The sequence below is a fragment of the Corapipo altera genome, unplaced genomic scaffold (assembly GCF_003945725.1).
Source record: "Corapipo altera isolate COAL_440 unplaced genomic scaffold, ASM394572v1 61411, whole genome shotgun sequence".
Classification (NCBI taxonomy): domain Eukaryota; kingdom Metazoa; phylum Chordata; class Aves; order Passeriformes; family Pipridae; genus Corapipo; species Corapipo altera.
In genome coordinates, this window is record NW_020884875.1 from 3,090,880 (window position 1) to 3,379,237 (window position 288,358).

At 37.4% G+C, this 288,358-nt stretch overlaps 1 protein-coding gene and 2 long non-coding RNA genes across 4 annotated transcripts; 1 reads left to right on the forward strand and 2 right to left on the reverse strand.

Annotated features, from left to right (window-relative positions):
* Positions 1–32,426: 32,426 nt before the first annotated feature.
* Positions 32,427–232,303, reverse strand: HCN1 (hyperpolarization activated cyclic nucleotide gated potassium channel 1). Its single transcript, XM_027634972.1, has 8 exons — positions 231,859–232,303; positions 207,495–207,918; positions 125,218–125,379; positions 102,581–102,799; positions 72,998–73,144; positions 53,946–54,186; positions 37,026–37,190; positions 32,427–35,152 (listed from the first exon to the last, which is right to left on the reverse strand). The coding sequence occupies exons 1-8, from the start codon at positions 232,230–232,232 to the stop codon at positions 34,317–34,319; spliced, it is 2,568 nt and encodes an 855-aa protein (XP_027490773.1). The 5' UTR covers positions 232,233–232,303; the 3' UTR covers positions 32,427–34,316.
* Positions 232,304–238,027: 5,724 nt separating this feature from the next.
* On the reverse strand, positions 238,028–239,593 carry LOC113943527. The gene is made up of 3 exons (XR_003526361.1): positions 239,437–239,593; positions 239,003–239,008; positions 238,028–238,210 (listed from the first exon to the last, which is right to left on the reverse strand). It is a non-coding gene; the product is annotated as an uncharacterized LOC113943527 (long non-coding RNA).
* A 44,333-nt stretch (positions 239,594–283,926) lies between these two features.
* LOC113943102 lies at positions 283,927–288,044 on the forward strand. 2 transcript variants are annotated; one of them, XR_003526198.1, is made up of 3 exons: positions 283,927–283,963; positions 287,122–287,270; positions 287,913–288,044. It is a non-coding gene; the product is annotated as an uncharacterized LOC113943102 (long non-coding RNA). The 2 variants fall into 2 exon arrangements; XR_003526197.1 differs by lacking the exon at positions 283,927–283,963 and adding an exon at positions 285,811–285,878.
* Positions 288,045–288,358: the final 314 nt, after the last annotated feature.

Here is a 288,358-nt window from a genome sequence, read left to right on the forward strand (position 1 = left end):
TTTGCATTGTCTTGACTGCCTTTTTCTAATTCTTCTGTCGTGATTTTCCACTTTTCCTGCCAGGACACAAGACATACAGCTGTGAGCAAATCAATCCTTAACTCCTTACACTGTAATTTTTACATTTTCTGTTTAATCAGAGCTCTTAGGCTTAGAAGACAGGCTGTCCATGAATGCATAGTCTAGTTTTTGATGTCTGCATATTCGTGGTTTCTTCAGTGGCTAGATATAGGGCAATTTATTTCCTTATTTAGCATGCAATGACTGTCATGTCTTTCAAGAAGGTGTTAAGATTGCTGACCTAACTCATAACAACACTCACTTACATTGTGGATTACTGTTCCAAAAAATGAGATGAAGGCAGGAGAGAAGAGTGAAAGGATGCTTAAGACTTACAGGTACTAATGAAAACATATGAGACCATAAACACAAAGCCACATGATGGAAGAATTTTGTCCACACTTTTCTGACTACTACTTTTCACTAAAAAACGTGAGAGAATGCTAGAAACTAGACAGGTGTGATATTTTTCTTTGAACTGACCCAATTAAAATGTTTCCCTCATGTATATTTGTCTTCTCTAGCTCCCTTGGAAGGAACTAGCACTCAGTAAAAATCAGAGGCCACTTTTGCTCCCACATGTTTTGGAGATGTTAGCAAAAGGGAGAATAACATAGGAAATTAATAAATTAATTATTAAGGTGTGGTGAAAGAAGTTGCATTAGAATCTCAGCTTCTCAGTTCTGCTAAAAGACAAGTTGTGGTTAATTATCTCCAAATGAATAAAATTAAATCATTAAACTGACAAAAGCAGTGTCAAACACAGGTCTTGAATTCCTAGCATTAAAAATTCCAGTAGTATTGCTCAAAATAGATTCTTCGCTACTCTCTCAAGAACTGAAATCGAAGAGACATTATCCCACTGTAACTTCTTATGAAGATGCACAAAACACTAGAGTGGAAGTATGAGCAGATCTTTTCAGAAACAGATAATACCACCACACTCATGATTTTGAATTTCACTATTCAATAAATGAATGTTGGCTTGAAGGCTCACTAATTCTAAGGGAAGAAACAAGTTACTTCACATTCTCTTTGGCAACCAGTCACCCTCTTTGGCCAGTCAGAAAGCCAGAGTCTAGGACCTCTACAGAGCCCTTGGGCTTGCAACTCACATGCTGAACATAACATTGCCTGGAGTGCAGCATTCATGCCACACTACATAAACCCATGTTCAGTACAAAAAGTGTGAACTGCTTGCAAGAATATTTCTGCTTTAGGTATTAAAAAAAGAAATGAAAATTTGACTTGGAAAATAATTTATAGAAACAATTGTGTTCACATTCAGCATGTACTTTCTGACCCTGCTAGATGTGTAAAAGCTAGAAGCAATACTGATTGAAATGCAATAAAATTCAACATGTGGCTCCAACTCATTGAAACTCCATTGAGTATTCAAAGAACTTAAAAGACTTCCAGAATACATAACACCAATGTTGCAATGACCTCTGCTCAAAAAAAATGTAATAAACTTGTCCTTTCTGCCTACAAAAAGTACAAATGTATCTGGAAGGATGACAGCAGCAAAACCTTAAAGCAGATATTGTCACACAGAGTAGATTTTTAAAGGTCCAAAACATTTGCTTGCTTTGGTATAATTGACACAACTTAGGATTTGTCAGTAAAGGCAAATGAAATGTAGGAAGAGAGTTTTTTACTGCTGTGTTACAGACCCATTTATCACTTTATAAACTTGCTTGTAGGTTTGCCTCAATGCAGAACCACAGTGAAACTATACCGATGAAGTCCCAGCCAAGTAACAGAAAATTAAGCCAGGAACAAGGCACTGCAGGCAAAGCAGAGACTTTTGAACAATTGATAGAAGAATATCTCTGAATGTAGCCTATTACAAAGGCTGCATAGTTGTGTTAAACACACTCAATATAAAATCCTTCTCGAAAATGTTATTTTGTGAAATGCACGAGATAACTCACTTTAATGCATAATCTATTTCCTGGTCTAAACATTAACTGGGATGAGCTGCTATATGTCTTGTGATAGTCCAAGTCACAAGTTCATTCAATTCAAACTGTCCACTTGAGTCCTTGTGCCTCTTCACAAGGACAAGGTATTAGCTGAACTCCACTGCAAGGGATTTCTTGTTAGCTGTTGTAAAATTTTCAGCGGGGAGGTTAACTGAGTGAATATATTGATCCATCTACAGCTCAAATATATTCCATAAGCAGGTAAGCTAGTAAATCTCAGACCAGGTGGAGCAGGTCAGTGTTGAAATACCAAACGCACAGAATAATCCAAGCACATTGAAGCACAACTAACTAATCTTCCATGAGAATTTGCAGAACTGATCGTGGATTATGGATAGATGAATTATTTACTTTTTTAAACCTCGTAGTTATACTCTGTCTTATTTTAAGCCAGAAATTTTTTATTTATAAGATTTTAGTGCTAGGTGACTTTGCTTATAAATGATATGTTATTACTAGTTTACTGAAAATATTTCTGGTATATCAGGTGAGGGTCAGGCATGCAAATTCTCTACTTGGAGGGCAGAATAGTCTCACTGTAGCTACCAGAGAGTAAGAGAGGCACAAATGGACAATTATTCTTATAGTCCTCTGAAATGACTGCAGGATCAACAAACTTATTGCTGTTACTGCTCCTACAACGGCTACAATGAGCATTCTCCAAGAAAAAAGGATTGTACAGCTGGTCATCTCTTGTCTCTGTGGGGGATTTACTTCAAAGCAGGATGCCGCATCCACCAGGGGACCAGTATTCCCTGCATTGCACTGCAGGGAAGCTAAACCACGCCCATTCTTCATCCTGCTTAGTGTGGACAATCACCTTCTAAAATTGAAGGTAATCAGTAATCCATATGCTTTTCTCAGTCTATGGATATATCTATGTTACCATGTGTTTAAGCAGCATGAATCTTTTCTTACATCTGTGCATTTAATTTCAATTAATTAGAAATAGTGCTAATGCTAGCTGGATTATGCATGGATTAAATACATAGTACAACCTCTAGTAAGAAGGCTGATGTTTTTCAATGCCATGTTTCACCACCTAATAACTGAGCACTCCCTCTGGGTTGTATGTGTGAACAGCACAGAGTCATACTTACAAGGTCAAAGCACACAGTAAGAATTAAGAGGAATGATTAAGTTTTAGATATTTGGAAAAAAACCCACACATATTTTGACTTTTTTCCCATAATAAGAAAAAATATCAGTTCAGAAACAAAAAACCCCAACCATTCCCAGAAACGTTAGTGAAAGCTTAATGAAAGTACTTGAAAAAGTATAATAAACCAAGGAATAAGTGCCCAGTGAGCAAAAAAGTAATGTTTCCCTACCTGTGTATCTATTTTAGAAGAATTTTTCTGTTTAATGATCTTAGCCTATTTCTATTTCTAGTTTTGCAAGTACTGCTTTTTGGGAGTCTCACAGCATTTGATACTTTACACTGGTGTGCGCTGTCCCAGATGTGTCATTGTACATGCTAAAATATATTTGCAGCGTTGCAGGTTTTTTCTGCTGAGTCTTAGTACAATATCAAAGGCAGGTGCATGCAGAAGTCAGTTAAAAAATTGTTAACTACCCTATAGCTTTTTTTCTTCTTCTTCTTTTTTTTTTTTTTTTAAATACACAGACATTTTCAATACTTCATAGGCTACAGGGATGAAAAATGCAAAGGCTCAATATTGGAATTGTTTCAGTAAAATTCCAGGGAGTCACTTGTTCAAACACATTTTACTATTTTGTTAATCTTATGGATGAACCAGATGCTCAGGAAAAGACTATTTGGATGACAGATTTAAGGGTTGGATTGTATTGTGAAAGCTGCCACATGCTCTCTGCAGCTTTTTTATTAATGTTCATCACTTTAGAGATGGGGAGGATACATGACTTGTAAATTCTTATAGGAAGATAGAAGTAATTACCAAGCCAGATCCAGTCCTCAATACTGTTACTATTTTAGCTCATCTTTCTTGAGCCAGATCATCTGATATGTACAAAAATGTGGGTTTAGCCCGAATCTCTCTAAGCACTCACACTGAAATTGTTCCTGTTTCTGAGCGCTTCCTGAATGAGAACATCTAGTTATTAAATGACTACTTTTGTGTTCTACTTTAAGCAGAAAAACCTAATTGTGGCTAAAACAAATGTTATGGGAACTTCAGAGAAGATGAAGATCAGCTCAGCTGTTCATGTCTTCACCATAGACAGTTTTTGACTTTTAAAAATGTATTTAGCAATACCAAAGCACAAAGACAAAGAACAGATTTTTATTTTATATATAGGTATTTAGACATCTCTCACCTACAAACTCCCTGATCATTAAAAAATAAATATCATCTACATAACAATGAGAACAAATTGAAAAAATCTTTACTGGTTATATCAGCCCTTGTAGTAACTTTCCCTTCCCCTTCTCTCCTCTCCCCCCGACACATGCTTGGCTCAGGTTCATCCTAATTCTCTTATATGATAAATTCCTAAAGCTTCTTGAAGCTGATGGCAGGGAGAGATGTAATGAAAACAACAGAGGGGAGAGGTCATTAGTACTTATAATAACACTGTCACCAAATGACTTCCACGCCTGCTGAACAGTTGAAAACATGTTCTCAAGGAGGGGTTTTTCAGGCTGCTTACCCCTGCCCATGGCGTGTCTGGAGGTAAAGATTAGTTGCACAATGAGAGACAAACTGATAGAGCTAACAGGGGAAAACAAACACAAATCTAGTAAACACCGTAGACAAAGAGGAAGAAGTCACAATCCCATTAGCCTGCCTCCATGTTGATTTACCTAGCCAAGGTTTGTGTGTTCACATTTGCCACAACTTCATGGAAAATCCCTCCTGTACTGATGAACCCAGTAGTTGCCAGGTTCTTTTGTGTCTTGTGTGAGACTTGTGTGTGCCTGGAGACAGCAGTTCTTGGGCAGTGGCACATAGAACCCACTTTGCAGTGCTGCAGACCCCAGTTTCAGGCTGCCTTGTCCAGCACAACAGGGTGGCACAACAGGGTGCCTGTGCTCTGCAGCAACAGCACACTGGAAATAACACAGATTCTACAGCAATGAGCAGTTTGCCCAGTTCTGTGCCATTCAATGAAGGGACATGTGCACATTCTAATACTCACCTTGACTGAATAGGAACAGAAGTAAATTACACTCAAAGAAGAGAAAAGAAGATGCAGCTGGATGAAACAAAAATAGAAAATATCACAATCAACAGATGTATCTTTGGAAATAGAGAACTTTGAAAGACTTAAAAATATTGAGATATATATGAAATAAAATAGAAATAAAATGTTGTATAATTAAAAATATAAAATTCCATTTTTCCAATGCTTATAAAGGTTTAGAATCTTTTAATTGGATTCAATGCTAAGTAAATAGACATAGATAAAATATTATTTGTATCACTAAAACCATCAAATCATTAAAAACAAGTTTTTTAGATTGTACTTGGACAAGAGTTTTTTGTTTATTATGTATATTCCTAAGCAGGAGTAGACATTTCAACAGGCAAGATTCTCCTGCAGAATAAATTCAACATTTCTATTCTGTTGACTTCTTTTTACATGATTTTAATGTAGTTTAGTTGACAGACAAGGAGTTTTTCATGAACAAAAGAAAAATTATTTTGCACACTGAAGAAAATGTGTTGTCAGAGTGATAGATTGCACTATCCTATATAAGTTGTATGTAAAGAATACACACACAAAAAAATTCAGAGCGTGTGAAAGACATAGTTCATGTTCAGTAAAGAATACTGCTGAGAAGAAAACCAGATAATGGCAAAGACTCAAAAATCTTGAGTGGAAGCACAGTTTCCCTATTTCCTTGTCTTTTCACACTTCTGTAAGAAGAAGAATATGTTAACTACATGTAATACTGCACAACATCTTTACCATAATTCTTCATTAATTCAGGTAAAGAAAGAATTTATCTGATAATTTTCAGGCATTTTATTTCTTATGCTGATATTATGTTTTAACTTGACTCAGACCCTGCTTAAGGTTCAATTTTATATTGAACCTCGTACTGGCTATGACAGAGGTGCAATTTTTACTCAGATAAACTATTCATTTTATAATTGAAATTCTGGTGAAATATTATAAATAATATTAGAAATAAAGTTTAAAAAAGTGGTATTTTCTTGACTTGGAAAGTTTTTGAAAACTACTAGTCCTTTGGGGTTTTTTAGAACTGTATATGAACCATCACATACATGTCCAGCAATGCCATTGAAAAGTTAGGTGTCTTACTTTTCCTTCTTACTTTTCATCTAATGAACTCTAACTTGGTTTTATAAATGTTAAAGGTACTTTTAAGAGTTTGATGTTATAAACCATTGTGGAAATGTATAGGTTCACCCTGTGATGGGTGAGCTGTGACCTGGTGTTATAAATGTAGTTGATGATACTGTTTAGAGTTTGCTGAGAAAATGTATGTGTTCAAAACAGTTATATTCACAAGATAACATCTGAGGAAAGGAAATACATAAGTATTTCACTTCTCACAAGGACATTACTTCCTCAGTTGACTTAAAAATGGTGTTAGGAGCTACACTGGTCCTTTTAATTCATGTGGACTTAGAACAGACACCAATGGTCAGAAAATTAAAGCCATATTAGATAGCCTTGATCACATCAGTTCTACTGACAGTAAATCAGTAAAAATTCTGGAAAGAGAAACTAGGAAGAATCAAGGAAATTCAAAATTCATCCTCAAAAAAAAAGAGAAAAGGTTGTTTGTCAGCTACTTTTGTTTGCTAGTAAATACTTACCATCTAAATTTGCTATGCTTTTTTTTTTCTCTGATATAATGATGGAAGATTATATAAGTAAGATGAGGAAACAGACATTTCAAGAAAATCTTTCAAAGATTTATACATACACATTAAAAAGAATACTTGCCAATATTCTGTGGGTGTGTAATGAACAGAAACTTCTATAAAACAGAAATTTTTGTAGAACAGATGTTTTTATAAAACATCAGGAAGAATTGGATAAAATGAGTAATAAATACTATCAGTAGGAATAGGTTGTTTTATTCAAATGACTTGTGCATATATATCACATGTTCTTTCCTTTACTGACCAAATTACTCTATCAAGATGGTGGAAAAAACTTGAAGAAAAATAGCTTCAGATATGCGAGAGTGGAAAGTTGATATATGTTTACATAGGAAGGATAAGATAAAAATCAAGGCTTCAGAAAATAGATGGGAATTAGAACATGTTTTCAAGGATCAACACCATAAAGCATTGTATAAGTGCAAAGATTTCCTCAAAACTTAGAAAACGCTTCTGAAAGAGAAAGACTTACTGCTCACACACGTAAGGGAGCAAGACAGGCGGAGCCTGTCAGATTGCTATTAAATCTTAAATAGAAGTTGTCCCTAAAGAATGTAGGGTCTTGTTACTGACACACCACCCAGGGTTACAGTCCCCAGAAACCCTGGGAAGTGGATCACTGATGACCTGAGCACTGCAAACTCGTGAGATGGCTATACATTTGCTAGTCACACAGTGCAAATGACCACCACTGGTTAACACATGGGATGTCCAGCCTGAGCCCATGCACATTGTCAGGACAGCTGACAATCGTCCACGGCATTCTGAGATGTAGCCAGTCTGGGGTGCCAAGGCACTGTGCATGTGCACACATAGCCTCTGAGTGCTGCTATGCCCATATGAAGGTCATTCCTTCAGAAGTTGTGGGTGCTGAGCTGTCTTATGGAGATTGCAGTGGTGCCCTCCCACCCCCAAAGCTGCCTCAAGCAAGCAAGGCCCAAGCTAATAAGCCCAACTGAACTGTAGGTTTGGACACATTTGCAGTGAAGTGCATCTCACTGCTGGGAACTGGTGCTTCTGACCGATGAAGGCAATGCACAGCACACTCTTCGAGGCTCACCTGAAGCAAGTCTCCAAATCTGATTCAGTAATAGGCACTGCCTGCACTTCAGCAAGAAATATTGCTGTACAAAATGTCTCACAGGAAGCCCTGTTCTGTAGGCATGCTTTTATTATAACAAAACCAACATTTCCTACTATAAATAATCATTTCACAAAGACAGCTTATGATTTTCAGTGGCTTATTATCTGCCAGAAGACTGAAACTCATGCTCTAAATAGATTGTACTATGGTGAAAAGAAACCACCAAACCAGCCAAGGACAGAAATAAAAGGTATCCTCTTTCTTCTCCCCTGCAGTTTCCCTTATTTTGATGACTAGTTAGATTAGGGCAATTAAAAGAAACACTTTCACCCAGCAGCACTCAGCAAAATTGCAACCAAAGAGAAACAAGCTATTTTTCTGTATATGAATTTCAAATATATACATCTTAAAGAAGACGTTGGGTTTTATAGTTTCAAGGGTCTTAAATGTAAATAATGTGGTAAGACACAGCGATCGAAGTTAACACCAGATATTTAGAGATATTAAAACCTTCTGTGGAAAGCCAGTTCATTCAGAACACACAAAACATGACCAGAAAAAAAGTGGAGTGATATAAAAATCCAGTAAATCATAAATGATCAGGAAATTATCAAGGACTAGTAGTAAATACTACTAGTAAATAGTAGAAAAAAATAAAAAACAACACAATGAAACAAACAGTGAGGATATAGCTTATTCGTCCTTGAAGTCTCTAAATTCTCCTGAATAAAAATTACCAGCAATGGTTGTCTCAGCTATGTGATAATAAAACACAGAGTGCAGGTCTTGATAAAGTGTATCACCTTACATGGCCCAGGAAGGTAACATCGAATCCCTGATGAAGTAATAATTTATCATTAATGTGATTAAGTGAAGCTCCTGAATCAGAAAAATGTCTGTTTTTCACTACTGTCATTTTTGCATCTATTATTTGCAGCATCACTACACTAAAATGCATTTTTGCCACAAAAATGGGACATGTAAAATGGAAAACCAAAAAAACCACCAGTACTGAGGAGCTTGAAATCCACTAAGAGATACTGCAGCACACATAAGATGGCAGTGGTTGATCAGAGACCATACAAAAAAACCTACAGAAATAAAATGTAATCAACTGGCAATGATTTATGCAGAAGAAAAAGAATGTGTTAAAATTAATTTTGACTTCTGAGCTGTGACTGAAGAAGACTCAGTTCAGCCCCGCATGGGATTATTGGTGTGCAGGTCCTACATACAGAATTTGATGGGATTCTCAGCAGTCCTGAGACTGCTCATCAGTTTAAAGCCCATCAGCTATTAAATAGGTGCCTACTATAGCTGAAGGAGAAGAGTTTACTATCTAAACTATGAAGTTACTATCTAAACTATGAAGTTACTATCTGTCCTATGAAGGAATTAATTCCTGGTGATGAGAAACCCCATACTTAAGTGCGACCAAAGAGCTGGTCTGTGTATCTAATTCAATGTAAAGCCTTGGGAGGCCTGCAATGTGGTTGTACACCTGAGATGTGGGAAGGTGCTTGCTTTGTGCTGAAATTTTAATACAGGCTATGCTTAATTCCATCTCCTTGGAAAATGTCTAGTTCAGTAGGCTGGTGGAAAAAACACTGGAGCATTTTTACCTGGAAACATTAAGAAAAATTTTGCTATGAAATACCCTAATGACAGAAGAGCTCAGGATATCTCCATCACATCGCTGACCAGTCAGAGTGGGAATCTGAGCTTCAGTCCTTTAAATCCCAAATGATTATTTATTCATTTATCTGGCAAAAAGACATAGCTCTCAGCCAGAATTGAAGGCCTGACTTTGTTTCGGCACCAGATGAGGATTCTCAGCCCTGAATCCTGGATGGAGGAAAATGCTTCTCTTTGACCTAGAAAGAAGTAGGTGGCTCAGCCTCACTTCATCCGAGGACAGCTTTGCCTCTCTTGGCTCTCTTTTCTCCTTGAAGTTTTGTTTCTGGGTCAGGCTTCCCCCTGCTTAGTCACAAGCCTTTTTGTTGTCACCTAACGCATCACATGTTGTACCAGGGAGCCCGGTCAAGGTGAATCTGTGAAGGACAGTCTGAAAATTTGATAGTCTGCAGTGTGTGTACAGTGCTTGCTTCTTTCTCAGTTAATGAGTAGTATCTTTCAAGAGAGACTGCCAAAATACGTCATCTAAAGTGATTTACATTGCTAATGAAACCAATGCCAATGAATATCACATTTTCTCAGCCTATGCGAGGCATGGTTTCCAAGTATATATAAGGATAACAAATACTAAAAAAATGTTCATGAAATATTTCTTGTTGGAACACAGAGTCTGAATTTGACTGTTTCACCTCCTGTGAACAACCTTGGATTATCTGTGAACAACCTTGGATTATCTAGACTTTTATTTATTTGAGGTTTTAAATTTAACTTGTAGACTTCAGAGGGGAAGGTAATTCCAAATCAACCAGAATCTCTTAAGTACGCAACTATTTGGAGATCAGAAAAGACTACGAAGTTGTAGCTGTATAACAATCACATGTGATAGAAATCGAACATTTGCATCATAACCTGTAATTCTAACTGACATACAGAACGTTAATGGCTGAGTAAAGAATAAAGGCAATGGAAGCTTCAATAATTCCTCATGCAAAATTAACAGGCAACTTTGAAGGAACATTTGAAATTAATACAGAAAAACTTTCCTTGCACCTGTAGTTTCATATCTGTACATGACAAAGCTGTCTAATCTGTCTTCCTTTTTTCAAGGAAGTGGAAGTGAAATGAGATGGGGGGAGTAAACAAAAAGCCCTGATGCTGGGAATCAGCTTTTTTATTCTCACTCTGACACTCAGAACTTTAAGTGTTATTACCGCCCCAAAAAGAAACTTTGAAAAACAATTTCAGATTTCTCAAAAACTACTTTTTTTCCACACTCTTCCTTGTCTGGTTGAAACTATATTAGTTTCAAAGGGGTGAGATTCACACAATCTGTATATGTGTCTACAAAGAAATGACTATATATTACCATAGATGCACAAAGGCTTCACAATTTATTTACAATTGGCGAGCACTGAAATTAGATGCCAGTTGCCCAAGCATTCTTGTCATCAGAATGACAGCTAGAGTAAAGGAATTGCTGGTGCTGTTTAATTGTTTACAAGGGGCATTTAATAAAAAAAATTAAGATCTTGTGCTCTTGGCAGTGTATAAAGGTATTACAAGATTCTCTGAGATTTACATTTACCAATATTTTGTTAATTGTTGTTCTACTTCTGACTTAGCTTGTTGCATTTAATTTCACGGTTGAATTCCTCACATAATTTCTGAGCTTTATTAGTAGTGATCTCATTATTAAGAGACATATGGTGAATTAAAAAACCCAAAAGCTTGTTAAAAGGGGACTGGATGCGCAATTTATTGAAGTCAGTGGAAATTCCCCTTTGATGTGGACCAAGCCCAAGGGAAGCAGCATTTGAGCCACCAGGAATGCTGGTACCTCACTATGTTCCCACTGCCTCCCTCTGGCACTCTCCTGAAAGCAGTCCCCCGTCTGTTGTCCTGCAGTTTTGCAATCTCAGTGTTAAAGAAGGCCATTCTACTTTTTTGGTTTATTTATGATTTCACCAATTTTAAAGCAGTCACTTTTTTTTTTTTTTTTTTTAACAATATTCAATAGCAATTCAGTTTTGCCCAGAAAACTTCTCATGGATCCCACAGGTCTACCTACTGCCAACACTTTGAATAATTTCTTGATCTTCAATCAGCTTTTTTCCATTAAAACAATACTTATATTCCCTTTCTCATAAAGCTCATCAGTGTCAAAACCCAGTGATATTAAGCATCTACTGTTACTGCAGTGAAAAATGAACCTCTGTAGCAAAAAACAGACATGTGTAATATATTATACAACTAGTACGTGTCAAAGTCACAGAAATCTCACTTAAGAACCCAGTGTTGACATATACTCTTTATTGTTCTAACTTAAATACATTCACATAGTAGAATAAGATCACACAGGCCTCTTTATAGCAAGAGTCAGATTTTTAGAGTGTTCCTGCACAGAATTTTAAAAAATATACTTCATCACTCCAGAAAGACCTTTTTTCTTTCCTTTTTTTCTCTACCTTTTTTGACTACTTTTTTTTTCTTAATTTAAAGTTCAACATGCTGAGTTTTTTGGAAAATGCTGCTAAGTATGCAGCAGGTTTACAGTTCCCAAACTACTTATTTATATGACAGTCATAAGGAATGATTAAATTTGAATCAATATTAATTCCAATACAGCACCACTATATATGCATTTAGATATGAATTACAGAAATGGAGACACTGAAATACCTCCCCTCAATTCCTTTTTATACACTTTCTTGGGACTCCCTAAGTTACTGAGGCATGCTGATGGCAAAGACCTGGTTTATTCTAGCGGAGAGTATTTTCATGTGAACCTGTATGTAAATAAAATACTAGAAAGTGCTTCTTTGGTTAAACAGGTACAGTTTGCCCACATGAACACAGAGAAATGGATTGGATAACAGAAACAAGCAGGACACTCTAGGCTGCGTGCCTGTGCAGTTCAAACAGTAACATGGAAAAAAAGCTTGCAAATGTGTTGTCATGAGTGGACGCTAGATGTCAAATGGCACTGCCTCAGTGATGTCTTTTAGCATAGTCCTACTCAATGGAGACATAGTCTCCAATTTTTCACAGAGGGCACGCCTTTGATTTCACCAAAGGGTGAGATTAAATTAGCAGAGAGCTGCTGACACTGCAAATTTGGGCCCTGACCCCACCGCAGTGACTTGTGGCTGTGGCCACGTCCTGCAGCACAGGATTGCACTGCTGTGTGTACGACAGAGGACAAGTGCACACTTGGTCCATAAACAGACTACTTTGAGTTTATGAGGGCAAAACACAGCTTACTGATGCCTTTACTGCACACTTCCATCAGCTACACTTCTGGGAAAGGTGTTCTTCTTTTCAAAACTGACCTTATGGACAGCTTCCACCTGAGAGCTTAATGTTGCTAGCAAAATGAAGAGTATGGCATTGCCTAAAGCAAGGTAACAGACTTAATAGAAACAATCTGGTCTCAAGACAGATAATTTCCTAAAATGTAGGCATTTCTGAATTAAAAATAATGCATTAACCATTTTTAACCTAAAAATTCCTGTAAATTAATTTTAAAATTAATATAAATTCTAAAATTAATCTAAAATATAAACTAATTTCAGAAGCCCTCTGCCAAGCCATAGTCACTGCATATCTCCAAATGTTAGACAGGGAAACCTATAATGGCCTCTGGAAGCAACACTGGTGTAACACCAGGGAGGCTGAGAAGCAATTAAACAGCTGGCTTCAAGTACAGTCTGCAGTGGGCCCACAGTTCACAGCCAAAAAGCCCAGAACTCCCTCTCCAGCGCACACGGAAGAGAGGGGGTAAGTAACACAGAAGAATGGAAGCTTGCAGGAGAAAGGTATGAACCTGCAGGAGAAAGGGTCTTCTCCCAAAGCATGAGGTGCCCTTGCAAAACAACTTCACTGCTCTGCAGAGTGAAGACCCATCACATCAGGAGAGATGCTGGAGCTGAGCAAGGCAGCCTGGTAGGGCAGCCCAATCTGCTGCCCATGTAATACCCAGTACAATCTAGAAAAGCTGAGAGGTAATAGTAGTAGGTGACTCTCCTGGGAGGTATGAAGGCACCCACGTGCTGACCTGATGCACTCTTTGGAGAATTGTGCTGTTTACTGGGGGCTCATTTCAGAGATGTCATTGAGAGACTACTAAGTCTTGTATAGACCACTATTAATCACTGCTGTTGTTTCATGTGGGAGCCATGACACAGGTAGAAGCAGTCTGAGGAGTATCAAGAACAATTACCCAGCCCTGGGAGCAGCAGTAAGGGGCTCTGGAGCAGAGGTACTTTTTGATCAGCCTTACTGGTCAAATGGAATGGGTTTGAAAGGGTTTGGACCCTGTTAGCCCATCATCAGTGTTAAAGGCAGAGGCAAAGAAAGCATTGAACACCTCTGGTTTATCTGTGCCCCTAAGATCATCTAGTTCCACCCATCCTGCCATGGGCAGGGATGCCTCCCACTGTTCAAAACCAATCTAGTTTTGAACACTTCCAGGGATTGGGCATCCATTACTTCTCTGGACAACCTGTGCCAGTGCCTCACCATTCTCACAGTAAATAATTTGTCACTTATATCTAATCTAAGTCTACCTTCTTATAGTTTAAAACCATTCCCCCCTGTCCTATCACTACCTCCCTCTTCAGCTTCCTTGTAGGCCCCTTTTAGGTACTGGAAGGCTGCAACAGGTGTCCTTGGAGCCTTCTCTTCTCCAGGCAAAAAAACTGAGCTCTCTTAGCCTGCCTTCATAGGAGAGGTTCTGATCATCTTTTGTGGCCTCCTCTGGACCTAATTCAGCAGGTCCATGTCCTTCTTATGTGAGGGGGGCCCAGAATTGAAGGCAGTACTCAGGACGGAATCCCAGAGGCTGAAGATGAGTGAAAATGTCTGGAGAAAGGAAGACTTTCCTGTTCCATGGTAGGATGGGTGGAACTAGATGATGATCTTAGGGACATAGACAAAGCAGAGATGTTCAGTGCTTTTCTTTGCCTCTGTCTTTAACACTGATGATGGGCTAAGGGGGTCCAAGTGCCCTGAGCTAGACAACCATGGCTATGAGAATAATAACTCCCAATGAAACCTGAATTTGTGCAGGATCTTCTGCTCCAGCTAGATCCTTATAAATGTATGGGGACTGATGGGATTCATCTGGAAATACTCAAAGAGCTGGCTGATGTCACTGCAAGGCCTTTCAATGATATTTGATTGGTCTTGGTAATCTGAAGAAGTCCCAGTTGACTGGAAGCTGGCTAACTTGGCCCCGATTTTCAAAAACAGCAAGAAGGATGACCCTGGAAACTAAAGGCCTGTCAGTCTCACTTCAGTGACTGGTAAAACTATGGAGAAGATTACTCCAGGAGTTATTGAAAAACACCTGAAGGATGACGCAGTCATTGGACACAGCCAGCATGGCTTCGTGAGAGGAAAGTCCTGCTTATCCAACCTGATTTCCTTTTATGACAAGGTAACTCAGCTAGCTGATCAAGGGAAGCCAGTTGATGTAATCTTTTTGGATTTCAGTAAGCTTTTGATACTGTCTCTCACAGGATCCTTCTGGATAAAGTGTCCAGAAGGACAGTGGATAAACACATCATGCAGTGGGTGAGCAACTGGCTCATGGGTTGAGCACATAGTGAACGGGGTAACATCAGACTGGTGACCTGTCACTAGTGGGGTTTCACAGGGCTCCATCTTAGGCCCTGTACTCTTCAACATCTTCATAAATGACTTGGATGCAAGGGTTGAAGATATACCAAGTAAGTTTGCCAATGATACTAAATTGGGAGGAGCTGTTCACACCCTCGAGGGCAGAGAGGCCCTGCAGAGAGACCTTGATAAATCAGAGAACTGGGTATTCACCAACCTTATGAAGACTAATAAGGGTAAGTGCCAGATTCTGCAACTGGAATGGGGCAACTCTGAATGTTCGTACAGACTGGGGAATGAGATGCTGGAAAGCAGTGTGGTGGAAGGGGACCTGGGAGTCCTGGTTGATGGCAAATTGATTGTGAGTCAGCAGTGCCCTGGCAGCCAGGAGGGCCAAGCGTTTCTTGGGGGCATCAGGCAAAACATCACCTGCTGGTCGAGTGAGGGGATTGTCCTGCTCTGCTCTGCACTGGTCTGGCCTCACCTTGAATATTGTGTGCAGTTTTGGGCACCACAATATAAGAAGGATATAAAGCTATTAGAGAGCATCCAAAGAAGGGCCATGAAGATGCTGAAGTGCCTAGAAAGGAAGACACACAAGGAGCAGCTGAGGTCACTTGACTTGTTCAGCTTTGAAAAAAGAAGACTAAGGGGAGACTTCATCACAGTTTAAAACTTCCTCATGGGGGAAGAGGAGGGGCAGGCATTGATCTCTTCTCTGTGGTGACCAGTGACAGGACCCGAGGGAATGGTGTGAAGCTGAGTCAGGAGAGATTTAGGTTAGGTACTAGGAAAAGGTTCTTCACTCAAAGGGTGATTGTGCACTAGTACAGGCTCCCCAGAGAAGAGTCACAGCACCAAGCTTGTCTGAGTTCAAGAAGTCTTTGGACAATACTCTCAGGCTCTCATGGTGTGATTCTTGGGGACATCCTGCGCAGGACTTCAATGATGCTTGTGGGTCCCTTCCAACTAAAGATATTCTATAATTCTATGATCTGAGGTCCTTTCAAACCCAAATCATTCTATGATTCTATAATTCTGTGATTTGGGTTTGGCTTCCTGAGGTGCTGGTCTGTCTTTCAAGGAACAGTGGGGCATTCTGCAGGTTCTCAGCTTGTCATTATAGTCTATAACTTATTTACTACATGGTGCTTTTAAAATCCATCAAGAAAAATCTCTTACACTTTACAAAAAAGCCTCCCAGGGGTTTGAATGCTGCAGCAGCCTGTGCTCCAGTATTAAGGCAGTTAATCGCAATGTGCCCAGCTGTTTTTCAAATGGTCACAGACTACTCTCTCTCTGCAGTAACAGCATCTCTCAGGTCTGCCTCTACCTTGTCACCTGCTCAAGTGGAAAGCAGCTGTCACAGCACCCCCCTTCACTCCTCAGAAATGGATGAGCAGAAAAGCATTTTTAAGTCTCAAGAGATAATAGGGAGAACATAAACACACAGAGATGTAATCCAGAGGTAAAAAGGCTTCACAGCTGTAATTAAAAAGTTATTCTCTGAGTCAGAAAGTGGCTGCTACCTGGACATTTTGAAATTAAGAGATGATGAAAAGTTTCAATTATTGTAAGTGAGGTATGGGCACAGGTATATTTTCTTCCATGGTTGCCAGAGCAGCACCTGAAAGGAAGACAGCTTTAGTATGTCTGCTCATGATGAAGTAGTTATTAACAGCTGTTGCTGAGGCCCAAAACCCAGTCTGCAAAGATTAGGAAGGCAACTGAGCCCTTCTGCAACAAAAACCAACCTAGGAGAAATTGCTTGAAAACCACAACTGCTCTGAACCAAAAAAATACTAATGTTGGCACAGCCTAAATCAAAAACAGCAGAGAGAGAATTTGCTGGATCTCTAAGAAGATGCAATAACAGAATTAGTCTGAAAGACATGAGAGAAAGAACCTCTTTGTCCTTAACAACTTTACCTCATTTGGTTCTAGGAATAAAGCAGCGTTTTCTGCAGGGAACCAGAAGGATAAGAGTCTAGAGAAATAGGTAAGTAGTGACTACATATACATATATATATGCACACATATGGGTGTATAAGTCCAAATGCTTAATTTTGGTCTTTTCCCAAAGCTTATAAAATGCAGGTCCCGTAAGTCCTTGTTATTTTTGTATTGTAAAGAAACACATCTCACTTATTTATAATCAGTTTGGATTTCTCTGAATTAGTGGGAAATTAGCCTTGTCATTTCAGTAAACACTTGATGAGACCCATATATTACAACAGAGCACAGCATTTGGAGGCCTGGACTACCTTGCATGAGTAACTTAGAATACAACTATCAATAAGTATTTAATATTGCCTTGTAAGTTATTGATTTGTTTCTTTTAAAATTCATGGAAGGAATGTGAAAATAATAAGTAATGGTCTACAAACTTTAATTGTTTCATAATGTGTACAAATGTGTGTACAACTCTGAAAACCAGGTTCTATTAAAATCCCCAGTGGTAATAAAGATCAAATTTACCTCATTGAAAAGTAAATACAAAGCAAATTAATGTATCGAGTATCTTCAAAAGCCATTTTTACTTTTCACAACTGTTGCTTCCTTAGACTGTTAAAGTGATTTGAGTTTAAAATGTGATACTTATATCCTTCTCAGGTGCAAATTTGCTACAGTAAGCAATTAAGGAGTTTGTGTCATCCATCAATAATGTTCCGTTTTCTCTCACTGTAGCAATTCACATTTAATTAAATTAGTGCAAAAGTAGCAATTGGTTGAATATTGAGTCAAAGACAGCATGAAAATATAACCAAACTTTTCTATCCCATGACCAGTGTCCAATGAAACAAATAGTATTAGCACTCTTGAGTACTGCAAAATAGCCCACTGGTAATAATTTTCAGGATGCACTATATTGGGGACAGCTGCTGCCCCCAGTGAAGAAGTCAGGAAGCAAGGTGAAAGATAAAATGTCATTTGGCCCTCCACCCATGCTTGCACAGGTCTCAGTTCCACCAGGTAATGAGAGAGTGACAGGGCCAAACTCAGGCTTTAAAAAATCGTGCATTAGAGCTAAGTAATAGTGCAACTCTGTTCCTTTTTTTTGTTTACCTTGCATCCTGAGCATATTTTCAGCTTGGCTAGATTTAGTTTTTCTTTTAGTGAAGCTGACATACTGGCATGTTCATGATTCTAGTTTGGGGGCTGTTACAAAAAGTATGAAACAGCAGAAGAGTAACAGTAAACTACTGTGGGCTGGTAACACTGCACAGTAGTAAGATAACTGTAACAAACACCATGGGGCATTGCTGTTTGCATAAAAATTTTATACAAACTTCCATTAACTATGTGATTCACATTCTCTTAGATTGTTTGAATCAAAAAAGGATCCATTTAGATATAAAATCAAGGCATATTCAGTTGACACTAATTCTCTTGGAAGATTCTAGATAGGAAAAGATTTTGACTGAGCATAAAAGTTTGTCGTTTATTGGAGGGTTTTTTAAATAATTACTTAACTATTTTCTGAGAAACTGCTTACTCTCTTGTTGAGCTAACACTTTCTACCTTAATCTTTGCCCAACAGTCTTGCAGGGTGTGACCTAAAATGGGAAATGTAAAACCAAGATGTGGAAGTGAAGCAACATATGCCTGGATGCTGCTGATAGCATTGACAATCGGGTTTAAGCCTATGAGGGATTTGTTTGTCTGCACCCTCAGTAGGTAGCCTAACTACTGACTGTGGCAGAGGCACACAACCAGCAAGTGACACAACAGAACACTGGTGTGAAAGCAGCTGAAAGGCAATAAGAGTTTTCCCTATGCTTTGCTCATACGCTTTCCTTTCATGTAGCTAGATCTTAAACATGGTTGATAAATTTTCTGGTTAATTAGGAAACTCTGAAAAGAGATCTTGGTCTTCAAGTAGCCAAGTTAATGTCAAAGAAAAGAAAATACTATCTCTTAGTTCTCTTAAACGTCACATCTTTTGCCTTTTGAGCTGATTTTGGCTGGAGTCCAGTGTCTAAATTTTGCGTGGAACATGTGTCTGAGGAGGTTTGTTTCAAGCAGGCCCACATATTCTGGGAGAACATTAAAAGATATTTCTTCCATTTAGCATTACACCATGATATACAGGGCATGAGTTGTACCCACCTGACACGAGGCTCTGAATTTTCTAATATAGCCTGTCCTCAGTTACCTGAACCTCAGTTTGATTAGTTGTGTACAGCCACATCCATGAAGACAATTCTGTCTGCACTTACACAGACATGTAATAGCAGGCACTGGAAATTATTTGCACATGCAGGGAGTTATTCTTCCTTCCATTGTGTTATATTGCACCACAACAGATAGAAAAATATTCAGGACCTACATCACTTGAACTTACTGTGTTTTGAAAAACACCCTGAGTTCAGAGAAGGTGTGTGATATGGGTTAGAGAAACTGACAGTACAAGCTGCATGCACTGTCTGAGGCAGAGTGAACTTGGGGTTCTCTTAAAAGCAAAGATGGTTTGACTCCTCACTCTGGCAGTGATTTCTAGTCCTGTTACTCCGTTCCCCATCTGTAAACTAAGGTTAATGAAATTTCGTTGTCTCAAATTATTCCGAGAACTCCTTAGAAATTGCTAATATCTTTGTTATGTTGACTAATCAGGAAATATTGTTATGTCTAAGATAAAGAGGACGTTAGGAAAGTACAAACTGTATAGAAAGAATGGAGGGATGAATGTTTTTTTAATCATCAGATCTGTGATGCTGTACAATGTTCTTTCAATAGGATGAGTTAAAGATCAATTTCCCTAAGCAGTAAAGAGATCTAGGAGAAAAACTAAATCTGATGGGTAAAAAGAAGATAACTTTCAACTCCTTCTTACTGTTAAAAAAAAAATGCAAGTATCTCAGCAGCAATCTTCTCTAATTTCTAGGGCTGTGTAATGCATAACCTATACTTTCCCACACATTTTAAAAAACTGTATTTCAAGGCAGCTGATTCTATATACCTGAATTAATTTTAAGATAATTAACTAATAAAATATTTTCTTAACATAAAGAAATGTTTTACAGAAGTAACAGTGCACAGTGGATGCTTTTGGCACTGTTCTAAACTCCCTAAAGCAGCAATTACATGGGTTGTGAAAAAGGAGTGACTGATATGAACAAAAGAAAATTCATGCCACTTCCTGGGTAAGGCAAACTGGAAATTATATCAGAAGATATGTGGTTTATTCATACAGAGATCTTAATCAACTTTATTCTTCTGTTATTATTTGAAAGAGAAAAAAATTACTGTGAACTGAAAATAAATTTAAGTATCTCATTTCAGCTCAGGTCTTCCAGTTTCAGAAAGCCCAAAGCTAAATGCTGTCTGTCATATCACTAAAGCCCATGCCCATACTTGCTTCTCTAACAAGACTTCAAGGATGGCACAAAAAACTTGGAAGATATAATCCATCTGTAGTTCACAGAGAGGGCAATTAAGAGAAAGGACAGCAATCTTTTCTGAGCTAATCACACTCAGCTTCTCAGTTTCCATTGCACTAACAGGTCTTTGTTGATGCTGCCTTTTCAACACTGAACTATTTTGTCACCAATACGAACTGTGCCTGATATGTAATTAATTCATGGCTTGACTTCTATTTCACCTAGAATAGATACTGTCACAACACTGTAAGATGGGTTTATATAATTATTTCCCTTTCTTTACAAAGCTGTATAAAACTCTTAAAGATTTCTGGGCCAGAGAAAAATAAAGTTTGAATCTTTTTTGGAAACAGATTATGCACATCTTCAGATCACAGATTAGCTCAGGAAATATTTTCTGCTGGAAAGTTTGTTTAAGTGGTTGACTCTGTGAATTCAAATATAGTCAGTGAAGTTGCCCATAACACTTGTTTCTTGAGCTTGCAGTGTTCTGCTGACACAGATGCAACAAAGATACATGGAGTCCCTAAACTGCAGGATCCCTCCTGGAGAAAAACATTGATCAGCAATACTCTACTGTAAGCAGAGTTCCTCATTTCACTCATAGGATGAGCATTTTGCACTGTATAGATTGAAACTGTATCTTTCCCACTCAGAGCACTTACCTGGGAAACCACATTTACATTTGAGTCAACCGTCTCAGTCCCTACACCAGTATATTGCACAGGACTTTCTTTCATTCCATTGCATATGATAGAAACTAGAGAAGCAAAAGTTGCAAGGCAGCTCTCATATCACAGAAAAAATTGTTTCCTGTACATCATCAGTTAATGCAATTGGATTTCCTTCTTGAACTTGAGTATAGACACTGATCATCTGCACATGGGCCAGCAGAGCTGTTAAGATGTCTCTGTTTCAGTCCTCTGGCAATGTCTTTAAGGCTAAGTAGTATCAGTAAACCTGATGGTAATGTACAAAATTGTCATATTAACTTTACGCTTTAATTAATTAGAAGGGCTTGCAAATTATCTTTACAGATGTAAGGCTAGTAATCACTATTAACTGTTAAGAAAAAGAGAACTTAATAACAAAAAGCACAGGTTTGCAAAAAAATAAAGCAATTAAAAGCAATAAAAGAGGACATTATTACAATGGAGACAGACGTGAATGAAAGGATGGCAGGCCAGGGAAACAAAGAAAAAGAAATCTTAAGAGAGTGGCAGAGGCAGATGGTATTGGTATTTGTATTGGTATTGGTACTTGGTATTTTAATATATTGGTATTTTATATTGGTATTTTAATTTTCAGACTTTCTTAGATTTTTCCTTGCAAAGAACAAAGGAAAACTGACCACTGCGTATTCTATGAAATAAGGAATTTCTACGTGGCACCACAGAGTGTAACACAGCACTTTCCAATTTTTTATGTTCTATGATAAATATAGGTTTTACATAGTCCAACTAATTCAGAAAAAAACATCACTCTTGGAAATATAGTTTCGCTCTAAAAAAAGTGACTGTAAAACTCAGCTGTTTAAGGTTCTGCATTTGTGTGTCTCAATGGCTGTAAATCACATTTGTTCAAAGCGCAAGGGTTTTTTTCTCTTCCAAAAACATGCCCATAAGGCTTCCCTTGTGATAAGAATATTCTACTGTGTTCTTTTGGCTTATGCCTCATGCTCAGAAAGATGATTCACTTGAATCCATATTTCTGAGTATGGTATGGAAGCCAAAAGGAAATTAGAAGTTTCTTGTAGTACTGACTATTGGCAGAAATCTTCACTTGGAGCTTAATGATTCAGAGTTGTCTCTGAATAGTAGTGGAGCTACTCTCACCTGAGTACTTAGATTAACTGACAAGAAGAGTTAAAATGGTCATATTGTTACCATGGTTATCTACCCAGCAATTAACTGAGCAAAAAAGCTTGAATTTCTGCAGCATGTGCCTGCAAATGACTAAAACTTTATTTAAGACAGAGAGTCTACCACCAAACTTGACATAAATAATAATAATTAACTTGCAGCAGTATGAAGTATACCACTGCTTCATGTTAACATTTTAAATCAAAAATAAATAAGAGCAGTCTGCTACTGCACTGGTCATGAGCTCCTCTCTGGAACTCTTCTTAGCTGGCTCAGATGTTAACTACTATGTGCTTCTGGATGCACAATCTGAGAACTGGAAGGAAATGTTTTAAAATGTCTTGAGCCTCTCCTCTGAAATAATAAAACAACCTCAGTAACTTAAGGTGACTTTGGCTTGTAGAAACCTCTAGGATGTCACTCAGCTAACAAAGCCAGAGAGGCCTCTCTACTGCTTAGATTTCAACTAGAAAGCAGGTTTTTATCTTCAAAAATTAAACAAAGTTGATAACCATCTTTTTGAAGCCTAGTTGAAACCACTTCCTGAATGAAGGGCAATTGCTGTCACACAGTCCAGGCATGTCTGGAAGAAGCACACAACCGGCTGTCTCTCCTCACATAACAGCATTTACAGGTACTGGTTCTCCTTCCTATTTTCAATTTTTCATTATTATTGGTCCATAAAAATTGACACCTGAACAAAATACTTAATTCCCTTCAATACAGATCAAACATGCAGGGCCATGTTCAACTTGTGTGCAGTGACAGCGCATACAAAACAAATATATCTGGTTTATGTATTACAGATGAGGATGCTGGGCTGTAATCCACACATGTATAAGAAAGATGCTTCCATCAGCTTTAATTTTGTCTTTGCACTACTGTCACAAATGAAGATTGAGTTTTGGCTGTATAATTACAAGTTTGCTGACAGTTTTTGTTCAGGTTTATAGCAGGAGACAGAAGGGAATGCAGCCCAGCCTGCTGGCACCACAGTGTTAAGTGTGAGAGATAGTAAAGATACTTGTCAGTTGAGTGAACAGAAGAGGCTTGAGTGCATGCAGAAATAACACTGCCTGAGAAAAGAATTGGCAGTTTTACTTAACGATTTTCCAGCAAGAAGGACACTCTATTACCCGAGACATTTTATTGTCTTTCCCCCCACTCCTCCGTGTCCTTCTCTTTATCCCTTTTTTTTTGACTAGAGAACTGATCCTATGGAACTCCACTTCTCCTAAAGTTCCTTATACAAGGACTGCTCTACCACCTCCATGCCAGAAAAGTTCTCTAGATTAATAACAAAGCAGCAGTGGCTTTAACTTTTGACAAAGACCGTTGGATATAAGCTTGTTCAAAGTGGCTGGTGATGGGGGGTTGCAGGAGTCATAGCTACAGCTGGTGACATTGCAATCATAAAATCAGAGAAAAATTTAGGTTGGAAGTGATCTCTGGGGTCTATCCAGTACAACACCTTGCTCAAAACAGGTCTAGTTAAATCAGGTTCTTCAGGCCAGTGTCCAGCTTAGTCTTGAACATCTCCAAGGACACAGATGCTACAGCCTCACTCAGCTCATGTTGCAGTGTTTGTGTGCCCTATTAGTAAAAAAAAATATTTTTTCTTGATATCTATTTGGAAATTCTTATGTTCCAACTTATGTTCATCACCTCTCAGCCTATTGTTGTGCATCAGCCTATTGCTGTGCACCAGCAAGAAGAGTTTGGCTCCACCCCATCTGTATCCTTGGATCAGGTAATAAGGCCTCCCCAAGACCTCCCACTTCACCTTTAGGCTACACAAGCTCAGCTTGTTCAGTCTCTCCTTGTCCATACACCTGGATATCTTGATTATCCTTTGCTGGACTTGCTCCAGTTTTTCAGTGGTTTTTCTGCATTGGGGAGCCCAAAACTGGACACAATACTCCTGATTCAGTCTCACAAGTGCTGCATTGAGGGAAAAGATCACATCCCTCAGCTTGCTGGCTTCTGCCTTGCTAATATAGCCCAGTATGCCAAGTGCTGCCTTTGCTGCCAGAGCACAACCTTGGCTCAAGCTCACCTTATTGTCCACAAGACCCCTTGTCCCAAGTTCTTGGGCAAAATTGTTTTCTACACAGCCAGCTCTCAGACTGTAATGTTGAACGGGCTACTCCATGCTAGTTGCAAGACTTTGCACTTCTTTTGTTGACCTACATGAGATCAATATCAGCCCATTTCTCCAGCCTGTCGAGGGCCCATTGCATACTCTTTTCCTCCAGCATGTTAAATGCTTCCCCACCCTGCTTGCTCTCTATCAGTTGGAGGTGTTGGCAAACTTGCTGAAAGTGCACTTTGTCCCACCATCAGTGTTATAAAGACATTAAATGATATTGGCCTGGACAGTGATCCCAGAGGGATCCTCCTAGTTATTAACTGCCAGCTGGAGTGTACCCCAGTCCCACAACCCATGCAAATGGTTGCACAGATCATATAAACTACCTTAAAAAGCAGGTAATCAGTGTAAATGGCCTGTGTTTGCCCGGAAGAAAAACAGTGAAAATTCAAGCTGGATTTGGGAAGACTAGAAGAAAGGCTAGTGAATGAACTGTTAAATGAATAATCCCATACACAACAGATACACCAAAGCTGAAGGGCTGGTACTGCAGTGAAACTCGGGGAACAGAGCTGAAGAATTTTTCATAGTGCTTGGTAGAGTGTGAGATTTCTTCACTCCAGCCCTTAAAGAAATCTCTTTGGGAATAGAACAATAAAGTTCTATTGGGTATTGCTTTGTTGTACTCTCACACTGTTCTCCAGTGTCAACATGAAATATAAGAAATTAATTTAATAATCAAAACTTATGCCTATTGATGGAACTTTACTCTTAGTATATGGTAAAATCTTAATATATGATATAAATGAGGGTTCTACTTGCCGCAAAAATCTAAAATAAAATGTCTGAAGTATTATATTAATTATTATTTAACAGTTTAAGAAATACTTTCAGCTAAATCATTTCCCTGCACCTAAAGTTTAAAACAAATAGTTCTGACTTTCAGCATTCTTCTACTGGCTGAAAAACTGTCCCATTGGTCACTGATGGCATTGCATGCAATTAGCAATGGCTGCAGACTACAGACGGCTCTAAACAACTTAATATCCAATGTGTATCCTTTAGATTCAAGGTACAGAAGGCTGGGCCGCACTGCTGTCTGCATAAAAGGCCCTGCATGAGATTTAGACACATGTAGATAACAGTTTTGTTATAACCTTTATAATTTTAGTTATTTATATATTACTGAAAAGCTTTCCATCGTTTTGCTGTAAGGGCATTATCTTAAAGGTGCTAGTACCAATACACTTTCAACAAATTTATATAATGCCTATTGAGACAAGATGCTCCATCACAAAATGCAATTTGCATGGTTGTTCTTAGATGTTACTGGTTAAATGCATTACATCTCTTTTCCTCCCAAAACTCACTTGTTGTAGGGTGGTAAGTGTTGTCACTGGGCAGCATATTTATTCTAGACTTAGTGTTATTATCTGTAATGAACTTGCTTTTCCACAACTGTAACATTAAAACTTAATGTATAAATAGATAGAATTCAAACATGTTCTGGATTTTCTTCTAGATGGATTTCAAAATAATGCATGCCCCTCTTTAACCCTAATATTTGCAGGACATACCATGGAACTGTTTGCTTCATGGGGAATTAATCTTCCCCAATTATAGTCTCTGGATGCCAAAGACAGATTTATCATAGTTTTGTGGGGTACTGTCATGATTTGTTGACTTTCACGACCAGTACAGTGACATTCTGGCTTCACTCCCAGAAGCCAAAAAAATGACTTATGGGATGTGCAAAAAAAGAAATGGGAGATAAGCTACAGTAAATAAGGAAGATAGAGGGATGTGCAGGATCTAAGTTAGACAAATATTTGGAAGAAACATCAATGGAAATATTCTATGCTAGTTATGCTCTGTCCCATTCTCCACCAAGCCGTGATCAGCAACATTTTTTGTGGTTTCCATCTAAGTTATTTGGACTGACTCACAGTAAAATTGTTTCAGCCTATTTTGAAGTTCAATTAGCAATGTTTATAAAAGTAATTGTTAGACATAGAGTGCAATGTTATTATAACAAGAAAAAAAAAATACTACAGCATTTTTCAGTATACAAATATACCATAAGTTTTGTAATTTTCCTCTTACACCCATCTTCTAACAGGCCCATCTCTGATATCAAAAGGAGTGGGCAAAGTGGGTCTATCAACTGGCAAAGTGGATCTATCAACTCTCAGTTCTCAAAATAAACAAAATAAATCACCTAAAAGAAGTCCTGTATTTGTGACAGAAACAAGAGATTGATTTCTCCAGCTCCTCCTGCTTTATCGCTACCCTCATGACAGAGCCGCCTGGCAGCCTCAAATAGGACATGACATGTTGTCATCTTTCCTCTCCTATCCCTTTCATGTCCTTCAGGGAATCTCCACACAAATGCCTTATTTCAAGGAAATAATTTTTTCTGCCTCTGGCAATTCTCTTTGCTTTTCTTCTACTCATTGTTATTGTCACTTTTGCTCTTTTCACTGTGCTCGGGTAGTGACATCAGTATTTCCCATTACTACTGAGAAGCTCCTCCAAACACATGAGAAAAAAAAAAAAAAAAAAACCCCAGAGAACAATCATTCCATTTAATGCAATGAATTTTATCACCTATCTCAGCTGATGAAAAAACTATTCTAGAAAACAGAACAATTTTTGTATGTTCCAGATAGTTGTATCTCTGTCTTTCACAGGAGTATTAGGGAAAGGATAAGAGAGCTAAAAGTGACCCATCAGAGCGCAGCAATAAACAATACGCGACCTCTTTGACAATCACAAACTTGAGATAGTCAGTGTAACCAGGGCCATGACATACGGTGCTCTGTCCTCAGTGCTGTCTGCTTAAATAACACTGCCTACACTATGGAAGTTTATCCCAGATATGTCAGTTTTTCCCAGTTATTAACAATGCCAATTCTTTTCTTAGCAAGCTGTAAAATCAATGACAAAAGACCAGTTAAAAACATGACTCCTCTTTCACAGAACACTTGACTGTCATAGACTTGAGCAAAAAAATAATAGCTATTAAGTATTCATCTTCTCAAACTCCAGATCTGAGAGATGTCACATATGAAACACTTCCATTCTGATTAATTCAGCTCTCATAAAAAACACAAACCCAGTTCAAATGCTTATTTATAGAGGATCAAAACCCTAAGGATTTGTAAAGTCCTTTTTTTTTATTTTTTTATTTTTTTAATTTGGATTTGTTATTCTGGGACATTTAAACATGTGCAAACAAAACAGAAGATTAAAAGTCCAAAGGTGCAGTCTCTCATTTTCTGGCTCAGAGATTATTTTTGAACTAACCCATAGATTGGGTTATACAGTGTTTAGGGGCACATACCACTTTAAGTCATGCACGCAGTGGTGAACAAATGAATTTTTTTCCATGGTCTAAAAGGTTGTTTTCTGATTTTATGTGCTAGTTGACCTAAGATTAGCATATACTCTATAAAGAATTTTTATTTCTCTTTGTGCATTAGTTCAATCAAGATTTTGATAGGAGTTCTGAATTGTGTCCACATCTTTTTTTCTTGCAAAACAGACATGAAGAAGAGCAAAAGCCTTGAGCTATTCCATCTGTAATCTGATTTGTCTGGTGGATCTGATGAACAACTTCTTGCTACTGGAGAAAAGAAAGAAGATGTAAAAACCATTCCATTACTTGGTAAAATGCACACAATGCACTTCCTTTATCGTTTGATTGGTTGGGGTTTTTTGGTTTTGTTTTGTTTCCTTTGTTGGTTTTTTTTTTAGTATTTCTTAAATCTTTTTTGAATATCAATGTAGAAACCAACTAAACTGAAATACAGTTGAGATACAGCACTGCCTGCAAATATTAGTACACATTTCTGTTGCCAAGATGACAGCACAGGATGAAGACAAATCACAGACAAAAAGGGTCTTGACCAGCAGATGTTAAAAAGGCAAAGTTTGCAATTACAATATAATCTACTTTATCATACAGGGTTCAGATGTGAATTGATCAGTCCAGGTCATATATAGGAGTATTTCTGGTTCTTTGTAAGAGGGCCTCTAATATTGCTGGTGATTGTCACTCTTTACTTAGATTTCCTGCTGCAGTGGACAATGCCCTGGCATCAGTTATTCCTGACACTGCCTCTTGGCTGGATAGAGGAACCAATATAATTGGATGTAAATCTCCCAGTGCTTAGAAAAAACTAATTGCTATAAAACTCTGCAGGTATCTCCTGAAAAATGCAGACTACACCTCTAGTGTAACAAGCACAGCAAACTCGTTATTAATGTTGACTTTGCAGAGAAATAAAAAATTCAATTCAAGAAGAACCTGCCCTAGAAGAACTGAGATCTGCAGTTATTGTTCTCTGATACACAGGAACTTTTCTTACTTCAAAACAGACCTTTTAATTTAAAACCTCTACACTGCAACAACAAAACTGAACACAGACTGCACATATTTTCCTTTCTGAAGAAAAGATGTGGAAGTGGATGTATAAGTAGCGGTCATACTCAATGTACCACCCAGAGAACATCTCAGATTTTGTGATGTCAAGTGCAATATGGAACCTATAAAGAGTGGAGTAGTCATTAAACAGAAGACAGATGAGATGCTTCACTAATGCTATAGGAACTATGGCTTGTGTCTATGTAAACTTTTCAGTAACTGTGGAGTCCAGAAGCAGCTGACATTGGAGATGCATTTTCAGATTGAACCACGGGTTTGTGTAAGAGTCCCTCCAGTACCCTGACGACTTTCCAGAAAAATGGTTCAAGTACCTGCTTCCCTTTAGTGCACAGGCTAGTTTCGACTGATTGAAACTACGACATTCAATCTCCTCTCTTTTGTGCTGCAGTTCTACTTGATCCAAACTTGCAAATGACCTTTCAGCAAGAACTAACTCAGCACTGCATAATCTCTTCAAAGCAGAGTATAGGGGGAACCATATTCCAAATCTGACGCGTAAAACTGGAGAATGGTAAAAAAAATATGGTATCTTTTGCAAGCAGGTGAAATAACATCATATGACAGGAACAGTTGCAAGGATGAGGAAAAGTTTAGATTCAGTTCAAATGTGTGCTTGAGTCCATCAGTTCATAGGCCAAGGATCACCTGACCTGGAATACCTCTTAAACCATTTAATGGAATTGATAGCAATATTTAAAAATGTATATGGAAGATACACAGGTAGATTTAAAATCAATTAATTTAGTTGGGTACTCTGCTTGTCTACTATCACTGCTTTTCTATTTCTAATGTTCCTGTTTTTTCTCTTTCTAATGTGCCTATATCTTGACCTGAAAAATTCAGTGCTACCACACTCCTGTTAAGATATTGCATGTGAAAGTACTACGTCTTCACTGAGATGAGAAAAAAGGTAACCATGGATCAGAAATTATACCATCTGGATGGCGTCCACTGGGCCAGCCAGGGTGTGATTCACACTAGCATTCTAGTGCTAAGTATGCAACGGAGTGCTCGGTACTGATTGTTGGTGAAAAATGTACCAATTCAAGACTCACAGCATGTATTTCTCATAGGACATGCTCCAGGGCAATATTAATGCTCTTACTCTTCCCTAATTAAAAAGGAAGGAGACGAAAGGCCAAGTCCACTAAACAAATAAATCTGCACACTCAATTTTTAGAGTGCGTGTAGCTCAGACCCATGATTTGTAAACACTTTCTGTTCCTATATTGTAACAATTTTTTGGAATGAGTAGAGGACTTAAGAACAGCAGAAATTACTAACATCACTGCATATTTCCAGAGCAGTTGAACTGCAGGCTCATTTAAAAATTTAACATCTTATTTTCAAAATAAAATGTTTTTCTTCACTGGACAATGTCACTTGTAGAGTAGAAATTAATGCAAATGTATAGAAATATTGAAATTGGTTTGATAACTCATGAATAAATTTTGAAAATAGAAATATTAAGCTTAACTCTTAATGACATGCATCAAGACATGAAAGTTTGCTTTTTAAATAAAATTTACTTTGGTTCCAGTTCAAGATAAGGTAGGAAGTAAGCTGAGGTAGATATAGACACTCGAAATGGAGAGATTTTAAAAATACATAAATTGGTGTGTAGATACACATCAATACCATATACAGGGATATGAAATATCACTTAAAAACAATCCTTTGTTTCTTTTGGTTCTGCACGCAAACATGTATGGAATAATAAGACTGAACCAAAGAGCAAAGTATACTTTGTGCAGTGGTCAAATGTAGACAGGAGAACTGAACTGTTGCTGCTAAACAAGATTTTTCTAGTGCCCTGATGGTATTTTTGAAAATCACTTCATTGACTACTGTCAGACTGAAGCAATATCTTAGTAATGCAAAGTGAAAAAAACAAACTTAAATACAAGTGAAAGGAATTCACAATATACTCTAGAGTGCAAATTGAAAATACAACTACTCATGCTTGCTTAAATCAGTTTATCAGTCTAGGATTCTACTGATCCTACCGAAGATAATGTAAAACACATAATGTGCTATTGCTTTGAATGCACTATACTTTTTAATTTACAATGTCCTAAAATATAAATAATGAACATTAATTTCACATCAGTGTTCCCCTGACATCTGAACTATTATACACAAGTTCAGAGGTATATCATCTGGGATTGGCACACACAGCAAGATAAAGTGAAAATATGACAGAATACAGTTTCCTTAAGTTATACTTACAGCTCTTTAGGATCTTCTACCGGGATATTTAATATTTTATACAAAAACAAATGTAAATTTCAAATATTTGTACTTAAAAAATATTACAGATAAATATTAATGACTTAAATGAAAGTTTTGTAGGGAAATTAATTCCTCTGATCTGAAGAGGAAATATAGTTTAGGAATTGCTTGAGTAAATAAGGTAGTATCCTTGAATTCCTAAGCCCCCTTCTTTCAAGAGTGCGCATAATTACTAAGGCAGTTTTCTCTCCACCTCCCCACACTTAGTGCATACCACTTCTGGGCTCAGAATAAAGAAAAGAGATAAGCAACAATTCTTCTTCCATATTAAAGCAAAACTTTCTCAGTTATAAAGATACTGGAACAAAAAAATATTCATGGTTTTATTTTTTATATATTTTCTTCAATTTATTAATAATCTTTTATATTTGTTTATTTATGGCTTTGAGCAAAGACAAAAGAAAAAATCTAACTCATCCCTGATCATACAGTTATTGTAAGAACCAGACCTATAGTCTTCCCAGCAGCAGTAAGATCCAACCTTTTTTCATTAATACATTGCAACTTGTACAGATGTGAGATTTCATACTTATGGGCTTACTTATGTACAGAGAAAATAGGTCACTTCTGAAACTAGCAATGGACCTTTATATTACAGGAATGTGAGTCATTTGTTTCTTAATCTAAGTATATATACATTCATACATACATATATATATACGTATATAATTTTATACCCTGTACCATTTTTTTTAATTAACATACAAATCCTAGATATTGTCCACTCTATTACAAAGTCATTAAAAATTATTTATGGTTTCACTGAAAGACCATGTGAATTAATATTTCTTCATAGTGCTTAAAATAAAATAAAAATATATATAAAAATATTTTGCTACTAACCCCATTTCTCCTATTAAATGTAAACCTTAAACAGTTTTCAAGATCAGTACATGATCTTAGTTAACTGACAGAATTTGTTAGCATTAAAATAATATAAGGGGTATTTTACTGATAAATAAATGGTCTTGCAGCGTATCCATAATGTTTGAGACACTTTTTAAACAATCATTTCCCCATTTCCACTCCAGGTCACTTAAATTAATGGCAGCAGCATGTTAGTGGGTTAATTACATCGATTTTTACTGGTGAGTGTGAGTCAGCAAAAAAAAAAAAAAAGGAAGATTTTTAAAAAATTTTATTTGATGTACCATTTTAGTAAAACGTATAACAGGCAGCATGGGCTCAAGCTCTGTTAGCTTTAGTATATTTTACTTGGCTCTCAAGTACATCTGGATTCACTGCATTACGTAGTTTGTGATGTTATTTAATTTTTCCATGCATCGTTAAATTCAGCATTAATGGAAAGAGAACTCCTTTGCATTCACTTCCTTAACATGAATCAGCCTGGTTTTAAGGAACAGAATATATGCTTATATCATATCCATAATGCTGATTTTTAATGAGTTGAATTATGACACATTTAGTCTCAATCTCTATTTAATGTGACAAATCAGGCACAAATGATTACGAATTTTTTTTTTCTGGATAAGATAATGTGAAGGTTTGAGCAAACAAAACAAAATGTTCACAAAACAGTATGCTTTAACCCTGCTTTCTGTCACCATTTCCTTTCTGTTTTGAAGACATAAAAAATAATAAACCTCATACCTATGGGCTATGTTTGACACTACATGCCTTAGGATATACTAACCATTTAATTACAATATACACAGAGCAAATCGTGCATTTCCAGACAGACTTGATGCTATATTATATTTATTTTTGTAAATTAACACCACAGTCAACTACAAAACTACAGTGAAGACACAGAAAGCACCTGAAAGTCTAAATCAAGCTGTGGTTTACAAATAATCCTTTAAATGAAAAACCTCACTTCTAGACTTAAACCAGAGATTCAAAGTCAGCATTATAGGAATTTTAAGGTAGACACAATTAATGAATGGTTATTATTTTCTAAGATACCATAAAGCCTTTTCCTACTGACCAAACCTATTTTATCGTCTTTTTTTTTTTTTTTCCAAAGCATGCATGGAATATTCTCAGATGCTATTGAGGGCAAGAAGAAGAAAAGTGATGGTATTGGTGAAGTACAAGCGGTTTGCAGGATCAAGCGTACAATTTTGCATAAAACATTGCATGTAAAAGTAACACCGTAGGTTTTAAGCCATTGCATTACAATTTAACAGTTGTGTTGCACTTAGCTTTAACAAATTTTAAAACTGTAAATTTTGAAGTGAAAAGCGGAACCTAAATTCCTAAACAAAGACCTTGCAATGGTACACCACACAGCAGCTATTTTTGCTTGGTTCTAAAAAGTTATTTACAATGGCAATATTTAGTCTTTGTAAAAGTCTTTAGCAATATGAAGATCAAAGTCCACCCAATTTTCTTAAACAACAGAAGGGTTGACATGTCATGAGGTTACAACCTATCCAGAGGAGTGCTAGTGCCACCCTTTAGACTGCAGATGTTTGCAATATAATGCTTTTCCAACCTAAATCCAAATGGATGGTGCTAACATATGAAATGTAATGCAAAATAACAACTGAATTCTTCACAAGAAATTAACATCATATATGCAATAAATGAAATAACACAGATTTCAGAATATCACTCGGTCAGTGCTACGTGTTACTTGTTAGTCAAACCGATATTTCTTTTTTTCTTTTTCTTTTTTTTTTTTTAATATATTTGTTTGTTATTGTGTTGACAATTCTCCCATGAAAATAGCAGATCCCCTAGACAGAGAACAGCTCTTAGGCTGATTTTGAAGTCAACACATTAAAAACATTACAGCTAAATTTAATTTTCTTTAATGGTTGAGAGCAAGGAAGACATGAATTCAAACAAGTTTTTTAAATTCTTTTAATATATATATGTATACATATATATGTATATACATATACATATATAATTTTTACATTCGTTACATAGGGCAAAGCTATCTAAAGTATTTTTCTCATAGTAGACTGCTGGGGAACATTAGGAAACAGGCTACAACAGTTCGGGGGATGGTGCTCGGTTTGTTGAAAGTCTGTTGCTCACAGTCATCAGGGATCATAAGTTTGAGGCGAAACGCGGTTTGTCTCCCTCGGGCTCTGTGCTTAAGACTGTGGAAGAATCCCTTTGCAGGGGAGCAGAGGGCGGCGCGGCCCCCCGGTTCGGGGGAATGGCTCCCGAGGACATCTGTCGGAAGAGCGAGACCCGCTGCGGGACGGAGGCGCGGCCGGCCGGGGGCACGCCGGCACCCGGGGCGGGCTGCGGGAGGGAGGCGAGGGACTCGCCCACGGTGGGGTGAGGCCTGGCGATCAGCGTGGAGATCTCGTGGGGCAGCGAGGGCTGCGAGGCCGAGAGCGGCCGCACCTCCCGCGTCAGGTTGGTGTTGTGGAGGGCCTGGGTGCTCTTGTGCACCTCGTTCTTCTGCGCCGCGCCGGGGGGCTGCTGGGACGCTTGCGGCGGCGGCTGCTGCGACTGCTGCTGCTGCTGCTGCATCAGGGAGAGCTGCGAGGCGGTGGGCGAGGCGTACTGGAAAGTTCGGCCGGCCAGCGGGCTCTGTACCGGCGGACTGCAGACGGCTGTGGTGTAGGAGCAGGGCGAGAGGATGACGGCAGCCTGCTGGGGCGTCTGCGTGCTGGGCGAGGGGGAGTGCAGGTTCCCGTGGGAGAGGCTGCTGGTGCTGTACACGGGTGGCGACTGCGTCCGACCGCGCGACGACGAGGCCGAGGTGCTGGAGTTGAGGGCCGGCATCTGCTGCAGGCTCACCGGGGCGATGGTCTGCACCATCTCCCTGTCGTGCTTCACGATCTGCTTCAGGATCTCGTTCTCCTGATTGTTGAAAACGCCGGTGTTGAGGTCTTTCTGGAACTTCTGCAGGAGGATTGAGTTCTTCTTCCCTTCACAGAGAGGCAGAAGAGTTAGTGATCCTGAGGCACAGGGGGCAGAGCCCCATTCTGGCTTTGTGTTTCAGCACCCAGCATGGGTGCTGTGTATTGTAAAAGCCTCGGCAGGCACCGGGTGGCTGAACTAAGGCCCCTGCTCCGCCCCAGCCCAGTGCAGGAGGGGACTGCGCCACCCGGGCACTGCCACAGTGGCCCACGCTGGTCACAGCTCCCCATGGCTGCCTCCACCTGCAGCCTGTACATCCCCTCCCCGCACCAGCGCAGCGGGCTCGTGTAAGACCCCTGTGCTCAGATGCTCGGACTCTATGTGCCTCTTCACTTGCATTTTACTGCTGTTACTACAATTACATGTAAGAATGGCAATTTACTGAACAACTTACAGCAAGAGTTACCGTGCTCTGCATCTACATCATCTTTCTCTGTTCATTGCAAAACCAGATTTTCACTGAGCTGTTAACATAACATAAATACACCTGCTATCTAGCACATTCCTGGGAAGTAATAACTAGACATTAGTAACCAGTGGCTACCAATTGACAAGAAATCATCCTTTTAAATGTGAACTCATATGAACTTATGGCTAATGTGACAACCTGCTTGCAGAATAAAGACTGCTGTACACTGCATCCTAATGTCTGCTTGATGGGTTCCAGTGTTTGCAAGATGTAGATGCTATTCTGTCTGAGTCATCAGATGCACAGGAACACAATGGCACTCAATTGCTCCTTTTTTTTTTTTCTGATAAAACACTTCAGATGGGATTGCTATTCCCAAATGGACTGGACTTTACTGCTAATATTATTCAAGCACCTATTACTTAGAGTTGGACTACATTTTCAGAGAGTCTCGAGAGACAAATTTTAAGAGTTTAATGCATGGAGTGCTCATAATCTGCAGAATACTAAAACACCTCTATTAAAATTAGAAACCTGTATACCTGTATTGCAATTCTTTTTGGTATACTAAAGAAAATATACTTTTTTCCAAATCACATCTTCAGCTTAGAACAGGCAGCACAACAGTCCCTTGCAATTCTTTTTGGTTTAATTTTGAAGAAACTACAAGTATTCAGAAAGAGGGATGTGGAGAAATCCTTACACTGGAATTTTATTGTGAAGTTGTGAGTTTTTTCACAGCTGCCTTTTAAAACCAGTGTCGATAATCAGAGTGCAATTCTCCTGACCAAAGACCATATATTTTGCCTACTGTGTCCTATTACAGAGGTCCAGAATATTGGGATGCACGATGGCAATTTCACACCCCCTGTTTTGATAATCTGCCATACCTTTCTGCCTTTCACTTGGATGTTGTTGGCCTGCTTTTCTGATTGCAAGCAGATCTGAGCAATGCCAGTGTGCAGCCATCAAGGCTAGCAGTGCCCATGTTGTGAGGAAAATGAGAGCCCTACTGCAAAGGATTAATTCACTTCAACAAACAAGGAGTTTGTGAGTGCTGAGAGGCTTCAGCTCTTCCCAGCATTATAGATGTCATCTCTAAGCAATTTATTTAGGAAAATGTCATCTACAGCTCATGAAACAGCATAAATCCTATCAAGTGCTGAAGGCAGCAAAAGAAATCTACAGGACTAATAAATAATACTAATGATAATTAAAGTATGAAAAATATGCTTAAAAGAGTATGAAAACTTTCTAAAACTTTGTGGTTTTTATTATTTAAAAGTGAGATTGCAAAATTTCATGTTGGCACACGTGTTATTTATAGATCAACAAAACATTTACTGCTGTATAACAAACAAAACTTATGACAGGAGTTTTCATTTTTAAGAGTGTCATTTTATCATGCAACTCAAGGAAAAGAAAATGCAGAAAGGTTTTAAGAATTAAGGATATGGAAAAAAAATAAATACCTATTCTGTCTAGCCTATCAATTGCCACTGTTTCAAAGGCCCTTCTCATCATGGGGTACTCTTCCAGGACCTCGTTGAAATTGTCCACTGAGAGGGAATACAGGCGACAGTATGTGTCTGCTCTTACACTGGCAGTTCGACGGCCTTTGGTCAAAAGGCAGATCTCTGTGGAGAGAAAAATTCAACACACACAGGAAACAAAGAAGTTAGTGAACCTTGCGAAACTTAAAAGCTAGACATTGACTCAGTGCTAACAAGTAATAATTCAGTACTCAGTAATAATTTTTCTATTGCTGTTTACACAAGCTTGCAGGGGCAATTTTGGAGGTCTTTGATTCTGGTTTTGGTACTCTGAAAAAAAAACTCATGTTCATTAAGAGACCTGCCTGTAGGTTTTCTTGCTCTGAACTCTGATTTTATCAAGCCTTTTTAAAATAACGCTTCAAGTTATAAGAAACGGTCCATCAGCTGTCAAACACAGCCTTCTGACTTTGATTAACCCAAGTGCTGAATTAACCCAAGTGATTATATTGATTTTCTTTTATATATACAACTGCCATAGAGGACCAATGCCTTTAATAATTCACTAGATTTACTAAGCCAATGCAGTACATGATGTAATGATATTTGAATAAAAGAGCTGTTATAAAAAAAAATACTTGAAGCATGAAAATGCCTTCTGTTTCCTTGGAGTTTATGTGCTAGGTATTTTAGGAGAGCAAACTTAGGACTTTAGACTTTTTTTCTCATTAGGCTAAAAAATGGAATCCATTTGATTAGTCTAGTAGCTTTTCTCTGCAAGTGCCTGCAACAGAAATTTGTTATTCTGGAACAGTGGAAACCAAAGCTATATGCGGAGTCCCAGGATACAGCCCCAAAGTTGTGATTGCTGATTCTAAAACCCACAGTAACAGGGTTACTGCATAAAGACCAAAGTAAATGTCTAAGGCATGTAACATCATAACATGGAGTAGAATATTTATGTACTTAGATTAATTTACATTAAGTATATTTTCAAGCTGGGGAATAAGAAAGCATTTAGAAATATCAAGAATTCTTGAGCTCAGGTAGGATGAGAGATAGTTTCCCTAACCAGTTCCAGCAGTCAAGAGTTATGAGTTCATACCTGTTCATATTTAAATACAAAGTAGGAAACTGTCTCCTATGTTGCTTTTGTGTCCATTACATGCTCAGTGTCAATCAAACTATCATTCTCAAGTGTGGAAAAACAAATGTTCTTTCCTAACAAAAATAGACCTTAGACTTCCTCAGACTTCAGTTATACAAAGTGCCAATGAAGTTCTTTTATTTTTTTGTTGTATGTCTTTAGAAAATAAATCTTTTGTTAATCTAGAATGTAAAGAACCTTGATTTTTTTTTTTTGTCTCGTACTTCTTGAGGAATTTCCACATACTACCTTACCCTGAAGGCTTAGGGGATAAAATGCTTAAATTGCAGTGGATAAATTAAAGGAAATAAACATGGGACCAGTACTAGCACAGAATGTGCTTAAACCCTAACAGTGCTGCAAGAATTTATAGAGACTACTGGGTGTTGCAAGGGTTCTTGACCTGAAGTTCCTCACAAAACTTGATGCCCATGCAATAATGACAACTTACTGTAAAGAAACAGCCAGGTATAGCAAGAGGTCAGCCCTTTCCTTTTCTAGCTCCTAGTTCACCCCAACCTCTTCTTCTTAGACTGAACCCTCTGCATTTTAGTTACAAGAGTGAGAAGGACATTTTGCCCAAAGGGAGCAGTTAAATGCAGTGAATGCCTGCTCCATTTCCTAAGATATTCTTCAGATCTCGCAAATAATAAAGTTTTACAATACATGGTTGAATTTATAGATAACTGTCTGAAAAATCTGTGTGACTAATGATCACCTTTTGATTTTCAGCTTTCTTCAATTAAAGTTGCTGCAAACAGTACTAGAGACATAAAGAAATATCTTCTGCTGTTCTCAACAAATACAAGTACTTAGGTTGAAAAAGCATCAAACGCCCCAAACAAAACAAATGCTGTCTTTGTATCCAAATAATTCTGAAGCGTGCAGGAAAAAAATGGAGAAAGTACAGTTTTCATCATTAGTAGTCTTGACCACTGTATTTTAGATAATTTAAACAAAAAGAATGGGAAGAAGCCATAAGAGACAATGTTAGATTTCATCACAGGAGACTGGGACCATGGAATGAATGGATATTGGTGCAACAAATACAATTGTTTTTTTCCCCTTTTTTCATCTTTTATTATTCTTGTCAAGTAAGGGGAATAGAAAAAAAAAATCACTGAAAACTATAATGTACAGAACTCTGTTAACTCACAACTTCTGGTTGAAGAATATCTGTTTGCAAGGCTTTTAGTAACCATAATGGAGTGTACTAGTTAGATAAGACAATAAAGAATGGGTCAGAAAAGACATGACAAATGTCCCAAGTGCCTAGAAACTGAGCAGGGACTGCTGCTGTGGAGCCTGCCTGCTCAGGAAGCTAGGAAAACTTTGTGTTCTAAATCCAGTTGAATGGTGTCATTCAAAAGATGAACTACAGCTTCTCACAGAAAAAAATATCATCTGATGAATACTTCAGTGCTGCATTTCCAGCAATGTGTCTTAACTGATAAGAATTGTATTATAGTCACTGATACATCCTCTATATTGCTTTGTTACATGCACCAATGGCATAATTTGTACTCTGGCCACAAGACTAATGTGTTTGTTAATTGTATGTGTTCATCTATTAGTTATTTGTTTGGAACAGACTCTCAATCCTAATAAGACATAATATACAAAATCTCTTTTACCTGGATCAGAGACGAAGAACACAGAATATTGAAATATGTTCCTATCAAACACTTGTGTTCATTTAAATAAATCAAAGTTTGTTTTTCATGAAAAGAACAAAGTAATGAAAATATTCATGATATATTTAAAATTAGTCTTAGTAGCATCGAGTGCACATGGTGCCCTCAATAATTATGCTTTCCTTGACATTCAACTGATTTAAATAGACTAGGAAATGCAAACAATAATAACACAAGAGTGTCTAGTGAAATACAAAGCGCACAGACTATTTTCAAACAGCTTGGACAAACAAGGTTCTCTATTAGAATAAAAATAAGCGTCAGTAGCATATTACTAATATTTCTGTCTGCATTTGGCATGGTGCCTTACCTTCATGCTGATGCTTTCAGTGTGTCAAATACTTCTATCTTTCCTTTCCAAACAAAAGCATGTCTTTAATTCCAATTAATAATTATGTATTAGGCTACAATGAACCTGTAATTCAATTCTTAATGCAAGTTTTACTTTATTATTTAATCTCGTGGATAACTGTTCCCTAGAACATTTTGAAACAAATGTCTATCACTGCCCTAATGAAATGTCACTCTTTGAAAGCACTAAATGATGCTAAAAAAATAGATTTATTCTTACAGTCTGTATGTAATACAAATGTAATTATTTCATCTGTGAAAATCATAATTTGTGTTCTGCTAGGGTCAGCTCTTTCCTGCAGAACAATACAGCTCAAAGGAATATGAAAAAGGCTTAAATACAATGTCAAGGCATTGACTAAAAAGCACAACAATAAAAGTTTAAAGCTAAAGTTGTTCTGAAGGTTATAAATAAAATAATCTGATCACCAGTATCTTAGATGCACACATACATGGGATGTGGTTTAGTGGTGGAATTGTTAGTGCTTGGGTTAATGGCTGGACTCAGTGATCTCAAATGTTGTTTCAATCTAGAGTGATTCTACAATGCCATGGCAGTATTTCAGCAAGAGCATCAGGTTGAATTTTTGGAACACTATGAATTTCTGAAGAAGCTTGCCCATATCCATATAAAACAGGGAATGCATAAGTTCTATTTTATTATTGTCTTAATGTGACAGAACACTCTGGATAGGAAATTCTACATACCTTAAAAATGGCAATACGGAAGACTGACTTCAGGAAAGTCTAAATGGTGCAACCCACAGGATGAATTTTAAAGAATTAGGCTAATAAGGCCACAGTTTTGGTTCCAACTGAGACCAGGTTAATCGTTCTTATGGACTGTATTGATATGCCACTGTAGGTGATAATTTCCCCTCCCCCCCCCGTTGCTATGTGATTCCTGAACACTTTTTTTCTTCAAGAAAATAACTGCAGGGAATGTGGAAGAGGTTAATCACCAGCACCCTGTATGATGTTGCATTGCTTCCTTAGTCTTTACTGGATGGAAATATATTTATTGGCCACCCTAGCAATAGTTTCCTGTGTCCACTTTACACTGACCTAGGAAAAATCCCTTTTTACTCTGAGAACCAGTACAGTTTATCTGAAAGTGTATAGTTTTCTAGTCACCATCACTTCATTTTACATATAAATTATACTCCAGATGTAATTACTCAACTTCATGTCACACTAACACTTGACTAGAGATTAAAATCTTCAAAAATTCAAATGTCAGTATAAAGTTGCCTCGCAGACAAAATGTGTCCACCAACAGATAAACTAGTTGATAAAGAGGTATGAGTGCAGTACTTAGCATGCTCATTGAAGGACACCAAACCAGTCCTGTCTCCATGGAACATATTTCTTAGCTTAGGATGGTAAATAGTTAGTGTAGAAAATTAATACAATGAATTACTGTGTGCACACCTTTGTCTTGCAAGGACACAAACAGCAGAACTAAAGCACAAGTTCACTTTATTAGGTGCAGAAATAATTTTTTTGTAGTAATGAATAAATGAAGTCAATAGTATTTTAGCTGTATAGCGCTCTCCCTATTGAAGGCAAGTAAAAATAATTAGCAATAATTCTATGCATTTCTGTCCCCTTCCAAAGCTCTAACAGGTTTCCCATCATCTATCAGATTTAATATTACAGGATCTAATGAGGTGTCCTCCCAGTTGAGGACAGCTGACTGCTGCTTCAGTTCCTCAGCAGGAAACTTGTTTCATCTTGTAGTAGGCATATACGTTGCTGTGCAAATGGGCAAGAAGCTATTCAGACCATCTGGTTGCTTTGAGCAGCAGAAGAAAGATGGAAAATTAAAGCAGTTCAAAGGATTGGGTCAGTCAGTCTAGTAGACTTGGAAATATTTTCTGAGAACAGGACAGTGGATTAGAATATTTTTTATTTTATAGAAAGCAATGATTTACTGAACTATCATAGACAAAACTCAGAACTACCAGGTTTAGGCTGTTCTTATTTTCTAACATAAGTCGCTATAACAGCAACTACTTGGCATGTAATAAAGATCAATAGTTCTTTGCTTCCTTCAAGCTACTGAAGTTGTCCACTGAGCAGAGATGAGTTAATGGGCACTTTCTCTGAGTGCCAGTCACAGGAAGGGACCTTCAGCACGGGGCACTCTGTTCTCAGCTTTACAACATGTAATGTGAGTAATGTTTTTTTTCTTTAGGAAAGGACTATATAAAATTCAAGCAATTAAAAAAAATCAGTAAATGGGGAGAAGCTGTTTCAAATGATAACACATTACTTTAACATACATTTCTGCATTTCTGTTTCCTTTTTCCTTATTAAACTCTGGAAAACAGTAAATGCATTTATCTATATTTTTCCTAACTTTTTAATGCATTCTTCTTATCTTTCAATATATTATTACTAGTACACAGAATAGTAAACTTGGGGATATGCTGCTTTTTGTTATAGTTACTAAAATAACTACCACCACGTCTTATGATTAGTAGGAATGTAGTTTATGCCAACTAAATGAGTTTCAGTGATCTGTGTTCTAAAAACTTCAGTTCTACATTTAAGGAACCCTACACTGTAGTCACTGCTCAACAGGAACATTTCTGCAGCAAAGGAGAGATCTTAAGGAGGCAGGAAAATAGAGATAATTCCTGCCTTTTACAGCCAGATTTGTGGTCTAGACTGTCCAAAAGAAAGCTATGCAAAAATTGCACCTTTTACCATGTTATTTACACTAAATATGAAATTAAGACAAGACAGTTTGAGTTAGGAGATATTGCCTGCATGACCTTTCCATTTAAAAAGTGACAGCAGTAATTGTAAAGTTGCTTTCAGATATCTGGGTTCATCAGTTGGAGAGAATGTCCATGTAGGAGGCCTGGATACCTGACCGAGTGGTTACTATTTGAAGAGGGACTGAAAATGGCCAATTAGAATTAAAACCAACTTCTGTAATATCTCAGTTTCAGCCTCCAGTTATTTTTTTAACTATTTACCTAAGCTTAATTTAAATATATCTCTTTGTAATTTTTGATAGTTGTTGCCCTTATTAGTCATCCTATTAAAAAAGCCCCAAATGAAAAAAACCAAAAAATCCCAAACAAACAAAAAACCTCATAGGTCAGTTGTTTGTAGTAATTTGAAATTTCTGCCTCTGAAGTGCATAAAGAGACATGAACTCTCAGTATGTTCATTGTTTAGTTTATCCTATTTTATTTAATTTAATATAAAAATAGCAAAAGAAATAACAAAAATAATTAATCTGAAAAGAATTGCCTACCTTTCATTGACGCCAAATTTGATGGAATTCATATAGAAGTACTTATTTTAAAAAACATTTCATATTTATTTAGGGTTTGCCAACAAGCCTGAGAGTACGGTCCTTTCTTTGCTTAGCTCCTAGCATTTATGGCACTTACCTAGGAGAAGCCTGTTTCTTGAAACAACTCTTGCTTTTAATCAGTCTGTTTCCGTGATTAAATCTTAATACAATATTTTATAGCAGTTCTGAAAAAAGCAGTGTGATAACTTGCAACTAATGTGGATGTTTTGAGACACTCAGAGCAGGTCCCTTAATATTTTCATGTGAAGGTCATTAAAAAAAACTTTGCAGAGCCCTTAAAATATTATCTACTGTGATATAAATAAATGGTGATGTGGAAAAAGACATTTTGAGCATATATTACATTTCAAGGCACATTTGGATGCAATAAGTCATTGACTTTTCAGTCATTTTGTAATGGTTTTTGTATATTTTGACAAGATTGATATATAACTGTATGTTTTAAATCCTATTTCATGTAAATTTAATATTAAACATATTTCAATGTAGTATGCTTAATATATATTGACAATATAGTTAAATACTTTTCAGAATCAAGAAAGGTGGACAAATATACATGGCCAGAATACAACTGCTTTTATAAAAAGTGGCAGGTTATCTCACCAGAGACATTTTATTTTCCATCCTGACCTGTCTTTGCTTTTTGATTTGTGAAAGTACTGAAAATAGCTGTGGCCCCAAGTTTTCATGACTAGAGCAAACAAAAGCCACTAAAAGAATCACAGAATCAATCAGGTTGGAAAAGACCTCTGGGATCATAGAGTCCAACCTTTGACTGAACACCACCAACCATGTCAACTAAACCCTGGCACTGAGTGCCATGTATAGTCTTATTATCATTTCTTACATCCTTCCTGTTTTCTAGTGGTAACTCAAATTCTGCTGAGAAAGCTCTGTTTGATAGAACAGAAGCTTAGGATAATTTTATAAAAGAGAAATGCAAGTGCATATTTTATTCTCAGTGCTATTTATAACAGAGCATCCATATGTTTTTCTTCTACTTTAATGAAGTGTTCTTTCCACCAAGAAAGACTAAGATAGTCTATTTATTATCTTGTAAAACCTCAAAATTTTACTGATATTAATTTTATTTTTGTTAAAAATATAATGATTAAACTTAGACAATGTGCCTATGTACAGATTTATTTTTCATAATGGCTGTGTCTAAGGCCAAAAATGATTTTGTGTGATTCATTTACTCCTACTTTTGTTCAGATGGATGCTTATTCCCTACTGAAAAAGAAGGCACTTAGTTTCTTAGTTCTGTATTCTCTTGTCATCTGGAGTTTGGCAAACAACAACAGTTACAAATTAAACTATTCAACATGAATTTAAGGGGACTATAAAAATATTGCACTTCTTTTTCCCCCATTAAATTATTAAAAAAAATGATCAGAGACTGTCAGTTCTGAATTAAATATTTAGATTAAATATTTAATCTAAACTCAAATATTTAGTGAAAATTCTGCTGTGTGAAATTGAAGGTACTTGCCATATCCTCTTATTTGTGGTTTATCTGTGTTGGCCACTGCAGATTTTCAAGCTATGCTATGAAGTGTTTTACTTGTGTCTAGTTATTTTATGTATAAAGTCTAATCTAAAAACTTATACTGTGCATGAATTTGCAGAATTAGAATTATAATTTAGTTATGTTTTTTAGACTGCAAGACTTATTACTTTTGTTATCATTTTGAATACTGTTAAATTTATATTTACATTTGCTAACTAGTAAAACTCCTAAACCCAAACCTACTTCTACATTTTAGCACAACAGAGTACGTTATTTTCATTCTATTTTACTAAAACGTCTCTTGGAATTTTAACAATATTATTGTGTTTGAATAGCAAGAAGTCCTTCTGACTGAGTATTGTTTTCTGTATAAAACATGGTGTCAAAAGAACAACACAATGGAGAACAAGAAATTAGGCAATATCATGAGGAATTGTATCTTCAAAATGGCAGACTAGTCTGTGCCAAAAGACATTTAATTTTTATGCCCTTTTGTAGATAATACTTTTAGAAAAATGTTCTATACTGTTCACCTGAAAAGTGTTTACAAATGAGTTGGTATGGAGATGTGGAGATCCTGCTCCCTTAAAGCATTTAATTATATCCTTGCCATTAAGAATATGAATAATTACATCTCAGGGAGGCTACTTATATATAATTATTTGGATTATAGCATGACTATTGAGAGAACTGATCCACTACTACCTTGAATAAGGAGTAGCCATATGCAGTATTTTTTCCAAATGTAAAATTATATATCAAGTCAGATCATCCATATGTAAAGCATTTCAAGAGAATTTTTCCCATTTATAATCAGTATTCTAATGCAAATCTTATAGAGTATTCTATCAAGAGGAAGCACTTAGAGTGTACCCAGAAAAAAATAAGTGGCAAAATATAATCTAAAGTGACTCAACATTTCCCATGGTATTATTTTCCACTGCACTGGTCTAAAATACACTGACAGTTACTGTTCCGAAAAGGGGAAAAGCTCCATAAATAATAGGTAGGTCAAAGAAGTTCTGTCTAATTGGCCTTGTACAAGCTGAAGCAAATGCAAGACACAGTTTATTAGAATTTCAAGTGCAGAAGGGTAAATGTTAAAACTGCATTAAATAATTTAAGCAAAATAAAACATTTAAAATTGAAAATATTCCATGAACTACATGTTATAAAAAACAAGACAAAAAACAAAAGATGCTGTAATATGACTCTGGGACGTTGTCTGGGAAGATGGCAATGAGAATCTGGTTTCTGTATAAATTTGCTAGGTGAACAATGACATGAAGCATAGTTAGTGCTATGTGCCTTTGAATAAATAAAATAAAACAAAACAAAATATGTATTTGTGTCTTATTCCAATGCAAGAGATAGGCCAATACATTTTCATATTTACAAGCAGTGACTCTCATATATACATCATAAAAAGAGTTTTTTAAAAAAGTCACATACATTTCTTCATGTTCAACATACCCAGAAGTTACTAGAAAACAAATGTTTTTAAGCAGTATGAGTTTTTAGTTAGTCTAAAAACTGATTTATCTACTGACTCCAACTGGCATAATACCATTGGGATTTTCAATGGGATAAAAAACAATGGAGAGAGGGATCTGCAATGGATACCTCACAAATTGGGCAGCATGAATTATTGCACACTTACCTACTGAAATTAGGAAACTCCCTCAACTACTAGTACAATGAAACCTCCATGTGGTCCCTAGACCTAATTAATAAAAATACCTATACTTCCTACTCAGTCAGTTTGGATTTCCCTAGCAATATCAGCATTCCTTCAGGTCTCACACAATATCTGTTATAAACAGGAAAAAAGGGGTTAAATTTCCTGGAACATACATCTGAGCTACTGAATGAAGGAAAGCCTATGTAAACACAGGTGTGAAAACAGATGGAGAATGGAAAAGATAGCAAGGAGACAAGTCTTATCGTGTGTCCCTGGAGGTTGAGAGGAATTGTGCCAGTGACAACAGCAAGAGCAGGATGGAACCACAGTGAACACTCAGTCCTCTGAGTTCACCAGCAAGAAAGTAAGTGAAGTAACAGCAGAGTCCTGAACGTGTTCCCAGAAACCCCTCCTTTGGGTAAGCTGTGCTGAGCCTTACTGGTTGGGTAGTGCTGGATTTATTCCTTTCTTTTTGCCCTTTGTAGGCATGTCAGGCCCACTCCATCACACCAGTTCAGCATAAAGGCAGCTCAGCATGTACTTAGCTGAGTCAGGACTGCATGCCCACAGTGTTTCATCTGACTCCACAGGGATGGCAGCTGGAGGGGAACAAGACCACTTGAAACCACACCCACTCATCAAAGTCCTCTGCACTAGTTTGGACAGCTATAACTTTTATGTTTGCAGGGGTAAACAATCTCAGGGGAGTTTTGTTCTCCAAGCAGGAGATTGCCATCTGTAGCAGAGCATATGGGAACACCAGCAGACTAGGTCTGGGGTGAGGGGTATGCACAGAAATGAAGGGTCACAAGGCATTGGGGAGTAAAAGGCAAGGAGAAATTGCAGGGCTTGATCTTACTGTGATAACTGAAGGAGCCCTAAGAGCCACACATAGAGCCAACTGAGTAAGAGAAGGAAGTTGTTGGAAAGGATTTATTTTATTAAAGCAAACTTCTCTTTAATTTATTAAACTCCTGCATGTTTGCAGCATGCAAACCACAGCAAAAATCAGAATTGTCTCACATCAGTGGTATTACATCAGTTTCTATCAATATATATTTGTATAAGGTAAATTAGATAGTGTTATGCTTATTAGATACATTAATAATTCTGCTCTGTAAAGCCCCAGTAAATCATGAACTAATCTCTATAAGCAAAAGACTCATAATCTTGTGCTTCATCTTGAAAGACGTCAAAATCTTTGCATTTTACCAGTTTTACCAATCTCATCTAGTGAATGGCATCCCATCCCATGGCAGGGAGGTGGGAACAAGATGATCTTTAAGGTCCCTTCCAACCCAAACCATTCTATGATTCTATAATTCTATGACCACATCTGAAAAGAGAGGACACAAGCTACTCATCGGATATCTGTGAATTGAAAAGGTTTGGATTGTGAAAAGCAGAAAATAAAAAATAATTCTAACATTCTTATCTCTCTGGAGAACACACTCTTTCCCTGAAATGTGTATCAGAATCTGAGTAAAGTTTCCTGACCAAAGCAGACACAGGAAATATTGCACAGTGGAAGAGCAATCCTGCATTCAAAACCTAAGATCAGTAGCCCCTTTTTTGCTTAATGGAGACATGAAAAATCTGAGGCTGTGGTGCTGTTTAAGAAGATACAATTTATAGCCACCAATCTGTATGGCTCCCAGGTCTGACACAATAAATCAATATCAACACTTGTGCTCCCAGAAGCAAGTAAAGAGCACATAGGTAAGAGGGATGCGCCATGCCTGAACAGATCCTTTTCTCAATTTTTAAATGTCTTATGATTTGAAATTTCCTTGTCCCAGCTCAAAAATGCTAACTTTTGGATGTCAGGTATACTCCAGAGATGAGTTACCTGGGGGGGGCCTAGGCTCTGGGGAGATTTGGGAGTCCCTGGAGAGTCAGGCTCCCTTCCAGAACACGTGGAGGGTTTCACCACCATCCTGCCTTGGATTTGGAAAACATTTGTCAAACTTTTAATATGTAAAATGTTTGGATATTAATAACATTGTATCAGTTAAAAAGCTAGGTAAAAAACTTAACAGTAAAAAACCAACTCTCAGGTAGTGGGAGAACTGGAGATTAGTGTGAAAGCCAACATTTAAGAAGAACCAAAGCAGTGTCACCAGTATTTGAATGGAGACTGCTGGGAGAGCAAAAGCCTGAAAAACCAAAAGTTGCAGTACAAAAGAGAGGAATATCTGGAGGTTTGAAGACTGAGATGCTGCTGAACATTTAAATTCTCTTGCCTGACCATTGTTTTTAGCTAAATAAACAGGCTTCCCTACAAATCTAGTCTGATAGGAAACTAGATAAACCTGACAATTGGTTGGTAATTCTTCTCAAAAAGAACATGCCTGAATAACCACCAGTGGAATAGACTAATCAGACTACACCTCTGCTGTATGTTTTCTGTTGATTTTTGAAGGACACGCAGTGATGACTTTAGAGAGAGCCCTCCATAGACCTGGGTTTGATCACCATCTGCCTCTTTCCTCATCTATGCTCGCTGATTTCTCCTTTTGAGAGTTAAGTACAAGACTTTAACCGCAGAGGTCTTGTGGTTTGTTCATTGATATTCCTGTGGGAAGAGCATTCTGTCCCTTTACCTTCATGCGTGTTCATAAATTTAATCTTCTTGAACTTTGTGTGCAGGAGCATTACTTAGCCCAGCATTGTGTAGGATGCTAATTTTCATCCTAAAAAGACTTTTTTCAGACTGCTGATTGAAGGACATTATCATCCTACCTATCTACTCCAAGTGCTAGTAAGAATTTCAGAGTAATTTCTGGTACTACCGTTTTTCCTAGGCCATATTCCCCCTACCCTCCCCCCAGCTCTCCCTTTGATGGAATACATAAAATTCCATCAATGGAAGGAATTTGTGAGAAATGGTGACCAGCCTACATTCCATCAGATCTGCAGTCAATACATCAAAAAGTAATATTCCCTCAATTATTAGATGATAAATATATTCAGAAAAAAAGTTTGATTTGAGGTTGACTATGTTCTTTCAAATTTTTCAGTAATGACCACAGAGAAAATGTTTTAAAGAGAATGCTATAAACTATGTCTTGAACAGGCATGGACCAGTGGAAGGATTGTTTTGTAAAGATTCTGGTCAATCCATTTTCATTTGTCTTTTACCAGCATTTTTAAAAAACAGTAACCTTTTACTGCCTTACCTTAGAATCCCTGTCCTCACATGATATATTTAAATTAGTTTTTATAAAAAGGACAAGAATTAGACAGGGAAGAATACGTGAAACTAATTTTCACTATATTGCACAGTTATATAGTCATTTCTACATCAGTGAAATTATGTGAGCCACAGTTACCACAGGAGAATTCCAGGATTTTAATACTTTATAGCTTTTATTGGATTTATTTTTAATTGAAGCATATCTCATTTTTCTGAAATGTCTATGGATTTTTTTATATCTTCCTTCATTTTTTTCCCTCTGTCTTCGAAAATGGCTCCTAGCTCTCTGTTATTAGGAATGGGATTGCTTCCACTTTCAGCTTAGCATAGATGCATCTTTTCTCTTTAGAAATACAAGAGAAACTTCTACCACTGACAGAGTTTTCATATTAAGGTTAAACAAGGTTGCCCTCAATGGAAATTATCATAGAATGACAGAATCAGAAAATGTCTTGTGTTGAAAGGAACCTTTAAGATCATTTAGTTCTGCCCCTCTTGTCATAGTCAGGGACACCTTTCACTAGAGCCCCATCCAACCTGACCTTTAACACTTCCAGAGATGGGGCATCCACAACCTCTCTGGGCCACCTGTCCCAGTGCCTCACCACTCTCATAGTGAAGTTCTCTCTAACATCTGGTCTAAACCTACTGTCTTTCAGTTTGAAGCCATTCCCCCTTGTTCTGTCACTAGATGCCCCTGTAAAAAGTACCTCTCCATCTTTCTTGTAGGCTCCTTCAGGTACTAGAAGACCTCAATTACATCATCCATAATCCTTTTCCAGGCTGAACAAACTCTCTCAGCCTTTCTCATAGGAGAGGTTCTCCAGCCCTCTAATCATCTTGGTGGCCTCCTCTGGACTTGCTCCAAAAGGTCAATGTCCTTCCTGTGCTGGAGACCCCAGAGCTGGATGCAGAGCTCCAGGTGGAGTATCACCAGAGCAGAGCAGAACAGAGGGGCGGAATCACCTCCTCGACTTGCTGGCCACACTGCTTTGGATGCAGCCCAGGATACAACTGGCTTTCTCAGCTGTAACCACACATTGCCAGTTCATGTCCAGACTCTCATCCACCAGCAACCCCACGTACTTCTCTCCAGGGCTGCTCTTGATCTGTTCATCCCCCAGCCTGTGTTAATACAGGAGTTTGCCCTGACCCAGGTGCAGCACGTTGCACTTGGTCTTGTTAAACCTCATGAGATTTCAGGTCCCTCTAGATGGCATCCTGTCCTTCAGGTGCGTCAAGGGCACCACTCAGCATTGTATCATCTGAAAATTTGCTGAGGGTGCACTCGATCCCTTTATCTATGTCATTAATGAAGATATGAAACAATACTAGTCCTAGTACAGACCCCTGAGGGACACCGCTTGTCACTGATGTCTCTCAGGACTCTGAGCCACTGGCCACTACCTTCTGGATGCGACCGTCCAACCAATTCCGTATCCAAGTAATTATGACCTTGTCCTTCTAGCTGCCTCTGTAGGCACATCTAGTAAGATGAATGAAAGAAGGTCAGTAGAGAATGAATGGATGGTCTGGACTATATTAACACATAGGCCAAAACCATAGGGAAGAGTGTGAGGAGCCATATAGATGTCAATGGAGAGAGGACTCTGTGGGTAGGAGTCAGGTTGTGAGTGGTGCCAAGAACTAAGAGATGGAGGAGCTGACAGTGCAGAGGAACATTGTGGGCATGAGATTGATGGGAAGGGGAAGAAAATGTAAGGGACAAGCATGTGTCTGAACAACTTTCAGGAGCTGGAAAAGTGTGGGAAGGTGCTTACACCTATCCCTTTTGAACAACAAGTAGGAAAACCTTCTGCACATGTGTTTGCAGCTTAATTGAGTTGCAAGCTTGAGGTGAACATTTGAATTCAACACTTCAATTCAACCTTTCTGGAATGGAGAATAAGAATCAGTAGGCAAGTAATAAATGTAAGCAATTGTATTTTGAGGATGTTGTGATGGCTAAATTGTTCCATTTTTTTGTTATCTTGCCATAGTCCTGAGTATCTACCATTTACAATACTGAAAATGCAGTCTTTGTTAAGTACACAGCAGTGGACAATGAGAGCTCCCCCCTTTTTTCTTCTCTGTCTCAGTCCACATTTTGTGTTTCTCTTTAATATCTTGACAGTTCAGAATCATTAATGGTATAATCCCAATAGTAAGTAGGAGGGAGGAAATTAGCAGGTTTCAATCCAACTGAACCGTCTCCTCTCAGTACCAGGTGATTGGATTAGAAATTACTCTACTTGTGACAAAAGAAATTACTGAACAGATTGTGTATTAATTCTTCACTAGAAACTTCTCCAGGCTACAGCATCAGCTATTACCTTCCATTTGCACCAGCAGCCGTTGGGCTTTGGATGCATTTGCATCCATTTTTGCAACACCTGTCTCATCACAGCTGCAATTTAGATGAGCAGAAGTGCTTTGGTATGCAGCGTAGTAAGTTCTTGTGGTGTTTGAATATCGCAAGTAGCTTATTTTTTTGCCTGCATTCCTGTAAGAAGGGTAGTGGATAAACAGGATGAGCTAAATAGTTGTTTGCACTGCAACAACAGGCTGACAGTTATGTAAAATACTTTCATGTGCAATCTCCTCTGATCCTCTCTGGTTCAGAGGAGTATTATGGCCAAATTCAGCACGCAGGCTCTTGCAAACTCATTTTCATAAACTAGGGCACTGTTAAGCATAGAGGAGACCAAGACCAAGGTTGCTCTGTTTCTTCATCCCCAGCATTTACCTTTTCTTTCTGCTTTATCTCCTGTCTTCAGAATCTACACTTTAATCCTGTGGGATAAGCACAAGACCTCTTTTACTGAAGTGCTTCTACAAATACTGGTGATACAAATCACCTTGCAGAGGCTCCTGCGGAGTGACAAGGTCTGCTGGCCAGATCAGTAGGAGTTGCTTTAGGGTATTATTCTAAAATGGGATTAGTTAAATAACTCTATAACACAATTCAAACGCTGAGCCCAATTCACTTTTCTAAGCTTCCCGCTTCTGTATACCAGCTAAATGGCACTGATTAGGCTTTCAATTGAACATTTTCTGAAAGGCTTTCAGCTCATTTCTGAGATGATTCATGGAATTCAACAGAAAATTGATAAAATGACCAACTTCATGGGCAGCAGCGGTAACACAAATGTTCAATCAGCTTCTGAAAACCAGCTTTGCTGCTGCTTATGGAAGCAGATGCCTATACTATCACACAAAGACAATCTGCAGTCACAAGGAACAACTTTTTTTATATCGGTCAATTATTAGGTATAAAAAAAGAAATTGCTTTAATCCAAATATAAATATTCAAATCCCTTCATCCAAAAAAAAAAAGCTATTTTCATTAGGATTACCAGATTAATTTAATTAGGATTAAAACCCATGCCTTGTTTTTATTAATATACATCTGTTAGAGACCTACCTAGCCAGATAAGGAGTCCAATTTCTCATAATATATACCGGAAGAATAAATGTTGCTTTGTGCTAAAATTCAGTGAAAAAGCACTAATAACAACTTGAAATATTTGTGAATTACAAAAATATCCCATGTAAAATTGCTCTTTTATCCATTGCCTAATTTTTCAAATCTTAACATGATTTTTACCTTTAAATTTATGATTTAAAAAAGTGCTCTTTTTCAAAGATTAATCCTGTCAATTTTACCTTTAAAAAGCTATAAAGTTACCATGTTAATGATTATATTTTTATTTAAATATTGTCTGTTAAATAACAGTGCTCTTAATTCAGAATAACTTCAAAATTCTGGAAGGTCATCCTGCATCTTTAATATCTGTCCTCACAACAGTAAGCAGACTCTGAATGACTTATTAGGAAATATTTTGCATACCTTTTAATGCAGTCTGAATTGTCTAGGCAAAAGATGCTTAGTAGACTTACTCTGAAGTCTCTTTTTGTCTATTATCTGAACATGTTTTATTCTAGTGCATTCAATCCAGTGTTATCATTCATTTTTTTCTACTCACCTCCAAAATAAGAGCCATCTGTCAGCTTCAGCTCCTTGTTGGATTTGGTGATGACACCAGCAACACCATGTTGAATGAAATACATCTTTTTACCCACAGCCCCTTCTCGGATAATATAATCTCCAGGCTGAAACACCTCAAATCGCAGTTTGCTTAGCATGGCAGTCACGAAATTTGGGTCTGCATTAGCAAAAAGAGGCATTGTAGCAACCAGCTTCCGACAGTTGAAGTTGACAATCTCCTAAATAGGAAGGAAGCATCATGATAATAACAGTCAGTAAATATGTACAATATGATGGACATTCAAAAAAAGACTTTCTGCTTTCTTCCCAAAGAATTTCTTTATCCTCATATTGGACATTTCTGTGTCTCTTTCTGTGCCTATTTTATAAAATATTTCATCTGTTTCTAGTGAAGTGATTGAAACATCAGTGCAGTCTGACTTGCATTTCTGAGGTTAAAGACTGTCTTCTTCTGGTGACTTTTCACATGTTATTTATTATTCCCATTGGAATTTAAGGGGAAAATATGACAGAAAGATAAAAATTAAATAGGTATTACTCTGCCTGACACAAGATTAGTTGTTGCAATAACTATATTAAAGTTATGAATTTATGTAAGCCCTGTGTTTTCAAATTATACACCAGTAATATCTTTCTGTTCTGAACTTATCCAGTGGCAATATAAATGTACATTACAGTTAGCCAGTTGAAATCAACAGGAAAAATTCCTTCCCAGTTTTTAATTCATTTTATAAACACAGAGGCATACATTTCTGTTCTTCAAAGAAATGGTTATATAGTAGACCCCTATATGCAGAAAGCACTACTCTTTTCCTAAGACCTAAAGGGTTTCTCCCACCAAGAGCATTTATATTTACAGGGCCAACTATGAGCACATCTACATGAAAATAGTAGTACCAAAAGGCTGTAAGTGTCCTTGCTTTAAATAAATAAAAAATAAAATAAATAAATAATAATAAAATAATAATTATTAAAAAAAGGGAACAATTTCTGAAATATTTTCAAGCTCATTCCTGGAAACCTTATCTTGTGTTAGGAAATTAACATGATCAGTTGCCATTACAGATTTAACAGTGTATTGAAGAGCTGAGACTAATCACTATTACACTTGGAGAGGGGCTTAGGCAGATAACATCTACTGAGGTAGCAAACCCAGCATGACAGGAAGAGCAAGTATAATCATCTGCATATAAATGCACACAAAGCAAATGAAATAACTAAAAACGTAAAAGCAAATGTAAAACTAAACATGATTTTACTGTCAGTGGAGTACTCCTAGCATTTCTTACACTAAACCAAGTCTTTGAGATTGATGCAAATGAGGCATCCCACCTGCAAGTGCTCTCATTCTCTTGACTGAGACCCGTTGCACTCCTGCTGGAAGTGGCTTTTTCAATCCCCTATGCGTCTTCTGTCTCATATATCTCATATATCCCATGCAGACAGCTCTCTGAGCATGAAGCTTGGCTATACTTATCCAGAGATCTTTTCTTCTCCCAGCCCCACAATGTTATATCCTGCTTGGAGATATGGTGGGGAAGGTAATTCCACAGCATAAACAACAGAACCATAGTTGGTTCTTCAAATCAGTCCCCTTGCATCAGGGAAAAATTGGAAATCCCCCCTTTGAAGGGAAACCATTAGTTAATGAGGCAAATGGATGAAGAGTGAACAGAGTGAAGAAACAACCACCTTTCCCTGATCTCACTTCTTTACAAATAAATACAGTGGAACTTAAAAAAATAAATTGGGAAAAATGTCTCACCAGAAGCCCAAGAACTAGTCTTCCTTGTAAAAACACATGTTAAATTTGATGCAAGATATCTGCTGTTTGCCTAAATTCAAAAATTATCTCAAGCAACAGCACTACAAGATGTGAACTACCAGATAGGTGGCATTCAAATCAGTGAATACTGCTGTGTCATTAAGTCAATAGGGGTAATCCCAGGCTACCCCTCTGAGTATACTCTGTATGAGGGAATAAATATCATACTGAGATTCCAACTGGCTGTCTTTTCTAAAGGATGAGGAAAAGCTTGTTTTCCTTCCTGTTTAAACACTACTTTTCTTAGTAAAGCTTCAGGCATCACCTCTTTTCCAAAGGAAAGTCATTCTCTTCTCCCACTGCTAGCAGCACGGTGGCATCACAGGAGGAGCCCCAGACTAAATCCTCAGCTCCCTGTGAGACTTCCTTACTGCAGTCTTGGCTGATGCTGGCAATAACTATTACTTGTCTTGCCTAGCTCAGGGACATTTCAGCAGGCTTGCTGCTTGTTTTCTGTTTCTGAAAGTGAATAGCTTGTCTTGCATGCCCAGGAGGCAGAGAAAGGAAATTACTAAAGAAAGCAAAAATTGACTGGAAATTATATAGAAGCTGGTGGGGAAGCATGAAAAAAGGCTCGGAGAGTAGAAAGTTCAACTCCAGTCAAATTACGAAGAAAGAGTAAAATAGACCTAGGTGGAGTAGTACTAAGAAAGAGAAAATGAGAAGAAAACAAAAAGAAGGAACACAAAGACCTAGAAAAAATGAAAAAAATAAAAGAAGGCAGGAAGCTTGACTTTAAAAACAGATTGAGAAATGGAAATTGCTTGAAAAAGTGCGAGAACAGGAGAACAAAACCTGGAAAATAAGTGTCTAGAGTGAAAGCTGAGAAGTAGGGCAGATGAAGTAAACAAGAGAGAAATTGGAAAAAAAAGAAGTTATCAGTAACATGTCTTTAACAGTACCATAAGAGAGAGCATGATATAGAGAGAGGGGAGAATTCAGACCTGCATGACTCCTCTGTACAGAGCCAGTCCAGCCCAGCCAGAGAGGAATTCATCTCATCTTGGGAATCCCAACAAAACACACCCTGGACACAGAATTTTCATTCTTCGAATCTCATGTCCTCTTATGGCTCAATCTTCTGCCCACCTTTCTCTCTCTTATTATGAAATCTATATCTGGATATATCCACGTATACACACACATTATCCTGCTCAGCCTGAGTTGCCTAATGAAGGTACCAACATAGCTACAAAACCACCCTGCTGTGGTAATTTCAGCAGTTATATCCTAATAATGCATTCATTTTGTTGATTAGTTTTCTGTGAAAGTTTGTGCTAAAGTGCAAACCTTCCTTATTTAAAACGTTAGAAGGTGGAAAATTACTGAGGGAGAAAGAAATGTGTCATTTTTAGAGTGTTTTGTTTTTCTTTAAAGTGTTCTTTTATTTAAATATGAGATCATTCAGAGCAAGTAAAATACATTTCCCTGAGTCTTAATCACAGGCAGTGCTGCAATTTCAGATTCTTGTGTATTACTTTAAATGCCATCTTGGGGAGAAAGAAACAGTAAAGATTATGAAAGTGTTTTATGTAACTCAGAAAGTACTAGGAGAAAAAGTTCTGTGTTTTAAAAGAGAAGTAACAAAAGAACAAACTGACAAATTAAGAGGTGACACTTTGTGCAGAGAAAATTTTTCACTCATATTTTTTTTTAATTCTTTGGAGATAGATTGGAACCAGACTATGCTGCCCAATATGATATCTCAATTTAATGAAATAATAATGATTTTGTCTCACCTCTACTTGAGGAAAACACCAAATGAAGCCTGAGGAAAAGATGAGGGAAGAAAATACCAAATGAAGCCCAAGGAAAGGACTAAGAGTGCATTATACAGCTGAAGTGGTTAAAGGGCAAAAATGATTCAGACCTACATGGAACAAGTGTTGAACTAGTCCAAGTGTTGCTCTCCGTTACACAAGATTTAAGTCAGAGGTGCAGTGGTCTGCTTTATATAAGAGATTGGTTAGGTAATTACACTGACTCCTGCTCCTTTGTAGTGTATTGGTTTTATTACTCATCTTGATTTTCCTGGATATTTTTTTAACCTGATGTTAAAGCATCAGATATTATCACTTTGTTCAATATTTCTTGATGACTGCTCTGAAGCATCTCAAGATGTTAGAGAAGTAGTCAAAAGGCTGTTATAGCTGTGATTGCGGTTCTCTGATGGCATCTGTAAATTTTTTAGGACTTTTTCTCCAGAAAATGACCAGAAAATGCTGTTGCTCTAAAAAAAGGCAAGAAAGATCTGTATGCCTGAAAAGTTCTTTACTTTTTCTCAATAATCCAACTGAGCTAATAAAAGGTACTGTCATCTACAAACTATGTCCTTACGTGTAGGCCAACAAAGTCCATTTTTTTTCCTGAGTGTTCTTTCTTTACACTATGCTTTTGAAGGATGAGAAACTAAATCAGTCTTAATTTCCTGATGATTGAAAGGAAGAAATCACTTTACTGAGAAAGCTATTTTCTTCCTGTAAGAACTAACTCACAGATAAAAGATTACTGAACCATCATTAAGAGAGACGTATAGGAAAAAGCATTACATTTAGGGATTTGGGGCTGTGTGAAGAGATTAGATATATTTAAACCCAGTTTTGAGGAGTCATATTCTGTATGTGTTCATGATTTCCTGTAATTTTTTAATCTATTGGTCAATTACAGTCAAGTTTGGCAGAAAGCAGGTATCTCACTGGTACTAAGATCTCAAAGGTTTTATTACAGCAGGCAATCTGAAGGACTAGGATTAGTACCCCACTGGGGGAATGACTACATCATTATCTAACAACTTGTTAAATGCCAGAAAATCTACATGTGGCAACAGGATGCAATATTCTTCATTTCTGGTGCACCTGAGATTGTTCAAATTGCTTGGACACATTCTGTTTAATCATCTATACAGAGTTTATGACATAAAAACAAATTTTTCTCAGAGGTCTTTCATGTAAGTAATAATGACTATGTACATTTTTTCTGAGTGGGATTGACATGATTTTCCATTTTTCAATGACACTTATGAATTTCAATATAGAGATTCTGCTTAAATTTTACTAACAAACATAGTAACTCTTGGACACTATTATTTACATCTAGAGCTGTGTCTAGAAACAGTATTCTTTTTTCTTCATGACTTGATATTTTGTCATTCTGTTAACATAGCTGGATATTTTATGTGTGTGTTTTAGAAAACCTCTCTGTCTAGCCCCTTTCGTTATAGATTTTCAAGCCCAAGAATGCTCTGCTCTGATGTGGCCTGCATATCTGACCTACAGACAAAGCATAAAACCTGAAAAAAACTCTGATCTCTGAGGCAAAGACAGTTCACGGGATTTCAATTGCCTTGAAATCCAGTGGTCAGCCTATCGATTTACATTTTCAAAACCCTTCAGTCCCCAGGACCTCCAGTATACCTGCATACAGGTTATCCAAATGCAGAAAATTTGCCAGACAGCTGTGAGAGAATCTTAGGCAGCCAAAAAGAAGAATGAATAAATAGGCTTTCCAGCCAAACAGTGAATTGAATGAGATTCCTTGCTTGGATTCTACCAGGACTGACAGGACTGAGTCAAAGGTTTTTTTTTTCTCTCTAGCTCTGTTCAATTCAGATTAAGACAAGTCAACCCTAAAGAGAGCGTATGGTAGCTAGTATTGCTGTCTCCTGAGAGAAAGCAATCTTTTTTACGCATTTGCAATCAGAAGAGATATAGGTTTGAGCAATTATATTTTCTTGGCTTTGCTGATTAAATGTTGGCCTTCTGCATACTTTTCTGTCATTTCTTTCGATTAGAATTTTCGATTCAACTCCTTATATGTATTTTTTATGCTTCAGTATTATTATTGCATTAAATTCAAATGCAGACAGAATAATCCTTTTGAGATGGTATGGTTCAACCAAATGTCCAATAAAGTCAGTCTGATGAAGGATATCCATCTTTTTCCCAGCTTGTTAATTGATTTATTGGAGCTTAAGAAAGAGCAGTTCTATGCATCTCAAGCTTCTCTTTAGATCGTCCATTATATTTAGAAGATTAAAAAAGAGTAAAAGAATGAATAAAGACACTATCTATGCACCCTTTCATTCACACGACTGTCTATCCATTCTTTAACTATTTTAAAAAGGAATTTAGCTTTCATCTTATTCAATGTTCTGACATGTTCTATGCTGTTTAACTTTAGTTTCCAGCTGTGAAAAAGATGACAGGCTTTAAAACGTGAGCAGCAATACAGGCAGTGTTTCAAGGCAGTCTGTAACAGGGATAGCCAGTCTAATTTCAAAATGCTGAGAAGTCCTGATAATTCTGATAAGTATTTAAAGTTTGGGCCAACTGACCAATCTCTACCTCCTGAAGGTTTTACTTCTGAACTGCTCTGCTGAACAAATTTCCTGAATGCTCTTAGTAAAAAACACCCACCATTCATTACAGGAGGTGGCATTGAATTAGTGCTGTATCATAACAGCAGTTGCTGTAGAGAAGGTTCCATTTTATTAACTGAATAAAAAAGCTGCAATTTGCAAAAGTATTTAACAATCACTGTTTCAGTTTTCTGCACCTGAGTAACCAAATAACTCCATTCTTATTTGTGTGTGTACATTGTAGTTTTATACTCACTAATACTTTATAGCATTTCGTAAATAATATCTTGGGCAGGGGGCAATTAAAACTGAAACCTTTTTTTAGTAGGTATTTTAAAAATTGAAGTTTCCCTGTTATACCAATGAGAGTACAGATGTAAACATATGTATTTTCAAACTGTGGCAGAAGGTGAATCCTAAGAGACATGAAGTTGAAAAAATCCTGTTGGTATCCATATCCTACTGATATCCATATCAGAATCTTTGTCAGTACATGGATAAGTGGAATGAGTTAGACATCATATTTGCTGTACAATGAATGATGCAAACTTCACGTTTTTCTAAAACAGCAATTAAGAAATAGGAGAAAGTTTTGCTAATGATCACAAAATTTTGTCTAGCCTGCTTCCTCACAGGTTAATATCTACTGTAGCACTGCTTTTCCACTGTCTTTGGAGTTACCAGTGACCACTTCTAGCTGGTTCTGGAAACCACTTTCATTATTGTGCATTTGTACTGAAACTCAAGTGGTAAAACTTGCCAACACCAATGAATCTGTGGCTGATCTTGTATGTAATCTGTGTGGCAGCTACCTCCTTCCCAAAAACCAGCTCAATTGCTACTTATAAGTTTGCTGAATGAAGAGTACCTCTTATATTTACCAAAGTGAGTGAGATTTCATGTGACTGCCAGCAAAAAAGAGATTTTGTTTTAGAATAGTACCGGAAAGAGTGCTGCTGTTCTCAGGACAGTGCTTGATTCACCTGATACCAAGAAAGAATAATTATGCATGAGAGTAAGAAAAAGAGGAGGAGACAGTGCAATTTCACAAAGGCAGTCCAAGTCACATTTGTGTGAATTATCAGGTAAAATATATTCACTGGTGTGCTTTGTTGTGTAAAAATTGTCTGTCAGAATTCAGAACAGTATGAAAAGCCTGAACAGTTTCTCTTGCTGAGGAAAGGGAGAGCCATGAAGAGATTAACTTGTGGATGAAAGCAGGGAGAAAAAAAACCCCTACATTTGAAGCTATCATGGGACTGACTGGGGCTAAAACAAAGTACTGAAACAAAGAACTAGTTGGCAGGAAAATATAAACATACCTTGAAAGAAATTGAAAGCTATGGCTTGGATCTAAATTTTTGCATTGACTTATTTCTGATTTTTACTTTTTTGATCAAGATCAGAAGCTGAAGCTGGGAATTCTTCCATTGAGAGTTTATTGGGTGCTCTGCAATAGGCAAAGAATTCCTTCTGCTGTTCCATCTTTCCCTCTTTGTCTCCTGCTCCTCTCTTTAGTCCCCCGTGTACTGCAACCCAAATGGCCAAAATAACTGAGACAAGAAGAAGAAAGTTCTCAAGAGAATGTGCTTTATCTACACACAATGTGTGTCATTTAGCTGACACAGTAGCAACAACAACCAAGAAAACAGTCATTGAGAAGCCAGTGGTAATTTGTTCACTGAGTTATTTTACAGCTCTCAAAGAGCTCTGGATGTGAAATACTGTTATCTTGTTAATTGCTAGGTTAACACTCTCCTTATTATGAATTAAAAGTCCATTGGTTCAAAGGCTCTCTCTATAAATTTATTAAGTGGCTTAAATTAAGTCTTAGTGATTATATTGGATAAATCCCAGTTAGCTGAGCTTGAAATGTCCACATTCAAATTATATTTAGTGTTTTTAAGTGCATTTCAGTTTGCATCTAATTTGATTTATAATTATTCAGTGAAGGCTTACTCTATGTTATATGGGAGAAACATACAATTCCTAACTTTACCTAATACAAAATTTAAACATTCTTACACTATGTATATGCCACATCTTAAAGTGGTGAAAAAGAGCTTTTGTAAACAATGACATTTATTTAGATTTCTTAGACAAATGTGTGACAGGATCCTGAATGCCAGTGTGTGTACGTGCTAGAATACTTATAATGGCAGCTATAGATGAACACATCTATATATAACAGAAGGCTATAAAAAGAAAGATAAGGAGGATTCAGAATCCCTTTCTAATTCTGAATCAGCCTTCGTCACTGCTTTGCAATGGGAACTGGGACAAGCCAATTGTATGACCACTTGAATTTGCTTTCTACAGGAAACTACTGACAAGGGTGCTGGGGTGGGATCATGTGCAAAGGCTCAGTGATGTTATGTTGTGAGTGGCAAGTTGCATCACAGGTGTAAGGAGCTCATGACCCACATTCTGGCCACTGCACCAGAGCCCAAGCATGCAGAAGTAGAAAAATACTGAAAGTGTTGATTTTAGAGCCCTGTTTTACAGTGAAACATGGGGATGATGCTCGGTTGTAAGGGTGAGACTTGGAGAGCTAGCTCCAGAAAAGATATCATCAGTTCATAAAAATGGAGATGAAGTTTCTGGGAATAACTTAGTAGTGTGCCAGCCAGACAGCCCTCGAGACAGAATTTGCTTGAGAGTACCACTTTGGCTAATATTGGTAGCTGCAGGGGAAAGAAATGAATAAATGGCAAGGAAGGTTGTAAAGAGTGGAAGAAATTCTGAGGAGTGCAAATGATGACAGCAAAAACAGCCTCAGTAGCAGATCATGTGGAGAAAAGAGAAGGCAAACTGGCAGGAGTAGACTAGTCAATGTGAATTAGTCATAACAGCTAGAATAAAAGTGATGCATGAGACCTTAAGTATCCAGTAGGCAGACACACTAAATAATGGCATGGTACTACAGTAATGAAAAAAAAAGTCATATTACAACTCATGGTCAAGATTTGACAGATCAAGGATGCACAGGACATCCTCAGCATTTCTATGTCCTGAAAAGCTTTGTTCTATGGAGCATGGAGAGGAAGCAGCTATATAAATAATAAATGAGAAATCAGGGGAGATACCTATAGCCGTCTACATTTACAGTTGCTCTGTTTGCTCTCTGAATGCAATCACTGAGGCCTTAAATAGTTGTGCTTGTGCTTTCCCTCCAGGAGTAGATATGCACTAAAAGCAAGGGGACCTGATAACAGCAGAGCATTCCGGAACTGCCATTAGCATCCATGCATAAGACAGGATGCAGGTGCATAGGAAGTTCCAGGTTCTTTACAACACTTAAATAATCTTTTTCAGTTCAATTTCAGTTCATCTGCTTGCCCAGAGTTTTAAATTTATTTAACTATTAATAGTGCTTAAGTATAATTACATTACTCACAGTGAATTAAACACATAAGAAATATCTTCCTATAATTTATTCAGAAAGATTTCCAAATGATCTTAAGACTATGTCTTCTTCTGTACATTTATGAATAAATTTATCTTACATATTGAATTCATATCATAGGAGAGCCCTTATACCCCTTCCAACTACAGTTAATTTTAAGATAATATATTATAAATATAGACTGGGTGGCACAGGAAGTATGTGTTGAGACATATGGCAACAGCAGTAACAGAAAAACTACACTGAAGTACCTAATGCAGTATAGGTACTTACTATGATGTGAAGATATCAACAAAGTATTATATAATATTCTTCTCAAATATACATCTTGCACACGTGTTTGTGTGTATGTGCCAGCAAGTTAGAGTGTGTGTGTGTATACATATACATATGCATATATATGCTCTCCACATGTATATATACACATATATATCTCTACAGATGTATTTATATGTGTACAAAATGGATGTATTTGTACATTTAATGAAAAAAAATAAAGTTTAACTAATTAATGGGTCCCATTAGATCTGTGTTGCAAACTAGTTTGTTGTATATTTAGAGATTAATATAAGTCATGTAAGAGTGTGTGCTTGTATAACTGAAGTATAATCTATAAGCAAAGAGGTGAGAGGAAAGAAGATTCTGCTCTGAGTCCCAATTATGTTCTTTGGAAATGAAATGTCCTGATGTTCTATATTCTGCAAGGACACATGATCTGTATCTATTTTCAGTGAATATCTTCTCACATGGTGGCCTAAAAATAGGCCAGCCATGAACTTTAAATAATGGCTCAGGAAGGGTATTAACCTCTTTCTCACAGTCTAAGTTTGTTGCTTTGCTGTAAGTATCAATATTATGAAGAACATATCTGGTGTTAGAGAATGACAAAGCAAGCTACATACACCTCCCTTTCTGTTTCTCTACAGATATCATTGCCTCTTAATTGCCTTCAAGGTCTGTTATATATATTAAGCTGTCCACACACAATAATGACAGCATTTCTTTTCCTCTAAGTAGTGAATCTGTTTTCTGCCAGATGTTAAAAAGAATGAACTATTTAATTTCCAACATGGCAGGGATGGGAGACTTTCCCATCCCTGACTTTCCCATATTGGTGAAATATGATGATTATGAAAACTTATTTTTCATAAATACACAAGTGTTTATACAATGTGTGGCAATAGACCCTCCAGAAGAAGCTGAGAGATTAAAATTCTCTTCAGGAAACTCCTTGTCAGTCATTGCTCTACTACTACCAAGGATGGCTTATGTTCCAGTGCTACCACTGACCAAGGAATGTGTGAAGGTACCAGAAAAGAGGCAGAGACAACAGATAAAAACATTGCCTTGAACTCAGTCCAGAAGTTACCAGGAAGTCTGTACCTGTAAACACAATGTCAAATCCACATTTTGTACCAGCTTTTAACTTCAGTCATCTCTGAGACTCTCATTAATCACTAAAAATATCATATACTAAGTTCCTTCAGTGTTAGACACTTATCTTTAAATTCAACAAGTGTAATTCAACACTGTGTGCATCAATATCAATGCTAAATTTATCTGTCCATTTATAAATAATTTCAAAAATTTCAATTCCCATTTCCATTTAATCTCTTATATAAAAATTCTTCATCAAAAGAGATTACACTTCCAAAAGATTATTTTGCAGCTGTAGAGGAGACTCCTGATTTTTCAGGTAGTAAAAAAATTCACTATTTCAACTTTGACTTATCTACAAGACAATTTATGGAGAAAAGATTTTATGTATTTGCCTTTTGCATTTTCTAAATAACAGCAACAGTAAAAAATTACAGATTAGACAGAACTTTGTTTGTTTCAAAATAATGTACAATTTTTTTTTGTTGTTGTTCTAGTAGCATTAGGATAAAAGGAAAACAATGATCTAGCATTGCCTTGAAGTGCAGAATTTAACTTTGATATCTCTCACAGCTTTAACTAGATTTACCTTCTTAAATCATCAGTGTACCAACTGGAATTTAAGTTCATAAGTGCATACTCAGAACAGATTTCATGCTCAGTTGTTTTTTGCATGCTCATGAAAGACAACTCCAGATTTATGCATGGGAAGTGCTGGGTACCCTTCTGTATGCTGTTACTACCATATTCATAATGTGCAACTGAGTGCATAAAAATAGGCACATGCATTTGTTTCTGCATGAAACAGTTCATGGCATATTTATCTCCTCTTGCTGGTGGCAAATCACGATGTTTATTTCTAGTGACTTTCATGGACAATGGCATCTTTGAAGGGTGCCCATTCAACCCAGAAACTTTATTACATGGCCCCCATAGCATTTTTACTGGTTCCAAATAAATATGCCTCAAAAGACTTTAGTCTGCTTCTGGATCCAGAGTTTAAATTCTACAATGAAAACTTACGGTAAAGATGTTCACTCTCACCACCTGCAAGGATGAGATTTACAGGGAAGGCATGTGGGCATGTCTACACTTTGCATCTCTGTCTTGTCTGAAGTATGCTTTCTACTGGAGTCAGGGCTGCATCCTGCCCTCTTCTTTTCTCCTTTTCCTTCCCGTGCTTCCCTTATGCAAGTGCCATGACATGAGAAGAAAATGGAAAACCCTGGTAGGTACCAGAGTGCCAGATCTCACATCTCCTAATCTTGAATTAAAAGAGATAATGTAATTTTCAGCCCTGCGCTAAGAATTTTAATTTACTTATTTTTCATTTTTTTTCAGTTATTCTCTCACAGGTTCAAAGGAATGTGTGTTAACTTCTGCTGTTTTAATGTAATGGATTTATAGTCACAATTCAGGGATTAGGGCAAAATATCACTCATTTTTAGCGAAATAAAACTTTCCAAATCCAACTAAAAAGAGCACCTGTCAAGCTAAAGCAAGCATAGTAGTAGAAGAATGTGTTTACATAAGAAGAACTAACTCAGAAGTTATTTGAAGTATAGGTTATTATTATTTTGAACCTCCTAAACATGAAGCAATGCTATTTATAATTGCAATAGCATATTCAAACCTAATAGAAATGAACATGTTGTGAGAAGCACTAATACACAGTAACCTTTCCTGGCTTTCACCAGAAACCACATAGAGAATAAAAAAAATATATTCTTGCCTCTTTCCATCCACTGCCCTGAGCACTACCTGGTTATCAAATATCTGAACAATTCTTCAGTCCATTAAAAACTGAGATACAAAAGATGCTTGGAAGCATGATCCTTTCTTTTTATGAAAGACAACTAGTGCAATAAGATTTGGGCATTTGATTTGTTTTAGTATATTTGAATTGTTCATGAAAGAACTGTCATGTCTGAAATATTTATTAAACAATTACAGCAAAGGAATCTTGTAGGTGGAGTAACATGCCTGTTCATAACTACTGAGCAGCACTGGTGTATTATTATCTGTATTATTGGAAGCAGTTAGATGTGGGACTTGTCAAAGCATGTCTCATCTCAGGATGGATTTGCTAATAAAGCATGTCAAACACAGAAGGGACTGTCATCAAAGTTTCTTGAATATGCACAACAGCAATGAAAGTAGTTGACAATTCAGCTGCAGCATATACACTGGTGTATGTGCATACATCAAGGAGCAAACACATTCCCCATAGCTCAGGAAATCAAACTGCATTTTGTTAGGTCCCTGGGAAACATGTTTGAGAGTGTACACTGTTTGTTACCACATCACGCCTGCTGGGGAAAATCATCTTAAAACATTGATCCAATCCAGTGGTGATTGTCTGCCCATTTCCACATTAAAATGACCCTTTGCTACTATTTTTAGTTTTAAAAACTTTGTTATAGTTCTTTGTAAGAGGTGGTCTGGGTTTCGCCTAAGCTTTGTATACCTGGACTACAATTTAGGCATAATTCACACAGATATTTGAAAAATATAGATTTTTTTTTTTTTAGCATTTGTGAAGTAAATGCTGTGGTATATCAGCATTTATTCTGAAAGACTGACATGCTGCGTAAGTCATTCATGATTCAGTACTCCAGAGTATGAACCAAAGCTGTATTTTGTGTCTCTGTGAAAAAAAAAAAAACAACCAAGAAACTTTAATTGACTGGATAAAGAGGTATTCACACTCCATATATACATAAATGAATATATACTTAAATGAATTCCAGTGTGACTACATCTGTACTTCTGATGCACTTTTCCTACTTCCCCTCTTTAAGCTTCATACCAAGGATCACTGCATATTAAATGAAGAAAAGTGGATTGTAATTAAATAATTATCTTTCTGTCTTTTATGAGATAAATTTAGGGACATAAGTTGTTATGGAACCAAAATACTTGGAATCTCCAAATTTTAATATTGCTTCTGATGCTTCATTGTTTTTTAGTAAAATAATTTGATTTTCTACCATTATTTTAATGTTTGAAAGTCTGTAGCCCAAAATCATCACAACTTGCTATTAAATAGGATCAAACATTCCATAGTCCATACACCATATTTTGGCCTCATACTATTATTTCGGAGATGCTTCATCTTTTGAGCACAGGATTATAATTTAGTCAAAATGAGAGAATATATTATTTCATGATTTCTAAAGATAAATACTAAATAAAAGAAATGATATTAAAAAAGGAGGTATGGGAAATAAGGGAGAAGGGAAATTAATGGGAAAAAGGAGAAGGTCTAAAACTAGGGAAAAATACCAAGGTTTTGGTAATTTTAAAATTGATTTTGAAAAAACAAAATAATTTCTCTACATTGAGAATGGCAAGAAGGATGATCATAAGGGTAAGCTAGCTTCATGCAGGAAAGAATTAAATAAAGTATATCTCTTTACCATCAAAAAAATCACAGTTAAGGATGTTATCATGTAAGTCTATAAAATCATAACTGTCATGCAAATAGTGGGTAGGAATTGACTGTACTATCACTTTTGCTACAAGAATTAATGGCCATCAGAACCATAAAACAGTCAGAGCCATGTTCAATCCTACAAGAAAGAGGTGGTTTCTCATGCAGTAAGATAGAGGTCTGTGCTCCTTGACAAAGGATGGTGTGGTTGCAGAGAGTGTGTAGATTCAAGAATGCAAATAAGTAATTGGAAGAGATGTGTATTAAGGATTACCCTGTAATCAAATCACATCAGTCTCAGAGTATCCCTTAACCTGAAAATACTGTGAGTCTAGGGGAGTCATTAACAGATACCCTGTTCTTCTTCTGTGGACCTCCATTTACAGCCACTGCTAGTGAGGCTGGTGGCTTAGACAAATGCCAGAGCTGAGCCACTTTGAAATTTCTTACAAGATGAAACTGGTTATGTATATGTATTCAAACTTTTATACTTCAGGTTTTCTTTTGGAATACTTTTGTCTTATCTATATGGAGTTTTTGTTGAGTTTGGTTTTTGTTTTTCTTTCTGTGTTGTCTGTACCATCTCCATTTCATGTCATGACAGTTACAAAGACCCCTTTTAGGACTAAGGCCTTCTGAGGCCAAATGATGTTCAAGCATGTATGTTGTAAGAATTCAGAGTTAAAAAATGTGAACTTTAGTACCCCTGTCTGCTGAAGAATCAGAGATGGTATTTATATAAGGGAAACATGCCAATTGTTACCAATTTCTAATCACTACATCAAGAAATGAGGCAGAGACAGAGTTAATTGCAAAGGCTATTAAGGACAGAATTTATTGTAAATGCTATTAAAGACAATTTATTTCACATGTCAACAATTTATTTCATGCTGTTTGAAGATGTAGCCTTTTTCCTAAGCTAGTCAGCTAGGTTTTCTTTATCATGAGAGCATATGTGTGTGGGTGGTATGTGCAGAGAGATCCTGATGATTATCTCAGACTTGTTGCAGAACTTGCATGGAGCTACAGATTGGTTTGATGAATCCAACCCTGCATGGCCTGGTAGAAGCAATTTAAAATCTTTCATCTCTATCAAAATTGTAACTGCCAGGAGTTTCCTGATTATTTTATTCTTGAGAAGACTGGACAGTTATTTGAATGTCTAACTGTGGAAAAGGGGATATGTTTTTCAGTTAGAGTGAAATGTCTGGATTTAATACAATTAAACCTTTATCCTTTACTTTTGTCAGAGAGCTTGTGTCCTTATGAGCAGGTAGTAGCACATCAAATGTTCCAGTGCATGGTTAATTCAGTTTGAGTGTATAGAGCTGAAAATATCCAATTAACTACATTACCAATGGACTAATATACCCAAATTGTGCAATTAACTAAACTGGGCAGAATATAGAATTTTTCAGTGTCATAAATGTCTACCTTAGATTTCAATCATTGAACACAATCTGTTTGTTAATACAAGATTATGCTTAAATGATACAGGTTAGCCACTAGTTGCTATACACAGCTTTGAAGCTCTTAGACAGAGTATTGTAAAATGTAAAGATGTTCAGGATTCTTTTTTTCCTTCTTTTATGAAGACCTAGTTAGTTCCCCACAATAAACATGATTCTGTTTTTATCATCCAACAATGTTAGGCACTCACACCTTTGTATCAAATATTCATCAAATCTTTTCTCAGATTTTCATTATTTTAATCTACTATGAATGTTCCATACAGTTATCTGTCCTCTTTTATCAAAAAAGTCTTAACCTCTACTATCAAAGGAGGTGATTGTCCTGCTCTGCTCTGCTCTGCGCTGGTGTGGCCTCACCTTGAATAGTGTGTGGAGTTTTGGGTACTGCAATATAAGAAAGACATTAAGCTCTTAGAGAGTGTCCAAAGGAGGGTAACGAAGATGGTGAAGGGTCTTAAGGGGAAGCCGTATGAGGCGCAGCTGAGGTCACTTGGTCTGTTCACCCTGGAGAAGAGGAGGCTGAGGGGAAACCTCACTGCAGTCACAACTTCGTCCTGCAGGGAAGAGGAGGGGTAGGCACTGATCTCTTCTCTGTGGTGATCAGTGACAGAACCCAAGGGAATCGTGTCAGGGAGGTTTAGATTGGATATTGGAAAAAGGTTCTTCAACCCAGAGGGTTGTTGGGTGCTGGGCTCCCCAGGGAAGTGGTCAAAGCACCAAGCCTGACAGAGGTCAAGAAGCATTTAGACAGTGATCTCAGGCTCTCATGATGTGATGCTTGGGGACGGTCCTGTGCAGGGCTAGCAGTTAGACTTGATGATCCTGAAGGGTACCTTCCAACTCAACATCATCTGTGATTCTATGATTCTGTGATTTAATAAGCATATACAGCTTTATTACTAGTATTTATAAGGTAAGAACTATTTTTACACCAGTTTTTACTGCTAATTGTATGTACTTTAGCTATTTTTAATGGTTGAATGATAACATTTATATCATGCATAATTACTTTTCTGCTAAAAAAGAGCCAAAATTTTAAAATGTGGACCAAAAAAAAAGGTCATCACTCCTAAAGAGAGCCTAGTTGTGGAAAATTTCAGCCCATACAGTAAATTTCAATGGCTGAGAGCAAGGAGTAGCGAAAACAGGGCAACTATTTTAATAACATTTTGTGATGCTATAATTATGCAGCAGTTGTATGGTTTCTTTTGTTCTGCTTACTCTAAGCGAGAAAATAATAGTTTCAGATGAATGTCTTTGTCAGAAGCTACTTTCATCAAGATAATTACATCCTGTGGAGACTCTAAATTTTTACCCTATGCTAAATTCCAAGTATAATCGAATGTAGGATTAATTACAAACTTAAGAAATACAGTAAATATTTATTCTTCAATGATGCAGCTAGGTTATCTGTGCTATCACCTATTAGAGCCTTGTGCTGTTGTTGGCATGTAAGATAGTAAATCCCATCCAATATATGAAAGCCTCTAAAAGGCTCTAATTTATTATCCATTAGTAACATCAAAAAGCCACTACCTGCACGACTGAACTGCACATGCTGAAGTGGTAGCTAAATTTGAAACTGCTAACTAAGCAAACACTCAAGGGGTGTTTTCGGAGCACAGTGAATGAGCTGCCACCAAAATTTGGACAGATTCATTGAGAAACCTGTTCTGGCACTGCCAGTGTCCAGTTCTTATTTTTCTCTTTCTTTTTTTTTTTGACCTTTCTCTGGAACACTACTATGTTGTCATCAGAGTAGTGCGCAACCTGATCGTAGCTGAGTAAAAAATGTTTTGTCCTATAATACAGAGAACAAAGAAGACATGCTAAGTACAGCATGACCATAGCAAAATCAGAAGCCATTCCCTCCATGAAATCCTATTCTTCCTCCATGTCTTTAGAGGCTCATTAATTTTTGAAATTTTCCATGCTTGATCTCTCTCCAGAAGTGGTTTTTGTTTTCTATGGTTGACCAAATTTGCCTTGCTGCTTTTAAGGTATAAGAAAAAAGGGTGGGAAGGTAACAAGGCTAGGGAAGGGAGGGAGGAAGGGAGGAAACAAAGAGGGAGGTAGGAAAAGAGGCACACACAGGTAATTACAGTGCAACAACTGCAAATTACTGTTAGTAAAATAATATTTTGCAATGGAAGAGTATTCAACTTCACTTATGGAGAAATGCTTTCCTTAAAAGCAGAAATGGATGAAAACTGTTTCTGATGTCAGTGACTGATATGTCCGTACATGCTTCTGTTCTCTTAACAAAACACAAGCTCCATACTGGCCAAGATTCATGTTTCGACTGTCACATAGTCTAGGGGTAATTCCCTAGACTTTTCCTGTTTCTTTTCTTTTTTCCCTGTTCGTGCTCTCTATTCTCTGAGCTTTTCAACTTGCTTCTTCTCCTGTTTGCTTTTTTCCCCCCTCCTTTCAGTGGAGGATATCAGCCAACATCCTTGAGGAGATCAGACGTGAGCTGCACCCAACAGAAGAGAGTCTGATTTATAGTCCCATGAAGCAGCTACTTCTGCTACAAGATGAACGCTGCCTTTGTCCCACACAAGCAACTTGCAAAGAAGATTCGAACTGCTTCCACATATCACATCACATAAGATAGCATAGCATAACCCCTAAAACTGGAATACAGACTACAGGTTTAACAAAAGAGATTTTTTAATGGCTTGTATATCATATTCCAGCTTTGTAATCTCAAGTAAAGGACATCTTTACCAAGGATGCTACTTCACAGAGAAGCTCTCTCTCTGTGGTGGCTTTCAGCAGTTTTATCTATACAGGTGAGTGGTTAGTAAGTAGGGAAAGCAAAAAAAATTTCACCCAGGACCATTCCAGTCCAGCTCCACTCTGTTGCAAAAAGTGTCAGAAAAACATGAGTTTCTGACAACACTTAAGGATGGAATTTTACTCTTTGACATCCTTGTGTGACAGTGACTCTGACAGACTGGTTCAGAATAGAGTGTAAATCTGCTTATTTCTTTGTGCCAATCTAATATAAATTTAATTATCCTGGTCATTCATTGACTAGGTCAAATGAGATGAAATGTTACAGAATAGAATCAGAAAGAGCATTTCAACACAGAAACAGCAAAGATATGAAAGTTTTCCATACCATGAAAAGCTACTCCAATAATTTATTCTTACCTCCCTAAGAGGATCATTGAGCTCATTCAAAATGTTTTCTTCATCAAAGATCTTGCCTTGGTAGCGATGCTCATAGTAATCATGGATCTTCTGGCGCATTTCAGCAGGTAACTTGTGGAATGACATGTACTGTTCCACTTGTTTGTACTGTCAAGATAAAAAAATATGGAAGAATCAGAAGAAAACCTCCACATTTTTTTACTATCTAAAGGCACCTACAAAATCAAAATCCATTCATGTATCCACTTAAGCTTTACCTATTTTATAAAGATAACATTTTTTCATATGTCAGAGAACCCTCACACAAGTATTAGCTAATTTAATATTAGTCACATTACAGTACATCTATAAATTATAGAAACTACCTTTAGTAGCAACGCTAATACCCAGATTAATATATAAGTGTTAGAAGTCCAACCCTCATACATCTCATGTGTTCCTTACATTCCCAGCTATATAGAAGCTGTGAAAATACACCAACACCATTTTTAGCTCATGCGGTGGACAGAAAAGCTGTACACAGTGTTTCATCTGTACTGCTGCATTCAGAGAGAGTTTAAGGTGTGAAACTGGCTATGCTGTATTACTATGCAACATATTAATGTTGCGTATGCTTTTAAGGTGACTGAAGAACAAAGTTAAAATCTGAAATAGAAAACATTCCTCAGGAGTGATGGAGAGAGGTAAACTAGAAAAATATGCATGGCATCAGGAAATAGAAACTGGGGGAAGAAAAAGATACCAGGACCCAGGAGACTCAGAGGACTTCACTTCATTATACCTTGTGCATTTGGTTTCTTTGTTTCTACTAGTCCTCTGCCCTATCTTCTGGAGTTTTTTTCCTTCCCATTTTCAGAAGCCTTTTTGGATTGCACGATTTTCAGAAAATAAAGTCCTGAATCAACTGCTACAATACTCAAGAGTTGTATTGTACTAAACTACATGGTAATCTGAGACCTGCAAAATGGAGTAGTTGTCTAAACTGCAAACGGACAAACACTGCCAGAACAAGATTTTTGCCCTTCAGACCCCTATCCTTGTCTAAGCTGAAAAGGATAAGGCACTGAGGCAGGGAAGGATAAACCCCATCCCAGGCTGAAAGGTGAGTTAAAATTTGGCAGAAACATCATTTACTTATGTACACAGTCTTAATTTAATTTTTATTAATTTTTTCATGCTTAATTAGGGAATTTTAACTGTTTTCAATGGAAAAGCCAATGAAGTCCTAATTAGGATTGGCATCTCTGTAGAGCAACTAAGCAAATTTATAATGTACATGCACTCTTTACGAACTGCAGCTTGTGTAGTTGAAGATGGTTCTGTCTTCTAGAATTGAAATTAGCTTTTGTTTTGCAAAGTGACAAAAGATTAGATGAGGCCATGTGTACAACATCCATTCCAAAAATAAGACGAAAGTAATTTTGCATGGAACTCTTTAACAATGTATAATGAATATGTAAGTCTGATTTAACCTCTGCACAGCTATTTTGTACCTCTGAAGTAATAACTCTTCATCCCCATCCTTTAGATGTGTGATTTAAATTTGCATGTTTTCCATCGTCTTCTGTTCTGATATGGAGAAATTTATCCCTACATTGTGGGTTAGAATCAGAGTTCTGAGCAACTAGAATCAGACATGCTTTAGCATAAATGAAGTACTGCTACTAAAATTACCCTACAGATCAGGCAAAGCTACTCCAGGTATGGATTTACTTAGAGGGAAAGGAGAGATCACCCAGTGCTCCATCTATCCCACCAAGCTGTTCACACAGTCCCACTCTGCAGCAAAGACAAGAAGATGCTTCACTGCACAGCATCATGTCATGGACGGGGAAAAGTCATCACTATGTGCCTAGCACAGGGGCTTTACACTCTATGCAATCTTATTCACACACAAATGTGCTTAAGTGACACTAAGAATAATCCTTGCTAATAAAAAAACATACATTCATTCAGATGTATATTGCAAGCAAGCTGCAAAGGACTTTTATACCAGAATGACCTTGAAATAGAGAAAATTCATGCTATGAGAGAATTACTTTGCCAGCAGTTTACACTGCTGCATTTCATTAGGACTGTTGTTTGAATAGGTGCGTTCTCCCACATAAGCAAGCTCTCTTTTTTTACCAGGATTTATGCTTGCACATGAGAATTTTAGGGAAATAGGAAAAATAAAACTGGTAGAAAAGTAGTGCTTATCACTACTGTGTCTCAAAATGTCTGCAGATTACTAACATAGAGAATAATAGGGACAGCTGAATATTAGCAACTTTTTTTAAAAAAAATCTACGAAGAATTTAAAGTCTTCCACAATTCCCAGAAATATTTAACCATCTAAAATACTATCAAGGTGCCTTTCTATATCAAAACATCTGACTCTGTCAGTGTATAGTATACTATCACTATCACCCTTTAATCAATCTTTTCCTAGTATTTCCCAATGTGTGATTTTGACTCATTTTCTGTATCATTCATGGTACCATTACTTTCTTCCTTGATGCTCTGTTCACATGAAGTGTTACCTCAAAACTTTTAACTTACTCTCTCTTCTTCAGCAACTGATATCTTTCACTAACTCAGTCCAAGAAATTATTGCTTTTTTATTCCTCAGAAAAGTAAGTTTATTTTTTCAGCCTGCTACATGTTGTTGGCAATATTGAGGATATCCCAGATCAGTTGTCACTGTGGAGTGCTCCATGTCAGTTGCAAAAAAAAGTGTGCTGAAATGAAGATACAAAGAGAGCAAGACTAATATGATCTTTGTGTAATATGAATTTTGTGTAATAAAACCGGAAATTGTCTAAATTAATTTTAAAGAGTGTTTTCTTTGTGGGTACCACAGATATCAAAAATGGCTAGAAACATGGGTATTTTTCATTTTTACATAATTGTACTGATTTTTTTTCCTGGGACTTTTTACTCACCAAAAAAAAAAAAAAATCAAATAACTTAAAGAGAACTGAAGTACTTTCTGGAAAAGAAAAAAGATGTTAAAAAAGTTTTAAAATTCTCATCAGCATTGTGAATCCCTTGAATAAATATAATTCAGTAGCTTCTTTATTTTTCTAAGTGTAATTTTATATATGAAGTGGATAAAATGTTCAGCAAAGTTAAATTTTGTAAAAAATTATATTTTAATCATATTTAAAAGAGCTGTAACCAATCCTGATACGCCCATCAGACCTGACACTGGAACATGCATTTTTAAATGTGAATAAAATAATTTTTCTCTAATTACTCTTCTCATTACACTGTATGCTCTATCTTTTCCCTTCTAGATTGAAAAATTTGGCTTGTTTGGGGTTTCGTTTTGGTTTGGGGTGGGTTGTCTAGGTTTTTTTTTCTTTGTTTGATTTGGTTTATTCAGAAAATAGATGTCTTAATTCCACATTCATAAAAGCATCTCTGGTGTTTGTATTATATCTCTATGAAATAACTTTTAGAGCCACAGCAGGTTCCCTCAAGATTGATTTTAATTTTTCTTCTTTTATTTTTGGGGTTTTTTTGTATGTCACATGATAAGCACCAGACTACATTCAAAAAGTCTCTGCTAACCCCCTTTTTTTTAATTTCAAATTGCCTTTCCATCTTTGCTCCTTCCTGACACCAAGTAGTACTTGGTTTTCCAGGAAGGACTATTTAGTAAGGGACTCCATGTGTGCACATCTAAAAGGTCTGTGCACACTCCAAAGCCAACAGCAAACTAACTCTGATTCCAGCATTCTGAGCAGAAAAAGAATAAGCATCCAGGATCTTCAGTAGAGCCTGTGCTCCATGAAGACACAGCAAGACAAAAGAAAGCTAAGATAAACTTTTTAAAACAAGAACATTGGTTCTTTGTCTAATTTTACAAAACTCAAGTATGAGTTTATTTCCATAAAATCCTAAACATGGTCCAATTTACCTCAGTGTGATTTATGATAATCAAATGGTTTCAGAATGCTTTAAAATACTTTTAATGCACAATGACGTAACCAGCTGCAATTAAATAAAAGGTTGCCTTCTGATTCTATTTGATGCAATTTTAAATGATTTTATTATCCATACAAATTCCTATTTTTGTATTCCTCTGTGCTTCTATACTGTCTACACTGTTTTTGGTCTGTGTGAAGAACATAGTCTTTTTTCACTTTAATTTTGCACTTAATTTTCCTGAAATTCACAACATATTGGCTTATATTTTCATAAAAGTAAAACAATATTTTTGAATGCAGATGCTGTTTGTCTTAACTATTATGAATACATATTCCTGGTCTTTTCAATATCTCACTGAATGAAATAAATACTGTGTTGCTGACCACTCAACAAATATCTCTTTTTTAAGATGAATGTTGAATTGTTTGTCCTAAAATAAGCATGTATATTAATGTGCTTTATATATTGCACTGACATAATTTCAGTAGTTTCTATGTGTTTTATATTTATCACTGAAATGAAAATGCCCATAATTGCTACAAAAATAAGCAAACAAAATTGCTGAGATAGGCAAGAGCTAAGTGGTTTTCAAAGTTTCAAAGTAGTATTCCACACATTTTAATGCAAAGCATCACCCAGTAATAATTGTATCTTGTTGTTTCAGACATAATCTTATTCGTAGACTTTTTGTCAGCAGCAAAATTCTGCTAATGGGTTCCTCCAGCAAGAGGTGACTAGTATGACATCAATCATATGGAGACCTTAGTAGAGTTTGTTAGGAAACTACAGTTATGCTGAAAAAAATAGGTATGGAAAAAGTCAAAGAAGAGTAACGTCTTTTTCATAACTATTTGCAAATGGAGCTGGGAAAATATTTTAAAATTAAGATAGTATCCCAATACAGACAATATCCCAATAAAACCAGTAAAACAGAAACCTGAATGTTGATCTCTCACAAGATATTTTACTACATATGCTGAGCCTATCAGGTCCTTTTCTTATAAGGTGTCATAACTATAAAGTTGTCCATTTTAGCTGAAAAAATGCATAGAGTCCTAATAATCTTTACAGCTCAACATTCTGTCTTTGATACAATAAATAATAGAAATATTTGAAAGACATGAACAGTATCAGTTACAAAACATGAAACATGAAACTAATTACATTCATGTGCTGTACCTGAAACTGGTCCTGCCTACCTTTCAGAAACGAGTGCCAAAGTCAGATCTTTCCAAAACGTCAACACTGAACAACTGCCATAACTGGCTAGATTTTCAAAGAACCTATGTCCCTGTACCATCACTTTAAAGTTCAGCTTGAACAATAGGCCTTTTGCACTTCATACAATAATTGCGTCCTTGGCAATAGGGCCTCACTTGTGGGAAAGTTTTTCTCCAAAAAATATAAGCATCTCTAAAAGTGTTTATGTTCAAGTTGTCTTTTCTTTTACCACAAATATAAACCTGACTCTTACATTAAATTAATATCATAATTGTATTTTTAGCATACTCTCTAAGATAATAGAAAATGAATACCTATAGACAAGCTAGGCAAAAAAAAAAGGAAATAGCACTTTTTCAGAGATTATAGTCTATCAAAGGCACAGCCTTACAAATACGAACTTCAATGAGCTGTGTAAAAACAATAAATCCTATATAATGATTACAAATGTAAAAAGAAAGCACAAATCATTTTTGAAATCCTTCTGCTGAATCAAGAAATTTCTATCACACAATTTAGATGCAACAAATTCATCAGTATTCTTAACATGATTTGAAAATTCTTGCATCCTATGTATAAAAGAAGATTCTAAGCAGCATTATAATATGAAGGAGATTCAACTCATTGAGAAGGTGTACAAAGGAAAGAGGAGGCAATTTGATCAAGATGAAGCCTTTCTAAACACAACCATACAGTTCAAGAAGCTCTCTGTCTTATATATAGTTCTGAACCTTATTTTAAATTTCAGTCTAATTGTATCCAGACGCAGTTTAAATCAACTAATTACAAAATTATCTAGCACCTCAAGAGATCCTATTCCTTGGTATTTCTCGCTGGAGTGTTTATAGATGGGAATTGTCTCTCTTAGACTCGTTCAAGTACTCTATTCTACTCTTTGTTCAGAAGACAGCATACTGGCCCTCTTCTCTTTGATCCATTCTAGCTCCAGTTAATTTTTCTCCAACTGCAATTACTGGAACCATACATAATATTTTAGTGAAAGTCTCACCAATTTGTAGTTTATATTAATTTCTTTCCCATCTAGTAGAAAACCAAGATGCATTGAAATTGTCGTTTGGAGTAATTTTATGAGCGGTTTCATCTCTCAGATTCCTCATTTTCTCCTTGCCACTTAAAATTGCTGTGCTCTTCATCTCCCAGTTTATAATAGAAGCTTGTACTAGTCCTTGAATTTTGGATTTCTGAATTTCATTATATTCTTATTACTTCATCTCTTAAAAATCAGTTCATTCTTTCTATAAAATATCTTGGTCTTTGTATAATATTAGCATTTGAAGTTTCATACATCCAAAGCTTTATACCATCTGTTAGCAAAAGCCTAATGTCAATATCATGCCGTTAGGTATTTTTCTACTACAGAATCACAGAATCAATTCAGTTGGAAAAGATTTTTGAGGTCATTGAGTCCAATCTATGACTGAACACCACCAATTTAATGAAACCATGGCACTGAGTGCCATGTCCAGTCTCTTCTTAACCACCTCCAGAACTGTGACTCCATCACCTCCCCGGGCAGCCTATTTTAATGTCTAATCACCCTGTCTGTGAAGAATTCCTCCTAATATCCAACCTAAAACTCGCCTGGCACAGTTTGAGACTATGTACTCTCACTCCCGCTTGGTATCTTGAAAACTTACAATGGGCCCACAACCAAACTGGGATGTAGAATGGCAGTAGTACCTGTGATAGCAAAGAAAATTGCTGTCTTTCATCAGCTTTTCTTGTGAGAGGAGAATGAGACTTATATAACCTAAAGCAAATCAGTTTTATGTAGATGACATTTTATGATCTACATAGCAGGTGTTACACAGAAGAGATTCCAAAAACTTCCTGTATATTCTAATACTTAAACAATTTTCATTTTTGTAAATTTGCATCAACTACTACTTTCAATAAATCAGTAGGCAGCAAACTTGGCTATCACCGAAACTGGACTTTTAACAGAAGTTTTTAGAATTATAAAATTAAGACTGTTCTCTCTATTTGCTAAAACAGTCTTGAAAACTGTGAACTGACAAAAAAGATTGAAAAGCTATTATTATGATGCCTTAGTTCAGATTTCTGTAAGCCAAGTGTCTAATTTAAACCAGTTATCCTGACTCTGTCTCTCATAAACAAAGAAAGATAACAATCATTAATTAACCTTATTAAAAAATTCATGTCTTGCACAGATGGAATACAGTCACCTTTGTCATCTTTAAGTCTTTCTCTCTAATTGACCGTAGGGGAGTTCTCAATGACTAGCACTGACCAATTAGCTAAACATCAACTGCAATCATGTATTTAAAATAATAATTTATTTAAATGAACCTTTCTACTGAGATACACGTAGATTTGGCAACTGATCCAGTAGATCAAATTGAACTTTCAAGTTCCATCATTCACCCTTATAACTGTGCTTCTACATTTTTAGCCTTAAAGGAAGAAAATTAATTTGGTTATGAGAAGAAGAAAGTGAATGTTACACTGAGGCACTGATGAATCTGTAGGTATCAAATGCCAGGTGAAGATTTTTATAGAATCATAGAGTGCTTTGGGTTGGAAGGGAACTTAATAATCATCTAGTTCCAACCTCCTGCCATGTCTTTCAGATTTCTAATGGAAAAAAATGGGTGCTCAGCATTGGAAGGTCAATAAATGAGGTTCTCACTGAATCAAAGTAAAGGAAAAGTAGCTAGGAAGCCAGCACATCACTGTATAATGGCTGACAAAATCCACTGAACAACAGAATGGTCTAATGTATAAAGGACTGAATTCTAATAAAACAGTGTAATCATAAAATTTCTTCCTGTATAAGTTTTTAGTACTGATTAGACCCATGATTCAGGTGGCTGACAGTTATATGGCAATAAAAAACCAGTTAATCTCAATAGGTGTTCAAGTAAGCTTTTAATAAAAAGGGACAGCCCAAATAGTATTCAAATAGCTTTTTATTGGTAGGGTGTTCCTGTAAAGACAGTTTACAACATTACAAAAAAATTTCCAATATATTTTAATCCCTGCGAAAGTTCACTGGCTTTACATGTGAGGAATCATTGATGCCAAAATCCTTTTTCTCTGTGCTATTGTGCTGTAAGGCCTTGAAATAAACTCAAGGAACTGAGGAGCCTTGACTCTCCTCTTGTCCTTCACTTTGCTAGGCACAAGATTTGACTTTCTACCTACAGACTTTTATTTATTTTCCAGCGAAGAAAAGAGAGAAAAACTTCTAAAGTAGTTCAGGGTGGTTGAGGAGGAGGGCCAAGGGAACTTTTTCAAAGCATATAATCACGTAATATTGTCTCAGTTTAAGATTAATTTGCATATTCATGGAGTTTTAGGCCCCCTCACTTCTCTGCAAGAGGTACCAGACAGATGAATTTTGAGAAAATAGGGGAGGTTCAACAGGGATACCGAGATACAGCACAGGAGGGATTTGAAGCTACTCAAAACAAAACATAAAACATTATGAAGTAAAACAACATTATATTGGGTTTTTTGTTGTGGTTGGGTGGGGTTTTGTTGTTGTTGTTGTTGTTGTTGTGGAGCGGGGAAAATAATATTCCTGAAGTGTATAAAAGTTAATGGTTTTTGTGGAAAATTCTGCTTTGTGGAAAGTGTCCTTGTTATTAAAAATATCTGCCTCCCTCTCAAGCAGTGCTAAAACATAGCTCTGGAGATAGCACAGACTGTATGGACACAGACAGAACTGAACCATGATCACACATTTGCAAATAACTGCAGACAGGAAGAGGCTTTGCCATATTATCTGCATGAATGCTTTTACTGCCTCTTTCTCAAAATTATTCAAATGCATAGTGGACTTGGAAAGCAAACAATCAGGGAATTACACAAACTATTAAATATGCAGGAAACTTCAATTTCTAGTAAAAATTAAAAATATAAAAGTATCATTCTAGTTTACAATTCACAGAAACATTTCTAATGTCTGCTGTGCTTACATGTGGCATTCAACTGAATGTTGATTTTTCACTCAAAGTACATTGAAGAAGAAATTTTAAAAAAACAAACTGAAGTTTCATCTAACCAAGCAGGCAATTAATTTTTAAGCATCATATGTATATTTCATTTGTTGAAATTTCTTTCTACACAGAAGGATAACTGCAAGTGCAATGGATGAATACTGAAAAAAAAATATAAAGGAGAACAATTTTTCTCCTTATGAAAAAGGAGTATTATCACTTTTTTAAAACAATCCTTCAGCAAAATATAATTTTTAAGACTAAAAGAACAAGATTTGCATAATTCTGTGAAAAGATCACATAATAAAAATAAATAATTTCCATTTAAAGATACTATTTTAAATTAAAGCATTATGCATTTTAAAGCAGACACTTTGCTAAAACACTTTATAAACTGTTTCAAATAAATTCTAGTCTATTATGTAATGCTATTAAAATAGTATGCACAAAATACATTTTTCTCCCCCAAAAAAGAATGTGTAATTTCATACGGTATGTAGCCCCCTTTGGGTGATATCTTTCTTTCATATGAAATAATAAATTAATTTGCTTTGTCACCCAGTCATTTGAGAAATTAGATAATAGGTTGTTTTCGGGTTTTTAAAATTATCTCTTAACCCACTATTCAGTAATGCCAACTCACTAGCTGAGCTACGCAGCTGGATGTCTAAATATCAGACGATATTGCTTCTGTTTGCTGAATGAATAATCTGATCTGTATAAGAAAAATAATGTCTTAAAAAAAATCCCTAAGGCTTGATTTTCCCCGGAAAAATTTGAATAATGTGAGACAATCATAGACAGCAGGCTACACTTCTTCCTTTTGCAAGAACTTCCAATCTAACTTCATAAGTAGATTCTATGTTAAAATGATAATAAAAAGATATTAAGTTACAGATTAATGGGAAAGGAATGAGAATAGTATAGCTTATATTTATTAATGGTTATTTAACAGATTTTCGATTTTTCTTGTCACATTTATTCTGAGAACTTGGCATTTTTCTCTTCTTTAACTCCTTAAAATGTCACCAGCTACAAGCATTACTCCTGGTACACAGTGGTGTAAATGAGAGAAAACCAGTATTCCTGCTCACAAAAAATGGGCAAGCAGTAATTTCTGCCCTGGCATTGTTTGCTTCTTCTCTGTCTCATCTGCAAACAGTGTATTTAATGAGCCTGTCAGCTGGGTGATCTGAGGTCTCCAAATTTATTATTTGTTCTCTTCAGTCATTGTCAGTCACACTATACAAACCAACTGTTAATGTGCCTCGACTCACACTTAAAGAGCCAAACAATAACATTCTGGGTCTGCTGCTCTCTGTTAGCTGTGCTGATCACTCCAACCTGGAGCTTCAGCTACCGGTAGCTAGAAAAAGGTGGAGAATGTAATCACTGATCCTCCCTCTTCTACCATAAGGGAATCCTACCTCGCTGACAAGTATTCCTTATTTCTGCAAGGACATCACACTATGTAACCACTACTGCCCTTGGTTTAGGATCTGAATGGTTTTTAGATTTCTGGGAGAGAGAAAGGAGAGAAATGTCAAGAACTCCTTCCCAAGCTATAAAGAATTCTGGATAAATATTCCTAAAGTGTTTAAGCTCAATGTCTATTCAGTTTCACCCACCATTTAAAAGCATTATCTTCAGTAGCTGCTAATATGTATTTCCTGTTTTTAATTCTTATTCTCTAGCATGTACAGGTTTTTTCACCTCTGTAGGAGTGGAGTCATTAATTCTGTCCTAATATTAAAAGTATTCTCTTTAGACTACTGCTTGATAGTCACTAGAAGGCTTCATCCAGTTTCCATGCACTTGGCCAAAGACTCTTGCTCTCCACTGGAAATTCAAGCAGGAATCAAGAAACTTTGCTGTGCTCCTTGCAAGGTTATTCTAAGTCTGGTGCTTGTACAGTTAATCCTTTTAAAATTCTTTTCATCCTATCTTTGACTGGGTTTATTAGGAAAAGAAAGGAATGCTTTGCATGTTGAAATACGGGGACATGCTTCATATGAGGACAAGGTTCCAATCTCTGTCCCACTCTTGTTATGTGTTCCCCCAACCACACTGGAAAAATGAATTATTCCCATTTCACAACCACCTCTTGTTTATGTGTGATCCTCTGGCCTAAAATGGCTATTTCATGAGCCAGCTGAACTTTTGACCTGACCAGCAAGGCACCAAAGGATAATCTCTAACAGAATATTTGGTCAAACCTAAAGTTAGCACTAACCTTAATATTAACTCATAGGATGATTATCTGTGATGACATATACCCCATATATACCAAAAATGAGAAAGCATAGATGGTTCTTAAATGACCAGAGATCTGGTTGAGTTCAGAAAAGACACTGAACAGTAAACCTTCCAGTCAACCATTTGGTTATCTTATTTCAGTAGTGGCAAATAAGCTCACCTGTACATCCCACAGTCACTGAACAGCTGAATTTACTAGGGCTCTAGAGATATTTCTACAATCTGCTTTCTTTACTGTTAGTTTACTTAACAGGCAGATTTTTTCACATAAAGAAAAAAACAGTTTATAATCAACCATAGATAAAAATAAAATGTAAGTACTCCTGCTGAATGGTATGATAAGTTCATTTTTATAGTTTTTTATCATGAGATGGAACTGAAGTGACTTGTTTAGCCTAAAAGCTATCATCTGTTTACTATCTATTTTTCACTAATTACCCCCAAAAGAGTACTGTTGCTTGCAAGAATGCTTGAAGCTGTCATTTTACTTACATGCAGCAATTAAACATTCCTTTCAATTGCCACAAAATACACAATCTCTTACTATTGTTCCTTTCAATTAGTGTAATTGAGAAATTAATTAAGTTATAGGGAATTTTCTGAATAGGATTTGTTTTCTTAGTCTGTTCTTTATCTTGCACAGATTTGCTTTTTACTGTTTTAAAAGGGGGAGGGAAGTAGCATGAAAACCAGGCTTAGTTCCTCTCTTCACAGAGGCAATGACAGGACTCTGATTTAATGAAACAACTTAGAGCTCCAAGGCATGAAAAGAAAAACATCTCTCCTCCATACAGCTATAGGTGAAACTGTATCACATCTAAGGTAAGATGATTTTCTTTCTTAATGAGAAAGACACAGTAAAGATGACATCTTATTTAAAAATATCAGATATGTAATGGTCTCAGAGTTGCCAGTTTTGATGTGAAATTTAATACCTGTCTTGTCACCTTGTATAATTTTTCTTATATTTTGAATGATTTGAATTTATTCCTTTTTTTCCTTTTTTCAATTTTTCTGTGCCAATAAAAAAAGAATGCACATTAAAACAAGTGCCTAGAGTGGAGGGATGGGAGGCAGAAGGAGTTATTCCCTAACAGCACTCTGGAGGAGTAAAGGGAATCAGCTTGTCTCTGCTCAGTCACTCCTTCAGTTCAGTTTGGGGCACAACCAGCAGCTTGTGCAGCCCCAGGATCCATGATGGTGACATCTGTACCTAGCCACTGAGTGCACACTGCAGGTATCTTTGATGCTGACTCTGAACACAAGGTGACAACTGTGAATCACCTATTTTCATTTGAATGAAATTTTTCTAGAGATGTGTATTAAGTCTGCCTTATCGGAAGCATTGTTTTCCTGCGGCATGGGCTTCACCTCAACCCATTGATCCTGCAATATAAAAATATTGCACAATGCTAAATTCAGCATGTCCTACAAAGGCTTTAGCTGAATGGGCATGCTTAGTTGCAAGCATCTTGCTCACAGAAATGCAGTTATTTCAAGAAGCAATTTGAAGTAGTAATTTAGAAAACATAGAAAATGTATAATTAGTTTGAAATTATGTAACTTTGTAGCTATTGTTTAATAGTTACAATGAAAAGAAGAAAAAAGTTTTATTAGCACTCTAACTGTTACATCTGCTTGGTGTTGTGCCAACAGCTATGCTACAAGCAGAACCAGCACACACAAGACAGAAACACTGGCACAATACAGCTGCTGATCCTGGTAATTCTGTCTCTGATAAAACCTAATTATGGCTTCCCAATTATTTTTGTATTAATTAGTGGAAAATGCCAATTCATCAAAAAGAACTTCCTTTTCTAATGGATCCATTTTCACTTTTTTCACTTCCATGTCAAGATACTTGCATGCATGGGAAGGTCTGTCCAAAGCTAAAGGGAGAGGTGAAGAGATTTTTCAGTACATAAAGATGGTCAAGTTGCTCAGTTATAGAATGCTTTGCCTTTCTTGACCTTTTATCAGAGACCTGAAAGTGGCCTTCTCTCATTTCACAGCAGTGTCTTAATGATGAGGAAATAGTTTGTCTAGCCTGAGCATCTCTCAGTGTCTTTTCTGCTTCGTCTACTAAGCATGTATCAAGGTAGAGAAAGACAGAAAGTTCTCTTCTTCTTCATAAGGATAGAAATAGCAATGTAGATGATTACCTTTCATCTTGCTTTTCCAGCAAAGTGAATAATTTACAAGTCTATACACCATATAAAGTATAATCACTCACATTAGAATTAAGGTGCTGGGAAACACAAAGACTCATCCCATGCAGATGCTACTCATGGAGAAAAAGAGCCCTCACAGAGCCACTGGCTGCAACTGATCCACCTCCTTGCAAGAATTTCACTTGTAGACACCTGAGTCAATGTCAGACAGCTGCAGTACTAAGATTACTTATGAACCATAGGAGCTTTAAGGAAACCAGACAACCTCTGCTCTGAGTGGGTTACCTCATTAATACTATTATTACTTTATGAACTGTTGTCTAACATATGCAGTGTGAAACCTTCTTGCATATTTTATTTGAAAGTACAGCTAGATACTCATGATGCAAAGAGCCCTTAAACTTATAGAGGAGATTTTAGGTATATAATTTATTTTTTTAGTTAATCTAAAACTCTTTGTCAGACTGTTCAGGTTTCCAGCTTTACCTGAATGTCTGAGGTTAACACACAGTATCACACAATATTTATGATTCCGAGCTTTCTGCGTCAACAACTGCAACAGTCTGACAAACTGCTCTTCTTCATGTTCCCAGCTGTTGTGTTTCATTCATTCTTCCAAACTATCTGTAAACTTACCTTCTTTTTCTCCTTACCTTGCCTTTATTTAGTCTTGAAGTATATACACTTCAGAGATATCCTTAGAGAAATAAATTTATGGCACCTGAAGGCTGCTCTGATAAACAACAGTCATGGCAGGAATTTAATACTCCAAGCAACCTTTTGTACTCCCTTGAATAGCATAATTATAGACCTGAAGGTTCTAGAGGAATGACTGTGAGCAACAGGATGTACTCTCTTATATTTCAGAATTATGGAACTTATTCACTAGATATGGGAAAAAAAATCCAGATTTAATCACTCAAAGATAATTATTTAATTAGAATAAAAATGAGAAATAAGAGAGCTACAACCTCTATCAGGAATGGAAAAGCCAATGGAACATTCTGCAAAGAACAAATTTTAAGGCAGTTTATAGCTTTCTTCAAACAAATAGTCTAACAATCCCTGTAATATTTCTGGTTATGAAGAAACAGTTCAATGCATCAACCATTCAATCATCCAAATGCATTAAATCTTACATAAAGAGTAAGTAAGTAAGTAACTTTTATACTCCAAAAAGACACAAAAAGTTGTTAGTAACAGTGGATTACTTCCCACAGCTCTGTAGAGATTTAACTCTCAAATAAATAATGATACTGTATTTCTGTCCTGATCATTTCTGCAGAAACACTCAGGGAAAGTGTTTTATTCAGCTGAGTTCATTCAAAAGTGAAGTCACAAAGCTGTAACTGTTAAAGAAAAATAATGGAACTTCTGACAAATAATACCTTTTTCTTTTTCCTTCTTCCATAACAAGAAGGAGAAATAGAGAGAGCCTCAGAGAAGTAGGCAAAAACATATATAAGATGCTATAAAAAAAAGGGAAAGCAGTGAAAGGCTAGCAAAGAGATTTTAAACAATTCTACAAACAATTCTAAAGATCATTTATGTTTTCTTTCACTTAAACAAATATGCACACCTATTTTTCCCTTCCTAATTATTTTAGGAGTACTCTGCTCAGCATCTGAAATTTTAGCAAAATTTACCTTAGTTTTACAGTAGAATAAAGGTTCCTTTGTTTCCATGGCAAGAGAAGCCATTTGCACTCTACAACCACTGGCTGTGACCATGACAGTCTGCAATGGACATTGTTTCACACAGGCAATTGATAATCCACTTCTATTCTGAACTAGTATCCTAAACAGCATTACCAGCACTGACAATGGTGTGTCTGATGGAAAGGCTGCAGTGCAGGACTCCTTCTGAAGCCGAGGAGGCACCTGCATAGACCTGCCAAGGAGGGTCCTTCCAGGTAGGCAATGCAAAGTATTTGGTTTTATTTAAAAGAAGTTTTGGGTTTGGAAGTGTTCTTCTTTTTTCCTTTCTTTTTTTTTTTAAGGTATGTATTAAGCATTAATAAAATATCACCAGGCCCCTTTTTGGTCTTTTGGAGATATCGATTGAGACCACAAAGTTTTGTGTGATGATCATGAAATTGTAAGGAAACCTTCCCAAGAGAACAGCACTGTACCCCCCATAGAGAAGGTCACACATGGGCTGCGTGCAAAACACAGGTAACAAAGGGCTGAGGCAAGTAAAGGCTTTTCATTTTCACTCTGTTTCTCAACTGAATGTGAAAAAGAGCTGGAAGAATTCATAATGCCTTCACAACAAATCAATATATTTTAAAGCTGCATAGACAGTGAAATTTTTAGTAGTCATAATCAAATGTAGCACATGGGCTCTATAATGCTAATTCCTGAGAACTACAGAAACAGAATATTGCTTCCGCTAAAACCTCAGTGTTATGTAAGAACCTCACTATAAATAATAACTACCTGTGGCAACCTAATGATTTTAAGGGCTAAAGCAGCAACCACTTCAAATATATGCTGGTATTTGCTTCTGTTTTTCACAGTGGACTCTAACATTTTCTCAAACTGATGGCTAAAACAGAAGCCCTCTTTGCCACGCAGGGAAAGTATGTTAGAAGTTGCATATAATGTAAATTACATAGGTAAACTTTGTTTTGAGCAATTTTATGCCTTTAGCCCCAGTGTGTCACAGAAATTCTGACTAACACACTAAGGAATTGCCTTCAGCCGCTGCTGACAGGGACAGTTCATTTTCTCAGCCTGCCTGATTGATCCCTCCTCTGCTCAGATCTGTACTACAAATTTGAATGTCACATGCAATGCGGCATACACCCAATATTAATGAATATGCCACAGTACAATGCTTTCATTATTCACTTTTTTTTTCTCCTTTTTCCAGCTTTTTCAAATTGTTCTATGTAATTACACCATTGCACCCCTCTCCCCCGTCCCCCCCGGAAGCTCTCACTTTCTTGGCATTAAGTGATACAGAAACATTTAGAAAATGAAAGCTTTTTTTTCTGCCATGGCAAGTGTGGTGCAAGGTTTAGCTGAGGGTCGTATCTTCTCTAAACCCCACAAAACAGACTGGTTTTGTGGAGGGTCTTGAGGAAGGAGCGGACAAATGTTCTCTGCCCGATGCAGAGACTGCCTTAAAAAGAGACATGGGGACTGGGAGAAAGACTGGCAGACTGAGAAACTACAAGAGAAAATGAAGCTGAGGTAAAAAAAAGGAAGAGAGGAGGTTTATGTCTGCCCCAAATAATTTCTGAATTTGGCACTATTTTACAAGGTTATACTGTTCTTTACTATCTTCCACAAATCAGGAACTCTTACAGAACAAGAGTCTGTTTCTTAAATATTTTGCGAACAGACATCTAAACCACAATCTTTCAGCAGTAAAAAATTATCTTTTCATTTACTGAGTTACATATACTATTAGTTTTATTGTGCCATTGCTTTTCAGTCAGAGTTTCTCTCTGATTTTAATAGCTTTGTTTTAAAATCAGTGGACCAATATGGTCTACTGCAGTTTTTAATCTTTTTCCCTTTTTATAGTGGTCCATTTACTTCCCTTTAGATTTTTTTTTTCTAGAAGCACTGCTTGAAGAGTAAGTGCTGTTGCCTGTCTTACAGGTGCACCTGATGGAGCAGGGATTATCAGCTGCTATCCTGCCTCTGCCCGTGCAACCCAAAATGTCATGGCTGGCTGACTGGGTGATGTGATATAGTGTCCAGGTAATCATTACCATTGATCATTCTCACTTTGGGTCTCTTCTATTATTTTATTTGCACTGTCCACATATAGAAGCTGCTGATGTTCAAAGTGGGGGGGGGCATGCAGGCAGAAATTAAAGGGTCATCTCTATTTCTTTGCCCAAAAATCAGAGGGGAGGGCATGCCAAATGATTCCCTAATTTCTTCCAAATAATGTCAAGTAGTCCAATGAGAGGTTCTTCTCAGCCATCAATAAATCCCTCATTCCAAGCTCTTACATCATAGTTCTTCTGTACAAGAAGTCATCCTCTTTCCCCTGGGTGCAGTCCCAGTTCCTTTCTCTCTTCATGTCTCCCTACCTCCCACTTCACATATCCCTTGGCTCCTGCTGCATCCACTACCTCTGTTACACTGCCCAGTCATCTTCAGGGCTCTCTGCCTCAGTTTTCCTTTAAGTTAACCTTTTGGGCTGCCTCTGGTGTCAGTGGTACTCCTGGCTCAGGTGAGGCCATATCCATCTTCTGACACTGCCTAATGATGCCCAAACATGGGCTGAAAAACACCTGATGCTGTGCAGGAGTGAAACAGTAATGATGAGAGCTGGACTCTTCAGCCAGGTGATCACCGACGCATCTCACTTATTTACATTCCCTATGAAGTCAGTGAAAACAAAGGCCTATGCCTAAAAAAATGTTGAGAAAGGAAAAAGGATAGGGAGGTATCTTATTCAGGGGAATTAACTCCATTAAACCTGGTTACCAGCTCCTATCACATGTCTAATAAGAAGCACCCAAAGACTTCACTTTTCTTTTAAAAAAGGCTCAGTGTTTTACTCAAAACTTTGTAAAATTACTTTTATATTTACATTAAATTCTGCAGTGAGCTCTGCCTGAATATACGGAGGTATCCAGCACTGCCTGTAGTAAAAGGCATCTGCCGAACAAGTATTTTGTCTAGAAGATCATATAGGTGCTTATGTGAAAGTGACATTTTCCTAACCCCAAACTTTATTTTTTTATTATGCTGTAGTAACCACTTAGTGTTTAGAAAACTTGTTTGTTTGTTTGGTTGGTTTTTGTTGTTGTTGTTTGGTTGCAGAAAAAAACATTCTACTTCTATATTCATTACTGAGTCTCCTTTCTAATGAAGGTTTCTTGAATTAGTTGTACAATATTTTTTCAAGGTTAGTAACCACTTGGACTGAACTGTTAATTTAGCACACAAAAGAATACAAAGAACTTTTTAAAACATTCAGAGAAGGTTTTGGTCCTTTTTCTGTCCTCTGCACTCCAAAGCATTTATAAATATTGCATGTCTTAGTTATATAAGTTATCATATTTTCAAGGTAGACATGCTTTAATTACTTGAACATTAAGAAACACGGCTGAGGTCAGGAGAGAATTATGATTTAAATGTCAACATAAAAATAATCAATCCTACTTTCTTCCCTTTTTCCTTAACAAGGTAAAGGAAAAAGACCCAATCTTCACAGCAAGGATTATTTTCTCACTCCTAATATTGTATTAATAATATTGACTGCTATTTCCTTCTACCCATCAACAGGACAAAAGCACAAAAATTCTAGTGTAACTGGGATAATTGCTACCAGCTATATCTATCTGGTGTGAATCACAGAGTTTTCTCTTGCTAAAAGGTAACTTGTGCTGTATTTTAACAGAGACTTTGAAAACCACAAGTTAGTTCCTTGGTTTTTGTTTCCCTTTTTTTTTTTTTAAATCTATTTAATGTGTAAACCTATGGTAATTACTCTGAAAAGAAAGCAAATTGTGTGTAAAATCTGGCTCTGGTATACCTTCATGTCTTCACAGATAATTTTATATAGTCATCATGAACATGGCTGAAATTGTAATGAGCTTGCTCTGCAGTTTCATATGGAAAACTGTTAGAAACCTAATCCATAATGCAAGACAGCAGAACACTTTATAGGTAAATTACCCACAACACAGCAATAAATCAAAGAAAGTCCCATCTGTCATTTTAGAAGCAGTGGGAGTCTATTACAGTTTGGCACAGGTATGATGCAGCTGGGTGGAGAGCACTTGGCTCGCACAGTACCCGCTACTGGGAGGAACCAATTGTCTTTTCAGAGATGCAAGACAAAAATAACCAGCCCGATTACCCCAGCAAGATGAGAAGCTGAAACACAATAATGAAGCATCAGGACAAAAGAGGAGAGCAGTCTAGTGAGAATGTTCTGACTGATCTACATTCCTCTCCGAAGTCTTACCCTCAAATTAAACATACTATTCAGTTTCACTTGAAAAGAAACAAATGTTTATTTAGTTATTGTCGCATCATTAAAGGTAGCTTCTGATTTTTGATTAGGAGAGGGGAAGTAATTTTTGTCCTTACTTGTTGCAATACTGTCTTTTGTATTTTCTCATTTCAAAATTTGGGAAGATCAAGGTCAAACTAAATATCACAACTATGAGCAGCAAAAATTCAGGTAATTATTAAAAACATAAATTGACAACTATAAGAAAGAGACAGCAAGTGATGGCAGCAAAGGCCCTATCCTGACATAACAAATATTTTCATGTTCAATAAGTCTCTGTGCAGCCCACACTGGCTCTCATGGCTGTATTTACATATTCATTTATATGTCAGTGGGTTGAGTTCACAATGGTCTTAATTATGCATCAAGTTATTTAAAAGAATGCACATAAATGAAAGAATTAATGTACCTACACACAAAAGAACATGTGCATGTTCTTTTAAATAACAATATGCATCCTGTGAAATGAAGTATCTGAAAAGTTTTTTCTGAAATGCAGATGTGTACTTTTTTCCTTTCAGAGTGTTTTGTTATTCAGTTATATCAAATATGTTTTATTAGCTTTATTCTAATAAATCTCAGTGCTTTCTACAGAAGCCAGAAATACTATATCTATCCATTTAGCAGCCTGTGACCTGATGGTTGCTGAAACTGCATAAGATGATTCAGAAATAATCCAAAAGTCAAGATTTACAGATGATTTTCTAACTATAAGGCACCCTGGACTTCCAAATAAATGCAAGAACTACCAAAACCACCAGAAACTATCCACAAATACGGCGTCAGGCAATAACTTTCAGTAATCCCTAAACATTTAGGGAAATTTCTCCTTCACAATCCTACAATGACTATATTGCTTTTGGCACAGTCAATACTTAGTCCTGTTCTGACACTCTAGAAGACTGTTAACAATACTCATATGTGATTATTCATAACATACTTCAAAAATTGTCTGTTTAAATTACTCCACTATGGCAAAGCTAAATAGGATATACACTGTGCAAGTTGATGAGAATTTTCTAAAACCCTGTAAAAATACAAGTTGATAGTTAGCAAAAAGCTTTTGTTTTATTTTCCTTTCCCCTCCCCCCCGCCTTCCCCCAAGTAGGTATAACTCCAGGATAAGATAAACCATCCCTCATTTTCCAAAATAAATTATTCCTTTGGGGTGGCCAGTATACTGTAGCACTGCTGTATAGAAAATATAAGATTTATCTTCCAAGTGGCTCACCTTCTGCAGCAGTATGACATAATATGACCTATTGCTAAAATTATGGTTTATAACTGAAAACAGACTATTCTTAAGTAAAGAGTCAGAGAACATTTTTGTGTTATGCTATTGGCAGACTTTCTAAAACCTACTATCAGCACCAGAAAAGTAAGACTTCTATTTTTAAAAACCATGTGAAAACCATGAAAACCTACTGAACTTAGAAATCAGTACTTAATGAGAAACTTTGCTGCTCAGATCAGACCAGATCCAGGAATAACATTCTAAAACTCCAGTATTGCAAGTTCAGCTGTGTGTCTAAAATTCAAGTTCTTCAATTTCTATTTTGAACATCTGTCCAATTCAAGGGGAAAAAAAACCCCAGAAAACTAAATTTTCAGAAATTTTTATAAATGATATGTAATATGTAGGGAATGGGAACTCTTCTTTATCTGTTTCAATATATTTCATCTGAATCTGGACTCCAGCAAGGCTCCACCTGACAAAAATATTTACATGTATATGAATATTTATACTTTGTTTTATAATATATATACCAAAAGCTGTTACAAGCCTAGTTAAATAGTGATATGGTCTTGGGGTTGCTTAAGCTCTTCCTTTCCTATCAATTCCCATCATGACCAGAACTGCCATTTCCTAGACCCCTGTGAAAATATACAAATCCGTGATACTTGCAGATGAGATAGTTACACATATCCAAAATTTTCCAGAAACATTTCCTAAGCACCAAAGCAGTACTAATGAACATGCCAAGACCTTGGGATCTGCCTTGTTCCACCTTCAGTTTAACAACCAAGTGTTGAAGCTTAGGAAAACATGGAATTGCTGTCTCCCATTCCTCTTTAAGAAAACGCAGAGGCATCACTGGCTGACTGCCCAGCTGAAGTGCATGTACACCAATGCACACAACATGGGTAACAAACTAGAGGAGCTGGAAGCCATCGTGCAGCAGGAAAGCTATGATGTAGTCACCATCACAGAAACGTGGTGGGATAACTCGCGTGACTGGAGTGCTGCCATGGGTGGCTACAGGCTCTTCAGAAGGGACAGGCAGGGTAGGAGAGGTAGAGGGGTGGCTCTATATGTTAGAGAGTCTCTTGACGCTGTAAAACTCGATGTCAGTAACAATAAGGTTGAGTGTCTGTGGATCAGAATCAGGGGAAGGCCAACAAGGTTGATATCCTGGTGGGAGTCTGTTACAGACCACCCAACCAGGATGATGAGGGTGATGAATTATTCTACACTGGTGGATGTCTCAAAATCGCCAGTCCTTGTTCTTGTGGTTGACTTTAACCTGCTGGATGTCTGCTAGAAACTCAACACAGCAGAGAAGAGGCAGTCTAGGAGATTCCTAGAGTTTATAGAGGATAATTTCCTGCTCCAGCTGGTAAATGAGCCTAGCAGGGATGGGGCCCTGCTAGACCTGCTGTTCACAAAGAGGGACGGGCTGGTGGGAGATGTGATGGTCAGAGGCCGTCTAGGGCACAGTATCCATGAAATAATAGTTTTCAATACTCAGGGACACAAAGAAGGCCTTCAATAAAACCTCTACATCGGACTTCTGGAGGGCAGATTTCAGCCTATTCAGCAGACTGGTTCAGAGGGTACCTTGGGAACCAGCCCTTGAAAACAAAGGGGTCCAGGAGGGATGGACATGGTTCAAGAAGGAATTCTTGAACACACAGGAGCAGGCCGTCCCAATGTTCTGAAAGGCAAGCTGGCAGGGAAGACAACTGACCTGACTGAACAGGGAGATTTTGAAGGAAATTAGGGTAAAAAAGAGAGCTTACCTATTATGGAAAAAGGGGTTGACTACTCAGGAAGAGTTTAGGAATGTAATTAGGTTATTTAGAAAGAAAATTAGAGAGACGAAGGCACAATTTGAACTCAATCTTGCCACTTCTGTTAAGGATAACAAAAAATCTTTCTACAGATACATCAATAGCAAAAGGACAGGCAAGAAAAATCTCCATTCTTCATTAGACATGTGAGGGAACATAGGCACCAAAGATGAGGAAAAAGGTTGAGGTATTTAACACCTTCTTTGCCTCAATTTTCAACAGTAAGACAGGTTGTCCTCAGGGCAACTGGTCTCTGGAGCTGGAGGACAGAGATAAGAAGCTGAATAGCCCCTCTGTAATCCAGGAGGGAACAGTTAGAGACCTCCTGAGCCATTTAGATCCTCACAAGTCTACGGGACCAGATGGGATCCATCCTAGAGTGATGAGGTAGCTGGTGGAAGAGCTTGCCAAGCCGCTCTCCATCATTTTCCAACAGTCCTGGCTCACTGGGGAGGTCCCAGATGACTGGAAGTTGGTGAATGTCATGCCAATCCACAAAAAGGGCCAGAAGGAGGACCCAGGAAACTACAGACCCGTCAGCCTGACCTCAGTGCCTGGCAAGGTTATGGAGCAGATCATCCTAAGTGAGATCACACAGCACGTACAGGATGGACAAGGGATCAGACCCAGCCAGCACAGACTTAGGAAGGGCAGGTCCTGTCTGACCAACCTGATCTCCTTTTATGATCAGGTGACTCACCTGGTGGATGAGGGGAAGGCTGTGGATGTGGTCTGTCTGGACTTCAGCAAAGCCTTTGATACTGTCTCCCATAGCATTCTCCTGGAAAAGCTGGCAGCCCATGGCTTGGACAGGGGCACTCTGTGCTGGGTTAGGAACTGGTTGGAGGGTCGTGCCCAGAGAGTGCTGGTGAATGGGGCTGCATCCAGTTGGCAGCCGGTCACTAGTGGTGTCCCCCAGGGATCAGTGTTGGGCCCAGTTCTATTTAATATCTTTATTGATGATCTGGATGAGGGGATCGAGTGTACCATTAGCAAATTTGCAGATGACACCAAGTTGGAGGGGGGAGTGTTGATCAGCTGGAAGGCAGGAGAACTCTGCAGAGGGATCTGGACAGACTGGAGAGTTGGGCTGATTCCAGAGGGATGAGCTTCAACAAGGCCAAGTGCCAGGTCCTGCACTTTGGCCACAACAACCCCATGCAGAGCTACAGGCTGGGCACAGAGTGGCTGGAGAGCAGCCAGGCAGAGAGGGAGCTGGGAGTTTGGATTGACAGGAAGCTGAACATGAGCCAGCAGTGTGCCCAGGTGGCCAAGAGGGCCAATAGTATCCTGACCTGTATCAGGAACAGCGTAGCCAGCAGGAGCAGGGAAGTGATTCTTGCCCTGTACTCAGTGCTGGAGAGGCCACACCTGGAGAACTGTGTCCAGTTCTGGGCCCCTCAGTTCAGGAAGGATATTGAGGTGCTGGAGCAGGTCCAGAGAAGAGCAACAAGGCTGGTGAAGGGATTTGAGCACAAGTCCTATGAGGAGAGGCTGAGGGAGCTGGGGTTGTTCAGCCTGGAGAACAGGAAGCTCAAGGGAGACCTCATCACTCTCTACAACTCCCTTAAAGCAGGTTGTAGCCAGGTGGGCATCAGTCTCTTCTCCCAGGCAACTATCAGTAGGACAAGAGAGCATGGTCTTAAGCTCTGCCAGGGGAGGTTTAAGCTGGATATTAGGAAGAAATTTTTTAGAGAGAGAGTAATCAGGCATTGGAATGGGTTGCCCAGGGAAGTGGTGGATTCTCTGTCCCTGGAGGTTTTTAAGAAGAGACTGGATGTGGCACTCTAGTGCCATGGTCTAGTAACCATAGTGGTGTTGGATCAAGAGTTGGACTTGATGATCTTGGAGGTCTTTTCCAATTTGGCTGATTTGATGATTCTATGAATGAGTGGCTACCAAGTCTTGACTTACTCTATGGCACAGCCCTCCCCTCCCATACCCTTGAATGGAGAAAGAAGCTTCCAAGAGGTGGTCTCTCTTCCCAGTTTTTAAAGGGAGGACCTCAGTTTTCTCACTGCACAAAGTGATCAAGTACATACCACAGCCTCCCAGAGGCCGTCCAAAGCACCCCAAGAGCTTACTGCATCTTGCAGTGCATATCAAGTATCTCTTCATGGACTGCATGAACAGTTTAGATCTCCAAACTGGAGCTGTGAGGGACAGACTGGAAAAGCTGGGGCAAGGCCTTGCACTGCAAAATCTAAAGCTCCTGCTTTAACTCTATTAGTAATTTTTAAATATTTCTTCAGATAATTATGAAGTGAAAAATGAGCAGTCTGAGCTTCAAATCCCAATGTTGTCTATGTAAAAATATACACCACCACACAATTGTGTAGTAGTTGCTTACTACTTACAACTTACTGGTTGCTTTTAAATTAACTTTATATGCAATTAATTGCTTTTTCTCTGTATAAAAGTATATTTAGGTCTTTTTCTCCTATTGAATTAGACTTATTTAGCTGAAGATGTGCTAAAAGACCATAAATAAGGCAGTAAAATAAAAGCAGATTATGGAGTTAGGAGGAGATATCCTTTGGGATATTGGAAGTTGATGTCTTACCCAGAATTCTTTCACAGATTTAATAATGATTTAACATACCTTCCCATGACTGTGACAGCATCCACTACACAGAGCCAGCTGTAATTTTTTTTACATTTCCTTTCATATGTATATGGTTGAATTAATCATTTGTTATGCCTCTTATATTACTTGCAATTGCTAAAAGTGGTTTGATTCTTTTTCTGTTTTTGAGACCTTGCCTGGTTGCTCAAGTACTACTAGAAAAAAACCCAAAATATACATAATGAAAATGGATCACTAAAATAAAATAATAAAACACCCCCAGCTAATACATGATATTCTTTAAAACCAATTTAAAAATCTTTAAGCTTAGAGACAATCAGTATGCTACTACAAATCTTGACTCTCTTAGATTGTTGTCCCTGGATACTTTATGCTCATGACAGACTGGAACAGAGAAAATATTAACCTGTCTTCAATCATGATAATTCAATGACATTCACAGCATTAGGAGAACATCTTCCTATTAAGAACTGCCAACATCTAAAGGAAGAAATATTTAACTAATGATCTTCACCTCCCTGTCAAGTTACTGTTCATTTTGCTTTCTTTGTTTCACACTAGACTGTTAACAAGTTCTGCACACACATTTCTGGTTCTTTCAAATAAACATTACCTTTGCAAAGGCAAATATCTTTGAGATGTGATAACTCCTTAGATGTTAAAAAATGTCAGAGCTGTTGTCACTTAAAAATAACTTGTAGTTACTACTGCATTCATCTTTGACTTACATCAAAGCCAGGGAGGAGAGTGCTAAGATCCCATTGATTTATAGATTTATTCAGTCCTTTTATAAGGTAGAATGGTCTGGCAGACCTTCTTACTGAAGAGAGAATATACCTGGCTTGGACATCTTTCTCCTCTGTCAGGTATTATGCCTTCACAAACTGATACCAAGACCTGAGGTATGTATTAAATCTGAGAGGTATTTTTTTCTGTGAGAACAGTTTCACTACTTCAGTAGAGAAAAATATGAACTTCCTCAGAGTGACCAGAATGTATCAATGCATTCTTTTTTGTACCACTTCAAGGTGTACAATTTTATTGCCCATCTTCTAAATTTGATGGCTTATAATTACTCTTATAAATTATGTCTTTGGCCCATAACAGTAAATATGTGGAGCAATATTTGCTTCCTTACCATATTTTTATTTGTCTCAGCATGCAACCCTTGGGACAGGTCAAACTCTTAGATGGTGTTTGACATATTTGGCTTCATGAAAACTCTCTCTTGTCTTCCTGTGCTTAGTTCTTCCATTTTGAACTATGCCTGTTCTAGTTTTGTATACCTTGAGCTTTGGAAGGGTCTGAATGAGGAAGATTTTGGCTAATATTTCACTTCTAGCTGCTTTCAGTGTGAGAAGGACCAGTGAGAAGGACCATAACTTTCGTTTTCTTTTAGCTATATTTCACAGACACATTTATGATGTTGTTCAGAGAAGAATCAAATAACAACCTCTTTCTTCACCTCCACTATCATTCTATGTTGCCTATCAATTTGTGTTAATTACATTATTTTCTGTAATTTTTATAAGAAAAATAGTGGAGTCAAGAAATACACAACCACAGATATATATGTCTAAAAAAATAAGTTGATCTTAGAACTTAAGCCCAAAAAATCAAAACAAGTCTCACTTTCCTGATTTTTTAATTTCAGATGAAGAAAAAAAGCAATTCATTAGGCAAAAAAATAGATAATGTATTATATTAAAACTCTGAAATCAGTGGCTGGGGATTTGATTTACCTTTTTCTCAAATCTCAGATAAGTGAAACATAAGCAACTTTTATCTGCCAATATTTTAGAAAATATGCCAATAAAATGAGTAGCATAAACTGATCTTTGAAATACCCATTTATCTAGTTTGCAGAGTAAAGACAAATATAAAACACTCATTAGCAATATATAGAAATAGCTTAAAATTCTTAGCCTATAATCAAAAATTTATTTCCAAATATGATTTGATTCTGATAAAGCAATGATTAAGAATATACAAAGATGACTGTATAGTTGTTATAGCTGATATTATATGTATAATTTCAGGGTCTCAGAAATCAATAGAAAAAAAGTTCTTTAATTAAGACATCCTTTAGCTCTAGTCCATAGTAACTAGCTAACAAGGGGCTTCCAGCAAAAGAGAAACATTTCTCTAAAGCCAAGAAACATGCAATTTCTGGATCATTTCTTACATTTCTGATTGTCAATGCCATGCTATTTTTTTGCCTCTGAAGTCAGGAAACAAGTAAGAAGTAAAACTAAAAAGAGGAATAAAAATGTTCAGAATTGAAGGAATTAAAAAATGCCAGATATTTCTACGCTAGTGCTTAATAAAGTGTGTTTATAAAATCAGAGAACAAACAAACGAACACTTTTGCTTGCTGTTAATGAGAAAACATGAGAAATGCAATACTGCTTGACTGCTACTGGGTTTTAATTTGTACCAAAACTGCAAATGAAACTGTCTTTCCTCTGCACAGTTTACAATATATGGATATATTTACATATGTACTATATTTCTTATACTCAAAATATTATGATACCATGCTGCAGCCAACAAGGTCTGAGGATAACAACTAAGATGAGTTTTTAGGTGGATAGTGACATTTCTTCTATTTCATACATCTGTGTATAGTGTGTGTGTAAGTTCACCCTGAACTCTAATGAACCTGTAGTTATAGTTCATGTCCCTTCTTATAATGTTTCTGTCCCACAGCTCCCTAGAAGTGTACCATTTGGGTAAAATTACTTTCCTTTCACTTGGCAGAATAGACCCAATGAGCCAGTTGGGTTACATGGATTGGCCCTTGACGTTATATGGAGATGAAATAAGGGGGTTTCATATGGTCACCGAAAGCTCAGATTTTTGGAGGTTTAACGCTCACTTATCCTCTCCTTCTAAACTGCTCATTCTCACTTATGTTTCATGATACTACGGTGTGTGAAATTTCTTGCTTGCAAACTTCTGTTTTGAACAGCTGTTTTGTCAGCCACAAGCTAATTTTTCTGTCACTGAATATACAGCTCATCCCTTACCTCTTTCTGTTTCTCATATACTGAGCCTATGGTCATGTTGCAATTTGAGCTTAACAAAACTGAATGTAAACTGTTTTTTCATCCACATGCTCTCATTTCCTTTCTCTTTGCCTGCCTGAAAAAAAAATGCCCTGATCCATCCAACCCAAATATTTTTTTCAGTTTTCTCTCCTTCTTGTCCAGCAAATTCAGGTCATTTCTCTTCATACTTGGTATATGCCAGGGTCACCCTCTTCTCTATTCTCTTATCTGCCAGGTTTCTCCCCCAGGTGTGTGTTACATCACACTGTTTTTTGCCCAGTTTGCCTTTCTGGCCTTTGTTATGGACATATGCCAAATACTATTGCTCAGGCTGTGTTTCTTCTTTTTTGATGTGAACTCTGATTTCACTACTTTGCTCAGCTGACCTCTCCCCTGGCATGGCCTGGCCAGTTTCTCATTTTCTATAATAGAAAATTTTGTCATCTTTTAAGCACCTCAGTAATTCCGCACATCCTTATTGTCCCTGGCTGAGGTTCATTCTGGTCCTTTCTTCCTTGTGCCATCATTCCTAGCCTTAACTCCTAGTTTCATACCTTCATTCACATTTGTCTCTGATTTTTATTATACTGACAGTTTATTTAACTGACAGCGTTAATTACTACTTATTACAGAAAGTTCCCACCCTGTACCCATTCCTGTCTCTTTAATTCCAGTGTTACTTACATGGACAACCTTTTTCTTCCTGTTTCATAAAGAACTTGCTTCTACCAGTCTCTCTCTACTTTTCTACCTTTTGGTCACTGTTCTTTTTGACCTTGGAGAGAACCATACAGGTCATGGATTTGCATGTAAACAATACAAGGCAATTTGTTACAAGGAAAATGAAGGCCTCTTCTGAGCACTTCTCTGAGGAAGTTACAAATGAAACTAATTGATTTGGTCTCATTGTCATTTAAAGGACATTCTTTTGACATGTTCTAGGTGATCCCTGAACTGCACTCCAAAGGAATGACAGAAAATTGTACAGACATGGCCATGCTACCAAGCTCAAGGCCCTTGCTCCAAGCTACCTAGATCAAGTACCTACAGAATGTAGCGTGGGGGTACAAAGCACAGTCTGAACCAGGGAAATTGAGTTTTCATGGAAGAGTTTAAAGGAAGTTGAACATTGAGAACATTTTACTTTCTAAGGAAACTGGATTCATGCAGAAATATATTGAGTTTATGGAGTCTTCTGAATTCCTTTGTGTTCAATGACATCTGCCACAGGATTCAGACACTTCTAGATTATTTCATGTAAACTCATACAGCCTTTTCCACAGTTAAAACATTCCATTAATCTGTTTCAGAACTTAAGGAGTTATGAGAAAATGGGTTACCTTTTCTTGATATTGTCGTCGTGAGGAATCCAGAGACTGAATGAGGGCAGTGGCATGACCAACAAACATGGCATAACAAGTAGCCCCCACGATCATACTCAACATGGTTATCCACAGGTCGGACATGCTGACAGGGGCGCGGGCTCCATAACCAATGCAGAGCATATGGCTCATGGCTTTGAAGAGTGCATAGGAATACTGCTTTCCCCAGGAATCATTCTGCAAGAAAAGAGACAGGTGGCTGAGCCTGGAAGCAGCTGAAGGGAGAAATATGTTTGTACCTGTATAGTGGGATCATAGATTGCTGGCTCTGAAAAAGGGGCCTGGTGATGTATCCTATATGCTTGAGAAGAGATATTCCTTCTAAATTAATCATTAGATAAAGCGTCAGGGATTCTGACAGATAATAGCACACTGAGATGAAATAAAATTGACTATTTTTAATACATGATTGTATTCTTAAATATGGGTGTTAATCTAATTACAAGGAGACTAAAGGTCAATTTTATTTTACAGTCCACGGCAGATGAATTAGAAAAAGCTGAACACGCAGACTTACCAAGCACAATAAGGCAGTATTTTGTTTTAATATGCATGAACATATTCTTATGGCCTATGTTATTTATTTCTTTTTGAAACTGTCAATTTTAATACAAAACCACATTCACCTTACTAGCTGTTTCATTTTTCAAGGACAGAAAAAACCCTGTATTATTTCTTGTAATGTCTGGTTATCCTGATTTTTTCTTGTAATATTGTGTTTATACATGAATAATTGTGAAAAGATGTCTGATTATTCTGCATCATCTGTGTTCATAGCCACATTCTGTGCAACTCAGCCCCTCGCTCCAAAAAGGTGAATACCTAGGCCCTGCATTTCTGATGTGAAGCTACCCCTTTCCATTCTCTCTGTGAGATTAGGACACGACACTTCACTCACAAGCTTTTAAAACTGCAAAGGTGTTGGCAGAAAGTCAAAGAGGCTGTTCCCAGAGAAAAAGAGACACCTTAACACATTCCAAGAAGCCCTGGGACTCCTTGTCAAGTTTTTCTATTTTTCTTGCCAAAGGAATAAAAAAGAACAGGGAAACAAACTGTGCTTGCAGGTATGCAGTACACATGAGAAAACACTGTATTTATCACAAAAAGAACTGAGAACAATTTAAAAAATAACAAAGTGAAGAAGAAAGAACTGGGATGACATTTGAAAAATTAGATAGCTATACAGTATAGGGTCTAATATACAAGACCAAAAATAATAATCCTGCTAACATCAACAAATCTCCAAATCATGAGTAGCATCTATATATAAAATTTATCTATTAAATACTAGTATTTATGTCTCTCTTCCACCGACATCAGCTTTACTCAAATACTCTTATTTCTAAAAGAGCTTCAGGCTTGCTCTCTTGCCAAGGTTACTAATTACCCTTGTGTTTTACCTCTATTAAAATGCTCTTTCTAGACCCCCAATTAGCCTAAATAACTGGTACCACAAAAAAAGCTGCCACTAGCTGTATTGAAGATGACATAGTAACTATTTTCACTCAGGTAATAATTTACAAATTATTGGCTCCTCTGTAAGTTAAATCTTTTTGGATTTGGGAGCTGTTTCTGTCTTCACAAGTCAAAATTTTGTGTCATAAATACATCTAAGGAATAGGTTTTGAATGTCTATACTTAAAAAATTTTTAAAATGAAAATTATCTTAGATAGCTGGGAATCAGATAGGCTTCAGTGAGTAATGAGGAAATAAGTCTCCTATTGTTTCAGATCTTTAAAAAATACTCAAAAAATGAAAGAACCACAGAAACTCCCTGCCTTCTGGGTGGGGAGGTATTTTAATGCAAATTCCCCAAGACTCATACCAAATTCTCTAGCAGTTGCATCTTTATATAGATTATAATGGGAAAAACAATGAAGTGAATGCTAGAAGAAATATATCTAGGTCTTTTTAAGGCTACAAGTAGCATTATTAAAGTCACAGTATTCATGAGGCTGTAAACTCAAACTGTCAGTTCTTGCAGGTCTCTTTACAGTGGATCTTGCTCCTTAACTGTATTTTTCAGTATAACTATTATAAATATTAACAAAAATAAAAGCTGATCTTCATCCTCTCTATGGATATTTTCTATCATACCTTTGCTGAGATAAATCTCAATTACAATAATTCCTATAAAATTATATTTTTACATTAAAGTCTTTGAGTTAATCCAAACACTGGTGGATTTTATTTCATGACTGAGGTACTTTCCAAGTCTGTGAATCACAATTATGAGTAAAATACGATTATCTCAGGAAAGAATAAGAAAACGGAAGTGAAGAAGAAGCAGGAATAAACAAAACAGAAAGAGTGTTTCCTCCTAACAGGGTAACAAGGCAAGTGGAAAATAAATACTACTTAAGAAGTACTATGAGGGAATAAATGAGCTGTAATGACAGAAGAAAAAAATGAAAATGTACAACAAAATAAACAAACATGTTTAACTACATAGCTGACTTTATATGTCTGTGTACATTTATAAGCCAAAGTGTGATCCAACATTTCAGTCAGTCAGGACTGGATCTGTATCCAAAGCAGAGGTCAAAGCTATCTCAAATGGCCAGTTTGTTATACAAGCAGCATCAGCTGTTCCTGTGTAGTTTGTTAGAGACCTTCTTACAGGCTAGGCACATTTCAGACATTTGTGAATGGGTGACCCTGAGCAGCTGGTTCTCAGATAGGTATAAAGGCTTTAGAAGAAGGACAAAAAAGCCCCAAAAGCTAGTGAAAAAGCATTTGAATTCAATTTTGATTTATCTGAGGATCTTGTTGCTGAAAATACTTGCCAATGCTTTTTTGTTTCTATTCCTTAATAATCCATCGGTTCTTATATAACCAGTTGTGAACATTGGTCTTTTTAGTTTGTATGGGGACTTTTTTTTAAATCATGTTCAACAAATGCCATTGTGGAGGGTACACATTTCAGTACAGTTACTTGTGTTGTTCAATGATTTATTCCATATATAAACCACTTAAAAAAACATTGATTCTAATGTCAAATCCTATACATCACGTATGTTACAACCAATGTTACTAAATGAAATAATAATTATTTAATTATTTTCCTATTTGTGTTGTATAACCTAAGGGTTTGGCAGGACTAACTCTAACTTTGTTTCATTGTGGGAGGTTGGAATTTTCCACAACCCTGTTCCAATATGCTGCTCTTTGCTGTACAAACTGAGGTGTGGCCATTCCTCTGCTACTAGCCTACAGTGATATTTTAGTTTTTTAATAAGAAGCAGTTTTGCACCTGCATCATAAGGAAATTTTTACATAACACATTCACAGATAATATTCCTGAGTTAATAGAAGCCCATTCTATAAAATAAAATATTCTGTGTTTATATAATACATATAATATAATACAATATATATACTATAATCCTAAATATTAATATTTACATAAATACACATTAAATGTTTCAGCAAATAGTCACATTCTGATTTTAATGTATAGTTTTGCTTGGTTTTTTTTTTTTTAAAAAGCAAACCACCATCTTCTATGAGCTGAAAAAATCAACTACTAATTAATAAAAAGGGGCATTTAATTTCTTAGTTGATGATGGGTTGATCACTGTTTCCAGATTAGCAGTAATCAGTTTAAAAGTTTTAAATGTAATGACATCAATTTGAAAAAACTATTAAAGACTGTAATTGTGAGAAATACCAAAGCTATTTATCCAAGGTTTGATTACATAATCTAGCTTGATTACATTAGGAAATCCTCACATTTATGAAAGCAATGGTCACTGATCATTTGCAATTAGTTCTATAAGTATATACATTATCTTTGCAGTTATCCTGAAGAATATATTAATTACAGGGTGCTTCTGATTCTTAAAAATCTGTTTCTCAGACTTTTCCTTCACCACAGAATACTATGGTTTGTCCCATAATTTCATACAAGATTCCTACAAATATCTGTTTGTAATATTAACTTTTCAGCTCAAAAGAAATAAATCACAGAAAGATCACATGGCACCTTCTAAGGAACAACAATAAAAGGCAAATTATTTTTCTCAGTGGATTAAGAAAGGGTTTTGTGTTTTACTGTAGTCTATGGAGGTTTTCATCAGGAAATTTTTTCCACTCCCATGTTGTAGTCATTGTCTCAGGCACAGCTTATCTTCCCTCAGCCATATCCTTGCACTGAGATATAAATTGATTTAGAAATCTTGTACTAAGGAGACTACTGCAAACAGTAATAGTTTCCCCATTTTTGCTTTAGTTCCTTTTTTCTTTCACATCACAGTCACTGCAGGTGTCACAGAAATGGTCCTGTCAGTTTGCAAGGGCATGCTTTACAATCATGCAGCAAAGATTGACTTAATAATTAAGTGAAATGGTTTCTACAAGGATCTTGAACTCATTCTCACTTATCTTTCAAAATCGTAGTAGAAATGTGGAAGTAGCTTGTCCCTATCCAAAGGAGCTTGCCTTATTATCATTCAGACACATTCATTCAATGCCAAGCATTGTCCTTAGGTTCTTCTGAAAGTAAGTGACATCTGAAGAAAGGTCTTCATAGGATATAGGTAGTTATTGTCTATCCTAGTAAATTAAAAAGTAGCAAAAGGCATTTCCAAGCTCTAGAATTTGGTTCACATAGTTTTACTGTTAGAAGTGCCCAGGGCGTGTGGCATGGTGGCCACATAACACTCTCCCAAACAACAGCAGGTCTACTTTAGAGCAGGTGTAAGGTGAGGAACCATTCCTTGTAGGCAGCTGGCATGAGCTTGCCCTGTGCCGAAACCAAACCAAGATTAATACTATGGATATAGCAGGTAGCTCCTAAACCATTCCTACCCTGCTGTCCATCAAAAGTGGGCACTTTTAATTTATGACTGTGGAGGCAGCTGGGCATTCCGTAAGTAAGCCCTCTGGTTTTAGCATTGTCACAGGAAGTTACTGCACAAAATAAATGTAAAATTAGGGATGGGGCTTCAAAAGTTGAAGAAAGCAAAAAGAAGTAATCTACATATACATTTTGATATAGATTTATAGTTTATATACTTTTCCATCAGTAGGCTAAATAATTATCTGCCTCTGGTGTCATACAGTACCTTAGAATTACACATTAGTTAAAATCTCAGACAGGAAATTGCAGCAAATTATCATTTCAGCATTTCATCTTTTAAAGAAGTTGTTTGAATTTCACAATGAATGATCAAGTTGGCCAATGAGAAAGTTGTGCAATATTTACTGTTTCAAAACTCATGCCATAGTGCACTACCCTGTAAAACCTCTACTTCTTATCACAGCTATTCTTACTAGGTATAACTTGTTTTCTAAAACTAGTAAACAAAGGCAAGGTGGATGAGACTTGGAAGACTAGAAATTCTGCTTTTCTCAAATTCTTAAGACGTGCAAGAAAGAAGAGTATATTTTAGGAAGCGTGTAAGTACATATGATTTAAGGAAAAAAACCAGAATTGGTAAGCTCAGTGAAACAAGCAGATGTCTTCAGAAACTTCTCAACATTTTCTCTCTGCTGATATGTGCACAGATAACAGATGGTGCAAGTGACTCAGCATACACTTTCAAGAGCAGTACTAGCAGAAAAAAATTAGAAAGTGTTTGGCATTGCGTTCCACGGGAAAAGAAGTTTGACCGGAGAAGCAATGACTAAATATTATATATTTACTCTGTTCAGAGTTACGTGACTTGCCTGTCATTACAGCTTGTTCATTTTTTGGTGCTATGTCTTTGGCACTAGCCATCAAACAAAAACAATGCAGCAGAACAGATCTTTCTTTTTATTTTGATTATTTTCTTGATGTAAAAAACCCCAGATATTTACCCGCTAATATATTCCCCTATTAAAAGCAAGTAGCCAGAATATCTACTTGTGATCACCTTTTTGAGGTAAGGATAAATAATTTTCATTGTAGAATCAGCGTGACAATTCATAAACAGCAATAGAACAGCAGATATTTGGGTTATGTACACAGCCTGGTCTTTCACATATATTTGAGTTATTATATTCCAACTAATAGGCCCATTGCATTCAAAAGGATGGTTCACATAAGAAGATATGCACAATTTCATAGAGGAGGCTTCCCTCTACACTGCTAAGTACTGTTCATAATTTTTTTAATCTTTGACTAGAAATACAATCGTGAGATTCTACAGCTGTACATATACAAACTCACAAAATAATAAATTAAATCTTATATGAAAAATACTTTATTCTTCTGCCTGTGAATCAGCTCACTTTGACTCATCCTTTTACCTGGTCACTGTGCTCCCTTAACTGAACCCAGATGACTGAAAAAAGTTTGTAATGTATGAATCCCAAGTACTATAACAGTCCATTACAAAGATTTACTTTAATAACAATTTTATAGGAATTTCAGCTTGCGAAGACATTAGAAAGCTTTTATAAAGTTTTCTTTATAAAAAGAAAACTATTTTTCCCATGTGAAAATTTAACAATGCTAGGAAACTTTTGCCTTCGGGGAATTTGATTGCCTACACTTGTAATTTTTCAGAAAATTGTGGGTTTGGTTCAAGCTAATTAATACCCTCCAAAACAGCTCCTGAACCAATCTGAGAGTTAGCACAGGTTTACCTTGCCTTGGTAACTAAGAAGTCCAGTTTTACGGAAGCAGGTTGTGGAAGCAACAGACTTCCAGGAGAGAAAACTTACCTGGGCACGCTTAATCTATCAGTATCAGTGCATTCCCCACGTCAATCAGTGACAAACTAATGGATGAATACTAGTTAAAGAATTTTTCAAATTGTACCTTTCATCTCTTGCCCATCTTCTGGAAAAGTCCGATCAGAATGTAGGGAAGAAATCAGGCATTTTTAAAGGATTTGTGTTTCAGTTCCTTTAAGGACTCTCACAGGATGTGAACTGCTTCAGCAAGAGGGATATTAGGGGGCTCTAGGTTTTGGTTATATACATCTTTTTTCAAACTTATTAGGCGGCATCATCTTTAGCAAAAATTACTGCTTCTGTAGAGCATTCCTTTTCACTGCATTTGAAATCAGTGTCATTATTACAAAATATTAAGGAAAAAAGTTTTTACAAATGTGTACTGCTGAAATGGCAGATGTTACCATGCCATTCTATGCTGAACAAAGTTCTTTGAGATCTCTTTTTTGAAATTTATCAAGTAATCAAAAAATTTGATCAAGACGGCTTTTGTTTCCCAATCTCATAGCACACAAAGTTTGATTGACATTCAAATCACTCTGATTTTTGATCTTGTAATAAACTTAAGTACCATTGTTTACAAGGAACTGACTGGAACAGATACACATTGTCTGCCAATGGGAAAATATGCTGTAATCACAGTAAGTACTGTGTGGTCCCAGTAAGTGATTAAAACAAGTACATCTACAGCTTTTTAGTAAACATAGTTTCACTGGATAAACAATGCATCCTGGAAACAAAAACTTTCTTACAAGAAAAGAAAAAAAAACTACAACAGAATGCATTTTCAATGAGAAACCTTTTTCATGAAATAACACTGTTTGGGAGAGGTAAAAACTCAGTGTGCTTAGAACTAAAGACAACATATCTATCTTTTCTACTCTTTTCATTTGGTGAAAGGAGCTGGATATGATGTAAAACAGTTTACTAAACAAGCCTCGAGTATCGAATCAAACCATTTATGAAATGCTTTTATAATCCAATCACTGAGAAAAGCTTTGAATTTTCAACAGTGGCTATCTGATAGTCAAGAATAGGCAGATGATAATGTGGGTTTAATATAGAGCATTTCTGGGAAACAGCTGAAGGAGTGAAGTGACATAAACCTGACTCATGACTCCACAGTGTACTGCTTTACTGAAGATTGTTAGGAAGAATCTCCACCATCACAGACAATATTTGAAACCAATTTAGGAAAAAGAACTTAGCTGAAGGAATTGCACCTGTCTATTATGTGAACAACTCAGACTAGACAGCAAACTATGTGAAGCATCCAATCCCAAATAAAATGACAAGTGAAAATCATATGGTTTTGGGAGCGGACATTGAGCTTTCTGAATGCTATCACCATACCATACTCTTTGAATGAAAGTGATTTTAAGCTACATTGAAAAAGGAAGGAAACAACTAACTTCACAAGTCGCAGAAAAGGTTATCACTAGGAAATGGCTTGGCAAATTTGATACATAACTTGAAAAGTACACAGACAGATATGCACAAAATAATAGTTTCCCCATGCTTTCTCACTAAGAACATCTCAAAACATTCAAAATCTGGTTTTGTAAGAAACACTTCCATCCTTCTTCTACACAGAGGTAAACTCTAGCTAAATACATTTTCTTTGTAAATATTTGTAAAAATGTGTCCTTAGGAAAAAAAAAGATAAAAATAGTGGATTACAGTAGATTAAAATGGTCTAATATAATCCACTCATAAAGAGTCTGAATATGCTTTAATCTGCTTAAAAATGAATCAAGGTTAACCAATGCTACTTTGACAGAGAGAATAAGCATAAGGGTTCGAACTGGGATTCGGGAGTTCCTGAATCCCGTGCTTTAAAAAACATGATTTTTTACCCAGTAAAGTGATGCTTGGTACCGCATAGGCTAATTCAAATATTTTTCTGCTTAGTCTAAGGATACAATTTTTACCATGTTTTATTTCTCTTCAAGTAATGTATTTTTTAAGGCAGAGGACCAGTGCTGGTTTTAAGCATTTTTTTTTCAATTATCTGGTACTTTTCTTGTCAGTTTTTTGATATATTTCCTAACCTGATGTCCTTGAGACTTTAGGCTGCATCTAGTTAGTTTACAGTTCTTTTGGAAATTACCTTACTAGATATCCGAACCCTCAACAGGCTGGTCTGCTTTTTTGGTAAATCATAATCCTTTATTAAATGGATGAAACTATGTCCTACAAAAAACTGTGCATTGTTTTATTAGTAAGTGACAGCAGGAAGTAGTAGTTCTGCAGCTGAAAATCTATTTTGGCTCTATGAAAAGAACAAACCTCAGTGTCAAAGCAAGTAGGCTGGATCTAGGTCAGAGGCTTTTCTTTTTCTGAGAACTCATCTGAGTTTTACTGATGACCTTTTCTTAAACTCAGATGCCCTAAAACCGCAGGTACTTACCAGAGTCTGCAAGATATTCAAGGTAATAACATAATATAGGTAATAGAATGATATAAAGAAAAAATGATTTAGCAGCCTAAACACCATCCACAAAATGATGTCTAGGCATTTTAAAAAAAAAGACTGAGTGAGTCATAAAAAATTCATTTCCCTCCTCTAGCAGAGAAAGGTTAATCATAGAATAATGTCCTGACCTTTGGGGTATGAACTTCACACTCTGAGAGGAAGGAAGGGGAACATGCTCCTCTTTTAACATCCTTGAGGGAGTTAACAAAGCACCGGAGTGACCCTATAGTATTCACCTAAGAGGTTAGGAGCACTCAGGTCCCATTTCCAGCTCTTAAACACAGGGACATCCCTGTACCGCCATCAGCCCATGCCCACTCAGTCACTCTGGGCTTTCTCAGGTTAAGTCACTCCAGTGGGGGGTGAAACACCAAGGACAGCCATGCTCAAAACCATGACACTATGTCAGAATCACGATGCTGTGACACCATGCCCATGCTTCTGGTCAAATATGAACACTCTCATTCAGTCAAAAAATGATTGGGTGGACTAATGGAAGAAACACGGTGATAGTTGTTAAACACCGGGATACCAGCTCTTTATCCAGAAGTCCCTCAGCAGCAAATGTCTGAAAACTGAAGGAAACATTACTCCATGCTTCCTATGATTGGATCTTCCCTGGGCATCTGCTCCTTTCCACCCTTAGAAAGGGGCCAGGCTTTACATGGCCACTTTGTTGGTCCCACCTGAATGAACTCTCAACAGCTCAATCATTAACTTGAATGGAGCCACACATTCAGTTTGTCTTTAGGTTGTTTTTCTCTTTTCTCTGTCCACATTCCTACCTGTTGAAGCAAGTCCAGACAATGGTTACAAAGATGATCAAAGAGATGGAGCACCTCTCTTGTGTAGACAGGCTGGGAGAGCTGGGATTGTTCAGCTTGGAGAAGCTCTGGGAAGACCTTATAGCAGCCTTCCAGTACTTAGACAGGGCTTATGAAAAAGAGGGAGAGCAACTTTTTAGGAGGGTATGTAGTGATAAGGGGAAATGGGTTTAAACTGAGAGTGGATTTAGATTAGATATTAGAGATATAAAGACATTCCTTACTGTGAGGGTGGTGAGGCACTGAAACAGGCTGCCCAGAGAAGTTGTGGATGTTCTACTCCTTGAGGTGTTCAAGGCCAGACTGGATAGGGCCTTGAGAAATATGGAATAGTGAAAGGTTCCCTGCCCATGGTAGGGGGGTTGGAATTGGATGATCTTTAAACTTCCTATCAACCCAAACCAATTCTGTGATTCTTCACCCAGAAGTGAGGTGCACTAAAGCCACTAATGTATAATTCTAATTTCAATCTCTTAAATAAACTGTTTAACTGCATTATTTTTACCTGATTAGTGACCACGTGGGATATAACCTCTCTTACTGTCATATTTTCAAATGAATTGATTATTTGTCGCTGATCAGAGAAACGGCAGTTCAAGATAGTCATCCTTATCCTAAACTATCCACCGCCATTAAGATATTTATTATCCAAAGAGAAGTGGAAAAAATACTTTGAAGAATAAAATTTGGAAAGCACAATGACCAAGTCATAAATAGGCATGAGTTTTCTGCACCTTTTCTCCACAGATTAGTGAATACAGAAATGAACACAGAAATGGACTGTCATAAATTACCTAGTTTTCATGGGTCCAACTTTTCTTAGCCAACTTTCCTTTTCAAAGTTCCATAGCATGTATTTATGAAACAACTGTTTCATCCACAGAGGAATGGTAATGCCATTTAACTGTACAGAAATGCTTGGAAAGCAAATGAGATTCTTTCATAGCAGCAACATAAAAGGTAAGAAAGTCTCTTGTTGTGATTAAGAGTTAAACTGCATGCTCTGATTACAGGATGATCCACAAAATTATCCTGCAGAGCAATGAAAACATCTACCTGGTGAGTAGTTCAAAGGAATCCAGGTTCCTTAGTCTAGATGATGAGGATAAAAATGCTCTGACTGAAGTGGGTAAGGCTGAGGTAGACAGCTCAGCCCAGAAGACAAACCCTGGGGGGGAGACCAGTCATGGGATATCTGGCAGTGATGTTTGAGGGAGAGAGGCACAGCAGGAACACCACAACCCTGCACAATGGAAAATGAACAGATGCAATGCATTTTTGTACTGTTTACACATGGATATCTGCAATGACCAGCAATCCAATTTGTCTCGGTTTTTTTTTTGTGAGAGCCAGCAATAAGAGAGGAAGGCAACCTAAAACTTTACATCAGCTGACTTCAGGTACTTCACTTTGATAGATAAGTGAGTTGGCGGGTTTCCCTAGGCTCCCTACACAGTCACTAAAAATCAGACTCCTGCAGATGGTGATTCAGAGTAGAATGTTAATGCAGGTGCTCTTTATCACCTCCAGGGGAGAGTTTCTCTCTGCCCAAGATCCTATTCAGCTAAAACTGCATGCATTATCTTCCTGAGCTCCCCTACTGAGCATACCTCTGTTTTCTTGGATGGATTTGCCTCCCTGTTTCTTCCATACTCCAATACAGTGGAGAAAATGAAATTACTAAGAACAGTGTCTTCTCTCGAGTTCTGGTTTTATTTTATGATCCATTGTTTTTCTCTTGCAATTGAATTGAGATCAGAACATGAGTTTGCCCTTGCAAGTTTGAGGAAAGTCAGTGGGGCTCTGTCAGAGGTCCTGGAGATTTTACTTGGTGAATTCAGTTCCAGCACAGTGGCTTTAATATAAGCACACCACAGTGAGATGGTATCATAAACCACAGATAGAAGCAGGTGAGAGACAAAAAAAGATACCTAATGAGGACAGAGGAATGCTTAGAATGCAAACATCATAATTATTTACTTGTATGGATAAAGTTATCCAGCAGAGACACACAGTGAGAGAAAAGAGCACACAGTGAGAGAAGGAGTTCTTGGATTCTGGGCACATATTCTTATATCTATTTATTGAAAACATGGCATTTACTTTGCTTGAAAAAGGTTGAAAAGGATGTTAAACTGGCAATATATTAAAGGATTTAGATTCTAAGGAAATAGCATATATTTATCCCAAAATTGTGTTATCTAACATGCAAATGCATCAAAGCAGCTTTCATTATTCAAAACAGCAAAAATACCGTGTTTTTTCTACTATATTTTAAAATAAAATTAAGAGTCATTATTGATTAGAAACACACATTATATTGTATGTGGATGAGGTTTTAATTTATACCATACATATTTAGTTTCTATTTCAGATTTTGTGTTCAGTGTCATCACTGTAAGTGAATAATTTAAATGGTATTTTTCTGTCTTTAACATTATTATTCTTTAGAAAATTTTAAAGAATATTTTCTAGATAGTCTGTGTGCAGATGTCTAAGAATTATCTGTATAAGCAAGCACTTTCTTATACCAACTCTGAAAGATTTTAAAAGCAAAAGAGTAAAACCAACAAGCTTTGTTAAATCCTAGAAATCCTTCATCTTTTATTTATCTGTACACATGCCAACTTTATGTTTCCTCAAATCATGTGCACTGGCTGTTGTCTAAAAAAACCCCACTTCTGCTTCAGATGTTATATTTCTATTAAAATGTCTCAATCCTTCTATATCCTCCCCATATTACTCTGCGTGCATGTGTGTGGTTTTCCTTCACAATTCAACTAAGATGGCTTACTTAATATATTTTATTGATCTACAATACACTTAGGAGCAGTGCACCACTACGTCTGAGGGCACATGGCATTCCCTAGAGGCGCTTCCTGTCAGCATTTATATGTTATTCTTTTCATATACAGGTTCTTTGTCAAGATACAGACTGTAAAAACCTAAGGGAACCTCATCCCTGTTTATTCATACAACTCAGAAATGAACTAATTTCTTTTAAAGTTTTATACGCACAGAAGTGCATATAACAGCAGGATGGTTTTGCTTCAAGAGTAAAGCCAAGACAATTACTGTTAGACACTATGAATGTAAAGGCAGATTTAAATATTCTGTATAGCATCTGTGTTTAATATATAGACATGATGGTACAGGACGGGCAGGATTTAAGTGGTATGGATTATGAGAGCTCATATAGAGATATCTGCATAGGTCCAAAAAATTCCAGAGCCAAATCTGTCCTTATCTGCTGGAAACATAGCATGCCTGCTCATTGCTCTTGAGTGTAGCTTTCCAGGGTGAGCTCTTGCATTTTCTTTTCAAACAAATCTGAGCTATATTTATATTTTTCTCCCACCAAAGTTTTTTATCATGCATAATAACTTCATTTCAGAACACCAGAAAAAGCTATTAAAATAAAGGGGAAAATCCCTCAAATATTTTGTCAAATTTAATTGAGTTTAGGTTTGCCATAACTTTTCTAGTTGTGTCTAGGAGATAAATTTTAAGGTTTTTACTATTCAAGATAAGCATAGGGATATTACATATTACTGCAAAGAGTGAAAAATTATTGGTGCACTGCCTTCATTCGTGATCAGTACTCAATTACTTTTTGTAAAACTGAACTATTAGTCTGAGTAGACTCCACTTGAAAATATCACTTCTAAGAAGAAAGGTGTTCAAAAGCAGTCGTGTTAGGCCCCTTCCTATCTATATCAATATAAATAATCCATCTTTGATTATAATTACTATTGTCAAAATGCTAGGCTACCCTCAAATGCAAGGTAATGTCATCTCCTTCCAAATATAAAAAAACAAATACAGTGACTAAAATGATATGAGATGGACTGGAAAAAGAACATTAGTCATCAGTGAAGAATATGGGCATTATTTTCTTGTCTCATTCAAATGCCAGCTGCTGACTTTCAAAGAGGATGTTTCAAAGCACTTCTCTCATGTTAGCAGTACCACAAAAAGTAGGTGATACTGTGTTATTAAACTAGACCTTATAGTGTACATCCTTCTATGCTCCAATCTTCTTCAAAGGAGATTGTCATGAATCTTTTGTAATAAGCCCCAGCCATTCAAAACAAAGAGAGAAAAAAAAAAAGTAATTTTTTTTAAAATTTGTGGAAAACTGATTTTATTTTTGCAGCTAAATTAAATAGATCAGTACATTATTTATAACAGGTTATTTTGAATAGATACTAATAATTTTGTTAATTATAATATTGTTTTTCCTCTCGCATGAGGAAAATAAACCCAATGCAAATTATTAAAAGTGGTACATGGACCAGAGAAAGACTCACCACGGGGCTTTCTTCTTTTCCTTATGTTATCAATAACACCTTCTAAAGAGTAAATGAAACAAACATAAAAATCCAGATAGCAGAAGGAAAGCAAAATATATTTAAGGGCATTTAATGAATAAAGTTATTGATACGAAAAGTATTCACTGCTTGCTCTTACAAGTAATAGGTTGGCATCTGTACACACAATACCTAGAAGTATTCAAAATTTACTCACTAATAGTAACATTTATTAAGATGCTGCTTATTTCAGATAATATAAAAATCGTGGAATATTACTGTATTTCTCCTGTAAAAAATCCTTTCTATCATTTTTATTAAATTACATTTTCTGAAAGTTTTATAACTTTATTTGAATTAGTTCAGGTTGAGTCTGCTTAAGTGAGTATATGTGCGGAAAGCAGGAAGAGCAGAAAGTGGATGGATGGGAGCAATCTTAGAGAAAATTATCCTACATTTTTAAAACAGAGAAAATACATGCAGCCTAAATCTAAATGAGTTTTGTACATCTCTGGCTTGTAAGTATAAAAAGTATAGGCAACACTGCTTCAGACATGAAGGAAAATAAGTAGGTTAAAACAAATGAAAGAAAACATTATGTTGTGTATTTCCTGCTTTCCTCATATTTTGGTAACCAGAAGTGGATACAAATGGAGACAGACTTCCAGTTTTACAGGGAATTCTTCTTGTTTAGCTTTTAGCTTCATTCAAATTCAAATTAAAGTAAAAATATGAAATATTAAAATTTCCATGGAGGAACTTGTTATAATACCATCTTTTCTCCCTCTGGGATTTTATGAATCCAGATTACAGACCCTATAGATTACTGATATATGTCTGGTGGACACAGGACTATATGCAAAGTTTCTGATATATCAAAGTGACTTGGTTCAGAATTATGTGAACCAGAATAAAGTATCTTGCTTTGATTTTTTCTAATGTGAAATGTAGGCATTCTAAATGTGCAATTTCAGGTGGCCTTTTTTTATGTCTAATTGCATCCCAATAGAGGTTTCTCTCCAGATGTACTTTAAGTATTAGAATGAGGCAGGTGCTGAATACCTATGTGTAGAAAGTTCAAATTTGATACAGAAAACCCCTTCAGTTAAAAGTAGCAAAATCAGGGCTCTTGAGAAAATCTGAGTGTGATAATGACCCCCTAGCAAAAATATGCAGCTTGTGTAAAAAGAGTTTTTATTCACTCTTAAAGCATATGGATCAAGAATTAGGCTGTACATATTAATACAGGTTTGCAATGAAAACCAGTAAAATTTGCTGAAGAACAGCTGTATATGAATGGTATTCATCTGGATGTATGTACGTCTGGATTTATTCTGGGAAACCTGCTCTAGCATAAATATTCTAAAAGTTCAGTTTTTGGATTTTCCTATAACAAGAACAAAGGCCACCCACGGAGGGCTACTTCAGAATAGTTGTTTCAAACTGATATACCAGTTCCACCTGGAATACCACTACATACAGGTAAACACTTTTAAAGAGATAGAGCAAAATAGACTGATCCAGCTCCCCCAGAACAAAGGGAACACTCTCCTACAACAGAGAATCTGCATTTGGCCATGAGGTGCTTATAACACCTCCTGAATATTCATGGTAGGGCAAAGGAGAGATACAAGATTCTAAAACATGACAGGTACGATTCATGCTTTTATTTTAGTTTACATTTTTTCACTTAAGAAGTGGCTTAAGACATGCTTTATGAAGTCTGTTATTTTTCCCTAGAATTTCTATCAAACACAGCATTACACTTTATCATATAATGTGAATTTTTTTGTATTCTTTCAAGTGTAAAGCTTATATAAAATATTTTACAATTTACTGTTACCAGAAATCCCTTCAGAATATAATGCAAGATAAGCATTTATGAGTTGTGTTGATTCTTGAGGGAGAAATATGGAAACTAAATTTTGATGAAAAATAGGCAAGTTGTTCCTTGCATCCTCTCCTTGACATATTCCTACTAGCTCTTTCAATAGCAAATTAAAAACATGGAAATAAGTTAGTATCTATTAAGTGCATCAATTTGTTTTTGTATGCTTCCTCTAAATAATTGTTTCATTATTCTCATCTCCTATAAGGAAGACCTGCTTTCTATCTGAAAGAAACAGAAGCCTGCAAGGCAGCCAACTAATTCATTCCAGAAGTCATTGTCTTTAGCACCTATTATCACATCAGTAACATAGTCCTACAATCAATACTTACAAACATGAGTCCTAATTTAGATCTTTCCTGTGTAGCATTGAGCACCAATATCTACTGAAATATCCATCACCAGCTATCACCATCAGCATTAAATAATTACATTAATATGATAACATTAAGATTTAAGCATTTTGATGAGAGTAAAGTAAGGTAGCAGGGCTTATGACCATAGTTAAATTCATGACGCTAAACAATTTCCCCATTGTGTGATTACAATTGGGAATACCTTCTTTGAAACACTTCTTCCCTTTTGTAATCCAAATATTCATGTGTAACATGAATACTTTCTCTAATGTTAAACTTTTAGAAAGTTCTAAACCTCCCTGTAATTGATTTTACACCTTTATTTTTCAACTTTCAAGGTTCTACATCTCAATTAGTTCATGGTATTAATATAATAAACCAGAAGTTATAAACTGAGCAGACATCAATGGCAGAAATAAATACACAGAAAAAAATGAAATATTTTCAAAAACTATGAGACTCAAGAAATCTAGTAACTGTTTTTACCTAAGCAAAAGTACACAGTCCGAAAAGTATATTAGACATCAAAAATATAAAGAACATTACAACAAAAGCAAGGAGTTCGGAAGAAAAAGTTATTATTCTTTGCCATTCTAGGCCTGCAAAAGCAGATGACCTGCTAACCTGTCAGAGAACAGAAAAAAACATAAGCCAAAACCTATGTGGGCTTCCTAAAGCCTCAGTAGTTGTTGTAAAAACGAGAACTTCATTTGTTTTCCTCTTCATTGATCACGACACACTGAATTAAATCAACAGTGTCCTCAGACAACCTATTTCTCTAGTCCTTGCTAGCTTGGCATAAACTTTTGGTAACACAGTAAACACATGTCCTCAGTCTGCATTAAACATACCTTGTCATTTAGCTCTGCACATCTACAAAATATTCCTCTGCAGTTTCTTATACTGTCAAATCACACAAACTAGTAAATTTTCCTGAGCTAATACAGTTTTAGGCCTATCACTCCATGCCAAACCAGTGAAACAGATTATTTCATCATCTTGATGCAGAAGGAAGGAGACTAACCTCAGTGACTAGGTCAGTGCTAAGTGCAAGAGAGAGAGCAGTAACTGAATTCTGAACAGCTGCATGTACTAGAATGGATATAATTATTCATTGTAAATTTCAAAAATAAGGATATCTTAGTCCTAAGAATGTTATATATTGTTGTTATTGGTATTACAATATTTCCAAATTGTGTTGTAAATAAAGCATCTGACTTGCGCAATTCCACTAATTTTGATCACAATCCATCTCTGATTGGTAATTTCACTCTTTCATCTGTTCCAAGAAGCACTGCTCTAATAAAATACGCACACATAAATACAAATATATGATTATAAAATATATTAGAGTAGTAGTATACCTCACCAGATCCTTAGTGCCTCTAGTAATCAGATGATTCCCATATGTTCCATACTGTTTAAGCAACCAATTTAAGATTCTTGGATTTGATTTACATAAGCGTTTATTGCTCAGCATTGCAAATGAAATCAGAAGAACCTAATGTTTTAAATGTGGCTCTACAATATTTTGCCATATAATAAAAAGGTACTCAAAAACATTTTGGAAACTCTAAATTATGACTATCACATCAGGATCAAATGAGGAAAAATCTCATGAGAAAACTAGTTTCCCTGATGGCCAGCTATAGGGAAGAAGGTGCATTATCAAAAAGGAGAAAACCCAATGCAGAATAACACATCAAATGACTATAATGCATTCCTTGCACTCCATTAAGTAAATCAAAAATCTTACTGGGGAAAAAAGAAAATTGATTGTGTAATTGAAAATGGTGTCCATTAGTAAGAAATGCTGAGAATTAAAATTCAAGTTTTGGGTGTTATTACTAAATATCTTTTTTGCATATTACATATATATTAGTACAGCTCAGAGCATTATAAATCCTCACCATCTCCTGCATTTCTGAATTTCCCTATCAAATATTCATTTAAGTAATTCATTTTATAATGAGAGAGACTTTCAGATTCTACAGCAAAAATTTCTGAATTCTTTTTCTAGCAATGCTGATGCCATCAGAGATGAAGATCTGAACTTTAACATCTGATTTCCTTTGCCCCTGAGGCAATTAAGTGACACAAATGGGCGTTAATACAATGCAAAATCCCCTTCACCAAATCCAAACCTAAAACAACCTGAGACATGCAAACAATCCAACTGCAAGGAAGGGAAAGATAAAACAAAAAAACCAGAGTACCTGAAGTGTTCTTGCTGAGCAAACATTGACTGACAGCCAGGAGAAATGCCAGCAAAACAAAGCCTTTCTAAAAGCTTTTAAATCCCTTTTGGCTTTAAAAAACTCACCATTCAACTTAAATTCCATACCTCTTTTCTAGATTTGTATCTCACAAAGGGAACATTATAAATGAAATATCTGTAAAGACCAGGAAAATACCTTGCTTAAAGGACCATCCGTTTTCCTAACCATACAACAAATTATTGCAAATAGAGTCAGGAAAATATAGGTTGGGAATCTTCAGTTACTGTTATTAACGATCTACTGCAAGGGATGCTTTATTGCAGGCTGTCATGCTTAGATGGCCAGATGGCATCAATGGCAAAAATGTCATCTCTCATTTCTAATTGCCTAGAATCCCTGTCCCATATAAGACCTGACTGTAACAGTTCATCAATTCGGACTCATGTACTTTTCTTTCAATTACTGCAGCTGAAATTGATTGCAAAATGCAGAATCTTGGTTTGCACAGAGTGATTATAGAAGAAGACTACTGTGCTTTTCTGTTTTTGTGCCTCCGTGGTTTCAATTGCAAGTTTTACTCCTAATTTTCTAAGGAACTACTGGCTCAAACTCTGAGGCATGATAAAGATGTTTGGTCTATGAGTCATTATGGAAGTACTCTAGTCTAAAGCAATGCAGATCAGAAAGCTGACGATAAATCACACAAGGAGCAGTAGATAATAGGTTTTCTGAGCCAAGGAGAAATTAGGGAGCATCTTTAGGAAAGTCTGAGAAACTTCTTCAGAAAAGACCTTTTTTGGAATGAAATCTTAGTGTTAAAAAAAACTAGGAATGGCATCAAAGAGCCATATTCCCTCATAGAGGTAATTGACTGCTATTTTGTCTGTAGTGGATTGGCTCAAACATGGCTTAAAGTGAGGTGGAAAAACAGCTGCTACTTACTTTTATATTATATTTACCAGTATCCCTATTTTTAAAGACAAGTGCATTGATATTCTGGAAGAGCACAAGATTCTGCCTGTCCACAGTACTCAGTACTAATAAAGTCAGTACAATCAAATGGCAATAAAGATACAGAAGTGAGCAAGTGAGCAGGTGGGATCACATCAATCAAAGGAAGATGTCAGCTCTAGCAGTCATTTCACAGCAACATGAAGGCCAGTGCTAGGAACTGTCCAAGAAGGTTAAGTTGAGAGTACAGATACAATATGGGGTCATAATTATTATTACTGAAGAGAGTATACCAATGGGACCTGAACATATTTTGTTAAATTACTTAGGCTGTAGGTTGGTACAGTATTAACCAGTGGTGATCCTATTTCCTTTTACAGAGAGAGTTTTCCATTTTATAGTCTCCTTCATGTTGCACTATGATTTTCCTAATATCCTTTCAAAAATAAAAATCCAACCAATTTGTTTCACTTTAATTGCATTCAGTGGCATTGTTCAGAGAGGAAGTAAGAGAACTGCAGCTTCGGTTCATTTTCCTACACCTTTGTGACATTAAATTTAACTTATGTATTTTTTTTACAAGTATTTATAAAGTAAACCCACGAGCATGCCTATGGAATTTGAATACTTTCACGTGTCAGTTCAAAGAGAAGAAACAGTTTTCAGGAGAAGGCTTTTAGAAGTTCTTGCACTCCGCAGCCTGAAGCAACTAATGTGCAAGACAGAAGGGAACTGCGGACTGGAAGAAAAGGCTAGGCTGTGTCAACTGAGGAAACAGCACAGCATCCTCATGGCATCCTCACTTTCTCTATCATCACATTATCTGCAAATGCTCTGGCTCACAACTGGTTTACATTTTAGAAAAACTAACTTTTTCTGGCTGAGCACACATTGGCTTGAGTAAGTCTTCAAGCCAACAATCACAATGAATAAGTCTAAAATTTTACTTTGAGTCCAAACCCCAGTATCACATGCAGTCACTTCATTAACAAAAGTTTTACAATTCAGACTAGATTAGATCGTTACAGACTACTGAGGGCAGTAAAGCACCCCTCTTGCCTAAGCTCTTGCAGTATCAGGAGCATGAATCCCTTCCAATCTCTAAAGTAAGCAGTCAGTTAGATTCTGAATAGACTAGTAAAGCAGATAACCATGATCATCATCATTCTCATCGTTCTATTTCCTCTATTATTTTAGAGGGCTGAGATTCCACGACTGCTTCTCCATCTGTTTTCGGTGCTAAAGAATTATTTTTCAGAGCATGGAAAGCAACCATGAAATGTCTCATAACACCACAACATGGTCAGAACAAACATCTAGATGTTTTCCTCAAGAGGTGTCTTAAATATGCTTCTGATTCCAGGCTGGCAGTCCACAACTCTTTCTCTTGCCAGTGGCCTAAAGACTGCCTACACTGTGAACATTATATTCAGACCTCTCCCCTATGTTCATTCAACAGAAGAAATTCAATAGCCTGACAAAAAATTTTTAAAGGTGCAACTTTCAGAAAGGACCTTTCCAAGAGTATGTGGCCAGTAAGAAGAGAGTATTGTTTCCATAAAAAAACCCTGAGTGTGGGTAAGCTGAAAGAAGGGTCTGAGCACACACATAAGAGTTTACAGCCTTTTTTATTGAAAAAAGAAGCAAAGAGAATAGTTCAGTGTTCTCTAAAAGTTAAATACTTCAATTCAGTGTAATCCAAGCCTTCCTTTTACTTGCTAGAATGATTTTCATCCAGATCTTTAAAAAGTTGGTAGAATATGTACCCTTTGTAAATGTGAATGGAAGATGTTAGAAAGCAGAACCCAGAATACAGGAGAATGGAAAGATGTGCCAGTCAGCATCGTGCTGACCTACTTTTATTGTAGCAATCCCATATCTGAAGATATGTCAGAATTTTTTTTTTCAGAAAAGCAGCACAATGAGGTGTCACCAAAATGTTGCTTATCATTAAAGATGTTGCTTGATGACTGCAACTACTTGTCTCTATGACTGACAGTCTTAGTCAAGGAGCTTCCACATTAATGTGCAGTATCACATTCCTAAAGGAACAAATACTGTTATGGTTCTATGATAGAAATACGTGGGACTGAGCAAGATGCCCATCTACAGTAAACAGTGCTGGTTTATGGATCCTAAGATTGTAAAAACTGGAGAGACACATGTTTTCAGATGTCCAATGAGAGAATTGTTTGGGCTGCTTCTTTTTCTATAAACCCTTTTCAACAACTTTTTCAGTGTAGTAGGTATAAAAATGTCCTCTATATTGCTGTGTTATCTGACTTTATAAAAAACTATATTTTTCACAGCCATTGTCCTTTAAGAAGAATATCATTACTCTTCCTTATAAATAACGCAGTTACATTCTGTCCTTGAACATTCTGTTCCCACACAGAAGAGTATCATACAACTAAATCTATTTATCTTATTTTACTTAGAAAAATTTCATGTTGACCTTTAAGATGGGAACAACGGATCATGAGATGACCCAGACATTATTTACAAAACAAACTGAGGATAACATTAGATGATGCAAACAGCAATAATATACTTTCAGGAGCATTCTATAACTACAGACTAAACTGAAACCACTGGTGAACTGAGTGTTCCATATTTCTTTTGGTGTTTTTTTTTTAGGGAATGAGGGTTAACAAATTAAAATTACCTTAAAACTGAAAGTATTTTCTGGCTCATTTACTGACCGTGAGTCAATATCATGGTATTGATGATAAGGATTGCAAAACAAACTTTAGTTCATGAGCAAGTGAGCCAATAAAATATAGAAGTAACCTTGAATAAATTGCAGGGCAGCATATTACTAGGCATGTAGTTTTACACTAAATTCTGAAGCTAATTGTTTAGAATAGTAATGTTTAGAAAGCACAATGAAAAATGAACAATACTTACAACCATACCGTTTAGGGACACCCAGCAATCTGGTGGGAAATCCTGGAGTAATGGTACTAAAAACTGTAGACAACCATCCCAGTGGCACAGCAGGAGCATCATTCCAATGAGATTAAAGATTCTCACCACTGCACTGGCCAGATCATACGTCATGTGGAAAATCTGCAGACAGAAAATACAGATGATGTACATGTTGTAAATCAGAAAAGCAAATAATTTCATTTTTATCGGACAGGTTAAAGGAAAACAAGTATCATCCTGAATTTCTAAAAAAGCTGAGGTTTCTCAGCAAGGACCATTAATTTGAGCATGGTAATTTCAGCAGAGAACTATGCTGACACACCTGACTCTTGGCTGCAAGCCAGCGTTATGTAAGCTGCTGAAAAAGGCATATATTGGATAGAAGTCACCTGCTAAAGTGTTTTCTTAAAGCCTACAATTCCTTTCAACTGAAGAAAGACTCACAAATCAAAAAAGCTTAGTAAAGCTAGTGAAACCATTATTTTTCTATGAACTTGGTATTTAAATACTCACAAACTTGTGGGAGATTTAATGATCCCTTCAGAAAATTCATTTTTACATTTATTACCTTCTTAAAAGCAAAAAAATCTGAGTGAAGAAACAATATGAGTAGTGTTACATTTTTTGACTTCTATTTCTATACTATTTGCATATACCAGTTCACCAAGAAAATATCACAAAAATATAGTTAATTGCTCTTAATCATTAGCTATTTTCCTAAAATACTGATAATTTTATGGCTACTCATCTGTAGTAGCTAAGTTTATATTGAACTAATACAGTAATTTGGATTTCAATATATTCCTCCATTCTTATGACAAAAAGATGTTTGCATATGAAAAGTGCCTTACAGCAAATCACACATATAATTCTCAAAAACAACACAGACATTTTCAAGTTTGTGATGGGCAAATTTGTTGGGCAGAATTTGCATGAACAGCAGCAGTCAGCTGTCAAGTAGTATGGAAAAATACATTTAGCACTTTTCTGCTATATTGGTTTCAATGTACTTCCAAAATGTAAATACAGACATATTCTTTACTTATCAATAATTCAGTCTACTCAATATAAATATATAACATTTTTATATGCATAATTATCACTATACAGGTGTTACATTTAGAAGATGAAGAATGTCCAGTTGTTATTTCATGGAATTTTAAGTTGAAAATACTATTTAATTGTATGGATAGACATAGAACTCAGAGGCTTTAGGACTGAAAACATCAGACTGCGAGAGGTATACAGGCATACCAGCACATGACATTTTGTATTTGTAAATAAAAGAATCCACACATGAAAAACAGAATATTTGTATCCTAACTTTTATTTATCTAAACTACAAGCAGAGATTAAGTATCCACATTGTAAATGAGTGCAAGTACAAATATGGAGAGTATATTGCAGTGTCTTTAATTTCCTGTTAGTGGGATTTGGTTCTTGTTTGAAAATGATAGTGTATATTTTGAGTCCCAAAATGCAAAACCTGCATATTAGAAATATACCTTAGACACTAACCCTGTGGACAAAACCTTTTTCAATCTAGGGGACTTTAAGAGAACATATTCCAAAATCCAGTTTGACAATCAGTGGAAATAGATGCTTGTAACGTAAGCCTTATCCAAATACCATCTAGCTGCTGCCAAAGTTGAGCAGATGACACTGATATTTAGAAACAGAAACTGTCACCATTATACATTTTTCTTATTGAGAAATGCATTTTTGTTACAGCTATTTCAATAGTTTAAGTTTCAGTAGCTGATATGAACCCAAATAGTGGACGTGTGCACTGAAATTATTTTATTTTAAAGAACTGGAAAAAATAGCAAGGATTACTACTGGTTTGGAACACCAGTACGCATTCAGGTTGTACTTTGTCTATATGGTTACTATACTACAACTGCAAAGTGCAGATAATTCCTGATCACACAAAAATTTTCAGTTTTCCTTCAAACTTCCCATTAGGCTTTGCTGTAAGAGACCCAGGGGAGGACGAGGTTCTCAAAACTCTCTGGAGACCAAAACCCAGCACTCACATATACTGAAGGCTCCTGAACCCTTATCCTGCCTCTGCAACTATGGGCTTAGGCATTATGCTGTAGGGTTTGGGCTCTGCAAGGACTATTCTATCTTGTCACTGTTTTCTTCAAAGCTTTTTCATTAGTACTGTGGTTCTGCAGAAATGGTCACATACTGCAAGAACGAGAACATGTTGAAAATTTTATGTGAAATAAATCCATCAAAGGCAATGACTGCAACAGTCTGTGTACAACACTGCAACCTTCTATCAGTTCTGAAACTGTTGGCTCCAGAAATAGTTCCTGGGAAGCTTAGTGTACAGTGTTAAAAATGCATGAACATATCTGGGATATTATCTAGATTGCATAACACAGTAATGTTTTATCAGCTTTTCAAACATACTATACTTTTATCACTAGTCTTTTGCTTATATAGTTTAATATTTATATACTCTATCCTAATACCTGTGATAACTGTGTATTAAAGAAAAGAACTTTAAAAAAAAATCTTAGGCAAATGTTGAAAAACCTTTTAAAAAACTATGCTTGATCTTCTACCAGCAAATAATAGTTGATATTTTTTTGTCAAAAAAGGAACTTTTTTTGGCAATATGTGTTTGGTTTAAAAAAAAAAAACAAAACAAAAAAATACCCCAAGCATACTTTGTACAATGTAAACAATAATATTTGTTCATAGTATTGTATTGATATATTTACATTTGGGGCCTGGGAGGAGTGCGGTTTTTTACTATTAATAGCCAAAATGCTCTGCGGATTGAAGTCATATATTGCATGTTTAAAGTTCTTCCATTCAGGAATTGATTGAAACAAGAATAGTAAAGAAGTCATCTTTTTTAGTATTTTTTCTGTAATCACAAATTACAATTCCAGTATTAATGAGTTAAACCTCATATTAAAACTCATTAAAACTCCTTGGAGATGTGTGAAGTGTAGTTTGCTAGGAGAGAAACTAGAGGACAGTAAGTCAATGTCACTTGTTTAAGCAAATGGTGGTTTGTCCATCAGCTGCTTCTCCCATGGGATAGGAAGAAATATAAGACCACAAATCAACTTAACTTGATTTTGTAGTATGGATGTGTGGTCAAATCTCTCTGTTTCAATGGACTTCTTAATAAGATATTATTCATAACAGAAATAACTCAAACACTTGCACATAAGTTAGGTACCCTTTACTTATGTAGTTAAATATAAGTGCCTGTCCATCATTAAACACTCACCATCCAAAAATGCCATGCAATTAAGCAGGAATTACAGCTGTAAAACACATCTGAATATCTGGCCACTTTATTTAGATTCCTAGTTTCATACCTAAATATTCAGCATAAGCAGAAGGAGTTGTAAATTTTGGACAATGTATTTCCAAAAAATTACTAAAGTGACATGAGATTACTGCACCTGAGAAAAAATTAAAATTTTCTTAAGAACTAACTGTTTTCACACTTTTATTTTACATAATAGGACAGAGTTCATAGATATTTCTCCTTCTTTTGTTACTACTCAGCTTCATTTCAATTACACATGATACTTTTTATTATTACCATGTTTATTTTGGGGGGTTCGGCTATAGTGCTGTCATTTTTCATAGTTTCCATGTACTTTAAAATCATGTCTAATAAAAAATGAAGTTTGTGAACTCACTTCTAAAAACTCATAGTTTTTTCCTTTTCTAACCTTTTCTCAATAGCCTGGAAATCTTAAATTTTTGCCTGAAGAACTCCTAATGCCTCTGATAATGTCTGAAATGAAACCACAGATTAACAGTTTCTGGTATTTTGGCAAAGTATTACTCACAGAGTATAAGAAATAGCTGAAGAAGTCAGAGTTCACATGTTTTATCTCAGTTTTCACTCACACTTTATTGACTCTTTTCATTCCCACGTAAGAAGCAGAAAGCAGACTATTCCTTCCTCACATTTATAATGGATCATATACTTCAAATCGGTCCTGCTAACTGACTTTTGAGCCTGAGAAAGAAAAACTGTTCCAGTCTTACCAGTCCACTTGCTGAATAGTATTTGAGGGCTGTCATATTAAATTAACAGTGCACATATAGTTTAACTAAGTGAACACAGAATCTTTTGAACTGCTGTTGTGGAATGCATAGGTTACCTCTTCTGCCTTCTCATAAGTGGTATGTAATATTTGTTCAGTTGTGATTTTTAATTCAGTTTATAATCACACAATCATACAACTGTTAGATCATCAAGTCCAACCTTTGACCAAACACCACCTTGTCAACTAGATCATGGCACTAAGTGCCACATCTAGTCATTTATTTCTTGAACACCTCCAGGGGGTGGTGATTCCACTGCCTTTGATTATTACATTCAGTTTAGATAAAAATTGACTTATAAAAATTATTAGAATTTATTTCTAATTAAATAATAACAAAAGAAAATACTCCCATCATTGAGCTCATGCAGACACTTCTTCCATCCTCAGAAGTACTAAAGGTGCTTAGTATCACAAAACTGTCCTGGGTTTACTCTTCAGATTAAGATTTGTATCATGCCTTGGGCAATATGAAATGGCACTCTGTGCTGGTTTAAAAGTTAACCAGTAGGGGAAAATGAACTCAAAAGAGAGACCACAAGTCAGAATAACAATTTATTAAAACAACACAACAAGTATGATTATACAGACAAACAACCGAATTCAATCCACAAAAACCCAAATGTACAACCCAGTACCCTGGGATATGAACAAGCAGGGTTCCCCGGGCCCCCCCTGAGTCCAAAGTAAAGGGGGAAGCGGAAAAAACCTGCTGGTGGGAGAGCTATTGCAGTCCAGTTGAGGGTGGTGGTCTCAGTCTGGTTGAGAGCGGTGATCTGTAGTCAGGTTGAGAGCGGTGAGCTGCAGTCTTCCTCTGGATCCCACGAGTGGAGAGAGAGTGGCAAGGTTCTGAAACTCCAGGTTTATATATTCTCCAGCTCAGGCAGCAATGCTTAGCTCCTCCCCCAGAGTGGGGAATTCCATAAAAGGGTGTGAGGGTGCTCAGTCAGGGAATTCCACAAAAGGGCATGAGGACAGGAGCATGGGGGGGGGGCACCTCGCAGGCCTCTACTGACAACAGTTTCTGGGAAATGGCATGGAGAGCTATAGAATACACAGTTTTGGGCTACACCCATCCAACGATGAATCGGTCCCAGCTGTTCTAACTAGGACACACTCATACCAAGTGAGTTGTGTGTGGAGTCTCAAATATTAAATAGCCACAGTGGGGAGACAGGAAGAGCTGCACATGTGCACGTGTGGAAAGTATGCTGAAAGCAGTACCTAGAGTAACATTGGAACTTCCAGCTAGACTGCAGGGCAGAATAACAGTTATAAAAAATAACAGTTATAAAATAGTATATAAATGACAAGGGTTTTTTTGGTTCAGTATCTGGGTCAGCCCAAAATTATTACGTTTATCCATTAGAGCGCCCACTAAACAGAGATTATAAACCATAGGATCTGAATTTTCCTACTGGAGCTGAATGTTTACTTCGAAGACAGTGGTTGTAACAAAACTCATCTGGAAATAAAAAAATTTAAAAGGGAAAGTACAATGCCTCTTTTTGAGCATCCATCTCTCAATCTTCTTTAAACAGTGAAAGGCAATCATGGCTCTTTTGTTTATTCATTTCATACTTAAAGATCGACTTCAAAAGATATTTTTCCTAAATATCACTTGGGATACCATGGGTCTGATTCAACTCCTACCAAAGCCGATTTCTTTGAGAGTTGCAGGTTACTACACTCTACAGTGGAAATACATCTGGTATAAGGAGATGTAAACACATATTGATTGAAATGCCTGGCTATGCCCTCAGGGTAACATTTTACACTCAACTGATTCCTGATATGTGTGCTTAATTTTATTATAAATACTTCATCATTGATAATTCAGTAGTGGGGAAAGGTATATAGCATTATCTAATCCAATTGTATTTGTGACCTTAAGCTGATGGCAAACGCAAGGATCTGCTTTGGCTTTGGTTGGCCCTGAAGGGAAAACACAAGCTATTTAACAAACAGAGCAAACTATTTTTAATCAAACATATTTGGAAAAAAACCTAAGGCGACTGAAGGCTCACACTAAGACCTTAAACCATCTTGTCCAGGAGCTGCTTTATGCTGATGACGCCGCCCTTGCTGCTCACACAGAAGCAGCTCTGCAACATTTAACATCCTGCTTTGCAGATGCTGGTGAGCTCTTTGGGCTGGAAGTCAGTTTAAAGAAAACAGAGGTTCTCTATCAACCTGCACCTCAGGAAGTCTTCCTTTATCCTCATATCACCATTGACCAATCAGAACTCAAATCAGTTCAGCAGTTTAATTACCTAAGTAGCCTCATCTCCTCGGACAGTAAGATCTACCACCACCACCACCACGAATGCTTCCATCAACGCTGTCTCCGCACAATCCTAAACATCCACTGGTCAGATTATGTGACCAATACATCTGTTCTAGAACAAGCAGCAGTCACAAGTATTGAGGCCATGCTGATGAGAATACAGCTGAGTTGGGCAGGGCACATCTCCAGGATGAAGGACCACTGCCTCCCTAAGATCTTGCTTTATGGTGAACTTGCCACCGGTTGCCGCAAGAGAGGAGCCCCGAAGAGAAGATACAAGGACTCCCTGAAACAACATCTCAACCTTGGCCACATTGATCAACATAACTGGTCTACTCTGGCCTCCAACCAGGAGGTCTGGAGACACACCGTCTATAACGCTGCTGATGCCTTTGAGAACGCACGCAGGATCACCCTTGAGGAGAAAAGAGAATGCAGAAAGAATCGTGCCTTGCAGAATTTACCACGTAAGGAGTCTTTCTGCTGTGTCTTTTGCAACCAGACATGCCTGTCTTATATTGGCCTTTTTAGCCACCAGCGTGCTTGTAACAAACCTGGGTAGAGACCTTTCCCTAATCTTCATTCGTGAAGCCCAGCCATGATGATGATTTGGAAAAAAGACCTCAGAATGGCCTATTTTATCTGACCTTTAAAATTTGCTACTTTCTAGGTGGAGTCAATCCAACATTAGATTTTATAATAGAATTCCCATTTATTCCAATTCAAGACAGGTACAAATAGAAAACAGCTTCTGCAGAACAAAAAAACCCAGCACAACAAAATACAAACATGACAGGTCAAACCTGAAAGCATTAATAAAACTACTTTGTTGAAGAAAGACTTGGACAAAACTTGAAAGGTCACATATAACCAGGAAGCAAAATTTACTTACTATACATCAATTCAGCAATACTTATTTTCTGAATTGGCCAGTGCCATACTAAATACTACCTCTCACACAGAGGGCATGACTTCACTGTCAAAATGTGTGATTTTGTTATCCTGTTGTGATAAATGTGTGTGACCTGTCTTGACATCTAAATAGAGAGGAGCAGTCACTTTACTCATATGATGAAAAAAGCAAGCAAAGAATGACAAACCTCAGGATCCTGAAACAAATTATACAGTGCTAATTTTCACTGTTTTTGCAGAGGTGGGGGTCTCATTCATCACTTATATTGATGACAGAAAGTACCTTATTAGACTAAGCTTTTATCTTATCTGAAACAAAGTAAAACCAAACAAAATAGAGTTCACAGCTGTCAGAAAGACACAAACATGCAATACTAACAGCCTGCCTCCATGACAGAATTTAGCTGAAACTCTTCTCCTTAAGTTATAGTACCAAACTGAGAATGACCATGTGACAAAAAATACTGAAACTGCACATGATTACAGAGATTGAGAGTTTTCTCAGCTTGAAGTATTGGTCCTTTCCCATTTCCGCATTATTTCAAGCATCAGCATCACCTGAACTTCAGCTCAGGCTTCTTGATGGGCCGAGTATCTCAAGTGACAGCATCACTGGACTCAAGCTGGAGACAGAATTCTGAGTGCAGCATTGAGTTAGAAGGGACATTTGTTATCTTTTATAATTATTTATATCTTAAAAAGAAGGCAGCTTGAAGATACAGCAAGTCTCTAAATGGTTCAAAATATTATTTATGATTTTTCTTACTAGCTGAGCAAGAGGACCTGTTTCTCATATTAACGTGCAGATATACTTTGGCAGCAACAAGATAAGAGAAATTCACCAACACTTATCTGCTCACAGAAAGGCCAAGGTAGGGATTCTCACAATGCTGAAAAGGGCAGTTGGAGAAGTAATGGGAATCCTAACTAAAAATATCAGTGCCTATAACTTTTCAAATGTAAGGGCATAAAAGTCAGAGACCTGACTGTATTTTTAAAAATTAATACCAGATTCTGAAGCCTGTGTTTCCCAGTTGTAGCATACCTACACAAGTAGTTTTCATCCTTAATGAGTTTGAAATAAACGATAAATACCAGATATATATTTATGAAGAAATCTACCACAAAATGTGTCAAAAATGCTGAGACAACGCAGGAAGAGCCTTAGAAAGAACCAAAGTCTTCACAAAAAGTGCATGTCTGATAAAGTTATTCTACGATATTTTTGATCATTCAAGTTTGTCAAACCCTGAACAAATTTTTTTCCCTTTTTAAAGCATGACTTTAGAGATAATCACACTCTACCGTCAGCACATTAGGTCTTTTCCTCAGAGACAGGTATTTAAATAGAGGAACAAGGCAGTGCCCTGACTGTACCTGCCATTGAAATGAGTGGGACATGATCCGGCCTCCCAGACTCCTGGATCAAACAGTGTAATTCAATCAAAATGAATAAACACAAAGCAGGTACAATGATTTCAAAGCATTTACAAATAGATGGAAAGGAACAGCACATCTAGCATATTTTTACAATCATCATTGTACAAACAGGACACATGTAACCAACATCTTTCAATCTCAGTATTTTCCTAAACTTATTTTTTTTAATTTTTTTTAAGGTACTAATCTTTTTTAACTTCCCAACTCTGTGAACACAAAATGAAATCAGATACTTTCTGGTAGTAGGTGAAGTACTAAAGATTGGATATACACAGAAACTTGAAAGCTTTCTTGTTTACAAAAATTGCATATGAAACTTATTGCTGTAAAACAATTTTTTCACTAGGTCTGTATGTCATAACAGGCTGCAAATATTTCAAGTTGCCTCTCTTGTCTCAAGCAGAACCAGGTTTGGGAAGCAAATGAAAGTGTGTGGAAACTTTTCTCTTGTATCATCCTAACTCCCCCAAAAGTATCAGTTTGAGATTTAAATGGATAGTTCATTAACATCGTTAAATACAATTCTTTTTACTGATGCCTACTCCCAAAGACACATTGCCACATATCTGAGCTTCAGATCAATTGTCCTAACTATAATATAGCAGTGTAATGATCTCATTGAAAACAACAAAAATAATGAAGAATATTTCTCCTGGGAAATTTCAGCTGGTGTCTTACTGAAGCTGTTCAGGTTAATCTTCCAAACATGGAAATAATGGGCAAGGAATTGAAAATTAAAGTCATTATCTTAAATTTCCTGTGGAATAAAAGTTCTGAGACTTAACTGGTTCTGAATGCTTTCTTTTAATAGCATGCAATACCTTAATTTAAAAATCAAAAAAAATGTTGCTTTATGAGACACAATTAATTTAATGCTCATAGATTTGGGGTTTAAGATTAAATATAAGCTATGAATAAAATATGTAAAATACCATATTAGAATAATATATTAGAATCTAAACTTTGCTTTTTATAGTAATCTAAATGAAGAGTTCATAGGCTAGTTACAAAATACTTATTAAAAAACCCTAACGTTATCAGTACAAGTCAAGGTAGTTGATCTGTGTTAAAGCCAGAACTGTTCATCACTTGAATGTTTAAAGGCCAAAATATATAAAATCGATTTCTTCCTATGAAAATCTTGGTAATAGCAAATATGATTAAGTCACTCATATTTCATAATAACACATTAAAACCACATAAAACCAGATAAAAAAAATCCAAAAAATAACATTTAAAAGTATATAAATTGAAGAAATTACTCTTCCAATTATAAAGCAATGATTTGAGGTCTAAGTCAATGTTTCACAATATTGAAAAATTATTTTTAAAATTATATGACTAATTGAATGACATAGAAAATGTTTACCTGGGAAGTGCAAATGAAATCTCCAGTTAAAATCTTACTGCCAGTCAAAATCACAGAGAGGATCTCTTTTAGGGCTTTAAAACTTTAATAAAAAAAAAAACAACCCTGATGCCTGGGCAGGAACACAGAATCATAATCTCAATAATTTGCCTGAAAAATTGCCAGCAGAAATTAAGAATTCAGTTTCATGATAAAAAAGAAATATGCAGTCAAAAAAATATTACCGTTTAAAAGAAATTACTTGAGAGATTTGCATACAATAGCCTCTCTTCAAAAATACTATGTTTATTTGGTTTAGGACATAAAACAATCTTGAGAAGAAATTTCAAATGCTTAATTATTCTGGTTTCAATTGTTCGACATTCAGTAAAGATGTGGCTGTCATTATTAGAAGAAGTGAGTGTATGCTAGTATATACACAAACACAATTTGCTCCTAGTTCTGAATACTCAAAAGTTTCTACAGATTTCTAAGGATAGTTTGTGAGTTTATGAAACACTGAGATACTCAGAAAAAAAAAAAAAGACAAAAATGTCATACAAGTAACATCAGAAAAGAGGAACTACAGTAACAAGAAATAAGTGTTCTTTTATGGTTCTATTTGGGTTCTTAGATTTTAGTCTGTTTTCAAAATATTTAAATTAGCACTTGTGTCTTATAGTTAAAATTTTTTAGAGTTCAACATGCAATCAACTTAGATTTCATGTTCTAATGCTGTCAGTCATAGCATTGAAGAGCTGATGAGGGAACACTTTGTCCAGACTGTTTTCCCATTGTTTTTTGAGAAAATAATATTAATTGATAATATTTTAACATGGTTATTTCACTATGCCAAGGTATTTTGAAAAAGAAAGCCATTTGAAATGAAAACTGGTTGAAAAAGAAACCTGCTAGTGCACAGCAAGCCTAATGTGTAAAACCATGGTACCTCTCACAATGTTTACTATTATATAGTCCCTCAAAGAAAAGTTTACATTTAGTAACTTTTTTTTTAACTCATACCTCTTTAAGCACAATGCTCACCATATGAATAATGGAACAAGACAAATCCACTTGGTTGCACTTCCCAAAAGCTGGCTCTGGCTCCCTACCACGGCTTTTGTTGACACTGGAGTTCCACTATGGAGACCTATGGTCTATCTTCAGAGATTCGATCTGAGCATTTCCTGATTGTGTTCAGATTTTATGTGACTGCTGACTCTTGAGTGATATGTTGTTGAACACTATACAAATAAACACCTTTTGCACAATTACTGCTAGTTCTATGAATGCTCTCAGTCGGCCTTTCACATTCTAGCAGACAATATACCTCCTTATTTCTCCCAGGAAAATCTCTGTATTCTCATCTCTTTTGATTTAGTGGTATCAACATTTCTGTTAGCTAGATACTATTGCCAGATCTCCTTCAGAGCAGTATTTAAGTCCATTCTGCATTTGGTAACAGAAATAATCTTGTGTGCACACATTCCTTGCAATCTTGCACCAATCTGCTGCCAGGGATTGTCTGCAGCCTTTTCCAGTGGATTCAAATGGATGTCAAAAAAATTAGCTGCATGTTACTCCACAGAACTATATGCTCCATCCTGTGTTATGCAAAACCACAGATTTAGAAACAACCAGGGACCTTTTTAGGGGAAACATCCTACTCTCAAACCATATTGATGAAGGCTCAGTAATTTGCTTTCTTACAGCTCATTATTTGCAAAGTAAAAGTGGTAGAACTTCGTCTGTTCTCAAGAGCTCTTCGTGCAGCCTTTTATTCTGACACCCATCTGCAGACCAAACCTGTTACAAGCACACCAGCAATTAAAGCACCCTCGCTGACATCATGATAGTGCAGATTGGTGCTTGTGTTACCTCTTCCTTGACATCACAGGCTGCAGTTTAGTGCTGTGCTGCCACATAGCAACACTGAGCACAGCACAAAGCAAAAACATCTCTCGTTTCACATTTTCTTATGAACCAACTGCATTCACTTGTTGGCTTCTGAGTGAGTTTAGTATGCTACCCCCACACACCCTTTATCCAGTGTCCTGTTTCTATTTTCCCTGCTGACCTTGAAGTTGACAGTGCAGTCCAGCACTGTCCAGTCCAACAACATAACTCATATATGACAGTCAAAAGATTGGCAGCCAATGAAGAGGACATGTGGTGAAGCAAAATTTGAGGCTAAGAACTTGAAAGAGACATGAACAGAAGGAAAACTTTGGGACATTTCCTTTGGGATATTTGATAGTTTTATCTGCCATTTCCTTTCCATTCCTGTTACAAGCTCTTTCTTGTCAATGTTTGAGTGCATTCCTCTACAATACAGGCTGCAATCAACTGCTTTCCTTCTCCATCAGTCTGTTTCTGTCTAGTCCTTATTTTTTACAGCTCAAACCTTCTGATATTTTCCTTTTCTGGTTTCTATATATTGCTCACATTTAAAAGAAAAGAAAGATTGCTAAAGAAGTACCACATCAGTATTTTAAAGAAAAGAGTATCCTTTCTCTTTCTTAATTACAAGCAATTCCAAATCAGTATCACAATTTTGGCTCACTCTGTATTTTTAAAGGCAGACTCTTCTGTTACCAAACATTTGTAGGAAAAGGATTTATTTTCAGCAAGTAGATGAGAATTTTCCCCTGGTTTCTGTGCTTTCTCTTATTCTTGTTCCCCAGAGCATCCCTGCAGTACATTTTCAGTTCATCCATTCCACATGTTCTAATTTTTTTATACTCTGTCCCTGTGCCATATCCTCTTTATCCTCTTTCACTTGTTTTGGTTTTTTTTTCATACACTCCAATGGAGGATATTAATATCACATCAAAAAATATCCAGAAAAAGTTCTTTAATTTAAAGCAAGTAATTCTGTCCATTTCTTTTTTGGAGTGACTGTACCCAGTGGCCACAATGAAAAGGTCAGTATTTCAACTACAACATCATAGCAATATTGCCAACATCAAGCCAATATAATTGTGATTTCAGTGACCCCATAAAACCTGTGATTCATTTAAAAATATGCTTTGGGTTGTTCATATTTGCATGCCTATCAAAATGCCCTGGAAGAAAACTGGAGGCTAAAAGCAGCTATTAAAAAAAACCCGCCCAAATCCCAGTAATAAGTCTCAGATGTTTGCAAAATCACACAACTTGAGGAACTGGAACACAGAAAGAAAAGCATTACTGTAAGGCTTACAATAAAAATGGAAGAGTTTGCAAGTTTTCAATAATATTTCAGTCATCTTACTTTTACCAATTTAATCCTAAATTACAGAAATCCTTTGTTTCCAGGAGTTCAAATCCTGGAAACATTTATTGCGTGTGCTCCCAGCACTGCAGATTACATCTCTCTGACTGTGCTGTGACGTTGACTGAGTAGCAAGGACAGTATTTACGCAATTGCAGAGTGATAGTGGGATGGAGAGATATTTTTATCATTGTGTTTGGCAGGATCAGCTAAGCACTAGGTGCTTCAAATGTTTCCAAAGACTTGGTTCACACATGGTAGAGCTAATAGCCCAGGGAGAGAAGGACAGAAAACACAGACGTGGCAAGAGGGAGGAGAACAGTTGTAACCAATACATGCCAAAACCAACTCAGCATGTGTGGAAATGGGCTAACTAAGGATGTGCATGGTTCAGGTAGTTCCATCAAGGAACAGGAGAACTGGGTGACAGCACCTCACACACGGTTGACAAGGATGGAAAACAAGAAGCACTGAAGGAAGTCCCTGAGCCACAAGCTGGTGAGTGCCATCGGGAGCATTGGCCTGCTGCCATTGAGGCTGCAGGCTGCCCTTAAAGCACTCACCTCTTCTGACATTGTAATAGAGAGAGGACATTTGGTTTTCGCCTTTTTTTTCCAGTTGACTAGGCTTGCCCACATGTCACGATCAAGCATGTAAGCTGAGCTCTTCATGCAGAGAGTCAGAGTGTCTTGAAGGATGTGTGTGGGGATAGTGGCAGACTCTTATTTATCAGCCCTTCTTATTTCAAATGAGGTGGTGAAAATAAAATATGGGCAGTTTCCAAGCAACCCCATCCCACAAGCCAGATAATGTTTTATCTTCAAATACTTTTCCAGCTGCATAACTGTCATGTGCCTGTGGGGCATATATGTGTGTGGCATCACTCAAAGAAGGGAAAAGAGCAGGAGAGAAGCATAGAGAACTCATGGTTTTACAGAGCTGTGAAAACTACTTGTCCATCCAGTTCTTGCCCTGTAGAGATGTTCTACAAACAATGAAACCAGGGAGCTGCAGGGAGTTTTCTGAAAGACCTCTGAATGTGGAGTAGCACCTACTCAATTCTCTACCAGGCAGTATTCCCTGAAGTACAATTTTGAAATTACTCTGGACAATTTATCACCTGCCCAAATGACCCTGTCATTTGGCTAATCCATCTGCATGGAACTTGCTCTAGTATTCCCAGCCCCACAACTCGCAATAAACAACTGCCATTTTTTATAAATCAACCTGCAAAATACAGTTTTTTCTCTTCTGTCTGATGCCCAGAAAAAAAGTAATAATCATTCCTGGGTCACCCACATGTTTTCTATACATTAAAATGTCATAATTTTCAGTGCTAAATAGAAAAATCAAAGGAAAAAAAAATCCCAACCCACAGTCACGATCATTTCAGGAAATCCTTTGTGGTTTGACTGGCTACCATATGACTTCTATTTCTGGAATAAACACATTAAAAATAAATAAAGGTTGCCTTACTTTTTTAACATGCCTCATGTTAAACATTCAGACTGCGCTGTGCACCAGACCTGCACTTATTCTGCCCATTTTTCGTTCCTTACAATACTAACTTCAGAATGAGAAGATATGGCTATCATCCCTGGCTCTCTACAGACTATCTGGACAAAGAGTGACTGCTCAGCAGACAGAGGACCCTTTTGGGCTTGCTACATTTTTTCTTGTGCACCCAGCACATGAAGTCATATATTTATCACATATATTTTCCAACAAATAGTATTCACCCCATTTACCCCCCTGAGACTATGCAGTGGGAGCAGTCAGTGTCTTTACATGAGGAGAAACAATGAAAAATATTATTTATATTAAAAAGTCTAAAGAATTAGTTACACTCTTTTTTTCCTCTCCCTCCCCCCCACCTCCTATCTCGAACAAAGGAGTTCACTGAGTCATGGTAACAATAAAGTGAACAGTATCTCTGAAAGTCAAAGCAAAACAACTAATGAAGTACATCATTATGTAAAAACATGGAAGAGATTATGTAATCACAGACTAAACCCTCTTTAAATCAGGTCTCTCCAACATCTTTCTTTCAAACTTTTTATTTTTCCTTTCAACTGGTCTTCCCTTTCCACTTCAGTGAGTATTGATTCTTCCCTTCTGAAAGAGCAGAATTCTGAAACAATTATCTGCTCTCTCAGTATTTCGCTCTCAGCTACAAGTGGAATGTTATTGCATTAGTTTACTGGTAAATCTTTTCTCGTCATTGAAGTACAACTGTTAAAATGGGAAGAGAATGTACAATTTGTTTTCTGTTGATGGATATAATGTACTAACATAAATAGGATATCTGCTACCTTATCCACACTCCTCAAAAGTGTTTCACTACCAAATGTACCATTTCTATGTAAATGCAGCATAAATCAATGCCACACTCAATACACAATAATATCCTTCCCCTTTTCTTCTTTGCTTTCAAAAAGATCCTTTCTTAAGAATGTAACAGAGTTTTTTTGGGGGATGTATATACCTACAGGAATCCTAAGGAAATCTTTATTCCCACAAGTCTATAGGAGTTTGGTATTGTCTTCAGTGGATCCAGAATTTCACTTGATTTTCCCTCTTCTCTTGTGGTTGAATTAAATTAAATGGTAGTTAGTATGTCCCAAACATAAGCAGAGAGGTTTTAGGAGGCATGTATCCAGGAGGGAGAGAAAACTGTTTGGCAAAGATAACCAAAAGAGAAAAGCTGTGGTTCATATGGATTTCAGTTCATTTCAAATATTACTCCCTATTTTATCACATGTTGCATATTTTGATTTTATGCCTGAAATAGCAAAACGGTTCACTAACATTTCCTTATATATCCTTACATCTAAATGTATGTAAGGTCAAGTTTTATTTGTGTGTCTGTGCTCCTGGCACTGAGAACAGGCACACTCTTTGTTATCAACAAACAGCAACATTATACCAGTCTGTACTAAATGTTCTTGCATTTTTTCTATCTGTAGCAGTAAAATCAGCCATGCTGGTGAACATGCTCTTTTCTGAAAAGCAAGCTAGAGAAAAATTCGTAGATTTTACATATTTTAAGTTTACATAGACTCTCATGGAGACTGAACCTCACCTAACTGCAGTGTCATGTAGGCATTTACTACTCTTGTATCTTCCTCTGATGACCTATGAGACTCAGTATGACTCTCATACTGCTTTATATATGTTGTGGACTTACACAGTATTTAGCAGGAAATTGACAGGAGAGAGACATCACTCTCTGTTAAATTTTTACATATAAATATAAACTCTAGCCCAAGTCACCAAGCACTGAAATCCAGCATAGAAAACATGCACAACCCATTACAAAATTTCCTTGCTGTTTCTACTATTGCTTATTTTACACCAGCTTAAAAAAGGTACAAAACCTGTTCTGCTAAGCAACATCACCTAAGCCTCACTAAAGTAAGGATTCAGAAAACCTGAATGGTAATTCAGTTTAATGCATACAATGAAAACCCAGTATTTCTGAACATGGTCCCACTCTACACTGCACTAGTGTGGGTCTCAAGTACTGTCTGCAATTTTGGGTGCCTCAGTAGAAGAAGGACATTAATTTACTAGAGTATGTTCAGAAGAGAGTGACCAAGTTGGAGAAAGATCCAAGGCCATGACTTGGGAGGAATGTCTGAGGTCACTTGGCTTGTTCAGCTCTGAGAAGAGAAGGCTGGGGAGGGACCTCACAGCTTCGTCATGGAGGGGCAGTGGAGTGGGAGGTGCTGATCACCTCTCTATAGCGACGAGCAGCAGGATACAAGGAAGTGGAATGAAGCTGTACCAGGGGAAGTTCAGATTGGACATTAGCAAAAGGCTGTTCACTGAGAGGATGGTTGGTCCCTGGAATAGCCTCCTCACAACACCAAGCATGTCAGAGTTCAACGAATATCTAGAGGATGCTCTTGATCCTGTGGTTTAGTTTCAGGTAGTCATGCAATGAACAGAGTTCTCAATGGTCCTTACATGTCCTTTCCAACTTGAGATACTATGACCTCAAGCAACCAGCTTTGGTTACTTCAGTTGTTCCACACTAGATGTTCTTCTACACAGAAACAATTATCCCCAAGCCAATAGGACTGAAGTCATCATCCCCACTGCTACTTCAGGAATGGCCCAGATGTGACCATAACTACTGATTGCTAAGAAATGCTATCACAGACATTCCTCTTTGATACCACCAGCAGCTCAACTGTCACGCTTTACCTTCTGAAGCTTATTAATAAAGTTGATATTGGTGATCACACTGAAAAGTCTACACATAAATATATATAGACCTATACAATTTACCAGTTGGAGCCTAGCAATAATGGTGATTCATATGGAGCACACCTCTGTATAAAAAGCCAAAAGAAAGAATCAGAGAGGACTGCTCTCATACTGCACACACAGACCAACCCCTAAGCCTCCTGCCTTTCTCAGTAAACAAACCAGCTGGGTACCATCTATGGAAAAACACTCCAGTGTTGCTTGAGCAGGAAACCCAGATGACAGAAACTGCCCTCTGGAAGGGCAGCTCCACTCAATTTAAAAGGCACCTGGGAAGACTCACATTCTAGTCTTAGTACCTAAAGATGCTTACAGAGGATTTTCTAGGTTATTTTACTGCAGTAGTGGAGTATATTGTTCTCCACACTCCAAGGGCCGGAGAGTTCTTTGTTCCCCATAGAAAGAAATTTGAAAGAGGGCTGCCCCAATATGCCAGGCCATTTCTTCCTGGTGATGGAGGGGGTAAGAAATAATATCTGTAGCTCCTCTGCTCCCTTGACAGACTCTTTTGACAAGTAAACCCTATGCAATGAAGATGAGATTGCTGAGCCAGCCTGGGTACTCATGTAGTTATGCCCTGGTGCATATTTGCACCACATGAAAAGCTGATGCAGTCTTACGGGGGGGAGGGGGTCTTCTGTCTTCACACAAACCCATGAGGCAGTCGTGCTAGATTTTGTATTTTAGGACAGCTCCTCACTAAAAGTAGTCAACACATTAAAAAGAGGAACATCATTATTAACATACTGAAACACTTACTGGTCACCAGACTGGATTAATCCACACAGAATGTGCTTGTTTCCATTAAAAAAGCCTAGACATGGATGTAAAGAAATAAAAAAGGGAACAAAACCAAATATGGGATCACTTAGTCCAGACTAACATTTATTGGTTTGTCCATTTCCTATTGATTTTAACATGGTAGGACTAACCTTGTCTTATATAATTCCTCTTACCTACTTTTCAATAGTCTACATGTCTTCAAATCCTGCTGAATGTGTTAACCCATTAGTATCTTGACATAAGTGGCTGTCACTTGATGTAGAAAAACCCCTATTTCTTTATAACATTTTCAATTCATTGTATCTGAATTTTATTGTGAGAGTCTTTATTCTTATGAAACAGGTCAACCACTCAGATCCAGTCCATTCCTGCTTGTCCATTCTCTCCCTGTTGGCATGGTTTTTACCATTAAAACATACTAGAATTTAAATAAAAATAGAAACATATTTTAGTGAAATTTATACCTTTTTAAAGAAAAATCACATATTTTTCACAAAATTCTAAAAAAATTTAGTACAATACCACACAATAACAGTTTTATTCCATGAATTATTGTACTGGTTTTAGCTGGGATAGAATGATTCTTTTTCTTAGGAGCTGGTACAGTGCCATGGTTTGGATTTAGTATGTGAATAATGTTGGTAATATTGGTGATGTTTTAGTTGTTGCTCAGTAGTGCTCACCCTAAATTAAGGACTTTTCAGTGTTCCATGCTCTACCAGCAAGCAGATGCAAAAGAGGCTGGGGGGGAGCGCATGGCCAGGAGATCTGACATGTTGTTGTTGGTGGTGGTTTTTTTGTTATCATCATCAGTCATCATCATCATCATCATCATCATCATCATCATCATCATCATTTTCATTATTATCTTTTACTTTATTTCAGTTATTAAACTGTTCCTTTCTCAACATATGAGTTCTATTTTCTTTTCTTTCCTTTATCTTCTCCTCATCCCACCAATGCAAGAAGGTGGAATGGAAGTGAGCAAGTGGCTGTGTGATACTTAGTTGCTGTCTGGTGTTTAACCATAACAGTTGTTGAAAAGACAACATATTAGCCACTTTATTGGAGAAAATATGGAATTGTATTTATCGTGTATTAAGCTATTGTGATTTTGCTTTTATTTACATATAAAGTATTTGATTATTTTTGAACAAAAAAAGCATGTAGTGCCACCTAGGGGTACTCATAAGCTTATGAATTTGAATTTTTGACAGCTCAAATATTCTGAATTAGGTTTACTTTTCCTAACTGCATTCCTAGGATTAAAAATATGTAGTAAAGGAGGTGTATGAAATTTTGGTTCACCAGACTGACAGTAGGGACTGTGCTAATTCCAGAAATATCATGAAATTTATTTTTTTTTCTCTGTTTCAGGTGGTAACTATAAAGTAAATGACTCTCACAGAAAATGAAAAATTAAATAATCCCTATATTAAAACCCATTCTTCTCCTGCCTCAAAACTCCCCAAAACTTACCAAAACAGTGGAAAACTAAAAATCACATTAATTGGCTGTCTCAGATGTATGAAACTCCATTTCCAATGCTTGAGTTCACATTTAAGTTCCTCCAGTTCAATAAAAGTTGGGCCAAGTGGGAGGATTCCTCAGCAGTGGCATGAAGCTGAAGGACAAGTCAGCCACAGCACCTATTTACTCACTTCAGTTTTTATTTCTTGGGTTGCTTTCTTTCATTTTATTTTCCCCCTAGCTAGTTTGTGTCAGTGAGGGATATACTGGCATTATTTTCGAAAGATTGTTGATAGAAAACTGGATTAATCTATCATTGATTACTTTCAGACACAGTTCATCGATAAAAAGTGCACTGGTACCAAAATGCTGGTAATTTGAATGTATGTTATTGATTACAGATAAGGATTGCTTCATTTGTCAAGCAGATTTTATATGGAAAATACTATATCAAGTATAATATATAGTGCCAGAGCACTAATCCTTGCTATTGTTTTTCACAGCAAACTCAGAATGACCAAACTGATTATGCTCTTAACATTTAAATCAGGCTGCCTTAGCAATGGAAATGCCTCACCACCCTCTGTTAACACAGTATGGACCCACCCCCACCCAGCATCTAACCAACTAAGAACTTCATACACTAATTTGTTCAATAACAAAATATGCATTTTCAGATGATGCAGTGTTAGCATTTCCTGCCTAACCCAGCAAAGCACTTAGTTAGTACCTTATTTTAAAGGCATGAGCAAGTGCCTTGATCCAGTGGGAAAAAAGCCCAACTAACCAACTCTGTCCATTATTTCGACTTTGTATATGAAGGTTGGCATCACTGCAAAATGTGCAGTTATTTGTCTCTCTTGACCCTGACTCTTTTGTCGGACACGAAACAGGGTAGCACTGCTCACAATCCAACCTGCCTCTGCCCCTGTGAAATACCCTGATATTACTTTCACAAATACCACAGCAGCAAAATGGGCTGGTTTTACTATTCTTAATTAGTTTATGATCAACTTTCAGTCTACCTGATTTTTGAGTCATATTGGATCATAGTGTCATAGTAATCATTCTGTTTTACTAGATGTAGCCTAAAAAACCCACATAACTGCAGAAGTGGTAGAACCAATTCAGTGCAAACTACAAGAAAGCCAGACAAGTAATTTCACAAACAATCTCTGTTCCACATAGCAGGGTTTTTTTCACAGCTTCCTCCTCTCTATCAAGCCCACCCACTTATCTCCACACACAAGTAATTCAAAGATGTTACCAGAATGTCTGTGAGGTTTGAAGATTACTGAAAATTGTAAAAATTGTATGGAATATTTAGAAAGCACTGTTCAGAAACACTGTATTATAATGGATTTTTCTGAAGAAGTTGTTCAACATTTCCCTTAGAACTCTGCAGGAACTAGAAACAGTAGCATAAGAGAAAGGATTTAAGTCTTACTTTAAAGTACTAATGTCAATGCAAATTTGGAATGTGGAATCTTTATATTCTATTCTTAGCATTTAGGTGATGGGTGATACAACAACATTAACAAGCCAAAATTCTATTAATCTCAATAGTGCTAAAAAGAGAGAAAAAGAATCCCTAGAAATATAGGATTTTTCATAGGTTATATGGGAGATCAATCCTGTAAAATGCTGAATGGGTTCCATGGTCCCAATACAGGAAAGCACTTATCAAGTACCTTATTTTAAGCACATTAGCAGTTGCCTTGACTCAATGGGGGAAAAAAACAAAACCAACCAAACAGGAGTCTGTCTATCATTTTAACTTTGTATAATTAGGTTGGTTTCACTAGAAATTCACCTTTTCACCTGTCTAAATGTAGATTCATTCTGTTTTAAAGTTATTTTAGTTGAAGAGTCTGCTTTATATCATCTTGCAGAGCACAGAGCCTCCTCAATTACATTATTTCTTTCCTCTGAAGTTAGCACTTCTGCATGTAGATCCTGCAAATCCTATTGCATCACTGAATGAGGGTCCTTGCATAAAATTCATCAATCTAAAGGCATTTTTATAGCTGCATTTCATTGCAATCTAATTTGATTTTCTAGTGCAATGCTTTAATCATCTATTTGGAAATAACCCCTCTCTGCTGTGTTCTCTTAGGCTACTCTTCTGCTGCATGGAAAGAGAACAGTTATGGACAATTAAATTTACTCTAAGTGATAAAGGCAAATTAATATGAAATTAGGTTCAATAACTGAGAGTTTCGTTGAGCTGACCTCTTTGAGTTACAGAAAGGTCTAAAAATACAAAAAATACAAGTCCCTCTCCTTGATACACTGATTACTGACTTTCTTGTTCTTACATAGAAAAGTGGTTAGAGGTGGCTGGATTTTTTTCCACATTAATTACTGCCTTTATCTACCCAAAGCGAAATTTCTATAAGTCAAGGACAATTGAGGCCAGTTTATCTCTACCAAATTCTCAACCTGTTATGTTTTTAATTCTTCCCAGAAATTTATACAATGGTCCCAGTTAAATCCCATGTTTTGTGCCAGATCTGCTTAATACACTGTCTGCCCCTTCTTCTGCTATGTAAAGGTGACATTCTCACCAAGGAACGGTTTCTAAAGCGGTGCTTTGATCCACCTCTCTTTCCCTTGCAATGATTACATCTTAGGTATTTATGTGTTTAGTTCTTCATCACCTGTAATGTGAGATCCCACGACACTGATCACACAAGAAACTCAAACTGGAATTTATCCTTCTGCATAAAAACAAAAACACCAAAGCTTTTTTTAAGCTTTGTAGGCTCACTTATAGATGAACTTTTATCTCTCTCAAGGGGATCCGCACTCCAACCAAACTGAAAACAAAAGATAGCAATATAAAAGGGCCTAGTAAAACCAGTGCAGTAGGACAGGATGAGGTAATACATGTGAGGAGTCAAGATAATCCACTCAAATAAGATTTTAAAGGATTGGTGATAGTAGGCAGAGGTATTTAGTAATATCTGCATACTTTCTGATTGGTAAAGGGAGTATCAAAGGACAGAAATAAACACAGGTTTTCTTAATTCTTCCTGCAGAGCACATGAAGAGTTAACGAGCGTGTTGTGTCCACCTGAGCACCACCCAACACCCCAGATCTAGATTGCTCTAGAGTTACATTCCTCTAGAGGTACCTAGTAACCTTCTGAGACACAATGGCAGAGCAAGCAAAGATACTTGATGTTTGATAGATGGCTAAATGTCTATTTTGCTATTTTGCTGTTATTTCCTATAACAGAGTTAGTATTCTCTGTTCTAAATAACAGTTCTAGCTGTTTCAGCCAAATATTGCTTTTCTGCATCTCACATAGAGATTCAGGCTGTCCCTGGCCAGTCACAATACAGAGTAAGTATCTTGTATACTCTTGGCAAATCACGAGTCCTCTTTGTGCAGTCCTAGGCACCAGAAGCCAACTCCTCTCTTTCATGACCAGCTGACCCAGCCCCAGATGGAGAGGAAACAGAACTGCACACCAGCACTTCACCTCCATGCTCCTGTGCAGAAGCCCCTGACACATCTGAAATATGTGGTGAACTGCAATTCTTAGTTTCATTTTCATAGCCTGGGCAAATGCTTTGGCATCAATTACACCCAAATAAAGTATCTAATGCAGTTTTGACACTTGAATTTGGACGCCTAGGTCATCTAAGGGTTTTAATGGAATGGCCTTGTACACACTTACGTGAACATGCAGAGATGAACCCATTTACACAGACTCTGGTAGGTTTTCAGAAAAAAATACTAATCAGCTAAATTTGCACGTTTACCCTTGAGATCAGATGGTGGAAGATGGTACTGAATCCTTCTCCTACCCAGGTCTAAAAAGATTAACAAAGTACAAATCTCAGAATAAAAGTGAAAGGAAAAATAATTGCCTTCTTTTGATTCTTAGCTCATTACTGCTACAGTTAAATTGGCCTGTCAGTGCTTATGAAGCTTTCCTCACAAATTCATACTGCCTGTGTCCAAAAAATTATTCAGAAATCTAATCCATACATTTCTGTCTTGGACTTCACATGGACAATTGCAATGCTTTCTTACCAGGTCTACCAGTAAAGCCGATTAGTAGACTCCAAGTAATTAAAAATCCAGCTGCAAGACACATAGCTAAAAAGAAAAGGATATTTCTCAACTGTAATCCCAGCATAAATCTTTGAAACAGACTTTCAGTGTGCACTTGGAAACATATAATTTTGAACAGAACACAGTAAAAGTCTAAACTACCTTACTAAGTTACTTCATTCCCTCCTTGTTTTCCTTTCGGTAATATGGAAAACAAGATATCAACAGCCCATTTCACTGAAATAGGATGCTATTATAATCTTAATTATCACAGAATCCTACAACAATATATTACTCAGTATAAAGTCCTGATCCAGAAGCTTTACCCTTTGACAGGACAAATAATATCTTTAGAGCAGAGAACAGAGACAAATATAGAACTTCTCTTATCATGCAAGGAAACAGGCAACAGCAAATTATCCCCATTCAAGTCACGCAAGCAGCAGGGTTGTTCACTGCTCTCCCACGAGCAAACAAACCAAGAGAGGGAGAAAAGCAGAGGCATTTGGGAGGAGGCATCACATAGACTTACATGTAGACTTAGGTAACTTGTGCTCCAGCTATAGGGTGCAGCTATATCAACATACTCCCTGAAACACGGCAGAGCTTACAACAGAGGGTATGTGTGCATGCCTGTGTCTTCCCACACAATGTACTACAACTGTGAGACAACAGGAAATGCTTTTCAGGCGGGGACATGCACAGAATTACCTTTGGATCTATTTCTTACCTTTTATAACTGTGATGCTATAAAACAGACTAATGGCTGATGGCTTTTAAACAAATATATAGTCCCTGACACAGCAGAGCAAACCAATTTGAGATGGGATTGAAAGAAAAACATTCCTATAATCTGGTGTACTTTTTAGACTCTTATATTTTCTGCATCAGCAAGATTTCTAAGTTCATTTCTAAGAAGTTCATTTCTATGATAGGAATTCCAATCTACAGAAATTAAGACTGTCAAGAAAATAACCATACTAGACATACTAAATTTTGCAATTGCTTATACAGCGTTCAAAATTACAAACACCATTACTCTCACTTGAACAATGACTTCCTGATATTTTATGTTCTGCCTTCCTCTAAATCCCCTCCAAAAATTGAAAATAATAATTTTTATGTGTCTCATTATTCTGAACTCACAATCAGTTCATGTTAAGATACCAAAATGGTTACATTGCTATCATCTTTCTGTAGAGGAGAGATGATTTTTCACTAAAAATCAACTAATTTATTCATGCTTGACATTAAAGCATTAACTAATGGAGTCCAATTTCTCAGGAACAACTATATGAATAATACTGCAATCATTCATTTAAATTATTATTTACTAAAATCCAGTTTTGAATATGTTTATATTATTATTAATTGAGTATTCCAAGGGGGTTTTTTCTATGTGGCTACTTGACATTTTTCAGTTCAGTTACACAACCTCTTGCTTCCTCTTTTCAGTTGTTAGAGCGGAGGATAAGAAGATTCCTCTCGACACTCCATTCATTACAATCCTTGGTAAAGCTGCAGAGGACACCATGACTGAGGACACATGAAGGTACATTTCATTTAGATTTTTGTATTTGTGGAAAACTCAACTGTAAGGGTAAAATGAGAAAAAGGAAACATCCTGTCACATTTTAGTGACCACCAGGTTAAGTGAACAGGCTAGAGAAATCCTTTTCACTCTTGCAGATTTCCAGTGTTTTCTCTTTCCAAGAGGTCAACAAAGAAAGCAGGTAAATACTCTCCCATTCCCATTGGGAATTCCACATAATTTTTTGGGAGGCTATGGCACTTTTAGTAAAGAATAAATCTTTCACTACTGGTAACCAGCTATTTCTTTATACTATATGCCTAATTTTTGTAAGTGGCCTCAGAGTCTTCAACAACTGGTAAGCGTTAAGAGGCTGGGAAGCAGAGAAGCAATGAGGTTGTAAGTTTAGGCTGGGTAGTGGAGAGACCTGAGGGTGTGTGAGTTGGTTCCTGGAGATGCCAGGGATCCAAGCAAGCTACTAGGGAGACTATGGGGTCTGGGTTTGGGCTAGTGCTAAAATGAACCACCTACTGGGCAAACAGGTGCCTAGAGCTGCGTGTCTGTGCAAAGTAACCAGGACATGGAGATTCAGAGGCAGATACTGGGCAGACTGAATTTCTAACTCCAGTTCTTGCAGGGAACCATTATACATAAACGTGTGTTTGTGTGTCTTTGTGTATGTGTGTATAGGGCTGTGGGCCCCAGGGTTTGTATATCCAGCTACCAACAAGTGGGGAGACCAAGGACCCAGGGGCAAATATTAGGCATACTGAGTGTCTAAGCCCAGCTGCTGGTGGGATCCGTGTTGTATTTGTGTATATTTATTTATACACGTGTATGTTCTGAAATAGACAAGAATGACCTGCTTGTGTTTGTGTGAATGCTATGTCTTCTATCTGGATTGATCTGTGTGGCTATGTACATGTCTATGTATTGTATGCATGTACAACCTACTGGTGGTACATGTTCAGTCTCACTACTGGCAGAACTCGGGTACATGGAGCTGCTATAGCCTTGACTTTTTTGGGCTATCAGATTTGGCAACTTCTAACATCACTGATACAAATGCACTTTTAGGCACTACTCAAATGGAATTAAAAGAGTTTAATATGCCTGTGAGTGTAGCTGTGCTACAATATATGATGATACACAAATTACAAGGCTTGAAGACTAACTGAAACAGCCAGAAAGTGATGCAACCTTTTGGGCTTGTGGTTCTGTCATTACATGTTTTTGTAATTCTTAAGAAAACAATGTTATCTCTGCAGAAAACTTGTTTATCCAGGCAATACATACCATAAACATGTAAAGCTGTCAATGTGACACAGAAACTAATTGCATTCAGGGACCAGTATTACTGCTGATGACAACAGCAACAGAGAGGTTTAGGAAGGCTAAGCACAGAGAACAGATTTTATGTGAGAAAACTGAAGGAACCAAGTATCTGTGTGGTCTGGAAGCATTTTACGGAATGGCAATAAATCCCCATTAACAATCTCTAAATCTAGAAATGGTTACACATCCTAAGATTAATCAACACTGCCAAGGTCTCTCAACTGTGCAGATACTTCTATTTCTCTCAATTAACTCCACAAAAAAGCATTTGGATGCCAGTATTTTAACTTGCTTTTATATGACTAACATCAGAAGGTGTATTGCAGTAGATAAGCGAGATTACATGAAAAGTACAAAAGTGCCTATGTCTCTATTTTTAATCCATTTATTGTAATGTCAGTGGATCTCCTCCTGACCTTAGGGAATAAAAGATAATTCTGTACAGATAAGTAAAATGTCCAACTAAAGAATCTTATTATGGAAGCAGATGACAGTTCAATTGCATTTCTAAGCTCCACCTGGCCTCCCCAAGGACATTTGTTTCATTTTCCTGGGCTGCCCACTGTCACCTTCCCAGAGGCAGCATCCACCAGGATGCTCCTTCCATACCGTGGCTTAGGCAGCAGCATCCTGCCACCTGATGAGATCTGCTTAGCTGATCTGTCCTGAGATCAGCACCTCTTGTCACAGACATGACAAGGTCACTTACTGCTCTGGAGAAGGAAAGGAGCATTTGCTCTGAACAAGGTTTTAGAGAGAGGAGGGGGAACTGTATCTCAAACCAGCAAAGAGTTTACAGACCTACTCAGTTTATCATTGGGTAAAACCAATAATTTTCCATGGACAGCCCTCAGGTATTGAGAACACCAGGGTCTTCAGAGATGACAATGTCTTTAAATACAGTCCAGGTAGGTTATGTGAAATTTATCACCTAATTGTTTCATTACTCAAAATTTATATTAATTGTGCCTCTTGGCTTCACTTTCCCCATACAGTATTCTGTATCCATTAAAACATTAAGAACACCTAAAATAGTGCCTAAACACTTCTAGACTGCAAAGCATATTGAAGTACAACAAAATATATCTTCACTTCTTCTGAACTAGAGAATTTCTCTTTACTTCCTTGAAGTTTATAAATTTATACCAGTCAAAGAAGGCCCACCATGGTTAAAATGTATTTACATTGCTGAACATGACACAATCACTGAAAAAATAAAATATTTGTCATCTTAAACCAAGGATGAACCTCATTGCCAACTTTTATATTCTAGTTCAGAGCTCCTTCAGAGCTTTGTTTCAAATCTGAGTGCACTTCAGAGACATTAATTAAATGATCCAATATCACTGTTACAAGTAAGCCCATAATAACCTGACCTACAGGTAGTCTCAACTTTAAAGAGTACCCATTCTGCTCAGAGAAGATTTGCAAGTCAGTCTCAAAATTTGCCTCCCGCTAAAAAGGTAAAAAAAAAAAAAAAAAAAAAAAAATCATTCTCCAACCTTGCCCAAGACTTCATCCAGTTTTAACTTTTTTCTCGAAACATCAACTCTAGAATTGTGTGATAATATAATAATCAAACCTCACCTTATCTTGGTTTCTTAAGAAAAAAAAAAAGGTATTTTTCTCTGTGAATCTTATCGTGGCCCTTAGTTACCACTTTTAACTGAAATCCAGCAGAAGGGAACATAAAGGTAGGTTTTACTCTATTCCTTTCCTATGATTTTCAGGAAAACAGCTAGATGGAAAGAGAAGACAGTTCATCTTTTCCTTTCCATCTCTCTTCCTCATCCAAGAATAAGGCCACAAATCAGCTCAAACTATATTAGACGCTAGCAAATCCTCACTCTAGAAGAGGTTCAAAGATTACACCTTATTAAACGTAGGAGGATCCACATGGAACAAAGCCACAGGAAAACAGGTTACAAATACCACCATTTTCTAATCTACAACCTGAAAAATTAAAGTCATTCCTTTCATGATTGCCCCAAAAAGTTCAGAAATTAAGAACCTGGGGGCTCACAAACCTGACATAGACCTCAAATGTTTTCTTTTTGAAATCTTAGGATCACAACACGAAAAATAATTGTTTCTAATGCATTGGCTTGTATGCAATTTCTTGAATCAGTTATGTGAGTTTTCATACAGTTGTGTAACCACAAATAAAATCTGTCTGAAAGCTTTCCTTAGGAGGATGTTAATGGCATGGCTGAAACAAGTTCCTCAGAATGCTGTGAGTTTTGCAAAAGCCTCTAGCCATATTATCTGGCAGAGCTTTTATTGTGATAACAGATCATAAGTCTTTTCTGTTTTGCAGCATATCGAGTGAAAAAAATTTAAAAGGCCTATATATTTTGTTAAAAGGGTGGAAAATGCAACTATTTTTTAATGAAAGATGCTTTCATGATATTGTGGAAAGTAGGAGAGTCAGAGAGTGAATATTTGTATACCACTGCATTTCAGCATATATTTTTCTGTTGGAAACGAGAAGAAAAAATACATCTGTACAGAGGGATTTTTTATGGCATCACAAGTGGGGTTTTCTTTGTGTCTGCATCTTCTATCTGAATTTTATTATGTTACAAATGTAATTACCAGGTAGTAATGCACAGGTGTAGCCATTTGCTTTCCTTTGCCTTTCAATACAAAACAGAGGAAATACAGAAGAGGAAATTTTACTCCAATGGAAGTTTGCTTTTAATGATTAAAAAAAATATTTTTTGTAACTACAGGGTACTAACTACACAGAAATATTCCTGTGTGCTTTAGTAAGTCTTCTTTTCATTACCAATAATTTCTTCATTACCCTTCTTACCTTTTCTTACAGCAGGAACACAGATATCAAAAGGAGAAAGATGTATATGGTCTTAGAGCCAGGTTTTTCAAAATTGGGTGCCATATTTAGGCACCTATATATAAATGGCCTGGTTTTCAAAAGAACCGAGCACTCATCAGTTCCCATTGATTTCAATAGGACCTAGAATTGATCACAAATCAGGCCATTTCTATTTAGGTGTGGGCATGTGAATATACCAGAATCTCTTAGAGATTTTGGTTTAAAAGCAATAGCCAAAAGTTCTACCATAGAGTTTTTAGGTAAAGATTGCAATCTATAAATAAACTCACAGAATTACAAGAGTTTAAACAGAGGTGCCTGAGCTGTTACATTTCTTATTGCCCAAACGGAGTTGGTGAGAATTTTGCTGCTGAACAACCTGTCTTCAGAGCTGTTCAAATATGGAATTTTTCTATTTGTAAATAAAGTGAATCTGAATAATCTCATATATTCATTTTCTTTCCTAACTAAAATAACCTAGTTCTCAGTTTCCATTTCACTAGCTGCCTGCTGTGACACTAAAAATTATGTTAGTTATGTAACAACATGCTCTTTGTAGCTGCAGAATATGAGAACAGTGACAGGGACTGGGACAGCGAAGTCCCCATGATATTTCAGCTTTAGCTGCTTAATGACAGCAGGTTGCAAATGCACTTTGCTGAGCTGGAAGGCATTTGCTCCTTTATTTGACAGAACTAGACAATTTCAAGGAAAAGGTTATAAATGGCACAAACAATAGGCATGAAATTAATTTTTAAACATCATATTTGTTGGGAATTAAGAGACCACACATAAATGAATTTTATGTGCAATTTCAGAAACAAAGAAGTAGTAAGAGCAACTTTATCATTACACAGAAAATGTCAGATTCTCCTTAAAAAACATAAAAAAGACACATGGTGATGCTCTCCTTTAAGTTTCTGTTTCTTTAAAGGTACTCTTTTACATGCCTCAATAAATGTACAGGGACAAAGATCTCCACAGCAGCATTTACTCAGGCCCATGAATTCATGCAACACTGAGCTGTGCTATGCAAATACAGAACCTCACATATGAAAGCAACACATGTTTTTATGATGCTGTACCCAACTTCATACATCCCGATCAGGCTACATGATAAAAGCTGCACAACCTCAAAGGAGCACAGAGAGACAAGGGCTGGAGGGGGAAGGAGGTGGGAGAGGTAGGATGGAAAATGCAAATAACCAAAAAAGTACCAGGCTGCTCCCTGGACTGCCTCAGCAGAGTCTCAGACCCCATGTCCAGCATGAGAACCATGAAGCTGAGTCAACACTACTACCACTTTTGACTGGGGGGGGTGATACTGAGGGGGCACTGATGGGATGCAGAGGAAAAGCCAGCTCAGACATCTCTGCATCACTGTCCTCAACAAATCTAATTCCAATATGACTCTGCAATTTGACAGCCCTGCGATCAGGATAGGTGAGATTGGTATGAAAATAGCTGCCAGTGATGAGCTCACAGCAACAATTTTCATATGTAAGTTTGTAAATACAAACTCTCTCGCATAGAAATTACCAACTACTCCCTTTAGCTCCTAAGGGACCACTTCTAAACTACAGCAACAGAGCATTCTGCATACACCTTTGCTCTTCAGAGACTTTGATGGGTATCCTTCATCACTCCTCTCTTCACTTCAGAGACATGCTTGCACCAAATCTGCTTCTGTCTTCCTGACTGTAAGACATTAATATTATGGCATATTCTCTTTTTGATAGTTATACATTTATATGTTGAAGCAAGTTTTTTGTAGCATTTGTTTTCCTTATCACAAGATCACTGAACTTTAATGCCTTTTCAATGAACAAGTCTTGTAAACTGAGAGAAACAATGGGGTTCAGAAGTGAGGCTGTTTTATTTCAAGCTGGTAGCTAGCATGGACAGTGCCTCTCTTTTACAGGAATGTTTTGGGAAGCACATCACTTAGGTGACAGTGACAGAGAAGCAAAAGAAAGCCTCTGGAACTTTGATTTGGAAGTTTACATTAAAAACACAGAAAAGCATTATACCTCAAAGACACATTAAAGGAGTGCCTAAAAGCTGGATGTATCTTCACTGTGAATGAATGGGCGAGAAAAACAGCCATCAGTGATGGTAAATTTATCTCCCTCTCTTCACTGAATTCATGCTGTAATGGACAGTTCCGAAAAGGGTAAGGGAGCTTCTGCAACCTGAGACCCTACTGCTACTTATAATGCTGCATTTTCTTATTCTGTCTAAGCTAAAGTGTGCCAGGGATACCTCTCTCTGCTATAGGGAAAGACATTTCACAAAGAGGTAGAACATGCTGTACACAAGCACAAAAAGCTGAAGTGTAAAGAATTTAAGCAGCAAGAGTGTTGGGGAAGCTGTAGCCTGGTTCCACTTTGAGGAGAGATTGAAATACAAACTGCTGAGACAGCTCATTGACTTTCACCAGCACAGAACTAAATGTCCACGAACATACAGAAACCTTTCCAGAAGAGTACAAAACATATATAACCTTGCATTGGGCTAGAAAAAAAAGTACATTTCAGTATCTCCAGACAAAACAGTGAATCTGTTCAGGTTAACAGCTATTGGGGGGTAAGGCAAGTTAGGATTTTCTTTATTTTTTATGGACAATCTATAGCTCATGTAAATTCCATTTTTACCTACTTTTAGTCACAAATATTCCCTTGTTAGATCTAATTGACAGCACTTTCACATACTCCTAGAAAAGGGCTTTGGCATCATGTTTCTATTCTGAAGTTCCCTTGCACTTTTGACTCGCACAAATTGCTGCCTTTGTGATTGTTCTACTTATAAATAATTTCTGTGTTATTGTGTACATACACAAAGAAACTCTTGATCACATTATTTTAAACTTCCAAGTCTAAGGAGGCAAAAGATAATAATAAAACAAGATACTGATCCTGAAGTTCTGAAAGAAATGTGGTTCATAAATAATGGGATAAGAAAAATGATGCAACTCCTTCTGATACCAAGAAGATACCCACCTATCAAACCTGATTTCTTTAGATCTTCTTGTCAGTTCTCAGTTATCTGACATTTTTATTAAATGCCTTCCCCCTTTTTTTTTCCTATCATGTACATACTTATGTTATTATACATATATCACTGATTTCATATCTTCTTTTGACCTCGAGGTTTTCTCACCAGGGTCAGAAAAAAATATATAGCAGAAAGAGGTATTATAGATACATTTAACCCTGAACATAATTATTTATATTTAAGTAAGAACTGGAGGAAAGAAATAATTGCAGAGGTAACCTAATAACCAAAGACTTCCCAATAGCCCAAGAAGTCTTCCCTTTCTTTCTGTCTTGGGCTGTATACTGTAAGTAGAGGGCTTTTTAGAAAAATTATACATTCCTGCTGTGTTTTTTTTTCAAGACAACTGATAGGTATTGTCATTAAAAAATTAACTGGGGCAATGATTGAGCTATAAAAATAAAGATAAAAAGTCTATTTTGATTTTGAGCTTAGATCTTCTCCCTGATCTGCTTTAGAGTAGACCTGACAAACACCCACACTGGTGTAACCGAAGGGGTGAACTCAGATAAAAGAAGTCAAGACAGGCACTTCAAAACAGCTTTTCTAACAAAGCTATTTTCTGAACTACTCTGACAGCTACAGCTTTTGAGAAGAAGTCTTTCCACAATGCAGAGGTATAGCCTGTGCTCTTTGTCTCCAGGCATGTTATATTCTATACTGCTGATTTAAAATGACTGATCAGTTTTCTGTCATAATCTAGTTTTACAAGTGAAAATTGGAATAAAATTGAAAACTTTCATTAAAGTTGCTGATAAATATATGAAAGAGCATTGGATAATGAGCTGTTTCTTCTAATAAGTTGCTAATTTTCTGAGATATATTGGTTTTCTTTTTCTTAATTTTCAGTTTGAAGTCAGCGTTTTTAGCCCTATTAATCTTGGTCTCTTTAGCCCTTCTCATAAGTTCCTGTCTACCTGACTTTTTTATTCAATCCTTCCTTTCTTTTTTCTTTCATATCCATACTTATTAGAAACATATATGTACCACTGATTTCATATCTCCTTTTGACCTGAGTGGTGTCTGATCAATTCAGGTCTGAATAAATATGTATCCATAGATTTCTGGGCAATCAGGAGAATATCCTTGAACAGTTTTTTAACTATACTGAAATGTATAGTTCTGCTCAGTATAGGTTTTAATTTGGTATTTTGATTACAGTAGTACAAAGCAGTTCTTCAGGAAAAAAAAAATCCAATTAAAAATTTTAGTGATTTAGACCCTTCATTCTTTGGGTGTGGAATTTCAGTACACCCAACATTAACCTCTGCAAGGTGGATCAGACTGATCCAAGTAAAAACTAGACTGAGAACACAAAGGCAAGGTCCCACTCCTCTGAGTTTATCAATTGCCATGTCAACCACCGTTTTGAAAAATAACTGAAAGCTACCTACTCAGTTCAACAGGTCATAATCCTTGGTACATAAAGTAATTGCAACTGATATTGTAAGACTAAAGATCTAGATTTTGGTATTGAACTTGTTTAGTCAGGGTGTTTGAGAGTAGTGCTGCATGCCTTCGATCGCCCATAACAGTTAGTAGGGAAATATGTTTTTCCTACAAGCCTTCAAAAATCACTATTTATTTTCCATTAGAACAAGCAACTGAAACCTCCTTCCTTAAAAGTGCAACTAGGCCTTCTAACTCTTCTTTGTTAAAATAGCATTAATATTTAATTGTACTTTCAAAGTGAGGAAAAATTAATTCTCATTGCTAAAGGACATTCCTTTTGCTCTGATGGCATAATTCTCAGCCATAATGTACGTTATTGACAATTATTTTTTCTTTTGGTAACATTCTGTAACTCAAAGACAATTGGGAATGTCAGCCACCACAGATTTAAGCTGTAACAAAAGTCTCTTCAGGCTTACTCTAAAAAACTTGCTAACAGCTGTTTGTCCTTTAGAATTCAAATGGAAAAAAAAATCATAAAACAGCCAATACTTAATGTGGAGAGTTGCTAATTTGTCTTTTCTCCATACTTTTTCTTAAATCTGACAGTATTCCAGGGATGGCATATAAAACACTAAAGCAGATGATGTTGCTAGAAGGGAGTCTGCAAGGAAAAAAAGCAATTACCAAATCAAATCAGACGACATTCATTATGAGTTTAATTCCCCTTTCTTTGACATTTCCTCCTCAATTTAATTAGTCTCTCCTGAGGCTCACAGTCTTAGCGGTCTTCCTATGCAAAAGAAAACTTGCTTGCCAAGGAAAATAAGTCCAAAACTGTCCCAACTCTGCGTCAGTGAGACTGGATTCTATAAATAACCCCTACAAAATCTATCATGTTCTCAGCCTGCAAAGTCAAATTATTAAACCTGACATCTCCATTACATCCAGCTGTGGCACAATTCCTCTCTTCTTTCTGAAATCTGCTACATTATCTTGCAGACAACAGAAACACTGTGGTTGTGTATGGCTAGTGTTTCCCAGGAGAGACTTAAAGGCATGGTTGGTTGATGATTAACATGGGCTGGTAATGTGCACTTGCAGACCATAAAGCCAACTACATCCTGGGCTGCATCAAAAACAGCACGACCATCAGGTCAAGGGAGGTGATTCTGCTCCTCTAACCTGCTCTTGTGAGATAACTGCACTGCATCCAGCCCTGAGGACCCCAGAATAGGAAGGACATGGAACTGTTGGAGCAAGTCCAAAGGAGGACCATGAAGATGACCAGAGTGCTGGAGCATAACCCCAGTGAAGACAGACTGAAGAGAGTTGGGGTGCTCAGCCTGGAAAACAGAAGGCTCCTGAGACTCCTCACAGGACCTTGCAGTACCTGAACAGGGCCTAAAAGAAAGACAGAGAGGTCATGCAGTGACTGGGTAAGGGGCAATGGCTTCAAACTGAAAGAGAAGACATTTAGATTAGATATTATGAAAAAAATATTTACTGTGAGGGTGGTGAGGCGCTGGAACAAGTTGCCTAGAGAAGCTGTGGATGCACCATCCTGGATGTGTTCAAGGCCAGGTTGGATGGTGCCTTGAGCAACCTGGTCTAGTGGAAGGTGTTCCTGCCCATGGCAATGGGATTGCAACTAGATGATCTTTCAGGTTCCTTCCAAACCATTCAATGTCTATCCATACTATCAACTTTGTTTTTAGAAGGACATAGGGGTTTATTTTGTTTAATTCAACGTTTAAATTTTATTATATTATTAATGCTAATATGGTAGGTCAACAGTTTACTGCTCTTCGGTAGATGGTGAAAAAGAGAAGACTAGGAAGTTCATCGAACTTGTTAAGGGCCTGGTTCTTCAGACCTTCTCCTGAAGAACCTCTGCATGTCAAGAAGTCACCAAAATCACTGTTAGTCTAATGGTTCCTTATTTTTAAAATCACATATCCCAACAGCATACCCTGGAATTGTCTCATTTTTAGTGTCTCAATTTCTATAGAGATTAGCAAAACGTTGAAGAATACTAGTCTCAGGTAGCTCAAAATTTAAACACAACCATTTTTTTCTCAAGGAAAATATGATGATCTCTGAGGGACATAACTTATGAATTTTGAACTCCTGACAACAAATACTTCTGTATGCTAAGCCACGCAGTCTCACTGGCTTCCATGAGATACTTTCATGGGGTATAGAAAGACTTATAAACTCAGCCCTTCATCACAGGTTTCTAAAACAGAAAGAGTGAAATACGGACCAGTTATAACTGCCCTGAATGTTCTCAGCAACATTCAGGTAACCAGCTGTAAAATTTTGTTGCTGGTTCTAAAATCAGGATGCTGCTTAGCTCACATAAATGTACTCAGCTGTGTCTGCTTTAGGACCTATTTATCTGCAATATTTTTTTCAATGTAATTTTACTTCTGCTCTGCAGTTTACAAATGTAGCTCTTACCAATTTTTTTGTACTACATTCTTCTGTGCTGCACACTTTTGAATAGGTTGTTGCTTTCTTTATGTTTTCCCTCCATGAAGTATGTATAACAGAACAGTAAGCAGAAGCAACAATGAACAAATAAGGTCTTCTAAACCAGAATTATATTGCCTTTTTGTGTTGACTTTAGAGGAACAAGAGGAATACTCCATTTTCTATTTCCTCCCTGCAAAAGAACAGTCTGTTATATCTGATAGCAAACCAGTAATGAAATTGTCTGCAGCAGTAATTGATCTTCCACTTTACTTCTCCATATGGCTATGTCCTGACCATCGGAAAGCTTTCAAGTATTTTGTAACAACCATTCCATTGAACAGTTTGTTAGTTCTGTAAAGAGGAAAAAAAATCAGCCAACTCTCTCTTACTCCAGTCTTTTAAAAGTGCACAAAATACTTGCACTTACAGTTACACAGTCCTTTTAACATACTTTTCTTCTGCAGATGCTAAAGCTATAGGCATTACAGCAGTTTACTAAGAAGACAGCCTATCACCTCAGGCATTTCCCTAGAAGTCCACTGTGTCATGACCTAGTTATCTATTCCTCTCTGGATCTGCTCTTAAATTGTTCACAGAACTTTGTATTTTGCTTGAATCCTCACTTATCAAGCTCATTTGTCTTTGTGCAAGAGAAGTTTACTCGCTCAAATAAGAGTAATGAACCAGGTGTTATGTTTCAAACCAGAGCTTTGGACTTAGCAACCACTCAGAACAGTAGTATAAAGACAGGTCTCCCAATGACAAACCCTGATGGATTATTTGGATTCATGATAAATTTAAAAACATAGATGCTCAGATCATTCCCCTTCTCCAGCCACAAGGCAGAAGACATTCAGTAGTAGGTGAAGTATTCCCATCAAGTACTCTCTCTACTCCATAACCACAAGGATCATTTAGAAAAGGAAAACAAGTTCAATGTGACTTTCTCTTTTACTATTTTACTAGGCATAAGAAGAAGCCATCCATCTTGTTGCCACGTGCCTCTGTTAATAACTCTGATGTCCAAACTCTATATCTCAAGACCAGAATTTCATGCAAACAGCTCTCCATAGCATTGTTCATATTGATTTGCATTTCTACAGTCTACAACTGTCAGCAGAAAGAACAAAACACCAATAGAGAAATCTATCTACTTTCTTGGCATCATCATTAAAATAGCTGAGGTGGTCCTAAGTATTTGTAAATAAAAATATGTCCCTTTATGCACACGTTATACAGAGTATACTTCAATTATTTAGCACTTCAGAGTTCTAACAGATTTTAGGAGGAATTTCTTTTTCAACAGTATATACTGACAACTTCCTCCACATTTCCACATACTGACAAATGCAAGTACTTTGAGAATATATTCAGTTAAATTGTTACCAGTGTGTACAGAAAAAAAACCCACGTAGTTTCAAATACATAACCTTGTATTGAAGGAACAATGACTTGCTTTTTAAGTTGACCTTGACTTACTCTCTGCCTTTCTGTGAACAAAGAAGAGAAGAAAAGATAACTGTGCTGGAACTACACACAGAAAAGTAACTGTCCTGTTCTATAGCATAAAAAAATAAACTTCAGACTTCTTAAGTAGTCAAATCCTCTTGCAGTGAAGAGATGCTTTGGACTGAAATTCAAGTTTAAAACTTTCAACTTCCTTTAATCTTCCATGATTTTATAGTCTATGGTGCTCACTTTGTTCAGGAGACAGGCTGACCTAGAATCACAAGTCTAAAAATGCTTTACTATAATGTACAGATCAGCACACAGCTTAGCCAGACATAAAACCACACTTTTGGCCCCTGTGTCAGCAAAAATGTTTGGAGTTTTCTTCAGTTTTACCAACTGCATCTCTTCTGCTCTTCACTGCTGTACAAACATCAGGCTAAAAAGACAATCTTCGCTTCTTTTTAGCTCTTTTCTTCTTTTCTTCTTTGTGCTTTATCCCTTCCTACAGAAGTTGGCTACAGTATCTCACACGGGCAGGGAGCAGCATGGTCAGGCCATTTATTCTTTAAGTGAGAAAGTCTAGTTACAAGCAGTTGTTTGAATTTATTTTTCTTAGTAGTAGTGGTTTCAGCAATGTTTAAGATCCTGTTCACTGTAATTTTTGTCTCTATTGTCTTTTTTTATTTTTTTATTTGCAGATTGCAAAGTAAGATAGATCTAGAGAGTTTTCCTCACGATTTGTCAACTGTTGACATATTTCTTGGCCTGGCATACGTCAGTGTTACTGCTGTGATCACAAAAGTCATCAACAGTCACACGAAACACAGAAAAATTGTCTTTGACATGCAAGTTCACAATGTCAGAAACATGAGTTAGAAACCAGACCTGTGAGACAAAATCTTCTCTTGCCCTTACTACTCCCTTCCTCTTTTTAACAACCAACCTGTATGTTCAGTTTTGGCATAGATTTCTTTCATCTTCCCTTTTCAAACTTCTTTCATTTGGCTGATTTCACTGTCCCATACCAGTACTACATCTGTTTCAAAGTTAGCCTGTATAACTTGTGGAGTGGTTAAGAAGCCTTCGTATATTTCAAAATTCTTACTGAAGTGGCTACACTGACACTCCCTTTTTATGTTCTTTGAGATGAAAATAGTATGGTTTAGTCTGGAGGAAAGAAATGGTCAGGAAACTCTTGATTTTGAAGTATTCATATTTGAAAATCCTAAAAAATAGTTTAGATCCCTGAGAATTTTGTTTGTTTGTGGCAGGATGAAGACAGCATATAAGAAACCACAAATAAATAGTTGAGGGTCTATACATTAAACAATATGGAGGTCAAAAAATTAAAAACAAATAAAATAAAACACCCACAAACAAACAACAAACAAACTCTCAGCCGAAAGATACCTTTCATGATATGTCTACATCAACTTTCTGCCAAAAGACATCTGTCATGATACCTTAACAGCACAGGTTCTAAAATATTCTGAATCTGTACTGGAATGCATTCCAACAATAATTGAAATTATGTATAATTCTGTAATGAAACAGTTTTTATCATTGAAATACTGAGCAATTTTATTCTCATCAAAATAGTCAAGTAATAAAAATGGTACACTAGTAATTCTTGACTCTTCCAAATTCTCTTTAAAGCTTATTAATTCCATATAAATTGGGAAATGCTTCTCAGTTACCTTGCTGTATATCACCCAACCAGCATCTTATTGCCACATATCTACGGCACTCAGAAAAAATTCTAGGTATGAAAATCTTATAGCTTGGGAAACTTGAATGCTAGCTTAAAACTTGATTTAAATTTGTCAGCCGGGTCAAAAAAAATCCATCTTAACTCCCATTGTTTCTTCAAACTTCAAATTTTTAGGCAGTCTAAAATAAAGATTTGAACTTAAGGATGATTCCATTTTCTTTCTTCAGGGCATGCATAATTTCCAATTTTTGTCTAATTTATCTTTTGATAAGCAAGCTATGAAAGAATGATGAGAATAATGAGAAATTCCATGACACCATGGCACTGCTTTCCAGTGCAGAGCAGGAGAAAGCGTTGTTTTCACTTTCCCTCTTCTGATAGAAATCCCAAAATGACCCCTTCAGTTTTCTATTTTGTACCCACTGACTCCAACAGGACCATCAGAATACATATTTATTACAATTTCACCTTATGAATCCAAATTTAAATTTGAAGTGAGCAATGTAACAAGGGCATTCAAGTGAGGAGTAAAATGGCAACATTCTTCAGTTTAGACTGTAACTATCTCACTTAAAAAAAAAAAGAATATGTCAAGTGATTAACAGTGCTTGATCTTAAAGTAGTTAATTATACTCTGTCATCAGAGGTTAAGAATGTTCAAGAATTCTTTAACCTCACTATGAAGTCTTTATAAAGTAGAGGGTTTTAAACATAATGAGTTACAAATAAAGAGTTGTTACTACAAAATGCTTTTTTTTCTTTATGAGCCTGTGTGTGCATATATCCCTAACAGCCAGACAAAAGCAGCCCAAAACCAAAACAATCCCTCCAATTTAAACAAAGACCAATAAATATTTTAATTTAAATGTAGAAATTTCTAATCAAATTATACTGATAAGCTTTGTATGTGTCACAAAATTACAGTCCTCAAGACTGAGTGACAAGATAAAAATGAATCAAAATTGTTTGATCTTTTTTAGATCTCATAAAATCTATCAACGCATGGTATGCTGCACGAAGTATAAGGAAAAATTAATGTGCATTCTCAAAATCTTGGGAAATAGTATACAAAAGTCAGACTGCTTTTAAAATAGGTGGGACATATTTAATCTGGGGCAAGCAACAGAAGAGCAGAAATAAAGGACGGTCTGATATCGAATAAACATTGGACAGGTAGCAGGTTCATTTAAAGTTGCTGTTAGGCTGTCTTGAAAAATAAAAGTCAATGAAGAAGGTAGTATGAATTTGTGGGATAAAGAGTACCTTTAAAACTACCTTTATAACTACTTTCAATTTTTCTCCAGTGTAAAATAAACCATTCAATACTTCTACAACACGGCCCTGAGTAACGTTTCTGTTAATATGCTTTCTTCTCTGGCCCAGACATTGATCAAGAGCAATCCAGCTTGTCCCTTAGAGACATTACTGAAAATATGATGGAAGGAAATAGCATATCAAAAGGCAGCTGAATATTAGATAGTGGAGTTCCCAGCGCAAATGGAATGATCGTATCAAGATATAATGCATAATATAAAAACTTTCTTTTTAGAGATGATCCTATCAAAAAAGTAGCTTATATAGTATCTAACTATCTGTCCTAGTTGTGCAATCTCATTTCTCAAATATCTTCAAGGGTCAGCCTAAATGCAAGCTGGAGATGCGTTCTATTTTTTTCCATCAGGATTCTCATACAAAGCTAAATTTCATTAAAGCTTAAATCAATTTAGTTTCCAATTCAGGCTACATTCTTTTTACTTTTATCTCACGTAATTTTTCTGGACATTACAAAATACTATCTGCTGCAATACTGCTCATTTCCACTTGCACTCTTGATCTTTGATTTATGCTAGACTGCTTGCTGAAATATTCTCAGTTATGTCTTCCAGATTTGCACTGCTAACATTGAAAGAGTTTTGAAGCAGTCACATGAACCCTTCTCATCATACTGAATAACTACAGAACTTCTTCAAAGAGCTGAAAGATGCAGTGATTGACAATTTAATTGTATATGCAACAGAAGTCATCTTCAAGTTTACTCTTTAGCAGAAGGCAGTATATAAAAACAAACACATTTACTTACGATAACAAGATTAGGGGAGTTGTGACCTATTGCAACCTTATCTCAATTCTACCACATTCAGGTAAGCAGTAAAGGTAAAAAATGTAATATCCTAGAATACTTTCTTCTCATTTTTAAATGGTTTTACACAAGGAAGGGAGTAGGGGTAAAAATTATCCTTGCTTCTTGAGACATTTGTTTCTAAACAAAATACGGGTACTGCTTTCCACTTTAAGCAGCAAGTTATAATACATGTAGACAACCTGATAAAAAATGAAACAAAATTCTCAGTGAAGCAAGTAATTAGGTGAAACACTCCAAGTATGACCTCTTCTGTGCCATGCACATGCATATCCATACTCTGTCAAATTACTTGAGAAGTGACATTATATTAAAAAGACAGTTCTTTTCTCACCATTGTAATTATGAATATTTGAAAACAAATAATTTTTCAGCATATTAAAATATGGGAACTGATTAAACCTATCAGATCACCCAGTATGTAAAGCTTTCAAAAATCAGCTACTTCCCAGCAGCCTGCAAAGCAACTGGCTCTGTTCAGAGACTAGAGAGGCAGTTCAGAAATCTGAAAAGCAGTGAAACATCCATCTTGCAAAAAAAACCCCCATAAGAATCATTAATATGAATGAAAAACTAGGATTTTGAACACATCCTGTGAATATTTGTATCAAGGAAGCACTAAGGGTGATGAGCAATAATAAAAACAGAAGATTACAGAGGGTAGCTGGCAAGGATGCAACTAACAAATTAGTTTGCATTTTATAACAAATAGTGTTTTAAGTCAGCTCTACTTTCACATATTTCAACATCTGTATCGGATCAGAAAGGATATACTCTTTCAATCCCATCTTATTTATTTATAATGTATTTTCAAAAGAGGATGCTTTTTAAAGCTTTTTATAAGAAGAGCTTAAATTAATACTCTATATCAGAAAGAAGTAAATAATTACCAACAGGCTTGAGGTATTTTGTGGCAATATGGGGACAGAAGCTGGGGAAAGGTATTATCCTGACCAGAGACACCTCTGCTTTACAGAAATTTGATCTTCTAATTAGCACAGACATTAGATTCTATACAAATACTATAGCAGAGATAAAAAGGCACTGTAACATTTATTCTACTCTCATTATTTCCTAATAGCTTTACTTATCCCCAATTGAGAACCATTTTGCTTACCACTTTTGTCCTTCATTTCAAATAGCCTTCATATAGTGCTTCTAGAGCTTTTTAAGACTCAGATATGCTAAACACATACCTGTTCATACTTCCTAACCAAATAACTGGATGAATTTTGCAGCACCTCTGAGGATTTCAATTGCACAGTATGTTGCTGTTACACATGGTTGGAAAACAGTGTACAAGCATCAAGAAAATGTGAAATTTTAGTGCTTTGCAATTCTGGATCAGATGCAACTGAAAGAGTTATACTCATGAGAGGATGAAGAAGAAATTTCATGCCATTTTGACGTATGCTTATTCCTGCCATAAGCACTCACAAAACAAAGACCTAATTAAATTGAATCACTTTATTTAAAAAAAAAAAAAAGTGACGGAAAAGATTAATTGATAACTTGATTAAAAAAAAAGAGATCAACCCTAATCAATCCCAACTTTGTATACGAAGACACAGCTCTTAAATAGTTTGGTATTGATGATGCAATAAAAATCCAGATGCTGTCTCAGCGAACGTAATAACCTTTTCATAAATAAAACTAACAGTTTTCCTATACTCTCTAGCAGAGAGTAACAGGCACAGAAATTGTGATAACCATTCTTTTCAGATTTGAATTCCCAAAGCTAACCACATAACAAAAATAAATCAAACTGAGCATTAGGCAGAACGGACAACTCTCCATGTCTCACGCCCGAGTCACTGGTAGGCCAGGAGAATACTTTTTGAGAAGTGATAGTCAGCAACATGACCCTCTTCAGACCTTGAGTAACATCTACTCAATTCCAGGTGAGATCTCCAACCATTAGGCTATTGGTCAAAACTACTGGCAGCACAGTCACATCTATATCCATATTCAAGTAAAATTGCATATAAAATGTATAACTGAATTACAAAAATCAAAAGCTGAGCAATTGATTTTAATGGACCTAGGAGCAACCTGTATTGTTGACAGAAGGTTAATACGAGCAGAAAATTGTTGGCCAGTCTGACAGTACAGCTCCATTTGAAATGCAAATTTAGAGGTCATAAGATCATCAGAAAAACAGGGAAAATGTTTAATATTTGTGTACTATATGTGTGCTATTTTGTCTTTGTTGAGTAAATTATGTTGGTTATTTCATTTAGAGAATTCAGGTAAAGAACACAGTCTAGTACAGCAGTAAGTCAGAATGTAAACCTTTAAATAATTATATCATAAAAAATTTACCGATACATACATATATTAATACTTTCTCATATGCATTTGAGATTTAAAGGGCGATTCCCATATGTTATTAAGATATATAGGAATTCCTAAGATTCTGAAATTATGCTTTGGCATCTTAATAACAGTATCATAATACAGCCTACTGGTTCAGGCTTTAGTTCACGCAGAGAGTGGCCCTCCTTCCCTTAAGCAGTATTATACAGAAGTATTACAGTCTGTGATACATAAAAAAACTGAAAAACAAGTTAAAACAGTAAAGAAGTGCCCCTAATTCACTGACATACCCTTCAGGCTGAATAAACAAAAAAAAAATAAAAATGGAAGAACATGTAGATCCATGACTGTTCTTCACTGTGTAAGAGCTTTTGATCTCATACAACGACATTCCTAAGTTGCATCAGCTGACTCTTCAGGAATGATGTCCTGTCTCAGATACCCCTAAAATGCAGAGGAAAATAATGAGGAGCAAGGTATTCCAATTCAGAAGTCTCTGAAGCTACTGCTGACCAGAGGCAAGAAAAACAGTTGTGAATTGCCTTGCAACTTCTCTGCTATTTCTTTCCTAGAACAGTAGATGAGGGAAGAGGAATTTAATAATTCTCAAAAATCCTGCTAAAGGCAGATATCTCTATTTGCTATTTCATTTGGTGTTAGACCTCAACCAAACATGCAATTTCTGTACCTAAGTGAGGCTGGGCACCCAATCTATCTCATCCTGATACTCAAAAGACGAAGCTCACAGCTTGAAAACAGAAGTATTCTTCTTTTCAGGAGCAAATACAAAATGCTGTTCACTTTTTTGGATTCAGTTACTTGTAGCAAGAGCAAAATTAGAGGAAAGCCATAAAATCCTTCCCCAAGCTTAGCTCGTGTGAGCTAACACACTTTTCTCATAGCATTAAAACAGAAAGAATAACTGTTTAATAATTAATCTTTTCTCCATGAGACCATCATCATTCTCCATTTGTCAGCACAATTGTTCCATATATTTATGTGTTTGTTACAGAATAAACAGAGCTGTTTAGACTCAGAGAAGAAAGTACTGAGAGGATTTTAGTGATTATAGTATAGGGATGTATCTATTACAGGTATGAAAAGCTGGTTGTCATATTTCAAAGCAGGGCTTTGCTGCTCATGTATTTTCTTCAAATGTCAGCTGGAAGGTTTAATTGCAGACTTCTAATATAGTTCATTTGAAATAGTCAAAGTAGCATCAAGAGGCTTCAAAAACTTTTTGTTACAATAACTCGAGAAAAAGAATTAATTTTAGAAAAGCATGAAATGTGTTAACTAAGCCTCTCAAACGGTGAAACGCAACTAAAAATAGGAAAGAATATAGCTGAGTAACTGCAGAGAAAATGCAGTGGACATAGTGTCTCTGAAGCAATTAATGCTTAGTTATCCCTAAAACATTATTGTGTGAAGAATGAAAATGAAATAAGACTTAAAAACAATTTAAAAAATAATAATATTCATATTAATCAATATTAAAATAATATTATCTTGATTACAGCTAATTTTTCATTATTATATTCTCCCATGTACTATATCAGTAACAAGTACCTCATAGCTGCTATCATAATTAAGCTTAATTTTTATTTTGTTTAGAGTGATTAAAAATGGTCTTGAAAAACAGACACCAAATAGAAATAATAACATAGCTTTAAAACTTTTTGCTATCTGCTAAGTTCAGCAGACCTTTTCTTCTCTAGAGCCTCGTGTCACCATAATTAAGAAATGCTGAGCCACAGACTGATCAAATGAGGCATTGATGGAATGAAAGTCCCTTTTCTCTATAAAGAGTGTCTTGCTACAGAAAGGACGTGGAGTGTGTAGGCACTTTGACTCACTTGGTGAATTCTTATTGCTATGACTGGGTAAGGTAGAGAAATACAGGACAGGGAATAACAGACAAAGGGCAGACAAACTGTCAATAAGGGTGAAAACTGCATATCTGTTTGAAAAGCAGAAATGAACCACAAAGTTGAAATATTATTTTAGAAAAGCATTAGTCCAAAATATACCAAATAAGTATGAATTAAAGAGTAAAGAAAGATACAAACAGATTGGTTTCCTTTTTTGCAACCAACCTTTATAATGAACTTGTCCATTATGTAACAAGATCTAGGGCAGCTGAAATTCAAGTAATATATTGCTCAATAGTGGTAAAATATGAATGCGTAATATAATGCAGTCTAATCAGTTCTGGTTTTAGTCAAAAGCATTGCTGTGGCATCACCACGGTAATAAAGTCTTACTTGCATAAAAGCTGAGTTCAGGGTAATACTGACTGTTCTGCATACCAATGCTAAATTCTCCTGTGGAAATATCTTACAGGTATCACTTTAAAATGGCTATCTCTTTGCCATAGTTTAAAATGAAACATAATGAAGGCATCCAAACAGTGGAAATGCACAGAAGAACGTATCATCTACCATACACTCTCTTATTTGCTGCACATCTGGTCTCAAATAACTAGTTATTTATAGTTGTATACCCTTTATTGCAACATGAATCCAACACAAATAAGTTTTTTATCCTAGTCAGGGGAAAAAAAAATTCTCCTTAGTGCACACTACTGCTTATTAATAATTTTCATCCAAGTCCCAAGCTTGCTTTCTGTCATGATATTAACACCTTCAAACAGAAGCCTGAAATCTGGAAAAAATAAAATGTAGTCAAGTAGTAGAGACCTTTTCTTTGCTTATGGACTTCATGCATTTTAAGAAAGCTTTTTCATAGCCTGTTGAAATTATATTAACAATCTCACAACTGTCATTCTCTCAAGGGGCACAACTCTGTAACATAACAGAACTAAACTTAGCGAATTAAACTTTGTTAGCTATTTAAGACTGCCAAGACCAACCTTTCTACAAGGCAATGAACATACAGAGAACATGAAAAAGAAGTTCATCATTCAGTAGAAGTGAACTGGTATATGACCGCAGAACTGGTACAAGCTTCTCTTAAACAGAAATCTGAGGAAAATGTGTTAAAGTGATTAATTATTAAGTAGGACTATAGGATGGGCTAGTAAAGAACTGGTGTGCCTAGAAATTTGTTGTAGATGAAACAATGATGAAGAATATTACATTTCATGAAAAATGTTGAGATCTGAAAAAATGCTTTAAATAAATGCTTTAATTTTTATATTGCAATTTCTACACAAATATATATTTGTGTAGAAAAAAAAACAAAACCAACAAAATCCCACAACAAGCATTAAAAGAAAACACAACCACATAGAGTAGATGAGCCTGGAATATTACAGCCCAATATCAGGTTATTCAGCTGGTATATGACAGATTGGTTTTGACCTGAACTTGTAAACCAAAGTAACAGTTTCCCTCATCTTTCCTTTACAATTTGAATTTAAATATACTTTGGTTTTAGTATACTGTTCTTATCTCGTGTTTTTGCATATTGAGGATATGTTTAATTGTCCTAGTGCTATCCTTCTTGCACCTGTGATGACAAAGAAACAATGGACTTCATGCAGCTCAAGAGTCCTACAGGCTAGTAGGTACTACGACAGATATTGAATGAGTTGGTCATTTTGAGCTGTATCCATTTTCAACACTGGCTTCAGAAAATTACCAAAACAATTTCTCTTTAGAAGTATAACTAACTGCAATAGAAACCAGCACAAGGTAAGACACACAGAAAAATACTTGTCAGTAGCCATTTCTGATTATGAAAATGCTTCTCGTAATTTTAAATTAACTCAGGAAGAAGAAGCCAAAATAAAGCTACACAACAGGCATTTGAAATACACTGCACTCAGCATAAAAAATGAAATGAGATCAATATACTCCTTTAAAGAGAATGCAAAAGGATTGGGAACATAAGGAACGTTATGATTAGTTTAAAGGTGAAGAAGTTCAGCATATTTTTGAAGGACTGGGGGAGAGAAGACTTGTGATATGTGGGCAGTGTTCTGACATAAATAACATTTCAAAGAATCCAAAAGAATAAGAGAGAAAGGACTCTGGAATGCAAAATTGAATTCCATCCAAAACCACACAACTGCACACACAGTTGTGGTGACCAATTCGGAATAAAAAATGATGCTTATCTCACATGAAAAGATGCAAGAAATGGAACAAATAATATTGCTTTGTGAGTTTGCAAGCAGGGACAAGAAGTCCAAATTACATCATCTGCCATAATGTCATGTTTTGCATTAGTGAAGATGAATTGCTATTAGTCTGACAGCAAAAAATATTTTTTAATTTTAAATTGGATAAAGATGCATAAGTAAGATTCTTGCCAGGACAAATTTAACTAGATTTTAAGACTCTAAATAGGTGAAATTGTGGGAATATTCTAATAGTATTTACATGAAAAATAAAGCTCATAAAATCACATCGGTTGGAAAATACCTCAAGAGGCCATCTGGTCTAACTCCTTCCTCAAAGAAAGGTCACCTTCCATCAGGTTGCTCAGGTCCACATTCAGTGAAGTTCTGAACACCTCTAGGGATGGAGATATCACAAGTTCCTTGGAACTCTGTTCCAATATTTCACCAGTCTCATGGTAAAAAGACATCAAGAATGTCACCTCTGAGAAGTATCTCCATTCTGTCATGGGTAAGCATTAGTATTTTGTAACCTCTGGATTCAGATACAGGAGATCAAAGCAGCTGGTTTTCCTTTTTTTTTTCCTTTTTTTTGGTCTCAGGATATCATGGTTTGTGCAAGTATTTGTCCCGTACCTTTGAAAGCAATGTTTTCTCTTTCCCTGGAGGAAAGAGTAAGTTTTATTAAATTGGGCTTGCACTTAAAGCAAGATTTATGGTTAAAAGATGGTCTTGATCTTTTCCAACCTAGAGGATTCTACGACTCTGTGATATGCAATCCAGGTTTGTTATTGCAATTTGTTTCCAACTAGACCTCCTCTTATTTGGTGCACCTGAGAAAGGTCTAGCTCCATCTTCCCAAAGACTGCCAAAAGTTAGGCAGTTGTAGACTGTAATCATGTCCCAGCCTTGAATAAGCTGTGGCGTCTCAGCTGCTTCTTTACAACTACTTCTTTACATTTTCCCTTCAGCATGTTGCTGGTCATCCTGTGCTCTTGTTCCAGTACAACAACTGTCTGGTACTGGGGAACCCAAAGTTAGACCTAGCACCCTAGATTCAGTTTCACAGCTTTAAACAGAGGAAAAAGGACTACTTCCCTCCATCTTCTAGTTGTGCCCTTACCCCTAAGCACCAGATGTTGCTGGCTTTCACTGTTGCCTGCCCTGGGGTGGCTCCTGTGCAGCTCACTGTACCTCTGGGCCATTTCCACAGAGCTGCTGCCCAGGCAGGCAGTGCCTAGCATGAACTTTTCCTAGCAATACCTACACATCATTGCTTTAACCTATGTCTTCTAAATGGCAAGATTAAACAGCTGAGGGAGAAGTTTAAGCACACCTTGCAATGCACAAAGACTCTGTCAATAGAGGAGCACCACATTTCAAAATCAACAGATTCAGCAGCTGAAAGATCAGAACTGTGTCAACACTGTCAACTAAAAATATTAGAGGTGAAACCATAGCTTATGAACAGAACCAACTGAGAAGGAAGATATTTCTGGAGAGAAGTGAAGCAAAGATCAGTAAATGTAGAGATTATAATAAATATTTACTCCTATGAGCTGATGAAGCAAGTGTCAAGAGTAAAACAGAGCAAACATTTGTGTTCAATTAACCCCATTTACAGAGAACACATGTCTTGAAGATATGAGTGCCAACTGAGTTCCTCAGCTTGGGCTAGGAGCAGAACCTGACCAGCAGGAGACTCAGCAGAATGACTGAGGGTTTATTATTTTCAGGTTTGTTTGCTGCAATGAACACATTGAGAGAGTGCATCCATTATTCCTGGCATCCTTCACTTTTATATTTGTAAAACACTTGTGTGTTAACTATTCAGAATGTACCAGCTGTTATGAGACTTAGCAGGAAAATGACCCTAAGGAGCTTGATGTGTGTCTCCAAGATCATGTTCAGAGGCAAACTGCCAGAGAGAACAACCAGAGAGGAATAGTTCGTCATATATTTACAGTGACACCTTGAATTGGACTGGGTAAAAATTGTCTTAATTCTAAGTTTAGAAAAGCATTGCTCTTGACCATATTTAAGAAAAACTACAGCCACATAAAAATTCTGAAAATATTTTTTGAGCAAAGGATGGAAGAAGTACTTCCAAATATGCCTGAAGTGATGTTTACTTTTTGCACTTATTTTCTCTAGGTAAGTCTGACAGAACAGAGTGTACTACATGTTAGGTCAAAAGTCTTAAATATTACTCTGTCAAGCCTGAGTCTAATATCAATTTTTTGCCAGAAAGAATCAGCTGCAATCACCATGTCAAATGTGCTTTAAGCCTAACTGTGGCAACCTTAACATCATTGGGAAACATTATAAACTCACTTAGGATCTTCTCATGCTTGTTATTACGGTAATTCATGTAGCCAAAAAGGAAATAATTTCAATTACATTCTTGCAGTCATTTTACATATCAAGGTGTCATTCATTTGACAGATTCAGAGCAAGGATGATTAAAATTTTTATTCATCAGTTCAAGACTACTTGCATATGCAAAACAAAATATGAACAAAGTCTCTAGCCATGCGATTTGGGAAGGAAGACTTACCTTTTTTTTAATCAACTACTTTTGAGTCTTTATTTTCCACTTAAATCTGGGGTAAGAAAAGAGTGTGTTTGTGTATACTCCACATAACTTTCAGGTACATGATGACACATTTTACCAAGACTAAAAAACCCCAGGACTAGTTGCAGTAATTATTAGCAATTTTAGCAATTAATATTAATATGTTTCAAAAAGTACCTAGCTGTCTTGCTGCACTGACAGCCAAAAAAAGGTTACTCTGGCTTATCAATAGCCCACAATATTATATTTTATCTCCATAAAACCTAGAGCAGTTCCTCAAGCTGAAGATAATATTGTGGTATTTTTCTTCATCTTAAAAAAAAACATCAAACCCTCCAAAACTGAATTAATAAACACAAATTTAATACATTATTTTTTATTTTGAAAAAAAAATCATCTCAATCTGTCATATGCTACATCATGTTAAGTTCTTTTTCCACTTTTCACTGGAGGGTTACTTCCCACTCAGCTAGTTTACAGGCACAGTTTTAACAGAGGAATGGCACTCACACCCTGACAAGCAGCAGTGTGGTCACATTAGCAAGTTTGGAGTTCAGTTTACATCAGAAGTTTATTTAGCTTTGATGGAGATGTATATTAATGAGACACTAAAGCTGGAAAATCTCTGCAGTCCCTGAGAAACTTTCTGAGGAACTGGAGAGTGTTCTGAGCGAGAACACTGTAAATTTTGACTGATACCTGTCCTGAAGCACACTCAGAGTATCAGAAGAAAATCCTGTGGTCTAATTACTGAAATACTTGTTACAGTTTCACATTCCAAATAAAACACACTCATACGTAGGGCAATTTTTTTTTTAATTGGTATCAAGAACATTGCTTCAAATCAATCAGTTTGAGGAAAGTTGTAACAACTATAAAAGCAGCAAGAGAGTTTTAAGTATTTTCAGTCTTTCAAGAAGGGGAAATGAATGAAGGGACAGAGTTAAGGGGTAGAGGAAAGCAAGTAATTTTAAATACTTGGCAATCATATGTCAAAATACTAAACCAAGGGCTTCTGCCAGGTTTTCAGTATAACGATGTCAAAAAAAAATTTGACCAGGAAGCCCTTTGAAAATGTCAACCACTTCATGTCAAGGTATTTTTGAATCAGAAATGCTGTAATGAGCTATATTATTATAGAACAGAAAAAAGCAGAAATGTCCTAAGTGCAATCTCACAAATTAAACAACTGCACAGTGTTCTCATGTTCTCCTTTCACTAAGGCTGAATGCTGATACTCAGTTTTTTGAAGCTTATGCCTTTGTAATGGAGCTAACAAAAAGTATAGGAGGGAAAAAATGTTCCAGATTCAGTCTTAGTGCAAAAAGACTGGCTCAGCTCCCTTGATTTCATTTGATTTCAATTCACTTGTCTCCAAATAAAATAATCCAAATATTTTTAAAACAAAATATAGTGACATCATTAGCCTTTATTCAGTAGATATTGATAATTCAACTGTAACTATTTTTTAGAATATTATGTTGAAGTTTCAGAAGCTCCCTCTTTCCAGGAAGGTTAATTACTCTAATGTGTTTATCTAGTTCTCTCACAGTAATACCCTATGTCACATGGCAATATCACTTTAAAAATAGGGCAGATTAAACAAATCTCTTTACTTGTCCTGTAAAAATATTGGTTGTGGTTTAAAATGCACTTTCATAAGTATGCCATTATAGGCTTGTCCTCTAAAACATTAAGGCATATGTAACAACAGTATTATGTTCTTCATAAAGCCTGAGGCAATGTTGAATGAAGACAAACAACAACTTAATTCTAACCACTATTGGCTAAATCTAAATATGCTCTGAACAGATAAGACCAAAATTAAGCAATACTTAAGTTCTGCTTAAGCAAACAATATGTACTCGCTAAATTCTAGAGATTATTAGTGTAGTTTTCAAGTTTAATATCTTTAAACGGGAAAAAAAGTGTAGAGCTATGAAAAAGAAAACAATTTACACCATGTTTAAAACATTTAGCTATGTCCTACAAAGTGCTATATGGTCTTAACAAAGCACAAGTTTTTGCAGGATCAAGCTCAAACCTAACATGCAAGTAACTGAATGCTTAACATGCATGCCTAGCTTTTGCTTCAGTGTCTTGAAGCTGAATTGAACTCACTCATGTGCATAATTTTAAGCATAGTCCCTGGGTCAGGAGGGGGTTACCCCCCATACCAGCACCTTCTCGTGAGAAAAATGCTCAGTTCTGATAGCGGAGAGGGGCCACCACCTCTGCTGCCACTGTGTTTGTCCCCATGCTCATGAACCACCTGGAAAGGTGGGTAAGAATGTTTGCTGATAATAATTAGTTAGGGTAATCAGGAAAAGGACCACCTTAGAAGAACTGCAAAAATACACTATAAAAATGAGCAAGAAAATAACAGGATAATTTCTATTGTGTGCTAAAATGGCACACAAAGTTAGAAAAACTCCTTACCTTCATAACCAAGATGATGAACACCGAGCTAACTACTATATCAGAGGGAAGATCTTGGGTGAAGTAGTCACAGAATTACAGAATCATCAAGGTCGGAAAACAGCTTCAAGATCATCCAGTCCAGCGCCATCACTCTAACCTCTAAACCACTAAACTGCATGACCCAGCACCAGATCCAGGTGTCTCTTAAACACCTCCAAGGACTCCATCAACTCCCTGGGCAACCTAACTGACTTTTTTTTAAATATCTAATCTGAATCTCTGCTGTCTCATTTTAGGGCCATTTCCTCTTGTCCTCTCACTGCAGGCAAGGCAGAAGAGACCAGCCCTCACCTCAGTACAACCTCCTTTCAGGTAGTTGTAGAGAGCGATGAGGTCCCCCCTGAGCCTCCTCTTCTCGAGACTAAACAAACCCAGCTCCCTCAGCCTCTCCTCATCACTTATGTTTTGAAGACTCTTCACCAGCTCTGTTGCCGTTCTCTGGACATGCTCCAGCACCTCAATGTCCTTCTTGCAGTGAGGGGCCCAAAACTGGACACAGGACTTGAGGTGCGGCCTCACCACAGTGCCCAGTACAGGGGGACAGTCACTGCCCTGGTCCCACTGGCCACACTCTTGCTGATACAGGCCAGGATGCCATTGGTCTTCTTGGCTAGCTGGGCACACTGCTGGCTCGTGTTCAGTCAGTAGTCAGCCAGCACGCCCAAGCTCTTTCTTCCAATGAAAAGAACAGCCTAATGCTCAGCTCAGATCAAAAAGATATATCATATGTTTTAATTTACTGAGAAAGAAATAGAGATAAAAATAAAGAGTACTGTGCTGTGGTATAACCTGTGGCTTTCTTGCATCTTAAAGAAATATTTTTGCCTAAATTGGAAGCAGAGTGCTCAGGAGATGGAAAGAGTTGTTTTCTGACATCCGTAGTCCACTATTACTCATAATCAGAAGAGTTAGACTTGCTAAACATAATGTTGGATTGCTATTAGCAACACAGGAGAAAAAAAAGTAAAAATTAGAGTCAATGAAAAATTGTTTTGAAACAGAGTATCATTACCTTAAAAACTCAGTGATTACACTACTCATTTTTAATTTCAATTAGCAACACTTCATTAGTTTTCTTTCAGAAATAACTGAACGAAAGTAAATGTTCTTATGAAAAGCAGATAGAAGTTATTCTTAAAAAAAAAGAAACAGTAGATGAACAGTACTGACTTTGACAATGGGCAAACAGCAAAGTCTCAATCATTTTACTATGATAATTTTATAGGAGGTTGAACATTTACCAGATATAAACATCTACATTTCTTCAGATGAATTTCATTGCATGTGTTCAAAAAACTCTGATCTTGTCTTTAGTCTCTAGGCATTAAGGGGAATAGAAAACAAATAGTAACAACCTCGGAGGTTACAGTGATATCTCAACGAGTGAGCTATTGGAAAGTAGATCAAGTTATTAATAGCAGTTTTTAATTATATTATGATAGTGCCTACAAAATCTAGCTGAATATCAGTACACAACTATGCTGGCATTTTACACACAGATGCAAATCCCTTGATGCAAAGAATTCAAGATCAGAATTTTAGGTAAGGCAGAAAAAATGGTCAAACTAGACTTGTCGAATCAAAAGTGAGTCAGAATGGTAAGTCAGCAATAAAACATGAGATTAGCAGAGTGAGTGGAGACTCAGGTTTCTACCTGACAAAGAAATCAGAAAGAAAAAAAAACTGTCAGGGAATTGGAGTCAAAAACAAATAAAAAATGGAAATTATCCTATTCCAGAAAACCCGGGTACTCTCTCCAGCCAGTAGCCTCCAACACACAGACTGCCTCTGTGTTCCCTCAACTGCTTCATGACATCCTTGCAATAACCTCCTCGGCACCACAGCCCGTGTGCTTTCACAGCACAATGCTGCAGCAAGAGAAGCATAGACTATGATAGTATTCCCCAAATACCCTCCTCAAAGAGCACACTGGGCAGGAGGCATCACTGTAGGGATATTTTGATGCAGTTTTTATTTTTTTATTCGTGATTTCAAACACTGAAGTGGTTCTGAAAAGGTTAGTAAAGTGACTACATTAAAGGAATAGAAAGACAAGTACAAATGAATGGATGAAGAAGAACATTATGTCTATAAGCAGGTGAATATTGACGGATAATTTCAGGGAATATTAATGTTGCTTTTCTGTCAAATCCATTTCACTTCTATTCACAGCCACCTCTTTGCATTGCAGGAATAATTTGCCAAAACAGGGAATTTTAAATTCATACTAGAGAACACTAGAAAACAGAATTGTTATTTATAGCTGGGAGTACTTGTACCAGAAATATGACTAATTTTTTTCTGGCCAGGGAACACAAGAGCACGTGACACCTTTGTTCAGTAAAAATCAGCTGAAATTTAAAGAACAGCTTCCTTTTCTGTTATAACAGATGAATAATTGCTTTCAGAAATAATCCAGCAAACAGCTTCTACTCAATAAATTTGGAAAATTGCCATGTAAATAGTGAACCAGGAAAATTAGTTTTGACTGCTTAATATTAATCTAGAGGAAAAACCGACTAATCTCTGTGTCAGGATTGTTAAGCAAGCAGACACGCTTACAGTGTAACGAGACTGTTCTTCAAATAGCAGCAGGTCCCATTTTGTCTCATTGTGGGTCTCCCTAACTCCAAATTTGCACTGTAGCATAACCAGGCCCAGTCAGGCATTAAGCAAGGAACCTAGCATTTCTGGAATCATTTATAAATGAGGAAATTAGCATTTCTAGAATAAGCTACATTTAGCTGGGGAAAGAATAAAGAACCCATGAATTATTCCATGTGAAGAGAGAGCTTGTACTAAAATGCATCTGAGGTAACAACACTGTAACAACACAATGGTAGGGGTAAAAACTATTTTATAGTTTTATAGCTTTAAAATCAACATTCTTGCTACTTAGACACTGTAAATTACAGAAGTATCTCCGGAAGAATAATTTTGGCTTGCCTCAGACAAAGGATAGCAGATGGACATCCCACGAGGTTCTCTCTACATCTTGCACAGTTTTCTTCCATGATACGTATAAGCATATTCCTCGTCTTTTTTAATGATAACTTCAGCATTGTTTAGAAAATTACCTATAGCTACTTTCAAAAACATAAAAATGTGTTTCCTTTTTCAGAATAGAACAGTGTACATTTCAGTCACGTATTTGTTGCTCAAGTGGTAAGCGCAAAATTAAAACCCAATACTATATGTTCACATGTGATTTGAAACATTTCTTACTAAAAGCAAACTCAGGCATAGATCACAAAAATTGAAAGCATTAAGCAAAATTCTGAGATAAAATTTATGTATTTATGCATTCTAAATGGAGTCTATACTACCTGAATAGATACACAAAATAACAGCAGCTCAATTTTGTAAATTCTAATGTGTCATAAATTAGATATGTGTTAGACAGGGTAATCTAACAAAACTCTTGCCTACAGAGTGAAACCTACGTTTTGTTTTTCCTCTGACTTCTAAGAAAATCACAGTAGTTCCTGGCTTAAAAATAAGTGAACAGCTGCAGTCATAGTCCTTATGTTTCTTTTGCTGTTAGTCAAGAGAAACAGAAGTCTACATTTTTCTGACTTGCTAGTGTCAGAAATATCGGTGGAAAAAAACAAGTGACATAGAGTAAATTACTGGTGCTGCTCCTTCAAGGCTGTTTCCAGAACCTGACCTTGCTTTTCTTATTTCGTATTAAAAATGCGCATACAATTAGTACATACTTTCTCTATTTCCACCGAGAGGCTGTAAACCTTATCAGTGCCATTTCATTGACTATACAAGTAAAACTATTAGGAAGCATGTATTTCAGCAGTGGGTACACTGGGATATATTTTCTGTTAATTGTTCTGTACTGCTTTATAATTATGCTTGGTTTACTTAGCCTTGCCTGTAATTAGTAATTTTTATTAAGCCTGATAATTCAGTCTAGCTTGCAATACCATATAAAAATAGAAATAAATATGTAAAGGGAAAAGTTTGGATGTACTGAAAAACTCCTTCGCCGTGAACTAAACAGGTGAATAGGGTATCCTCAATTTACCTCTCTAGCAGCTAACAATCCTGGGCAGATTCCCGTTACATCTGAAAAAATGTGACTTCATTGAACCTATCAGTGAAAGATGCCTTTGCCTTAATTAAGGTGCAAGAGAAACCATCTGCTGAAATCAACAACACAGATTTTATTTAACAATGAATGTGCAGTAGAGAGATAGAAAAAAATAGAAAGAAAAGAGAGAAAGAAAGAGTACTTCAACATCAAATAAAGTATTTTAGGTAGGACTATCGGCCAATTAATGAAGAAATACAGAATGCCATGTGATGCAAGATTTCTTAAGAACTCGTCAATGGATTGTGTAAGAAGTGAATATCTTTGTCCTACTTAGCCAAGACAAGGGCATAGATTGCATTATCCATTATAATACAGACACTGAAGCAAGTCTTTGTTGCCTGCACTAGCAATTTAAATGCACTGCTTGTGAGATTAGATTTTTTTCATTCTGCAGTCTTGTGATACTGTGTTTAAATCCATTATTAAACTAGAATATCATCTATTGGGTCTTAGATTTTGTTTAACTGTTTTAATTAGACAATACAAAACCTAGATTTGATTATCTCCAATGTCCCTTAATAAGCTAATGTAACTTTTTTAGTTGCCTTATGAAAATACTAATGAGTGTGTTCAGTTTATTCATATTGATTTCAGTTGCCACTCCACAGGATCAAAACACGTACAGTTTATTCCATTTATTGGAAAACTGATGAATGATGAAGTTCTCAACTCAAGTAATGGATGTGACAAAATTTCGCCTTATAATATTAGGCATCTAACAAACTGCTTACTGTGGAGAAATCAGGGCAACGTATTTTCCCCAAAGTTTTCACGTTGCTATCTTCATGAAGAGCTTCCATGTTATTAATTAGAAAATATCAATCTTTAGTTACTGTGGACCAGGATTAGTGGTCCATTTTACAAAAATACTTCACAGACACAGTTGAAAAGGCCTACGCTCTCTGACTGACTCTTATCAGTTGTAAGCAAAAGATCATATGCTTCCACCCACAGCCTCACGGCAAAAGGTATCTGAAGAGTGAGCCAACAGTAGCTCCTAACTTACCACTGCAATGGACATCACAGGGAAAGTGAACGAGGCAGTAGAGAGAACAAAAGAAAATGGGGGGAGGGAACCAGCATAAAATGCACAAAAACATTAAGAGTCTTATTCTTGGTATAATAATTAAACAAAAAAAATCTAAAACAGTAAAAGCATGAAAATTCAAAACCAACCTTGGATTGAGAGCAAAGAGAGATAAAGAGATAAAATGAAATCCCAGGCTGAGGACACATTTCTCATTATGTCACTGGAAGTACAGACTGGAAGGACTCAGAGAGATCAGACTGTCTGCAGGTAGGATTACATACACCTAGAGCTTTTACCTGATCTGGATAGACCCATGACAGCATCCTGTGGAATACCTGTGGTTATTTATGTCCATCTTTGAAGCATTATTTATTTCCTGAGGTGTTTTTTTTTCCAGACAACTCCACTTAAACAACAGTGTGACCTCCATGCAAATAAAGGATACTCATATGCAATTTAAAGGACAATCTAAATTAATACCCAGATGCTGATATCTAGTGTCAAGCAGAATACAGGAAAGTAGAAACTGACTGAATTTAAAGCATGGTGGATTAGTAAATACATCATTGTATTTACTGACTAAATACTTTATTTAGTTTTTCAACTTTACATGATTTTCAGTGTTACTTGCCATCAAGTCAAAACTAAAAACAGTGCAGAGAGCATGCTCCAGCATGCTCCAGAAATATCACACAGTCATGTGGTGGCAGGGATATTGTCACTTCAAATGAAATAAAATTAAATGGGGTTATGTAGATAATATAAAGCCTAAACTGCTGTATAAATATAAGTTGCTGCCTATCTCCTTAGATTCTTTGAATGTGATAATAAAGCATCAAGATATGTAAGGTTTTGTGACAGTCCATACAGTTTAATTCTGACTTTCAACTTGAAACAGTTTCAGTATTTTTAAAAAATGGTATCTACTTCTTCTCCTAATTCTCTGAACACCATTTGGATAGGTCTTCTCAAAGCATCCTAATAAAAACCATCAAGAGTCAACGCCTCAAAGATTTAGAATCATAGATCATATAATACCATGAGTTGAAAGGGACCCACAAGGATCATCAAGTCCAACTCCTGGCTCTCCACAGGACAACCCCAAAAATCGCACCACAATTTAAAAAGGGCCTATTAGTGGCACTAGTTTTAACATCCATGTAAGTAGATTTTATATAACTGTTTAGTAAATTGATTACTTCATGATAGCAGAGGTGGGCCCCTGTTCCAGACTGGAAGGCCTGCACCTGTCCCACAAGACTTGCGCCTGAGCCACCACAGAACAAACCATATTGAACAGCAAAACCCTGCACTACTCTGGCCTCTATGTTTTATATTATTTACCCAACAACATCTGGTTCAAAGTGAATGTGTGCACTTTGGGGCACAGCACTTAGGATGGTTTAGAATCTAGTTTTGAAACAAATTCCCTGGTACAACTGATGGAATAAATATTAGGTATCACAGATTCTCCTTAAATATAATTTTCATTGTAATTTTTATGTTTTCCATATTATTAGCTTTTTATTCTTGAAAAGGCAGAGAAGGTATGAAGATTTAAGAAGAGAAAACTATTAAATAATGTATGCTGTAATTGAAAAGTAAAAACCAGACCGCATCAAGAGTGTTCCAGGCAGTATAATGGCTTTATCTGTTCCTGAAAATGAGTCATTATACTTCAGCATGGTCACCAATCTTAGTCTTGCATAAAAATCTGTTATGGTCTTATGTAACTCAGTAGTAGATCTAATAAAAAAATAAAAATATTTTATATTGTGAAGCACATTTCTTTCAAAATGAAAGAACACCACTTTTTCCAACATCCTCTGGAGGAGGAGCAAGGAGGAAGTTAAGGAGTTGACAATGTTGAAATAGCCCATGTCTCAATTAAATCTAAAATTGTAACAACTGTATATATAGTAATGTAAACGAAAAATAAAGGTGACATCAAATGGTTCAATTTTGTCAAGCTAAAACAGTCTAGCTCAATTGAAGAATATTATTCTTGATTCTTCCTGCTTCTGAACTTGACATGATATTTTTTTCTTCATTGAAGCAAAGAAAGATGTCAAAATTACAAAATCCTTCATAAAACAGAACTGCTGAACAAGAGATTGTCACACAATTGTAGCTGCTGTCTCTTAAAGTCACCTCCTGAACACACAGAATTGTGGTCCTACATTCACTGAGGTTTCTTTGTCATCATCCTTTAAGTGATAAAAAACCAAACCAAATCATAACAAAAGACTTTTTTATTCAGAGTGCACTGAAGTAATAATAATAACAAATCTGCACTGGGAAATCAATCAATATTCAATAAATTCATAAATAAATTGTTCCTATATTGTCATTCCCAATGGTTAGATAGCACTCTAGATCTACATGAACATACGTGCACAATGTACATATGTCTCATACCTGTGGATACCCAAACTAACAAATTTATCTTTAAGCTCATAAATGGCAAAAATGAGATTTTAGCTAACAAAATAACATTGTCTCCTACAGGGGATGGGGAGTGGGAGGTAATCAAAACATTTCATAAAACATGTACCAAAAATCCTGACCACTTTATATAGAGTTCACTAACCATAGAATCATAGAATCATAGAATCATAGAATCAGCTGGGTTGGAAGGGACCTCTGAGATCTATCAAGTCCAACTCCTGATCCACTACCACCACAGTTACTAGACCATGGCACTAAGTGCCACATCCAGTCTCTTCTTAAAAACCTCCAGGGACAGGGAATCCACCACTTCCCTGGGCAGCCCATTCCAACGGCTGACTACCCTCTCCGGAAAGAAATTCTTTCTAATATACAATCAAACCTTCCCTGGCAAACTTGAGACCATGCCCTCTTGTCTTGCTGATAGTTGCCTGGGAAAAGACACCAATCCCCACCTGGCTACGACCTCCTTTCAGGGAGTTGTAGAGAGTGATGAGGTCTCCCCTGAGCTTCCTCTTCTCCAGGCTGAACAGTCTCAGTTCCCTCAGCCTCTCCTCATAGGACTTGTGCTCAAGTCCCTTCACCAGCCTTGTTGCTCTTCTCTGGACCTGCTTCAGCACCTCAATATCCTTCCTGAACTGAGGGGCCCAGAACTGGACACAGTACTCCAGGTGTGGCCTCTCCAGCACTGAGTACAGGGCAAGAATCACTTCCCTGGCTCCTGCTGGCCACACTGTTCCTGATCCAGGCCAGGATGCCATTGGCCATCTTGGCCACCTGGGCACACTGCTGGCTCATGTTCAGCTTCCTGTCAATCCAAACTCCCAGCTCCCTCTCTGCCTGGCTGCTCTTCAACCACTCTGTGCCCAGCCTGTAGCTCTGCATGGGGTTGTTGTGGCCAAAGTGCAGGACCCGGCACTTGGGCTTGTTGAACCTCATCCCGTTGGAATCAGCCCAACTCTCCAACCTATCCAGGTCCCTCTGCAGAGCCCTCCTGCCTTCCAGCTGATCAACACTCCCCCCCAGCTTAGTGTCATCTGCAAACTTACTGATGATGGACTCAATCCCCCCATCTAAATCATCAATAAAGATATTAAACAGAACTGGGCCCAACACTGATCCCTGGGGGACACCACTGGTGACTGGCTGCCAACTGGATGCAGCACCATTCACCAGCACTCTCTGGGCACGGCCCTCCAGCCAGTTCCTAACCCAGCACAGAGTGCCCATGTCCAAGCCATGGGTTGCCAGCTTTTCTAGGAGAATGCTACGGGAGACAGTGTCAAAGACTTTGTTAAAGTCCAGACAGACCACATCCACAGCCTTCCCCTCATCCACCAGATCGGTCACCTGATCAGGTTGGTCAGACAGGACCTGCCCTTCCTAAGTCCATGCTGGCTGGGTCTGATCCCTTGTCCATCCTATATGTGCTGTGTGATCTCACTTAGGATGATCTGCTCCGTAACCTTGGCAGGCACTGAGGTCAGGCTGATGGGCCTGTAGTTTTCCGAGTCCTCCTTCCAGCCCTTTTTGTGGATCGGCGTGACATTCACGAACTTCCAATCATCTGAGACCTCCCCAGTGAGCCAGGACTGCTGGCAGATGATGGAGAGCGGCTTGGCGAGCTCTTCTGCCAGCTCCCTTATCACCCTTGGGTTGATCCCATCTCGTCCCATAGACTTGTGGGGATCCAAGCAGCTCAGCAGGTCACTAACTTTTTCCTTTTGGATTGCAGGGGAGCTGTTCAGATTCTTATCTCTTTCTACAAGCTCCAGAAGCCAGTTGCCTCAGGAGAACCTGTCTTACTGTTGAAAATTGAGGCAAAGAAGGTGTTAAATACCTCAGCCTTTTCCTCATCTTTGATAACTACATTCCCGTCCATGTCCAGTAAAGAATGGAGGTTTTCCTTGCCCCTCCTTTTGCTATTGATGTATCTGTAGAAGGACTTTTTGTTATCCTTCACAGAGGTGGTGAGATTCAGTTCAAGTTGCACCTTCGTCTCTCTAATTTTCTTTCTACATGACCTAACTATATTCTTAAATTCTTCCTGAGTAGCCATCCCTTTTTTCCATAATTGGTAAGCTCTCTTCTTTACCCTAATCTCCTTCAAAATCTCCCTGTTCAGCCAGACCGGTCATCTTCCCCGCCGGCTCGCCTCTCAGCACACTGGGACAGCCTGCTCCTGTGCTTTCAAGACTTGCATCTTTAAGTACATCCATCCCTCCTTGGACCCCTTTGTTTTCAAGGGCTGTTTCCCAGGGTACACTCTGGACTAGTCTTCTGAATAGGTCGAAATCTGCCCTCTGGAAGTCCAGGGTAGAAGTTTTATTGAGGGCCCTCCTTGCAACCCTGAGTATTGAAAACTCCATTATTTCATGATCACTGTGTCCCAGACATCCATCGACCACCACATCTCCCACCATCCCCTCTCTGTTTGTGAACAGCAGGTCTAGCAGGGCTCCATCCCTGCTAGGCTCATTTACCAGCTGGAGCAGGAAATTATCCTCTATATTCTCTGCTGTGTGGAGTTCCCAGCAGACATCCAGCAGGTTAAAGTCACCCACGAGAACAAGGGCTAGCGACTTTGAGACATCTGCCAGCTGCTTGTAGAATAATTCATCACCCTCTTCATCCTGGTTGGGTGGTCTGTAACAGACTCCCACCAGGATATCAACCTTGTCGGCCTTCCCCCTGATTCTGATCCACAGACACTCAACCTTATTGTTACTGACTTCAACTTCTACAGAGTCAAGAGACTCTCTAACATATAGAGCCACCTCTCCACCTCTCCTACCCTGCCTGCCCCTTCTGAAGAGCCTGTAGCCACCCATGGCAGCACTCCAGTCACGCGAGTCATCCCATCACGTTTCTGTGATGGTGACTACATCATAGCTTTCCTGCTGCACAATGGCTTCCAGCTCCTCTTGTTTGTTACCCATGCTGTGTGCACTGGTGTACATGCACTTCAGCTGGGCTGCTGATTTGACTCCTAACTTGGGCTGTCCACTCTTGGGCTCCTTTCTGGAGAGTCCAGTTTCTACCCCTTCCCCCTTCAAACCTAGTTTAAAGCCCCAACTTACAGGCTAGAGTCCTTCTGCTCTTGCTAGATAGATGAAGCCCATCTGATTTGAAGAGACTAGATATGACGGAATATGCCCCATGGTCAAAAACCCCAAAGTTCCACTGGTAGCACCAATCTCTTAGTCACCTATTGATAAGATGGGTTTTCCTACTCTGTCAGAGAGAAACAGAATTATTACAGTGTATTGGCACTGATCATTTTCTCAGCAATGAGCATCTGTTCTATTGCACTGTTAGTACAACCTTATCATGAGCTGCCAGCACTGACACTTTAAAAACAATTACGTCACCGGTGGTTATAAACACCTTAGAGTAATGTGACAACTGTCAAGGCAAGGAAGGCAAATAGAGAAAGTTAATTTTCAACAGATATAAGATACAAACAAAAAAAAAAGGTGCAGAAATATTAATAAACATATTAGCTTCAATTTGTACTGAAATTTTGGAAAAATAATGAAGACATAACATCTATGTATTCTCTCTCTAGGAATGAGCAGGAAGAGTTGTCCTCACCCAAAAAACCTCTATAGCTTCAAATAAAACACCAACACTTCTATATGCACTATTAAGAAGTGCAACACATTTCTGCTACGTAATAAAAAACAAATACAGACATTTTTCCTGTGCAGCCTGCAGGCCAGACCACTGAGCTAAGATATAGATGAATTATTTCCTTCTAGTTGCCTAGTGAACAAAGCAAAACTGCTTCAATAGATCGAAAAGAGAGTAGATAATAATCTGATAATTGGGACCACTCACTAGGGCATATAGGAGTGTAGCCGGGGGGGGGGGGGAACTTTATCTGATTCTCCTGTGCTCTAGAAGACATGTCATTTACTGAACATTATTCTTTGGGCATCTCTCTCCCTCTCTCTCCCTTTCCTTGTGTTTTTATGAAAAATATTCAGATATGAGGTTTGTCCGCACTAAAGAGCTGTCATTGGTAGCATCACTTTTTTTTTTTAATTATTATTATTATTTTTGGCAATACGAATTGGCATTTGCTATGAAAGCTCACAATTTGCAGAAAATGCCAGCTCTAATTATCCTAGAGCCTTAACTTATCACTGCCAAAACGAAGGCAAGATTGGCACGCCACTTCAGTGTTTTACAACACAAGGTCGGACATTGCTACCACTGTTACTGGAATTATCTATGGTACATAAAAATAGCAGAACAAGAAAAGAAAATCTCTACTAATGGGTAAGGAACATTTAATCATCTAACAGTGGATTTTTCCCTTCACTGATTACAGTAATGTACCTACTTGACTTCTCCCAAAGAAAATAAAAACATGGACACATTAACATCCAAGCCTTTACAATTTAGATATATGGAACATAAAATTCATAAAAGACAAAAAATATTACTAATTTTAAATATGTTTTTCCCAGAAACTGAAGGTAGCTTTATAAATACTCAGAGTTGCCTTTTTCATTATTTTTATATCAATAATGGAATTGAAAAGAAAATTCTGATTATGAAGCATCTGCAAGGAAATCCTGGAGTTCCACTACCCCAGTGGGAGGTGTTACAGCAGACAGACCCTCTGGGAGTTTCCCAGTGTCCCCTCCCTACCTATGCACTAATTCGTGGGATTCCCTCATAATTTTATCTTGAATATACAGACTGAATTAATTTAATACCTTATGAAGAAAAAAAAATAACTCAGACCCAACAAAACTTTGTTTTCAAAACTCCAAAAATGCTCTTTTTGAAATAATGTATGGTAAGTGATATGTCATTTCAGAAATACAGATTATGAAAAGTACAGGAAGCCTATGTTCTGTTTAGAATTCAATAAATTCAAGCCTTCAAATTGTGTTCAACATACTGTATGTTTCAGCCTGAAACCTAAAAGTCTGCAAGATGCTCCAAACAAAGACTGTAGGAAGCAACAATGCTCCACAGCAGAACTGAATGTTTCACATCAGTAAAACTTGAATTTCTTTAAGAGGTCTTTAATTAATAATAAGAAACCTCATCTATGAATAAGATAATTCATGTTACATACTACATCTGGAAGAAAAAAAATTAAATCAAAGAAATCAGTTTAAGTAGCTTTAGAAACAAGACTTAGGAAACAATATTGAATTGGACAGCATTAGATAATGCCAACAGAAACATTTAATAAAAAGGAATAGATGATCTGTGAGGCATACAGCAGCTCCCTACCAGCTGCACTCAAAGGCAACAGAGTACAAATCTATCTGCCTAAGAACTGCAGCAGTCTGAAATCCATAGTAGATGGGGGGTACATTTAACATTGGGCTTGATGTGGGCACAAGGGAGCAAGACTAGCAGAGCATCAAAAAGGGCTTGTCTCTAACAGCTTATTCAAGTTCTTAAAAAGCTGCACCCTTATAGGTACAGAGGTTGCTGTAACCCCATTGATCCTACAGAAATAAACAGGATAAAAGGATAAAGATGTGTGAATACTGATGGATCAAGGATTTGTGATAGCTAATCTGCACTACAAAGAAAAAAGAACATTTTAGCAATCCTTTTTGGTGACTGCTGAGTCTCGCAGCCCCTTATCAATGGCACACTTAAAGAGGTATAGAAAAAAGAGAATTTGTTACCTTTGTTGAAGAATGGTTCTAAAGCATCAGAGAAATCACCGACAACAATTAAATGTAAGCATTGGTATCTATTAAATATCATTCTGAATTGATGTCAACTATGTCAAGGTTATAAGCCAACCTATATTACCCTGAGAATGCCAAACTCCAACTGGTTCCCAATTTAAAAAGTGCTGACTGTCTAGGAATTGGCTGAGACAGAACAATATAACCTGGTACCTTACAATGCATTTTTATATGCCAAGGACACCATAGTAAATAAGCAACTGTGAAGGAAGGGGAATCTTCAGCTGTCTACAGATTTTAGGAATCTCAGATTTAGAAGTCCACCATAAGTTAACTCATACTTTACTCCTTCAAGGAATTAAGAAAAGATATGGCAAATCAAGAACTCTGAATAGATGTCATTCTGGGGGAAAAAATGCCTTAGAATTGGAGCAGCCAGTAACACCCCAGGTCACAGGAGAAGGGCATAATCACAATGCTACATTTGAAATTCGATTTCAGTTGACAAAATTGTAAGCTGTGAAAGAAACATTCACTTACAACAGATAGAATAGCAGCCTTTACTGATGCTGGTGCACTTAGCCTGATGAAAAAAAGCTAGAGTACAATATCTTTACATGCCAGCAAAGACAGTACTATGAATTACAAAGGTGTTACTTAGCATAGAAACACATTTTGAAGACTGGTATAAAATAAAAGATATAACATGTCAGGCACTTCTCTGAAGGTACGCAGATTTTTTTACTTTAGGCTTTTTAACGTTATTCTCTATTTTTCTGAGCCTTTTGGCTCATTGTTTCTTCTTATACTGATTAGATATAAGGGCAGTAGATCTGTGTCAATGCTAGACCACCTTTTCTTATTTTTTCAATTACCAATAGTTTATCGCATCACACTTTCAACTAGGTAGTAGATTAAGTCACAAATCTCTTACAGGGACATGCCTCTTTCATGCATTATAATAAAACTTCACATTGACCACTTAAGGATAAAAGGCATATTAAAATGCCCTTTTTTCATTTGAAGAATTTTTTTTTTCTAAACTAGTCATAGTAAGTAGAAGACTAAAAGTCTAGTAATGAGCCAAATCATTTGATGCTTTTGAACCACTTCTATCCACTTAAGGGTTACTATAACTGAATACCTAGTAGTGTTCATCAACTGACACTAGTGAGCTGAACTCTTCTCCCGCTACTCAAGAAATCAATGAGAAACCTTTCAAAGAGCATTACACAAAATACATAACTCTGGTTTTTGTGTACAAGTACTTGATCTGCTACAGAAAACATTGGGAAGAGGTTGAATCCTTCTTAATCATTCTTTCCCTGCTACTTTAGAAATATTCTGAGAATATCATCTAAGGTAACTGAATGCTAGCAGTATCCCTGCAAATCTCTGGCTCAGTCATGGAACAGACTATGCCTGTTACATGCTGTACATTTAAACTGAACAGTAACTTTAAAGTAAAACTTAAAAATGGTCATATTTGTTCTTCTATTCCACCTTTAAAAAGATCTTTTCAGCAGTTATCTATTTTTCCTCTTGCAAATGAATGAAATGGGTCACCAAGGCAAATCTTGAGGATACTCCAGAGTTTCCATTGGTAACATTGAAAATTCTCAAATTTTCACTGATATTGCCTCATAGAAATGGTCTGAGATAAACTCAGAGAGCAGATCACTGAATTCAAAATATTAAAAGGTAAAACTAAGGGAGCTCTACCTTTTCATTCTCTCCAGGTCGTACACTTTATTTCTCCAGCAAAAAAGCAAATTCTCCATGCTATCACTGGTCAGGAGCTTGAGAGTAGCTCTAATAGCCAAGTCTAAGAAAGTCCTGATTTTGAAGCGTTTGCTCTCCAGTGATTAATGGGTGTCTGGGCTCCCTGCCCAGTCTGTGGAGAGAGATGGACACTTCAGATGGTGCTGCTAAGAGACATAAAGGGGAATGCAGATCTGCTGACAGCTAGTCGATAGGAAATGTCAGGACTGCCCTTTCCCTTTGTCATGAAACAGTCATTCCACAAAGCCCACATACACCCACACTGCCCCTCTATTAGGACGAGTGCTCCCACCATGAGGGCAGACCCACCCGCTCCATTAGGCACTCAGTCTGGCACAAAAAATCACATCAGGTCAGGTAGGGCAGTATGCCAGTGCCAATTTTGTCCTATGCCAACCCTGACTGAAGCCCTTCAGACCAAGGAAGGAAGGGATTATCTTCTTCAAGACAGCAGTGGATGACATAGTGGACTTCCTTGGGTCTGTTTCCTTTACTAAAATAAGGTACTGCTATTATAGGGGGAATTTCGTAACAAGGAATAAACTTGCTGAGTGGAATGACTTCACATTCTGTAGCTTTCATCTGGGATGGCTTGCAAAAATACTTATTTAACTCAGCAAATATGTCAACTTCAGAAAATAAGTTTTCTCTCGTTTCCAACTGTAAGAAAAGAAACCGAAGCATAAGTCTTGGTATGCTTATTTATTCTAGACTAAATAAAAACTGTCACTAAAATATCTAGTGTTTTGCATCTTCAGCCACAGACTTGAGGGATATAGAGCTATTAATCCACTGGAAGGCTCTGACCCTCCAGAGCCACTGCCTGTGAGAACAGAGAACAGGCTTTATGTGTTCCCAAGACACTTATCTGACATAAAGGAAGAGGTGTGGGACTGAAAAGATATTGGAGGACAAACGTCTTGGGGTATATTTTTCAGAGTGAAAAAACAGCTGGAGGTCTCTCAAGTACCTCTGTAGCTCAATTTAAAAATAAATTACAGTTCGATAATCTTTATCCATGTAAAACAGCAAGAAAGTGAAAACGCTGAAAAATATTTAACAGATTTGTACCTCTGTATTCCAAAATCAGATCTGCAAGCATAAATGATTCAGTGAAAAGAACAATGTCAGGCCCCAAAATAGGATCTCCCTACTCTGCTGACCTACTGGAATACCACACAAGCAAAATGTTAAATACATACAAAAGGAGAGGGAGAATGGTGCAAATACTGCACTTGTAACACTTCATTCCCAAATATAGTGATCACAACAGCCTAGCTCAGCTGTTGCCTAATCCTGCCTGACAGGGTCTGTATGTATCTGACCCTACTGAAGTCCCCTAAGTGACTAGAAACCTGTTTCTACACCTGTCCCAAACTGTCCTAAGCAATCCAGAAACAAAAGAGTAATGAACATTCAAGAATTAGAACAATGCAATTGACCATGCTTCATGAGCAGCAAGAATATTCCTTTGTAACTTATTAATTATTCAATTATTACATGATAACAATATTACTGGAAACATGGAGATGCCTGTCAAAACTGGAGTCCCAAAACATAAGCACATTAAAAGATGGTGGCTGTTAAGGGAAACAGAAGGAAAACCCCCAAACCTACAGCTAGTTGAAGGTTACTAGCCTTCAGAAAATATCAATCATTGTTACTTTAGTGTCCTAAACAGCCCAAACAGCCATTATATCATAAATATTATTTCTGTAAATTTCTGCCATTTTTTTATCACAAAAAAATAAAAATATAGTCAAACAAAAATATTTACACATAAATTTAATAAAAACACCATTTAGCAGAATAACTAGAAGTTACACTGAATATACTTTTGCTCTTAGAAATTCAGAGAGATATTTTCTTCTGAGGTGCCACCAGTCTTGTTTCGTTTTCATCACACTAATTCTGACGAATATTTGCAATGACAAGAACACAGTCAGAAGAGAAACAAATGGAATTTTCAGCTTCCAGCCACAAACTGGATGTCAGAGTAGTGGAAGCAATTCAAAAGCTTTGTAATACCACCAGTGATATTCTAATATCACTTGCAGGATTTTCACATAGCTTAAACAAAAAGGTGGTAGTCACAGAAAAAATATGGCAGATGAGTTTTTTTATACTGGTTTTCTTGACAGCAGCAGCTAACAAAAAAGACCAGTTATAAAGAAAAAGGTAATTTATGGGCATGATATTGTTTGCCGTCTCTTGCCAGACTTTTCTTTTTTTTTCCTGTCCTCTCTTCTTCTCTAGGCATAGCATGCATAATGGTTAATACAGTATTACATTTTTTGAATATATTTAACACTGGAATATGGACCTAAAAGTACATTACTGCTCTGAAAAACATTACTGTCAAAAGAACAAAAAAGATAAATTAAGGGAAAAGGAAACTTCTCAAAAATGTATAATAACCCTGAAATTCAAGCTTTAAGTATCTCGATCTATACTTCCTTCGTGATTCAGCAAAAAGTTAAGAGTTTTTTTAATTGGCGGGGAATTATTTCGCACCACTCAAATGAAAATCCACCACTGAGCTAAATTTTCTAATTCTAAATGAGCTGATAATCACTACTTCTAAAGAGCATTATGATATCCATCATATCAGGAAAAAAAAAACCAACAAACATTTAGAGAAAATGGAAAGAAAACCATGGCACCATGGTCACAACTCATATGTGACTATAAGATTCAAAACTGTTTAAATGAGGAGAGAAACAAAGTTCTGTACTCAGATAATTCACAAAGAACTAAAAACTTTATAATTTATATGCTTCCTTTTGCATTTCAGTGCTGAATTCACAAACCAAACATTGAACTGACTATATTTCTTTCCTTGTCTGTTTGGAACTATGATAAAGAAACTGATTCACTATGAGGCTGAGAGTTCAAACAAAAATTTTATCTCTATAACAAATAATGCCATAGTGTGCTGCCAAGAATTTCAATTATTAGCTACAAATACGTTGCTCAACACAGACACATGTAGTTTTAAAATTACAATGTAGCGAAAGAGTTCCTGTCTTCAGCTGCTTTTCAGAACATGTTCACTTTACACAAAGTATCCCCAGACACATAAAAAGGTTTCACAAAGGCAAAATCTAAAATTATCAGAATTCCTTTCTCATCCTAAGGAGCACTAGCAATTAGCTTAGGACAGACAGCTTGGGAATTGTATCACAAGAACAGCATCCAGCATAGCTGCTGTCAAATGCCACCACTTCTAAACACCCTGTTGAGGTTAAGGAAAAAAACAACTATTAAAACAGGTACTTCAACCTCAAATATAAAATTACTTAACTGTTAAACAAAAGTTGACAGGAACTAGTGATTTAATCAATTATGTTAGCAAACAGAGAAACAGTATCTGTAAAAATCTTGATGTTGTTCAATCTTATTTTCACTAGATTCCATGGAGGTAACAATGCAAAGGTAAAAAGAAAAGAAAGCAAGCATGTAAAGTTCTATTGGAATGTATTTCGTAATTATCTTTAAAATTAGATATATCTTCCTGCATTTACTTCAATGAAAAAGGTTACAGTGTTGATATTACTTCTATTCATACACACTTTTGACATTTCATTCCTAATGCCTTTCAGTTACTTTGCCAATTAAGAATGCCTCAAAAAATACTGATATTTCTTTTAAACCATTTTAAGAAGATCAATAAATATACACATACCTGTGATATGCAAACATTAACAGGAGCATAAAAACAAATCCAAGTTAGGCTAAGCTGTGGAGTAAGTTACCAAAATTGACACATATGAAAAAGGAAAAAGAGAAAGCCACATTTATGGGTAGAGGTTGGTTTTGCCTTAGGCAAAATAAATAAATTATAGGAAAAAGAATGTTTATATGACTGACACTGAACAAAAAACAGTGTTTTGCTTAATTCACCAGAAAGTCTCTGCAAGAAAAATGTAAGTTACTTGTCTGAGTTCAGTATTTTAAAACCTCTTAATGATCAAAACAATAGAGCAGTTCTAGAAGTTACCCCTTGCCTTTGAAATTTTTCCATTTTTTTCCATTTCCTTGTTAAAACATATCTGACATTACATTTCCCCAGATGGAAAACAATTCTCATGTGGGATGCCCAGCTATTTTTGAGACAGATGAAGACATAATTTATGTCTTTGGCTGAGGGAAAAATCGATCATTCTGACAACAACTACTACATGGTTTTCAATAATGTGCTTTGGAAATCCCATGGGAAGGTACTCTTGAAAAGAGATTCATTTTAAATTATGCACAGCAATATTTGTTCTCCAGGTTCAAGTTTTGGTCAGAAATCTTGTATGCCACCATCTTAAGAGTATGAAGAAGCATCAGTTCAACAGTGAAATTTACAGTTTTCAGTTGAGATAAAAGATTGTCTGTTTATTATGAGTCGTTGAATAATGTCAGTCATTTTAATTAATCTGGACAGATAAAAATTGTACATAGGAACGCTTTCTTTGGTTTCTAGTGAGAGTTGCAGTGAAGGTTAAGAACCTTCACACTTGAAGACATAGTCACATCAATATGTATATGCACATTTGTCTGAACTACAATTGTTCTCTCATGTTTTGGTTTTATGCAGTGGATTTTTTTTTTCTTTTTGTTTGTGTGGTTTGGTTGGTTTTTTGCTTGGTGTTTGGGGGGTTTTTTTGATAGTTACATCTTTCCTCCCTTATACAGGCAGTCCAGTCGTATAAGGCTTATGGTCCAAGATTATAGCAGTTATATCATAATTAGCCTTCAGGGCTCCACTCACAGGTTCTCACCTAGGAGCTCCCATCTGGATTCAAAGCAGGATCTCCAATACTGCCTACCCTTGTGTCACACAAATCCAAGACTGAAACGACACCAAATACACTACATGGCAGTAGTTTCTGCTGGGTCAATAACAAGTTGCAACATTTACTGGAAAGAAAGGCAGTGCAACTACAAGACAACGTACTCAGGTAAGCAGATGTGTAGTCAAGCTCATTGCTATTGGTTCTGAAAGCATAGAGGACGGGGAAAAAAAAGACATGTTTTAAAAAGATAGTAAGAAACAAAGAAAATACTGTGAGCCTAGACATATGGAAAGGCTAAGGCAAAGCACTTGCCTAGGTTAAGAAAGGTGAAAATGGTGAGAAATAGAGCATGTTCCCAGTGCAGTTATCATGAGAAGAGATTAGCAGTTTGACCACAGCCTTCATTCTTGCTTGGAAGCAAGGAGCTCTGAAAACCTGTGAATTAGGTTGTATCCCTGTTCTTTCCAGGTCACAACTATATTTAAATCATACATTACACATGTGGGATAATATCACCGTTATTTGGCATAAAATTCATGAGATTCAGGTTAGAAATAAGTCATTAAATATAACTTGCAACTGTTAAAGCCATTTTTACACTGCCATCTCAGTTCCTCAACTCCCTCTAAATAGGTTTATGCAGTTACATCTTACTTCCTAAGTGGTTAATTCAGACCATTTTATCCTTATAAAGCAGACCCGTCTTCCTAACCAACTATTAAAACAATATTCCATTGTCCTCAGTGGGAGACATAAGAGAAACCTACTTAGACAAGCAGTGTCCCAGGTATTTTACTGTGTTAGAAGGTTGTCAAACTAGATCAAAATCAGAACATGATCTTCAGCCTATGGACATGCAGTGAACTCTGTGTCATTTCAGTCCTGGTCTTATCCAATAAAATGCCCAGATGAGCTAAGGCACATGACACACTGGGAAAATATATAAATAAAGTCAACAGCGCACATATGGTCTACCCAGCACAGCCCAGTAAAAGTTCTCCTTTTCTAACTCTCAGATCCTTCTGAGATAACTGAGAAAATGCTCTCCCACAAAATTTCACAGGCACAGTGTTCTCCACGTAAGAGAACTGAGAGAATACAGTGGTTTGGGGATTTTTTATTTAAAAAGATCTTTGCTGTAACTGAAAATTTTCTCCTCAAAACTAAAACATGGAATATTATCAACTTGAGATCTAGTGAATTATCTTTCCACTGTTTAATAAATGATTACTTAATTTAAAAACTGAAATGCCCCTTTTAGACAAATGGTAGCAAAACATTAAAATTGTTCATATTCACCTTCTATGTATGCACTTTTCTAATTTATTTTTCCTGTATAATTTGTTCCTCAGCTTTCAATTAGTAATGATGCACTGGAAGGACATCTTGTTGCTTTCTTTAATAGACATCTCAATAAATACCATATTTATAATTATTACAGTGGATTATAAGTCCGCCCATTTCAACACATAACTGGGCATCTTTTGCCAGGTAGACTAGCAACTCAGCTTCAAATTTGTGTTTTAAAAATTTACTTTAAAAATGGGTCTTTTTAAGACAGAATAAAATGGTCATAACATATTCTTAACTATTTCTGGCCTATCATCTACATAAAGAGAATAACAAAACCAATGAAAATCTGTGTGCAAATCTAAAGTGTTTATTCAACTGATTTCTTTACTTGCAAAGATCTGTAGGTATTATGAAAACAAAGAAAGCAAGAATTTTACAAGGCATGAGTGACAAGGTGAGAATATCTTTTAGTTCAATTACTATTGTTGAGTAATTTAGAAGTTAAACTGTCATTCTGTACTGGTCAGTATTAATACAATAGTGTACTATTGTATGAATTAATCTACTTGAATAGATTGTGTTTACCCTGGAAAGAACAAAAGTATTAGTCTCATTCTTGCAAAATCTGTAAATTTTTTAAATCTGTAAAAATACATTGGAAAAGAACTGAGAAACCCCATTCACGTGTTCCCCTTCAGTCTCGTCACTGCAGGAACCAAAGGGAGCTTGCACCGAATGCACTCACAGCGTGAAGGACTCTGCATTATCGCAGTGTCCGAATGGTGAACCACGATGCAGACCCCGGGTTGCCGAAACAGCTCTTTGGCCGTCATCACCTTCTCTGACGGCTCTTCAGCTCCCAGGAAGGAGCAAGATGACTCAGTGAGCAGCCAGCAGCTCTGCCTTGCAAGAGGACTGAATATTCCTGACCTTCCCCCTTGCCTGACAAGGTGTGTCCCCATCAGGCCATTACCCTGTGAAAGCCAAGTGGGCTTTCTGCTTGTGTTAAAAGCTTAGGATGAAAGAACAAGGCTTTATTTTCCAAATGTGTAGCCAGGAGTAAAGTGTGCAAGCTCTAGCAAGTGCAAAACAGAGTGATATTGCCAAAACAGCTTAAAAATAGTGAACAAATTAAAGACTTAAAAAAAATTATTCTAAAAAATTTGTGTTACGATTCAGCATCAAAGACAAGTTGACACAGTTATGATCATTTTCAAAACTGACTGGTATTTTCCAGAAATGTTACTGTAAGGGTGAACCCACTTTCCTGGGTCTGAAGCCAAATCTCCCATGAATAGGTCCATTTACCATAGAAGCCAGGCGAGTACTTATATAAAGAAGAAAACATCATCCAGCTTTTGAGTTCAGGAAAAGTTGTCTCAGGCTATGTTCTACATTTCCATGGTTTATATCCCAGGGAAAGAACCATCACCACACCATTACTCTTCTGGGGTAGGCACACGAGAAAGGCAGCTCAGTTTGCACAGTCTTAAAAAGGGGGTAAAAAGACAAAGCAAGAATCCTTACACTCGTAACACTTCCTATTTACTGTCCAGGGCAATGGATTATTCTTTCTGTGAAAGTGATTATGCCTAGACCATAAAGTAGGAAATTAAGAAGCAGAATATTCTTACTTGCATTTCAGTAACTTCCTTCTCTACAAATGTGCTGTTCTTTTTCAACAGTTAGTATTCTATTATTATTATTCTATTATTCTAATAATGCCTTTTAACCATCTCTATCAGTTATGTGTATTTTCCTACTACTGTACAGAATTTAAAAGAGTGAAAAATATAAGCTTGAGTTTTTGTCAGTAATGTTTCACGGATGTTTCATTTACCTGCAATGATACATACTTTTCTTAAAAAAAAATTTCTTTTAAATATATTAAAAAGTACTGCACAAGTGAATATCATTTACCCATCTAATGTTAAAACATGCATTATTTCATAGAAACAAAAATGAAATAAATGAAATGAAATAAAATCCATTAAAATTTCCCATTTGGAACACTACCAATTTTGTAAAGATTGTATGAGGTTTTTGTCTACCAAAACACAAACAATAGACTTTTAAGTTACACGACAGAGAATAAAACAGCACTGTGGCTCACATATCTGTATGAGACTGGTTTTTGCTCTTATGGTAATGCTTCTATTCACATGTTCACTTATATTGTGTAACACTTTATTTTAGAATTTAGGTATCTTACCTTCTTATTTAGAATAATATTTATAAGGTAACTTCAGTTCTACCCATATACACAAATTATATCTAGCGAACTGGAACTACATTATCAAGACAGAATATCAAGAGATAATATCAACAGCCTCAACACTAAAAGAAACTGCCTTTACATTCTCTAATTTAACAGGAAAAAGAAAAGGATAGTAGTTCAGGTTCTGGCTCTACAGAGTCACAGTCTACAGGTGAAATACCTCACTGTCATAGAGACAGACCAACCATTAGCCAACATCCCAATCGAGTTAGGGAGGAATACCAGCACTGCAGTCTTACTGAGGAACAAACTGACAGCCAGCACAACTCCCATGCACAAAGGGAACATATTCCCTGTGTGAAACTGCACTGAGCAGCCTTCTGCTCTCACAAAGCTAGAAGGCTCCTCTACAGCTATGCTGAGCAAGGAGCACTCCTAGATTTTTTAATTCAAACTGCAAGCAAACAGTGCAGGGTTTTGTTTTTCACCCTGTAGATTACACAAGAGGTGGAGCTGGGCAGCACATGTCAAGCACACATGACCACATCTGGTCAGCATGATGGTAGGGAAGACTGCAGAACAGAGAGGAACCCCCAGGCAAACCCCGCCGGCATTTGAGATACAGCCCAGCATTAAATGGAAGTCAGCTGTGTAACACATACACATGCAAGGATATGCACACTAAACAACAACATGAACAATGCTTGCATATTTACCTAGTCCTGGTAGGGAACACTTCTTGGGGGGAGGGAAAAGGTGTCAAACAACTTGGGCTTTTGATATTTCTCCTCAATGCACACAGTGTGACCCCAACCACAGTCTTTATATGGGAGGACACAAATTCACTAATTTATACATGAGGTATTTTTCAAGCATGACTTTCCAACAGAAACAGGGATTTTCTCCTACTTCCATCTTCTAAATGGTAAGAAGGCAGATGACATCAATACAGAGGTTTTGTTGCAGAACTCACAGACTTTGTACCAGTAAAAAAAGTGGACTTTCCTACATCTTCTTTCCCCTAGAGTTACTTAACAACTATCCTTCCCTCATCCCTTATGAGACAGACAACTCATATTTGGTTAATGTATCTCTAAAAGGCAATAAAAAAGTGTCCTACTTTAAGCTAATTTAATTCAAAATTGCCACTCAACTTCTACTGGTGTGCTTATTTGCAGTACTTGACTAATTGACACAACTTTATAGGGCTTAGAAAACAAATTTTAAACTATCTCCCTGGAGGACAGGAATTAAAATTAAATGAAAAGAAAGCAAAAATATGATGTCAATTCCTGTCTCCACAAGACTACTCATTTAAAAAGTTAAACTGTGTAACACCATCATTGACAAGAAAACACCATGTCTTGTAGACACAGTCCTGTTAAAATAAAATAAAATTAAATTAATAATCCAATCAGTAAAGGTGGTGTTTTCATCCAACACCACGAAGTACCCACCTAACTCATCCTCTCTCCCTTCCCCCACAATTCCCCAGTCAGTAATCAAGAGGAGAGATAAAAAAACCTTGAATTCTGTAAAGCTGTAAGGGAAAGGAAAGGAAAAGTGTTTGGTTTTCTTATAGGGAACAAAAGCCATCTGTAGACCTACCACAGAAACACCAGGCTACTGAAGCAGAAGTTTTCTTCTGTTGTCTGGATAACACAAGTGTCCTTTTACAGTAATTTTATTTAGGAAACAATAATGATTCAATATCATAGAGATACCTAATACATGTACTGGCAAAAAATAGAACAAGGAGAGGACACCTAGTGGTAGTCTGTGATGCTCAGGGCTGGTAGCATGGAAGTAACATATGAAATTTTTAATGCAGGACCTGATTTTGCAAAGCTCTTACACACTTAATTTTTGAGCACTTTAGTAAGACTTAGTATTCCTGCAAGCTTGTATTTATGAGCTTTTGTGAATCAGCATCACTCTGATTTATCAGAAATAAAATAGCAAAACCAAAATATGTCAGTGTGATATGCTCAGAAACATGTTTAATTAAGCACCAGTGCTTTAACAACAGCTAGAGTGAATATCAACACTTATGTAGGTTTACGAGACTTAAAAAGGTTTGGCAAATTGAAAACCAGATTTCAATACAAGTTAAACCAAATAAGGACATGGCTGCAATTTACAATTTTTTGCATATTTTACTACATGATTTTTTGCAAAACATAACCTTTATTGCCCATGTTGCAATAAGCATTAATTCACTTTAAAAGTTGTTCTAATTCTACATAATCAAATGTCTGAGAACAAGAAAGACTTAGAGCACATTTTTAGAAGAACCAATTCTATTTATTCATACATTTACTAGGTCTTGTCCTGTGATCATAATATCTGTAAGTAGAACTATTGAAGTCTGAGTTTTAAGCAGCTTTTGGAAAATATTTTTATTTTAAAGAATCAGTAAATTAATAGCACTGACAAATGTAAAGTGGCATATCATTAGACACGTAATGATGTATTTATTTGTAATTGTTTATGTCTTTTATTTTTAATTGTTCATTGATCTATGAGCATATTTAGCTAAGAATAACTTACTAGTTGCATGTAAACCTATGTTAAACATTCAAGCAGTTTAGTCAGTCTCATAAAACTTAAAGTAAATAACAATTAGGTCCTGTACCTCCTGTTCAGTATTTTTAGGAACCTAAAGTTAAAAAAAAAATCAAAAGCAAACTCCCGTCACAAATTACTGCAAAGTATAATTTCTGTAATCAACAATTTAAATATTTTTTTTCTTGTATGTTATTACATACAATTTAGCTTAAGTAACTATATGATCTATATGTCAACACCTAAATTCAAAGGACTGGAACATTAGACATTGTAGCTCAAAAGCAGTTTTAGGAAAGTGTGCATTTGCAAATTCAGTACATTATTTCCTGCCAAGATATCTCCTGTCCCTTTCTTAAAGTCTTGCTTCCTATTTCCACTGAGCCATTCATTTGGATAAGCAATTAACATCAGACTGATATGAATATATCAATCAGATTTCATATATACTGCACCACAGGCTACAGCTGTTCCATCATAACACTTAATGCAGAGAAAGCTTCTGCAATGCATACATTATTTACCTCAGTATTACTCTATGTGGCTGTTAGCAGCTTGATCTTGATAGAATTGATTTAAATGATGTGGAAATAAATAAAGGAACAATGTTTCACCAGTGTCATACAAAAATCTTTTAAATTTTTAACCACTGATCCTAATCAGAATATTGACCTTGAAGCTGAAGTCTTACTGATACCTAAAGGAAAAGCTCAAACAATGTCAATGTCCCTTTTCTCTTTGAGGATATAGAAATACCTCAGTGGGATAGCTGCCTTACGGTACAACTTGATTTGTTCATCAATCAATTTTCCATGAAGTATCCTCTTGGCATGTTATGAAGAATGAGTTTGCTGACTGTCCTCTGAATATTTTAGACATAATGGTCACTATTTTTGATCCAAATACATATGTTTCAGATTTATCTGCACCACATTTAAAACCAATATGTCAGCCCCTAAGCGAAAACTATTAAATCCTTTTAACCACATGCAAACAGGCTCCAGTTCTGTGTCACAAAAATTAGTTAACAGTTGCTCCTTGTTGTCCATGTCCAAACACACACATGTAGAGAACATGAATATCAGCAGCAAAGTCTCACTGACTACCCCTATAGGATCATCCATCCATTGTTTCCCAGTTCCGCAAAGGTCATCCTTACCCAGCTTTTTTGTTTGTTTGTTTGAAAATATTATTATAACACACATTTTCTCCGAAGCCATATATGACAATCCATGACCTCCTTCATTTCTGACCTCTGTAAAATGCTAAACAAAAATAAAAACAGACCAAAAAAAGCCCTTTTTTTTTGCACACATTTCGTTTATCAGAGCCTGATTCAGACTGCATATTTACATGTGTTTCTGCATATGAGAACCTTTTGCAAAAGCACCCAATAACTTTCTCGCTGCTCTACTGCATGTTCAAAAAAACCCCAACCAAACAAAACAACCTTCCTGAGGACACATTTCACAAATTTTACTAATGGAATCAAAGGTGAAGTTGCAACCAATCAGCCATTAGCTAAAGATTAAATGGACCAAACACCAACTATTGCTGGTTTGGACCACATCCACTGGTCACTTCTAGTCTCACTTAGTGGCCTATTCAACTATTTTATTTAGAATACCTGATTTCTCTTTGACAATATACATTAGGGAGGAAAAAAGGAATTCATTTCTCTGCCTAGTAGGCATTTATAGTGGCAAGCTCATAATTTGAGCTGCCAGAAAATAATGTCATTGAACGCATTTCAGAAGGTTGCCTCTTTGTAAAGCACAAAGGAGACAAAAGCACAGTTTTATGGTAGAACTGCAAAATATGCTTAATCATTTGCCTTAGTTAAACAGCACAAAACTATAGTGCTCTATTTCTGTGCAAAAAAACTATTACACTGCTTTACAGAGAGGCAAAAAGAAGTAGAATTTACAAAATAAAAAATAATTACCTATTTCAGAGGTTATTTTAAGAAACAACTATAAATTTATTTATATAGACTTCTGATACTTAGGATCATCCAGCATTATATCACTTTAAAACATAATCTGACTTTATTTGTGAGATGGAGCTGCATTTAGGTTTCTGTTAAGCCAGAAAGTGCATACAGTACTGGAGATTAGCATCAGAAAAAGCACCAGAAATGGTACCAAATCTTCCCTCGATATTAATTTAATTAAATAAATCTTGATCAAATTGATTTATGGAAATCAATTTTAATAATGCTTCCATGATAATGCTCTACAAAATAATTCTCATTATGTTTACTTCAAGAAAGGTTTAGAAGACAGCAGTGTTTTTTCCTATGGTTTTAACACTTCTGTTTAAAACATTGTGATATTTAGAATTACAGAAATGAGGACAGGCAAGTAACAAAATGACTGAATTGTGGTGGTATGTGCCAAAGCATTAGATGCTTCCTAGCCGTGAGTATGCCAAATTAGGGAATGCCATAATTTCCTGGAAAAGGCAGCATGCCAAACTGGCAGGCAGCATAACACCATATCTGGAAACAGTGGAGTTGGCAGTTCAGAAGGCAATGACTCAAAATTTGGACTACCCATTTTTCAAAAAGAAGGCCAGTATTTGATATATTCAGGCTACATACAGCCTTCAAATAAGGAGAATTCTAGGAAATCTACTCAATAGTAAATTATTTCAATTTCTCCTATAATAGAAAAATATGAATATGTATTTTAAATTCTCTTGACTACAAGAGTATTAACTTAGTAAGTTTAAGTGCTAGTCACGAAAATCCAATGAAGATTTAGGTGTTTGTTGAAATTCTCAGTATTCTTACTAGGAGTTCATCCATGCTAATTGTGTTGATGGTCCCAAACATATTTTGACCTCTGTGATTAGCAGGGAGACTCTAACTAATGGCTACTCTAAGCCATTTTTTTCCAAAAAGGCCTTTTCACTAGCACCTGTTTGTAATTACACCAACTGGTGAGTAAAAACTCTATTACGTTCTTGTTCTTGTGTACCTCTTCAGAGAGATCTGACTAGTGTTCTGTAGAAATAAGTTCTTAGTGAATGATGTTAGAACCATAAATCTTACCTCTTCCCACTGGTGTATGTATCTAATCAGTCTTGAAAGGCGCAATAAACGTAACAGGCTGAGGATTTTTGTAAATCTCACAATACGAAGTGCTCTTGCTGTCTTGTAAACCTCTGAATCCATTCCTTTTTCTACAATGAGAAAGATATAATCCACTGGTATTGATGAGATGAAGTCAACCACAAACCAGCTTTTTAAGTAATTCATCTTAATGATTTTAGGGTCCAGTATGATTTCAGAGCTGTCTTCATTTACAGTCCCAGTTCTAAAATTCATGATCAAGTCCAATAGAAAAACAGTGTCTGATGCCACATTGAAAATAATCCATGGTGTTGTTGTTTGTTCCGTGAAGAATGTGATTCCAACAGGTATGATGACAAGGTTTCCAACCATCATTATGAGCATGATTAAGTCCCAGTAAAACCTAAAAAAAAGGGAAGAAACAGAATGGTTGATGTAACGTGGTAAAACACATCTATACAAATGGTCTCTATCGTGCCATCAACTTCACCCCCAGATTTTGTTAATGCTAAGAAAGTTCTCATTGTTTTAACCTGTTCAATATGTCAGTAAAGACAGTCAGTAAAGACAAAGTAACATATTTCATTAGGTGCCTTCCTTCTTAAGAATATGCATCTAGAATAAAGAGAGTACTATGGCTTATGACTCCATGGCATATCACACACTGAGAGGTGTGTATGCATACTCCTGTCAAAACCTCTTTGTGATGTTATATGGACAAAACTGATGTCTTATGCCAATCAGAAGCACTTTAGCAATCAAATAGTTTTTTTAAGACTTCTGTCCAAATGGAAAGCCAAATATCTAATAGATAATATATTAAATGTTAGTACCTCTTTGCAAATATACAATTACAATGCTGGAATAAAATTACAGGAAGAGAAAAAAATAGAAACAATAATTAGATAACATCAAAACCTTCATCCACTTTTTCAACCTTAATTGAACTTCCATGCATTTTTACAATCTCATAGTCTACCTTCTCTCAGAGCTAGCTTAGAAGTTTTAGCAAGAACAGTTGCAATTCACATAGCATAAAATGTATACTGCATTTCACTATTTTGTTCCAGAAGTATCTAAAGGATCCCCTCTAACTCTGTTAGAATGCTGCTAATCACACTTGATACAGACGGTAGAGAGCCAGAGTCATAACTTTAAAATTTATTATAGAAACAGTGAGTAAACCCACTTCTTACACAGATTATCTATCCTGATGGAAGATTTCCAAGGGATGGTAGCATACACCTGATTTTAAGCAAGTTATGATAAATCCTAAGTGTTAAATTGTCAAAGAAAGTTATTCAATAAAAGAACTGAAACTGGACTTGAGAAAGCCTAAACCCAATGCATAACCCCTCGTGGTGCCTGAGAACACGATCTGGTCAACTTAAATTGATCTGACGAGGTACAGAAACAAACCAACAACAGTTGCCTCATTAGACTTTCTAGAAGAATAGAGGCAGCAATGGCTCCACTTCTATCTCTCCTCTGTCCTTCCATTGCAACAGCACCTGGTGTAATGGAGATGTGATGGACACACTACCAGCACATCACTTCAAGACTGACTTCCATGCCACTTCTATCATACTAAAACCAGCCTCCTGACATGCAACAGGGTTCATCTTGGTAAAGGTTGATGCCAATCAACAATAATGATAGTTTAGTTGGCCATTAAACATTTCAGAATTGTAAGCCTAGTTTTTGACAGACTTGCACAGACCATATGGATTACATTAGATTTCAGAATTGCTTCTTGTATTCACCAGATGATCATAGAACCATAGAATGGTTTGGATTGGAAGGAACCTTAAAGATCACCATATTCCTCTCCCCCAGCCATGCACAGGGACATCTTCCACTAGACCAGGTTTTGCTCAGAGCTCCATCTGGCCTGCCTTGAACACCTCTAGGGATGGGGCAACCACAGCTTCGCTGGGCAATCTGTTCCAGTGCCTCACCACCCTCACAGCAAAGAACTTCCTCCTAATACCTAATCTAAACCTACTGTCTTCTAGTTTGAATCCATTCCTCCTTGTCCTACCCCTATTCACTTGCATAAAAAGTCCCTCTCAGTCTTTCTTGTACGCTCCCTTCAGGTACTGGAAGGCCACAATTAGGTCATGCTGAAGCTAGGCTGAATAATCCCAAAGATCCAGGTTTATAAATTCCCTTTTTTCCATGTTATTCTGTGCAAATGCTTCTGAGTTTACAAATTGCTGATCTGAGAATATCAATAATTAAATGTAACAGTAATTAAATGTTAAAGGAAGAGTAACATAGGATTGAGAATGGCACGAGAATTCCCAGTTTTAAAACTGTTCATTTCAAGAGAAATCTAGAGAGATTAGGCTTAACTAGCATTTGAGAGAAGTGCTTGGCTAAGTACCTCTAACTGGTGCTCAGAAACTGCATGAAATAGACTTTAAAAATAATTCCCTGTGTACCACAATGTGATTTGTGTCTTACACATTCTCAGTTTTGCAATAAATATGAATACTAAGTGCTAAAAATGTTCAGTTTTATTGAGGCTATATGTATTTTTGTTTAGCATATGATGGTATTCACCATATCTTTGATCTTTTTAAATTCATGTAACAACCTTCCCACTGTGCTAGATTCCTTTTCAGTAATCTGGAATTACCATACACAAGGAATCTCTAAATTCTTATATCACTGCTACTATGATTGACAGGTAGCTAGCTACCACAAATACTTTTACAATGCTATCAGCCAAACTATTTCACAAAAGTGTCCTTGGAGAATAAACATCTTCAAGGAATCTTGAAAATGGGTGGAAAACAAATAGGAAATAATCACAAGAGGTGTCCTGGTATCCTGTGTCTGTCTCTCTGATGCAAAGCACTGCTAATTTCAGACTGACCTGTACCTTTCATCAGCACCAGGAGCAGTTACACAACAAAGGCCAACCAAAGCTGCACAACCACCAGCCACCCAGCCAACGAAAGAGATAATGCAGAACCAGGTGTTTTTAACCTACGGTAATCCGGGGTTTAAAGGATCATCTTGTACTGTGATTATGCAAAACACACATGAGTTCTTGATGCTGAATGTCAGCAAAAGTGGTAGCATTAGGGCTAAAATAATACTGAATGCTTAGGAGTAAGAGACTGTACCACTTCTATATTTTGATTTTATACCACAATATGGTGTAAGCTGATTAGTTAGCAGGAAAAATCCGTATAATTTTTCATTTAGGAAAGCATCAGACATTTTCTTTTAGAAAAATATTTCCAAGTGGTAAGAAGTTGGCCATGTTATATTTCTTTTTCAGGTAAGAAAACTAGATGCAAACCTCTGTATTACCCTTCCTTGACCTGTGCAGAGAAAGTAATACAATGCATTCCTTGCCTGCAGTTCAGAACATTCTATTATTCACATAACAAAGAGCAAGCTGTAAAGCTTCACAAGATAGTGCAAGGAGCTGCTATTGAGACACAGAGATAGCATTATTTATTTATTTATTTATTTATTTATTTATTTATTTATTTTTGCTACCTCCCCCTAAAAAATGAGGGTTATGAATCTACAACAAGAAGTATTAAAGTATAGAAAGTATTAAAGTATAGAAACCAATTTTAAAGCATTTTTTTTTCAAAGCTTTAGAAAATTATTTTATACAGAAATATTAAAAAAATGACATTAGTTATTACTTTAGAATTCTCAAATAAAACTAGCTGGATTCATAGGCGTCTTTCATTGATCTTTTCACTCATAATTTATTTACTATATTTTCAAAATATACGGTAATAACAGTGTTTATTCAGCTCTGGAACACAGTGCTGAAGCATTGGTACTTTATTCACTGACACAGGCTGTCCTGGATAGGATGAACAACCTATTAAAAATAAGTGTCTATCCAAGTAGCAATAAATAATTATTTAGTAATAATTAATCACTGTTTGTATTAAGTTTAATAATATAAGGCACTATGAATTCTAACAGGCATTTTATTTTCCACTTTATATGTCCAACCCAGAGAAAACTGAATCTTAAGGAAGGAAATTTCATCTCAAAGTTAATTCACTGCATAATTTGCCATACAAACAAATTCAAATTTGCTTGCTTCATTATTTCCCATTGCTGGCTATCAACAGCAAAGTCTCGATTTCCATGAATCAGTGTTGTTTGAGATATGATTATTTTTATGGTACACACAGACTGAACCAGCAGAAGTTGTCAGTAGTCTCACAAACCACACAGTAGAGTGAATGGCAACTCTAAGGCATGGAGTGCCCTGACTTGAGGCTACAAGGAAAAGTCAGGACTTTTCCTTAGTTTAAGTTTTCTGAGTTTCGAGAAAAACTGTAAAAGTCTAATTTTTTATTAAAAAGAAGCAAATCATATCACTAAAACTTCATTAAATTCAGTCCTAAATACTCATCAGCCACGTTGCAAACTGGAAAATCTTTCAAAAATATATTAATTCAGATTGCTTGTAAAATATCTTTGAAGCCAAACCTGATGCATCAGAGAGTAGGTTTTCTGATCTCACATTCACTCTGTACATTCAGAGAATGAAGAACTGTAAAAAAAATTACAAGCTTTCCATAGAAAACTTGTTTCCTCTTTAGCTAAATATTTTGATTGACTAGCAGATGCTCAGTGAAATGAGCACTGACTTTTTTTTTTTTCTCACCTTCAAACAGAGCTTTATTTCTTTTGCTTTCATGGATCATTGGTTCACCTAAAAGAGAAATCAGTGTCCTATATAGAACAAAACAATCTCAGTAGAAATAATGTTATTTAAAATTTTATTATACTATGCTGTAACAAACACCAAACTCAGTATTATTATGTAAGAATTTGATTCTCATAGGGCATGACATCTTTATCTGGTTGTGCAACTATATTCTTCTTCTAGTAAGAGGGAGTAAAGCTAGACATGCCTGGAAACATCTGCAACATGCAGATTATTACTAGGATGTGTTGGAAAGGTCAGAAGAATGAGTAAAGGACTTTTTTTCAGATGACCCAATTCTTTTAATGATTGCACAGGTGTCCATGCTTGAAAACTTTCTCAAAAATCATCAATAATTTTTTTTACAACCTTAAAATGAGGATATCCCCTTCTGACCAGCTATCCATTTTCATTCATAGAATAGAACAGAATCATAGAAACAAACTGGTTGGAAAAGACCTCTGAGATCATCATGATCCAACACCACTGTGGTTACTAGACCACGGCACTAAGTGCCACATCCAGTCGCATCTTAAAAACCTACAGGGATGGTGAATCCGCCACCTCCCTGGGCAGCCCATTCCAATGCCTGATTACTCTCTCTCTAAAAAATTTCTTCCTAATATCCAACCTAAACCTTCCCTGGCACAGTTTAAGACCATGCTCTCTTGTCTTACTGCTGGTTGCCTGGGAGAAGAGACTGATGCCCACCTGGCTACAACCTCCTTTCAGGGAGTTGTAGAGAGTGATGAGGTCTCCCCTGAGCCTCCTCTTCTCCAGGCTGAACAACCCCAGCTCCCTCAGCCTCTCCTCACAGGACTTGCACCTGAGCCCCTTCACCAACTTTGTTGCTCTTCTCTGGACCTGCTCCAGCACCTCAATATCCTTCCTGAACTGAGGGGCCCAGAACTGGACACAGTTCTCCAGGTGTGGCCTCTCCAGCACTGAGTACAGGGCAAGAATCACTTCCCTGCTCCTGCTGGCCACACTGTTCCTGATCCAGGCCAGGATGCCATTGGCCTTCTTGGCCACTTGGACACACTGCTGGCTCATGTTCAGCTTCCTGTCAATCCAAACTCCCAGGCCCCTTTATGCCTGGCTGCTCTCCAGCCACTCTGTCCCCAGCCTGTAGCTCTGCATGGGGTTGTTGTGGCCAAAGTGCAGGACCTGGCACTCGGCCTTGTTGAAGCCCATACTATCAGAATCAACCCAACTCTCCAGTCTGTCCAGGTCCCTCTGCAGAGTTCTCCTGCCTTCCAGCAGATCAACGTTCCCCCCCAATTTGGTGTCATCTGTAATTTTGCTAATGGTACACTTGATCCCCTCATCCAGATCATCAATAAAGATATTAAAGAGAAGTGGTATATTAAAAACAACACTGATCCCTGGGAGATACCACTAGTGACTGGCTGCCAACTGGATGCAGTACCGTTCACCAGCACTCTCTGGGCCCGGCCCTCCAGCCAGTTCGTAACCCAGCACAGAGTACCCCTGTCCAAGACATAGGCTGCCAGCTTTTCCAGGAGAATGCTATGGGAGACAGTGTCAAAGGCTTTGCTGAAGTCCAGGCAGACCACATCCACAGCCTTCCCCTCATCCACCAGGTGAGTCACCTGATCATAAAAGGAGATCAGGTTGGTCAGACAGGACCTGCCCTTCCTAAACCCGTGCTGGTTGGGTCTGATCCCTTGTCCTCCTGTAGGTGCTGTGTGATTGCACTGAGGATGATCTGCTCCATAACCTTGACAGGCACTGAGGTCAGGCCGACCATCTGTTTCTCTTTTACTAATATACACACCTAGAGGAAAACAAGCTTCTTCTGGGAAACAGGCACACAAATTAAATATTAAATTCATTCTATTTTAGCAAGAACTATGGCATTCACCACCTTCCATGGAGCAAATTGTTTAATGCTTGAAAATCCATTGTGAATTTCTTCAGTGATTTTGGGTCAGCAGCAATTTTTTTATTTTAAAATTTCCAAACTTGAAATTTATTGTACTCTATCTCTGTGATAGTAATACAAATGAATTAAAATGACTAGTGGAATGTCACTTTTTTATGTTTGTCTGTTTTGCAATAGCAAACAGGTTACGTGCAGTTGTATCATCCTTATGTATGGACAAAACTTTCCTCATCCGAATGTACCAAATTTCACAAAGCTTTAAGAAGATGAAACTTTGAGTTTGGCATTTTGTTTTGCTTTTAAAGAATAAACTATTTCCCTGAATTTGTTGATTCGTATGTTTTATGTTCCTCTATTTCCACTCTGACAGCTTTAAGCTTATGCTAACAAAACACAACAAAGGAAACTTTCCAAGGCTGAAAAAGAGTTTCTTTCATGGCTCACCTCTTTCAATTGCAAAGCACATTCTACAGTAGAGTTCTGACAGTATATCCTATGTGTCAAGTGATGAGGCTGAAGGGCAGAAATATTATTAAGTAGAAGCCTGTGACACTTTCTCACGTGAAAATTTCATCAATGTTTGCTATTTTTTTTAACTTAAAACATATCAAGCTTAATGAACACTCATTGACTTAGCTAGGAAACCTGCTGAAGCAGCAGAAAGGCCTTCTCTACCTGCCTGAGTCTGGTCAGTCTGGAATAAGGGAGAGGCTGATGTTCTGAAAACTGTGTCTCCCTGGTTGAAATAGGAGCAGTGGTGGACCTGGGAATCTTCCAGTTTAATGGTTTCATTCTGATTGAGATTAAAAGCAATTAAAAAATAACCTAATAATGAAGTTTTCAGACCACCAGAAATATTTTTTGATTTCAGAATAATACTGAAATCTGTTACTTCAAGGTTAGCCATATATACTTAAGAGATCCAATGTATGTCCCTTGCTGTTATTTTAAAAATATTGATGCAATTTCCAACTTCAATAAGAGACTAATAAAATTCAGGAATATTGAGTCGTCTTTTTTATATAGACATAGAACGTATCTAAAATTACAAGCTTCCACAATTTAATTAGTTTTTTCTGTTTAGTTATAAACACACTTAGTGGTGATTTGCAATTTGTTGCTCACTTGTGATTTTATGCAGATGATTAGATAAGGCAGATGATAAGATAAATGCATCTCTCAAGGGACCTGATCAGAACCCAGTGAAGCCAAAGAACAGTAATTTACTACTTTCAAAAGGTTTTGGTTATAGAGTTTGGTTAGGTTTAAAGCTTGAGTGCTTCAAATACTAGAAAACCAAATCACACTACTGTCCATGGAAAGGAACTACAAAACTAACTAATTAACTGACACTAAATATATATGTATGAGTAAATTCAACTAATATTTAATCAGTTGATATTTCATCAAAATATATCTGATTCTTGGTATGCATGCAGCAGCTTCCATATCTGAAGTTTTTATAGCATTTTACATGCATTACCAAATTCAGCCTCAGATTTCTGAGCAATAAAGGTACAGGAGTAAAGGTGCACTCACTGCATATAGGAGGAAAGGAAGGAGAGGACAAAGAGAAATTTATATAATAGGGCAATATTACTTAACAATGAGACTCATCATTTTTAGCCTATAATCCCCTACCACAACTGCTTGAATACCTCTGATATTTGCAGTTGCTCTTCCTCTTGAGAAACTTATTAAACTAGTAGAAAGAATTAAAGCCTGACTTCTATTTAACCTTGGGCAAGAACAGTGCACCACTGCCAATGGAGCTCTGATAATACTCTTGCACTCCCTCATCTTTACATGACTCCTTCTTTCTGAGCAACCTGATCTAGAGGGTGCATCCCTGCCCAAGGCAAGGGGTTGGAACTAGATGATCTTTAAGGTCCCTTCCAGTGCAAGCCATTCTATGATTCTGTGCTTCTTCAGCCCCATTACTCACTGAAAAAGCAGGATAGTGTCCCAGTCCAGGTAGCTACTATATGAAAAAGTGCTGATGGAGAGTCAGGGTTCACAAATATGTTTTCTCAGGGTAAGTGCTGATTTTGTCTTTAGTAGTATAGCTTCCTCCACTTTGCCCCCTCATTCAAACCACCACAGAAACCACTGCCTCTCCGAATCAGGCAAGATTTTGTGTAGGGACTGTAACTGATTTGTTTCAGTTTCATATTACCAACCCTTAAACCAATTACAAAGTGCCACATACTGATTATTTAAGTATCAGCAAATTTCTGTAGTGGATCACTGTAAAATAGGCATTCACGTTCTCAAACTAGAAATGACCATTTTAAAGGCATGGGAAAAAAAGTTTGAAAGAGACAGATCTAAAAATATTTCAGCTGCAAAATAATCTTGGATCTCATGTTGAAACACTTGCATTAGTTAAGAATTTTGTAGTGACAGTAATTTTAAGAGTGCCATTTAGAAACATGACAGTTAGGATGCCTCCATACTAAAAATTCAGAGGTTTAAATTGGAAGAAGCCTTCTGTAATTCTTCTAAACAAAGGATCTTGTGAAAATGAAGGTAATATCCCCTCCCAAAAATTAGAAAGCCAGGCAGTATCATCTAATATTCTCCCTTAATAGATTTTTTTAACCAATTCAGTCTCTCAATTATCAGTATAGTCTTTAAAATTTCTGCTAATGGGAAAAATTCTATTTTCTCTACTTTTCAGAGAAGAAGATGATGGGGAAGACATCATTCATAGCTATTGATAGAGCTCAGACATAGGGTTTGGTGAGGAGACTGGCTGTGACTACCAAATGAGGTGGGACAATTTTTTTTTTTTGAGATTATTACCTCTGCCAAAAAAACCCCCAAACCCCAAATGAAACCAAAACAAGGCTAGGACCATCAACTTGGATTTGACATACATACTACTACCAACAATTTTATTCTGAAAATCAGAGGTAAAATTGGCTTTGTGTGTGTAACTGTACAAAGACACAGGACTTTCAGACAAGCAGCTTCAAACTAGAACTTGGGGTACCATTTCTTGAAAAAGTGCATTGAAGGCAAGAATGGGCACTATGTTTAAACGGAAAAAAAATAAAGTAGTCTTCAAATTCACAAAGTGAAAAATTAGAGATATGAAAAAGTGTAAAAAATTATAGATAGATATGAAACAAGTTGATGTACTTCTACATTACAAGTGAAAACAAATATACATGACTTAATATTTACACTCATCCTATGTATCTACACGTAGATGTAGAAGATTCCAACCAAGTAATAGCATAAATATATCAATTTTTATTATTATTCCCTTATTTATGGCTGACCTTTGTCTACAGAGCATATGTTTCCTTGAATATAAGAATAAGTACTGAGATTTCAACCCTTTAAAATAAGTGAAAATACCATTTTAAGAACCAGTAAGTTGTTTTATTACAATCCATGAATATCACATTGCAATAAACAATTTGCTTCAAATGGTAGTAAATCTAATTTATATATTTAAAAATATATTAATAACTTGTCCTGAAAATAACATCAGAAACTGATGAATCAGTGTTCAAATCAAATCAAGATGATAATTTTATTTATTTGTACTAACACTTGCTTAAAAAAGATTAAAATACATTTCAGATGCTTTTTAGAAAAGCAAAGGAAAAAGAAAAAATGAGTTCACAAGAGAGCAACATGGTAAATAATTAGGGTCATGTCATATGCATCCACCTTTTACAAAACAGCTTAATACTTAGAGCTCTCATCAACACCTATGAACACCCACTGGACTTCCCTCATCTGTCTGTGGGCATCTGAGCCCAGGATCTCCCACACCTCAGGGAATTCACTACCACCAAGCCATACTGTGCCTCTTGATGCGATGTATGCTGCTGACATGTCCTCTCTCCCTAAACAAATAAAAACTACAGTAGGAACCAAAACCTTCCTCCCGGGTAAGGCAATCACTATACTGGAGAGGTGTTGTCAGTTCTTTGCTCCGTCAAAGCAGAACAACTCTGAGAGGTGACATTCCTTTTGGAAGTGTCCATACCAGCAGTGCTATGCAAGGTAAATGTACAGGTCCAAATCTTCTCCAGCAGAAGACAAAAATTACTGTGCGCTTTGAACATCCATGCTGAACAGTTTTGATTCCTGAGCAAATGGAGGCAGAAGACATTCAGGTACACACTTGAATATGGCTTTAGTATGATTAAGGATTTGTTATTTTATTAATTTCTTTAACTGAATTAATCATATTCATTTATCTAAAACATCAATTAATTTAAAATAAAATACACACATCACATAAGAAATGAAAGAAGTGATCTTCGGCATGCTTCGACATACCTTTCCCCATGAGTATTTATTACAAACACCTTTTAAAGGGGGATGCACCCCATTTTTCTAATTACTCAGCTTGTATTCATAACTTTCTGCTAGTCATTTGCCTTCCACAGTATTTAAACATATGCAATGTTAATTTTAAAATTTCTTTAAAACTTCCCAATTTGCATACTGCACATTCCAGTGTTACCATCCTTTTGACAGCATAGCTCTCTGCCTGTGTTGCCAAAACAAATCAGCTAATTATGCAGCTAGACAGAGCAGTGATCAGATAGACCTGATATTCACTTGTTTAAAACAAAAAGGAAAACCCAGAAAAGTGAGCAAAGTAAACAAGAAAGAGCATACATTATGCTCAGAGATGTTCTAGTTACCGGCCTAGGTAACTGTGATCTTGCTGGTTCTACCTCTGCTCCTCTCATCGTCTTTTCACGCTGTTTACCCTCTAATGCTACAGCAAGCTCCACGTAAGCTGGTCTGAGCAAAGCCTCCATTCTGCTGCTGCGAGCAGCTCATCAAAGGGTGCAGGTTTGGAACACAACCCAAGTTTCTGGGGATGTAAAATCGGTCTCTGACATTTATGAACGCTGGTCAGTGTAGTGGAATGCAATTGCTGAATGGTCTTTTTTTCAACATAATTCAAAATAAGGAAACAAAGAGAGGCTTTTTTTCAATTAAATGGCTTTGGTTATCCTTAAAAAAAGCAAATAAAAAAATTCCTAATTAAAAAAAATGGTCTATGTGAACTTACTGGATAAATTGTTTTTTGATCTGCAAAACAGGAGATAGCCTGCAATATCAAGCAGTCCAGGAGATTGCCTTTACATGCAATGACACCTTTTCTACTTCCTGTACACCTTTGCCAGCACAGCAGGTAATTTCCATTGCTTTGTTGCAATTAAAAAAATGAGGGGTTATTACATTTTGTCACTCAACAATGAAAGAGATGGTCAAGATCCACTTCTAAAACCAGTATGTATTAAATTTACAAACCATGTGTAGAAAGTATTTATTAAATTACAGCAGATTATTTGCTTGAAACACATTTATTAAATATTTTGTTTTAATTTAGTCATATGAAATGGTCATTGAGCCAGTGGAAGATATCTGAAACCAAGACTTAGATCAATTTAAAATTCTATTCCATCTTCACTGAGACAGAATCATCTAAAGTTGTTATACAAAATACATATACAAGATAAAGGTTTTTTTCCTCCACAGTGTCTTTATTCATTTTTGTAAGAGAGAAAGTCACTTTAAGCTTCAGAATAACATGTCAGTTTTCAGCCTGAAAAATAAAAGATTGATAAAGATATTAAGATCTGAAAAATTATTCAAACTTAACCACAGGCTTTGTTATACGCTTCACTTATAAATATTTATCAGAAAAAAAATAAAAGGGAATTCTTTAATAATCTGCTTCTCCATTTTATATTTTGGTAGAGTGTTTTGTTTTTCACAGATGACTTTGAAGTCTTTTCAGGCAAAAATTCTTATTCTAGCCTTTGAATGTTCAAATAAAGACATTCCATACTCCTTAACAATGGGCTGGTCTTGACATCAGCCACCCACCACAGGTTAAGGGTTAGAGGGAAAAGTGTTTGCACGCAAGTAAAGTTGCCTATAATTGTAGTCACTGATAAGTGGCTCTAAAATAAGCACTCAAAGAAACTTTGGTCAAGAACCCATGACCTGACCTATAAACAACCGCAAAAATACCAAGAAAGCTCTTTACTCCCATACTGATAGATGACTGTTGTTTTGATACAGCAAAACAAAAAAGAGCTGCACTTTTCATAGTGAATAAAACACCAGATGTCCATCTTTATCTTCCATCCACATTCACTCAAAATGTAGTTGACTAAATATAATAAATAGGTCTCTGGCTTTCAGCAAATGAAAACATTTTACTTTGGAGATCTTATAAGAGGTTTTAGCCACAAGCCAATATTCCTCAGAAAGAAAAAATCTAATTTAGCCAAATATTTATGTTTCTTTTTTTGGAGGACAGTGAGCTATGAACTAATCAAACATGTTTAAACTAAAGATGTGTAATAATTAGAACTGCCAAAGAGTTGTTAATAATTCATTGGTGGAGAGCAGCAAGAAATTGAGGGTGAAAAATTATTAACAGAACTTTTCCTTACAATCTTCGAAAATATACTGATCAGTAAACTGCAAATCAAAATATATAATACAACAAAAATGGAAGCTGAAGCATATTCAAATTATTCTGACATACTAGTTCTGAAAATCCACAGCACCCATGGGTGACATTTTTTAAAAATCGGTTTTACCATTTAGGGTTCTGTATGGTTGGAATTCTGAAAGATGTTCAGGCATGGAGTCCAGATGCTTACAAGTATCTAGGTCCTAAAATCCAAAGATAGATGGGCTTCTGACTTCCGTCTCGGATCTTCATCTACCATCCTATAGATTTGCACACTCTGTGCACAGCACTGGGTAAACCTGAGATTTTCAAAGCCGTTCCAGAAATGGAAAAGTTTATACTAGAAACACGAAACCCAGTTAAACATCATATTCCATTTGCTCATCTTGCCAGTGGTATAATATCAGTATGCACATTCAATGTTAAGATGATGTGCTATTCAGTAACACTCCATGGAATTACGAGTCAGTAGCCCCAGCAGGAACATCTGCCACCATTTTACGTACATTCATGGTACCCACACTCCTGGGCTATAAAGCTAGCTCTCTTTCCCTGAAGCAAGTCTGAACTCTGTTGTGATGTGAGGAACAAGTGTGGGAGTGGAAGTTCACTGCAGCTCTCCCATCCTTTCCACAGAAAGATAAATTTGGTCTAGCCCGTGGAGAATGTAAAAGTTGGCTGCAGCTTAGAAATGACAGAATCAACCAGAGTCACATTAAGCAATGCTTGTACAGTCCTGTAGAATGAGGGGGGTGGTGGTGGAAATTGCTGAATAACATTGACAGGTTGTATAATACTGAAGGAGTATTCCTCAGACCTCTCTTAACGAGAATCATCTCTTGACAAAAGAAAATTAGCGTGCATGTGAAAAACAGAGCACAGCATACAGGCAGACTACAGAAAAATCTAACTTTAGGAAATAAAAATAGAGAAGAGTTTAAAGTGAAGCAAGGAATTTAAAACTCATGGTTAGTACCTTCAAATAGCAACGTAAAACCAAAGATTTAACTGGATTCAGTCATAATTTGTCATTTGTAGTTCACATCTAGCTAAATAATACGCATATAAAATAATAAAAATATTACATCCTGGATTTAATTATTTTCAACACCAAAACCCTTGAAATTGTTTTTAGACTTCTTCCATTTCAGAGAGATCAGCCATCATAATGAACTCACTACTTCAGTAAATAAACAATAAGAACATGTACAAATCCTACTCAACTTTTCAACACCCAGCAGTGTATCACTGTATTTAATATTCTGTTCCAAATTTCAAAAACACATTTAACTTAGCAAAAACAAGTATTTCAGATATTTACTGACAGAGTGCATGCAATTAAAAGTCTGTTTTGGTCATGTGGGCACCTCATGGCTAGGTTACTCATCTCTCACTTTTCCCACGCAAGCAATATCTATGCTTAATAAGCCATCAGATTTCAGACACTTTTGATTTTGACCCTTTTTAAATGCTCTGATAGATTGCCTACCATCTGGCAGTGCTTACTCTTGATACCATACTCTCTTTGCACTACCGAAGTGTGCTTCTTATAATTATATCTTTAATGTGATAGATGTCTGCAACCAGAATTCCCATGCTGGCAATATGCAGGCTGAGGGGACAATTTTGGCAAAGTACCTTGTTACTAGGTGTATAGTAACAGTATGTTCAATTGCATCACACTGCAATTCTCAACACAAGGCTGCTAACCTGCCCAAGTCAAAGGAAATAGAAAATATTCATGCCATTTTTTTTTATTACTACAAGGCATTTATTTACAAACTCCAAGACGCTGTGAAGAATACCTAGGCTAACTTCTCCTGCTAGCTTGAACAAACAGCTCTGTGTCTCCTAGCTAACAGACTGGGTAAGAATGGAAAAGTACACGTCAGAAGAACAAATTAAAAAAAAAAACAAACAACAATGCATCATTTCCATTTATTTAAAGAAATGCATTATACCTTCAGAAAGAGATGTAGGAGGGTAAAGAAAAAACAGGATGAGGAAAAAGAGAAAATGTTTTCAAAAAAATACTCTCTCAGGGACTACATCCTCATGCTCCTACTAACTTTCGAACGCATGTTGACCATAGCAGAATTTCACTACCTGAAAGTTACACTATAAGAAATGCTATAAATAAAAGAGAGAAAAAGAAGTATTCAATACTTAGGCAGTCACATAGATAGCAGTTTCCCTGAACATTGGACACACAGGTCTGAAAAATAACTCTTTAGTATGCTTGGTAAGCTGGGTATATGAGAAAGGTACCCAAACACCAACTGAAGCTTGAGGTATATGCTTGATTTATTTTACTACCTATGTTTTGATTCCAAATTTGTGTCTAACAGACTAATCCCTAGTTTGAACAGGAAATCTTTGTGTTACTACTGGGACTGTCTGGTACCAAAGACAAGGTGAACCAGAGTGACAGACAAGCCTGGCTGTTATCTTCACCGAAAAATCAAGTGCAAACAAGGCCATATGCAGCCATCCCAAGGAACCTGTAGCCCAGGATGTGTTTGGTGAACACAGAAACTTGCAAGTATCTACTGCCAGGCAGTAATAAGATGTTTTAGGGGGTAGTAGTAGTTACTACTAGTGCCATAATAATTTCTCTACCAGACAGAAATGATAAATCCTCCTGGAATAAACAGCTAGACAGAATTGACAAGAGTCTGACAGAAAACCTCTCAGTAAGTGTGTGAAAACTTGATTGCATCTCCATGGTTTTCCAGTCATACTTTTATTCCATCTCCTGGGTAGAGTCGGATAGATCTTACTCTATGTATTTAATAAAAGATCAGTATATTTTCCATAACTTTTATGTAGAAAAATATAAAATAATCATTTATTTTTAGGATGTCATGATATCTTACCCTAAATTCACTGCAATCGACATATTGGCACAATGTCAGATCATTTCTGAACCACACAGCGTATTGCTGCAGCCATGCCATAAAGAGAGGTGCTTCTTAGAGGATTTGGTAAATTACTGTAAGATATAACAGAACCAGCTAAGGAAATACCAATATTTACAGACTTTAATCTGACACGAGAGGAAAAAAACTCTGCAGTCAACCATAGTGTGATACCTATAGAATTGGATCATTTGATATTGTAAGGGTACATTTTATTTCTGTGGGGCTCTTTATATACTGGAACTTTAGTGCAAGATTCACTGACTTTCAGATTGAGAACTGGATTAAAAAAGTAATACCACCTAAAAAAAACCCTCCAGTCATAACAATTTTTATGTATATAGGCTATTTTAAAATACATAGTTTAAACAACCAATCAACCACCACCACCAAAAAAAAAACCTAGTTTTGACAGTGAGCATAAAGAAACCTGTGATTTTGCAGTTAAAAAAAAACTTAATAAAAATTTTTAATAAGTATGACATTTTTTAGAGAAAGAAACTTAATCATAGTCACATACTAAATTCCAATAATATATCAAATTATTTATTAAATAAAATGCCTCATTAGATAACATATATACATAAACAACAAAGAAGTTAATAAAATAAGATCAAAATCCTATTCTTAGTTATATGAAGTTGTTCCAACAACTTTAGTTGTTGGAACTTCACTGGAAAAATAAAACCAGTTTTTAAGGTTTTGTTGTGTTGGGTTTTTTTTAAGACAGAATGGAAACAGGATGCAGTTCTTTTGTAATGAAATGAACATTTTCTAAAACACAAGTTTACTCCAGACTTATTCCAGCTGCACTGTACTACAAAGCAATAAGATTACTGAAAAATACTATGCAGCTTGCCTGAATCTGACTATCATCAGATTAAAAGATATTAGCAGAGATTTTATAGAAGCTAAATGACAGTGTCCTTGAGGTAGTACTGACATTGACTCCAGCTGATACAGTTTTTGGTCATTAACATACCTTACTATGTGTCTAGAATGAGCTCTCCAATAATTAGAGCTGAATACACTATGATTTTTAAAATTAAATCATGCCTCTGGGAAAGAATCAGGGAATAGACAGCTAAACGACTTTCAAGCAATTAACAAGAACTGTACTGTCAGGTTAAAAATTAAACATTGCAAAGTAGGTTAAAAGTTTCCTCTCTCAAAAAAAATGTATATTGACATAGAAAACAGCTCTCAGGCATGCTGTTGAGTGAAAGCAGAGGTGGGAACAGATACTTCTTATTTGCAATCAAATGAAGTAAATTTCTCTACAAATGTTCATACTCTACCCTTTTCTCTAAAAGTAGTATTTTGTCTTCTTATACCTTTAATCCGAACCTCTCAGAAAAAGATGACAAAGTTTAATTAAATATTACAATGTCACTAATCTTAGATAGGTAGGTAGAAATGCAGAGCTAATGACCCATACATTTTAAGTGACCTCTGAATTAATGTATCTCTATTTCTGCTACTCCAGGCTGAACAATCAGAAACCGAGACACTCAAATTTTAACCTGACTACATAACAAAAAAAAACCAAAACCAAAAAACAAACAAACAAGAAGTCCAAGAAAACCAAGATAAAGAAAAACTTCTACTGACTCAATTATAAGAATTGCTTATTTTGCTGAGCTAATAAATAAAAGTCCCAGAACACAGTCAAAAATATGTAGCTGTGCTAAAATAATCAATTGGAATAAGGGAATCGGTACTTTTTCCCCATAGGCCCAAGCATGATGATGATCTTACGAGATCTAATTTTTTATTATATATGTGTGTGTGTGTGTGTGTGTATGTGTATCATATTTAACAAGCACTTTTTTCTCACTGTAGTCAAGCAAAAAAATCAGAAAACTGAAGATGAAGTCTCATGATATTGACCCAGGTTAAAGATTCTAATATAACTACCCCAGAACATCATCTTTTAGATTACCCACACGAATTCTGTAACATTTTGGATTTATTTTATTTTGTTGTGGTTGCTTTTTAAACATATCTCAAAATCATGATGAACACATTTGCCTTTATTTAGACTGTGAAAAGGTGAACTGTGTAAAATTAAGCATCTTGCAGAAAAGACATGTACTTGTGTACTTATTATAGGTGATCTTCAAAATGCCCCAAGTTAAATTAAAAGTAACTCAGTGAACTGAGGAATTATTTGAGTTACACTTGTTCAGCTTTTCTCTGCTTTAAACTTTATTCAATGTGCAAGTAAGTAACATGACCAAAGTTTAACATTACCAAAGTTTAACATGACCAAAGTGTGAAAGAAGAGGCAGTCAATAGACTGATATTCTAGGACTAGAATTAACATAATGAAAATTGGCAAATGTTTAACACATAAGTGAGCTCAAACTAGGCATTAGTATCCTACATTATCTAGAGACAGAAGGATGTCTTATCAATAAAATGAATCATTTTCCTTGAACAAACAAAGGCGTAATCCATTCCACATGCCCTAGAGGTAAATGGCTGCTGCATCAACCTCAGGTGGACTCCACCAGCTTCCTTTAGCGGCTCTTGAAGAAAATTTCAAAGGGGAAAAGAATACAAAATACAAAATACATCTCTGCATATACATTTTCTCTCACACATGCTTACAACTGTTGCAAAAGGAAATGCCAGTAGCTAGTTTTACTCAACTAGATTTCATAACCAACAAATCGGTGATAACCAAAGACATTATTATTCAATATGAAAAATAATAGGAACTGGAGATGAAAAACAACCTAATGAATTTCTGGCCTATATTCCACATCAAAGCATTTTCAATAGAATATTTTGTTGTTTGTTTTTGGTCCTGCTTTCTAAACATCTAACTTAGGTATTTGTTGTTGCAATTTCACTCCATTACTTCTATGCAATTTCCTTCCTCTTTGTAACATCCATTTATGTATTTGAGGACCATTACCATATTTCTCTTCAGCCTGCCTTTATAAATGTTGCATTTTACATGGTAACTATAATTAAGCTTAATATATAACTTAATGTCAGAAGTAATTTTAGACATTATAAATGCATTATTTAGATTAATGCTACATTTTTGTCATTTTATGTTTTGGGGCATTTATCTAAGTAAAGTACAAAAATTGTTGGAATGCAGTAAATAAAAAGCCAAGCAGTATTAATAATCCTTTTTGTACTAAACAGTTCTCCATAGGTAGACACATACAATGAGTGAACGTTCAAGTAATAGTAGTTTAAGTGCACAAAATTTTTCTTTACTAGAACTAGAAATTATAGTCACCACGACAGTATTTGAAAATTATACATGAAAGAGCCCTAGCCAAAACTGTGCTATTTTTTTAATTGTTTGTGCAAGGAATGTACAGTATAAAGTATAACTAAAAATCCATGATTATCAGTTTATTAGCAAATAATTCAAAAATCTCAATACTGCAGAACAATCTCACGACAAATCCTGAGTAGTAAGAATTAAATGACTACCTTAGGAATCCAAAATTATAGACATTTCATACTCCTACACTACCAGTGACATAATGTATCCATTAAAACCTACACTAATTTGTATCTGCTCTATTTAATATAAACTAACATGATTTATATACTTCATTTTGCATACATATATCTCTATCAATTACATTTAAGTATGATATAATACATTGTCTACATCGCATATAGTATTACCTTCCAACTCTTGCTCTATGTAAACCTAAGCATGTAACAGCTCACAAAAAGATAAATCTCATTAGCTTCAAAAGAGACATTAGAGACGTGACAAAAGAAAAGGACAAAGTGCTTACCCTAAGCTTCTTAAAATGCAAATGCTAGGTATAACATGCAGAGTGAAGACTGGGCCTGAAGAAGAATAGGTTTTAAACCAATGCACAAACTTTAGAATATGACTGTGAGCTGCACAGTCTACCAAGTTAGGGTGATTACTGGTGATCAGACAGGTCCAAAAGATAGGTGAAAATTAAAAAGAAAATTGATTCATAAAGTAAATGTAAGTTCAAATGTTAAAAAACCCCCAAAACTATAATTTAAAGACCCAAACCAACCAACCAAACAAAAACAAACAAACAAAACCACATGAGGTGCACTAATACGTGGTAATTGTGACTTACAGTTTGGCATACACTTACTTGCGAATTTATGGAGGACAACATGGATGGGTTGCATAAAACTGCAGAATACAGCAATGTTTTTTAATAGCAACAGATGTAAAAATAGTCTTTGGTAACTAGTTAGACATACACATGCAAACATTACTGTGTCTTTCACCCTGATTAAAACCTATTGAAACCTGGCATTAAATTACTCACAAGGTATTACTAACAGAGCTTTCTATAACTTATAAAGATTTATATGATAAACCTCAAGCATTTACATGATCCCTCAAATCTGTATACAAAAATTTTGAAACTGGGATGGCACACAAGCTAAAATAAATATTGTATACCTTTAGTATTCACAGTGCTCTGAAATTTTCCGTTCAAATTTTGGAATTAACTCTGCTTTTTTTTTTTTTTAATGCTATCATTAAAATAAGGCTTTGAGTTTCTTGGACATATGTGAAGCTACCCCAAGATAAAATGTCGATAGTTTTATCTTAATTGTTGCAGATCAGTTCATACTTTGTATTCATGTACACCTGAAAAAAGACCTTCAGCACTGCCTCCACTACAACTCTGACAGACAACATCACAACACAGTCTTACTTCACTTCATCTTGAAGCCAATCATAATTTTTGTCCCCAGTTGCAGACAAAGGCTGCTATCAAACATCAAGCTGAATACCGTAACCATCAGAGTGTGAAGGCTACATTTAGGCATACACATATTATTTCCACTCAGTCTGTCTCGTACATTGCTATTTCTGGTCAAAAGATGCCACTCCGGCAGTAATTCTGCTTTCTTTATAGATTGCTGTCTACAGATGCTGTTGCCGACATGGTGATAAACTCAAGATTTCCATGACAGTGGGAGTTTCTCCACACACCCACAGGCCGGGAGGGAGGGAGACAATATAGGGCTGGACGAACAGCCCAGGCACATGCAAGCAAGCCCTCTGAGCATTAAAGAAACTCCTGACGTGCCAAAGGACACTGAATAATTAATCATTTGAAAAGTCAGCTACATACATTTCCATTAACACCAAAAGGCCATAACACATAAAAGTCACCACATGCCCATGTTCACCACAACCCTGCTATGAAACAAGTGAAATGTGTGGCAGCAGGAGAACCGTGTGCAGTTGCTCCCATCTCCTGCTGGCTTTGTGCTGCTTTCACCTGGTGGCTGCAAGGCCACAGGGCTGGACCAGTGATCCCTCCTGCGGGCTCGTTCTTCCACACATGAGAACAGATGGACGGAGGCACTCAGCATCTTACAGAACTTCAGTAAACTCTGACTGATAAATTTATTTTTGTGAGTCATGCAATTACACAGACTTGTTGTCCAAGTTCAGAGACACAGCAACCACAGCTGCAAGGAGATAAATGGAGGCCTTGTGCTGGGTTTGATGTGCATTAGGTGTTTGGTTTACACAACAACTTCCAAATCACACATTAACCTCAGAAGCCTAGAAAAAGACAACCAGGAACAAAATGGTCCCCTTATGGAAAAATTATGTAATACTTATTGAATTTAATACTCCAAGGGTGTATCTGCCTGATGAAGAGACATATGAAACATAGGCAGGATAGAGAGCCATAAAACTAAAGACAAAGTCCTACAAGGATGGAGGTAACCAATTTACAGAGCACCAAATTTAGAGACACAGCTTCCACACTTTGTTCATACCAAAAAACGGGAGAAGATGGTGCAGGGATGCTATCCACTTCTCCAAACGTCACAACAAAATCCTGCTTGGTGTAGGAAAATATACTATTTTTATTAAAAAAAAAAAAAAAGAATTAGGTAAACAGATATAGCCAAATGCATCAAACTCTTCAAGGAAATGCACACAAGCATCCAGAACTAGGAGGAAAAAAAACCAAAACAAGTCTGCAGGAGCCGGTACCAGAATTTTCTCACGTTTTACATGGTTAACCCAATATTCTCCTAAGTGTGTCTATACTTTAAGTTTACTAGGATGTCTGTTCTCATATGTGCCACAAAAACCCTAATAATAGCTGCATTTACAAACGCAGTCTACATCTTCTCACTTGGATACCATAAAATATTCAGTTTTCTACCTTTTCCTTGTTATTTGGGTAGAAAATCTAGTTCTTTCTCCTGATGGTATCAATATCAATACAGTGGCACTGGAATATCCCTGCTTCTTTCGATGTTTTAAGGCTGGTCTACACACCAGCATTAAATTGTTACAAATTAACATGCAAAACATAAATTAAGACCACTCCATGGTACATACACATTTATTCTGGTACAGAGATACTGCTAGGAGGCACTTACTAGCATTGTCATAATTCCCAAATAAGATGGTGAATATACTATATAGGGCAACTCCTCACACATTTCACACTGCCACCCAAAAAGAATTGTATCATTATACAGTAGCAAGTATTTTAGGAGAAAAGAAACAAAAACATCTCATATTCCTCACCAAGACTGTCCTACTAGCTAAAAAACTGGGTCTGGAGCAGGCCACACCATCCAAACATGAATGAAAGACTATAACTTTATTTAAAAACCAAACAGTTCCATTCTAAAAAACAAATAAAAACATCATAAAATCACCAGAAAATAGAGCTGATTCAAGACTATTCAGACAACAGCCCTGAAACGGATGCAGAGTTGTTTACTCCTATCGAAAAAAATAGGCAAACATATGCTACAATCTCTAAATCTTCCCACTGGAAGAATTAGGACAGAATTAGAAGATATTTCTGTAAAAACACCACTTATTTCACACAATACCTTAAAAAGTTATGTGCTGCAAAATATGACAAATAAGTTCCTATCGCACAAAACGTTGTCTGGATGTGCAACTCGCTCAGAAACAGAGCTTACAACAAAACAAGGGAAATTACTCAAAAGAACAAACTCATTCATCTTAACAGAATTCTCATATGAATAAAGTTACTCATGCACACACACGGGTAAGTAAGAGGCTATCAGACCCTCCTAATCCCCTATGCATTCTACCACAGCACCAGATGTGACCTGCTATGTCCCCTCTCTGGTTGGTAGAAAGGACGTGGGTGGGTGAGTGGCTCTCTCCCCCCTTAAATGCACCTGCTAGTGCAGCTGAGCTGGCATGAAAGGGGGGAAAAGGTACTTCAGGAAAAGAACGAGTGCAGTTTATTGCCTTCTGGGAACCAGGAAGACAAGCAGGGATTTGAAGCATAATTCCAAGTCATAACAGTGCTGCCACGCTCCTTCGCTCCTGTAGTTGTACTGCTCTCGGGCTCAACTGCAAGGTGCTAACATGGCTCACTGTACAACACCTCACTCCAAATAGTCCCACAGAAATTTGAACTTTGAAAGTATTTCCTTCTGTTTCCACTGGAAGCATGTTCTATTTAGCTCAGTTTTTCTTACAAGATCCGTGTAACTATTGAACATTCTGGATTTTCCTTCATTAAACATAGTCTCCAGTGCAATTCACTTATTGTATAGACGTAGGTTGTTCAATGCAAGCTGTTGATTAAATTCGCTTAATGACACCAATAGTTCCTCAGCAAATATCATAGAGAATGTTACATTTACAAAGGCATACAGCCAGCTGGCATGGAGAATGCAATTAAACAATCCTACACTTAAAAATGTAATTCTAAAGGGAATATAACTTCTTGGGAAATTATCTGTCCTGCTTTCTGCATGACTGTTCCCATCCTGCATTCATTCAGCTTACTATAAAAGCAATGCTAATTCGGCATCACATTTACCTGCCTCCCTACAAAAACATAGTTTCCCACACATCACCCGGATGAACTTATTTTACTCTGATTGATTTAACTCTGAATAAGATGCGCTTCCCTCAGGCAACCCCTGGAACAAGTGTTTATGCCCGGTGCTCAGGGAAGGGCAGCCGCGTGCAGACACCCAGGGATTTTACTGATGCTGATGCAGCTGTGTAACCCCCTGGTGAGCTCTCACACTCTAGGGCAGAGCCGTGCCCGACGGACCGCGGTCCCGCGGGGCAGACAGACCGGCACGGCAGGACAGAGGGCCATGAAGCTCTCCATCCTTCCTCAGGGGCTGCGGGCGGCGCCCCGGCGGGTGCGGGGCCTGCGGGGCCGTCCCGGGTGCAGCACTCTGGAGAGCGCCGGGCCGAGACCGCGGCCGTCCCAGCACGGGTCGCAGCCCCTGCCCCACCGCCCGGTCCGGCGCCCGCCGAAGTTCGCGCCGGACGAGGTGCGAGGCGGCGGGGCCACCCCGCTCCCGCCCGCCGTGAGCCCCGCGCTCACCTGAAGTCGCTGTAGGGGTGGATGATCCAGAACCCCGCAGTTTTAACCCTTTCCTGCTCCTTCTCGACCGCCTTCTGGCTCCCGAACATGCGGAGGGAGAATTTGTTGACCCCCGGCTGCAGCATGGAGGTGAACTGCCGCTGCATGAAGCCGTACTGCCGCCGGGGTCCCTCGGCATCCTCGAAGCCCACCACGGGCTCCTCGCCCCCGCCGCCGTCCACTTTGAAGCACACCGAGTTGCCATGCTCCTTCACGCCGCCGCTGCCGGGGCTGCTCTGGGCTTTCTCCGCCGGAGCCGCCGGCTTGGCTGGGAAGGAGTTAGCGCTGCCATCGTCCCGGCTGCCGGCGGAGGAGCTGCGCTTCCCAGCCTCCATGCTGCGGGGGGGGCGCGCCCCAGCCGCGGGAGACCGCGAGGAAGCCTCGTCGCCGCCGGTGCCCTTCAGCGGCGCGGCTGGGCTCGGCCGCCCTGGGCTGGAGTGGGTTGGGCTGGACTGGACTGGGCTGGGCTGGGCTGGGGCGGGCTGGGCTGGGCTGGGCTGAGCTCCGCGCCGCCCGGCAGCAGCAGCGCCGCCGGCCCGAGCCGCGCTCCGCTCAGGGCGGGCACCGCCGCCCCGTGCCCGCCCCCTGCCGGCGGCCGCGCCGTCCGCCCGCCTGACATTGAGAGCCCCCGAGTCCTTGAGGGGCCGCGGCGCCCGCGGCGGGGAGGGAGGGAGAGCAGGGGAGGAGCCGGCAGCCTGTGGGGAGGGGAGAGGAGGAGGGGGGATCCTCTGCCGGCCCTGACTGCGCCTTGCGCAGAAAGGCAGGAGCGCGCGTGGGTGGATGCTTCACTTTGGGCGAAGCAAGGGGAGAGGCGTGGGGTGGGAGCCTGCACAGCCTCAGCGGGCTGAGAGTGATGCGGTGGGGAGGTTCCACGGGCTCTCCTGTCCCTTGGGAAACCTCCGTTGCTCTTCAGGGAGCAGGCAAATTGGGAGAGGGTAAAAGGTAGGGGTCTGCCTGGCCCCGGGGTCCAGTGTTGGCGCTGGAGGTCACAGAGGCTTTTTAAGTTCATTTGCTAACAGTCAGTGTGTGCCCAACGCAAGGGAGCATCTCTGGGATGTAAGTGAGGAGGGAAGGCCAGGTATTGAGTGGCATTAGTTTTCACAAACAAAACACATCACTCCGGTTAGGCACTCCTGCCAAGCGGCTTTTCCTTGTCCCTGAGTCTTAATGCTGACTGAAAACACGGGGCCGAGCGCATGAGCGCAGGGACACACAACATGTGAGATGCTGCGAGCACGGCTGGAGCACACAGGGATGCAATTCCCACCGGAAGGGCTGTGCTGCCACAGGCACCTGCCTGTCTTCCTGAAATGCGTGAAATGGCAGGTGTACCCGACTGCGAAGACAACCATTTCACGTATGCCAAGAGGTCGTTTGGACTTACTTTTTGTGTCAACAGGAAACTGGAATCCACTTCCAGTTCGTTCCATCTGACATTTAAGTACGTAAGTTATAGTTTAGAAGCCTCTAGGAGGCAGAGGAAAGCTGTTGGTCAGAAAGGAAACAGAAGGTAGTTGTAGCTCCCAATACTCTACATACACTCTAAGAAAATAGAATATGCATTGTCTCTGGTATGGCTACACATGTTGTCCTAACAATTGGGGATTGTATTCGGGGAGTGTGGGGTGAGGTAGGAGCTGAGAGAACATTTCTGACAGTGGTAAGCAGCTGTTTACAAACCATGAGTGAGGAGGAAGGCCTTGATCTTTGCTCTGAAAAATGCAAGATGCTGATATTTATCCCTAAATATGTGTGTTTGTTTGGGTTACAGAATGATGGAGAATCAATATCTTGTTATCACAGGAGCTATATATTGTGTGTACCTGCAAAAGCATAAAGATATATTAGAGCATAGACATGTAGGTCCTGTGCTTTCATTTGAAATAGTTTTGGCATAGGGTTTTTTTTCACACATTATCAACACACTTTTCATTTTGCACATTGAAAGTATAGTAGAAAAGAATTTGTAAAGTCTCACAATCTTGACTCTGGTATTTTTAATGGTATTTTTCACATCATTTTACATACTTTGTCCTTTACACAACAGATGCTTAAACCTAAGAGAGAAACAGATGTGCAAATCAGCACACCACAGTGCAGATCAGGTGCATTGGGGAGCTGTATTTCAAAATGGGATCTGAGGACTTTCCTTGGCAATTCCAGCTGTAACAGAATGTTTATGCCTAGTGCACTCAAACACACAAGGTTCTGATGATGTTAATGTCTTTAGAGTGGAAGATGTTACCATCATGCAAGAGTGGAAGAAGATAACTAGTATAGATGCACCAGGATGGATTACTGGAGGCTGAGCAGTGACCAGCATAGGAAGGACTATGCTCACAGCGTGATTGGTTGAGGACTGACATACATAAACCTTCCCCATCTGGAGTGATACTTTTCTGTAGGATTTTATCCTAAAACAGTGAAGAGTGTGTGCGCAGCTGCTAATGGCTCATGCACAGCTGCTGACAGACAAAAACCTCTTAGTGTTTTATCCCCAGATGATGTCCGCCTCCTTCCCTCATCCAATATCTGTCACCAAATGATAATTAAAAAGTAAGAAATTGTTACTGTTTTGCAGCTTTCTGAAAGAATTAACTCACATGATATTTGACAGAAGCCTGTAAAGGCAAGGGATGAAAAGGTTAATGCACACAGTGCTTTTCCACGTACTCACACAGTTTACTGCATCAGCAACAGTGGAACTGACACTTTCCATATGTCATGTAAACGTTGAAACCTTAGAGTTTTTCCCACCTCTTCACATCTTGTTTCAGAGGACTTTTGCATTCAGTCCTTGACCTGAATGATCTCTAGGAGAGCAACAACTAGTCCTGTACAGGGGAAAAAATAGAGCTGTAATGGAGTAAATCAGAACGCTGAAATGGAGACATTTACAGCTGCAATGAGCAGATTCTGATGTACATTTCTTTAATTGGAGAAGTGGTGAAGATTGAATTAATGGTGATGATCCTTCATCTTATTTCTTCTTTTATGAAACTTGTTTTCACTTGTATTTAATGTCTCATTTGTCAGAGTTTATCCTGCATGAACTGTAGACCTACCAGAATGACCAACCTTGCCTGGCTTCCCCTCTTTTTTCCTGCTCCAGCTGGTAAATGAGCCTACCAGGAATGGGGCCCTGCTAGACCTGCTGTTCACAAACAGAGAGGGGCTGGTGGGAGATGTGATGGTTGGAGACCATCTGGGGCACAGTAACCATGAAATAATAGAGTTTTCAATACTCAGAGATGCAAAGAGGGCCCTCAATAAAACTTCTACCCTGGACTTCCAGAGGGCAGATTTTGGCCTACTCATCAGACTGGTTCAGTGGGTACCTTGGGAAACAATCCTGGAAAACAAAGGGGTCCAGGAGGGATGGACATGATTCAAGAAGGAAGTCTTGAACACACAGGAGCAGGCTGTCCCAGTGTGCTGAAAGGCGAGCCAGCAGGGAAGACAACTGACCTGACTGAACAGGGAGATTTTGAGGGAGATTAGGGGGGAAAAGAGAGCTTACCGACTGTGGAAAAAAGGACTAGCTACTCGTGAAGAGTTTAGGAATGTAATTAGGTTATATAGAAAGAAAAGTAGAGAGACAAAGGCACAATTTGAACTCAATCTTGCCACTTCTGTTAAGGATAACAAGAAGTGCTTTTACAGATATATCAATAGCAAAAGGAGGGGCAAGGAAAACCTCCATTCTTCATTGGACATGGGGGGGAACATAGTCACCAAAGATGAGGAAAAGGCTGAGGTATTTAACACCTTCTTTGCCTCAATTTTCAACAGTAAGACAGGTTGTCCTCAGGGCAACTGGCCTCTGGAGCTGATAGACAGAGACAGGAAGCCGAATAACCCCCCTTTAATCCAGGAGGGAACAGTTAGTGACCTACTGAGCCACTTGGATCCTCACAAGTCTACGGGACCAGATGGGATCCACTCAAGGGTAATGAGGGAACTGGCAGAAGAGCTCATCAAGCCACTCTCTATCATTTTCCAGCAGTCCTGGCTCACTGGGGAGGTCCCAGATGATTGGAAGTTGGCGAATGTCATGCCGATCCACAAAAAGGACCAGAAGGAGGACTCGGGAAACTACAGACCTGTCAGCCTGACCTCAGTGCCTGGCAAGGTTATGGAGCAGATCATCCTAAGTGAGATCACACAGCACGTACAGGATGGACAAGGGATCAGACCCAGCCAGCACAGACTTAGGAAGGGTTTTGGGAGAATAGAGATTGTGTGTGAACAATTCCCCTTGCATTTCTGTAAGCCTTGCCTTGGCATGGCTGGGTGCAGACAGTAAAAGAACTAATAGCTAATATGGCTTCAGCCTTTGAAGTTAGGACAAAGAAGGCTCCCTGCCAAGGTTAAGGTGAAGTTTCAAGAGGGTGAACGTATGCCCTCTGCTCATATGGACACCTGTTGTGGTCCAATTAGCAGTGGACAACAAAGTATGTTTCTCTTATGTATCCAATGCTGCGTGAAGAAGAATCACGCATCCGAGTGTAGCAGCAGTATATAATGAGTGTTCTTGTTGTAATAAACCGGCATTTTGCCGACCAAATTGGCCTGTGAGTAATCTGTTCGGTGCCCCTCCACTGACAGAAGGGCAGGACCCATCTGACCAACCTGATCTCCTTTTATGATCAGGTGACTCACCTGGTGGATGGCAGGAAGGCGGTGGATGTGGTCTATCAGGACTTCAGCAAAGCCTTTGACACCAACACCCATTGCATTCTCTGGAAAAGCTGACAGCCCACGGCTTGGACAGGGGCACTCTGTGCTGGGTTAGGAACTGGCTGGAGGGCTGGGCCCAGAGAGTGGTGGTGAACGGTGTTGCATCCAGTTGGCAGCTGGTCATTAGTGGTGTCCCCCAGGGATCAGTGTCGGGCCCACTTCTCTTTAATATCTTTATTGATGATCTGGATGAGGGGATCAAGTGTACCATTAGCAAAATTACAGATGACACCAAATTGGGGGGGAGTGTTGATCAGCTGGAAGGCAGGAGAACTCTGCAGAGGGACCTGGACAGACTGGAGAGTTGGGCTGATTCCAACAGGATGAGCTTCAACAAGGCCAAGTGCCAGGTCCTACACTTTGGCCACAACAACCCCATGCAGAGCTACAGGCTGGGGACAGAGTGGCTGGAGAGCAGCCAGGCAGAAAGGGACCTGGGAGTTTGGATTGACAGGAAGCTGAACATGAGTCAGCAGCGTGCCCAGGTGGCCAAGAAGGCCAATGGCATCCTGGCCTGGATCAGGAACAGTGTGGCCAGCAGGAGCAGGGAAGTGATTCTTCCTCTGTACTCAGTGCTGGAGAGGCCACACCTGGAGTACTGTGACCAATTCTGGGCCCCTCAGTTCAGGAAGGATATTGAGGTGCTGGAGCAGGTCCAGAGAAGAGCAACAAGGCTGGTGAAGGGACTTGAGCACAAGTCCTGTGAGGAGAGGCTGAGGGAGCTGGGGTTGTTCAGCCTGGAGAAGAGGAGGCTCAAGGAAGACCTCATCACTCTTTACTCTCAACCCCTGAAAGGAGGTTGTAACCAGGTGGGGGTTGGTCTCTTCTCCCAGGCAACCAGCAGTAAGACAAGAGGGCAGAGTCTTAAGCTCTGCCAGGGGAGGTTCAGGTTAGATATTAGGAAGAATTTTTTTACAGAGAGAGTAATCAGGCATTGGAATGGGCTGCCCAGGGAGGTGGCAGATTCACCATCCCTGTAGGTTTTTAAGAAGAGACTGGATGTGGCACTTAGTGCCATGGTCTAGTAACCACGGTGGTGTTGGATCAAGGGTTGGACTTGATGATCTTGGAGGTCTTTTCCAACCTGGTTCATTCTATGATTCTGTGATTCTTTCTACAATAGGAGAATCTGGAAATATTCTATTTCATTGGTGGCATGTGGTGGTTTGAGACTTGAAATTGATTTCCAGATTCCCCACAGATTTGTTCAAGAGTGAGAGAAGACACAACTCAGTATGGGGGAAGGGAATTATATTAAAATTACTAACATAATAAATATTATAATACATATATACATATATATATATATAATATGTATATATATGTATATATATGTCAGTAAAACTATAACTAAAGACACTTAAACTAAAGAATAAATAAACACACAGCATTAACACAATTTCTACCAGCCCTGGACCCTCCCACATCAGTTCAGGAGAGTTTTCAGGGTGATAATTAAAGTCTCTCTCTCTCACAATTGGGGTTTTGGGGGTCGGGCTGCACGCCCACCAACTGCTCGACCTCCATTGAGCAGCTCCTCCTGGGCTTCGAGGAAACTCTTGTCTCACCAGGTCTCTTCACCACAACCAAGTGTGGTGGGGGGAAACAGTTTTCCCCCTGAAGTTATAAAATGGTAAATCCCCAGGGGGTGGTGACCCTTGGAGTTTGAGCCAATGAGCGCTTCTGCAAAATATAAACATATCAGAAGCAGACCAGAAGAGAAGGTAGTTGTAGTTGTTGTTGAAGAGGTGGCCATGTTGTAGAGCCACGAGGAGAAGGGGCAGGAGCCCCTTGGGGGCTCTGAGCCCCCCCAGCCCTAGCTGGGGGGCTACAGGGACTTGGAACAGTGTTAAGCTGGACTATGTGTCTGTAGCTGAGCCAGGGGATGTTTCTCCACTGTGAGCCGCAGCAAGAGATACTGAAAAGCAGCGGCAGAACAGCAGTGGATGGAGAAAGTGGCAGAGAACGAGAAGAGATAAGACCAAGCAGCAACGACAGGCATGCAGCAACACAGAGAGAACTCCTGGAAGGAGAGAGAGAAAGAGAAATAGAGCCAGCAGCAGAGAGAGCAGAACTAAGCTCTACAGACAGAGATAGAGTTTTGGGGTAAGAACTGAACCAAAAGACCCCAAACTCCTCTGAGACCTCCTAGATAGAGAAGGATGACGGACTTTTAGTCTTGGAATGCTACAGCACTGCAGAAGGGAGATGAAAAACTCAGAGAAGGAATGTGGAGGGGGTGACCTTGGCCCCCCACTGCTTGAGACAGAGCACGGGAGCTCTGCAAAGAGGGCTTGAATCCCCTGAAGATACAGACCGTCATGAAGGCTTCTGTACTTCGTTGATATGACCATGGTGACGTGACCTTTGTCTGGGTGAACACAGCCCACAGAAGAGAAGACCCTCGCTTGGAGATGATGGACCAAGGGGCTTGGATACCCCCCCTCGTGTGTACTGGCAAAGATCCAGCTACAGTGGCTGCATGGAAGAGAGAGAGAACCTGCTGCCCTAGAGACATTGCTGCTCTGAGAGTGGAAAGGATCTTTTCCTTCTTCCCTCCTGGACTTTTATTTGGAGGGGAGAAGAGATTTGATCCATTGTAAATACTTTTTATGTCATGGTAGAGATAGTTAAGATTGTATATAATGTATTGTAGTATTTATTTTCTACAGTCATTGTAATATATAATCCCTTTCCCCCATTTTGAGTCTTGTGTGGTGTCTGGAAAACCCATCTTACACTGGGTTGAGATGTGGGAGGGAGTTTGGACTAGGGAATTGGATTTTGGGGCTCTCAAACCATGACACAAAGGAATTAAAGCTTTCGAGACTTTTTTTACTGTCCTGTGCAATTCCTCCCAAGGGGTAAGGTTCAAAGACTCCTCCACACTGGATCCATTCTTCCCCCCCAGGTTGCAGGATATTTCTAGATTTTGCTCAATCTTTTATATACTCCGAAATTTTATTAGAGTCTCTTCCCAGTAAAACCAGTTTAGCTCTATGCCATATTCTAGGCCCACTCTGCTCTGTGCTGTGCGTTGCTGTTGCCACTTCCTTGCAGGGATGGCCCCGGGCCACCGCCAACACACCGGCATCACAGCTGCCTCTCTAGCCCATCCCAGGCTACTCTGTGCCTGCTGCAGGGCCAGCCAGCTCCTCACCACTCCTCCCCCTGCAGTGGGGGAAGGCGGTAAGGCCGGCTGGAAAGCTCCTGGGGAGTTTCTCTCTTGCTCCAGTGCAGTGCCTGCCTGCCATGGATCCAGCTCCAGCCCCGGCTGGCTGCTCAAGGCTGTGCCACCACCCCCACTGGCAGTGTGTGTGGGGAAAACGGCAAAAAACTCCCCAGATTCGGTGGGGGGACTCCCCTTTGCACTTACATGGCTGCCTGATTTTCCAACTACGCCAACAGGTTCCCTTCCGGCTTGTGTAATATGCTAATTTCGAAAAGGTGAATTACAACTTCTGATTGGCTCTGTATCAGAAGAACCACTTTGAAATTAACCATTTCCAGCCCCAGGAGCTGGGCAGTTCAAACCACCACGTGCCATTGTATAGATCTGGCATTAGTTTATTACGTCAAAATTGTTACTGTACAATTTAAGAGAACTTTCATTATATGTAACACATATAATTCTCCCCATGCTTCTCAAACACAGCAAATGTATAAACCCCACAGGTACATATCTCTTAGTAAAACTGATATTTTAATTATTGTTATCAAATATTAGATTTTTATAATTTTATTTCTATGTAGAAGAAATTTGTGCATATTTGACTACTATTTGTCCTAAGTATTTTTGTGGCTCAAGTGGCCACAAACTAAGCATCTTGCAATTTTGAGAGCTCCAAAATCCAATTCCCTAGTCCAAGCCCCCCTCCCACATCTCAACCCAGTGTAAGATGGGTTTTCCAGACACCACACAAGACTCAAAATGGGGGAAAGGGATTATATATTACAATGACTGTAGAAAATAAATACTACAATACATTATATACAATCTTAACTATCTCTACCATGACATAAAAAGTATTTACAATGGATCAAATCTCTTCTCCCTTCCAAATAAAAGTCCAGGAGGGAAGAAGGAAAAAATCCTTTCCACTCTCAGAGCAGCAATGTCTCTAGGGCAGCAGGTTCTCTCTCTCTTCCATGCAGCCACTGTAGCTGGATCTCTGCCAGTACACACGAGGGGGGGTATCCAAGCCCTTGTGGCCCTTCGTCTCCTAGCGAGGGTCTTCTCTTCCGTTCACCCGGACAAAGGTCACTTCACTACGGTCATATCAACAAAGCTCAGGGGTCTTCGTGATGGTCTGTATCTTCAGGGGATTCAAGCCCCCTTTGCAGAGCTCCCGTGCTCTGACTCAAAGCAGCAGGGGGGCAAAGGCCCTCCTCTGCATTCCTTTGGCCATCTTGGTCCAGCTTCTAGGACGCCTGAGCTTCTCAGCTCCTCTCTACAGTGGTGCTGCACTTCACCCCTCCCTGTAGGAGGGGTCTCCAAGGATTTTGGGGGTTCTTAGTTCAGTTCTTACCCCAAAACTCTGTCTCTGCAGAGCTTAGTTCTCTCTCTGTTGCTGGCTCTCGTCTCTCAGACAACTCTGTGTCTTCCTGCTTGGCTGCATGTTTGTTTCTGCTGCTTCTCCCTTATCTCTTGGCTCTCCGCCACTTTCTCCGGCCAGTGTTGGTTTTGTCACTGCTGCTGCTGCTGCTGACGGTGGAGAAACATCCCCCAGTTTTCTAAATACAGGTACTTAGCCCAGTCTTAAACTGTTCCAAGTCCCTGTAGCCCCCCAGCCGGTGCTGGAGGTGCTCAGAGCCTCCCAAGGGGCTCCTGCCCCTTCTCCTCATGGCTCTACAACACAGCTACTTCTTCAACAACAACTACGACTACCTTCTCTTCCGATCTGCTTGTGATATGTTTATATTTTGCAGAAGCAATAGAAAAGAGATCTGGAAAGCTCTGTATCTGAAACTTGTTTTTCTGAACTGCTTGAATAACATTCTTTATACACTAAGTGACAAATTGCAGAGTATGAATCATTTTGCTTCTGACCTATAAAACCCTAAACTTAAAGGGGGGGGCAGTTATCTCACCTTTTTTCTTGTCTTTAAGAAGTACAGCCTTTCTGGCAGGGACTATAATAGATTCTTCTTGTGCTGTTCTCATTTTATGTCCACAAAAGAATGAGGCTTTTACTCTAGTATAATTACAAAACTGATAAAGTCGAATAGTTTTAATCAAATGATAATCCCAGCACTTTTGGTATCTTGTAGGTGATCTACTAGTTCAGTCTCTGCATGTCACTTTTGTGAAGAATCACTTCCTGGTTAACATTCTGTAAGTTAGTGTTTTGGTAGATTTTAATTTTGAAATCTGTATTTTTGGCAACCTAGGTACCTTTGTAATCTATCTTCATTCATAGTGGCTATTCAGTAAACATTCTTTTAGTTGTCTGCTGCTAATACTGCTGTATTGGAGTGCTTTCTATTTAACATGAATATGAAAGTCTCCAAAGTGCTATGCATATCTATCTTTCTCCATTTAAAATATTATTAGATGTTTGAGATGGATCCCTTCTATGCATTGAAACACTGAAGTGAAAACCATGATGCAATTGATATTTTATGTTCAGAGTTTTATTCTTCTAAGTATGATAAGCTTAACAGAATTTTTTTAGTCCATGTATCACTGAGATGCTTATCTATGTTTGCATGAGAGAGAGGCTTCCTAGATCATCATACAGTTTGCAGGAAATATGGATTCTAAAAGTCACAATAAGCAGTCTGTAATTCTTTAAAATATGCTATTCCAACATTTATAGTCTTTGTATGTTGAACATTTTGAGATGTGTTTAGTGTAGACGTGAGTTTATTCATATGTATATGTTTAAAAAATTGCCTATAATTAAAGTACATGAGCTACTCTCTTAAAACCATAAATATTTACTACTAAGAATTTGTCAGTGAGAATCTGTTTGAATATGATGGACTTAGGTACTCCTTTGTACTTTGAAAACTATGGCACATATTCTACTAAGAAAAACCAGAGGAGGATGGGAGACGTTATGCACTCCCTAATTTTAAAATTAATGCTTGAATAAAACAGTTGTTTTATAGTGTTAAATATTCTTTACTATTATTTCCAGTCAAGCACCTTTCCTTTCTTTGCCTCACAGTTACAGTCATCTGTAACTCTCAAAGTGCTAGTCCATCATTAAACATCTCTGGCTAAGGAAGGGGAGGGAACTCCTACATAGACTTAGAATCACAGAATCATTTAGGTTGGTAAAGGCCTCTAAGATCATCGAATCCAACTGTTAACCTTACATTGCCAAGTCTCACTAGGCAATGTCCCTAGACTGCGTCTGGTCACATCTACACATCTACATAGTGACTCTGCCACTTCCCTGAGCAGCCTGCTACGGTGCATGATAACATTTTCCATGAAGAAATGTTTCCTAATGTTCAACCTAAGCCTCCACTGGCATAATTTGAGCTTATGTCCTCTCGTCCTATTGCTAATTGCATGGGAGAAGAGACTACCCATCCCTCTCCTGTCTACAACCTCCTTTCAAGTAGTTGTAGAGTGATACAGTCTCTCCAGAGCATCCTTTTCTCTAGGCTAAGTACCCACAGCTCCCTCAGTCGCTCCTTACCAGACTTGTGCTTCAGACCCTTCACCAGCTCCATTGCCCTTCACTGACAAGATCCAGCCCCTCAATGTCTTTCTCACAGTGAGGGGCCCATTACTGGACACAGCACTTGAGGTGTGGCCTCACCACTGCCCAGTACGGGAGGACAGTCACTGCCCTGGTCCTGCTGACCATGCTATGGCTGATACAGGCCAGGTTACCATTGGCCTTCTTGTCCACCTGAACACACTGCTGGCTCATATTAAGCTGTTGTCAACCAGCACCCACAAGTCCTTTTCCACTGGGCAACTTTCCAGCCACTCTGTCCTTGGCCTGTAGAACTGCCTGGGGTTGTTGTGATCCAAAGGCAGGACCCAGCACTTAGCCTTTTAGAACCTCATTCCATTGGCCTCAGCCCATTGATCCAGCCTGTCAAGATCCATCTGCAGAGCTTCCCTACCTTCCAGTAGATTGTCACTCCCGCCCAACTTGATGTCATCTGTAGAACTGTTGCTAGACAGAGAGAAGAGACATTTTGTTAGTGGATTTAATAAATATTTCCTGGCAACAGAACAGTGGGTTCCATTCCTGACTCTGGACTCTGAAAGAATTTGAATGTGTATTTGGATGAAAGATGAGGGCTCCTTTCGTGCCAAATAACACTTCAGCAAATGTGATTTTTTCCTTAAAATCTTGGTTATTCTGGAAATTAGAAAAAAAAATTACCACAACTGGATACAAGAGAAATATACTTTGTTTTGTCTAACTCTTTTTTAAAAAAATACCTCTGCTGTTTTGTCCATCTGTTAAAATTCAGCCTAAGGAAGAATCCTGGCACAGAAGAAATATAAAATTTAAAATCTGTGCGTTTTTGCAGCTGGAAAAAATTTCTTCCCCCTTTTTTCAGCAATTCAAATGGATTTCACCGTTAGATGATATTATTAAAAGAAAAAGTTGTTAGTTCCCATTTACAGCATGATGGTGATGTCACTATTGTTGTCTGATAAAATGCCACCAGCATATTCTCTGGTGAGAGAAAAAAGTAAGGAAGAACATGATAACAGTGCTGTGTTGGACCTTCACTTTTATTTGCTCAGCCACCTGCTGCTTCAGATCTATATAAGGAATATGCCTGCCTTGCAGCCAACAGAGAATTACAAGATAGTCAAGCTATCCACACAGTTTAGCTTGTTTATGTGAAGCAATCTGGCAGCAGCAGCATGGAACCCTACCTGAGTCAAGGTATTCAGGTGAGAAATGAGAGTTGATTAGCTTATGCACTAAGCTTCTAGACCCATTCCATTGCCTCTGCTTTCTCTTTTAAAGGTGGTTTGGGCATTCCTGTCCTGAACTATAGGCATACTTTAAAAGATGCTATTATACCTGAGAAAAAAATAAATTTACAACTTGCTAAATTTTCCAGATGTGTTTAGTTAAAATATTTTACATTTCTTGCTTTCTGTATTCAAGTATTCAAGGACTTCAAGCTTTACAGTATTTTTGTTTCATATGCCATAAATATCCAAGCTTCTCAAGCAGAAAAGGTAATACTTATTTACAATGATCATGCTTTTTTTTTTTCCTGTTTCTCAGTTTCTAAGTCGCTGAACGGTTTACGCTTATACCAGTCAACTCTCCTCTGTAAAGATACTTTTTCATTAACAGAGAGACAGATTGTCTTCCTCAGCAGTGCTGCCCACTCCAAGCAGATCACTAAAGAACCATGGAGAGCATATGCTCGGCTATGACAGTGAATGCTACACAAGCATTTTTTCTACTGTTGTGAAATGTGGCTGTTAACATCTCTCCATTTTTCTCAGTACACTCAAGGATTTATTCAGTTGCTAATGCTGTTTGAGTCATGGAATATCTTTGCCTACCACATGGAAACAGGAGGAAAAACATGGAACATATGCTTTTATAAGGAGACTATAAGAGAATATACAAATAGCAATGGTAGAATTCTAGCAAAACCCAGAGGACTATGGAGAAAAATCTTTCACAGGGGAAAGAAATTCATTATAATTTTCTTCTAACTTCTAGAGTTCAAATCATAAATATAATGTTTGAATTTTAGTTTGGGAAAACAATCTAACATATTAGAAATTCTACTGTTAATTAATAAAAGATTTTACATAATTCTGTCTTTAAAACTGTGGGTCTTTAAAAATGTGGGTCCATTCATTTTGCATAGAGACTTGGATACTTGTACTTATAGGGAGTCATGTATGCTGCTTTTACTTTGAAATATGATGCTAGTTAGGGATTACATGTATAGAAATGGAGAGTGAACAGCTAGTGTCTCAGAAAACAGTAGAAATTCATTATTTAAATTGTAAATATGGATAAATAGACAACTAATAATCCTTAAGGATGAGTGTTATTAATATAGAAGTCATGCAGGCTAGGCAATGTAAGCAGTGAGTGTTGACATTGCACTGTTTCAGCTGCGGGATCCAGTGATCACTTCTAACAAGGCAAAGACTTTGGTTAACTGTAAAAATTAGAGCTAATATCTATGGAAGGAAGTTAACCTAGCAACATTTTTAACCATCTTTAAGAATTCTGTTGTGATTCATTTATTTCTGCTGTTTAAATGAGATTCTACTAGTTTCAGTTCTATAGAAGAGACCAGATCTAAAGCCTACATATGTCTGATAATCTTTCCTAAGCAAATCTGTGTGCTTCCCTGACCCCAAGTGTCCCACAGAACAAAGATATCAGAAGTAAATCACCTTTGTGGGGTGTGATGGGCATCAAGACAACTGTTTGACCGCTGACCTGTTTGGTAGTGCTTTTTGTACTGTAAATGTTCTTCAGTTTTTATCATATGATGCATTGATCCATGGTCATTGAGATAAAAGGTGATTTTTTTTGGTGAAACTGAAAGAGAATGCAATCATGCAGATCACCTCACTTTCAGTCATAAATCAAGCAAAGCATTCTGTGACAAAAATAAAAAAAATTCATACTGCTCAAAATTATTTATCTTGCTTATACAAGATAATCAATTCAAACCTCAGAGAGAGGTCACTGACTGTGGTCATACTTCTAAAGATATTATACTGGCGTCTAGCAGGAGCATGTAACACTGCAGAGCTTGCAGGATTATTTCTGTAACATTTAGAATAAGCAATAGAGCCATTTTAACCATGTTATTTTATAAAAAAAAATTTACAATCTAATAAATGATTAAAACCGAATCTATCTGCAGTGGTAAGCAGTTTCCTGAAACTCTTAGGTGACTATTACATACTTAATTTTTCCTATCTATTGTAGTTTACTCTGTGATTCGGCAAAATGATTAAGCTTATGTAGTCTTCTTGATTTCTTTGATATCATGTACAATCTCAAGCTCTGATGTACACCTCGTTAACTTAGGGAACTGAGATCCAAATATTAATCTTACACGGTTGCATCCCTCAAGATATATCTTGGGTTTGAGTTAGTCTTCTGAGTACAGACACTATGGCATGGTTTTCCCCATAGAATTAATCTTAGAAAGATGGTATGAAAAGGTTGCAATTTAAGAATTTCTGTTCAACAAAAGAAAGAAGATGAAACCAAAGGATTTTTCAGGAACTCTTTTTCAGTAAATTACAAACATATCAGGATACGATGAAATCTAACTAGATTATTCAATGCCAGAGAGGTTTTTTCATTGTTCAGAAGGTTCATTTAGTCATTTCTGTTCCCCAAATCCTTTTTTTCTAAAGCCTCAGTGGTGCAGTGATGGACAGAAAAATATTCCATTTTCCATAGAACTACTTTTCAGTACAAAAGAACTATAGTTTTCTCAGTTTAGTCTGAGTGTTATTTCCGATCAATATACAGTGCTTTGCATGTTCATCATAGTAAGCCAGCTTTGTATACCCCAATACCTATTGTATGGACATCTCTTCAGTCTTTCATATTCCTTCCAAACTTTCATTCAAAGTGTGCTAAATTGAGGTTCTATACAAATTAAAATTTCAACCACTTTTAAGAACATTAATAGAAATATCTGAAAATAAGGATTGCCCATTCCCTTTGCTGACATGGGTTGCCTATATAGTTTACATATTCTGTCTCATGTAACCCTACCAAAGGCAGCTAATAATCTGCCAAAGCTGTTGATAGCAACTAATTCATGAATTCAGTGCTGAGATTTTAAATTTTCGCTTTTCTCAACTAACTTGGCACACCCTGCTGTCTAATCTGAATGCTGCATATGATTATGTACCATAAAGTACAATTTTAGGATTATGCTAAATTTATCAACTACAAATCCAGAGTTTTCTCCTTCACTACCCTTTAATATTGAATATGTAATATTTCTTCTTAAATATCAGTGTATATTAGAAATTATTGTACTGAAATCAATGGAATTATTGGTCTCATTTTAATACAAGTAGCAGTAGAATCTAATTCTGACATACATTTTTATTTTTCCTCTGGTTCACGTGTCTTACTTAGATTTTAAAAAGTAGAGAGTCAAATTCAAACAGCTAGTAGATTCTATGAGCTAAATTCTATAAATAAACTGTGAGAATGCAAATCTTTGAGCTAGTACTCTTCCTAGAAGATTTAATTCAATATAAGCAGAATAACACTGCCAAAAATTCTTTAGGGAAATACCAAAGTCCTTAAGGTACAGCCTTTACTAATAAGATTAAAAGATTTTTTTCTTTTTTTGTATCTTACAGGAAATAATTTAAGTGTCAATGATATTTTTAATTATGGATAATAATAATATATGAATGATTCATTTGAAGTAGCATTAAAAGGTCTTCCTTTTAAGGTTACTACATAAAAGTTTCCTGTTACAACAAAAAAGACTACAACTTTCACTCCTGCTTGAGTAAAACTATGCTAAAACATGAAGAAATTCCCCTAAAATCTTTCAGCTGTCCTGTCTGTTGAATCTCAAATCACAACTCAGTGGGTGCCTTGTCCTGACATCAGTGATAGCAGAACATGTATGATTATTACACAAACAGTAAAGGGCTCATGGTACAGAGTTCACAGCCTTATGTATCACAGCTTTTTGTATGTTCCACAAACTTTCTCTTCAATATAATAAAACTGGATGTAGCTGAGGGTATTGGCTTGAGAATGAACTCTGAAAGGGCTGACCAGGGCTGTGTAGCTGAAGACTCTCATAGCCTGAATAAATCATTTAGCTTTTCCTGGGCAAAGTATTTCCTTGAAGATAAGTGGAAGCTGATGTGCCAGTTGGCATTGAGTTTCTGAAATGAATAAAACACTACCTGGTATTCTTTAACATCTTCTAGTCTGTTTTATCAACTGCCAGTAAACATATCACATTCTATAGACAGTCAAGAGATAAATTCTCTCAAACACAGTGTATTAGGATAAATAATGTAACATATTATTTGAAAAATCAATAGATCAAAGTAAGTAGTTTTGGTGTCTCACAGATCCAAACAAAAAATACATTATAAATCAGATTAAGCACTAGAATTCTGTGAGAAAAGTCCACCACATAACAGTAATTATTCATTTACTTGTTTTGTCCTCCCTTGCCAGAATTTCTTATTTGAAGAGTATACCAACTAGAAATAATGCTGACATTTGTTTTCAAAGTCTTTTCATCATAACTGCTTTCTAAATCATAAGGAAATCATAAAATTCACAGGAAGTGAATATCAGCACCTTTCTAAAATCTAAGTATTAAAAGAATGATTTATAGACATACTATTTTTCAATAATATGTGCAGTTTTCTTATGGCAAGAGGTTTTCAAGATTGATTGCTTAATTACAAAAAATATTTTTTAAACATAAGAAAATTGCACTGTCATCTGCATTCCATCAGAAATGCCTTCTCAGAAGGGGTTGAATTCATCATCACAGATGTTCACCAACAAAAGTAAGACTTACTTTTTCCCAAATTAAATAACCTTTTCCTTTATTATTTCCCTAATTAAGGTTTTGTCCTCAGAGCTACCTCACTGAGGGTGACCCCACCCTGTGATGAGATCTTCAGTGATGACGTGATTTCTGTGCAGATCTTGAACTATTGTCAATAAAGCTTTCTGGATTTCCTAACTATGAAATTAATTGAGTTGTAAAAATCCATAGGCAAGCTAGTAATAAAACAGTTGAGGATATGGAGATTATAAATTATGAAAAGCTTGAGCTTCCATTCTTTAGCTACTTCAATGTAAAATTATCCAGATCTTCTTGGAAGTGTAATACTAGAAGGTCAGTGGATTAAATAAGGGCCTCATTCTGTGAATAACAATGGGAAATAAATAACTTTTTCTCCCTCAGGAACAACAGCTATAATCATGGGTTTCCAGCTTCCTTCTTTCTGGTGTAATAAATCTTAATTTCCTCTTTTTTTTGAAATTAGGAGTTGCTATCCTACTTTCCAGGCAGGTAGCAGATCTTGTGGGGTTAAATACCTAACCAGACTGAGAAAATAATTTGACTCAGATCTCATTTTATTACAAAAAGAGGAAATCGCCACATTTGCTGACTAATCATGCTCAGAAACAAAATTGGTTGGTGAAAACAGATTGCTTTTTGACAATGAATACACTCTGTTGAAGCTCTTGATTTGAGAAGAATTCAAGAGGAACTTTTAAAATCTGTTTGATATTCATGGATTTTTGAAATCTGATAGCCCTCGGCAGCCAGTCAGGCGTGGAGTGGGCATTGCCAGGGGCAGCAGAGGAGATTTAAATGGCTCCAGGGAGTACAGAGAACAGGAGAGGGTGAATGGGACATAATGCGTCAGAAGGACACGGCAATTCATACCCACAGGGAGGAGCAGGAAGAGCTGAACCATCCTCCCAGCTACTGAGGTGACCTCACTTCTTGGGGTGTTTTTCCCTTTTTTTTTTTTACTTGCCCAACTTGACTAGACCCATCAATGATTTACATGTGGTTGAAAGCCACTGGTAGCAGGAGCGTGGTGACTCAGACAAAGTTCCCCAGAAAGCATGCAGCTGTCCAGATCTCTGGCTTGTAGAGAGTATCTGAGCCTAGTGTTGGTACTGAAGGACAGCAAAAAAAACACCTGCATGCAGTGTGATCTGCTCTGTCTGATGGCAGAGCTTAAAGAAGAGGTGGAGAGGGTGAGGAGTATCAGGGAGTGCAAAAGAGAAATAGACTGGTGGAGTTGCACCCTTCCATCTTGAGAGAAGCTCAGCAGATGGAAGGTCAGCAAGAGTTGGAGAAGCCCTGCCCCTCCCGCCATCAGGCAGAAGGAAGAGACCTAAAAGATGGGGGAGAATGGAAACAGCTCCCTGCTTAGGGAGGTAGAAGAATCCCCTCCCAGCCTCCCTTGCCTTCCCAGATGCCTTTACAGAACAAGTATGAGGCCCTGGTTCTCAAGGGTCAGGAAGATGACAGTAGAAAAGAAGGACTATCTGGATGGTCTACCAGATCAACACAGTCAACCAGATGAAACTCAGCCTCAGATATTAATTAAAAAGGAAGGATAGTTGTAGTGCATGACTCACTTCTGAGGGGAACAAAGGGCCCTGTATGCTGACCAGACCCATCCCACAGGGAAGTCTGCTGCCTCCTTGAAGCCTAGGTAAAGGATATTACCAGGATACTCCCTGGACTAACTCAGCCCACTGATTACTACCCACTCTTGGTTGTCCAGGTTGGCAGCAACAAGGTTGATAAGAGTAGTACCAGGGTAATCAAAAAGGACTTCAAGGCACTGGGTCACCTGCTTGAAGGGACAGGAGCACACACGGTGTTGTCCTCAGGTCCTTCCATACCAGGGATGAGTGCTGAAAGGAACAGGATGTGATCAATAAGTGGCTTAAAGACTGGTGCTATCTGTGGAATTTGTGTTTATTTGATCATGGGGCAGTTTATATAGCACCATGGCTGCTGGAGATAGGTGGGATTCACCCACCTAGGAAAGGAAAAAGGATTCTAGCCTGTGAGTTGACAGGGCTGATTGAGAGGTCTTTAAATTAGGTTTGAAGGTGAAAGGGATGAGACCAGACTTGCTAGAGATGAGCATAGGGGTGGCATACCAGAGTCAGGGGCAAAAACAGCAGCCCAGCTGAAGTGCATGCACACAGTATGGGTAAGAAAGGAGGAGTTAGAAGCCATCACGCACCAGAACCATGAAGTAGTTGCCATCACAGAAATATGGTGGGATGACTTGAATGTCTGGAGCACTGCAGTGGATGGCTCCAAGGTCTTCAGAAGGGACAGGCAAGGAAGGAGAGGTGGTGGGGTAGCTCTGTATGTTAGGGAGTCTTCTGACTCTATAGAGCTTGAGGATAGGGGTGATATGGTACAGTGCCTATGTGTGAGAATCAGAGGGAAGGCTAATAATGCAGATATCCTGGTGGGACTGTTATATCTGATTCAAAATGTTCCTTGAAAAGCAGGCTTTAAAAAGAAGGGGGCCCAGGGAGGCTGGACATATTTTATGAAAGTAGTCTTGAAGATGCAGGAGCAGGCTGTCTCTATGTGCCAAAAAATGAGCCAGCTGGGAAGAAGACCAGCCTAGCTGCATAGGGAACTTTTGCAGGAACTCAGGGGATAAAAAGAGGGTGTTTCGTCTTTGGAAAAAGGGGCAGGCAACTCATGAAATGTTTAAGGATGTTATTAGGTCATGCAGAAAGAAAATTAGAGAGGCAAGAGCTCAATTAGAACTTAATCTGGCAGCTTCTGTAAAAGATAAAAAGTGTTTTTATAAATGCATTAATAACAAAAGGAAACAGAAGGAAAACCTCGATTCCTTATTGGATGTGGTGGGGAATAAAGTCCCCAAAGATGAGGAAAAGGTTGAGGAACAGATGACACCAGGGTGGGTGAGACTATTGATCTGCTGAAGGAGAGGAAGTCTCTGCAGAGAGATTTGATCAGGCTGGATAGATGAGCCAAGACCAATGGCTTGAGGTTCAACAAGGCCAAGTGGCAGGTTCTGCACTTTGGCCACAATAACCCAAGACAGTGCTAGAGGTTGGGGGAAAAGTAACTGGAAAGTGGCCCAGTGGAAAAGGACCTGGGGGTGCTGGTCAACAGCAGCTGAACATGAGCCAGGAGTGTGCCCAGATGGCCAAGAGGCCAATGGCATCCTGGCTTGGATCAGCAGTGTTGTGGCCAGCAGTCCCCCTATACTGGGCGCTGGTGATGCTGCACCTCAAGTCCTGTCTGGGCCCCTCAGTTCGGGAAGGACACTGAGGTGCTGGAGCATGTCCAAAGAAGGGCAGTGAAGCTGGTGAAGTGTCTGGAGCACAAGTTCTGTGAGGAGCAGCTGAGCAAACTGGGGTTGTTTAGCCTGGAGGAGGCTCAGGGCTGATCTCCTGAAAGAGGGTTGTAGCCAGGTGGAGGTTGGTCTCTTCTCCCAGGCAACTAGAGACAAGACAAGGACATAGTCTTAAGCTGTGCCAGGGGAGACTTAGATTGGACATTAGGGAAAATTTCTTCACAGAAATTATTAGATATTGAAATGGGCTGCCCAGTGAGGTGGTGGAGTCACCATCCCTGGAGCTGTTTATGTAAAGACTGGATGTGGTGCTTAGTGCCGTGGTCTAGTCTACATGGTGGTGCTTGGTGAAAGGTTGGACTCAATGATCTCAAGGGTCTTTTCCATTTGAATTGATTCTGTGATTCTGTGATGGTTAAGCATTATTCTTGTCAACATTTCTACACTCCTAAATAAATTAAGGATATATACATAAACATTTTTAAAAGATTTTTTTTTTTAATTTGCTTCCCAGATTTGCCTAGAATTCAAAATGGAAATTATGAAATTAAATTCATAATCTACTTTCAAACTATGTTCTCTTTTGTTTCCTCGTGAATTCAGGAAGATCTGACACTATTTCTAATTTTAGTTCTAGCTTATCAACAAAACATTTTAGATATATTTAAATAAATTCTGCATGCGCATCTAACTGAGCAAAGTAATACTGTTCTAAAAACCTTTGTTTGTTTTGAACAATAACTTTTCACCTGTTTGAGCAATAATGAAATATGATATTTGTAAGTAGTAGTGTCTGAAATCAAATTAAACTAGTCTCATTAAAATTGAGAGTAGATTTTGGCTTTTGATGCAGTCTTTATTACTGAACATCAGCATAAACAAAGATTTTAACTCATTATCATTATTTTGTTGTTAGTCGAAATTGCATATAATAAAAATATAGTTTCATCAGAATGATATTACTAAACTACTAACAGTGTGAGTGGTAGTTAGTTCAAGGTACAACGTGCAACACACCAAAACCTTAGTAGAATGAGGACAATTCAACTTAATTTTATTTTTTTTTTAAGTAAAACGCACTTTGATTTAAGCTCAATTTGAAATTACTGAATATGTATAAAAATTGAGTAGGAATAAATGTCCTTCTAAAATTTTGCTGTGAACTTTCACTTTACTTCAGCCATGTTTTGTTCAGGAAGCAACAAATACTGTGGTCAAGTTAGGGATAGTAATATATACCATTAAATTTACTTTATCTTCATATAATTAATACATTGAATATGGAAAATAATTACATTTTCTTAGGGAAAATGAGAACTTACAAGACAGGCTATGTTGCTCTTTTAAGTTGATAAAAATTAGCATGTTGAAGGAGAATTGCACATTCTTAATTGTAACTCCCCCTTACTCCCACACATTAATGTGTAATTCAAGTCTTGGGCATTACCAGCTCAGGAAGTAACCCTAAATTACTGTCTGCTTGTAGCTTCTCTTGTTCATCTTGCTGTCCTTACTAAACAGAATAAATCAAGTCTGTGGAGCTGCTCAGAGGATTTTATTCAAGGGATAATAAAATCCAGCTAGATTTTTAGTGTGACACATTTTTCCATTCTTATCCATAATTCATTTGTGCAAGTGGGCTTTTCTGCATTTTAATAAACAACATGAAAGAAAGAGCTATTCTCATGACATTTGCAGAATAACAAAGAAGTGTTGAAATGTTTACAGTAGCCCTTTCTTGTGATATGTTTAGGCTGATTTCTCTGATAAAGGTGATTAGTTAACCAGTAAACACCAATTATTTAATGTTACAGTAGTCTTGATTTTTTATTCTCTGGTAAACCAAAATACAAAAAACAAATATTTTATTAGGATAGTATTTTAATTAGTGATTATTTTTTAATAATCACCATTATTTTTTAATACACCGTTTGCGTACGGTTCAGTAAGTAAAATGGCATTGTAAAAAGGCCCAGAAATTCTGTCTCTTGAAAAGTGATGTTCAAGCAAAACAAGAGCAAGAAAAGAGAAAAGCTACTATATCGTTGAAATAACACCATGTGGAATCCAAACCACTGAATCCTTTTTTAAAAAAATGTTGTAAATAAATGTCAAAAGGAACTCTTTACTAACATTTTTAGCAGTAAGTGTTCAAGGCTTTCCTATAGGAATGTTGACCACCACGTCTAAGGTTTTATATATATATTTGAGAGTCTTTTTTTAAACTGTGCTGCATCTGATATACCATTTTCAACAAAACTAAGTAAATCTAAAGAGAACAGAAACATCGTTAAGCAGCACGGATCAACATGGATATATTAAAACATTAGGTGATGCGCCAAGCACAGTTCTAGAGACCACTAAGTAATGAATGTGTAGTACATCTGCTACCTCCCAGTGGCTAGGAATGGGAAGTGTTTCACTCATGAGCATTGACATGAAGGTATACTTCAAAATCAAGGGCTAGCAAATGATTGAACTTGATAATATTTGTAAAAATACTATTTTTATGCTTACTGTAATTGATTAGACTTGAGGATATTGGGGTGGGAGTTCTTCTTTGTGCCAAGATACAGCAGTAAAAATTTAGTATTTCTGTCTGTAAAAAAGACCACAAATGCAAAAAACCAAAGGCAATCTGTCTATTGTCACTTGCTTAATGAAAATTGCCTGCAAATTCATCACTTATATTTTGTACTCTGGCTCCAGTCCTCACTTGCATTCCAACCTCTACATAAAACTGGGAGAGTTCAATGCCTGAATGAGTCTGGGATCTGCTGAAATCAGTGGCTTTTTTAATTGTTGGAAGTTACTTGAACACCCACTTCTCTTTTGTGTTTCTCATAAATTATTGAGAGGTATTCAGAGCCATGAGTAGAATTGGGATGTTTACCAAGCTGGGCTTGCCATTTACATTGTCACAGTGTGAACTGAGCATCCAGATGTAGAAGAAAGAGTTGTAGTGATTTATAAATGAACGGAAATGTCCACGTTCAAGGCAAACTCATTTTAGATCATAAAGATGCAAAAGTGACCCTTTTCATCATGCTGTTGAAAATTACATGTTCAGTAATCTTGAAATGCAATTGCTAGGTGCTCAAAAAGATTTCCTAGCATCAAGTAAATTCCCACTGATAACATATAATGTTGCATAAGTCTGTCTCACATTGAATTTAGCAGAGTAATAATGCATCAGCTGCTTTTGTGGATAAACAAAATTCCACTTTGCTTTAGTTGTCAACTTTATGAATATTAAATATACAGGATTTAGCTTAGTTGAAAGGATTCTTTGAGAGCCAGCAATAAATTACCTCTATTGTGCACTACCATGCTTCTTTCTCAATATTCCTTGAATTTCGACTTTTAGCATGAGAAAGTCATTGCCTGAGAACTTTCAGGGTGGCTTTGAGTTAAGTTTTGGGGCTATTCATCTATGGTTAGGTAAGTTCTGTTTCATCCCAACTTGGGTTTATTTTGGTTTTTCTGAGTCAAGCAAATGCTTTTAGTGAAAGAGTGTAGAAAAAGCCAAATTAACTTATGGAAGAACAAACCAACAGACAGACTTTTTTTACTGCATGAGCACAGAACAGCAATTTCACAGAAATTAATATGCTTTATGAAAAATGTTAGTGGGACAGTAACATCTCTACTAATTTTTTTGCTCTAAATATCCTACTCTGCTAATACAGGCTCCATGTGCTCTTCCTATTCTTATCACTTAAGCTTGAGTGCCTTCAAGTAATGCATTAAAGAAATTGATTGCAATATCTTACGTGCTTACCCTTTCATTTTTTTTCCACTGAGAGGAAAGCACATGCAGATGGAAAGTGTCTTTTGTATTTTTATGTACTATTGATGTGCACAAATAGAGATATCAGTCTGACTGATCTATATGTCAGTCCATCCAATACGAAGCCAGATTGTGGGAACATATTTTCGAGTTGAAACAGGAAATTGTGAAGTTTGTGACAGTCAATAGTTCCCATGGTTGTAGTCATGGGCCAGTCTGTGGGAGTACATTATCTTCTGAAAACACAAACGAGCTCTGTCTTTATTTCTAGCACTTCATTGTGCTAGAGGAATGAAGTTGTTGAATATGGGCCTTAAGAGGATCCAAACATAAATGTAAATCAGCAAAATACCAAAAAATTCAAAGTTGCAAATATGACTTAGAGGTCAGTTTCCAAATGGGGATATTTATTAAAATTCAAGAGTTATTTTTCTATGCTGGGTCCTGGGAGTTTAATTGTTGTGATTGTTTGCTATCATACTGTTCTTCCACTGTCAATGTCATAAAAATATTTATTTTATACTTATTAGAGCCTCATCTCTATTTTAGTGTAGCTAGAGAGATGACTGTCACAACAATTGAAATGAACCAATGTGAAAACACGAGTCATAAAACTGGCAAAAGCATATGAATTACCTAAAGTAATTGTTTGAATTTAATTTCTAAGTTTAAAATCAATGAATTCCCATTGCATTTATGATATTAAAGAATTATAACATTTTCATTTGAAACTGGTATCTATTGAAATGCTAAAAAGTGGAAGTGAATAGTGTCAAATAGCCGACACTTCTTAAGAAATGCATTAAATCATTGTTGGAGGTAACCTTTCACTGAAATGCATCATAACAATAAAGATAAAAGGTGTTAAACTTGATTGGGATTATTTCTTGGTGAGGAAGAAATTGGCAGAAGGTGTAAATCAATTCTACCGTGCCTAGACATACAGCTTATGATTAGATCATGCACCGAGCACTAACCATCTTTTGTATTGCATGACAGTTTCTTTTGTGGTATGTTGGGATTTCTACATTTACGTGACCACTGACTGGGATTCTTGTTCAGACTCTCCAGTCAAGCAGTGTGATGGTGGTGGCCAGATGAGGTGACTGTCCGTGCAGTGCCCTCACTGAGTCAAGCTGAATTCACAGAATCACAGAATGGGTCGAGCTGGAAGGAAGATCTGGTCCAACCTCTCTGCTCAGGCAGGGTCATTCCAGAGATATAGCACAGGACTCTGTCTAGATGGTGCTTAAATATCTCCAGTGAGGGAAACTCCACATTCTCTCTGGGCAATCTGTTCAGTGCGTGGTTACCTGCACAGTAAAGAAGTTCTTCCTCATGTTCAGGTGGTACTTTCTGTGCATCAGTTTCTGCCTGTTGCCTCTTGTCACGTTGCTCTGTATCACCAAGCAAAGCCTAGCTTCATCCTCTTGGCACCCCACCTTCAGATACTTATAGACATTGATGAGGTTGCCTCTCAGTTGTCTCTTCTCAAGGCTGAACAGGCCCAACTCTCTCAGCCTTTCCTTGTAAGAGAGATAGTCCAGGCCCCTAATCATCTTTGTTGCCCTTCTCTTTTACCAGTCATGATTTTATAGATGTCTCATGTCATTTTGCCAGTCTAGGCCATGGAGACCTATTTTATTTTGTCAATCCTTTTATGGAAGATTTTTTTTTTTGTCTTTGTAGTAGAGAGATTTTGATTATATTTTAGTTTATTGAAGATTGTATGTTGATTAGAGTTTTTCAATTGTTGTGATATGTTGACATTTCGCAAAAGCAGGGGGTGGAGAGTTGTCGTGGGGAGAAACAGTTTTTCCCCCTGCAGTTATAAAATGGTAAAACCCCAGTGGGTGGTGACCCTTGAAGTTCTGAAATTTTAACCAATGAGTGCTTCTGCAAAATATAAACATATCACAACCAGAATGGAAGAGAAAGTTGTGTTGAAGAAGGTAGCCATGTTGTGAAAGCCACGAGGAGAAAAGGGCAAGAGCCCCTGGGGGTCTCTGGCCCTCCAGGCCCCAGCTGGGGAGACTGCAGAGACCTGGAACAGTGTTAAACTGGGCCAGGTGTCTGTAGCTGAAAAGCTGGGAGTTTTCTCTCCACCGTGGGCAGCGGCAGGAGTAGCGGCAGCCAGCACTGACTGGAGAAAAAGCGGTGGCACAGAGCCAAAAGATAAGAGAGCAGCAAACAAACATGCAGCAAAGCAGACAGAACTCTTGGAAGGAGAGACGAGAGAAGGAACAGCAGCAGAGAGCAGAACTAAGTTCTACAGAGAGAAGGTTTGGGGGTAAGAACTGCAAAACTTTCTTTGAGATCCCTCCAAAATGGAGGGGGTGGACTCTTACTGATTAGAAGTCCTAAATGGAGTAAAGGAGCTAAGAAGCTCGGTTGTCCTGAGAGCTCAGCCAGGACAGTGTGTAGGAAGTTGACCTTGGGGCCCTCCCTTGCTGCAAGCTACAAAGAAGCTCGCAGCCATCTTGAGGCAGAGCACAGAAGCTCTGCAAGGGGCTTGAGTACCCTGAAGATAACAGACTGTCACGAAGACCCCCTGTGCTTCATGGTATGACCGTGGTGGAACGACCTTTGTCTGGGGTGAATGTAACCCACGGAAGACCTCTTTGCCTGCGTCGAGGGGCCGAGAGGGGCTTGGAGGCCTCCCTTGTGTGTGCTGGCAGAGATCCAGCTCCAGCTGCTGCATGGAAGACACAGAGAACCTGCTGCCTTAGAAGATACTGCTGCTCAGAGACTAGAAGGGGTCTTTTCCTTCTCCCCTCCTGGACTTTTATTTGGAAGGGAGAAGAGATTTGATCCATTTTAAATGCATATGTCATGGTAGAGATAGCTAAGGTTGTATATAATGTATTGTAGTATTTATTTGTACAGTCATTGTAATATATTCCCTTTCCCCCATTCTGAGTCTCGCGTGATTGTCTGGAAAACACATCTTACACTAGGTTGAGATGTGGGAGGGGGCTTGGACTAGGGAATTGGATTTTGAGAATCTCAAACCATGACAGTCTTTAATCATCCTTTTTACCCCTATGTCATATTTTTTTCTCTTCTACTGTAATATTCTTGAGACAGAAGAACCAAACCACAGGCACTGTTTGCAGGTGCTATACAGATTTATATCTTCCCATAATGATGTTCTCTGTTTTATTTTCTGTTCCTGCCTTGATTATTCCTAACATTTTGTTTGCTTTTTCACTCCTGCTTCACACTGAGCTGACATCTTATGAACATTTTCATAAAGTGACTTTCTTTTGTAAGCCTTTTATTATTCTAAAATATATTTTCTGAATGGTAGCAACTATCTCATAAACCTATTACTGTGCCATACCCTAGCTTCCCAATCGTTACCATGGCTCACATTACTTTTTAAAAGCTGTGTCCCTGGCAGTAATATGCTTATTTACTAGACTGACCATCTAACAATGCCACTAGTAGGGAGGGTGTTACAACTCCACCCCTTAAAAGAACAATGACAAGGAAAATTATAGAATCACTGTAAATTGGATATCAATGGGGCAATGAAGCTTAGGGCCCTTTCCTTAATCAGCACTGCCTTCTGATGATACCTTAGTAAGTAACTGCCTGTCAGTCATGATTAGAGACAGATGATTTCCTCACAGCCCAGCCAAAAGCCCTACCTTGTCTTTAAGGCTTGATCTCAACAATCTGCAACTGCAAATTGCAATGGAGAATAGGTCATTCCAACTGTAAGCACAAAGCACAGTTACTGCAGGAAAGAAATGTACAAATGAGCTAGAAATAATGAATCCTTCTTTACAGAGAAGAGGCTTCATGAATCCTCTCCTTTTGACTGCTGCATGTTCTATTTTTGAGACCAAACTGTTCCTTGTTTATGATGAAATGAAATAATTTGATAGACAGATGACAGGGATACTGTGTACTAGAAGAGCAGCTGTTTGCAATAACATAATACATTCTGGCAAAACCAAGGGTATTGAAATCAGCTGCTAGACACTTTCCAAAGTAATGCCATTAGTTTTCTATACTAACTCTTGAGAGTACAAGTCAATTTCTTAATAGTAAATCTTTGCATTTTATTTTATAGCAGCTGAATTAGGCTCCCACTTCTTAACTGCCTTGTAAGAAAATCTTCATTTTTCTGTGAATTTAGAAAGTTACACCAAATACCAGAAGTTTATTAATGGCTCCATTATAATATCCCAATGCTTAAAAAACTAACCAGTGTGAACTTTTGAGTTAATTTAGTACCTTTTTGTTTATTTGCATGTTTCATGTGTTTCTTATTAATGACTAAATAGACCAGATTATTTTATGTATATAATTCTTTGGGATTCTTGTCTGATTGGTAGAAAAACACCTTTCATGCTTTGTTAAAGTAAATGCATACTCAAGTCCTCACTTTAAAAGATTTGAAACAAAATTTAATTAACAGAATATAAAGACTCCAAAAGACAAAATCTTTTAAATATTGCATGTGCATGGTAACCATGTATCTCTAAAACAACAAATACAAATGGAAAGTATAGTTTGACAGGTCTAGAATTCTCTTTTATATCTTTATAGGAAAGTAGAAGCAGATGCTGAAATACTCCTCATCCAGGCCCCACATTCAAGAGGTCTTGAACCAATCCTTCTACTCAGGTTGGGGGAGGTAGGTCAGTAAGTCTGTGGTTCAAATGCCCTTATTCAACTTCTACCTGGCTCATTTTACATTTCAACTTATGCCTTCTTCCAAGTTATTTTCTCTAGCTTGGCATCACATTAACTGCCCTTCCATAACTGGCTTTAGGTTGGTTCGTATCTACTTACAACAGGTTGTACAAGAAGGCTGTGTTAAAAGGACTGACCTTGAAAAACTGATTTTTTCCATGGATCTCATGTTGTACTTGAAAATTATTGTATTCATGATTATTCATGGGGTTATACTTGCCAGTTGCCTATATAGTTTAACAAATCAATGTGCCTGTGATATCTCTGCTACAGGTCACTTTCTTAAGAGAACACCTGCAAAGCAGAACCATGATCTTTAGCATCATCTTAAATCTTCCTCATTTTCTTTCTCATTACCTGGAATTTTTCTTCACTTATCTTTACCCTTGAAGCTGATCTCTAGTTTGTCAAGGCTGTCTTAGTTATCTGTTATGGTTCACATTCCAAAGTAGGTGGAATTGCTCTCTGGAGGTACCTTTCCCAGTGACTGTAGAGGGGGGGAGTCTAAGAAAGCAGCTTACACTACATCCCTACTACATAGACAAAAATAAGGAGCAATAAAGTCCTCACTTCAAATTTATAGCTAGAAGTCCTTTCCAGGATATAAATACTTTGTTTTGGAACATGAACATAAGCAGTCAGGGATAGATGAAACTGGTATAGTTGGAGGGGGGGATGTTTTTCTTTTTTATTTTTTATTTTCCTTTTTTTTTGGTAAGGGAATGCTTATTTTAAACCTGCAGATCTTTGGTACTGAGGTAAACTGACATTCATGCAATTTCCCAACATAGTGAGAAAATAAAGTAGAATTTGCATCTCTCCCTGCTTGTTCATAATGTTACCTTTCTGGATTTTTATATCAAGATGGTAATGAGTGGTAGTCTGTTTTGCATGGTGATTTCTGTGATTCCACATTAAAGCTTCCTTCCAAATCCAGCTATTTTTGAAGACTTTTTCAAACAGATTTACAGACCTTGCTGTAACGTGAGTGAGATAAGTGACACAGTTGGAAGTACCCCAGTACAGTTTAACAGCTACTACTCTGCTGTGAAACTGTAATGTTCATCTCTACTACAAAGATTAAACCTGTTAGCATGTGAATAAAAGGCACTTAAGATAAAATTAAGATAACTAGTTATCACATAATCTTATGCTAAATTAATACATTCAACAGAATGACCTGTGGTGGAGTGCAATAGCTACTGTGAAACTGGTAGCATAGCCTCTGTTAGTTTTCCTTTTTCCAAATGCTGGAGTGCTTCAAAATTGTATTATTGACTACATCAAGCTGTTGACTAAGTTAAAGTATAAACTCTTTCTAAACTTTAAACTCATAAATCCATGAAAAACAGAATTAAAATTCTTAATAGAATTTAATGGTCTTATAATAATTTTTTAAATTATTTAAAGAGACAAACAGTAGACAAAGAATAGTAAGTTCTTTAAGTCAGCTGCTATGGAAATACTGTATAAATAAAATCAACCTATTGGATTCCTGTATTAGATAAATTCTAAACAGCACATAAAAAGTGGGGGAGAGAATGTTTTATTTATGTGATACATGCAGTGCTCAGCTTTGAAAACAGCAAGGAGAAAAGAAGGTAAAACCTTCTCTTTTGTTTCCAAAGGGAACATGTAGATGTAGACAATTCTTGCTGTAATCCAGGAGTTTAGAAGTTCCTCAGATTACTTAAATGCCATGGAAAAAAATTCATAAGAAAAATCTCCTTTTCACTTTCTTAGCATATGAGCCGTTTTTGAAGGATACTCCTGGATGAGAATCACCAGGCGTGTTACTAAAGGAGCATCAACAACACTACAGGCAAGTGAAGGAAGTAATGATTGTGCTAAATTTTGTTTCTGGATTCAGTGGTTTAAAGTAACTGACTTCCATGTCTTCTGGCAAAACACATTTTTCATCTTTTTGATGCTGTTTTCAAATGAGCAACAGCATCAAACTGAGCACCAAAAATTGGCAGAGCTTTTGCATATCTCTCCCTCTCACACTATGACAAGAGGCTTTTTAAAGTAGTTTCAGGGAAGTCCATTCACATCTTGTGGAATGCAAGAGAAATTATCCTTTTGCTACTATGCAGATAAATGCTGCTCATGGTTCAATGTATAATCAGCAGAGAGATTTCTCCTTTTCCTCAGCTTATCCAGTCAATGCAACTTCTAGTGACTTGGATTTCAGGAAGAGGAAAAGTCAAAGTCATGCTACATAAGCAAGACAGATTATGGCTATAATCAAACAGGCCCCTGTACTTGCCCATACAACTCAGAAGAGGTTGTCTGTCCTCCTGGCTGCAGACCTTCTGGCATACTTCATACTCTTCACATTTGAATTGCAAATCTTGATTTTAGTTGGGGGGTTGGGGTTTTTTGGGGTTTTTTTTGCAATATAATAGTAATGGGTAATATATTCTTTGCAGCTTTTTCAATCTTCTAGTTCATGTACTGAGAGGCACTTGCAATTTAAACTAACAAAGATTTATTTGAAAGATATTAACTAGACCACTGTGCCTGTTTGACACTTGCTATTGAAAATCAAAGATGAAGCATTTTTTTTTTATATATGGATCCATAAAATAATGTAAAGGTGGTTGAAAATTACATGTGGGGATATTGGGCCTTACTTCTTGTGGTGGGGGAAGAAACAGTTTTCCCCCTGAAGTTATAAAATGGTAAACCTCCAGGGGGTGGTTACCCTTGGGGTTGAGCCAATGAGCACTTCTGCAAAATATAAACATATCATCCAGACCGGAAAAGAAGGGGGTTGTCCTAGTTGTAGTTGGAGAGGTAGCCATGTTCTGAGGCCACAAGGAGAAGGGGCAGGAGCCCCGCTGGGGGACTATGGTCCCCCAGCCCCCAGCTGGGGGGCTACAGGGACTTGGAGCAGTGTTAAACGGGACTAAGTATCTGTAGCTGAGAAGCTGGGAGTTTTTCTCCTCCACCGTGAGCAGCAGCTGAAGCAGCATACAGAGAACAGTGGCAAAGAGCCAGAAGATAAGGAGCAGCAAACAAGCATGCAGCCAAGCAGGAAGACACAGAGGTGTCTGAGAAAGAGAGCCAGCAGCAGAGAGAGGACTAAGCTCTACAGAGAGAGAGTGAGTTTGGGTAAGAACTGAAACAAACTCCCCAGACCCCTCTGAGACCTCCTAGAGAGGAGGATTGGATGGACTCTTACTTGAGAGGAGTCCTGCAGTGCTACAGCACCGAAAAGAGAGGAGCTGAGAAGCTCAAGGCATCCCGGAGCTGGACCGGGACAGCCGAAGGAATGCAGAGGAGGGCTTCACCCCCCCGCTGCTCTGAGACAGAGCACAGGAGCTCTGATAAAACTCTTGAGGCAAAGGCCTTCAACTGAAAGCTGCCTGAGATGTTCTGACTCAGGGGTGAATCCCCTGAGGAAGGCACCTTCATGGGTTGTCTTACACCCCATGATATGATGTGGTGAGGCGAACCTTGTCCCTGCTATGCAGTCCACGAAAGAGAAAGACCCTCGCTTGGAGTCAAAGGGCCAAGAGCGGCTTGGAGACTCCCTCGTGTGTACTGGCAGAGATCCAGCTACAACTGCTGCATGGAAGAAGAGAGCCTGCTGCCTTAAAGACACTGCTGCTCTGAGAGTAGAAAAGATCTCTTCCTTCTTCCCTCCTGGACTTTTATTTAGAGAGAGAAGAGATTTGATCAGTTGTAAATACTGCTTTATCATGGTAGAGATAGTTGAGATTGTGTATGTAATGTATTGTAATATTTACTTGTAAAGTCACTGTAATATAATCCCTTCCCCCCATTTTGAGTCTTGTGTGGTGTCTGGAAAACCCATCTCACACTGAATGGAGATGAGGGAGGGGGCCTTGGACTTGAGAACTGGATTTTTGGGGCTCTCAAACCATTACATTTCTCCAAGCGGGACTAGCTTTGAAGAAATTGGATCAGGTTCTTCAAAGCCTTGCCCATGGGAGATTTGAAAATCTTCAAGGGATAGAAGATACAGAAAACTTGAAGTAGACTTTTCTAACTGCTAGGTTACTATCCTAGTGAAAAATTTGTTTTTCTGATATCAGGTATTTCTGACACCTGAACCTTCCAACCAACAGTTTGTGCCCATCATCCCCTTTTAGCTCATCTGGCATTATCAAGAAAGATGTTGGCTCTGAAATTCTTGTAAATAGCTTAAAAATAGTTTTAGGGACCTGTATGATTTACAATAATCTAGAATCCTGAATTTTACACACGCCCATAGAGAAATGCAGAAATTAAAAAGAGAAATGAAAAGGAGTAAAGGTGCACAATAACTTTTAAAGTGAACTAGTTTGATGAAATTTTTGTTGGAAAGGATATGTTCAACACCATATAGAGATTCCTTTGTCTCATGGAATTAAAACTAATGAGAGTTATATAACTACAGCTAAAAATAGAGAAATATTATTTCTTAAATTTTGGCTTTCATTACAGGTTGATATTGTATTTATTTTATTCATAGCAATCATATATTATGTAAGTTAACATATCATAGAATCATAGAATGAACCAGGTTGGAAAAGACCTCCAAGATCATCAAGTCCAACCCTTGGTCCCACACTGCCATGGTTACTAGACCATGGCACTAAGTGCCATCTTAAAAACCTCCAGGGACAGTGAATACAGCACCTCCCCGTGCAGCCCATTCCAATGTCTGATTACTGTCTCCATAAAAAATTTCTTCCTAGTATCCAACCTAAACCTCTCCTGGCAGAGCTTAAGACCATGCCCTCTTGTCCTACTGATAGTTGCCTGGGAGAAGAAAGTGATGCCCACCTGGCTACAACCTCCTTTAAGGGAGTTGTAGAGAGTGATGAGGTCTCCCCTGAGCGTCCTCTTCTCCAGGCTAAACAACGCCAGCTCCCTCAGCCTCTCCTCACAGGACTTGTGCTTGAGTCCCTTCAGCAGCCTCCTTGCTCTTCTCTAACAGTTCAAATGCTATTGTCTCAGTTTAAAAAGACTTGAGTGTTTTTCTAAGGAGGATGAGTTATGAGGTAAACCAAACTCCTCTCTCAGCAATTGTAAATCCAATATTAAGAGGCTCCAATCGAGGAAGTATGAAAAAAGGAAGAAGTAACAACCCTTTATTAAAGGACATATGTATATTGGCAAAAACAGTAACAGAACACAAAACCAACTAAACAATAATCCTATACCCAAAAGTCCCCTTCAAAAAGGAAACAGTTTGATACTTCTCTGTCCTCTAGCACGATTCTAATCACGACTGGCAGGAGCGCTGTTGGATCACTGGAGGAGCAGAGCCTGCATTTGCTCGGTGTTGGTCAGCAGGGGGCACTTTTGGGCTCCGGCTGTCGCTGCGTGGGGGCCCCGTACCACAGGAGAACGTGCAAAATAGAGATTTCCCACACACACACTGAGGAGGAGAAGAGGAACAGGGTAGAGAAGGGTGGTTTCCTTCCCACTAAACTCATGCTGTCTGCAACTTGCTGTGATCAGGAGTCTCCTTTTTTCGTCGATGAGCACAAACTCTCCGATGAAGTCTGAGCAGATTTGGGCTGGGGACAGGGCAGCACACATGCAGGCCAAGGCTGGAGAGCAGCCAGATGACCAGGTCAAGAGCAAAATGGCCTCTGAGCTTTTCTAACACACCTTGCTCCCATTAAGGCAAAAAGTGAAGGGGCCCCAGTTTGCAAAGAGAGGAGGAGAAAAAACTCCTCTCCCCTCCCTGCAGTTCTGGATGGGCCATTAGTCTGGAATGCAGGTCAGCCAGCTTGTTCTTTTGTATAGTTAATCATCCCTCCTTCCCTCTCCCTGTTCAACATCCTTCTTTTACAGCAGGACAAGGGAAAGGAAAATTTCTGCTTGGATGTTTAGAACAAGTAAACCTATGACAGCTATTTAAAGGAATTTAGAGACATGAAGGCAACTCAACATTTCAGATTGCTGGGTGCTGAGGATGTTATTTTTAGTATGTACTGGTGAATTGGTGTGAAACTCATGGCAGCTGATACCAGACACTAATAATATAAAATGGTGTGAAGTATAGCTGTGTGTGCAATTCACTGGGTAAATGTATGGAAAAGAGTCACCTCAGGGAAAATAGGAAGTAAATACTGTTCGTGAAGAGTAAAAACATTCAACACTTGGAAGGCAGATTAATTACCTCAGTGAGTTAAATATATATCTTAATAACATAGAAATCATCATTAAAAAAAATGTCATTGCTCTTTGCAGACTACAAAACCACAAAGCATTATGACATGAAGACATTTGAACATATATCCAAGTTAATTGATTTTCCTAAAAGAGGTATCTTTTGTAGATTTTGTTTGAATGGAATGACTAGTTATAATTTAGAACTTTATTTTTTTTTTAATCAAATTTTAGTTTGGTATTTTTGGTTATTACCTTTAGAACAGATTTCAACAAAGTGCTAGGTTGTTGAAAATTTCTATTAGTCAACATAGAGCTGAACTTCCTTTTGTTTAACCCCACCCAATGGAATTATTTAATTTTAAACTAGAATTTATGTTTCTACTCTGCTGCAAATCTTCAAAGTGAATTATAAGATGCCGTGTTTTTCTAAAAGCCCTATGGTCCTTTAGCTTCTACAGCAACAATAAGGAAAGTAATGATCGGCTATGAGTACAGCTTCCTTTCATGGCATAGACTTGTCTTAAAATCAGAACATGAAATCTATGCATGGCCTACAAAACTGGGTCTCATAAGATCCAAGAACTCTGTCATTCAGGCAAACAGTGCTTTAACAAGAGAAACTTGAAAGGGATGCACCAGTTGCCTAAAGCTTACATTTCCAGACATAAGAAAGCACAGATGAAAATCAAAGCAAAATTGCATGCTGCAAATTTTTATATTTTGTTAATTTTTTACTGACTGTTTTTCAAGAGCCAAGTATTTTGAGGAAATAGTGCAGTATGGGATAAAAAAGTGACCTCAAAATCATAAGTTAGCTGGCTACACATGAGACCGCATCTTAAGGATCTGCCCAAATATGTGAAATCTACAATAAAGGCAGCGCTGCTGGCTTGTTGCCTTCTCCCATAGCAAGCATTTAAGTTCAAAACCCTGTCAGCTGCAGACTCACAGAGGACCCTTGTACTGTGCACCAAGAGTAAATCTGATGCTTCTGGAAAGAACTGACACTCTTATTGCCCATACACTTTGCATAAACACAGATGGAAAAAACCCAGGACAGAAATGCGGTGGATTATCTTCTGCAGCTGTTTATCCTTGCACTCAGGAGGAATAAATGCCTATGAGAGGATGAGCTGTAACCTGGGGTTGGAGAACAGATTTAGGGGAATGGGACCTGCCTGAGTCCATCTGAGGCAGACATAAAGTCGTTTGGTTTTTAAGTAGGTAAAGACCTTGTTTGATTAGTTATGACAAAAATTGTTAAATGGGAGCTTTGGGATGGCGTGGGGGGAATCAAGCTAGCTCTAACTGGTTCAGTTAATGTAATGAAAACTTTGGTGTCCTCTATGAGAAAACATAGTTCTTTGTTTTCTGGAACACATAACCCTGAAAGGTCGTCTAGTCTCCTGCCCATAGTAGTATAGATAGTGATAAAATAAAGCTGAAATACTGCTGCTTTTAACAGCATTGACTGAAGCAGCATCTTGTTCTCTCAGAACAAGCTGCTGTTTTAATGTATCACCTGCCAGTTTCCAATTACTCTAGCAGATTTTGTGGGTTAGGAAATCTTACTTTGATGCAGAAAGGTCCAAGAACTTTTAGTCATAGGTGTTGCTCATGAACAAATGAATTTCTCTAGGTAGCAAGTCTGACATAACGCAAATGCTCATAAGTTCTTCCATGGGTTTTTTTGTTTAGTTTAATAGTTTAGTAGTTTACTCTCCTAAATTATCCAGAAGGCAGTTTTCTAATGTAAATCAATAGTGTTAGTACTGCATCTGCCATCCAAAATAAAGTGTATTCTACTGTTGTTAGGGAAGCTGTTTTCCTAACAAAATTTTAACAAGAGAGAAATTGTTAAATTGAGCCAAGTCATGCACTTCATGAATTAGCTGAGAAGAATAAAACAGGCTTATTCTCCTGCAAATCCCAGAATGATGTGGATGGGGAAACATAGTCAAAATTCTTACTCTGTTAGAAAGAGCAATGAATTGCAAAAGAGAGATCAAACAGTCATGCTTATGAGCATGTCTACTGTAGCAAAAATAAGTTTAGCTTTATATGATAGATCTTCCTTGGGGAGTTATTTTAATAAACAGGGAGATATTTCATTATAATACTGTTATAACTTTATTCTATTCTTTGATTTTTGAGTAAAACTGCTTCACACATTTGTAACTTGAATCTCTAAAGGACTAGGAGTTCTGAATCACACTGGGACCCTCTTTGCTGGTACTGCTAACACAGTGAGAGTCCTGTACTGTAAAGGTGGTAAAGAAGAAGCAGCAACCAAAAAGTAGGCTTAAGGAAAAGGAAGTTGAGCAAGATTATCTTGCAAATTCACTCTGGATTATTCCAAATGTCTGTCATAATTGGCTAGGAAAGGAAAAGGCATCTCACATTCGATCACTTTAAAAACCTAGTGCTCTTCAGTTCCTGTTCAAACACAGCACCAGTATGCCATAGGTATTTGCATGTAATCAATTTGTCTGACCTTTCAGTTGTCTTCTTCAAAAGCACTGAATCGCATACTTCAAAAACACAGATATAGATTATATAGATTAGTAATTCACTCCATATGGCTTTTACAATGTTGAGAAGTGCTACTGGAAAATGTAATGCTTCAAGATCCATGTTCTGTATAACAGAATGGGGTTTATTACTTGTCACATCTGATACAGAACACAAAGATGAGGAGAAGGAAAGACAGTAAAATCTGTGTTTCCTTCAGCAGCAATGGCTGCCAGCTATAATTCCTTTTCTATGAAGTGCTGGATATCCTCCTATGTCTGTCAACATCTTAAACTTGCTGATGGGGTACAAGCTTTTGACAGTTGTTGTCTCCGTAGTCAGCAGGTCCATCTGGGCTGTGACCCTAAAAACATGGGTCATAAGGCATGCTGAATGTGATCAGGATGCAAAATGTGGCTGAAATGTGAAGGAAGGTGTTGCTAGAGCTGATACTGGTACTGAAGCCGGCAGCGAGTGTGCTCCAAAAGGTGGCAGTGGCAGATAGAAACAAATATATAAGCTTTGAAGATCCAGGTCAGTCTGACTGTATTCACTGAAGTTGACAGATGTCACTATATTATGGGATTTTTTGTCAGTGTTCTCTTAAAATTAGAAAAAAAAAAAAAAAGAAGAATGATTTTAAGAATACCATACCACTGCAGTCCAGATTGTTGGCTCTAGAGCAAGATCCAAGAGTGGATAATCTTTACTCTCTCAAGTTTTATTAAAAATTACCAGGTTTTTGTTTATTGAGAATTCTGTACAGCGTGTTTCTAGATGGATATATTCCCAGTTAACTGAGTATATGACTCTAGTGGACCTCTGAGATCAACTATGGACAAGAAACAGTCAGAAGTGTGTAATCTATATTAATTTCAGGCTGAAAGATTCTCTAGAGGGAATTATATGCTGGTTTCCATGGGGCTGTAGTCAAGAAGTCCCCTGATTCGTGCAGGTATTTGTTCAGTGAAGTGCAGGCTTTCTGCCATGCCTTTCTCAAGGAAGAATGTTGTGAGTTGGAGGAACCTTTTTTTTCTGAAAAAGGGAAAGTCCTTTTCCATGTGATAGGATTCTTAGAAGTTTAAATAGTGGGATCAACTTTACAGACTTAGCCTTATTCCTAATAATGAGACCTATGAGAGCTGTGAAATAAATTTAATTTGACACTTATGAAATTTTGTTCACCAATCTTGAACATACTAGTTTAAAATAAACCCTCCAAACATGTGGAATTGTGTATAATTTTCATTCTAAGAAGAAATGCTTTAAAAATTTAAAATTTGAAATTATGTCTGTCAGTAATTTATAGGATGAAAAATTTTTTTCTAGTGGCTTGGATTTTTTTTTGTAATAGATTATTTGATCGGTGTTTGAGATCCTTCTTGTCCTACACGTTAGAGAGACCTCCTTTGTCATGATGTGGAACATTCATGCTTCCAGTTAGAACAAACTTTCTTCACAAATTTCATTAAGTATATGATATATGAAATGGGAACTTAGATATTAAAGCTACATAAATAAAATTATGTAACATAAGTAGCACGATTATGATGCTCATAGAAATGTAGTGGATCAGTATTAGCTTATAGCAGTAAAACCAGGTTTCATCCCACAATATTTTCCTAAGGTAAATTTTAGAGGTTCTTACTTGTTTACAGTACTTGAATACTAATGATTTTCGATGTGTGTTGGTTCCTAGTTTTCTAGGTTACACATCATAGTTCTGTAAGTGCAAAACATGAGACACATGGGCTTTTGGAGTACAATGTATCAAAGCAGGTCTAGAATTTATCAGCCTCTGGTCATTTGGAGAATCTTGCTTATGACATAGTCTCTAGTTATGTAGTTCAATACAGTGAAATTATAAAAGTTAGATGAAGAAATAAGCGTAAAAACAGTAGGTTCAGACTCTCCTTAGCCTGAAACTAATGTGGAATGTTTGACTAACCAATAATGTGATTCTTGAGGCCATAGCAATGCAGTACTCACACTCTAGTCTCAACTACAAATATTGACTTCTGTTTTCTAGAGACTTGCTAACCACAATTCTTGTAACTTAAGTTAGGAGGTTGCATTTTTACATTCCTAGCTCATCTTCAAATTAATGAGCTTTTTCACATTTTTTCATAATTGTGACATTTCCTGCTTCATATACTTTCAAAAATGTTACCTAATGTTTCAGTCTAGCAAACTTTAAATCCTTTAGCAGTTGTCCGTGAAACTGTTTTAATTCGGTACAAACAACTGCTTTTTTTTTTTTTTTTTTGCAAGATGCCTTCCACATTTTTTTCCCCACAGCTGTCTGACAAATATCAATACACATAGACATTGTGTAAGAAATTAGTCTATTGAAAGTGGTCTCTTTCAATTAATATCATTTGCAACTGGAGACTGCATTGAAAGTGTGGACTGAACTTCACACTTGTCAATATAGTAAAATTAAATTATGTGTTTTGATATACATCATATTGGCTTGTAGCACTGTACTTCACTGCAGAGCCAATCTAAATAATATTTTAAATTTGGAAAACCAGATCTAGATGACTAATGGTTTGAAGTAATTTTTTCCACCCAACACGTTTTCCTCATGTTCACCTTATTGGTCTTTCTCATTATAGTATTGATTGCTGTAGTAGCAGAAAGCAATTGTAAAAACAAAAATAGCAGAATTATCTGAATGGAACTTTTCCCCATTTTACACAGTGAAATCAGACCATGTAATGGCTTTTTAGGCTTCCTTCTCAGTTGTTTCCCATCACACTTGATTAGCAGTGGATTCAGAGAAGACTGCTGCAGTTTCCTGGAGCAGGCCATATTCTACGAAGGCCATATTCTGTCACTTGTCAGAGTAAATCTTGGTAATGCTTGTTTTGCGTTTGCATGTGCTGAATGCTGTGAAATTCCACTGAAGCTTTTTTGCCTTTATGAATAGACATTTGCAAATACAGTCTTGAGTTTAAGATCTTTGAAAATCAGGTTTTAGCTGTTAATTCCCTAAAGAGTGTGTTCAGTCCTTTTTCAGTCTCTACACTGCAAGAGGTCACGGATAAGAGCTGAGAACAATACTTGGTGAAAACATTTTCTCCTTACACTGCCACTAGCATTTAATGTGTCTTAGTACCTCCTGCTTCTCATTTACTTCATATGTACGTTGGATGGGTGGCAGACTTGCAGCTCATTAGCTTTGAAGTTCTTGTTTTGAAATAGGAGTTGCTGTATGTGAGTATAGAAGCATTATTCTCACCTTTCAACTGACTTGGGGAAAAATGTAGTATTTTTTGTTCTGAATTCTGGTAACCTAGGCCTGCAGCTTCTCTAAATAATTATTTACTTCTGATACTTGTCAGTGAAAATACTTCATTCATACTACCTCACAGAAAGAGACTTTATATCCATCTAATGGTCACTTTTCATCTAGGATCAAAACAAATTGTTCCCAGGAGTTATGTGGCTTGAGAAATCGTTTGGTTTGGTCTATTGCCTATGATTTTTATTGTGTTTGAGGTGTGTTTAGTTTGATTAAATGGACTTAGTGTTTTCCATATGTATTTAATAGACTATTCAAATAGAAGAAAAAAAACCAAGAAAATTTTATCATATTAATCCATAAATCTAGTGCTTCCTAATGTCAAATAGTTGTTTGAAAATAGTTGCAAACCCTTTCTTGTCCATTTAACAATTTGACAGAGAAGGCCAATTTCAACAATTTCCCATAAACCCCTATTAGTATTGCCATGGAGGTGTTGCATGAACACCTCTAGTGTTACACCGCTAGTTTTTATTAGGATGCACTTATGCCTTACATTTTTTCAAGAATTATATTTGTTTGCTATGTATTCAAATACTATTTTTACTTTTATTTAAAAATAAATCTATATGCCTTCAATTCGATTGAGCACTCTTTACATTATATATATTTTTCTGTTAAGGGTCGAAACGGCAGGTGAAAGGTGCACTGGAAGCCGCAGACCCAACCCTGCATGCAGGCGGTTCAGGATATTGGTCATTTGAGACTGACCTGAGACGACAGTCTCTTGGGGCAGCACCCTGAACGACCAAGCAGCCTTTTCAAGGACAGCACTGCTTACTCCACTCAGAGAGAGGCCTAGAAAAGGTGGCCTAGCTAAAGCTCATCTCCACCTTTACCCGGTTGGTTAACCGCAGACCAATGGGCATCTTCTTCCAACGCAGTCGCACAAAGATCAAAAGACAAAGGCAGGCACCTGCCTCCAAAGGTGTACCCAAATTAACTCTAACATGTTGGAACATCAGAACCATGCTCGATTCTGTGGATAGCGGACGTCCTGAGCGTTGTTCTGCCCTAATCACCCATGAACTGGCTCACCTCAACATCAACATTGCTGCTCTCAGTAAAGCTCACCTTCATGAGGAAGGAAGCCTCAGAGAACATGGTGCCAGTTACACACTCTTTTGGTCGGGTAAACCCAGAACCAAAAAACATCTCTCAGGAGTTGGCTTCATGATCAAAAACTCTATTGTTCCTAAACTTGAAAATCTGCTGACAGGTCACTCTGACCGCATCGTCTCCCTACGCCTTCCACTAAACAACAAGCAACACGTTGTTGTCTTTAGTATATATGCCCCAACTCTTCAAGCTGACCCTGCTGAAAAAGATAAATTTTACACTGACCTGCACCACCTTACCCAAAAGGTGCCTGCAGATGATAAGATCATTATCCTTGGTGATTTCAACGCGAGAGTAGGTAAGAATTTTGAAGCCTGGAAAGGAATATTAGGCAAGCATGGTGTTGGAAACTGCAACGATAATGGTTGAATTCTGCTAGAATTCTGTGCAGAGCAACAGAATTCCATCACTAATACTATCTTTCAGCAGAAAAATTGTCTGAAGACAACCTGGATGCACCCCAGATCTAAGCATTGGCACCTCACTGATTATGTCTTGGTGCGACAGAGAGATGTCCACGATGTCCACTATACCCGCATGATGCCCAGCACAGAATGCCAAACAGACCATCAACTTGTGCGCTGTTAACTCAACTTCAATCTCAAACTCAAACCTAAAAGGGCAGTATCCCAAGGAGAAGACTCCAAGTTAACAATCTCTAATCAGCCACAGTGAGAGACAGATTCCAGGCAAACCTTCAAACTAGGCTCAAAAACCATTCCACAGATTCTGCAGATTCCTCTCCTGAAACACTTTGGCACCATATTAAAAACAGCATCCTGCAATCATCTGAAGAATCCTTAGGGTTCTCCTTCAAGAAGAACAAGGACTGGTTTGATGAAAACAATCAAGAAATCCGGGAATTGTTGAGGAAGAAGAGAACCACCCACCAAGCACACCTTGCACTGCCATCCTGTCACTCAAGAAAAATAGCCTTTTGTCTTGCATGCAGCAAGCTCCAACAGAAACTTCATGACATCCAGAACAAGTGGTGGATCGATCTAGCTGAAAAAACTCAATTATGTGCAGATATGGGTGATCACAAAGGATTCTATAAGGCCTTGAAAACAGCATATGGGCCTACATACCAAGTCCAAAGCCCTCTACTCAAACACTTCTAACAGATAAATCCTCCATTCTGAATCGATGGTCTGAACACTTTCAGACTCTTTTCAGTACCAACCGTGTAGTCCAAGACTCAGCAATTCAGTCCATCACACAACAGCCGGTGAAATACGAATTGGATACTGCCCCCACTTTAGGAGAAACCCTCAAGGCCATACAGCAGGTGAAAATCGGCAAGGCAGCTGGGGTTGATGGAATTCCACCTGAAATCTGGAAGCATGGGGGCCTTGCACAACATGCTAAATTTCATGAGTTTGTGGTGCACTGTTGGGAACTAGGTGAACTACCATCAGATCTTCGTGATGCAGTCATCATCACTTTGTATAAGAAGAAGGGAGTTAAATCAGACTGCTCAAATTACCATGGTATTACTCTATTCTCCATTGCTGGCAAAATCCTGGCAAGAATACTCTTGCACAGAATAATACCTGCTATAGCAGAAGGAATTCTACCTGAAAGTCAGTGTGGTTTCAGAGCCAACAGAAGTACCACAGACATGGTATTTGTTCTCAGACAACTGCAAGAGAAGTGTAGGCAACAGAACAAAGGTCTCTATGTAACCTTTGTCGACCTCACCAAGGCTTTTGACGCTGTGAGCAGAAAAGGTCTGTGGCAGATTTTGGAAAGCTTAGGTTGTCCCCCCAAGTTCCTTAAAATGATCATCTCTCTCCATAAGGATCAGCATGGCTAAATCAGATATGGCAATGCACTTTCTGAGCCCTTTCTAATAAAGAATGGTGTGAAACAAGGTTGTGTTCTCGCACCAACCCTATTCACAATCTTTTTCATCATGATGCTCCAAAGGGCCACGGGAGACCTCGATGATCAGGACGGTATCTACATTCGATACCGTACTGATGGAAGCCTATTCAACCTAAGGCGACTGAAGGCCCACACCAAGACCTTAAACCATCTTGTCTGGGAGCTGCTTTATGCTGATGACGCCACCCTCGCTGCCCACACAGAAGCAGCTCTGTAACATTTAACATCCTGCTTTGCAGATGCTGCTGAGCTCTTTGGGTTGGAAGTCAGCTTAAAGAAGACAAAAGTTCTCCATTAACCAGCACCTCACGAAGTCTTCCTTCATCCCCATAACACCATTGGCCAATTAGAGCTCAAATCAGTTCAGCAGTTTAATTACCGAGGTAACCTCATCTCCTCAAATGGTAAGATTGATGGAGAGATAGACAACAGGTTAGCAAAGGCATATAGTGCCTTCGGAAAACTTCATAAAAGAGTCTGGCAAAATAAACACCTGAAGAAAAGTACAAAGATCAGTGTTTACAGAGCCATTGTGCTGTCTACTCTCTTGTACGGATCTGAATCATGGGTCATCTACCGCCACCACCTGCATCTCCTAGAACGCTTCCATCAGTGCTGTCTCCATACAATCCTAAACATCCACTGGTCAGATTATGTGACGAATACATCTGTTCTAGAACAAGCAGCAGTCACAAGTATTGAGGCCATGTTGCTGAAAACACAGCTGCGCTGGGCAGGGCACATCTCAAGGATGAAGGACCACCGCTTCCCTAAGATCTTGCTTTATGGTGAACTTGCCACTGGCTGCCGCAAGAGAGGAGCCCCAAAGACAAGGTACAAGGACTCCCTGAAGCAACATCTCAGCCTTGGCAATATTGATCAACATAACTGGTCTACTCTGGCCTCCAATCGGGAGGCCTGGAGACACACTATCTATAACGCTGCTGATGCTTTTAAGAAAGCACGCAGGATCACCCTTGAGGAGAAAAGAGAATGCAAAAAGAATCGTGCCTTGCAGAATTTACCACCTAAGGAGCCTTTCTGCTGTGTCTTTTGCAACCAGACATGCCTATCTCATATGGGCTTTTCAGCCACCAGCGTGCTTGTAACAAATGTGGATAGAACCTTTCCCAAATCTTCGTTCACGAAGCCTAGCCATGATGATGATTTTTCTGTTATCGCTTTAGCTGTTATGTAAAGGTGTATGTAATCAGTTTTGAAGATAAAAGAACATAAATTTAAAGATTTCTAGATTCATATTATTTTTCTTACGCTGTCAAGAATTCTATTTTAAAAAATATTTTCACAGACTATTATATGTATATCTCACTTCTGGGTGACAAACCCAAAGGATGAATCATGTATTTTTTGACATAGTTTCATACAATGCTGCTATTTGTGTTATGATCCAGTTTTTCAAAATTTTGACTTATTCTCTTTGGTGAAATTAAAAAAGCAATGTAGATTATGCAAACACAATTTTGAACATTTCAAAGCAAGTACAATGAACTAGGATAGAGTCTGTTGTACAAACCATGATGTATTAACAGATTTCATGACAAAAGATATGTGTGAAATGGAATCTTTCAGGGCATTTTGGTTTCCTAACTAATCAGTTTGGTGTCTTCTAGTTCTTCATGATTATGTGGGGTTTTATCATTGCCCTTCTCGTTGTCTTACAAAATGAAGAGCCCTGGCCTTTTTCTGTATGGAAAGCATTCTTCATTCTTGAGGCCATTCTCTAAAGATTTCCACTTAAACTTCTTGTTTTATTTGATGAGAGGAAGAGGTGGAAGGATTGCATTGAAAAGCTGTGAAAAAAATATTTATTGTTATTTAAGTATTTTTGTATTCAGTGAGGATGTTTAGTTTATGGGTTTGCTGTTGTGCTTTTTATATTTGTTTTAAGTGACCGAGCATCAAAGTGGTACCTGGATGGTAATCCCAAAAATCTTCTTTGAGTGGCAATTTAAAGTCCATAAACTGTGCCTTATTCAAACTTCATACATGCATTCTGGTAAAAAAGTTTTCAGTGGAAATAATTTGATCATGGAAAAGCTGGCTTAATATACAGAATTCGAAGAGTGGGCATAATACTGTGACTTTACTGAAAAACTTCAAGTATAAACCATACAGATAGGCATAATAAGGACACTTGACTCTAAGTGACATTTATAATACCATCTGTTTTTTCACAAGCATATCATGCATCTTGAAACATTTTTCCCTTCTGAGGAAGGTCTTCTCGTATTTTGCTATCTTGTTTCTTTATTGTATAATTATTTTCCTTACTGAATGTGTCTATAATAAAATATGATGCTCCATTTCTGACATGCTTTATTACCTAGAGCTTTTTATTATAAAGCTGGAGAACTTTGTTTTCCAAAGTAATTCTCTTCTGAGTTTCTTTTGTTTTCTGTGCCCTTATTTATTTTATTCTTATTATGGATGATAGCCATTCAGTTCTTTTATCATACAGAAGAAGTAATTTAAATGTGATACTTCAGAGAAATTCAATATACTAAATACAGAACAAGTCTTGGAATGTCCAGGGCAAATTACCTCTTACAGAGGAGTAATGTGAAATACTTCATAATTTTAGTTATATGTTCATAAATTTCTATAGAATACTTGTCATGACAATGTCGAATTCCTAGAGCAGGATTATTGAGTGCATTAAAGTAAGTCAGATCTTTCTGAACCTTAGCTGCTGAAGATGGGAACACAGTCTCTGAGAGCATGGGAAATGATCCAGGATGCTTGGATATAAATACAATTTAAGTTGCAGTTTGCTTTTGAAAAAATATGTTCTATTTATGCTCAGGCTAAGGTTCTAGCCCATGATAGGGGTCTTGCATGGACTGGGGCTGCTTCTGAAAGTATTACTTAATGATTTCTCTGCTTGTAAAATCTCAGCTTCATATGGTTCTAAGGCTTTTGGTATGCCTTTTATTTGTGATCTCAACAGGATTTTCTTTTGCATTGATATGATTTTTTTAAAATGTTATATTTAAATGAGCAGGTAATCCTGGCAGAACATCTCTGACAGCTTATAAGAATAAGATGTAGTGAGATGCTACCTTATGCCTGTGACTGCCTTGATCACAATAACCCTTTCAGAAAGTCCTCAAGTCTTGAAAGACTCAAGAAGTTGGTAATTTGACTGTAGTTGGCCTAATTGAAAGCTATTTAAGAACTTAGGTCCATACAAATTTAGATTTTGATACAAGCATTGCATATTTACCCAACACCTTCACCCCTCTGCCCCTCACTACTTGCAGTTTTCTTCATGGATAGTATATGCACAGTGAGGCGGTTAATGTTGTAAAGTCCATCTTGGGGTTTTTTGCCCTTTCTGTTCTTTGGGAAGACCATTACTTTATTTTTATTTTTAGGTGATGTTTATGGATGTTAAGTCACAGAATAAATTGAAGTCTTCCCCAAAACGATGAACATAGGAGAGACTGACTGTTCCTCTCTCGTGAGCAGCTGAGCTTACTTGTGTAGTAAGGGAGCTTGGCCAGTATCTGTAGGACACCGCAGGGAGCAAACAGCTAGGCTTCAGAGGCAGTGGAGTGGAGGGACCCTGCAGGACAGAAAAGGATAGAGAATAGTTTCTTACACTTGTATACTGATTTAATCTTCAAAGGGAATCTCTGCTCGCAGGGGTGTAACAGATAGGAATCTTGGCATCCCGCAAAACTCAGATTTTAGCCTCTGATCTTCCCAGAAGACTGACCATGGCTACCTTCTTTTGTGTGATGACAGCCACTTTACCCAGCATGCTGTTTCTTCATCCTGATTGCTGGAGCCTGGTCATCCCTTTCAGATCCTAAGACCATGGGTTTTGAGCTCGCTAAACAGAACTGGAAAGAGAGACTAGTACTTCCTGTAAAACAGCTTCTTGAGTATCCTTGGAAAGCCACCTGGCTTCATGAGCACATGCTTGGAAAGACACCTGACTTCATGATTCTGGCTTCTTGAGGAGGTAATCTCCTTGAAGTTCTCCTGCTGTTACCTTTTTTTTTTTTGAAAGAGTTATTTCCTGTTGCATCTCATATCTTCATCAGTAAGTATACTACATTATATTGGCCTACTAGCCTTTAGCCCTTTAAAACTATTCAGGATCGAAGTTGAGGGAAATAAGTAGAAAATTATAGATATCCTTTAAGACAAAGGCCTTTAGTACTTCTTAGTACTTAGCTTTTAGTACTTTAGTACTTTAGTTCATAGTGAGTCTTACATAGTGAGTGGTAGGTTGAGATTCCAGGCTCATTTAACGGATTATTTATAACACTGAGAACTTCTACCAGTTTTCTAGTACTGAACTGAAGTATTGTATCACTTAATCCTTTCAGTGGTGGTTGGGTTGGTCTATATCTGAACTCCACTGCTGAAAGATTCCTGTGGCTTACCAGATATCTTAGATTTGGGGTTTTTTTCAGCTGTGGGTAACAATTATCGCTAAATGAATATCCATCAAAAATATCAGCATACACCAAAGATGATTCTGTTGATATCAGAATGCTCAGTAAAGCCAAATCTTGGAAGAGGAATACACAAAATTGTCTAATACATGGGAACGTGCTGTAGTTTTAAATTAAAAAGCGTAATGTTTTGTTAAATACTAGGAACGAGCTTCCCATTGAAATGAAACAATCTATTCAAATCCAAAGTATGAGGCATTTGTCTTCATTGAGTTTTCACTATGTAGGTGTTTTGACATATTCCACTTCTCACTGAAGCCTTTTTTCAGAAATCAATATGATGTATCTCAAATATAGATAAATTTTTCTAAATCTATATTATACCTATGTATTTTATACATATATATATTTATATATATTATTTATATATGCACACATATACATCAATATACATATACATAGATGCATATTCTCAACATATATTTAGGTCTGGATATTTAAATATTTTACATAGGCAAGTGCATCAATATAGATATATAATACATATCTATATTATATAATTCTACCTAGATATATTTTTATAGATATCTATATAGAAAAATAGATATCCAGTATATCCATTTGTGTATATATCTATTACATATCTACTGATATCTACTTTATACAGAGGCCTGTATATATATATATATATATATACGTATTTTCTTTTTATATTCACCTATATAGAGCTAAAAATATTATCTATATGTAAATACTTATATAGATAGTTCTCCATGCACAAATATATTTTTTCTCCCATGAAGCTGGTCTTTCCATTAGCAAGATGTCCCACACTCTTATTTTCTGATAACACAGAACCACATGTCGTAAAAAGAGACTGTGTGATAGGTTGTTTGCTGTTGCTCTAAATGTCTACGCCAGCTGTAGATTATGATTATTCACTGGAGGAAATTTTGTCATTAAAACTGAGATTAACTTGCTCATTAACATTTTCCATTACAATTCAAGCACTGCTAGCCAGGTACAGTCTCTGACTTCTTTACTGTTTTTCAGCAGGCTGATGTCCCCTAGGCTGGTTGCAGGGCACAGGCGAGACATACTGAGAAAGGGTCCCTCCTCAGCTGTTCTCCCCACAGTAAAGACCATAGCCATGGTGCAAACGTAACTGTGAAGCAGTTCTCTCTTGCATGTCACAGCCAGGGATTTGGCCTCAGCCCAGGAATGCTGCTGTGCAGTGAAGAGAGAAGGCGTGATGCTCAGAGGTGGCGCGTGCCTCACCCCAACAGCAGCAAAGGGGCTGAAGCCCCTCCATTGTCAAGAGAGGGAAACACCTTCCACCATGTGAGTTACACTTATCACCAGAAGGCAGCAAGCAATGCGAGAAGTCTTTGCCCAAATCTGGACTTTCTGTAGTAGGCCCAGTTTCTGCATGTTCTTGGTGTCATTAGTGCTGGAAGCTAAGCTGGGGCTACTGAGACAACTTGCATGAGCTGTTTTGTTCAAAGGAAAGAGTTATGTTGAAGACTGTATACTTCGAGGGGAAAAAACTAGGCTAGGAATTTATATACGGTTAAATATGTGCCAACTGTGGCTTGGAAAAGCTTATTTTATTCCTATAAGATTCTGTTTCTTCCTTCAGAGAGATGATTGATTTAACTTGGTTTATGCTAGTGATGAAAGCAGTCAAGACCAACCAAAAAATACAACTTTCAATGTTGTGATGCCATATATTGGATTGTTCTGTCACTTACTCAGGAAGACTGTATGCAGATTTTTCAGCATGTAGCTCCCCCAAGTTGTGACATACTGAAGATGCAAGAAAATATTTCCTAATTTCTTTCCTTGGTTAGGGTGATCTCTTCCTCATTCTTAGCCCTTCTGATGGGTTGGGTATAGCCCTTCTGCTCTTTTCTAGGCCTGACAGAGTGGGCTTTTCCTAGTCACTTATATTCTTACAGAAGAAAACTGGAAGGATAAAACAATGAAAATCAGTGAGTCACAATCTATAATTTAAACATAATTCACTACGACTCATTCATTAAATGCTCTTGCAGAGTTTCATGTGACGAAACAATAACCATAAGCATGATCATCACTGCCTACTCAATCTTCTCTTTACAGCTGTGTAGTTCTGTGATTCAAATGATTTGGGAAAGTCTTAGATATAAATTGTCACAGAATCATTAGAGGCAAAAGAACTCAATGGCTTAAAGCAGCCACAGGGTCATACTTTTTTATGGTTAAGTTCAGCTGACACTAACATCTTCAGTTGTTACACAGACCTCTTTCCACTCCTTAAGCAAGAAGGTCTTGAGAGTAAATGGTAGGACTTGTACTGGCGTGGGAAGCCTAAGCCAGACTACTATTTCAAGACCTGTCTGGGTGCTTCTAGAAGATAACAGACTTTCCATAGTGTCACTCAGTATTGCAACCATGGTTTTTCTCTTATTCCAGAGTCAGATTTCCTGGTCTCTTTTGTTTGGAAAGAGCTATTTCCTGCTGCATCTCATGAACTTCATCAGTAAGTACCTCACACCATAGTGGCCTACTAGCCTTTAGCCTTTTGAACTAGTGAGGGTTCATGCTGAGGAAAATAATTTAAAAAATGATAGGTGTCCCTTAAAACATAGAACTCTCTGGAACAGCAAAAAATCCACCTTTACTACCTTAAATATATGGTTTTAGACAAGTAAGAAAATTCAAATTGGATTAAGAGCAAAAGTTCTGATAACTTGATTTAAATAGTGTGTGCTATATAGTGATGAGAAATTGTTTTAGGGCTCAGCAACCCAACAGCCAAAGGAGAGCAAGTTAAGGGGATCATGCCATAACACAGTGGTTCCACTGACTCCTGATGAAGTCAATAGAATGTGGAATCCTAGAGAGAAAAAAGAAAACTCATTATCTGTAAAATCTATAGCTCAATCTCTTTTTAATAAAAACAGACAAACAAAACCCCAAAAACATAACTCATTAGGCTGCATTATTATGCATTCATTGTTGTCTATGACATTATTTATTCTGCTAATTGTATAATCAGCTGTTAACTGGAAATATGTGTTAAACAAAGGAGTCTCAGTAATTTAATATTTAGTCCTTAAAGTTTACTCCTGACCTTAAATATAATATACAACTATCAGAATATAAAATAAACCAGACTAATATTTCATCATCGACTGAAGGGGATCCTAGGAAATTGTCTAATACTCCCGTACCCACTACCAACACTAGTTTATAATTCTCTTTCAATACTTGTGAAGTATCTGTGTGGTATTTAAGAATTTATGGATATTCCACAGCCTCCACAAGGAGTCTGTGCCACTGCTCCTGTCTTGACTGAAGCATTTCTAATATCTAGTCTGAATATTTTTAACTACTCAATTTGTCCTACTGTGACCATGAACTGATTGCTTCCTGTCTTTAGATGCATAAAAACATTATAAAAGAGGCTTACGTAAGCTTTGAATTGCATGGGATAATTCATCTAAAAAAGAGAACAGTCTTTGATACAGGATCTGCATTGGTCCCTGATCACTCTTCCTGCTTTTCTCCGGTTTTCTAGAGTTGGTCTACACTTTTGAAAATTCCAGCTGAGGTCTTACTGTTGCTGAATAAGGCATGTAGGTAAATTTGTGTGTATTTCTGATGGCGATTCTGATTATGCCCTTTTTACTTTAGCAAATTTATTTTTACAAAGTTGTTGAAAGAGCAAATGCAAATTTTGGGTGTAATAGACTTATTCCAATACACCTATCCAGCTAAAAATATTAACATAAATGCACAAGGCATATTGATACATGTAACTAGTGTAAAATAATAATTTGCGAGCATTTCATTACAAATGAAATGTAAAAAATTCTTATTTTTGTGTGTGTTTTTTTTTTAAGAAAACTCAGTTGATTATACAGTCTTGTTTATGCTGTCTGTATTGATTCTTCAATATTGTAGTTCTTTTGCAGTGACCGTGTCACAAGAAAGTGTAGGTCATGTATGCTCTCTGCAACTAAAGTCGTCCTGCAAGTACCAGACATCTTGATCATGCAAACTATGTCAGTTGTTGAGAAATTTCATTTACTTTAAATCTTTTTTCACTTCCTCTAGTTTATTTGGGTTGCTTCCACCTCAGCAGCTTTGCTGTGTCAGATGTATAGTGTCAAATTACTGCTCAGAGGAAAACCAAAAATTAGTCCTGAAAAAGATGACATTCCTGAAGGAAGCAGAAAACAAGCACAAGGGTTTCTGAGGTGCACTAGGTTAATTGGTGTCTCTGAAAATCAGGCCGTAAGTGGATATTGTTTCAGTTAGAAAATAAATTGGGTTTATGTGACAGTTCTTTTTATATGATTGAATTAACTCTAAGCTTCTTTATGAGCTATTTATATTGATGTGCAAATCTTCCACCAGCAAAAAGAAAATACTTTCTGAGGATGTAATTAATTTGTCTTAATCTATTCTCTAGTTTAAATTGAAACAGTGCATAAGCATCCCACTTGAATAGCTTGTAAGACACCATCTGAACTTATTAATAGTCTTCTGCATGAAATGTCAGCTTTCTTCCTAAATAAAATAAAATCAAATTAATATCTTAATATAGAAATACAAAATATATCTAGTGTGCTTCAATATGATCCTTTAGGCGCAGCTCGCAGTAACATGAACAGAAGGTCCCAGCTGTTCTAAGTTCAACCATAAGGCAATGCCTTAATAGTGCAATCAGTTTGTCCTAGATTCCTTCCAGCAGAGTTCAGTATGTGTGGTCTCTGACAAGCACACATAATCCTTTGAGCAGCTCTGTGTTGTGAAGTCCTTTTATAGATTCAAATTTAAATAGATTAAGCTTTTTTTTATTTTTTTTTAAACTTCCAAGACTTTAAATGCATAATACCAGCAACTACATCAGAAAATATTAAAATTCTGTTACTTCTGTTATTCCATGAAGTCTGTCTGGATTTGACTTCATTTTATGCATCTGTAACATACACAGTTGTGTATGTGTGTATGTTACACACCTGTGTATGTTACAGTTGTCACACAGCTGTTCCTGGGGAAAAATAAAATCCTGAAGAAGTCACTTAAAGAACTACATGAATTAGGGTTTTCTGGTCTGTATAAAGCTTTGAATTTTGCATATTACTCATGTATATTACAGCAATTGTATAGGGGTGTCTTCTTTATTTGAGAACAGACTGCTATGTCTTATGTTAATTGATTTTTTAGCTTTTCCTTATCCAGCAATTAGTATTGCTGTTAGTTGATGTTAGTCATCATATAATCATTGATTGCATACCTCTTGGATTCCTTAAATACCTCATCCTACAGTATTGTATGGCCAGTGAAACTTCAGTCCACCGAACATATTGTTTAAAGAGAACACTACTTTTCTTTTGTTTCACTTAAAAGTATAATTATTTGGATAGTCCCATTTGAGATTTCAATGTTGCTTTCTCTTTTCCCAACTCTAGTCAGCATCCTCTTGAATCAAAATTGTGATTGGAGTCACTGTGTTCCTTGAATATCTCAAATTTGGAATATCTGGTAACTTTTTGCTTCCACTGTTTAACATTGGGGGTGATGGTTCTTCCAATTTTTATTGCATGATACTTGCAAACTAAACATCTTTAAATATGCATGATATTAGGTTAACTGTAGTTCTAGTCTGATTTTTCTTCTGTTTCTCTCCCTTATGCTTTTCAGCAAGAGCTGTTTCTGATAAAACACCATACTTCAGGGTAAAAACACTGAAAACTTCAAAGTCTATTAGGTTTTTTTACATTTAAGTGCCTACACAGCAAGCAGAATTTAGGGTAAGAACCTGCACCTTTATAATGTACTTCTGTGCTCTTAGTCTATGCTTTCCTGTACTAGTGAATCATATGGATTCTTGTTTTCTCTCGTAACTTTAGCTGCCAAATTTTAAAAGGTAAGTCTTCTCCACTCTACTGCAAAGAGGTCTTCTAGAAATAGAGTAAATCAGAAGTCACTGTGCTGACTGGATTAATCTTTTTAAAAGAATATATAATTATGTAAATTAATTCTTGCACAAGTTAGGAATTTTGTATTGACTTTTCCTTCTGGATCTACATAGTTACTGCAAAGAAACTTGTAAGTAAGCTGTGATTTATGGACTAAAAATGCTTTGATCTTTTCCACAATCTGTAGTAACTCTCCTTTTCCATGAAACAGTAATTAAACCAATATTCCTAGTATTACAGCCTAAGCCAATGTAACTAACAGTGTCATTAAACTTACTTTATTTGCCCTGTACTAGGCTCCAATGAAATTATTAAGTTTTTGCATGACAACCTGAAGAACATCTGTTTGGCTGAAGAGAGAGGTCTTTAATACTGGATGTACTCCATGTTCTTTTATATCAAGTAAAGCCCCAAATATGTGTGAACATGGTAAGCAGAAGAAAAAAAAAAACAAACAAAAATCACATAAACTGTCATAATTCTTGAAAAAAAGAGAAGGTATTCCTAATGGCATAATAAGCAATGGATTTTTAGCTTTTCAGAAAGACAGTTTTGCCTAAAAATTTATTTTGATTCAGCTGCAGAATGAAACCTGAAATGATAAATATTCAGTTCTGCCCCAGTGTCCTGCTGCTTGTTAACAACTGAAGAACATGAGATATCATAAAATGTTTAAAAATTAAAAGGAAGATGAAGACATCAGACAATCTCAAAACTTGTTGGACAATGTAATTTTGTACTGAAGTAAAAGTAGCAGAAGTAAAGATTTTGATATGAGGTCTCCTTTTATTTCATCTCATCCACAGATTTGTCCTCTAAAGTACATTAGATAAAGAACAAAGACTGAATAGCCATTCATCAGAGGCTCCATATCAATAAAAGTTCAATTGACCTAAAAAATTCAGAAGCCTTCTAAGGCATTTTGTACATTAAGGCTTGTGACCATTTTGGACAGGTATGATTTTTTTTTTTAATTCCTCTATTTTCCATACAATCATGGGATGAGTACCTGTTGTTTGTATTGCTTTTAGAACAAAATGTGATTACATGTCTAAGCATTTTCCTAAATATAGAAATTACCTTGCATTTCTGAGAGCTTTCTCTTAATTTTCCTTATTTGTTTGAATGTGTTGAGAATGTTGAGGTTTTTTATGTTGTTTGTTTGGGTTTTTTTTCCAAAATAAATTGATCCAGTTTATTTTCTGTATACCAGCTCACAACAATCTGAGCAAACCATCAACCTTATTTTGTGGGCAGGCATACCCACAGCTTAACAAAATCTGTAATTATTTCTGAGAAATCAATGTGTATGTGACAAGCTACTGGTTACAGAAGTATGACACCAGTCCCTGTACCTTATGCTGTAAAAACCAAACTATTAAAGAGCAGCAATCACATGTGCTTCCTCCTGTGGCTGTCACTGCTAACAAAGCTCTCTTCACCAGCCACATGCAGCCTGTTATCTTTCTCATTAATGCTTGCTGTTTCTGACTCTGCCATATGTTTCTGAAGTGACAGTTTTCTCCATCTATAAGGTAACTATCACAGAAAACAAGCAGTTGATTATCTTTTTACTTGATACTTTTTCTGTGTTTAGGGGAGTGCAGATTGCAGTGGTGCTCAGAACCACAGGATGATGGTGATGGCAGTGGAACAAAGTCAGTGTGCCTGGAAACTTCACCGCCAATAAAACTCAAGAGAACAGGAAGCTCTGACATCTAAACTAGGGAAAAATACCAAAAAGGACAGGACCCAAAAAAGTAAAGACTTTTTCAGCTACCTATAGTTTTATATTACAATGCAAAAGTGTGATGGGAAAAAAATACTTATTTTTTCATGCTAACCAATTTTATATTTAGGAAAAAAAGTCAGACAAGAAATCTATTTCTCTTCCCCTCCTCAGACTGTTTTGATAACATTTAGGTCATGTGACTAGATGATATGGAATCACTTGTGACTATTGGAGAGAGAAGGCTATGGGGGGAGCATAACAAAGTTAGATGCCTAGATGCCTAGGAGTCAGAATGAGAGATGAGTCTGTGT

Excerpts from the sequence above, each read along its gene's own strand:
- HCN1 (XM_027634972.1), bottom strand. The coding sequence starts at position 232,232 with ATGGAGGCTGGGAAGCGCAGCTCCTCCGCCGGCAGCCGGGACGATGGC. Across the intron at positions 207,919-231,858 it reads CACCCCTACAGCGACTTCAG|GTTTTACTGGGACTTAATCA; the intron begins GTGAGCGCGGGG and ends CCTTTTTTTTAG. Across the intron at positions 73,145-102,580 it reads GACGACAATATCAAGAAAAG|TACAAACAAGTGGAACAGTA; the intron begins GTAACCCATTTT and ends TTATCTTGACAG.